Raw genomic sequence first — 288,358 nt, 5'->3', positions numbered from 1 at the left:
GAGTGACTTGTGGGGCTCTGACCAGGTTCTGTTACCCAGAATCCTTTGAAAACCTCAATATTTGGCTAAAAAACACATTTTCCTCACATTTCGGTGACAGAAAGTTCTGGAATCTGAGAGGAGCCACAAATTTCCTTCGACCCAGCGTTCCCCCAAGTCTCCTGATAAAAATGATACCTCACTTGCTCACTTGTGTGGTTAGGCCTAGCGCCCGCAACAGGAAATGGCCCAAAACACAATGTGGACACATCAAATTTTTTCATAGAAAACAGTGCCTACCTGTGGATTTTGGCCTCTAGCTCAGCCGGCCCGAGGGGAGGCAGAAATGGCCTAAAATAAATGTGTCCACCAACCCCCCCCCGGGAGCGACCCTTGCCTACGGAGTCGCTCCCCCTGCGTGACATTGGTGCCAAAAAAAAAATCCCCGGTGCCTAGTGGTTTCTGCCCCTTGCCTAATGGGTCGCTCCCCATCTCTAAAAAAACAAACAAACAAAAATAAAACACAAAAAAACAATTTGCCCTGGCGCCTAGAGGTTTCTGCCCCCGCGGGCAGATCGGCCTAATACCAATAGACCGATCTGCCCCCGGGGGCAGAAATGGCCTAAAAATAAATCCCCCCTCCCCCCCCCGAACCCCCCTCCACCCCCCCAACCCACCCCGGGAACAAACCTTGCCTACGGGGTTGCTCCCCCTGCGTGACATTGGCGCCAAAAAAAAAATCCCCGGTGCCTAGTGGTTTCTGCCCCCTTGGTGGCAGATTAACCTAAAATCGGCCAAATGGTGTAAATACAATTTGCCCACCAGGGGAGCGACCCTTGCCTAATGGGTCGCTCCCCATCTCTAAAAAAAACAAACAAACAAAAAAAAAACACCAAAAAAAAATTTGCCCTGGCGCCTAGAGGTTTCTGCCCCCCTGGGGGCAGATCGGCCTAATAACAATAGGCCAATCTGCCCCCGGGGGGCAGAAATGGCTTAAAATAAATTTGCCCCCCTCCCCCCCCAACCCCCCCCGGAGCGACCCTTGCCTACGGGGTCGTCCTCCCTGTGTGACATTTCGACAAAAAAAAAATCACCGGTGCCTAGTGGTTTCTGCCCCCTTGGGGGAAGATTGACCTACAATCGGCCAATCTGCCCCCAAGGGGGGCAGAAATGGTCTAAATACAATTTGCCCCCCAGGGGAGCGACCCTTGCCTAATGGGTCGCTCCCCATCTCTAAAAAAACAAACAAACAAAAAAAAAAACACAAAAAAACAATTTGCCCTGGCGCCTAGAGGTTTCTGCCCCCCGCGGGCAGATCCGCCTAATACCAATAGACCGATCTGCCCCCGGGGGGCAGAAATGGCCTAAAAATAAATTCCCCCACCCCCCCCAACCCCCCTCCCCCCCCAAACCCACCCCGGGAGAGAACCTTGCCTACGGGGTTGCTCCCCCTGCATGACATTGGCGCCAAAAAAAAATCCCCGGTGCCTAGTGGTTTCTGCCCCCTTGGGGGCAGATTAACCTAAAATCGGCCAATCTGCCCCCAAGGGGGGCAGAAATGGTCTAAATACAATTTGCCCCCCAGGGGAGCGACCCTTGCCTAATGGGTTGCTCCCCATCTCTAAAAAAACAAACAAACAAAAAAAAAAACACAAAAAAAAATGTGCCCGGCGCCTAGAGGTTTCTGCCCCCGGGGGCCAAAATGGCCTAAAATAAATTTGTCCCCCACCCTGTCAACCCCCCCGGGAGGGACCCTTGCCTACGGGGTCGCTCCCCCTGCGTGACATTGGCACCAAAAAAAAAATCCCCGGTGCCTAGTGGTTTCTGCCCCCTTGGGGGCAGATTGACCTAAAATCGGCCAATCTGGCCCCAAGGGGGGCAGAAATGGTCTAAATACAATTTGCCCCCCAGGGGAGCGACCCTTGCCTAATGGGTCGCTCCCCATCTCTAAAAAAACAAACAAACAAAAAAAAACCCACAAAAAAACAATTTGCCCTGGCGCCTAGAGGTTTCTGCCCCCCGCGGGAAGATCCGCCTAATACCAATAGACCGATCTGCCCCCGGGGGGGCAGAAATGGCCTAAAAATTAATTCCCCCACCCCCCAAGCCCCCTCCACCCCCCCCCAACCCACCCCGGGAGCGAACCTTGCCTAAAAAAAAAAAAACACAAAAAAAAATTTGCCGTGGCGCCTAGAGGTTTCTGCCCCCCCCGGGGGGGGCAGAAATGGCCAAAAATATTTTTTTTTGCCTACAAGGTCGCTCCCCTTGCATGATGGCGCAAAAAAAAGATCCCTGGTGCCTAGTGGTTTCTGCCCCCCTTGGGGGCAGATTGACCTAAAATCGGCCGATCTGCGCCCAAAGCAGGCAGAAATGGCCTAAATACAATTTGCCCCTCCAGGGGAGCGACCCTTGTCCAAGGGGTCGCTCCCCATCTTTAAAACAAAAAAAACAAAAAATCCCTGGTGCCTAGTGATTTCTGCCCCCCTTGGGGGCAGATCAGCCTAATCAAAATAGGCTGATCTACCCCCCAGGGGGGCAGAAATGGCCTAAAAAAAATCCCCCCCCAGGGAGCGACTCTTGCCTAAGGGGTCGCTCCCCTTGCGTGAAATTCACGCAAAAAAAAAAACTCCCTGGTGTCTAATGGTTTCTGCCCCCCTTGGGGGCAGATTGGCCTCATCAAAATAGGCCAATCTGCCCCCAAGGGGGGCAGAAATGGCCTAAATATAATTTGCCCCCTAGGGGAGCGACCCTTGCCTAAGGGGTCGCTCCCCACCTAAAAAAAAAGATAACATAACAAAAAGAAAAAATATATATATATGATCCCTGGTGCCTAGAGGTTTCTGCCCCCCCTGGGGGCAGATCGGCCTAATAATAGGCCGATATGCCCCCAGGTGGGGCAGAAAAGGCCTTCCCAAAAAAATGCCCCCCCTGGGAGCGACCCTTGCCCAAGGGGTCGCTCCCCTTGCGTGAAATTCACGCAACAACAAAAAAACTCCCTGGTGTCTAATGGTTTCTGCCCCCCTTGGGAGCAGAAATGGCCTAAATATAATTTGCCCCCTAGGGGAGCGACCCTTGCCCAAGGGGTCGCTCCCTTTTGTCAGTTTCAGACAAAAAAAAACTAATCCCTGGTGTCTAGTGGGGTATCAAAAGCCGGATTGCAAGCAATCTGGCTTTTGAAACCCTGGGAGAGACTTCAAATGGAAGGAAATACATTTCCTTCCCTTTGAAGCCTCTCCGGGCCTCCCCCATGGGATTGAAAGAGAAATGCTTTCCATTTCTCTTTCAATCGCGCTGGAAGCAGAGCTTCCAGCGCGATGGGGGAGACCCTGTGACTAATCAGCTAACGTCACAAGGGGGGTTGGTGGGGTTGGGGTGGAAGGGGAAGGGCTTCCCCTTCCATCCCTCATTTTGGGGGGTTGGGGGGAACCCCACAGAGGGAGCGCTAGCGCTCCCTCTGGGCTCTGTGACCAGGACGTAATGGTTACGTCGTGGGCACAGCAGCACTGTGCCTCAGGACGTAACCATTACGTCCTGGGCACAAAACGGGTTAAAGGCCTGATTTAGAACTCAGCGGATGGGTTACTCTGTCACAACTGTGATGAATATCCCGTCCTCCAAAATCTAAATCCCATTATATTCCATAGGATTTAGATTTCAGCAGATGGAATATCCATCAACCTTTTGACAGAGTATCCTGTCCGCCAAATTCTAAATGAGGGTTTAAATCATTAATGTTTAGAAATAAAATGACCAAAAGTTCAATGGCTGGCCTGCATTCTGCACCTTTATCTGCAAAAGAAATCCCTCATACCTTTGGATCTGGATGGTGAAAACGCCGTGCTGCATGGCCTCCCAGGCTCCACACTACTCCCTCCCTTAAGGGCATCTCATTCAGGGTCTGAAGAAATATGATCACAGCATCCCAAGCTCATTGAACACCACTGGCTCCCTTTTCTGGCCAGCACCATGTTCAAAGCCAGCTGCATCATTTACAAAGCCATACGACTAATATCCTTGGATATCTTGTGGACAAACTCACCATCTCCAGTGGCTTTTGGCACACTCACTTCCAGGACACCATCAGATAGGAGACAAAGTGAAAAAATAAGACAATCAGCCTTTTCTGTTTCTGAACCGAAGATCTAGAAAAGTATCCCTCTATCAATCATGATCTCACTATCTCTGCTGCATATTGGAAAAGAGTTGATGATGCACCTATTTGTAGAACATTCTATTCCAGCCCAATATAATAGTACACCTCTGCTCCCAGTCAGAATGGTTGCCTTTGATCCTGTACAGCGCTAACCTACCCTTTGGCTAGATTTGCACCATACAGATTACACATACATACATAGATAAATATTTGCATTATGTTGCTTTGATTAACAAGCTTAATGTACTGTTACAGGACACAAAGCTCTAAATGGTGGTCATCTTGATTTCAATGCCATCTCTCCCCTGCCCCAGCTTAAGAATGTGTCAATAACCACATGATTATTTGAAGCATGCAGAAAACCCAAGAACAAAGCACCACCTTCCTTAATTAATTCAAGTGAAAGCAACATTAATAATTACAACCCTCCCTGCAACAGTTATTAACCTGGAGGAAAAAATGATTCACTGCCTATGGAGAGTACAGTGACCTGCAACAGAAAGTAGATTTTAGATTTCACCTGAGACAATGCAGGAGCTGTCAGCAAAATCTTTTGTTAACAAAAAAAACTTAAAACCGGCTTAGAACCAACCCATTACTTACCATTACTAACCATTGTTAGGCATCCACATCACTCTTGTTACTTTGTTTCTTATCGGTAAGCACCTCCTACTTCCTCTCAGGCTTCAGTGTGTGTCCCTGCTGTGGAGCATGGGCCTAGTACAGCTTCCTGTTTGGGGCCAGTATCCTTTCACTGGCCACACACGCTTCTGCAGGTACTTTTTAAACTTTTTGCCATGCACTCCAAGGGAGTAAATGATACTCTAAAGTCCATATATCTTCCCTGCTCTGCCTTGTGTTAATTGTTCCCCCATACTCATCCCACTGTCCAATGTTGCTGCCCCCTCCCTACTTCCCCGCACTTCATTCATGTTGCTTTTCCCCCCACGGCCTCCTCATGCTAAAGATGTACCCTGTTGTGGGTGGGTGACAGAGCCAGGGCGCAGGATCTGGGAAAACAGAAAAATTCCACTTACAGCAAATATGCCAAGTAGAAGCATTGAAGATATGATGAAGGGGCAACTAATACTAGTCTATGTGCATCCTTCTGGAGCTGAACAGCAGCGGGACCCCTTCCTGCACAAAAGCTATGCTGACTTCAACATAGACACCCTTGCGCTATAGCACAAGGGTGCCTGCAGTGGCACATGGCTGTCAAAAAAACACCTCTGAAAGGAGAGAGCAGGACTGCTCCACTTCTTAGTAGATTTGATGAATCAGAACACAGCAATCGAGGATCTGTTTCACCTTCATTATGGACTCATCAGGCAGGTATAGCTTGATTCCAGGGGCACAGTGAGCACAGGACCCATGTCTGGGCACACCTGTCACATTTAATGAATCACAAAACAAAGTAATAGATGGAATGCTTAAATTAATCTCACCCACTGGCGATTGCTAGGGCTGCATCCCAATCCATAGATTTTTAGCCCACTATGCCACCTCAGTTTGGACCCATTCATTTGTAGTTCAGCCTTGGCTCTGCTCCAATGGGAATAGTCTAACCTGAACTGCCAAGCCAGGTCCACACTGGACTGGAACACAAGCAACCCAGGGCTGGTTTCACACTTCTTATGGGCTCATTAGCCAGCTATACCTTGATTCCAGTAGCATAGTGAGCACAGAACAGACTTCTGGGCATACTCATCACTCTTAGGACATCAAAAAACAAATTAATGGATGGAATGCTTGAATTATTCTCAGGCACTGGTGATCACTTGGTCTGCATTGCAATCCATTGTTTTTCACCCACCATGCCACTCCAGTTTGGACCCAGACATATAAAAATCAGCCTTAACTGCATTGTAGCCCACTTACTTTCAAATTCACATTGAATTGGATTTTTAACAGCTGTGAAAAATAGTTGGTGAATTATTTTTCTAGCCTTATCCCATTCCCAAGACACAGTATTAATATTTTAATCTGTACTTTACCTGTCATCAAAAAGGATTCATTTTAACAAGTTGCAGTGTATATTTTGCACTGTTACAGTAAAGTTACAGTGGAAGCCTAAAGCCATGTTTGCACTGTTGCTGTAGTGGTTGGCACAATAAGTGCTGTTGTCCACTAGTATCATTTAACTTTCAGGCTCTGGTTACCCATATACTGGGGAACTATAAGCAAGTTAAATATTCCAAATAGGAGTATGTCAGTTCAACCATGTCGAAAGGGGGAGCACAGGCACTTTATTACTGAATTGCAGGGGTAAAATGGACAGAGCTCTAAAGCATGCATCAAATATAGGGACCAGATAAGGTGAACAAATCCAGGTGATCATGCAGAAAAGGTAGAGTTCCCACAGGCACCTGGTTCACTATTCCTTATTGTGTGCTCATCATGTCAAATTGCTGCTGTTGCTGTCCACAAGGACTGTTGTCACAACCCTGCTGCCCCTTATGCTCATGTGCCTCATGCAGGTTAAAGGGAAACCATGCACTTTGCAACCAGAGCTGCAGTCAGCAGCTCAAACTAGAGCCAGAGATACAGCAACTCCCACCATTGTATTGTTCTGTCCCACAGAAATCAGAAGGGAAGGGTGGTGGCTTCGTGCAGTGAGAGAAGGTGCAGCCTGACTCACCAGTAGAGGATCTTCTGGGGGAAAATTAATATTAATGGAGGATGGCTGAGAATGTCCTGTAATGCAAGATTCCCATTTTTTTGTTGTTTTCTACCAGTCCTAGAGGGCCTTCAGAGTCACCAACAACATGACATTTGTGTTCTGGACCCGGTTCATTCACTTACACCAGCCCACCCCTCAAATGACTCCAATCCATTGCAGACCCCAACAATCAACACTCTGCTGCATCACTGCCTCCCACCTCTATTCCCCCCTGCTAAGTTCCCCCCATATATGAAAGGCACTCTATCTATCCTGATCTCCAGGTCTCGAGGAGAACTGATAAACTGAAAAAACAACCACAATTAATTACCAACACTGAGGACCATCCTGTACAAAGACCCCTCCAGCTAACACCACTGGTCAACAGTCCTTCAGCAATATAAAAAACACTTGAATTCTCCCAGTAGGCTATGAGTCGGTATTTAGACAGAATTGTGGAAATAAAAATATTCTGGGACAAATTATTGTGTCAAGAATATCAAGGACAAAAACATAATGAAGATACGTTTCTGTGAGTAAGCAAAGTGTTACTATATATAACTCTACATATTGTGTATTGCATTGTATATATCGGATTGTACATTGACAATATATATCTTCAAGGTACGTAGATGTTGAGTTAAGAATAGTAAATCTATGCCTTCCTTACTTCCTTGGTATTTTGGTCCTCAATTTTCTTGACTTTATATTCTATCTGCCCTCTCTATTTGTTTTTGATATTCTGTCTGTGATGCCTATGAGTCACCAGCTAAAATCCCATAAAGGGAAACATTGTTTACAACAACATATTAACAATGAATGCCATATATTAGGGTGGATATGGGATAAAGGCAAATGTGATTTTAGGGTGGCATTTTTTAGTTTAGCGTGGGTATGGGTTTTTGGGAGGTAAGGATGATTTTCGGGTTTAGAGTGAGTATGGGTTTTTGGGGGCAAGGGTAATTTTAGGGTTGAGGTTAGGCAAGGGTTTTTTAGTGGCAAGGGTATTTTTAGGGTTTATGGTGGGTATGGGTTTTGGGTTGCAAGTGGTATTTTTGGGTTTAGGGTGGGTTTGTTTCTTTTCGGTGGGAAGGGTAATTTTAGGGTTTAGGGTGGGTATGGCTTTTGGGTGGCTAGGGTATTTTTTATCGTTTAGGTTGGGTATTGATTTGGGTGGCAATGGTAATTTTAGGGCTTAGGGAGGATATGGGCTTTCGGTGGCCAGTGGTATTTTAGGGTTTAGGGCGGTTATGGAATTTTGGGGGGTAAGTGTATTTCTAGGGTTTAGGGTGGGTGAGGGTTTTTGGGTGGCAAGGGAAATGTTAGGGTTTAGGGTGGGAATGTGTTGGTGGGTGGCAAGGGTAATTTTAGAGGTTAGGGTGGGTATGGATTTTTTGGATGGTAACGGTGATTTTAGGGTTTAGGATGGGTACAGATTGTTGGGTGGCAAGGGTCATTTTAGAGTTTGGGGTGGGGATGGGTTTTTGGGTGACAAGGGTTTTTTAGGTCTTAGGGTGGGTATCGTTGTTGGGTGGGAAGGGAATTTTTAAGGTTTAGCGTGGGTGTGGATTTTTTGGTGACAAGGGTAATTTGAGGGTTTAAGGATTGTAGGTTAATTGCACCTAAGGTAACTGTAACTCGCGCTCCCTCACCATGCACTGCTAATTACCACACAAATTACGGCACTCATGACATCTTTGATAACATCATTGATAATATCAATGTAAAATTTGTAGTAAACTTTTGATGAAAAAACTGTGCATGGCAAGGGTGCAAGTTATAGCTACCTTAAGGCATGAGTTATAGTTACTTTAGATAACTCAAGTGAACTGGTGAATTTCTATGGTTTCGCACGTTTAAAATGTGAGCCTAACTATACTGCCCCTGTAACCTTTGTTTTTTTAAGTGAAAAAAACATAGATATATATAAATATATATGTATATGGTTTATACTTACCTGTATACTTACGCTGTAAAACTTTTTGTTGTAAATATGCTGTCATGGTTCCAGCGTTGTTGTAAGGGCATTCGTGGTAAATCCCTCATTCTTCCGACACACATCCCTCATAACCTGTGACCCCTGCATACATAGCGATGCCCAGGGACCTGCGCGCCACAAGCACACGTGCTTCTGCAGTAGCCCTGAACACAGTCCTATGCTCATGCCCCATCACAGCTGCCGAAATATTTCAGACACCATTCCCCAAGGTCACGTTACTCCTCCAGAGGCCATATACGCTGGGTACCAAAACAACCATGTGCATTGGTGCCAGAACATAGGGTCGCCTTTGTCATCACGGGGCCACAAGGGCTAGAACTAGCTCAAATTTTCAGCTCAGCAATGAAGTAGGTTTATCAGGGGTTAAACAGTGTAGGTGCAAGGGGACTGGAATCATGACATTTTCAGAATAATCACATAAACTAGATATGCATGCAACGAATAAAAAATTAACGTATTTGCAAATGTAGCGGTATTCTGTAAATCTGGCGAGGATCCTGCCCTTCTGGGCCTATGTTGGACCCTCTTAGTGTGAAATTTTATTTTATTACATTTTGATTTATCGCATGCGTATAACCTCTAAATCTGGAAATAATCCTACCCCCCGTGTACAACACTTGACACTGTAGAATTTTGCTTTAATATCATCTGGTGAACTCAGGGATATGTTTATGCATCAAACTCAAATGGATTTTTTTTTTATTACATGTAGCATATTCTTTTCCCCCAGGAGCCCAAACTCGAACTATTTGATCACTAACATGATTAGAAGGCATCTTCAATCTTGAAAATTATGGAAAGTTACAAACGAGTGATTAACGGGAGCGGAGTGAATTAGCAAGTCTGAGTGCACTCCTGCATTCATCACAGCTGTGATACAGATCAGTATTGATAACAGGGAACGCATGACACAAGTCGCCTGCTGCATAGCTGGTCTCTTCCCTCCCCCGACTGCCTCCTCTTCCTTCTCAGACACTCCGTGCTTCGGTCTCCAGACAAGAAACCCAGACATGGCCATTTATCAATGCTCTTGCAGCCTGTCTCGTTTTATTAGTTTCTGAATGTTATCGCCAACGCGTAAGAGAGTGCTTTAACTCTTTATAACTGCTGCTGTGTGTTCCCTTTTGTCTGCTGCAGGTCAAAACCCCAAAAGTGCACAAGGCAGGCGGCATTGTTTCAAATAGTTTTTGTAGAAATCGTGTTTTTATTTGAAATGATTCGTTCTAAATAAATCATACACTAATAAAAAGATGACTGAATATGGCTCTCAAGAGATACTAAAATAATTATTGCTTTTCTCCTGGGTGTGCACTTTTATACTCCATTTATAACACGAAATGAGATGTGAAAATTCAGGGCCTGGCATTGGTTACGTTTGGTTAAAACTGAAAACATGCTCTGATTTTTTTCGCGCGTCCAAGTACCAGTTTGCTAAATTACAACTCACAGTGCTCTTTGGAAGACGAGGCTGTGCATGGAGTTGTGCTAATTTTGGTCCTTATAATGAAGCATGTTTGCTTTAAATGCACGTGAGCAGTGCTTTGCAAACTTGCCTATTCGGCATACTCAACTACTCCTTGGCGTCCCACAGCGGGTTTTGAAGCTCAATCAATAATAGCCACTAATCTCAGAATGTCCACATACCGGTTTCACAATGGTGCACACATTTTGCACTTTTTTCTCTGCACACAATTTAACAAGAAATGCCTAGTGTAATCTGTGCAGAAAAAAGCACAGGCCTAGATTTACAAACACCTTCCGTCGGGTTTGCGTAATTTTTTTGAAGCAGATCAAACGCAAAGTGCTGTAGTGAGATTTACGATCCAACACAAATTGTGATTTGCGTTGGATTGTACCCCAAAGTAACACAATGCGCTGCCTTGAGTTAATTTGTATCATGGGGGCATTGAATGGGTGGTGCCTGGGTGTTCCCATGAAAGCACTCATGACTTTTGACGCAAATCCTTACTTACAAAGAATTGTAAACAGGATTAGCACTCAAACTCTGTGCCACTTCAAGGCAGACATAAACGAGAAATGTTTTCATTTATGCTTATTTTTCCCAGTTTGCATATGCGCTGCCTTGAACAGCACACATACAAAGTGTGAAACACCTTAGAGCAAAGGTCTTCAAAATATTTGATGCCGGGACGCCTAAAATCTGGAGGCATAAGGACCCCCTCCTGACAAAAAAATCCTAGAACCTGGTAGTCCTCATCATCGACAACCATAAACACCCCCAATTCCCACAGCAAATCATTTTTATGGTGGGGAAATTATATTAAACAGTGTTTAGCAAACAAGAGGTCAATGAGTGTGGGGGCGAGGGCAAAGGTGTGGCTAAAACAAAGGTCCTCATTTAAGAGGAATTGGCTAGGGCAGCTCCACAAGTCTTCTTGCTGCACTGCCCTATGCTAAGGTAAAAGGGCAGAAATGCACCATATTTATCAAATACAGTGAATTCCTGTTCTTTACTCCTGCGTTGGCATACAAATAGCTGCCTAGTGACAATGTAGGCAGGATTGTTTTTGTGTAGGAAGGGGCACCTTCCTGCACAAAAGCAATCCTGGAGGCATTCTGCAGCACACATAGAAAGAGGAAAAACCAGGACAAATGAAACATTTCTCCTCATTTTGCCTGCTCTAGGGAGGAGTAAGGTTTTGGCTCTGCTCCAGGTTTATGTGATTTTGTAAATCTGGTGAAGCCTCAAAATCCATGGATATTGCGTGGGAGCATCCACCACAACACCTATGGAATGCCTCCTTGATGCAGAGTAAGACAACGCAGCAGCTTGCGCTGCTTCGCCGTACTCCTTATCCTTGAGGCCATGCAAAGCCACACAGGGTGGCTTTGCGTCGCCTCATAGGTATGGTTGAGAAGATTGCACCCTCAGAGCATAAAAAAAAGTGATACTCCAGCATCACAAATCTCTCATAAATAAGCCCAAAATATTCTGTACATTTATTTTAAGTCTTTCACCCTCAGGTAGCTATATATAAAATAACAGCTTAAATGAAAAATGGGAAACACAATGTAGTACATTATCAAATCTCTAATAGTTGTGCTGCAGAAGTATGTGTGTAACAAGATAGCCACAGAATGTGGCCTTGGTTAGTGCAGTAAATAGTGACTTGCCTGTGACTGAAAGCACTGTGAATATGTAAGTCATTATTTTATACTTGCATGACCAACAGTATAAGATAGACTGCTACAAAATGTGCAAATAGATTTAAGATAAAATGGTGCTTCCAAAATGTAGATTTAAGGCTCCTTTTGCAATCTGCCTGGCTTTGTTTCACAGCACAAGCGACTCAATGAATGGAAGTTCTGCTACAGCATCCTACTGATCGAATGGTGGGTTGTCTTTTTCCAAAACAAAGTGAGGCTGGGGGAATGCGCGCTTCCCTTCCAAGGACTCCACGGCCTCCATGAGGGTCGTGCCCCACAGATTGAAGGCCTCTGCCTTACAGCATAGTTGTTGTATTTGAAGGGACCCCTGACCCCTTTTAGAACAAAACCTATGCTTCCCCTAAAGAAACACCCTTCTACTATGCCCAAGGCCACTTGAATTATAGATCAGTGTAGGGCCAAATTCTGCAGCTGGGTTGAGTAAATTATGCTGCAAGAAAAGACAAATTATACAAAATTATGCAACCTGATGATGCACATCTTGTGACAGTTTTATTTGATAATTTTGTCATTTTTACACTTGTTTACATTGTCTAAGCATCCGTTGCACCCCATTAGTACCAGTTTAAAGCTCAAGTATTGCAATAAGCAACAGAAAGGTGACCAGTCAACCTTTGTAAAGTGCCCGACAGTGCATTAAATCACGCATTGCTGCATTTTCAGTACCTTTTGAACCGTTTCACATTGAAACAAATTTTATTTTTGATTAAAATCTGCAGGTTATGCAGCAGATGATTGGTTATTTGGCAAATGTGGGATGCCCAGTTGGCTTATTTAATTTACTAATAACTCCCTAGTAAAGTGCACTATATGTGCCCAGGGCCTGTAGATTAAATGCCACTAGTGGCCCTGCAGCACTGCTTGTGCCACCCACTCAAGTAGCCCCTTAACCATGTCTCAGGCCTGCTATTGCAAGGCTTGTGTGTGTAGTTTCACTGCCAAATTCAACTTGGCATTTACAAGTACTTGCCAAGCCTAAAACTCCCCTTTTTCTACATATGCCACCCCCAAAGCAGGCCCTTGGTAACCCATTGGGCAGGGTGCTGTGTAGACAATAGGCAGGACATGTACCTGTGTAGTTTACATGTCCTGGTAGTGTTAGCTGCTGTTCTGAAAGGAGTAGGGAGGTCATATTTAGTATGGCCGGAAGGGTAATGCAAAATCCTGCTGACTGGTGAAGTTGGATTTAATATTACTATTTTAGAAATGCCACTTTTAGAAACTGAGCATTTCTCTGCACTTAAATCCTTCTGTGCTTTACATTCCACGTCTGGCTAGATTTAGTTGACAGCTCCCTTGTGCATTCACTCAGACAAACCACAAACACAGGATGCTCAGCCTCACTTGCATACATCTGCATATTGAATGGGTCTTCCTGGGCTGGGAGGGTGGAGGGCCTGACACTTACATGTCAAAGGACAGCAGCCTGCCCTAACACAAATAATTGCCAAACCCCCTACTGGGACCCTGGCAGACAGGATGGAAATGAAAGGAGACCTTGTGCACTTCTAAGCCACTCTTTGAAGTCTCCCCCACATCAAAGGCACATTTGGGTATTTAAACAGGGCCTCTGCCCCTACCAACTCGTACACTTCCTGGAGAAGAACCTGAACCAGAACCTGAAACCTGCCACAAAGAACTGCCTGTCTCCCCAAAGGACTCACCTGACTGCTTTCTGAGAAGGACTGCTGCCTTGCTGTTGCCCTGCTGCCTTGTAGCTCTCTGGCTGTGCTAAGAAGTGCTCTCCAAGGGCTTGGATAGAGCTTGCCTCCTGTTCCCTGAAGTCTCAGGACCAAAAAGACTTCATTCCTGCAAGAAGAAATCCCTGTGCGGCGAAAATCGATGCACAGCCTGCCAGAAACGATGCACAGCCTGCACCGCAGTGAGAAAATCACTGCACCCCAAACCGGAACTACGCAGCCCAACTTCGCAAGGAGAAGATCACCGCAGCACCAGCGTAGCAACCGGAAATTTGACGCACAGCCCACTGGATCAATGCACAGCCGAGCTAGAATGACTCAGCCCGACTTCCTGAGAGGAATCGACACAGTGCCTGCTGTGTGGTAGAATTTTCCATGCAATGCCCACCGGATCGACGCAGCCCCTGTGACTTGGTCCTACCAGCACCGGATTTCAATGCATCATCCCTGGGGTGTTCAAAAACCCCGCAACCCAAGTCCGAGCGCCCAAAATCGACGCAAAGCCTTCTCTGCGTGAAAAATAAATGATGCAACGCCATGTGCAGCCCGAGAAATTGACGCACACCTCCCTGTTTTACACGCATCTCCTCCTCTACGGTTCCTTGGGAGATTTTGAATGCAAACCAGGTACTTTGTGCTTGCAAGAGACATTTATTGTTTTTAAGAGACTAAAGACCCTTTATATAATTTTTACAGTAATATTTCAAAATATACTTATTGCATCTTAATCGTTTTGACCTACATCTTACCAGATAAATATTATATATTTTTCTAAACACTGTTTGATGTATTTTTGTGGTGTTCTACTGTGTTATTGCGTGGTTTATTGCACAAATACTTTACACATTGCCTTCTAAGTTGAGCCTGACTGCTCAGTGCCAAGCAAAGGTGGACATTTAGATTGTGTGTGACTTACCCTGACTGGAGTGAGGGTCCTTGCTTGGACAGGGGATAACCTGACTGCCAACCAAAGACCTAATTTCTAACACTGAGCAACTGGTACCCCTTCTGCACTTGACTCTTAGTGGTAGCTAAAGTCGAGCAGTCCAAGGCTCACTCGGGGAGGAAGTCTAGGTACCGTTTAGTGAAGACAAGTCATAACTCAAAGAGCACACAGCAAAGTCAATAATCAATTTTCAGTCAAATACTTATTTTTATGTTAAAAGGAAGTGCTTTATTTCTAACTCCATGTGTTAAAAGAAGTAATTTGACACTCATAAGCAATAACACAATTCCCCCTGTGGTCTGTGTAGGAAGCTGGCTCTGTATATACTGTCTCAAAGTGAGAGATCGTGTGCACAGAGCCAAGGGGTTCCCCAAGAGGCATGACAGAGGCAAAAATAGATAATACTAATGCTCTATTTGTGGTAGTGGTGTCGAGCAGTTAGGCTTATCAGAGGGTAGTGTTAAGCATTTGTTGTACACACACAAGCAATAAATGAGAACACACACTCAATGACTTAACTCCAGGCCAATAGGTTTTTATATAGAAAAATATTATTTTCTTGATTTTTTTTAGAACCACAAGATTCAAATTGCAGGTAAGTACATTAAATACAAGAGTTAGGACTTTGAACCAAAACAGTAATGTACACAGTTTTTCATAAAATGGTAATAAGCTATTTTAAAAGTGGACACAGTGCAAAATTCAAATGTTCCTGGGGGAGGTAAGTATAGTTAGGTTAATATGGTAAGAAAAGCACTTACAAGTTCAATCTCCAGGGCATAGGTAGCCCACCGTTAGGGGTTCAAGTCAACCCCAAACACCCAGCACAAGCAACAAAGGGCCGGTCAGATGCGCCTATGGAGACAGGGGGTGCTCCGGTTCTAGTCTGCTGGCAGGTAAGTACCTGCATCCTCGGGGAGCAGACCAGGGGGGTTTAGTAGAGCTGGGGGGGGTCCCAAGTAGGCACACAAAATACACCCTCATTGACAAGGGGCGGCAAGGTGCAGTGGGCAACCAGGGCATCGGATTTGCATAGATTTCAATGGAGGGACCCAGGGGTCACTCAGACGTTGCAGGCAGGGCACAGGGGGGCTTCTTGGGCCAGCCACTGACTGGGCAAGGGCGAGGGCTGCCTGCTGGTCACTGCTGCACTAGTGGTCAGTTCCTCATGGGCCTGAGGGCTGCGGGTGCAGTGCTTCTTCCAGGCATCGGATTTCTTCATCCCGGGCAGTCGCGGTCAGGGGGTTACTCGGGATTCCCTCTGCAGGCGTTTTCGTAGGGGTGCAGAGAGGTTATCCCAGGGTGGACACATCATCAGAGTCACCTGGGGATCCTCTCTGGGTCATTGGTTTCTCTGGACACAGGCCAGGGGCATCGGGTGCAGAGTGGTGGGGATTCACACTTCTGGAGTGAGGTGAGCGTCCCTTTAAAGATGGTTTCTTCTTGCTTAGTTGAACAGGTCCGCTGTCCACAGGAGTTCTTGATCCTTTGTGGTTGCAGGGCAGTCCTCTGAGTCAGCAGAGGTTGCTGGGCCCGCAGGATGCATCTCTGGTGCAGGTTCTTTGAAGTTGGAGACAGGCCGGTAGGGCTGGGGCCAAAACAGTTGTCATCTTCCTTCTTCTCTGCAGAGTTTTTCAGCTAGGCAGTCCCTTTTCTTTGTAGGTTATCAGAAATCTAAAGTTCTGGGTTCAGGGTCACCCCTAAATACTAAATTTAGGGGTGTGTTAGGGTTACAGGGCAGTAGCCAATGGCTACTGTCCTTGAGGGTGGCTAAATCCTCCTTGTGCTCCCTCCCTTTGGGGAGGGGAGCACATCCCTATCCCTATTGGGCTAAATCTTCCAAAACAAGATGGAGGATTTTCCATGGAGGAGTTCACTTCAGCTCTGGTCACCTTAGGGGTGGACCTTGCTAAAGGGGTGACTCCTCCTTCTTTTTCTCATTATCTCCCCAGACTTGTCGCCAAATGTGGGGGGGGCAGGGGTGTGGGCATCTGCACTAGCTGGAGTGCCCTGGAGCATTGTAACACAAAGCCTGAGCCTTTGAGGCTCACTGCTAGGTGTTACAGTTCCTGCAGGGGGAGGTGTGAAGCACCTCCACCAAGTGCAGGCTTTGTTTCTTGCCCCAGAGAGCACAAAGGCTCTCACCCCAGGGGTTCAGAAACTCGTCTCTTAGAGGTAGGCTGGCACAGACCAGTCAGTCCTGCACTGAAGGATTGGGTAAAATACAGCGGGCATCTCTAAGACGCCCTCTGTGTGCATTTTTTAATAAATCCAGCATTGGCATCATTGTGGGTTTATTATTCTGGGAAGTTTGATACCAAACTTCTCAGTGTTCAGTGTAGCCATTATGGAACTGTGGAGTTCGTTTTGACAAACTTCCAGACCATATACTTACTATGGCCACACTGTACTTACAATGTCTAAGAATGGACTTAGACACTGTAGGGGCATATTGCCCATGCAGCTATGCCCTCACCTCTGGTATAGTGCACCCTGCCTTAGAGCTGTATGGCCTGCTAGAGGGGTGGCTTGACTATGCCACAGGCAGGATTTTGTGTGCATGGCATCCTGAGGGGGATGCCATGTCAACTTTGCCTTTTTCCCCCCACCAACACACACAATCTGCAATGGCAGTGTGCATGTGTTAGGTGAGAGGTCCCTTAGGGTGGCACAATACATGCTCCAGCCCTTAGGGACCTTCCCTGGTCACAGGGCCCTTGGTGCCACTGGAACCTTTTACAAGGGCCTTATCTGTGTGCCCGGGGTGTGCCAATTGTGGAAACAATGGTACATTTTTTGAGAAAAAAAGCTGGTGCTGGGGCCTGGTTAGCAGGGTCCCAGCACACTCTCAGTCAACTCAGCATCGATATCAGGCAAAAAGTGGGGGGTAACTGCAACAAGGAGCCATTTTCCTACAGTCGTGGTTCTAGTGTTTCAATGGCAAATCCCCGTCCCACTCACTTCTCGAACTGTTGTTGGGGTTTATTCCCCATTCACATCCAGGGAATGTTCTCTAGTAGGCCTTAATCAAGAGTCCACTTTGACTATTAGAAAGTAGTCAAAAGTGTCTTTAGTGCCACAGCACCTACAGCAGCGAGGTCCCCAGGGCCCTGTAAGCCCCTATCAAGTCTTACCTTCTCTATCAGCAAGGAAGCCTTCAGCATCTCAGTGGGTACCCCAACAACAAGCAGTCACGATACGCCAATCCTGCTTGGTTGAGTTGAGCTGCATGCCGGAAGCGCGGCAACACCTGCAGTGTGGGCTCTCTGTGAGCTTACGCAGCTGGCTCCATCAGTGATCAGAGGTGCTCCAGTGCACCCTCCTCCAAATTAAGTTTAGTGTTCCCAACTGGTGGAGGGGGGATTGATCCTAGTGCTCCTGATCTGGTCTCAGTGAGGTAAATGAACTCACAGCATCCTACTCTGTCCATAGGGCAGGTCAGAGCCAATTTCATGATGGATGATTTAGACTGACAGTTTGTACTTCAGTTCACAGACGTCAGCTCAAACTCCAAATGTGAATTAGCACCAGTGGCCTCTACTTGCATACAGAGTTGCTGTGATACTTGCACACAAGTCACCGGCCCTTCCTGTATGGCAGTTCACACCACAGTAGCCCCTCCTGCTATACTGGGTTGCCATCAGGCCCGGCAATGATCTCAGCACTTGTCAACAGTGTTTCCTTCCACAGCAGACCCTCTTGGCATACAGGGTAGCTGCAAACATGCCACATGGGCTTCATGCTTCCTGTAAGGCACTTCACTCATCACTCACAGCAGCCCTCTCCTGACATTCAGGGGCATATTTATACTTTTGATGCAAAACTGCACTGATGCAATTTTGCATCAAAACGTTTAGCCCGGCTTGCGCTATTCCTGAGCGCCATCCAGGTGCCATATTTATGGAATGGCGCAAGACGTTGCAAAGGGTGGGCTAGCATGATAAAAAAAATTACGTTAGCCAGGTGGGGGTGTTAGAATGGGAGAAGGGGGTTTTGCACCAAAAAATGACGTTAGGGTGGTCAGAGACAAAAAAATGCCTCTAAGCAGCCTAGCATCATTTTCTGATGCAAAACCATCCATACCACATGACTCCTGTCTTAGAAAAGACAGAAGTCATGCCCACCACCCTAATGGCCTGCACAGGGGACCAGTGTCCCCTGGGCATGGCCATTGCACCCTGAGCCATGCAGGGGGCCCAAGTTGGTCCCCCAATGGCACTTTAATTTTAAAATAAAAATACTTACCTCTACTTACCTGGGATGGGGTCCCCCATCCTCCGGTGTCCCTCTGGTGTGGGTGGGGTTGTGAGTGGGGCTTGAGGAGGGCACCTGTGGACCCATTCCATGGTGTTTAACCATGGAAATTGGTTCACAGGTCCCCTAACGCCTGGTCTGACCCAGGCGTTAACTAATGGTGCAAAGCAGGCTTTGCACCATTATTTAGCCCCTCCTTCCACTCGTGCATCATTTCACCACAGGGATAGATATGGGAATATGGGGTTAGCACCATTTTTTAGATGGGATCGCCTACCTTTCATCTCCTTGACACAAGGTAGGTTGACTCATCTAAAAAATGGTGCAAACTCCAATATTTTGACGTTAGACGTGTCTAACGTCAAAATATAAATATGGAGTTAGTTGTGCATACAAAATTATGCAAATTCAGCGCAAATGGAGTATAAATATGCCCCTCAGGGTCTGCCACCTTCATTCTGCACACAGGTGATCTGTTCAAAGCAGCAGCCATCTCCTCACACCTCTCACCAGGAGTCCTCTCAACAGGGATCCCCACTGGACCACATTCCCTCCAATGCTTTCCTTTCCCTCACATGGCACATTGGTCTTGGCAAGCAGGCATGCAGTGTTGTTCCAGGCTCAAGATCAGGTGGTCTTCGTTTCACTGAATGATGTCTCTTCAACCAGCAAGACTAGCATGCCTTGGCCATCAGTCTTGGCAACAGGCAAAAAACTTGCAGAGCTTCCCTTCTCACACAACTTGTTTGTCTGCTCGGCAGATGGCAAATATTTGGGGTCACAACCCCTGCTTCTTATAGTCCATGGCCAGACACCAAATGCAATCTAGGGACTCGGTCTTTGAAGATTTATGCTGGGGTTCTGGTTCTTTTGAAGTAAACACTTGTCTTCTTTCTTCTTCCCATTGAAAGACTGCATGTCACAGCAGGACAGACTCTGAAGCTGATAGTCCTCCAACACAGGCAATGGCGTTGTGTACTCTGAGTCTCTGGCTCAGCTCAACAAGGTTTGTTTGCACACTCATGGGTGATACAAGTGAACTTAGTTCAATGTACCAGCACTGAATGTGAAAAAACCGTTATTGTAGCCCCGCAGAACCCCACCCAGTACATAAATGAGGTTGTGTCAACGCTTTTGGGTTACTAACAGGGATCAGTGATAATCCAAAAGATTGTTCAGTAATGATTTACCCACTCAAGACCACTAGAAACATAATATGTAGCTAACATATGTATTTTAAAATAGTTATTTTAAAATACTGGGAACTAGTGCTCATGATATCGGTAACATCACAGAAGATAATAAAAAGCAGATTAGCTTTACAAAAACAGTGAAAATGGGGAATATGGTAACATCACAATTTATAGACCTTGCCCCCTCATTGTGCTATCTCTACATGTTATGCTATTTCTAGAAGATGAATACATAATAAACCTGAGTTTGAGAGGTGGTGTGTATACCTGGACAATAGGGTTTGTTGTCCGTTTTAATGGCTTGCTAGCTATTTTTGAGCACAAGGTCAAGGGCATGGGGACTATCTACGAGAGAACACAATCCTGGCACAGGTCATGAAGGCAGAATGGAGTGCTTTGCAGAGCCTCAGGGAGTCTTGCTTGAGGCATTTTTGGTCAATTGATCAATCAGTTAACAGATTTTTAGAGTGCTGCTTGTAACTTGTAAAGGCATCCAGGTGCTGGGAGGTTCGAGTTGATGTAGCTGAAAATCCGGGTCTTGAGGGACTTTAGGAACTCTTGCAGAGGTGAGGATGTTCATAGTTGAAATGGTAGCTTGTTCCATGCCTTCACTGCAAGGTAAGAGAAGGAGCAACATCCGCATCTGCTACATTGGATGCAGGGGTGAGGGTTAGAGAAAAGGAAATGGAGCGGAGGTGTCTGGTGGGCTAGTGGAAGTTCAGGCGGTGCTTAAAGTAGGCAGGTCCTCAGTTGTGTAGAGCCTTATAAGCATGGGTCAGGAGTTTGAACTGGCATCTTTTCTCTACAGGGAACAGTTGAAGTTCCCTGAGGTAGAGGGTGATGTGGGTTCATCTAGGGAGAGCCAGGTTGAGTCTGGCTGCAGCATTCTGTGTGGTCTGTAGTCGTCAGAAGAGGTTAGCTACGATCCTCACAGAGAGCGTTGCTATAGTCCAGTCGGTTGGAGATGAAGGCCTGGATGATGGTGTGTCTGGAGCTTTGGTATAGCCATTTGAATATCTTACAAAGCATACTGAGGCTGAAGAAGCAGGAAGAGGAGATAGAGTTGACCTGAGTCCTCATGATTAGCTTGTTGTCCAGAATGATGCCAAGGTGCCTAGCGGCGTCAGTCGATTCCTTGGCAGAAGGTGAAGAGAGAGATGCAGAGGAACTAGGATGAGCTCTTGCATTCGTTATCTAAGGAAATCCCCAAAGCAGAGACCCTAAATAGCCAGAAAAGAGGGTTTGGCTACTTAGGAGAGAAGATAGGCTAGAAAAACACCTGAAGGAGCCTATCAGAAGGAGTCTCTGACGTCACCTGATGGCACTGGCCACTCAGAGTAGTCCAGTGTGCCAGCAGAACCTCTGTTTCCAAGATGGCAGAGGTCTGGAGCACACTGGAGGAGCTCTGGGCACCTCCCAGGGGAGGTACAGGTCAGGGGAGTGGTCACTCCCCTTTCCTTTGTCCAGTTTCGCGCCAGAGCAGGGCTAAGGGGTCCCTGAACCGGTGTAGACTGGCTTATGCAGAAATGGGCACCATGTGTGCCCATGAAAGCATTTCCAGAGGCTAGGGGAGGCTACTCCTCCCCTGCCTTCACACCATTTTCCAAAGGGAGAGGGTGTAACACCCTCTCTCAGAGGAAGTCCTTTGTTCTGCCATCCTGGGCCAGGCCTGGCTGGACCCCAGGAGGGCAGAAGCCTGTCTGAGGGGCTGGCACCAGGAGCAGCTGCAGTGAAACCCCGGGAAAGGCAGTTTGGCAGTACCAGGGTCTGTGCTACAGACCACTGGGATCATGGGATTGTGCCAACTATGCCAGGATGGTATAGAGGGGGCAATTCCATGATCATAGACATGTTACATGGCCATATTCGGAGTTACCATTGTGAAGCTACATATAGATAGTGACCTATATGTAGTGCACGCATGTAATGGTGTCCCCGCACTCACAAAGTCCGGGGAATTGGCCCTGAACAATGTGGGGGCATCTTGGCTAGTGCCAGGGTGCCCTCACACTAAGTAACTTTGCACCTAACCTTTACCAGGTAAAGGTTAGACATATAGGTGACTTATAAGTTACTTAAGTGCAGTGTAAAATGGCTGTGAAATAACGTGGCAGGCCTGTGTAAGAATTGTCAGAGCTCCCTATGGGTGGCAAAAGAAATGCTGCAGCCCATAGGGATCTCCTGGAACCCCAATACCCTGGGTACCTCAGTACCTTATACAAGGGAATTATAAGGGTGTTCCAGTAAGCCAATATAAATTGGTAAAATTGGTCACTAGCCTGTTAGTGACAATTTGAAAGAAATGAGAGAGCATAACCACTGAGGTTCTGATCAGCAGAGCCTCAGTGAGACAGTTAGTCATAACACAGGTAACACATTCAGGCACACTTTTGAGCACTGGGGCCCTGGCTGGCAGGGTCCCAGTGACACATACAACTAAAACAACATATATACAGTGAAAAATGGGGGTACCATGCCAGGCAAGATGGTACTTTCCTACAAGGCCGGCATGCAAATCCGTAACCATGTAGAGGATTTCTTCTGTCCCAACGCAGACTGAATGACAGATTCAGTGACTGGCTGCCTAAATGATTGAATGCTCCATCGACTGATAACAGATATAGCAACTCACTTCACTTACTTTATAAATGTGTGGCTGAATCCATCAATGACTTGTAGACTGACTGAATGACTGACTGACAGGCTGCTGATTGCCTGAATGATAGATTTAATGTCTATATGAAAAATGGCTGGTAGAGAATTTCTCTGAACCAAAGTATACTTAATGACTGATTCACTGATTAGCTGCCTAAATGACTGACTGCCCCATTGACTAATAACAGCAATAACGAGTCACTTACTTTATTGATTTCTGGCTGAATCCATGAATGACTCATAGACTAACTGAATGACTGCATGGTATATTTGCTGTCTAAGTGAAAGAATGGCTAGCTGAGTCAGAGACTGAAAACTGACTGGCCAGTTCAGAGAATTGCTGTCTGACTGATTGACTCACCTTTGCTCCACTCCTTCAATCACTTACTCACTCACACACTTACTTACCATTCACTTGTTTGGCTCTCCTCCTTAAAAGAAAAGCTTATACATTATTAGAACACAGCCTCATCATATTTCCGTTTTTTAAAGTTACAGCTGACCATCCAAGACCTCAGCAGGGATTCTGAGGTTTGCACAGGAACCTGCTTGTGGAAACACATTTGCTCACTGATCTTCTATTAGAAAATGACTACTGCTCACATTTAGGGTCTTGCTTCCGGCAGCTTTCGATGTCTGTTGCAAATCTAATGAGAGAGAAGGAGAAAGAGAAAGAGAGAGCTTTGAGTTAAGCCCTTTTTGCTATTAGCGCTCTGATGTTGTTTTCAAGGTTTGCCATTGGTGGTATGAACTGTCCCTCAAGCCCAGGGCATTTTGATGAGGGTTATAGTCCCCACATTGTCTTTATTAGGTTTTGGTGATAGAGCTTCAAATAGTCCTCATTCCATGTCTCTTCTGCACCACTTGCTTGATGTCTGTCACCATTTGCTACTTCTTTACTTCTCATTTTATTCTCTGTCCCAGGTGCACCGTCATCCTTGCTCCATCATACACACTCTATCATCCACGTCATCAAAATATTTCCTTTTCTGACAGTGTCACAGGGTGCGTCCACGTCCCCACCGACAGAGCCAAACACATTCTCGACCCCGTCTTCTCAGTAGGGGACAACATCACCATCTCCCACACCTTCGAACACCATTGGGCCGACCACATGTACATCCACTTTATCTACACAAAGAACACCGCATGCCACCACACACCTGTCCCCCCGGCAGACGCTGGGGCAAAGACACAGAAGCACAGATCACCAACACTCTCAACCACTCCCTCCCACCAAAAGCAACGGACGCTAACAAAGCCATAAGCAACCTACATCAAGAGCTCTCAAACTGCACTGACCTGGCAACCCCCCTAAGGAAATCAACAAGGAATCGACAGAGAAAAACACCCAAGTGGGTTACGCCAGACCTACAGGAATCCAAGCATGCCCGCAGATGACTGGAAGGTAAATGGAGGTTCAGAAAATCCACCAAAGACCGCACAGCCTACAAAACAGCAGTTACCACACACCACAAGAACATCAGAACCACCAAAAAGGCCTCCTTTCAAACATGCCTCAAAACCAGCACTCACAACAGCAAAGAGCTCATCGCCATCGTCAAAGAGTTCATGAACTCCACGGCAGACACCTCATCCATCCCTCCCTCCCAAGACCTCTGCCACAACCTTGCCACCTTCGTTCACCGTAAGATCCAGGATATCTATGAAGGCTTCTGGAAACAAAGCCCCCCAGCACCACTCACCACACTAGACCCTGCACCCCACCAGATACTGAAATCCAAGTCCACCGTCGCCATAGAGGACACCCAAAGACTGATGAACTCCATCCACTCTGGAGCACCCTCGGATCCATGCCTTCATCACATCCTCAACCTGGCCAGCCCCTCCATAGCAGCGGGGATCTGCCGAACCATCAACCCATCCTTCAAGATCTCCACACTCCCCTCTGGAAATATGCTGAAATTAGACTGCTACCAAAGATACCCATTGCCGACTCTTGGGAGCTGAAGAACTCACTGAGTTCCTCGAGACACACCGTATTCTGGACCCTTCCCAGTCCAGTTTCAGATGCAACCACAGCACCAAAACCATACTCTTAGCAGCCATCGATAACATATGCATCATACTGGACCACGGCGGCACTGCATCCTCTTCGACCTCTCAGCTGCATTTGACACCATCTCCCACTCCACCTTCTGCGACAGACTGCATGATGTCGGCATCTGAGACAAAGCCCTGAACTGATCAGGTCCTTCCTCACCAGAAGAAAGAAGAACACAGAAGTTCAGACTACGACTGTTCACATCAGAACCTAAAGACACTTGCTGCAGAGTGCCCCAAGGATCCTCACTCAGCCCAACACCTTTCAAAATCTACATGGCCCCACTCGCCAAGATCACCAGACAACACGAGCTAAACATAGTCTCCTATGTGATCCCAACTAATCCTCTCCCTGTCGGAGGACTCTGTGCAAGCCAAGACTAATTTCCACAATGGGATGAGAGCAGTCGCGCCTGGATAGAGGCCAGCTGCCTCAAGCTTAAGTCGGACAGGATGGAGATCCTTGTGATTGGATTCACCCCTTCTGCCTGGAACGACTCCTGGTGGCCCACCGCACTGGGTAATGCCTCCACCCCCACAGACCATGTGCGCAACCTGGGCATCATCCTGCACACTTGCACATAGATGTTTTTATATCTATACTGGGCCTGTCACAGCAGGCCTGCATAGGCGCACTTGCATCTTTGTGATGTTCCGAAAACTTGTGTCAAGCCTGCCCCAGCAGGCATGTGCATGCACCAGGGCACATGTGCCCAGGTAACAAAGAATACCCATGTATGTTTTCACTACCATTGAAAGCTGCTTTCCCGATAGGTTAATATGGGAGAAAGCTTACAATTAATCCTAGCTGCTATTGTGGATTGCAGTGGAACATCCTCATAATACTTACTATCATTGCATTCACAATGACAAACCCTTTCTGTTAGACCTGGCATCCTTGGCGTGGTCTCCCCTGTCTTTTTTGGCTCTGCTTACCATGTTTTGACTGTGTGCTGGAGTCTGTTTTTGCTGTTTTTTGTACTCTGGGCTCTTTACCACTGCTGACCAGTGCTAAAATGCAAGGGCTCCCTGTGTAAATGTGTAATTGGCTTCTCCACGATTGATTTATTAGTAAGCCCCTAGAAAAGTGCACTAGAGGTGCCTAGGGTCTGTAAATCAAATGCTACTAGTGGGCTTGCAGCACTGATTGTGCCACCCTCATGAGTAGCTCTGTAAACATGGCTCAGACTTGCCACTGCAGAGTCTGTGTGTGCAGTTTTAACCTGCCAATTTGACATGGCAAGTGTACCCTCTTGCCAGGCCTAAACCATCCCTTTTTATACATGCCAGGCACCCCTAAGGCAAGCCATAGGTAGCCCCATGGGCAGGGTGCAGTGTATGTTAAAGGTAGGACATGTACTGGTGTGTTTTTACATTTCCTAACTGTGAAATACTGCCAAATTGGGTTTTCACTGTTGCAAGGCCTATTTCTCTCATAAGTTGACCTGAGGGCTGCACTTAAATATCCATAAAGTGCAGTTTCCCTTTAGGAGCCAATAGACATTTGGAGTTTGGGGTATCTGAACTCACAATTTAAAAATACATCTTTTGGTAAAGTTGTTTTTTAAATTGTCTGTTTGAAAATGCCACTTTTAGAAAATGAGCATTTTCTTGCTTAAACCATTCTGAGACTCTGCCTGCTTGTGTATTCCCTGTCTGGGTCAGTCTGACAGTTGGGATGTTTGTGAATACGCTCTTAACAGTGACACAAAGGGAGCTGGGGTGTAGCCTGCATATCTTGATGGACCATCTGAACTAGAGTGGAGGGAGGAGTGGTCACTTACACCTCAATAGGCTGTACCTGCACTCACACAATGCAGTCTTGGACCCCCTGGTGTGAATCTGGAGCTAGGCCTGGGCAAGGCAGGATCTTGTGAACAACAGAGACTTTATTTTGAAGTTGGCCTACTTCAAAGAGAGAAAGGGGTATAAGTGGATCCCAAACCCCTGATTTTGAGATTACTTCTGGAACCAAGAGGAACCTCTGTCAGGGAGAAGAGCTGAAGAGCTGGAGGAGGAGTACTGCCCCTTTGCCTGTGCCTTGCTGGGTAGGCCTGCAGTTGCTGCTTCTGCCTGAAAGAGGACAAAGACTGGACTTTTTGGTATATTCCTGCTTGTAAAGAATCTCCAAGGGCTTGGATTGAGTTTGCCTCCTCTTTTGAAGTCTCAGGGCCATCAAAGACTTCCTCTGCCAGCATCTGGAATCTATACTGAGACTTCCGCCCTGCCAAGTGGTGCTCTATCCAGTCCCTGGGGCCTTGAAAGTTGAAGCTGGTAGAACAAGGACTGAAATCCATGCACAGGAAGCCATGCAGGGACAATTTTGACGCACTGCAGCTGTAAAACCGACATGCCACCCACCTAGCAGCTGAAATTGATCCACCACCTGCATCGTGGCTGGGAAATCGACGCAAAACCTGCTTGTGGCTGCTGAAAATGACACAGACCCCCACGTAGCGTGGTTTTTCATCACAGCATGGCCGGATTTCTCACCCATCATCATTGGGCATTAAAATCAACGTAAACCTGCGTGGACCAGAGTTGTCCCGTCCGGAATATGGCGCACCGCCTCACTTTGCGAGTTAGAAAACGAAACACTGCTGACTTTTTCGACGCACGCTCGCCCCGGCAGTTTTATTTTCCATGCAAACCAGATACTTTGTGTAACAACAACGTTTCCATTGTTTTCTGTGGAGAAAGACTCTTTTTACTTTAAAAATTCATAATGACTTGTGTATGTTGGATTTTTGCCGTTTTGTTCTTGTTTGAGCCAGATAAATATTGCCTATTTTTCTAAACTGGTGTGGTGTCCATTTTGTAGTGTTTTCACTGTGTTACTGTGTGTTTTGGTACAAATACTTTACACATTGCCTTTGAGATAAGCCTTACTGCTTGTGCGAAGCTACCAAGGAGGTCAGCAGGGGTTACCTTAAGTGTGTATCTCCATTGCCCTGGCCAGAGGGAGGGTCGCTGCTTAGACAGAGTGCAAACTGACTGCCAACAAGTGACCCCATTTCTAACACCTTCCAATGGTGAAAATGGCTTTTTCAATAATACCCTGGAAATGCCAATTGTAGAAAGTGGGAATTCTATGTCTAAAACTTGTTTTGTGTGCCTTTTTAATTCAAGCTTCATTCCACGGAGGTTGGGGAAAAACACATCTGTATATTCCCCAGTGACAGCTATAAAACTTAGGCAACTGGAATGACAGACATCTGAAACTTGAGGGCCTGGCTGGATAGATTGGAGGGAGAAGTTTTGATACTTGGCCCCTCGGAGCCAGATCACGGCCCCACTAAAGATCAGGATCTGCATTCCACAGCCCCATGGCAAACAGGACTGAAACTTAGGGGAGATATCTGTGGTTCACAAAGGAACCCTTACAACCACCCTCAACTTCAAAGGCACACTTCAGTATAACTAGGGATACCACACTTCAGCAACTTAGAGATACACTTGCGGGAACGCAGGATGGACACCCTTTACTACGGGGTGCACACTGCCAGGGAAATCTGTTGTGCACAGGAGTATTTATTGCCCTGAGAAGGGACTGCACACCCTTACTGTTTAGTGGCTGGCCTGGGAAAAGTGCTTGCTGCAGTGTGGCACTTTGAAGTATGCTCTCCAAGGGCTTGTTGGCTTGCCCCCTGTTCTTTGTGGAGGTTTCAGGGACATCAAAGTCCTCCTGCAAGGGACCTACACCTTCTACTTGTGTCATCTGGAGAAGAGTGCCCTCCTACTCATCTATGTCATCTTCTGCATTCCACTGGTTAGCAGTGGAGTGAGCGTAGAACTAAGTATTGCACTTGGAGTCTGGATTTGTCCGCTGCAGAGCCTTCAAAGTACTGCCCACTTTCAGGGACAATGCCCCTTCATCGTGGGGCCATGACAGGCATAAGTATCTGATTGGTAGTAAGTGGATTCACCAGTTGCAGGACCCTGGGTGGCCCACTTTTATCGAGCGTGCCGCATTTTTCTTCTGCGACACCTGGCTGCATGCTCATTGTGTGCAGTGTCCACGTCAGTGGTTGTGACCCTCGGAGGTGGCGGTGTGCCCAGAGCACTGCTGCATTCTACCTCATGGGGCACCTCTGAACTCGTGTCTCTGTGTGTGTGTGACCAGATTTGTCTTGTGCGGCTGAAGTCATCACGCACCAGACATTGTGACTCATTCCAGCGAATACAGGATTGTAACTAATCGTGTGTTCGGCATTGTCTGGTGCAACTCAAGTCATTGCACACCAGATATTTCTCCTCATTCCAGGGATACGCTACATTAGCTACAGTGCACAACAGGGGTGCAGTACAAGTTGTTTACTATTACTGTTGACATTGAAGTTTTCCTGTGCAGTATAGGCTGCAGACATATTTCAAAAGTGCTGAGATTCTCTAAATGTACACATTGCTGCTATCATTTGGAACCGGTATGCATACTATAACTGTTTGATATTGAATTGGGGTTCTCGCTGGGGTGGGTCTCGTGCTGTCAATATGGTTTTCATTGCATGAGGGTGCTGGGAAGGTCAGTATTATTGTTTCTCACATGTACATACTGCTAATGTCATATTAACACAGTTGGGTCTAGTACTAATAGCCATAATTCTAAATGTGGTTGAAGCCCAGGTTTACATGATGTTCATGTTGTGTTAATTGATGTGTGTGTTGAATACAAACTTTATTTACACAGACCGTGTGTGAAGTCTCCTCTGTGACGCACAGTGTAATTGTTGTGTGGTAGCACTGTGCCAATGCTTTACACATTGCCATTGTGATAAACTTGACTGCTCTAAGCCAAACTACCCAAGGGTGAGTACAGGATATGCAATGAGTAATCACCCACGCCTGATGGGAGTGGTAGGTTCTGCCCAGCTAGTGCCTTCCTCAGCCAACCAGAACGTGCTGCCTCCAAAAGCATCATTGCCATTTTTTGCTTACTTAATTGTTAATGTAAACAGCACTTTGGCATCTTTAACCTTTTGAGAAACAGATTACAGGACAAACAAATGGAAAATAGAAGCTTACATTAGAAAACCAAATAAGGGGGGAAATTATAAAAATCAGTAAACACCACTGTTGTAGTGCTATAATGCACATTGTGAGTTTAACTAAAAAAATCTGAACAAAGGAAGGGAGTACTCCCTAAAAAACAAAACCGGTGCAAACCTGCACCTTAGTCTGGTTATTTAGCTTGGCAGGATACTGGAGTCAACTTCATGTAGTGTAGACAACTAACTTCATCAGAGAGGTTTTTTGCTACATATCTCTAGTATGCCTCTAAAATCAGGGAGACTTCCCAGCACACAAACAACGATGATGGAGTCCTTGTCAGACTAATGATGAGTGTGGACTTGTAGCTTCTTCATACGTTGTCTTCAGACCACCACTTGCCCAACATCGTCCTTAAACCTGCCTAAAACATTGTTCCAAAGTGCTTCCAATAATTCTTCGCACGCATTACTTGGGACATTAGAAGGTGCAAATGATTGTGCTTCAGAAATCAGTGCCTCTGATTTTGAGTCTGAACTTTATGGCATATTACCTTTCCTATAAGCCAAAGTTCCAAGACATTTTCAAAGGCTACTATGAAAGCCTGGAGCCATCGTTCTTGGTGCCTTTTTCCATGGTTTCATTTTTTTTGTCACAGGCTTTCCTTCATGTACTCGTGATACGATGTTGTGTTTTATTAGGTTGTTGCCACACGAACTGTTACATGAATTGAGCAGTATGGTTAGTCTGGGTGGCTCAGCCAAGAGATGTTACTGAGGTTTAAGGCTTGCCCGGCCATTGTGCAGACATACTCGTTCCCCGTTGTGCGATTTGGTCATTTGTTTGAGTGTGATGGTGCAAAGATGTTGGAGGAGACTTCTTGTTTCTTCAGCATAATTAAAGATTAGGAACGTGTCTAAATTTGCCAACTGAAACAGTGCCATTTCATTAGTTATTACTTCTGTATTTACTGACTGCGCCCCAGAAAGAGTCTCCCAAGGTGACAAAATAAAAGTAACCTGCGTAGTGTAGTCCATATGACTGAAATACGTCGTATTCTTCCCCTTTGAGATATGTGGATATCTTGATTGTAAGCCTCGCACGTCGACCATTCCACTTGGGTCATGTTATTGCAGCTTGGCACCAGGAGAGGAACCCTGTTCTTCAAAGAGGCTCATCTGTTTTTCTTGACCTTTTGTGCCTTTTCTAAGTTCAGTTTCTTTCTCCATCTCTGATTCCTTCTAGTAATCGATTGGACCAACTAGGGACACTTTTCAGCTACGGTAGTAGATACTTACTTAAAAAGAAGGTTCCCCGCATTCTTTTTTGCTGAAAGTATTATATTGTACTCTGCAGTGGCGGCCCGCCCTTTAGGGCGGAGGGGCCACGCCCCCCCATTTTTTGCCCCTCATGAAGAGTGTCTGTCAGGCTGAACAAAGGTCAGCCTGACAGACACTCTCCATGTTCAGCTCAGGCAGCCAGGAGCAGACATGCGGGATTTGCGCACATTCCTGGCTGCCTGAGCTGAACTTTGCTGGGCTGAGGAGGTCACAGCTCCCATGGGCGTGACCTCCTCAGCTCAGCAAAGGTGCCTCGAGGCCCTCCCGTGGGTGACAAGGAAAGCGTCACCAATTGACACTCTGCCTGGGCGCTTCAGGTTTAAGCCCTGAAGTGCCCAGGGCGAATGTCAATCAGTGACACTTCGTCACAGAGTGGGGTGGGGTCAGCAGTCTCACTGACCCCATCCCACTCTGTGACGATGCTAGGACTGCTGCCTTCCCTCATTGGCTGACCTAAGGTCAGCCAATGAGGGAAGGCAGCAGTCCCAACCGTCCTGGGACCTGGAGGCTGAAGGTAAGAGTTGTGTGTGTATGTGTGTGATGTTTTAAATTGAATGTTTGGTGCGCACGTGCATGTTTGAGTGTTATGAGTGTTGTTAATGGATGTGCGTGCATGCGTGTCTGTGTGAACGTCTGAGTGTGTGCGATCTTTTAAAATGAATGTTTGGTGCGTGCGTGCATGTTTGAATGGTATGAGTGTTGTTAATGGAAATGCGTGCGTGCGTGTCTGTGTGTGAAAGAATTAGTGTGTGTGTTTATGTGTGTGTGTGTATCCAGCCCGCCCCCTTCCCTCCTAAAGCTGCCGGCCGCCACTGGTACTCTGTGCTGTCACTTAGCCTTTTTTTGCAAAATATTTCTGATATCTGTGCACGTTAATACACATTCATCTTAACAACGAGAAGGAGAGAAGCAAGAGCACCGAGTGGCAAAGGACGTGATCAGCTCAGTCACACGGCGATGTATTAAAGAGGCCTTGAATTAAGGAAAAACTGGCAAATATTGCACAAATAAGCCACAAAAACCAACAATGGTTACATGAGACTGGATAAACACCAATGGATAGGAACAGCATCTAACAGGTGCAAACAAGAACTGAAGCAATGCAGGTTCACTGCAAAGAGGAGATTCTTGCTTACTCGCTCTGGGATGCTTCTATGCAAACACCTACAGGCGTTCTGAGAGAAGGGGCCGGACCAGCGCAGCTGTTCAGGTCTCAAACAACGGGAGCCTCATCACACAGAACCCTGGGTGGCTGGAGCAACTACAGCCCTCCCACACTACTTTTACGATTTCCAAAAAACATGGTAGGGCCACTCACAGCAGCTTCGGTCCTGCCACGTGTGTGTACCCAGGTATAAACAATAATCTGATGAACAGCTGCACGACTAACAACGTGCACATCATCAGGGTGAACCAAACCTTAAGAACCAAAAACAGCACTGTCAAAAATGCTCAACCCAGCCTCGTGATTTTTCTGAAGCATTCTGATTCCTCAAGTCTGAAGTTCTACAGTAAATGCTCGGTTGTATGATTAATCTCCGCTTGATAACCTCCCTTACTTATTTTACAACTTTTTGGTTCTAAGGTACATGGCATTTCCCAGTAGCCTTGTAGTATGTATTCAGTTCTCTGCCTACTTAATGAACGCATGTTATATTCATATAGGAGAATCCGTTACATTCATATAGGAGAATCCGTTTTGACACCTCATGATTTACTTTTTGTGCATGTGTATCTAGGTTTGGCCAGTTACAGAAGTTTCCACTATTCCACTATTTCAACCCATTTCCAAACAGAACATGTTTGAAGACAAATTCTGTAGACGGGGAAAGGGGATTGAGCAGGTACACTGTATTGCCTGGGGTAAGAAGGGGAAACACAATATTTCTATATATATAGTTAACCAGAGTTTCTCCTACCATACAGGAGGTGGAACCAGAGGGAATATCCAATGACAGCCTTTAGAAGGAACCACGAGAATACTAGGAACCAGAGCAAAGCCCGTCTTACCCATTCCCCATTTGCCCCATTGGGCTACAGTTGCCTTGTCATAATTCTGATTGGGTAGCTTGTGCCTGGTAGTGGAGTTGGGAACTAGCAGCACATACTCCAGCTCATTCCTGCGGGACCCTCAGGTAAGTGCTGGACATTCCCTGTACAATGTGACACCATACAGACTACGGAAACACTCTCTGTGGAGAACTTCGAGGTGGATCTTAGCAAAAATATACATACGGGCCAAATAAACACAATAGGGAAGCTATATTACTACATGAACTTTGCTTTGAACTATATTATCAGCCTGAGAACACCAAGACAACAAAAAGGAAATAAAAAATGCCCTGGATAAATGAAGGTATAAAAGTAACAAAAGCTTACATAGGTATCCTTTAATGAACATGGTACAAATCTAATAGTCTGCTTGACAAAACACTGCCACAAAGACACAACAAGATGTAAAAATCATACATCAAAAAAGGAATGATGACTTACTTCTCAAACATGATTACTACAACCAACTGTCTGAGAATGAACTATACAAGATTCTATCGGAATGTCACAATCCAGATTGTAGGACAACTTTAACTCCTCGGTCTCAGAGCAGATTATTTATTCTCTGAAGACAGTGCTTTTAAAAAGACAATTGTGCAATGTCAACAACTCCCTAAAGGGAACTCATTGGAAACAAAAACAGTTCATATTCACAAGAAAGTTGTGAATCGGCCCCGATGCACAACATTTCTTGGGTCCCCCTGCGACACCATGGGTCCCCCTAACGACACCATGGTTGGACCATATTTACAATGCGGTGTACCATGGTGGTTATTACCACAACAGTGACAAAATAGTTGGTGATCTCGTGGCTCTTTTCTGCCCTAGCACCAAAAATGTTGGTGCTAATGCAGCAGGGCACATGTAGGCCCATTGGCCAATACAGGGGGGACACTTCAATGCCTGCTTTAGGGAGGCATTACAAATGACACAAAAAATGGTGCAGTGAAATCTTGTAAATTTCACAGTGCCATTTTTTCGGGCCTCCCAGTGGGGGAATGCCTCCCTTGCATACATTATGCTTGGTGCAGGCATAATGTGGCGCAAGGGGTTACAAAGTGACGCAATGCATGCATTGCTCCACTTTGTAAATATGGCGCAGGCGAATGGCTTCCTTAACAGTGGTTTAGCTTAAAAATAACGATGATAGTATGGCACAGGGCAGCAGTAGGGCCTTGTAAATATGCCCCACACTGTCTCCAAACCAACAACTGTCTCTCATGAGCTAGTGAGATTGAGTGGTGCATCCGATTCACTCTCAGACTCTTGTTCAACTATGTTTTAAAAAAAAAATATCTAATAACCGCAGCAGTAATCACAGCACTGAATATCATCAAGTCACTAACCACAGGCATGTTTTCTTCAGTTCTCAAAACAGGTATAACTATGACCCAAGAGAAGCGAACTACTACAGACCAATTTCTTATGGACAATTCCTTCACAGACTTATAGAAAGGGCCACCTTTTCTCAAATCTTAAAATACCCGGAGGAAGACCCCTTTCTATGTGGCCACCACAAGGGTGTCAGGGCAAAAAGAAATACCAAATCTTCCCTGATCTCCATTTAGCATGAAATGAAGTCACTAGTGAAGAAAAGTGGGAGTGGCAGCACTCCTTCTCCTGGTTCTATCAGCATTCAATATTGAACATATGAAGCTTGCTAGGTAGACAAAGATATATAGATATCAAAGGAAATATCATTGCCTGGATGATGTGCATTAAATACAGGTCAAGCATTATCTCTATCCTTTGTTCTCTTTCAACTCAGATAGCATCAAGAGAGAAGATCCCCAAGGGTCAATGCTCAAACTGCTTTTGATCAATGACTATATCAAACCATTATTTGATCTCATTATTTTTGTCAACCTTACATGCTGCAACTATTCTGATGATACCCAGATAATACTCAAATTTGGTTAACCGGCAAGACCTTGATGTCCCAAAGCTAGATGACTGTCTCATACCTACTAACCAAAGTATGTTAGAGAGTAGGCCTGAGCGAAATAAAAACTATGCTTGCAAAATTTGTGTAGCTTTGGGAATTTGATGTTACTCTTGTTACACAAATTCATAAAATTACTCAACATAACATTTATTATAATAACTTTGTAATCCACATCTTCCTCAAGGGACTCCATACATATCCTGCTGTAATTGTCTCTGATCCTCTGAACCAACCTGCAACTCCCTAGTAGGAACAACATGATCTACATTAAGAAATTAATATAACAGAAAGCACCCTTGGGATACTTAGGAATTGTGTTCTGTGTCTATGCAAGACTGGTGGCATCCTGGAGGCAAACCCCCATAATGACTCAAAGAAGGATAATGCTGACATTGTATTTCATGCAACAATTTCTTTTGTGAGACTTTTTGTATCGAAACATTTTTAAGGAGGTTTCCAAGCTTCCTTACAGGGTTCACCAGGGCATTTACCTGTTTTTGTATTCATATTCAAATGACTTGCTTGACTTTGCATCGTATAGTACTGAAGGAGGCCATAGTGATTTTGCTTCCCATTTCAAAACTTCCTTAAGGAATCCAATTTCTCATGTATTAATTTATTTTGCCTATTTTTTCTGTTTTTCAGGTGGCTATGTTCATTTTATTTAGTGCTGCCATTTTTAGAGCAATTAAGCAATAGCATGGAGGAAGGTTCAACCATGAAAAGTCACCAGCCACCTCCACCTTCTCCTCAGGCTCATGAGCAAAGCAAACTTGAGGCGGATGAACAGTGATTTGTGAGTTAGCCTTTTTCTTGTTCTAACCATGGTTTGATGTGAACAATATTGTGCTAAATATTCAATATTGAATGCTTGTTTAAAGAGAGCCTGAATTGAGGAGCAGTGTTTACCTTCTGTACTAAGGGTAGAAACACCTTATAATATTTGGCCATAAGGCAAATTATGAGTGGTCTGGTGCAGCCAACAAAATCTGATACCCCAAGGTATAGTATTTATCGCAAGCGGTCATTATCTCCTATTATGGAGTCTGCCCTTTAAATGTGGTATAACATGCAGGTTTGGTGCTTGCCTTACCTATGTGTACTGGTATTTACTAGGCCTTCTTAGCCCATTAAATTTGACCAGGCTTGACTTGCCGAAGTGTAATGAGTAGAATCTCCACTGGTGAGGACTTTGTCACACCCCAGAACAGCTATAGCACTGAACACACCTTTTGTAAATGGTGTTTATGTGGGGGTAATAAAACAGAGGAGCCATGTTTTTCTTTCATTTTTTTCTGTTTCTACAAAATGTAGCTTGTGCGTCTTTCATAATGTTCAGGGTTTCAGAAAGAGACCTTAAATCTCTTAAATGAAAACTCTCTGAAATAACTTGGTAATGTCAAGCCACCTGCTGTAGCTGAAAGTTTCGGTAAGTCATGTGCTTAAAAGCAAACATTAGTTCCAGACACATATTTACCCTCAAAGGCGTCATTAGTCTGATGCAGTGTCCTTTCAGAAGCCATGTATGGAACAATGTTACTTTCATTAAACACCTTCTTCTGGTTAACCGATGTAGACTGAAGTGTTTGATGACAGCCCTGATGGATCATGTATTTCTTTAGACACATTTCCCATACATCAGGTGCGATTCTTCATTGTTGAAATATAACTTCGTCTCCGACCTTCCGCGCCTCCATGCCCTTTCACAATCCAGACCTTGATGACCTTGAGACATTTTGCCGAAACTTTGCACTGATGCGGGGCAAATTCATTTGCACCATTTTGGAAGATTGCTTTATACGAAATGGAACCAAACTGTATTTTCACCAGGGCAATATGATCGAGGCGATTTTTAGTGCGATTAGCTGATAAGCATCAGTGAAAAGATATTTTCCCCAACTTTTGGTTGTCAAAGCTGGGCCTGCCTGAGTAAAATTAGTTTGCTTCCATTTTTATTACGTAGGTTGCAGAAATGGTGCTCTGTTATTTTAATGAGACTTTGGTTCCTATGTCAATTTTACTAGTGCTAATTTTATATGATTTAGAAGCAGCACAAGTGTTGGATGTGGTTTCAAGAATTATTTATGTTTTTTCCAGGTGCAAACAACTTCCGCTAATATTGACTAGGGGATGAGGAAACATATTTTGCTTCACATTAAATAGGCAGCAAAATATTCTAGAGTGTCTGCCACTTTTTTTCTTTACATCAGTGTGAAGTTGGCCACTTGGGGCCACAAATGGTTTTCAGGTAATATGACATTGAGAAAAAGTCCTTAGATTATTCTTTAGCCTATTTTTTCTACCCGCCCCACTTTATTGTTTTTTTTTCTATTTACAAGAAACAGATGTCTTCAGGTAAAGTAGTGGGTATCTAAACATGCCATCACCAGATGGATCCAAACCAAGAGAAGAGGACAGCAAATGTTTTTAGTAGACATTGAGGCACCCTCTAACAGCAAACTGATATTTTGCTTGGATGACTGAACGTTCTTGCCCCGTTCCTGAAATATGTAATAAAAACCATTCCTACAATATTGCTGTAGATTACCGCACTTGTAATTAAACAAATGAGTCAAAGTACGGTACTCTCACATCCAAACTTTGTTTGCAAACCCTGTGACCTGTCACTTGTTTCAGGTTGATTTTGAAATACTTGTTTACACTTTTCGTTTTCCTGTGAGCTTTCTGTTTGTACCACACTTCACCTCTCTATCACCACTTCTTCTACAGCTTGTCTCACTGTCTGAGTGTGTAACGCACGACTCCAGTGTTGAATGCCTCCACATTTAACAGTAGTATTTATGACCAGAATTACTTTATTGGGGCCATGCCATAGAGGATCTAGGCACAATTTTCACACATGCTTCTTCACTAGGACCCAGTAGTCAGGACTGAGGTCACTGCTCTTGCCTTGGGGGAGGAGTTGCCAATTCAACCTGGAGGGGGAGAGAATGCACCACATCAGCCAGGCCTTTGCATTAGTCAAGAATCATATAATCTATAATATTAACAAGAGCAACAGGAAGTCTCTTGACTCTGTCCTTGAAAATTTCATAGGGAGGCAAGCCTGTCAATCTCGAATACTACACAGACTCATTAGTACCAATTGAAGGACATGAGGCCATTTCTGAGATGTGGATGCACACACTTTAACAAAGATTAATAAGCTAAAGCAATCTGTGGTGGCAGAGGTGTATGACCTACCACCAAATAAACGCAGAAGGAAGATGAGGGGTGGTCAGGGGAAGAAAAAGATCCCCCACTCTGATTTTGGAAAGTCACTCAAGTCCGTACCTATGTTAGACAGGCCTTTAGTTAATGTGCAGAGGGCTACTCCCCTCAAGGGTACTAATATTATTACCACTGCTTCCATTAGCGACAAAGGGAAGAGTCCACTTAACACATTACTTCCCGGTAGCTCTTTGGGGAGCATTGAATCTTTAATTAGATCACTCTTGTTGCCCATTAGCGAGAGCTTGCAGAAAATAGAATTCAGGCTGACCACTCTGGAGGCAACTTTAACCACCCTGAAAATTTTGGACAACAAACAGAGTAGAACCACTGAGTCCATTCTACCAATAGGAACCTTCCCCAATATACAAAACCCACCGATCCACACGGGGCCTCCCTTGGGCACTACTGCCGCCCCTCTTTTACAGCCACTTATGGCTATCCCAGTTCCAATTTTACCTACTAACTCTAACATCCTACCATCAGAAACAGATGGCCCAGCACTCCAACGTACACTCCCTGGTAAGCCTGCCCCTAGACCACGAGGACCCGACCTACCACCAGAGGCTAACAGCCTCATGGTGGTGTTGGCTGGTGTTCCCTCTCTAGAATTGGGTGAAAATGAGAACTATCACTCACTCAAGAGGAAAACCATTAAATGGTTGAATTGGAACAGACCTCTTCCAGCTCACCTCAACAATGAGATCATTATGGTAAGAAGGGTACCATGGTTGGGGAGGTCGGGGAAATCAATAGCAGGGGACTGTATCATTGTGTCTTTTCGAGACCCTGGAACAGTACTATACATTTGTGCTGGGTCAAATAGATCACTGGATTCTACCATACAGACTTTGCCAGTTTCTTTCTTTTTCCCTCCCTTTTGCTTGCACCATGACTTGTCACAAGGTAACTGGACAAGGGTGGAACGAAGATCTAGATACAGGGGATATGCTCCACGTCCAGTTTATCGACCTTCGGAGACTTCCTTTTTGGACTACAATCGTTTTAACTGTCTGAATGGTCTGGATGGTGTGGACTGACTGCCCCCAAACCCGAACTTAAATCCTGTGACCTTGGATAATGGTCCCAGTAAACTGCCTGATCTGGCTGAATCCACTTCTGAAAATGACCCTGTTAGAGTAATTGGTGTAGTTTCTGGCTTTGGTACTGGCTCTTCCCCCCACTCCATCCCTGCAATCTGTTCTGTGGCTTCTCCAGCGCACATGAGACTAATTTGGTGGAATGTGGCTGGTTTAGCCAGCAAACTGGGCACCCAAGATTGGATAACTTACATTGAGTCCGGGGATGTTTGCATGTTCCAAGAGACTTGGGCAAGGGAAGATTATAACCATCCAGGTTACGAGTCATTTTCCATCCCGGCTAGGTGGGAGGGTAAGGGCCGCCCCTCTGGTGGACTCACAACTTGGGTGGCTTCCCACTTAGGATGTCAGGCTTCACGCCTACCGGTGCCATCAGATGATATCCTAGTGGTTTTATTAGCCTGGCCGAACCTAGCGAAACTTGCCTTGATAAATATTTACTCCAGGCCAGTGGGAGCTTCGCGTGAATCCCCCACTATAGAGGAGCTTTCAGTATATTTAGCGGAAATGCCAAGAGATATCCCTTACATAGTGGGAGGGGATTTAAATTCCCATTTCGAGCCGTTGGTCGGTCTCGTAGAGGGATTTCCCATGGAAGAAGAGTTCAGGTGGTCAGTACCCTCTGTTGTAGCACCTTCCCCAAAGGCATGGACGCCTGTGGCTTTGCAGATTACTGCTCTCACCCTAAAGCATGGAATTAGAGCCTGCAATGGACGTATTAAGTCTGATGTACCAAGCAAAACCACGTACAACAGAGTGGGAAGAGAGTCCCGCTTGGACTATGCTTTTGTACAGATAGTGAACTGGTCTTCTATCCTGGACTTTAGGGTGGTGGAGAGACTGGATAGTGACCATAACGCCCTTGAACTCGATCTTAGCCATCCTGGGCCAAAGGCCTCCATAACAACCATGGGGAAGTCCAAACTTGAACTACTATTAGACAATAACAGGAGAAGAATCAGGTGGGATAAACTAGCTATGAGCCAAGTGAAACTTTCGAAGCTCTACGCAGGTTTAATCCCCATTTTGGAAAAAGTGGGAGAGCTAGCCAACGATGTGGGCAATATAGTCCACCATGAGAAATTATATCAGGCTCATGAGGACCTTATAAAGGGAGCGGCCTCTGAGCTTTTTACCAGGGTCCAGAATCAGAAGAGGATCCAACAACATAACTCCTTATGGTACAATGAAGTCAGCAGGAAGGCAAAGGGAGAACTCCTCAGATGCATCAAGGAGGGAACAGATAGAGAGAAGCTGCGAGAAAGTAGACGGGCTTATAAAAAACTGGTCATCCATGCTAAAACCGAATGGGAGGAGAACCAGTGGGAGGAGCTTACCTCTTCCCTCGCAACAAGAGACCACCGAATGTTTTGGAGAGTAGTAAACGGGGGGTCGGGGAACCTCCATTCGGCAATAGAACCAAATATTGCAGCAGGGGTGTGGCAGGCACACTTCCAGTCTCTCTACAGTTCCGAGCAGGGAGAAACTAAGATTGATTTCGGTACTGGACTGGTAGAGTATGGCGGGGATTTGATAACAGTGGGGGAGGTGAAGGTAGCACTAATGGGACTTAAAGCTGGAAAGGCGCCAGGATTGGACGGCCTGCCCGGGGACCTGTTCAAGCAGGAGCCCGGTGTTTGGGCCCCCTATCTGGCTGCAGTGTTTAATGGAGTTCTGTGTGGCATGGAAATTCCGAGTACTTGGCTGGGGGCAGAGGTGGTTCCTATATTTAAAAAGGGCTCGCCCCTGCTCCCTGCCAACTACAGACCAATCAGTCTAATTGACGTGTCACAGAAGCTGTTTGGCAGGATACTGCTGAATCGGCTTCAGGACTGGGTGGAAGAAACGGGTGCCCTCAGTCCGTATCAGGCGGGATTTAGAAAGGGAGTTTCTACGGTGGACCAGGTTTTTCGTCTGAACGTTGTCTATTGGAGGGCAGCAATATTGGAAGGTGGTAGTTTATACACTATATTTGTGGACCTGAGGGCTGCGTTCGACCTCGTGCCCAGAGGGAAACTCTGGAGTGTTCTGGCTGAGATGGGGGTCCCCCCAGACATCCTGATAATTTTAAAGAGATTGCACCATAATAACTATGCTCGGGTCAGGTGCGGGAAATACGGGGAATTAACGGACAGATTCCCCGTTGACAGGGGGGTTAGACAGGGCTGTGTATTGGCACCGACCCTGTTCTGCCTCTTCGTCAACGGGGTAATCGCCCATCTCAATGGAACTGAATACACTGATGCCCCAAAATTGAATGGCAGCAGGGTGCCTGCAATCATGTTTGCAGATGACACCCTGCTGCTGTCCAAAACCCCCATGGGGATACAGAGGATCCTTGATTCTTTTGTGGCTTTTTGCACAGACAGGGGGTTACAAATTAATGCTAACAAAACCAAGTTTATGGTTATGAACCCAACCCCAAGATCACGCCCGAACCCCTTACTGGGAGCTTCACGTTTAGAGAGAGTCTCCACCTTTGAATATCTAGGTGTAACGTTGAATGAAACCATGTCCTGGGGAACTCACCAGACTAGGGTTAATCTTAAATTAGTGCAGACCACTGGCGGCATTGCTCGGTTGATGAGAAGCTCCACATATCGACCGCTGGGGCCGCTTATCCAGATATACAAGGCACAGGCTAGAGGAGCTCTGATGTACGGGGCGGAACTGTGGGGTCACACAGCTTCCTGCAGTTTGTCTATAACTGAGAACAACTTCATTAGACAGATAGTAGCACTCCCGTCCAGTACTCCGCTCCTCCCCCTGAGGATGGATCTGGGTCTGAGACCAATAGCAGATGAATTAGGTCTCAGACCCATAGTCTTCTGGCGAAGGCTATGGAGCACCGATGAACTCTCTTCTTATAGGGCGGAACTGAGGGAGTTTTTAACCCACCCTAAAGCTCTACAGATCCCGTGGATAAAATATATAAAAAAGTCCTGTATGGGATTGGGCCTCCCTGACCTGTGGTCGGATCCAGCTAACGCTTCACTAAGGATCCCACGAAGAGCTTTGGTCAGTGCTTACCACGAGCAGAAATTAGTTATGGCCCTAGACTGCAAGAATGTGGGGTCATTAACATCTGTATTCGCGCAAAGCAAGGACTCATACCGCCTGGAGAGGGCTCTGGATGCTATGTCTCCTGTGCTGGCCAGGAAGCTATTTCTCCAATGGAGATATGGCACATTGCCTCTGCGATCTTACACCTGCTCCTGGTCAACACTGCCATCTACCAAGCTATGTCCGACATGTGTGGGAGCAGAGGAAAGCGATCTGCATGTGGTCTTGTTTTGTCCAACTTACAAGGCCACCAGGAAATATTGGCTCCTACCACTTATTAGAAACCTTGGTTTTAGGGAGTACCTCCCGGTGTACAGAATTTTAAAAACTGATGTTTCAGGTCCAATTGTGTTTGCACTAGCCAAATTCCTTACCAATGTCTGGCATATTCGTACCCGTATTTTAAAGTTGCAGGCTCCTATCTAACTTTAAGTTTTTATTTTAATTGTATGGTCTTTTATCTGATGTGTTTCCTGTTTACTCTTCCTTGATGGTTTTACATGTTTATATGTGTGTTTTTTGTGTACATCTTTTATGGCCAAATTGGCCGAAATAAAGATTAATTGATTGATTGATTGATTGAAAGTGATGCTTCAGTGCTCCATTAATCTGCACTACTATGCAAGAAGCTTCAGGTCAATAACTACAGTTGAACTTTTTGTTCTCTTTGTACTTGTGACTGTCATTGTCTGATTCCACAGAAACCGGGATCCCTAAGCAAGGGATCAATTCCCTCAGCAACAATTTGGCCAAAGTAAGACTGTTGTTTCTACTAGTGGGGTGGCTTCCACCCACCAGGAAAAGAGACAAACTACCACCAATATGTAACAGAGCACTAATACAAAGAGGCATCTTGACAAAATAGGTTGCCTGTGAGTACAGGGACCACCTGATCCCCCCATGTGACTTGCGAGGACTTCTTGCATGCATCTGTTGGCACGTAGTGCGCCTGTGAAATAACTCAGAGGCAATTACACAGCACCTGAAGTTAAAACAATATGTGCAAAAGAGACAAACCACTGCAATTCAATCTGTGTTGGTAGTACCATATAAATAACGTGCCATAGGAAGATAAAAATATACAAAAAAAGACATACATATATATAAAAATAATATAAAATGAAACAAATAAGCAAATAATATTACATATATTTAAACAATATAAAAACAGTAGTAAGGTATTGAAATAATAGATATACTATTTCCATCAATGTGTGCAACAGCAAGGAAAACAAGAGAACTTTACTATTCCAACTCCAGTCTGTGCTGCAGTGGGGAAAGCGTTGGACTCCGGAAAGATAAGATTTACTTTTCCCCTCCAGTCTATACAACAGTAGGGAAAATGCTGGACTTCAGAGGGGTTACATTTACTATTCCAACTCCAGTCTGTGCAACAGTAGGGGACGCGTTGGACTTTGGAGAGGTAAAATTTACTATTCCCACTCCAGTCTGTGCAACAGGAGATACAGCTCTGGAATTTAGAGAAATGAAATGTACTATTCCCACTCCAGTCAGGGCAAGAGTAGAGAAAGCAATGGACTTCGGAGAGGTAAGATTTACTATTCCCACTCCAATCTGTGCAACAGTAGGGAAAGTGTTGGACTTCAGAGAGGTAAATTGTACTATTCAAACTCCAGTCTGTGCAATATTAGGGAAAGTTTGGGATTTTGGAATGGTAACATTTACTATGCCCATCGAGTCTGTGCAACAGTATGGAGCGCATTGGACTTCGGAGAGGTGCAATTAATACTATTAAGCAAAAACAACAAGTGATGGACGGAACGCTGAACATTGTCAAACACTCAGTCCCAGTCATAGATCTGGGTTTAATCCATCGTTCTTTTGCTCACCATGCCACCCCGGTTAGGACCCAGCCATTTGCAAATCAGTCTTGACCCTGTTCCTCATGGGAACAGTCCAGACCGAACTGCCAAGCCAGGTCCTCACTGGACCGGAAACAAGCATCCTGGGACCGGTTCGGGGTTTCACCCCTCATCAGCCAGGCTAGCTTGAATCCAGTGGCATGGGAAGCACGGGACCCACGTCTGGGCATACCCTTCCCACTTAGGGCGACAAAGCAAAAACAACAAGTGATGGACGGAATGCTGAACATTGTCAAACACTCACCCCCAGTCATAGATCTGGGTTTAATCCATCGTTCTTTTGCTCACCATGCCACCCCAGTTAGGACCCAGCCATATGCAAATCAGTCTTGACCCTGTTCCTCATGGGAACAGTCCAGACCGAACTGCCAAGCCAGGTCCTCACTGGACCGGAAACAAGCATCCTGGGACCGGTTTCGTGGTTTCACCCCTCATCAGCCAGGCTAGCTTGAATCCAGTGGCATGGGAAGCACGGGACCCACGTCTGGGCATACCCTTCCCACTTAGGGCGACAAAGCAAAAACAACAAGTGATGGACGGAATGCTGAACATTGTCAAACACTCACCCCCAGTCATAGATCTGGGTTTAATCCATCGTCCTTTTGCTCACCATGCCACCCCAGTTAGGACCCAGCCATATGCAAATCAGTCTTGACCCTGTTCCTCATGGGAACAGTCCAGACTGAACTGCCAAGCCAGGTCCTCACTGGACCGGAAACAAGCATCCTGGGACCGGTTTCGGGGTTTCACCCCTCATCAGCCAGGCTAGCTTGAATCCAGTGGCATGGGAAGCACGGGACCCACGTCTGGGCATACCCTTCCCACTTAGGGCGACAAAGCAAAAACAACAAGTGATGGACGGAATGAGGAACATTGTCAAACACTAACCCCCAGTCATAGATCTGGGTTTAATCCATCGTTCTTTTGCTCACCATGCCACCCCAGTTAGGACCCAGCCATATGCAAATCAGTATTGACCCTGTTCCTCATGGGCAATTAATACTATTCCCACTCCAGTCTGTGCAACAGTAGGGAAAATGCTGGCCTTTGGAGGAGTAACAATTACTATTCCCACTCTAGTCTGTGCAACAGTAGGGAAACTACTTTACTTCAAATACATAACATATATGAAACATAACCTTATTAACTCATAACAAATATACAACTCTTAATATGAACTTTAATAATTAGCCCAGAAAATAAATAAAAAAAACAATTAACAAGATTAGCAAACAAATTGTTAATTGATGATCATTTAAAAAAAGTAATTTATGTATTACTTAATTAACGTACCAAACTATACCTCACCAAACCTACCCACCTGTAGTTAAAATATAACTAAAATGAATAAATCTAACAAAATGACTATAATTAATAATCAATTTAATATTAATTACAATTAAATAATACATTAATAATTAATTAATAATTACCTTCCCACCCTACACATCTACAAACCCAGAAGCCCACACCTAATATTTAACTTTAGACATTCAATTATTAGAAAATTTACATATTTATTAATCAATTATAATTATTAAGTTAATAATTAATCATCAATTAAATATTACTTAATACAGTTCCCACCTTATACCCCTACAAACCCAATAGCCTACACCTAATATATAAGTTTAAAATACAATTATTACACAATTAACATAATTAATAATCAATTAAATAATTAATAAAAATTATTAGACAATTATCTATTAAGTGTAAGTAATTGACGTCCCACTCTATACACCTACAACCCTCACAGCTCACTACAATGCTATACATTACTATTAACAAGTAAATTAAAATTAATAAATAATTTTAAATTGCAAACTATGTTTAAAAATATTGTTAAAAATAATACAAACATTATTTAATATACAATAATTAATATATTACTTAAACATTAAAAAAATTACAAAAAATATTATTTACAACTGTACTATTGAAAACAATATTAACAACACATATATTTTGAAAACACTATTACTTATGAAAAAAATCAATATTGAGGTCAATGACACTTCTGCATCACAATATTTTTGTTTCACAATACTTTTTCTGATATTTCTGTATCTCAATATTTTTAAACAATATTATGTCCAAAAACCCATTGTAGGTACCCTTGCTTAGCAGTGCTCCATTGTTTAAGCCAAATACATGTGTTTAATTCAGCCTAGGTTGTCATGCAATGAGCAGGCACACCCTCGGGAGGGGCCTCCTTGCTTTCAAGGAGAGGTATTCTCACATCATCACTAAAAAAAGCCCTAAATTTCTTGAAAAATATCATCTTTTCTTGGTAAATAGCACAGCGCAATTGAATGAATGCAAATGAAAATAATCAGCAGTTCTCAAGATATTGCAAAGCAAAATGCAACAATACTGACTCCCACCCTCAGTGCAACACCAGGAAACAGTCCACTCACAGCCAGCAGTCTGTGACTTAATGACTAGTCCTAGGGCTGTCACACACACTGACTGACCAAAACTGGTGTAGCACCTTGTGACACAACTTGCAGCACTCACAGTGGTTCTCACTTTTCGGTGATCAACTTGCACAAACAATTATTAAACAAAGTTCTTGTCTGTTTGACTAAAAGAAAGTTCACAGTACCCAACAAATCTAGGGGAATTGTGGAATAACACCCTCCTGGTGTTACCACACACAAAGTGAAATCTAAACCAGTGGGAAATTCACCCTGATTAGTGCAGTCAGCTTCTCTGTGCAAAAGAATTAACACAACACTAATTCCTATTAACACATCGTCACCATAGAAATGAATAAAGTCTATTAAATGTGCTGTTGATAGCGCTTCACGGTCAAACACCACACATCTCAATAGAAAGGTTACAACATAATATACTCAATGTTTATCCCAGGATTTTAGATTTTGAAGAGTTTGATAATAATAATTTCACCTCTTGCAATAAGTGTGTTTCTCTTTATAGGTGTAAGCAAAACGCATAAGACAGCATCACAGATCAAGCAACAGCACAGATCCCTCCATGACTAAAATTGGAGACCATAATGCACAGAGACTAACTAATCAAAACCAATAAACACCACAATGCTTGACAACACAATCAAAGACGGATTACACTACTCTAGTCACACTCCTAGGGCACTGCTGCTGCTCAGGAACCACAGGGGTACAGGCAAATCTGTGGCAGATTCTGACCGATTTTGGGCAGGTCCTAACTAGTTATGCCTCAGTGAGGACCATCTTCTGCTACCATCTTGATAGCATGAGATAAGGGTGGTGTTTGCACCATGCAAACCTGCAGCAAACATGAAATTCTGCTATGTCCACTGGGATTGACCTTTGCCTCGAAATGAGGTTAAAATCGTACATTCAGCAATATCTCAATGACAGTGAAGCAGAATGTGCCTTACAGGAATGTAAAATTGTAAACCACAAAGATTTATTAACAAATTAGTAAAGTTACAATCTCAAATCGAATCATTTAAGCATAAATCACTAGTCATCTGAATACAGCACATAAGTATACAGTTGAGGTGATTCAATTCAGTGAATGTAAGTAAACATTATTAAAGACAGTATATACAAAGTTAGATAAAATTCTGATTCCATAAAGGGAAACTCTATAATGCTAAGCTAAAGTTATGGTAAGTCAAGACATTTTGAAGCAGCTGCTGTCAGCAGATATGGCATTGAAAGTAGAACCACATGAAGGTTCGAAACAAGAAAAGGAGAAATGTACTTGCTTTAGAAAGTAGATCTACAAGCGAAAATATAAGGATAATTGGGTCGCAAGAGACAGAGGGGATGTCCACCCACAATGGTAGACAGGGGCAGGTTTCTCTAACGAAAGCCAAAGCATGCAGTTGAGTCATCAAATTCAAGAGAAGATACACCTTCCACAGTCCGCACTGTAATAAGAATTCACCACAAAGTAAGTATTCCCACTGTACGTGGTGTCAGCCTTCTTCGTCCATCATCACGGTTTTCACGATATCCCGCAAAAGAGTGTCAACCTCCTCTGTTTATCATCCCAGGCAGGTTCTGAGAATTATTGTCCATTCACTTCAGTGCAACAAACATGACCTTCACACAACAAGATAAAAGAAAATCATTTTTAACGAAAACACGGTGACTCTGGTACCTGCAACAAAAAGAAAGTCATGCACACCATGCAAAAAATACAGCGTTTACTTTCAAATAAGCACGTAAGCCGAAAATGTCAATGTTAAGATTAATATATCCCAACTGTAGCTAAAATGAAAACATATAAATAACTCTTTAAATCTAAATATAAAATAACATGCACACGTATACGTAATGGTTAAACATGTTGGAAGTTAACATGCCAATATGCAGAAATAAATGCATCACCATTTTTGATAAAGTATATTTTAGACATTACAACTATGTTTAGTTAAACAGCTCCCTTTTCAAGAGCCTTCTGAAAATGAGTTGTTCTGAAACTGCAATCTATCAGTTCAAGGAATCAAGAGATGCCAAGCAAATCAATTAAGAAAAAATAATGAATACACTTGTTTGAAATCATAACCATACAGATAAACCAAATGTCTAATGAATTGGTTATTTACATGCTGCAGGCTTACAACTATGATTGCACAGTTACTTAAGTTTAGGGAGTCACAAAAAACACTGCCGCACACATGTTTTCTATAACCATTATCCAGCTGATTACCGACAAGCATAGGTGGCCTTTGGACAGACATCACCTTGGGCAAAAAGAAATGTGGCACCCCCTCCCACCCATCTTCAGTGTGGTGGAAAATGGTAGCAGTAAAGAGAGAAGGTGAGGGTGATAACAGGAAGAAAGGCCATGAGAAGAAAAACAGACAAAATGTGGACGCGGGTGCCAGGATTGATCTACAGTCCTTTGCAGCCAGTTAGAGGGAGACCGCTGCTGGCATCTCCTGCATCCCTTTGAAGGTGGGCATCCTGGGTATAGTCCCAGCTTGCCCACACCAAAGGCAAGCGCTGCCCACAAGTCCACAAACAACAATCTTATTGATATTACTGCTGGGGATTCATACTTCTGTTTCTCTATATTTTAAATATATAGGGGCATATTTGAAAGCCTGCACCACTTTTTGTGATTCACTGGTGGCATACAGTGCAGGCCCATATGTGTGGCTTTTCATGGCATTTTTGATAAGATGCTGCATTTCCTTATACAGCATCAGGTAGGCGTGCCATGGGCATTGCAGTGGGTGTTCCCATGCAACGCCCATGGGTTTTGATGCATTCTCAGATTTACAAGAATCTGTAAACCTGAGAATGCATCAAAACTGTATGCCTCCCCAGGGCAAGCACAACAAGGGGAAATATCCTTATTTCTCCTCATTGTTTCCTCTGTGTATGTGTGCCGCATTCTGCAGCATACATAGAAAGAGGAAATGCCTTTCATGATTGTTTTTGTGCAGGAAGGTGTCCTTCCCATGTGCACTTTCTATATGGTGCAGGGCAGCTCAGCAAGGTTTGCTACGGGGCTTGTAAATACACCCAGTAGATTGAATCTCTGTACTTTGTGAAACCTGAATACAAGCAATCACATAAGGGTGTGGTTGGCACATTTTCCTACTCTAAATGGACTCTAACATCAGCCTTTTTCACGAGTTTGTGTAGTTGTTTCTTGAGGGTGGGATATGTTATGACAAATACACAGTCCATCTTCCTGGGTGTTCCCAACATTCCCCTTGCCCCCCTCTGCCACTTCCCTGGATACTCCTGTTCTCAGTGCTTTTCGGAAAAATATCTATCATCTGTTATTATAAATAACCTTTTGCACACATAAATAGAGGATACCTGGGCATAAGATTCAGAGAATTGGAGCCCAAATGCTTGGCTTCACTATGCTGGAAGGGAAACATCTGCAATTGGCACTGTCTGTAAAATATTACGTGTAACAGCCTATTTAAATGGGATCTTGTCTGAAATACTACTAGCGCATAACACATCACAGGAACTCTTTGTGCTGAGAAAGACTCGCTTGTTTTTGCCCAGCTTTCCTAGCAGCCAAGTACAAACTGTTCAATGGCAGATATTATGCTACAAGACTGTAATATGGGCCACTTTCGGTCATTGCTTGGCAATCAGCCTCCATGTCAGAAGCAAATGTGTTGTGGACCAATGCGTTTTAAGTACATGTTGCTGCTCCTGCCCTGCTTATGTGTAGATAATTGGCAGTTGATAAGCTGAGAAATTACTTTTTTATTTATTCCCAAATAGAAGCTTTAGTGTGACAACATAGTTATAGGAATGGGTTCTCAAAAAACACAGTGCAATACACTGTACCTATAAATTATATTACAAGATCCATATAAAATGCACTTTCAAAGGATGGTCAGAAGCGCGTCAAATGCACACCTTAAAAGCTGATGTACATGAAGAATTAATATTCAGTTCCATTTATTTATACCTTGGCAGGGTTTTAATGCAAGACTCTGCTGACTCTTTAACTCAGGGGCGGAGGGGCAACCATTTAGGGGCCCCAGTCCTTTAAGGGGACCATCAACCAATGATAAATGTTGGATGACAACTATCTTGCAGCATCTGCATGTGCTGCTGGATGTAGATTGAGAGGAAGGATACTGTTCAGCATTGCTTTGAAAGCGAGTGGGGCACAAGATGGAATTAATTCTGATACAGACTGCAGCCAGGAGGTATAATTCACCATGATGCCGTAAGACAAAATATCTATAGCTGAACAACAGGTGCTTTCTAAGAGAGACCTTTCGTGTCTATTAGATGGCATGTAAAGAACACAGCAATTGTAACATTAGTTAGTGCTGTGAGTATTGTCAGACATGATACAAATGTGCATGGCTTCACTGGTGTGGCCACTATTTCTAGTCAATCAAACAATGGTTCAAGCACCACGCTTGGACTCACAGCACATTGTATTGTATTGTGCTGCAACATTTATATAGTGCTTTCAGCTCCCTACGTTGGGCACTGAAACGCTTGCCTACATGTGTAGCATGCTACACTGTGTTGTTGGAAAGTCTGTTGTTTTGATCCTGTGTAGGAAGTGGTTCCATGTCATGCATGATGACCACTGAGGTGTAGTTATTATATAATGGAGCACCGCCATAAGCCATGTGATGGATGAAGAAGTGTGAAAGACAGGCACCCAGTTAATGGATTTTAGTAAGAAGACAGCTATGAGGAGCTTTGCATTTCCCTTTATGGTATTTATTATATTTATAGTCCACTTAGCTGCTTCATGCTTTCTTTCAAATTTATGATCTTGAGCAGGTATAGGCTAAAGGGGAAAATAGTGGAGAGATCTGCTGGGATGTACTTTGCTCATATCGTTTCATACCTGATTGTTTTAGTGAGATGTCAAGAATTGGTCTTAGTTTGCAGCTAGTTGGGATCTGCAGTGGAGGACGAAAAATAAATTGTTCTGTTGGCCAGCAGCCTGCGGAACAATCTCTTCCAATATTCCAGGCATGCTCAGCTGGCAATAGGTAGTTTCCTGCTGTGAACTGGTACAGTACAGGGTGAGAGACATAACCTTTAGCAGTTTTGCCTTATGTGGGTGTAAGAGTGTTCGGGAGTAACAGGGAATTATAATGTAGTCTGCATGTACAACAATGGACTGCCTAACTGTTGAGTATTATGAATTTAGAATTAGTGTGAGTTATATATTCTGTTGAATCGTACTGGCATTTATATAGCACTAACTACCTTGAGGAGGTGCTGTAGCACTTTGCTCCAGAAAGCACGCTGGGCCCAGGGTTAGTATTTATTTTCTGTTTTGGTTATTGTTAGTCCTTGGTATTACTCTAGCACTCTTAAGGAAAATATGCCATGCATTTACTCTAATAGCAGATTAAAGTTTACTGGAGTAAGGTGTGATCTTTAGCGAGAGAGTGGTGTATGTAAAGTAAAGCATTGGTTGGCAGTATTAATGGGTGAGCTATAGGAGATTAGGTTTTTGTTAGATTGCAGAGGCATGTCTTTTAAAGGAGAGTTTGTGATCTTTGAAATGTGGTGAAGGCGATTTGCAGAAATACAATAACCGGGATCAAGGAAAACATACATTTAGAGTAGGCTGTACTTAAAGAGAGGAGGCATGCAGAGGATAAAACGGCAGGAAAGAGTCATTACAAAAAGGAGAAATGACAATCAGAAGTTCCAATTCAAGATCACGTTCTCTTGCAGGATGTTTAGGAATATAGCAGAGTCTTTAGGAGACAGCATGTAAAATTGTAGTAAGAAACAATATTACTTGCATGTGTTGCAATATTGCTGTAGGCTATGAGAATAATAATGCACACACACCACCATCACCCAAGGGGTAAACTAGAATAAAAATAAATATGGTTTAATTCTCCCACAAATCAGATTAAAGAAAACCACAGAAACAGGAATGTTGTATTTTGAATGTGTCTGCTAAAGTTGCTACTCCCCTTTCCTCTAATGATCAGGGCAGGATGAGAGAAACAGTTTACTTTAGAGAGTTTGTGTAAAGTAATGCCTCCCAGGGCAGGCATTTCTTAGGCTGTCCCCAACCAGTAGCATCAACAACACAGGCATATGAAGTGTGAGATTCCACATCTGCCTGTGATTCAACCCTCGTCCTGGCAGCAGCTTCAAAAAACAGTGGGTTGGAGCAACAGTGTGTTGGAGTGCAGTATCTTGAAGGGTGATGCAGACTGCAGTAGAAACAGACAAGCGTTGGAGCTGCAGAAGGAAGAGTAACACAGGAGCTGGGTGGGAGCTGTTAAAGTAAAAGGAAAAAAAAACAAGCAGGACAAAGAAGGACAGGGGAATCAATGGACAACCTAGTTGTAGGAGGGCAGTAACATAGAGCGTGGGACCTTGATTTGAACTGGGAAGAAGAAAATAGGGAAAGAGCAAGAAAATACATGCTTTTCCAACTACTGGTGTGCAAAAAAGGAAAAATAGCTCCCTTAATATAAGCAGTGGAAGAATACAAGTCATTAAATCAAGTGAATGGTAGAGAAGATATGTTCCTGGGCAAGGAAGGACAAACAGAAGAAGAAGGAGGAAAGCAATTGAGTAAGAGGCAAGCAAATGAGAATGACAAGAAAGCCAACCACAGGTAATAAATGGGCTGGCCCAAAGGCCACTGTAAGTATTGTATTTTCTGCATTGGGTTTTCAACAACAGAAAGGCACCCGAAAGAAAATCCTAGCATCTGTGTATAAATAACATAGGTAGAGAGAACAGAGTATTTTACTAAACAACAAAATGCTATATTTTTGTGTGAAATTCTTTAATAAACATCAAATTGACAATATCATAATGCCACAAAATCCAATGAACCAAATATATTGGTGACAAACTTAAATAATCAAATATTTAGATGTATACACTAAATTATCAAAGATTTAAACGTACCATAAAACACATACACATTTCTAACTGTAGAATCAGCCAGTGAATCAGCCAAAATCACACTGCTCTTTTGGGAGGGTATAGGGAGTTAAACCACAGTCTGCAGTGTACCTCTGACATGGCTAATACAACTGCTCCTCAACAGCATTTTTTCCAGTGAGGGATATCTACATATTCTTCCCCAAAAAATGATTGACTTGCCTTTCTCTTGCTAAGTATGCAGTTTTTCATTTCTGAGCACTGTGAACATCAGGTCTTATTACCCAATTTAAAGTTATTTAATTTATCAATTACAGAAAGATAAGGTGCCAGCACTCACACTCTACCAAAAGCACACAAAAAATCAAACACATGCTCAACAACGCTCACTATGCAGTTATCCATGCTTCTGAGATAGCTGACAACTTAACTGAACACCTTCTCAACACAATCTTCTTGATACAGCACACTTCTCAAGATTCTGGACATCACAGAGATAATTACCAAGCCCAACCAGTTAAAAAGGCAACACTCTCAACCTTATCCCGTATCTATTGAGCGAATGGATAATCATGGACTGGATGGACCACTTCACCATCTCCTTGTCCATCCTTCACACCACACAGTTGCACTGAGGCAATGCAAAGAGAGACAAAACACATACCATTAATGCCCTTTCTAGAAGATTTTATTAACTCGTTGAAAAACAACCAGGCCTCATCATATGTAAACACATTTCTTGACATTTGCAACAGAAGTTTTTGAGGCCATCTAGAACCCATTAACTTTTGGAATACACTAGCGTCTAAACTCAAACCCTCAACATCTTGGTACAACTCAAAAAACACTTACAAGAAGCACACTTCACACAGATATAAAAAGAAACAGAGACAGGAGCCTGTCCCAATACCCTTTCCCCACCTCAAAGCACTATGATCTGAATGCAGTGTTCTCACAACTTCAACCAAAACCACCTTCTAAAGAACTACCAGAGGCCCTCAAGATGGGAGCCTCACTGATACAAAACAACCTTGAACTGAGAGGACTGAGAAAATATTTGGCCCCAATATCTAGCTATCCTTCATGGAAAGAAAACAGTCTCCACCTAACTGCAGGAGCAGATTAATAAGATCAGACTCTTACAGCACCATCAATCCTGCTTCAGACCATGCTGCAGCATAAAGAAGGTTCATCTTTACGTAGTCAATGGTACCATCCACATGAATGATAACAAGAGATCCTTGCGTTGTGATCCTGCTCGACATCTAAGCAGCCTTCAACACTGTAGACAATAAGCATTAGTTCACACCCTGGAAACATGCTTGGGCTTCTTCAATGCAGTCGTCCAATAATTCATGCTCCACCTTGCCAACAATGTATTCACAACTGTTGCAAACACACATATTGAAGCTTCTTATCATTTCTGATTGGGAGGCAACATCTTGCATTGTCAAAATAGGTTTGTGTCTTCAAGGCCACCTGCAGCCACAGTTAGTTGTTTTAGTATCTTCTACTTTAATAGTCCTAATCCAGGCTTGGACGGAATGTGACATTTTTTACATGTTTCAGCGGTGTATGGTACAATATACATTAGTTCAATTAAATTAGTTTCATGCAAAATATGCTCACTGAAAATATCCAATCATACAAGGTAGCGTTACCTAAAGTATTCCACGCAGTAGTAAGTAGTGCATCTGGTGCACAGTTCTGCCAGTATATTTAGTGCATCCAATGCATCCAAAAGGGGAGTTCAAGTGCACATATGTTTTGGCACGGTTTGCAATATCCACACATTTTTAGAAGGGAGATGTCACCTGCCCCTTTATCAATATTTGTCACAAATCACCCCAGAATTTGCACGGGGACTAAGGGACCTTGCTGTAGCCTCTGAATATCCCACACTAGAGATGGCATAGAGGTGTCCCTCTAAGGATACATATAGGGTTCTTTAGGAAACACCCAGCCAACAAAGATAGGCCCCATATCTTGAAACACTGTACAAAAAGACCAGTTATGCACTATCCCTGTCTATACAAATCTTTCACCACATGCTAAACACTGCAAATCTCTGCTAGATTCTCACAATTTGGACCGGTCCACATAACCTCAGCAAAAAAAATTACTCCTGACATCATCATTATCTGCCTGTGTCTCTCCCCCTACACACACTGTCTAAATAAGTTCTACCAAATGCTCCTACTGTTCTTCTGGCACCCAAACAAAATGTTAATAATTTAAGTGCTGTGACTGTCCACATATGTCTCCACAGGCTGGTTCAATATTTAGGAAATCTACCATCTAAAAAGCTACAACTGCCAACTCCTAGATTACCCTCCCCCAACTGACAGCTTACATCAGCTATGGCACACTAAGCCAGTCACCGATTTTGCTATAATTCAACTTACCTCCCTAAGTACTGGCTCACAAGAGACCAACTCCTTGCCTTCCTACCCATAACATACGGACTCCCACTATTCACCCACTGACCCTTTGCCTAACTGCCACCCAGCTAACGCCACTACTTACCACTGTTAATTCTGCAGCATTATGGTCTATATGTAACTAATGTTCAAAATGATTAGCCCACTTTGTGTACATGGGAACATTCCAGCCTGAACTGAAAGGTCTGGTCCTCACTGCACTGGGTCATTAGTAACCTATGACCAGTTTCGTCCCTAGCTAGGGCTCTTCAGCCAGGTATAGCTTGGTTACAGTGGTCCAAACTGAGGAAGCATGGTATGCAAAATAGCGATGGGTTAGGATGCGTCCCCGAGCAATCGCCAGTGGCTGAGATTATTTCAAACATTCCGTTCATCACCTAGTTCCTTTTGAAGTCACTTGACTAGTCCTATATACCCATCTGTGTCACTGTAAGAGCGTTTCTCAGACATTAGATTTCATCTTCAGTCACCTACTGCTTTTCTCAAACACTAATTTTCCTGCCAAAAACTGACTGCCTTATCTCGTCTATTTATGCATAATGCCCAGCCACAGACTTGCCGCTGCAGAGCAGGTCGCCTAATTTTTAGGGTCGAGTACGTGTTACAGGCGCTTGTGCATGCGTTTCGCATGCGAGACGCTTTGGTAGTTAGAAAAGGTCTCGGATCCCCGTCCATGTCACGTCAGTGTCATTCATTGGTTCGTGGGCTTGCCTAGTAAAATCTGCTTGCTTTCATTAGTGGAAGGCATGCATACGTCATGCCTTTTCCGGTGGTTAGCCCTCCTCGAGCGCAGCGACCAAGTATGGAAAACATGCAAGGCTCGCTGTTTTCCGTCCAGTTTGTGGACTACATTTTATCTTTTTTTGTAGCGCGATTTCGCTTGGCAGAAGTCGATCGCTTTCCATGACAGCAACCCTATTACATAGTTAATTGCACTTTTGCCGATAGCAGCGCAATCGCTCTCTTTTTTTCCATTTAATGTGGCAAGAAAAGTCCGGTTGGGAGTTTACAACTGCTAATAGCTCTAACTCAGAGAAACGCGAGACCCGTTGCATTGCAAATGCTTGTTTGCTTTGCTGCTTTTAGGAATTTCAACTGTACAATGGTTAGTACATGTGAGTATGTTACTGTTCTTTACGTCTTGTCAATGATCCTCCTGCTGGAGCTATCTTAACTCTCTCTTCCTATATTAAATTTTTAGTCATTGCAAAACTAAAGTGTAAAATCTCTCAAAACTTTTAAGAAGCGCTTAGTTGCAAAGAGTTGTAGAATTACCAGACAACAAATAGTGAATAATAAGTTGACAAGCACATGTCTGAACAATAGTCCTACTCACTTAGCTGTTACTCCTCTGCCTTTACCTTCTTCACCAGCTTTCCAGCAAGATGGCGCAGTGAGTTAATGCTTTCTACTGACATACTAAGGGATGTACTGATCACAGGGTGGAGCCCCAGCATGGTTAACTCAGACTTCCATAGCTCTACGGAAAGTATATTTAATACCATTAATACAGGTAATATTAAGAGATGTTACTTACCATTTGTAGACTTGGTACAGTGTCATCTGAAATGTTATATTATTGTTGTTATTGTTATTGTTATTATATCACAATGTGATTAGCAGTAAGAAGAGAATATGCAACACATGAAACCCTACACAAAATAATATCCAAACACTCAATGAAAATTACTTAATGTACTACATAGATATTTTAGAATCCATATAACAGCAATGGGCCCAGGTAATTGTACCGTAAGGTAATGCCTGTGCACATATATGCCCAGATAATAGCAGGAGAGGATGGCCTGCACAGGACATGCAACCATAAAATAACACTATTACCAGGCCAGCTCATGCAAGAGCAGGGACCAGAAAATCGTTTTTTACAGAAGGAGGGGTATAGTGACTAGTGACGTTTGGCTGAGATGTGGGCATTAAGAATAAGGCTAGTGTTAACTCACTAGGGATAGATAAATAATGTGAGATGATAAATTGCCTACTACTAGTCCTATCTGTTAATTTTAAATCCCATTTAAATTACTTAAAGCAGCAGAGTTAACTTCTTCTAAACTCAATTTATAGCAGTTAACACACAAATAATGTCAAAATGTTACCATTATCAAACTATCTTAAAGGCTTATTGCCCAGTGTTCCTGGCAAATACACCGTTTAATATCATCTGCAGAGATTGTTAAATCTGTAAATTCTCTGCTGACCCCTCAATTATGGGTCCAAGCTAGAGCCAATAGTGCATTATTAGGAGGAGGCAATTATCAGATTTCAATGAATGGCACCATGTGTGCAATAGGACTACCAGCACTTACCTTCCTAGTTACAATCCATGTAAATAAACGTGCCTACTCTCTCTATTTCATTTGCCTTTCTCTTAACTTTGAATGCAGGCAATCATCAGTAGCCACTACGAACACTGCATTCTCATTGGCTGAGCCAATCTTAGAAGTTCATACAGAGTGCTGTAATCCCATTGTAGCCCCCTTCCAAGCGTTATACCAATTTCTAAGGCTCTGAACCCGAGGTATAAGCCCAGACCACGTGAGAGGTTCTATAATGTGGGAAAGGATGTATAAGAACCTGGCTATATGGCTATTACAACATGCCATACACTGAAGATAGAATGTTCTAAAAGTGAGAAGCAGAAGGACAAACATTGGGATGTAGGGATGCAAGGGCTGTACCAGCCATTGTTGGCCCTGAGCCTCTCTAATGCCTCTAATGAAACTCTCAATTCTATTAAAATATATTTGGGAATTTTGTGATTTGAACGATTAGAAATTCTTACAAGTACCTTTTAAGATGAAAGCAAATATCAGAAATTCAAAAGGTGACTTCAGCAAAAAATAAAGAAAACAGCTGTACCTTTACTATGAGTTTACCTTAATATTATGATACCATCTTTAATCCAAAAAGTATTTTAATTTTAAATCAAAATGATTTGTACTTAAAATATGACACACAAACAAAAGCATAACAGTTAATGGTTATTGCAAAATTGATTTTCTTAGAACGGATTTACCTTGCTACTTGTGATGAGTGAGGTCTATTGCTTGCTATGTCTGCAGTGTACAAATATAGGTGCTTATTTATAAACCCTCCTGCGCCACTGGTGCATCACTTTTTGTGACACACTATCAGTGTATTGTGTGTGCACATATTTACTTTACTTTCATTCCATGACCTTGTATCTATGATATAGGGCAACGCAGTGCAAGTCGATGTGTTGCATTATACTGCGTTAGGGAGGCATTCCATGGGCATTGTGATGGGTTTTCCCCCGCAATACCCATGGGTTTTGACACATTCCCAAATTTACAAAAATCTGTAAACCTGGGAACGTGTCAAAATCTTATGCCTCCCCATGGGAGGCACACAAGGAGAAATCTATTTTTTTTCTTCTTATTTTTTTCTTCTTTTTATGTGTGCTGCAGCCTCCATGGATTTTTTTTGTACAGGAAGGTGTTCCTTCTTGCACAGAAACAGTTCTGTCTGCAACGGAGGCATCCTTGCACCATGCATCCTTGCAATCGGTGCTAAGCAGTCCATTGTGCACCAATGCAGGGGGGAGGTCAGAAATGCACCATAACTTGTAGATACAGTGCATTTCTGCCCTTCCCCTGTGGTGATGGGCAGCACAGCAAGGTCAGTTACTGCACTGCTCTGCCCTGCACCAAAGGCTTGTAAATAAGCTACTAAGAGTGTACAAGGTGCTATTTCTCCATCTGACAGTCTTCTACATTGGTCCCCACGCAATAGGTTACTTACGTCAGTCAGAAATGACACATTGATTCAGATTTTTGACGCATTGCTGAAGCTGCATTGGTTGTAAGGCCACCTTTAGCAATGTACCATTTTTGGGACTGATGCGTTGCGGCAGAGTTCCCTCTGATGTGCCAGAATTTCAGACGCATTCTTGGGACCTTACGGCATGGTTCCTCGTATTGTAAATTTGAAGCATCCATGGCGTCTTAACCTGTCTTGCCACATCACAAGATTTTTTGATGCAACACTGCTGCAACCTAACGATGCGTCACTCCTTGTAAATGTGGGCCAAAATGTAGAAATATATCCAATAAATTTACAAAGAAAACAATGCATTCAAATAAATCCATGAAAGAAGGGATACAAGAATGTGTGGAACAGGCAACTGAGCATGTGCACAACGCTCACTTCTCCTCAATTGTTCAAATCTCCATGACTTCATTAAAATACTGAAGTCCTCGAACAAAAACTATAGCGATGAGACGTCTTAGTCGAGAAGGCTTCAAAGGAGCAAACCACTATAACAGAGACGCCTTGTTTTTAGAAAAGCAACAGACAAAAAGAAATCGATTGGTTTGTGTCACTCGCCTCTCCAATCTGGATAATAAGATAAAACAGATCATTAATTCACAGTGGCATATTCATAATACCAATAAAAATTAAAGTATGTAACCTAGACCACCATTTGCCTTTAGCACAAATTTTTAACCTTAGCGATAAACTGGTGATGTCAATATTTCTAAAAAAGATAAATGCATCCAAAAGTTCTAGGTCAAGTTCCCGTGATTGGAAATCCTAGATGTGTTCAATGTCAGGCATGTAATGGGGCGATTACACTCAGCTTGGTTGATTATCGAGACAGAATCTGTTTACCTCAAGGAGATGACTAATTGTAAGACATCCAATGTGATTTATCTTAATTGATGCCCATATGGGCTAGGCGACATTGGAGAAGCTGGACTGGAGTTTCGTATCACTTTTAGTGAGTCAACAACATGCAGGCTTGTTGGAGGCTGGCCCTCTATGTAGTGTACAAAAACCAAGAACACTATGTAGAGGGTCCAAACAACCACATGTTAGTTTTCAGGGGTAAAAATCAGACTACCTACTGCTCTGATTTTTAAGGTAGGTGGTCGAGCAGTTAGGCTAATCCAGGAGATGGGCTAAGTATTTTCTGTAATCACAAACACAATTATGCACCACACACACTCAATGAATAACTTGAGACCAGAATATATAAAAATACTTCAGACTTTTATATAATTTTGAAGACCAAATTCTTTAGAATAGGTTAAGTACTTTTCTTGTTATGACTTTTTAAACGTTTAGCACAGTAAGTCTTTCTGTGTGTAATTACGCACCATTGGAATCAATAGGCAGTCACTTTTAAAAATATATTAAAAATCGTACAGTTGAGTTACCAGTCTCTTTTTTTGCAGGATGGTCGCAGGGATCAGTGGGCACCTTGTGCCAGCTGGAGAGCTTCAGGCAGTTCCCGGTTCCGGCAGGAGCAGTGTTGGCAATGTTCTTGGCACAGGGCCACCTGGATGGGCCACTTGGAAAAGGAGCTGGTTTGCAAATTCAAAGTGGTGCCTGGGGGTCCCCTTTGGCTGTCGAGGTCACAAGGGGGTGGGGACCTGGGGCACACAGCAGAACCCGTGATGCAAGGCATAGGGCAGCCAGGTGCAGGGCGTGTTGGAGGTCTTGGATGCTGTGCACAACGGAGTCCAGTGGAGCTGGAGCAAAGTCTCTCTGGGGGTCACTTTCAGGACAACATGGACACTCTGGTGGGAGGTCCAGGGTGTTCATGAAGTCCCTCGACTGGGGCTTCCCCCTGATCCTTTGTTAGCTCTGGAGGAGCTGGTTTTCCCAGCTGACCAGGACCCAGGGTATTGCTCTATCTTGGCCACCAGGGGTCACAGCGCCACCAAGCTTGGTACAGTTGGGGGGCACTTCTGGACTGTCATCTGTGCGTAGTTGGGTCTAGCTGTGACTTTCGGTCGCGGAGATATCGGCGATTCAGTGAAGTGTCCTTCACTGGTTTCTTGGTCTTTTGCAGTTTACTTGCTTTCCTTGAGTGATGCCTCCACTCAGGAGGGAAATCTGGAGTGATCCTTGAAGCCTGGAGGTTCCCTGGGTTTCTTGGGGTCAGTCCAGTGTTCAGCTCCTCTGATGTCGCGATTGTCGGGACTCTGTTGCAGCAAGCAGGGGTCTTGGTGCCTCTTCTGGTGCAGCAGGTCCTCAGTTCTCATCCTGGCGGTTTCTCTGGTGCTGGTTTTCTTGTCTTCCTGGACTCCTTTTCAAACCTAAAATCTCTGTCTATGGGAGCCCACTAAATATTGAATTTAGTGGGTGTTTTAGGGGGAACCTGGTAGTGTTCAATGGGGCACTTACCCTTGGGTGGCTACACCCACTATAGTGACCACTTCCTCTGTGATGGGTCACTTCCATAATCCTCATTGGTTGTTTCTCTCCTTTCCAAGATGGAGAAATCTAAATCAGGGGATCCACTTTGCATGCAAGCCCTTAGGGGTAGTGCATGCTCAGTGAGGCCACTCCTCCAACCCTTTGTCTGGTTTCCCACCTTTGCTCCCTTCAAAAGTGGAGGTTTGCAAAGGGGGAAGCCCTCTGATGCTAGCCCTTTGAAGCTCACCGCCAGGGTGTTGCACATTCCTGCACATTCCTGAGGGTGGGGGAGTTAGCTCCTCCACCCAGTAATGGCATTGTCTTACAAACCAGAGAGCCAGGGCTCTCCCCTCCTCCACCCAGTAAGGGCATTGTCTTACAAACCAGAAAGCCAGGGCTCTCCCCCAGGTTCATATATTAGCTGTCTGGAGTGGCAGCTGGATGGAACCAGCCAGCAACCCTGCCAGTTAGGGTTAGCTTTTGCAGGGGGCACCTCTAAAGTGGCCCCTGGGTACATTTAAGGTTAAATCCAGTACTGGCATCAGTTTGGATTTATTCTTCTGAGTTGTTTGATACTAAACAACCCAGGGTACAGGGTGGCCATTATGTAGCTGGGGATCCCATGTTTGACCAGTGTCCAGTACAAACATTAAAATGGCTGCCCTGTTCACTCACGTTGTCCTAGGTTTAACATGGACACAGTGGGGCCATATTGGTCATGCAGCTATGCCCTCACATATAGTATGTTGCACCCTGCCATAGGGCTGAAAGGCCTGCTAGAGGGGTGGCTCAGCCATAACATATGCAGTGCCTGGTGGACAGGGCACACAGAGAGTGTGCCCTGTTGAGTTTATCTTTTTAGGGTTGCCCCACTATACTCAGCCTGCGTTGGCAATGCTGAGTGCATCTGGGTGCAGGGCCCTTGGGGTGGCGCAATCAGTGCAGCTGCCCCCAGGAGCCTACTCTTAATATCTCTTGCCCTGGGTACTGGGGTACCCATTTACTAGGGACTTACAGGAGTATTTAAAAGTATAACCAATTGTGCCAAGCATCCCAATAGTTTTAGGGAAAGAGATCTGGCTCAGGGAACCTGTTTAGCAGGAGGCATGGGCACTACCAACATCTAGAGCACATAAACATCAGGCAAAAAGTGGGGCTAAGCATGCAACACGAGGCCTCCTCTCACAAGGCTCCCATGGTCCAAAGTTGCATTAAAGTTGCATTAATCACAATCGGAAAATAGCTTATAATTGACTATCTGATAGAATATTAAGCCATTCAAAGGTAGATATAACACATAACATTGAAGGGTAAGGGATGTGTACTGAATGTTTAATCTTGGCACACATAAAGACCGCCTGAATGAATTCATCACTTGGAAAAATACTATTAGAATCAATGTGTCTGCATCTTTTCCAGCTTGAATTTATGGACTGACTCTGACTTAGTTGATCTCAGAGGCAGCATTGAACTACATGCAGGGGGCAATGCTACTAGACAAGTTAGCTTCCTTTCTGATACATTCCAGTTTCTGTGAGTATCCCTTTTAACTAGATGGCCATAGATCGACCAGTATCAGTGATCCGTCTCCATGTTAGCTACCTATTATTTCTGGAAAGCTATTACTCTGTTGTGGTGATTGCCGTAACAAGACCTTTATATATAATTGTGATGTAGTGGCAACTGTCTGGAGACTCTTTGTGGATTTTTTTTTGCTTAACCTATAAGAAGCAGAGGCTTTGGCCAAGTTTGCAGAAAAAGGTTTAAAAGAAATGTGGCTAAACACATTACATGATGACCGCTCAATTGGGTATGGTTTGCATTGTCATCCACGTACCAGATGTATCTCAGGTGTGATTAATTTATGGTGGCTCTGGTGTGGTACATATATAGTTACTACTCGCAGTGCCTCATTTCTCTCTATGTAGTGCCTGGAACAGTATGTGGCTGTTGTGAACATGCCATCTCATCAGGATCGATGCGGTTAAGACCAGCCTTACCGAGCAACTCATTGTACTTTGGACGGTTCCAGCGTCCTTTTAGTTACCATCTTGAGGCTCTGTACAAGTAAAACGGTTACAATCCAGTGGACCTGGTATGCTGAGCTTACCCTTGAAATTCTGGGACGATTCTTACCAGGTGCGCAACACCCATTGGGTTGAGAGGGCTTTAGTCCCTTGCCCCCCGTCAGCCTCAGGGAGCTGGGCTGATTCTGGAAATCGGGATGCCAAGTCTCATGGCACTGCTCTGACCTGCTCGTTTATAGCAAATCAAGCCTTTGTTGTCTCCCCATTCCCCCTGCTCCTGTACTTTGTCTAATCATGAAATCTGCATTAAAGAGAAAAAGTTCTAGTCTCGGTGTGACATCCTGTGATTCTGGGCAGATCACTTAACCTCCCTGTGCCTAAAAAACACAGAATGTGCCCTTGTGTAATGTATCTGACCTTCAGGTCGAATCTGTGCTTTATAAAATGGCAAAAATAAAAAAAACTCTCACTCTTGAAATAAAATCACACATTTTCTATTTTAGCCCCTCTATTCATCTCTTCATTAACCTGTATGATGCCTTAAAGAAATTAGGTATCTGTTGGGTCCACTCAGGAGCAGACGTTGCTGTCTGAGGACAATTAAAAAACACCACTTTTACGTAGGTACATGAGATCTATATATAAGTAAAATGTGGTAACCATAGGAAACTGGTTGACACCATTTGTACATGAGCCTCTGGGGCCTAACCTGGAACAGAGCATTATTGAGAAATATTCTTGTGTTTTTTTAAAGTCGCTAAAGACAGAAAGCCCACGTTACAGGACAGGATGATAATGAAAAAGTTGACCATGGATGTAATCAATACGAATGGTACTTATTGAAAAGGAAAATGTCAGAAGCATGTATTCATTATTTTGCAGTACTTGTTTTATGCTCAGAACAGCAGGTTCTCTACCTTTGAAATTCACATGCATTTTGTATTAAAATTGCTGTGTTTATCTTTTCCTCTCACCTCCCTGCTGCTGAAAGACAACAGAAACCAATAGACTAGCAACTCACTCTTTCCCTTACACTATAAATACTCCTGTTTGCCCAGAACCTTTTTAAATGTTATTTCTGATGGTACTTAACGCCATCACTCTTGCTAGTAGACAGTTTTATGCATTTATCATTCTTTCTTCTGTTCGGCTAGTACTGATCAGTTTCTGAGTCTAATGCCATGACTTCTACACCTCATAAAATAAAATGCGAATAACAGATATTTCTTCTTACCAGCCTCACTGGTATTCATTTTACTGACATCAGAAGAATAAACATTTGGTTGGGCCTGTTAGAATCTGCACGTTTTCGCCATAGGGGCAAAAATGGATCCCTTCAGGAATGCATGAGTCTGCCCAACTTCACACAAAAATTCCACTGAAGTACACTTATTATGCCACCTGTAAAATTTCAAGTGACATACATTGAAGCTGAATATGAGCAATGTTGACAAGTAGTTTTGTTATGAAGTGCATTACTATTTAATAATGTATAGATACCAAATTTATGAGAAAATAACATGTTTTGACATGATTCTGTGTTTTTGTGCTACCTTGGAAAATCACACTTCGTTCTCAGTCTCTGTGTTTCTTGAGTGCCTGTACAACCAATATCTTTCCTTGGTCTCCATTTCAGGCCTTGGAAGTGCCTAAGTATATCAAAAGAAAAAGAATATTTGGTAGCAGCTAAAACTCATTGATACTATTCAGAATGTAGGAAACACAGATTCAAAATTCCGTGTGTTACAATCCCCAGGCAAGAGGTATTCTTCCTCTTGACTATAAGAAAGTTGACTCATGTACTAAGGACTTGATTTAAAGTTTGGCTGCAGTGTAATCTGTCACAAACATGACAGAGTACCCTTCCAGCTAAAGCTTTGATCCGTCCGTCTGATTTAGAGCAGTGCTTAATTTGTGCTTGATGTGTCCGGTGCAGAGCACCGGCACTTAATTTTCAGGGCCGGCGCTTATTTTTCTGCCTCCGGCATTTATTGCGAGCAAAAGATACATATGGGAAAGCTGAAGCAGGAAAAAGTGAAAAAGCGCCACAAAGGGAGAAAACAGAAAGCTGTAAGAGTGAAGAGGAAGGAAGTGGCTGTAAATGGATTAAAGAGGCCCAAAATGGCTTCAGGATTACACTGCCTCGGTCCTCCGAGCTCGCACATTTTATTGCAGCAGCCGCGTTTTTCATAGGAGAGCTTTCGGCACCCGCACATTCTTATTCACAAATTAAGCACTGATTTAGAGACAGACAGACCTTAAGTACTCTGTCGAAAGAGCCTCTGTTGGCTCGGTTGATGGAATACATCTTCTGATGACCCAGTGGAGTAGGACACACAATTCTGCAGCTTACCGGGGATAATGGCTGAATATGTCACACAACAATATGAATCCTGCTAAAATTCCTTTAGGGAGAACCCTTAAACTACTGTAAATATTCTAATATCTTCTTATGCTGAAACCAACAATACTTGCCAGCGAACTTAAAAATGCATTATTGAATATATATCTTTGAGAATAATGACACCAGGCATTATTGTATTGTACCAAAAGAGTGAAGGGATCCCCCACAAGTAATTTTAATGCACCTCTGAAGATGACTCCCACCGCCCCCACTTTTCTAAGTGTTAGCCCCTGAAGTTTGGGTTTTGTTGCGCCCCTGATTCTTACGATTGCTTATTGATGGATGCAGGGGATACGAAAATTATCAGCTGTGAATGTGGCAGATCCATTTTAAGGATTGTTTCCTTTCTGCTAGTTTGGGATCAATTAAGTGCTTATATGTGGGCATATTATTATGATAATATTGGTATGGAATGTGCAGAGATCCCTCTCCTCCGTGTTTGGTTTATTTCAGATCATATTAACATGATAGGGTGGTGCAGGCGTTTAAAATAGCCGTCACAAATGTTGCAGTAGAATCTTGTAGATTCTACTGCACTATTTTTGCAGTCCCCATAATGGGGGAATGCCCCACTTGCATACAATATGCCTGGAGAAAGCATAATGTTGCGCAAGGGATTACAAAATTGTGCAATGCATGTATTGTGCCACTTTGTAAATATGGTGCAACAAATTTGGCCAAATGACGCTAATGTGGTGCAAGGAGGCACTAGGCCCTCTTAAATCTGGGCCTGCATTTTCTACAATTAGGTATCGCAGTTCTTATCCACATTCCTTATTGAGCAGGGTGTCAGTCTAGATGGCAACACGGTTGTGTTTCCTTCCCTTCCCAATAGAGATTGATGGTTGCATCTTAAAATCATCTCCTCTTCTTCTTTTTCTTATAACTACGTACTCTATGAGTGAATATCCGATTCACTTCCTCCTTTCCACCACTTCCCAAGCTGTTTCTTTATTAAGGTAGATACTCTGCCCGTAAAGCATATCTGCTCCTCAAGATTTCCTGTTCCTTTTCTGTGCCCAGTCGTTTCAGCTATGGGGGCTTTCGAGGGTTTGCTGGGACAACCTGCATTAGATGTTCTAGGGGCGTTGGGGCCCCTCTACACTACGCCATCTTGATGAAGGTAGGCTTTTCTTTTAGAAAGCATGAGTTTGCCGCTGCGCCGGCTGCTTGGGTGCTGTGCACTTTGCTTTACCATCGCAGGTGCAGTGCACCTTTTCTTTTGCATGGTAGATCAGAGGCTGCTTGTGGTGCCGCAACTCCTAGTGCTTTCCACATACCACTAACAGTGATGCTGCGTACTTTACTTAAAGTTGAGGGGCTGAGGGTGACACCGCACTTAAAGTTTATCACAGTGTAGGACCCCGCATCCTTCTAACTTAACAGAAACTGCTTGTGCGGTTGTGAGTCTCTGTCCTTTTTTTCTTAAACGTGTCAAAGCTTCCAATGCGGGTCTTAACCTTTTTAACCCTCATAGATTGTGACTGTGTAGGCGATTTTCCAAATATTCTATTTTTGCAGCCAAATCAGAGAGTTTTGCCTGTCTGAATTTCTCATGGAGTCTTTTTTGGCAGTTGTATATCTTTCTTCAACTAATCTCATCTGGCTAGTCATACTGCCAAAGCATTTATTCATTTTGCATTTTGCAGCTTGTGTTTTCTTATTAGTTACCTTTGCAGCCAGATGCTTTCTATGGTTCTCCTTCCTCTGGACGTATTTCAAATGATACAGTATATTGAAGTTCATGTGGGTTCTTGAGGTAATTCTTGAGTATTCATTTTACATTTCTGTAATGTAGTCTATCCCTTAAAATTATTGTTACCAAAAACTGTTAAACCAAGCTCCTGTTACACTTTATGCACTGATTTGCGTTGGTGGACTCTTTTATGATGAAATGCTTTAAGCTTTTGTGGTGCGCATTCACTATCAGGCATCTCATTTAATCTGCCATTCGGCGCATGGCAAAATCTGTTCCTGTGAGGCTCCAGAAATGCGAGCGTGAGCGAGATTTTCGTGTCTTCTGGTGTCTTTTTCTAACACAGGTGGTCACTGGAAGTTGCAATCGGTTGCAGTCAGAGAGCTGCTTCTTTAGTAGATTTGCTGCTGCTTGAGTAGACTTTCTACTCAAGCGGCAGCCAAATCAGCTTGAATGGCTGCACGCTCTTACACACTACAATGGTGCAGTTGGTGCTGCTTTTTCAGTGCTGCTCACGCTACTGGTACTAAATTGCAACATGAGGACCTTGATATGCATTAGACCTGGCATCCTTGGTGTGGTTTCCCCTGCCATTTGGCCTCTGCATCCTGTATTTTTGACTGTGTGGTGGACTCTGTGCTGGTTTTTGGTACTCTAGGCCCTTTACTACTGTTGACCAATGCTTAAGTGCAAGTGCTTCCTGTGTAAATTGTGATTGTGATTGGTTATTCCTGATTGGCATATTTGATCTACTAGTAAGTCCCTAGTAATGTGCACTAGCTGTGCCCAGGGCCTGCAAATCCAAAGCTACTAGGGGGGCTGCAGCACTGATTGTGACTCTCACATGAGTAGCCCTGTAAACGTGTCTCAGGCCTGCCACTGCAGTGTCTCTGTGTGCAGTTGTGCACAGCCAATTCGACCTGGCAAGTGTGCCCACTTGCCAGGCCCAAACCGTCCCTTTTACTACATGTAAGACACCCCTAAGGTAGGCTCTAGGTAGCCCCATGGGCAGGGTGCAGTGTATTTTAAAGGTAAGACATGTAGTGATGTGTTTTACATGTCCTGATAGTGAAATACTGCCAAATTCGGTCTTTACTATTGCAAGGCCTATCTCTCTCATAGGTTAACATGGGGACTGCCTTTAAATATCTTTTAAGGGCAGTTTCCCATTGAGAGCAGATGGAGATCTGGAGCTTGGGGTCTTTGAACTCACAATTTAAAAATACATCTTCTGGTAAAGTTGGTTTTTAGATTGTCTGTTTGAAAATTCCGCTTTTAGAAAGTATGCATTTTCTTGCTTAACTTTTCTGTGCCTCTGCTTGGCTGCTGAATCCACGTCTGGGTCAGACTGACAGTTGGGCTCTTTGTGAATTCCCTCTAGAAGCTAAAGAAACATCCATGTCACACACTCTATAAAATCTTTAAACAGAGAGTCATACACTCTCTAAAACGGCTCCTATGGATCTACAGGAGCTCCCATAAACCCCTCTGAACTCTCCCATGCTCCAGGAGGAGGCCAATGGAGTAACTTCAATCAGAGGCCAATAGGTTGAATAAAGCAGTTTAGTCAGGGAAGCACTCTGAGAGGGAGCACACTGCCCTAATGCTATGATATGATATGATAACTATTTATAGAGCACAGTGAATCACAAATCTTCAGGAAGAATCGTCATAGATCTAGAATAGCCAGGTTTTCAACAGCTTCTTAAATTGACCAAAAGCTGCACAGCCATGAAGATTGACAGGAAGTTGGTTCCATGCCCTTGAACTGGTGTAAGAAAATGATCTACCTCCAGATCTGGAGAGTCCAATCAGAGGAGTGCTATATCACTGGAACTCAGTGTGTGTGTTGGACAATAATGCCATAGTTTAATTTTCAAGTATGAAGGGGATTTTCCTAAAAGGGCTTTGTGGACAAGACAGCAAGGGCCTGACTTAAGAAAAGTGGTGCTGCGTCCACTGTAGTGCCACTTTTGTTGCGCCCCTTAGCGCACCCCCCAATGCCACCATGTGTGCACCGTATTTAACATACGGCACACCATGGTGGTAGTTAGGGATCTAGCATAATAATTGTTGATGCACTTTTTGGCGCTTTGAGGGATTAGCGTAAAAAATATTGACGCTAATCTTGCAAAGCACATTGAGGCCCATTATAAGTAAGGGTGTGCCTCCTTTTAACGCCTGCTCTGTGCAGGTGTTAAAAATGCTGAACAATGGCGCAAAGAAATCTTCTAGATTTCTTTGCACCATTTTTTCAGCCCTCTCCTAATGTGGGAATGCCCCCTTGCATACATTATGCCTGGTGCAAGCATAATGTGGCGCATGGGGCTACAAAGTTGCGCAATGCATGCAGCGCACCACTTTGTAAATCTGGTGTGGCAATTTTGGCCTCTTTGGGCCACATTAGCGTAAAAACAAAATCATGCTAATGTGGTTCGAGGAAGCGCTAGGCCCTCTTATATCTGGGCCCAAGACTTTAAAAAGATGCATTTCCTCATCTGTAACCAGTGCAAGGACATTAAAATAGGGGCCTAACGAGAACCCGGTGGGAGGTTACAGATCAGTTTGGCAGCTTTGTTTTGTACGACCTGAAATTTCGTAAGAAGAGTGTCATTGGCTGCCATCAACAAGGCATTGCTATAATCCAGGCTACTGATAACCAGCGCCTGGATCAATGTTTTACTCACTGAAGAAGGGATCCAAGGGAAAACCTTCCTCAGGGTGTGTATGGTAGCAACACAAGTCACTCTTACTGCAGCAATGTGATGTTTCATTGTCTGTTCCTGGTCTTTTTTTTATCCCTAGGTCTTTCACTGAGTGGCTGGGAATCGGAGGCATGCCCAGCTCCACTGGCCACCAGTCCGGTGACCAGAACTGTTGTGCCTTGCCGAATAACAAGACCTTTGACTTCTCACTATTGAGCTGAAGTGAGTTTAAAGCCATCCTGGCAGCGATATGTTCCATACAGTTTTGGAAGTGATGTCGTGAGTCCTCAATGTTATGTGCTATAATGGTGATCAGCTGTGTATCATCGCATATGAGATTATTTCAAAACCATGAGATCTCACCAGCTGTGCAAGGGGAGCAACATAAATATTAAATAATGTTGGGCTCAGTGATGAGCCTTGAGGCACTCGCTTGGTGAGAAGAACCTGCCGAGATTGAAAGGAACACAGTGTAGTAATTTGGGTCTGATCTTTTAGAAAGTCAGCTAACCACACAGACACCGATCTCATGCAGACTACTAATCAGAACTGGATGAGAAGCAGTATTAAAAAGCCGCTGGAAGGTCTAATAGTACCAGCATGGCAGGTGCACCACCATCCAAAGAAAGACGGATAGAATCGGTCACTGCCACTACAGCAGTTTTTGTACTATGTGCTGTCCAGAATCCTGACAGGGAGGGATCCAAGATTGAGGGATCATCCAAAAACATGTTTGTTCACATGGCACTCAAGAATACTTGCTAATAAAGAGGCTAAGGAGATTGGGTGGTAGTTGCTCAGACTGGTGGGATCGATGTTAGCTTTTTTCTGAAGACGGACAACCAGGGCTGTTTTCCAAGCTGATGGTACTTATGTGGATTCAAGGGAAAGGTTAAATAACGACAAAACCGCTGGGGCAAGTTCTGCTGACAGAGTGGCAACCATACTTGGAGGGGGGACAAACATTCATAGGTGAGCCAGATTTGGCATTCCTCAAAGCAGATAGAACTGTTCAGTCATTGGAGCAAATCTATCCAAACATGGGAGAGAATCATTGTAAGGTGCCACTGGAGTAACATAATTGAACTGCTCCTGTTTAGTTGGGAATTTTCTGTAAATTGCTTCCAGTTTTTCCTCAAAGAAATCTGCAAGCGAGTTGTAAAGTTGTTGTGAAGTAGGTATGACAGAGCTACACGCATGAGGGGGTGTAAAGTCTTTCAGTATGGTAAAGAGTTCTTTGGAAGAATTAGAAGTATTGTGTTTAGTTGCAAATGTAGCTACATCTGATTTTCCTAATAAGGGTGTGATAATCAAAGTGGATTTATAAGCTATGTCCTTCAAGGCTTTAGATCTGCACCAGCATTTTTCCAATTTCCTACACTCTGCCTTCCGCAGGTGTAAATTATTAGTAAAACAAGAGGCATGGGGCCTGCCTGAAGTGTACTTGGAAGTTTTCAAGTGGGCAATGTTAGCAAAGGTGGGTGACAGAGAGAGATGGTAATTATCCAATGCCATCTTAATATCAAGCTCCTTACAGCTCCTCCTACAGACTGCCTGCATGCTATTGCCTCACAGGGGAAACAGTGGACATGTCAAAGCAGTTACAGTGTTCAATTTCCTTCTCACTGTGTCCACCACTTCATCTTCCAAGATCCATGGTCCGTGTCTGGTCCTGATCTGTGGTGCCTCTCACAGCACAGGAAACAACCTAAATGAAGATAAGACAGTTTCAACTGAAGCCTTAGCAGTGGTGTCAGTGTCGGCTGCACATCAGTTGAGCGCTAAACCTGCTGGCAATCACTACATTAACTTGGCAGTCAGATATAATCCTTTAGTGTTGGAATATGGTTGGAGAGGAGGAGAGGTAGGAAAAGGAATAATCCCAGGGCAGCCAGATGCTACTCTAGCAGCCTTCTCTCCCCATCCAGCAGTCCAGAGGTTCCTCTTAAGTCAAATCATTGGACTCAATTGTAAATGTTTTAGATGAGATGGATGAAAACTAGAAAAATATAACCATCTGGATACATAGACTTTCTGAAAATATTATTGTGCTATCCATTCAGGATTTTAAAAATGTTATTGTTGTAAATTAAATGACTTACTGGAGTGTTATATAAATAATTATATGTATAACTATTAAGAAGTAATGTACTTCTCCCTTCCCCAAGTTAACCCCCTTTGGTCATGGTTCATCCCTTCCTTTCCCTTCCTCCCCTCACCCACCATCCACTTGGACTCACCGGGTGCCTGGCTTGGAATGTTGACAGCGGAACTGTCAATTGTGACATGATGTATTGGAGGTATCAGGTGAAGATTAAATTACTCTACTCAACTACCAGTGTCTACTGAAAATCTTAATTTCTACACTGGAGATTAAGGATGGGATACGGCTGTGCAGGGGACAGCGCGACACCTCCACCCCTGTGATTACAGAGTTTTGCGAGCTCAGAGAAACAGCTTAAGAAGCGGTACAACCGTCATCGGTCTTGAACTCTACCACGTCACAATCAGATCCAGCACACTGTGAGGTGAATCATCGCTCTTGTCATTCGAGCCAAAGCTTGCACATGTAGTGGAGGAATTCTTGAACTCTACCGCGTCATGATCAGATCCAGCACACTATGAGGTGAATCATCGCTCTTGTCATTCGAGCCTAAGCTCGCACATGTATAGAGGAATTTTTACAAGGATCGAAATTGGTGGAAAAGCGGAGATTGCACGCTGGTGAACACAGCACTATTGAGTCCTCAGCATTGGTTTGGAGCCTGTCACGCTGACAGGCAAAGTCCTCGGGAAGAAACCACAGATCAGGGGCGGAAGTGCTCTACAAAAACATAAGCTGGATTTGCTGCGGAACGAGTCGAGAAAGTCAGAGGACTTTCTAGCCTGCCACGCTGACAGGCACAGCGCTCACTGAGGACGTAGATCGGAGGCGGAAGTGGGTTTCAAACTCTCATACTGAGTTTGATTGTGGAACGAGCAGGGAGAGTTGAGGACTTCCTAGCCTGTCACGCTGACTGGCACAGCAGTGGAAAGGAGCCCTACTGTGAAAGGACATTTAGGGGAGAAAGCAAAGGAAAAAAAAGAAGGTAAATAAATTGTGCTCACTCATTTTTGGCACCGATCTCAAGTAGTGCTGTCATTATGTTAACACAGACTAAAGAGTGTTTGGAAAAGAGAAGAAAAAAAAAGGTTGAGGAAGTAATTTGACCTTAAAGAAATTGTTTTAAGAAAACCCCAGAAATTCTATTGTATGACAGAGTGAACAAGTTGTAAGGTTAATATACTACTGTAACATAGTATAAGTAGCTACCTAACATTTAACATGGCTGCTGCAAGCATGTGTCAGCCACCACCTTTCTTAAATGATGTGGGTGAGCCTATACTACCTTGGAAGGAGTGGGCAAAGATATTCAAATCCTACCCAATAGCTATTCGGGGAGAAAAGTTTTCACCTTTCAGGAAACAGCATACATAATTACATAACCTAGGACTACAAGGAAGGAAAATGTATGAAAACGTAGAAGAACTTACAGTAAGCAATAAAGATTCAGATGCAGAGTCATTAGATGTACACCAAACTACTTTAAAAAAACTGGAAGAGCATTTTAGCATTCTAGTAGTACTAGAAAGACACACATTGTTTTGAAGGGTGCAGTAAAAGATTGAAAATATGGCTAGTTATATTGCTGCACTTAGGGGGCTTGCTAGTACATGTGATTTTAGCTTATTAAATGATTCACTGATTCCGGAACAATTAGTCAGATGTACAAATAATGTAAAAATACAAGAGAAATTACTCACCTTGAATTCAGATCTAAATGATGCTTTAGATATAGCCATAGGAATAGAACATACAGTTGAATGTATGAAAGAAATTAAACCACTAAATCAAAATGAAGAAATACACGAATTACAGGATAGCCTAGGGAATAATCCTAAAATACTGGAAATCAAAGGAAAACAACCAGACACCAAACCAGGTAGAAGGGCCATTATAACATGAGGCACGAGGACTGTCTTGGGAAGTGGAAGATAGGAGATCTAGTAGCTGGTAAACTTCCTACTTCCCAAAGAAGTTCCGCTAGTAAGTTTTTGACCCCAAAGACCATTACTGATGTGCGTAAAAATGTGGTTGTGCTGAACGCTGGCAAGACTTGGAGTGTAGATAGGATAGCAAGACTAAACCCTATAATGAACAATACTCATGGATCCTCGTCTTATACCAAGACAAGTACCATTACAGGAGTAAGGTCGCATTGAGAGAGAAAAAAGCCTCACTGGCTCAGGGACTTCGTCACCAAGTAAACTGTAATGTAATTTCCTGGGTAGATAAAATATTCAAGCTTGAGATGTTACATATGTTATGGAATCTTATCTGGTGTACCCTAATCTGTATGTTATTACAGGTAAGAATGTTTTTCAAAGTTGTCCCTCATGAATAAGGGACATGTGTTGTAAATTAAATGGCTTACTGGAGTGTTATATAAATAATTATATGTCTTACTATTACGAAGTAATGTACTTCTCCCTTCCCCAAGTTAACCCCTTTGGTCATGGTTCATCCCTTCCTTCCCCTCCCCCCTCACCCACTATCCACTTGGAATCTCCAGGCAACTGGCTTGGAATGTTGACGGAGGAACTGACAGTTGTGACATGATGTATTGGAGGTGTCAAGTGAAGATTACATAAATCTACTTAATTTCAACAGTTATCATCCAGAAATTACAGTTGCTTTTCATTTATGTATGATGTAAATTTGATTCTCTCTTTAGTTTTTTTTAAGGTTTCTAAACTGATTTTCCAATTCACTTGTTTTATGGACTACAATAAAAAGATCCCATTTATTGTATGTACATGGAATTGTAAATCTCTGCTCTAATCGGCGTGTAGAGTATAAATGCGTTCTCGTGTCCATTGATGTACTAGTGCTATGTAAGTAACATTTGTTATTCCATCCAATGTAGTCACCGGTTAACAAATGTAGTATTCACAGAATGAACAGTTTCTCGAAATCATGTGCATCTGTGTTTAATATAGGGATTCAGGCGGTCATTCTGACCGCGGCGGGCGGCGGTCGCCGCCCGCCTTGCGGTTACCGCCGAATGACCGCACCGCGGTCAAAAGACCGCAGTGGCCATTCCAACTTTTTCGTTGGGCCGGCGGGTGCCCTCCAAAAGAGCGCCCGCCGGCCCAGCGGGAAAGCCCCTGCAACAATGAAGCCGGCTCCGAATGGAGCCGGCGGAGTTGCAGGGGTGCGACGGGTGCAGTGGCACCCGTCGCGATTTTCACTGTCTGCTAAGCAGACAGTGAAAATCTTTGTGGGGCCCTGTTAGGGGGCCCCTGCACTGCCCATGCCAGTGGCATGGGCAGTGCAGGGGCCCCCAGGGGCCCCACGACACCCGTTCCCGCCATCCTGTTCCTGGTGGTAAAAACCGCCAGGAACAGGATGGCGGGAAGAGGGTCGGAATCCCCATGGCGGTGCTGCAAGCAGCGCCGCCATGGAGGATTCCCTGGGCCAGGGGAAAACCGGCGGGAAACCGCCGGTTCCCCTTTTCTGACCTGTTGGCGGTGCTTCCGCTGCCCTCCGCCCTGGCGGTCAGAGACCGCCAGGGTTGGAATGAGGGCCTCAGTGTGTTCCAAAAATTGTTGTTCCAGGATATTTGTATAAAGGCTGGAGGTGCACATAGTACACATCAGCCAAATAATGTAGTAAAATAATATTGAACACACTGAAAGTACAGGACTCTATTTGTATGTTCATTATTTAGTCTCCAAATAACCACTGTCGGTAATTCTAAAATAAATTCAAAAACGTTTTGGATGTTTGTGCGTGGGTTCTGATTATTTATCATTTCAAAGTATCAAATTTCATGAAATGCATGTATAATTGAAATCACCTTGCAAATCTATTCATTTCTTGTATTTCTGGATGTCTGTATTTATTTCTCTATTAAGCACAGTGTGAACAGCACAACTTTGGGAACAGAGAGAGGAAACCACTGGTGGCTGTTTCCAACCTTGTGTTGCTTGAATTTCACGCATTAACACTGTGAACTCTACAACCCCAACGCCCCCCCCCCATAAAAAATTCGCTGTGGTCTGCTCTGAGCCAGCGCAGCTGTTCATGAAATGGTCCCTTGAGACAATACTGACAGAATGCAGACTAGTGCAAATGTGAGAGCCAATACAGTTTGTGAATATGCATACTCTATTGTTCTAAATGGTCTATTTATTTCCATAGTCTACGTTTTTACTTTGTTTAAAACTACATATTCTCAAATATGCTAATAAGAACAGATTTAAAGAGATAATCTAAACCCAAAGAACTCCTCACTATTTCGATGAAATGTGGCTACACCTCTCAGTCAAATGGCCGCTTGCTGCCAAAGGAGCGGAAGTGGAAAGAAAATGACTGCCATTTGGCCTTTTCCTGATCAATACTTTACAATTCAAGGCCGACGTTTGGGCCATCAATCGAATGATTTGATGGGGCACTGCCTACATCTGCAAGTTTATAAACCACTATCATGCATTTGTTTATTCAAAGGGTTGAGAGCAGAGGTCAGTAAATTGGTGACTATAAGACAGTGTCTGACCTCCAGAGAGGCCGGAGATCAATACTTTCCTTCTCAGCCATGTATATTTGAAATTTGGTAGTCATCTGCAAAACATTTTACAATTTATCCATCTCCATTCCTTAAACCAAATAAAGAGTTCCAGAAAGTAGCTACTTTATCAATATGATCTGAGCGCATATTGCATTGTTTTAGTTAAATCGGTACACTTCACACGCACGTCATTATTTACAATGTTTATAACATGGCATTTTGGTAGTTTTTCCTTTTCCTTCTCTACCATGGTAATTACATCCTTTGACATTATTTGAGATTGCCTCCCTTAGGTGTCAGAATACACCTCGTTATGTGTTTCACTATTAGCGAGTCCTTTCTTTTTATTCGGTTATTTATTCATTTTTTCGCGGTCCAACATGGCACACACTCGATGGTATTGGAGCACTTTGCAAGAGGTCATATTCATTTTTCTCTGCACGGAGAGATTAAGGGCCTCATTACGATTGTAGTGGTGCGAGGGCCGCCACACTCACATTGATGGTTGGGCTGCTGAACTCCCTGGTTGGCCCAATTACAACCCAGGTGGGCGGACCGCTAGGGGACCACCGACCCCACAGAGAACATCGTTTCTGGTGGCATGACAACAGTCTGAGTTGTACTCAGCCAGGGAGGTGCTGAATTCAGCCCTGCCTGGCTGATTACAACTCAACTCACCACCAGTCTTTTCATGGCGGTTTGATGGGCATGGAAAGGCTGGCAGTGAGGGTGTGCTAGGGGCAACAGGGGGGCCCTGCACTGCCTATGCCCAGGGTGCTGGTCGGGCCCCTCTGTGCTATGAGATAGCATTTCACTCTTTATCTCCTAGCACTGTCCCTGTCGGTCTGACTGGCGGGAAAAGTCTACTGAAATGTTCCCGACAATCAGACTGGCAGGAACATTGTAATAGGGCAGAATAAATATATTTCTTTTGTTCAAGTCTTGCAACCTTGCATCCTCGTTTGACTGCTCTACAAAGGTAGGAGTGAAAGGAATGGGTGGATCAAGGTAATCCCCAATGGCACAACAAGATGGATGGAAGATGACGCCAACCAGTAGCCAATGGATAGCCAAATCCTAAAAGTGCCATATTTCATTCAACATGAACATGCTGGTATTAACTTATAATTTCTATAATATGAACATGTGCTGCCATATTTAGAAGTTATTGGGGCAGCTAGGAAATATAGGCACGCCAGGCCCTCAGGTGATCCCGTAATTGGAGCAATGGACAGGCTTAAAGTAAATAAAGGTATCTCTGGACTTCCTCATGTAATACACGATAATAACGGCACATTGATGTTGATTACACATCTCAATTCATGTAAGTTATTGCCACGACCGAGATTTATGAATTTTGAGGGGTATGATCCCAAATTAGTTGGTGACTTTCTCTTGAAAATCATCATATTCCTGAAGTCCTGATGATGGTTTTTGTAATTAATTGCTTTGTCTGAAACATAGCACAGGCTGAAATTGGCGGCCTAAGAAATGCATGACACCCAAAATTACTGAGCAAAACATGGCTTTCCAAATATTACAAAAGATGGTACATAGCATTAATAATTTTAGCTATTCTATCACTGATCGATGTTTGCGTAAAGTAAGATAATTATTGTCCTAAACATTTTTCAGCATATTTCTTCCATTTAGTTACGGTTTCACAAACCAGAACGGTATGACTTGTTCTGGAGTTCTGCAAGCAGCTGGGATCTCTGTCTTTTTGTTTCATACACATCGCTTTCAGTTCTACCCTTTATTCTATTTGGAGTCGGTGGAGCATCTCGAAGGCAGGGAAAATAGTCCCCTACCTCCTCAGGATGATGGCTGTGTGTCCTGTAACAGGACAGTGAACATGTTAGCTCCACTCCATGGTCTAATGACGAAGGCTGTCGGAAACACACATGTATATGATGTTGCAATCACTTAACTGTAACGGGACAGTGAACTTGTTAGCTCCATTTGTAGACTGGAGTGGCAGTGTGGGAGTGTCAGTATTAATATTCAAATCAGGTAGTTTCTTCTATCTCATACAATAATAGCGGCTGTTACTTTGTAGGTTTGTTGCAGTGATTACTAGACTCCTGCAAAACTTAAAACACCAGAATCTTACAAAACAAATAGCATCTGACATTTTACTAATATGTAACAATTCTGTTACTGAGAAGTAATGGCGATACATGCATCTTAGCCACATGCAAAACCACAGTGACAGGTTTTCACCACTTTCTACAGTGTTAAATCGAGCAATTTTGAGTGCCTCCGGGCATGCCCTGTCTAACAATAGTTTAGTTTGAAGATATGCTACATTTTTAAAAAAATCAATGACAACGCTAGTGTGGTGCGTAGATCGAATGTGAAAGGTTGACATTCGCATTCGATCTACGAGACGGGGGTTCGGAAGGTGGCGGTTAGGAAGGAAAGGATCAGAATGAACGGAGCGGTTCCGACATTGCTCCTGTAAAGTCCCCGCATATTTTAGAATAAAATATTACCTGTTACTGCCGGTCTCCGTCTTTACAGTGGCGACGAGGCGGGCAGGAGCGATGTCGGAGGTGAGGATCGTGCTTTTATTTTCGGCGAATTTCTGGCTGCTGGTGTTTCCATAACTTGAGGGGCGGCGCATTAAGTACTTCTTGATGTCCTGTATTGGCAAGATTCCTGTTTCGGAAAAATATCTGCAACTACGCCAGGAATTATGGGTTGGAGTGTGCCCAAATTACTCTAGAGAGTGAACAACACAGTTGAAGCAGCCATTTTGAAGTGGTTTGGAGATCTTTTCAATCTTTATTAAGGAACACAGTGATAGGCACACCTGTGTGCCTACAAATAGAAAATTGGCAGCCATCTTTAAGGAGTAGACTTCGTACCTGCAAATATTGTCTACAATTACAAGGAACTAGGCACGTTTAGTGTGCTATAAATACAATTACAAGGAATTTGGTACGTTTAATTTGGAATACGGTGATAGGCACACCTTGTGCTTATAATTACAAAAAGAACCTTTATCTATACATTTGACTTGTTGGATGTGCCGGAATTTATTGTGACTGGACTCTGTTTTAAAAAAAAAAAAAAAAAAAATACAACTGCATTCAGTAATTATTGATATAGGACATTATTAATTACAGAATGTCTAGTATTCAACCTCCACCATTTTTTTTGAATGAACCAGGAGATCCGCCCATTCAGTGGGAATTGTGGTTGGATTTATTTGAGGCATATGTTGATGTGTTGGAAGAGGGCGAATTATCACCTCATAGGCACCTGTCATTGCTTAAACATCGTTTGGGCGCTGTAGGGTTAAGGGAATTAAAAAATTTACCACCTGTAGATAATGTGCATGGGGTAGATGTGTATAAATGTGCTTTACAACAGTTACAGGATAGGTATGGCCGGAAAATAAATGTAGTTATGGAAAGATATACATTTTATTCCAGGGAACAGAAGGTTGATGAGTCTATTGACCAGTATATGGCAGTGTTAAGAGGCTTAGCGGTTACGTGTGCTTTTGACAATATGACATATGACCAAGTTTTAAGGGACCAATTATTAATGAAGACTAAATCTAAAAAAATACAGGAGAAACTTTGGTCTTCTGGGGAAATATCTTTAAAAACGGCTGTTGAAGTGGCGAGGAGCATTGAGATTACCGAAGATTGCATACAAACTATGAGGAGGGAAGTTAAAGATTGTGACAACGTTTGTACCGTAAGCAAAGACAGGGATTGCAAGGATAAAAAGAAAAAAATGGTTTCCTGGTCTGGTAGTGGGGATAACAAGTCTGGCATGAATAACAATACTAGAGTGTGCTTTAGATGCGGCGCCAGTTCGCATTTTGCAAATTTTAATGGTTGTCCGGCGATTGGGAAAAATTGCAGTGCATGTAAAAAAAAGGGACATTTTGCACGCGTCTGCAGAAGTTTCGAGAAAAAAGTGAGTTGTGTTGTGGAGAATGTGGATGATGATGAGGTTGAGGGAGGAATTCAGAATTTGGTACTAAGTATTCAAGAGCGTAACATTAAGGGAAAAGAGCTTCAATTTCCGAAGTGTTATATAAATATTGACGGTGCACGACTGGAAGTTATGGTGGACTCGTGTGCGTGGTACACTATAATAGGCAAGTCTTTATTTAATCAGTTGTGGCCTGGAAGGAGTTTACAAAAAACAAAAAACAGTCCTTGCAGTTATTCTGGTCATAAAATTGCTATTGTAGGAAAAATACAGGCAGAAATCGAATATGCTGGAAAGAAGTGTTCAGGTGAAGTTCTTGTGGCAGAAGGAGGGGCAACTATTCTGGGTTGGCCACATATATGTCAATTGGGGTTGAGGGTGGACCCTAATGCTACTCCGCCAGTGTACATTGTGAGTATGGATACGTCACAGGATGATTTGTATCATGATATAAAGGGACTATTTCCCACCGTGTTTAGTGGTTGTTTGGGAAGTATGAAAAATTTTAGACATACAATTGTATTAAAGGAGAATGCTGTTCCCATAAGGCAGAAGTTGAGGAATGTTCCCTTGAATTATAGAGAAAAATTGAAGGAGATGTTAAAGGATTTGTGTGATAATGATATTATTGAACCCATTGAGTGCTCCGATTGGGTTTCTCCGATTGTAATTTCGGTAAAATCCAGTTGGGACCTCAGGTTGTGTGTTGACCTGCGGGCACTCAATGATGCAATTTGGATAGATACATTTCCTTTACCAAATTTGCAGGAATTGATGTCGTCTATTGGAGATGCTACTGTATTTTCAACCATCGACTTGGCAAGTGCGTATCACCAGATACATTTAAGTCCTGAGTCTAAACATTGTACAGCTTTTATTACACCGGAGGGGATGTTCCAGTACAAAAGGATGCCGTTTGGATTGGCTAGTGCGTCTGCAGTTTTTCAGAGGGAATTGTCCAAAATACTTTCGAATGTTAAGGGGGCAAAGGTATTCCAGGATGACATTTTAGTATATGGTCGCGACAGAAGTGAGCATGACCGGAACTTAAAAATAGTATTGCAAGCACTGAGTGACTATGGATTAACTGCTAAGGATCAAAAGTGCAAATTTGGAGAGAGCCACGTGGAATATTTAGGTCATATTATTTCTAAGGATGGTATTTGACCTAAGGTTAGTCACATCAAAGCTATTAGTGAGGCTCCAGAACCAAGGTGCAAGGAACAATTGTTATCATTTTTAGGCCTAGCAGAGTTTTATTCTCGCTTTGTGGAAAACTTTGCATCCAAGGTGGAGAACCTCCGTGCCTTGCTGAGGAAAAATGCGACGTTCTGCTGGACAGAGATACATTCCAAGGAGTTTTCGACTATAAAGAAAGAAATTGTCAATGCCTCTTGTCTCAAATCGTTTGATGAAACTGCTGAATGTATTATAGCAGTACATGCTTCCGCATATGGTATTGGTGCGGTTTTGTCTCAGAAGAAGAAAGGAGACACATGGGTGGTTGCATATGCTTCTCGTACTCTGTCTCAAGCAGAGAGGAACTATTCTGTAACTGAGAAGGAGTTATTGGCCGCTACGTGGGCTGTGCAACGATTTAGGATGTACATATGGGGGCGCAAATTTAAAATTTGTACGGATCACAAACCTCTGATTAATATTTTGAGCGCGGGAGGGGGAAGGAACCTCACTCCTAGGTTGGCAAGGTTGGCTTCCAAATTACAAATGTATCACTTTGAGATTTGGCATCTTCCAGGGAAAAGTAATTGTGTAGCAGATGGGTTGTCTCGGTTACCACTATCGCATAGTAGTGCCGAGGAAATTGATGATGGAGAGTGTGATGTTGCGTTCACTTATAGGGATGCTATGTTTCTGCAAAATGGGAATGTGCATGACAATTTATCTGAATGCGTGTGGATGAGAGAAATGCAGAAGGATGAGGTTTTGTTGAAAGTGAAGGAGTTTATTTTGAGAGGATGGCCATCAGAACGTAGTTTACGAGGTGAGAGCAGTACATTTTGGAAGATTAAAGAGGAATTGTCTGTGTCGAATGATATTATATTAAGAGGTGATAAAATTGTGCCTCCCTATGGTATGCGTGATACCATTGTTAAGTTGGGACATGAAGGTCATGGTGGCATGGCAAGTACCAGGAGGAAGATCAAAGACGTTTTTTGGTGGCCGGGGTTAGATGGTATGGTAGATCGTTGGGTAAGAGAGTGTGGTAAGTGTGTACTGAGTGATAAGTCTGTGAAACCATTAGTGGTACCATTACAGTTGGTTGAGTTGCCTGATGGCCCGTGGCGCAAAGTTGCAATTGATTTTATGGGTCCGTTTGTTAACTTACCTGCTAAGGAAGGGTATGCGATTGTCCTAGTTGATTATTTTTCCAAATGGCCAGAGGTTCGTATGGTTGGCAATATAACTACTGATACTGTGATCCAATTCTTAAAAGATGTATTTGCGAGGGAAGGAATTCCTGAAACTATTGTTTCGGACAATGGTGTACAACTTACTTCTGTTAAGATGAGTTCCTTTTTGAAGAGCTGTGGGGTAAATCATGTGAGGGTGTCATTATACCATCCTGAAGGCAATGGTCAGGTTGAAAGGTTCAACAAGGTTATTAAGGACACTATACAATTAGCCTTAGAATCTAATTTGTCTTGGAAGGAGGCCATCCAAAATATGTTGTTATCATACAGAATTACGCCACATTCAGTCACTGGAAAAACACCTTTTGAGTTACTGAGGGGTCGGAAACCATCTTCTAAACTAATCCCTTGGTGGTTGATGAACAGAAGGCAAGGAAGTTTTGGTGGGGTAGACTTTAGCTCTGTGAGAAATCGGGTGCAAGAGTATCAAAACAAAGTTTTAAGCAAAATCAATAGTGGAAAAAATATGCCAAACTTGGCAGTTGGACAGTACGTACGTGTGAAGAATTTTGGGCTAATAAATAAAGGGAATGCGAGATGGTCACGCCCTATGAAAGTGGTGAAGGTATTGAATGGTGCAGTTCAGCTTGAGGATGGAAGAGTACGTAATTTGCGGCAATTTCCGACCCTGCCAGAGCAGATGGCAGGAGTGAGCGCCGTAACAGCGCAGCCTCGAGGAGCAAGAGTGGCGCCCTCGAGTGAAGAGAAGGAGGAAGAGAGTGGGGACCCTCCTGCCAGAGAGAGGTCCACCAAGAGGATCCGGGAATGGACCAGACCGGGAGAGGTCTGCCTGAAGAGCAGATCATGTCCTACCCGCAGGACTCAGCCTGTGAGAGGCTGCGCTGTTACGGCGCTCACTCCTGCCATCTGCTCTGGCAGGGTCGGTCAGTTCAGATGACCTGCTCACTGATGGGCCAACAGTGGCCATCTTCCGTCGCTGTGCGGCCAGGTAGTTTTGCATGCCCTGTGTAACAATAGTTTAGTTTGAAGATATGCTACATTTTTTTTAAAATCAATGACAACGCTAGATCGTCCGAGCAGTATGTAATCTGCCACCGGCACTTGTCAATATTTCCCAAATTAACGGATAACAAATGCATATGGCATACCAATTTACAAATTCAGAATGGACTTTCATACATTGCATCAAGATGTCATGTATGTGGTGGTGGGGGTGGTGGAAGTCACATTACACAACTATTGACCTCAACTACTTCACTGGAAGTGACAATTTATGATCTTTGAACACGAATCTCCCCAGGAAGTGATGTCACATGACTTTAATCGGGAAATCACAATTAGTGACATAGCTGAATTTAGGAACCTCATAACATAACAACAACAACAACAGTTGCTAGCACAGACAAATTTATATATGAGCTGCAGCATATATTTGTATTGATTGTATGATGGAACAACGCATAAGCCAACCATGCATGCCTTTTCAACACAGTCGGAAAAACGTCCGGGTTTTTCCACGCATGACTTTACAACTAATTTTCTTTGTAAAAGCATACCTAGTAAAGGCATGTGTGGGAATAGCATGCGTGGTTCTAGCATGCCTCCCCACCACCTGTCCTAACATCATAACTACCCTGACTGACTCGACCTGCCCTAAAACACTACTATCCCGCCCCCCACCACTGCCCTAAAAACACTACTATCCTGGCCCCCCACCCCTAAAAACCAAAGCACCCCAACAACCCCCACCCTCTGTGAGCCCTAAAACCTTCCCTGACCCCCACCCACCCTAAACCAACAACTGACCCCCCACCCACCCTAAAATCAAAAGTACCACAACCCCTTAGCCCTGCCCCTAAAATCGAAACTACCCCGACCACCCACCCCTGCCCCTAAAAACAAAACTACTCCTGACCCCCCACCCCTGCCCCTGAAAACAAAGCTAAACCAACCCACCCACTCCCACCCCTAAAAAACAAACTACCCCGACCCTCCAACCCACGCCTCTAAAAAGAAAACTCCCCCAATACCCCTCACTCTCCCTAAAAACAACCAACCCCACCACGTCCCTAAAAACAAAACTACCCACCCTCTCCCCGTCCCTAAAAACAAAATTACCCACAACCCGTCCCTAAAAACAAAACTACCCTGACTCCCCCACCCCTGCCCCTAAGACTAAAACTACCCCACCCCTGCCCCTACAAACAAAATTACCCCAACCCACCTCTAAAAAACAAACTACCCTGACCCTCCCACCCCTGCCCCTATAACCCAAACTACCCTGACCCCCACACCTGAACCCCACACCTACTCCAAAACTACTCCAACCCCCTCACCCGCCCCTAAAAATAGAACTACCCCACCCCACCCCTAAAACAAAACTAAACTGACCCCCTGCTCCACCCATAAAAAACCAAACAACCCCACAACCCTGCCCCAGACCAACTTATTTAGCTCGACTGCCCACCCCCACCCCGACCCTAAAATCAAAACTACCTGACACCCCATCCACCCTGAGTCCTAAAACCTTCTGACCCCTCACCCACCCTGAAAACAACTGACCCCTCACCACCGCCCCTAAAAACAAAACTACCCCACCCCACCCCTAAAAACAAAATTTCCCCCACTCCGTCCCTAAACATAAAACTACCCTGACTACCCCACCCCTGCCCCTAAGAACAAAACAACCTCACCCCCGCCCTAACAACCAAACTACTCTGACCCTGACCCTTAAAACAAAACTACCCCGACCTCCCCACCACACCCCTAAAAAGAAAACCTCCCCAGCACCCCCACCTACCCTGAGGCCTAAAACCTTCCCCAATACCCCACCCACCCTAAAAACAACTGACTCCCCCACCACTGTCCCTAAAAGCAATACTACCCCACCCCGCCCCTAAAAACATAATTACCCCCACCCCATCTGTAAAAACAAAACTACCCCGAGTCCCCCACCTCTGCCCCTAAGAACAAAATTAACCCAACCCCGCCCTAAAAAACAAACTACCCGACCCCTGCCCCTAAAAATGAAATTACTCGACCCCCCCCACCCCTAAAAAGAAAACTACCCCGATACCCCCAGGCCTAAAAACAAAACTACCCGACCCCCACCACTAAAAAGAAAACTACCCAGATACCATCCACCCACCCTGAAGCCTAAAACCTTCCCTAACCCCCGCCCTAAAAACACCTGACCTCCACCCGCCCCTATAAATAAAACTATCCTGCCCCAACCCCCACCCCTAAAACAAAACTACCCCAACCCCTACCCCACCACACCCCTCAAACAAAATTACCCCAACCCACCCCCAAAAAACAAAAACTACCCGACCCCCACCCCTGTCCCTAAAAAACAAACTACCCTGACCACCACTCCCAAAAACTACCCAAACCCTGCCCCACCTACCTTTCCCAACCTCCCAACCCCACCCCTCAAATCAAAACTACTCTGACCCCCTCACCCTGCCCCTAAAGATAAAACTACCCCACCCAACCACCCACCCACCCCTCCCCCTAAAAACAAAACTAACCTGACACCCCTACTCCACCCCTAAAAACCAAGCTACCCTACAATCCTGCCCCAGCCCGACTTATTTACCCCGACCCTAAAATCAAAACTACCCTGACCCACCCCACCCCTAAAAATAAAACTGCCCCCCCACCCCTGCCCGCAAAAACCAAACTACCCTGACCCCCCACCCTGCCCCAAAAAAAAAATTACCCTGACCCCACCCCTAAAAGCCAAACTACCCGACCACTCACCCCGCTCCTAAAAACCAAACTACCCCGACCCCCACCCCTAAAAACTACCCCAACCCTGCCCCAGCCCCTACTACCTTTCCCAATCTCCCACCCCACCCCTAAAATCAAAAGTACTGTGAACCCCCACCCACCCTAAATGTAAAAATACCCTGCCTCACCACACCCCTAAAAACAAAACTACCCCGACCCCCACCCAACACTAAAATCAAAACTACCCCGACTCCCTACCCCTCCCGTAAAAAAATAAAACTACCCCACCCTGCCTGTAAAAACAAAGCTACTCTGACCCCCACCCCACCCCTAAAAACTAAATTACCCTGATCCCCACCCCTAAATACCAAACTACCCCGAACCCCACCCCACCCCTAAAAACCAAACTATCCTGACCCCCACCTCTAAAAACTACCTCCAACCCTGCCCCAGCCCCAATTACCTACCCTGACCCCCCACCCCTAAAAACTAAACTACCCCAAACCCCCTCCCCACCCCTAAAATCCAAACTACCCTGACAGCCAACCCCTAGCATCTACCTCCAACCCTGCCCCAGCCCCACTTACCTGACTGCGTTCTCTCCCGATACACTCTCCCTTTGTCTCTGCCTTAACCACGCATTGGTCAGCACATGCATGATTAAGGCAGAGAATAAGGGAGTCGTTGTTCACACAAGCGTGGTTATGCTTGCATTGTTAGCATATGGGTTGTTCCGGACTCGTTGTTCCGAACATTTCCCATTTTTATTCACTAGGGTGCTTTCAGGATATGCCAGAGGAGGCGACAGTATTTAGTTACGTGTTTATTATGCTTAAAAAGATTTATTCGATAAACCTGTCATGATTTGATGGTTCCCCAGTATATAGCTGAAAGAGAGATGTACTGATAAATCCAAGGGATATGCAAAAACTGTTTAAAAACAATGGCCCCTATTATGACAATGGCAATAAAAACCACCCACCGCCACGGTGACGGCTGCCACAAGACCGTCACCGCTGCTACCATCCATCCGCCATAATATGACCCTAGCCGGATTTCTGCCACAAGACGGGCGGAAATCTGGCTGTGGCCATACTGGCAGATGTTGGTAAGGTGGCACTGCTACCACCAGCGGCGCCATGCCAGTAGACTGCCGCCAACTGTATTATGAGAAATAAGACAGCCTGGCGGTGTTCTGCTGGCCGTAGCAGCGCCCCGTCCCCTGTCGGAAGACCCCCTGGATCCAGGCAAGTCGGGTTCCCGACAGGGGAGGGGTGTGGGGGTGTGTGGGGGTGTGTGTATGTATGTGTGAGTGCGTGCATGAATGCGGGTGTGTGTTTAGTGTTGCTTGCGTGCATGTATGAAAGTGTGTGAGTGTGTGTATGAAGGTGTGTGAGTGCATGTATTTATGGAAATGTGAGTGCGTGTCTGCGTGTATGTTTTGATGTGTGTGCATGTATGAATGTATGTATGTGTGTATGTATGTGTGGATGAGTGTGTGTCTGCGTGTGTGTGTATGGGGGGTGTGGATGTAAGGGAGTGGTGGGGGGTGTCTGGGGAGTGTAGGGAGGGAGGGGGCCTCCTATCAGTGACAGGGAAGGAATTTCCTGTCACTGATAGGGCCTACCGCCATGGGTTTCATGGCGTTAGGAACACCACGGAAACCATGGCGGTAGAAAGGGTCGTAATACTGGCGGCTACACAATAGTGGCAGTAGGGCTGGAGATGGTTATCTCCAGCCCGGCAGCTGCTACCGCCGTGGAGGTCGAAGTAGTACAAAGCCAACCGGCTAATGTCATAATGTGGCGGTAAGTACAGCCAACCTGTTTGTGGCTGTACTACTGCCACATTAAGACCGACCCCCGGGGTCATAATGACCCCCAATATTTGTTACGACCACCTGCTTTAATTCATGTGAACTGTGTTTTGACTATTAACATTACTTATTGTCAGTTACTACGTGAAGAGTGTATTCAAACACTTGAATTGTCATGTATTTACAATATTGAATCGCTGCAAAAACATGTATAAAATGTGTTTTTATTTGTTCCAGTTTTTTTATTTCTATATAAAACTATTTTGCTAGCGTCCACGCAGAAGCAGCAGAAAGTAAACAGTGATCATTAAGAAACTATTTACATTCCGTTCTTTGCACTGCCTTTGGAACCTTTGAGACCAGGGGTCACAAGGAGCAAGCCAGGGTTGGCTACCTTTGGTGACCACTAAATGACATTCATATGTTAGGCTATGCATATGTTTAATGAGAAATGATATAAAGTGAACTCCTGAAAATATTTGCAGTGATGATTGCAACGGCCCTGCCGTCAAAGACGTAATATTATATTCGCTGTACAGAACAAATTACCACAAAATAAAACGTTTTGGATCATGATCTACGAAAATACTGCATGTTCACAAGGAACATGGCCTTAGCAGCCACCTTCAATCCGTCACTATCCTTCATTTATAGCACAGAACACTGTTTATAGCAAAACTTTGCTCAAATGTATTTTTAGTATTATCAACTTAATTGCTTATTCCATTGAGCTGACATGCAGTTGATGGAATTTGGAGCTTTTGAGAATCTTGCACAATCGAATTCAAATATGTCCTTTAATTTTCATATTAATGTAATAGTATAATTTTCCTTTGTTTATAATATTAAACATGTTATTAGATCTTGCCTCTGGTGAAGCAACTTTGAGTGGAGAGAAACCTGTATTCCATACACGCCGGGAACCACAATTCCAAAGCAAAAAATCCAGGAAAATACAATTATTCCCCATGTCCTACTCAAGCAGATGGCACTAGCCCTTTCGTATGAACTTGATTGCCTTTAATGAGTTTGCCTAGCTCTGTTGAAGCCCATGTACATTTTGATGAATAGGTTTCTCGTGCAGAGTTCATCCAGATTAGTTGCAAGTGACTCTCCCTGTCACTCCCTATCCTACATCAGAGCAGCCAAGGAACCATTCGCCAACTGTATTTCCTTTTTGGAGGTGACCCAGTGCGCTGACCTCAGGTGGCTTTAATTTGTTAACTATCGACGAGCCAGTCATCCATGAGATGACTGACTAATAAAATGAATAAATATGTCTAGTCTTTGACCTCACACCATTTGGGTTTTGACTCCTTCACTCAGAGAAGAAAACATTTGTTAATTGTCAAAATGTCTGTTTTCTGTGAAATGACTTATGGGGAGCATTTGACATTGAAAGTTCACACCTTTCAGGCACTAGTCCCATAAAGAATGTTAACTCAACTTCTCTGTGCCTCATCGGCAGTCTTTTCCCTCTCTCCAGCTTTTTCTCTTCTGTCTCACTTTGACCCTCTTCATCATATTCTCTCACATTTTCTCTCCCCCCTTGTCCCTCTCTGTCTCTTTTTGTTGTATCAGTTTTGCCTGATGCATATACTGTTTGGCTCTTTCTCCATTGCGCAATCATCAAATGGGGCTGAAGATTGGTCTGTAAAATTGGGAGGCGGGGGAGGGGTGAGTTTCAGATTTCCAACAATCACTTTCGAACATCTTGTTAAAACACATTATAGGAGAAGCAAGACATGGGGGGGCGTAAGGGATAGTGGAAAGATAGAGGAGGGCAGATTATTATGGGGCACTTAAAACACATGTTGCAAATTAATAAAAAAATGTTAAGGCTCGAACTAGAGAGAGAGAGAGGGAGAAATAGAGAGAGAGAGAGTTTTGTCAGTTTGAGCACGTAAACATTTCTATTGAAATCGACAGATCCTTCATCATACCCAACTGAAAGCCCTTGTATCCAAATATTTACTCCAGAATACATTTTTGGTGAGAGTGACACCCCAAGCACCCCCCGAATCTACGAGGAGTGGAAACATGATGCCAATGTATGTGCCCTATTTTCAGATGCAGCTCCTGAAATTTGAAAGTGATGGGGAGCATATTTTGACTCAAAGACAGGCAATGTGAGAAGCAAGCAATGTCCTTAGATTCAACACCAAAGCTCTCAATCATGGTCCTTTATAAGCTGAGTTAATAACAGACCACAACTAAGAGCTCTAGAGTTGAGGTTGAAGGCAGTGCAAATTTCTCACAGTGCCTGTCACTGGGCCAAAATGCATTTTTAATTAAAAATAAAAAGCTTACTTAGCCACTGTCTCGGTGTTCTTCTCTAGTCCGTTACTCTGAGCACAGGGTCCCTGAGTCTACTTCTCTATCCAATCCAGGTGCTTCTCTCATGCTGTTAATGTTATTAACAAGCATGAGAGAAGCCCAAGAAAGCGTCAGGCTGACTTGTCTTTCGTTCAGGCATTGCGGGCCAGTGTCTGCTCTCCATCAGACTGTCTAACACAACTCAGTTTGGAGAGGTTTAAAGTGTGCATGTCAGGCTGGCTGTTGCAAAACAGCTGGCCAAACTGACTAACGCACTTGGAGTGGTCACCAATGCCGCACTACTACTCCCTGTGGCTGCCAATCAGCAGCAATGGTCTGATCCCGCCCTCACACACGTCTTGGGCTGGCAGCACTGAAAAATAAAATGCTAACAAAATCATTTTATTACCATATAATTTTTCACATTTGCTATCCTAGCAGCAGATGGGGCAATGTTCCTCCACCATAAGGGAGGAGCTGCTGCTGCCTATTTTTTCTTTGTACTTGTCAGAGTAGGCCTTGGCATAGTTCACAGAGTTCTGCTACGTGGAACTCCGTGAAGTGCCAAAAAAACTCTGCTGAGCTACGTGGAGTTCTGCGAGTGGCAGAGTTTGGGTAAGTCACGCTGTTTGCATTGATTTTCAGCACAGGAATTTATCCCGTACTGAATTTATCAGCGCAAACGGCATCACGCAGAGCACCAGTGGGTGCTAACTTCTTTTTGCCGCTTGAGTAGTGTTCAGAAAGCTCACTCTCGCTATATTACTGATTTCTCGGGCTCACCAGCTTAACATTAGCGAGCAAGAAAAAAAACTCAGCTCTGGGTCACTTTGTGGAGTTTTTCGGAACTCCACGCAGAGCGCGGATTGGGGAAAACTCTGTGAACTCTGCAAGCAGAGCAGAATTCTTCACCCACCCCTAGCTCAGAGTTACTCTAAGATGGCCCATGGGCCTTATTATGATCCCCCTGCACAGAGCCGAATGATTTTTTTTTGTACTTGAGGTGTCAAAAGTTCAACATGTAACTTGGAATTTCTCTGGATTAAGGCATGATCTTTAGACAGAACAAGTCGTACACAGAGAAGGGCAATCTCTGCTCACTGTTGCAGAGTTGTTCTGTCTAAAGGTCTAACTTGGGGAAATTCCAGGTTATATGTTTGAACTTTAGGTATTTGAAGTGAGTACCATTATGACAGGCCCCAGGTGTATAGTTTACAGAATCAATAGGCTTTGTCAGTAGGCCACATTTATTCCACAATTACTTAAATGTGGTAATGTTCGCATAGTCTGAATGACAAAGTAAATTATATGAACATCTGAAAAAAGGAAAAGGATAGTGTAAACATTTGAAAGTAAATAGGCAAACGTACTGTTGTAATGAAACAATCATCTAGAGAAGTGTTAATAAATACATGTAGGACTGAAGAAGAAAAGAGCAAGTGTGGCCACAAGATACCACTAAGAACTCAGTTAAGTAGAAGACTTGTTCATAAGCTTCCTTATGTGCCTATCAGTGCAAGTCCATAACATTTCTGCATCTGATTGTGCCCCATCAATGGTAGATTTGGAATATTGTGATGATTTAGAGTATCTATTTGTGGCTCACAGTAATGGAACTAAGAAATATGCCTATTTTATTTGATGCAGGCTTTTTATATGATGCTAACTCAGCATCGCCTAGAATAAGTTGACAACGAAAAACTCACAGCATCAGCCTCATTAGTGTTATTTCTATGAAGGAAGGAGAAAACAAGATCCAGAACTTCCTTTCTATCTAGGCCTGGTACTCTCCCTTAAACCTGTTCTTCAGGTAGCTACAGAAGGCCACTTCTTTAAGTAAGACATTATCGACCTGTAACTATGATGGTTCCTAGCTGGTCTGTTTATGAGCACTTACTTACCCTGCCCCTGTTCCATGCCTCTATTTGTTTTTCTATATACATATCCTAGTTCAAAATACATGCAGTCATATGTACAGGCATACACCCACCACAAAGGAAGCAAACATTGACAATGTCAATTTTCAGCTATGGTGCAGTGAAATGGATTTTAGCGAGTATCACAAACCTAATAAAACAGGTAGGGACTGGGCAGAGATAGTGCAGTTTTCTTTAGCATAACAAACGCTTGAGGACAGGAAGAGGCAGAAGCAGTTAGAAGTTATCCCAATTTAGCCCAAATAGGCCTCTTCAGTCTGGTGTAGCTGGGTTCCAGTGGCACAGTGAGCCAGTGACCCATCTCTTGACATACTCTTTGCTATTTAGGGTATTACATCAAACACACAAAAGGTGATAGTAGGAATTCCTGCAATAGGTTTAATCAGTGGCAATCACTTGGGAAAGGATTTCAACTCATAACTCTTTTGCTCACCATGTCACCTCAGATTAGACACAGTCAAAGGCAAATTCGTTTTTGACCTGTTGCAATAGGTACAGTCCAGCCTTAATTGCCAAGCAAGGTCCTCTGTTAACTGAAACAAAAGTAACCTAAGATTGGTTTTGGCCTGAGTGGGCCTTTTTAGTTGCCAATCTGCATTTTTTGTGATCCCTTCTGGAGGGGCCCTTGCAGGGCAGTTCTGGATGGGCAGTTGTCATGAGAAGCAGGGGTAGTACAGATTTGTATAATGCAGGTCTTTGTCTAAAGTGGCACAGTGGGTGAAAAACGATAGGTTGTAATGCTACCTCGAGCGATTGCCAGTGGTTAGACTGTTTGTGTGACTGATATTAATTTATTGTCTGGTTAGAAGGGCATGGGTTAAGAGAGTGGACTAAAACGGAAGTGCTTTTGTGTCATATGTAGCGATGTACACTCCTCATGTTGCTCATATTATGTAACTGAAGCCACGAATAATCATTCACATGGAACTCATTTAGTAATTGTATGTAATAAAGCAGAAAGTTCTGCTTAGAAATTAATCAGTGGGGAAACATTTCTAGTAAGACAATGTGCATACCGTCAGGTGTTAACCTATTGTAAAAATAATGTTAGCAAAGCAACCATAACATATAATCAGTCAACAATAAGAAAATGTATTGTTCACAAAAGATACACAAAAGGAACCAAAACATTCACCATTGGTGAGTAAAGTAATAGTGGAAAGTACACCCCAAGTGAAGCAAACCTAAACCAAAACAGAAAGAAGAGTGTCTGGTAATGTAAACAAGCATTTGCAATGCAATGGGTCTTGCATTTGCTTGAGTTAGAGCTAATAGCGTTGTAAACTCCCAACCGGACTTTTCTTGCCACATAAATTGAAAATGAAAAGTAAAACAGTTTCACATATGCGAGCCAATGGCCGCCATGAGCGTGAAGGAGGCACACAAAAGGAAAAAGAAGTTTGCTCTCAGTCCAACATATCGGCAAAAATGCAATTAGCCATGTAATAGGTCGATATCTAAACCGGTAACCAAACTGCTCCAAGGAGGGACAAACGTAAAGCATTTACCAATGATAACAAAGAATTTTTGAAGGGCAAGCCCATCAACGAGCAATAGTGACGGGCGTGAGGTGGGCGTGGTTAAAAGCCCTAAGAGATAACAACACATCGGAAAAGTAGTGCTTGCGCGCTGCTATGCTGCACCTAAAAATAGCTATGAAGGTGCCTTGTGCCTAAATGGGCCTGGATTCTAGGCAAGCACTGAGGATGATCCTACTTGACAATTCCAAAGAAGACAGCAAAGAAGAGTCTGTACACACAGATTCCTGCTTGTTCGAAGGGCTACTGAACTTATGTTGCATTACAGGGCCAAATCATGTTACAACGTTGACTAAATTATACAGCTGGAAAAGACAAATTATGCGGCATAATGTGCCACATCCTTTAGCAATTTGCGAGCAATCAACCTTTGTATAGTGTCTAATATTATACAGAACCACGAGCAACGCTTACTTTGTTTTTGACACATCAGAGTTAAAAAAAAAAATCCGCAAATTATGCAGCATATGGATTGTTTCAGTGCAACATTTCCACAATCGGATGGAAAATTAGGCAGAATTGCATAAATCTAATGCCTCTGTTTGTACCACATTAAATTCAGATAAAGGTCTTGTCTGACAACTTCTGACAACTGTAGTGATCTGTTGCCACTGTTATCCACATAAATGTTGTTGCTCCTTTCTTTTGCAGTGCCCCGTGCTCTGAGAATGCAGAGAAAGCTGATCACGGTGGCTACCACTCAAAGGGCAAACTCATTTCTCACGACATTGCTGGTTGGCAGGAATGATGCCAACAGTGGAGCAGACGATGTCTTAACTGCGCTGTATTTCAGTCTTTATTCAACGGTGAGAAGGTGTAACATGGCAATTGTGAGCTGTTTCAGATCCGATCGGCCACAACATCTACCTTTTCCACTGTTACCATCATTGCTGTGGCAACATGCACTAAAACAACTTTCTGCCAGAATGTCCACAGCAAAATCGCAATAGGCATCTATAGTTTCCGATACCTGGAAATTTAATGTTCATTATTTTTAAAACCTTTTTTAAAATTAACCCATAAGGGGGACTGCATTAAGATAGCTTATATGGAAAGAGACCTTGGCCCATATTTATACTTTTTTGCGCAGCATTTGCGTAATTTCTTTGACGCAAAAGCAGCGGAAACTTACAAAATACAATTATATCTTGTACGTTTGCACCTCTTTTGCGTTGAAAAATGATGCTAAGGCGGTGCAAAAAAAGTATAAATATGGGCCCTTGTGTCTGAAAATGTAAACTCTGAGAGGCAGAAATATTCACAGTGAATCTGACCATATTGATAACAGATTTATAGCACATCAATGCTATAGTCATAGAAGGAAAAAAATTACAGCTGAATTCGCAAGGCGTGAGACAAAAATCATCGGGCAATTTAGGAGCATCCCCATGCTTCGATTCTCGAAACACAGCATCATGCCACACATTGTAATTCGCAGATACAGGTGGGTTATATCCACCTTCATCAACCATGTGAGAAATTCATAGGCAATACAAGCAACAGGTAGAGGAAATCCGAATGTAGAAACATGTTGGAGATATTCAAGTAAGAAAAGCATAGTTACTGTTGCATCAAAAAGGCTATAACCTAGCAGCACTTGAGCGACCCAGACCAGAAAATGAAAAAAATGCTTTAGCACTCTCAGCAATATAATAAAAAAATCACTTATTAAAGCAGTCTCCCACACAGATCTACAAAAATAACGCACACATACATAGCACAATCTCCCAGCTTACAAATATGATAGCAACAGCCACAACCGCCCCTAGAACAGGACACCTGGGTTTTGAAGGAGAGCAAAGTTGCAGCTCATGCCTAAATATACACATTGTAAGACCAATATAGCCAGGAAACTGTTGTGCTAAATAGGAACAGGACAGAATTTAGGGCCTGATTTATACTTTTTTAGCGCTGCATTTGCGTCATTTTGTTATGTAAAAGTGGCACAAACATACAAAATTCAATTCTATTTTTTACGTTTATTCCGCTTTTGCGTCAAAAAATGATGCAAAGGCGGCGCTTAAAAGGTATAAATCAGGCCCTTAGTGCACCCTGAAATACACGACAAACAGGAGGAGCCATAAGCCCACCACTGTAACAGAAAACCTTTAAGTTGCCACAAAACTCGAAAGTATTGAATTTGGACAAACCTGGCAGCTTTTAAAATGAACCGAGCCTAGGTTGTAAAAGTAGAACAAACATTGTAACAGATAAAGCCCTCTTATAGTACAAACATACCAAGAGCATCAAGTTCCAAGGTCCAGAAAATATGTCAAAGAAACAGCAGCCACAACCACTCCTGCCATATTCTTAAATAAGTGGTTTCATGGTAATAATCTAGAACAGGCATTTGCAATGCAGTGGGTCTCGGGTTTGCTCGCATTAAAGCTATTAGCGTTGTAAATTCCTAACTGGACTTTTCTTGCCAGACAAACTGAAAATAAAAAATAAAACAGTTGACATAAGTGAGCAGTTCAAAGAGCCAACGTGAGCGCGAAGAGAGAGACAAAAGGAAAAAGAAGTTTGCTCACAGTCAAAGTTATTGACAAAAGTGCAATTATCCATGTAACAGGGCCACTGTACGAGGCAGTAAAAAAAAAGCCCTAAGGAGGGACAAACATAAAGTAGTTACCAACGAAAACAAAGGATTTTTGAAAGGCAAGCCCATGAGCGAGTGATGGTGATGGGTGGGCATGGTTAAAAGCCCAGATACATACCAGCATGTCAGAAAAGCAGCACTTGCGCGTTGCTATGCTTGACCAAAAAAATGGTTGTTATACTGGTAGAGGTTGTTCAGCCAGCCTCAATTGTTTGAATACTGATAGTCACACAGAGTAATTCAGGGTAGTTCCCAATGTTGAATGACCAAGAAAGATCTGTCTTTTAAGTGTCAATGGCATATCAACCCTTTCGGGGGATTCCAGGGTATCACCAGGACATATAGTGACCTGGGGGATTGAGAAGAAAAAAAGATATATAAGGTAACTATGCAGGACAATATCAAAAAACATATGGGGGAGATGGGAAAATTAAATACGTACTGTTTGCCAAAGCAAATTGGTCTAGGAAACACGTAGTCACAGTAAACACTTGTCTGCCACTACAGGAGTTCCAGCAGGTAACCTGTGGGGAAAGGGGCAGCGTTAAGAGGGAAGGGGCTCAGGAGTAGCCGAGGCAGCTTCCATAAAAATTGTTTTCAAGTAATAGAGGCTGCTTACCAAGAAATGATAAGGATGCCATGCCAGCGATGTGTTGAGTAGTTGGAAAATGCCGATTATCACGGAATAGCAAAGATACCATGCCACCAGTGTGTATAATTCTAGTTTGCAATTATAAGAAATACTCATGGAATGGCTGGGGTATTGTGGAGGTCAAAAGGATTAAAAAGGAACAATTGTGAGAATAGCAAAATAAAATTAGTGAGTACCAAGTAATGACATGTATAGAGGATGCAGAACTTTCTGCTTTATTATATATAATTACTAAATGAGTTACATGTGAATGATTGTTCTTTGCTTCAGTTTTATACCCATGTTCATGTGGACATTTGGGTTGGTCTTTGTTGTTCAGAAAAAGGCGCTCAGATTATGGAACCTCACTTATGCCTGAGGTGAAATGAAATACAGTGACAGATAGTTGTTCATGCACTGATGCCTGCCATACAGCTATTAGGAAATACATTCTGGTTGTTGGTTTGACAAAGTTCAAAGTCATCTCATATTCATACTTCTGAGGACAAGACCATCAATTTATTTGATTATTGTGGTCCTGCCTTATTTGTGAGGAAAGTATCAGGTCTTGACTTCTTGCCTAAATTTCAGGTGATTGGTTTTCTCTTTGTTTCATGGGAAGTATGAAATGCTGGTGATTGTGTAGAAAAAAAGGTTGCACATATGTATTATTTCTTGTTAGGGGCAGTGTGATGAGGTGCTAGTCTATAAGAAATTGTACTATTTAGTGAGTATCTTCAAAGCTTTGTTTGGATGTAAAATGGTCCTGTACTGTGGATAGTCTTATGAGCACCATAAAGTGTTTTAAGGATGGAGTGTCTGCTATAGAGGGCCATCAGTGTGCCTGGGGCACTAATTAGATTCATTCCAATGGATGAAGGTGTAGGAACTGTGCTACTGCATAATTTTGATCTCTTTCAGTTTTCGCTGAAAGAAGACAGGATATCCTAAAGAGAGGTCATTTGTGTAGTCTTGTTGAGACATGACAAGGATGATTGTGGTTTGCAGTTTCTCTGGGAAGCTTAGATTATGGAAGACACATCAAACAATTTACAGGATGTAGAATGTACTTTCTGTGCTTTAGTTTACTTGTGGGATCTGGAAAGAATGGCGTCCATGATCACCCTGAGAATCTTACTTGATTTCAAGTCAATAGTGGGGGGGGGGGGAGGGGGGGTTGAATTCCTGTGGGCAGATGATTTGGGGTTTGTAACTCTTCAATTCCATGCAAGTTAAGACCTCAGTTTTAAAGTACTTAAATTTAAAGTGATTACTCAGCATTTATTCGTCAACTGCTCAGACGCAGCAGTCTTGTCCTGGGTCCATTGTGGTTTTCCAGTTTTACGTTAATTAATATGTCCTCTATTGCTTTAAAGTGTGTGGTGATCACTGTAGATTATAGAAAGGTTTCTGCATTGTGGACTTGATTCAAAAACTGCACTTTGTTTTATGTAACGTGGTACTACAGTAGGGCTACTTACTACAAAATACAGTTGACAAAACTTTGAGTGTGAATCTCTATCTCCATGTCTACTATATTTTCTATGTGAAGATCTACACTCATTTTCTTGCACTTTGCTTTCAGATCTTTCTAATCAGCCCATCCCAAGCATTCTTACCCTTATATTATTGTCTTACATTTTGCTCCAAGATCTTTTAATTTTTCATCCAGTATACTAGAAGGGTATCCAAGAGCCAGGATACAAGATTTTATCTTAGAACATGTATGCATAGTACCTTCTGTATCAGACATGAGTACATAACTCTTGATGTTTTGATGATTCATATATTCGTTGAAGCCTCATACAAGCAGAAAAGGATACCATGTGGATGTTCCTAGGGTAGGTAATACAACTATGGAAAAAAGGAAATGTAATTTTCTACTCACATGACACTCCTTAGCTTTGTAGCTAGTTGTATACTTTATCTAAGCCCCATAAATAGACTGGTACCACCAGTAATTTATAAGATGGTTTGTCTTTGGTGCACACTGGGCTTGTATTATAGCCTTACTCCATAACCTTTTATTAACCACCCCAGCAGGAGTGGTCTTCCTAATGAGCTTATGGTGGTGTTCCTGACATGCATTCCAACAGTTTGCAATCATTCTTCTCTTTCTCTTTTCTATGGTGGAGGATGAATCACTTTGCTTGTGCTCTTAGTATGATTGGTTGAACCTTGGCCTGAGTCTTAACTTCCTGCTCTCAGTTCTTTGCCAGGATTGATCCCCTTGAAACAAGTTTGCATAGTGCAGCCCGCTTCCGTGCTCAGAAACTCACTACCCTTGCAGTGACATGTTGACTGTAGTTTTACCTTTGACCTAATACTGTGCTTCTTTGCCTTTTTGCTAGGTTTGGGCTACATAAATACTATATAAATCCACCAAGACGTGCAATGTCATTAATTTTTTTTCAGGGTGCGAGTCAAGATACCTAGGCCAATATTTATACTCTGTTTGCGCCAGATTTTACGCAAATCCGGCACAAACTTAACTCCATATTTATTCTTTGGTGCTAGACCCATCTAGCATCAAAGTTATGGAGTTTGCGTCATTTTTTGGACGAGGAAACCTACCTTGCAATAATGAGGTGCAAGGTAGGCATTCCCATGCAAAAAATGACTCTAAGGCATTTACGCCTTATTTATCCTCCCGTGCAGAAATGACACACGGGAGGAGGAGGGCCTTAAATAATGGCATTAAGTCTGTTTAGCACCATTATTTAATGCTTGGGTCAGGGCAGGCGTTAGGGGACCTGTGGGCTCACTTCCATGGTCTCTGACCAAAGAAGCAGTCCAAGGTGCCCTTCTCTGCCCCCAGGGACACCTCTTGCCACCCTCACTCACTCCTGGAGGTCACCCATCTACGGTAAGTCCAGGTGAGTATTTTCATTTTTTTTAAAAAGTGGCATAGGAGGGCCTAACTTGGGCCCCCCTACAAGGGACTGTGCCCAATGACCATGCCCAGGGGACAGAAGTCCCCTGGGCATGGCCATTGGGCGGGGGGGCATGACTCCTGTTTTTGCTAAGACAGGAGTCATTTTCATGGGGGTGCGTCAAAAAATGACGCTACTCAGGTTAGAGTCAATAGTTATGACGCTAACCTGACTTGCACCATTCTTTGACGCACAACCCCCATTCTTCCCTACGCCTCCACTGCCCGGTTAGCATCATTTATTTTGACGGTAACCAGGCCGCAGTGCCGGCTAGCGTCATTTCTTAAATATGACGCCTGGCTGGTGCATAGGAATGGCAGTAGCCAGAATTAAGTATAAATATGGGCCCTAATCTTCAGCTGGTACCCTCCAAAAGATTGGAGTGGGTAGGATGCTCTAAAATGTGAAGCCCAAAGCCACAAAGCTCCTGGATGGCACAGCTTACATTTACTCCATTGGCTCATGAATATGTGGGCAAGGGACCATGATAATTTCTCCTCGGATTTTCAGAAATTTAACATGTACTCTGACCGGTAAATAGGGTCTATATGCGCTTGGTGAGCCAGAGATTATTGCATACGTCGGGGTGATTAATTCAGCAATCGATAGTATACAGATTTTTTCATTGTAAAAAGAAATGTCTGCCAGGCAAGAACTGGAGGGATCTGAACATCAAACTTACACTCTGGACGCCTCTAAAACCCACTCTTATTAATTGCTTTTTAAATTTATTGATATTTATAGGTGTAATGTTTCTTTTATTTTAGTTTCAAAACGTATTTTGGAAGTGTTTAGATTTATTGCCCAGAGAGATGAGAGTAATCATTCTGACATTCAAATTACAGTTAAGGTGAGACTATTCCAAAGATCAATATGTTGACGCATGTAGCTTTGCAAAGGGCTCATGTGATTGCCAATGAAATAATTCTGACTGAAAGTGTATAATGGAGAGGGGAACCTGACGTGCTGTACAGTATGCGAGTGCCCCCTCCCTCCCTCGCCATCTCTACGTGCTGTTTCTCGGTCAGCAAATTAAAGATTAGAAGAGCAGGTTGAATATGTATCCCCGGCATAAAAGTGCTGACTCTAGGTGACACAGAAGAACGTTTTCTACATTAGGTGAATGAATAAGTCCCTCAATGCAACAAGAGAGAATTTTAAAACTATTTATGTATTGCTCTTTTATAAACGTAAGTGCAGGACATGGCAACCGGGGGTGTCAGCAAGTGATGGATCAATATATTTTTATGAGTTATGGTTGCTGGAATGGCTGACACTGACAGACTCATGAATCAGGTATGTTTAAGTATTTCTGCTGAGTGTAGATATTGCTGTTTTATTTAAAAGTATTCAATGACAATGGTGCGGTTACAATTGCATCATTGCACCAAGTTCACTGCGACATAGCAGAGAAATTGAAATAAATTTATCAAGCTGTGCTATTTACTATTCTTTGCATCTTGTGAGAGGTCGAAATTTTAACCCTTGTGTGGGCGACAGCCTAGAACAAGCGTTTGCAATGCAACAGGTCTCGCATTTCTCCAAGTTAGAGTTATTAGCAGTTGTAAACTCCCAACCGGACTTTTCTTGCCTCATTAAATGCAAAAAAAGAGCGTGATCGCGCTGCCACAGTTCACTCATGGTGAAACCTATTGGCAAAAGTGCAGTTATCTACATAACTGATAAAAGTGCAATTAACTATGTAACAGGGTCGATGTCATGCAAAGCGCTCGACTTCTGCTAAGCGAGATCACGCTGCGAAAAAAGAGAGAAAGTAGTCCGCAAACCGGACGGAGACAAGTGAGCCCCGTATGTTTTCAGTACTTGATTGCTGCGCTCGAGGAGGGCTAACCAATGGAAAAGGCATGATGCACGCATGCCTTCCACTAATGAAAGCAAGCAGATTTTAAAAGGCAAACCCACGAACCAATGAAAGACACTGACATGACATGGATGGGGCTCCAAGCCCTTTTCTAACTACTACAGCGTCTCGCAAACGATACGAATGCACAAGCGCATGCTAGCGCAGGCTCGACCCTAAAAATAGAATCCCCATTTGTACTTAATTGAGTAATGTTTGTCTGCAAACTAATAAAAGGGAAAGGAAGCTAATGGTAATATGCACCTCCCCAAGGAACAATGAAACATAGTTATTATACTAAACTTTCTCTTAAAACAACGAAAGTACAGGCCTGCTGGTAACTCTTACGCATGTGTCCTTTCACTCAGCAAAGGGGTTCCCATTTATCAAGCCGATATATTGGTCCATGATGAGCTGTACATTACAGTAAGCCCCATTGCCCCTTTTGTCAGCAAACCATAATAAAATAAATACAAAATGGAGGTTGCCTATTTACAGCTGCTGTTAAAGTCCTGACGATTCTGCACAAAGCTTCTGTGTTTTCCAGACAGAATTATTTTAATGTTGCTAAACAGCGGGCAAAAGTAACTAACTATATCCTGAACTATCAGCACTGCAAAAATAAAATGTTTACATCACAAATGCAACATCAATGTTATTTAGTTTTAGTAAATGTTATATTTGCTTTGGCATTAAAACGAATTTACCTAAGTAATAAGCAAAGTGACTGATTTAGTCTCAACAGTACCAGCCCTTTCTTTTTACAACACATTCACAGTAAGGATTATTGGTTTCTTTACATTACGTTTGGCTGCATTGCACTTTTAGTTGTCTGCAGCTAAAATGTATTCGAATAAATACACATGTTTGGTAGATGCTTGTGAAGGGCAAAGAACATTTACAATGGCAACCATATGGAGTTTACAAAAGTTAAGACGATCTGCAATCTTGCTTTTCACCGTTTCCCAGTGAAATTGCAATAATTAGTGGACTACATGCCGAAGCAGACCACCAACCAGACACACCCTTTGATTGTTCCATCTTTTCTCAGGAGGGGGTCGTCTCCATCCTGGAGCACGAGCTCTGAATGCCAAAGAGGTGCGAACAAATTAAGGTGAGGTGAGAATAAATCCCAACACATCTTCCTGCCACATATAAGGCTGAGCGTGTTAAAAATAAAAAGAACTAGACCGACTGGGTCAAAGGTAAATCTTTTTCAAATAGGGAACCCTGTTTAAATAGAAACTGAAATATGTAATTTTCAAAGTCCAAAATATAATGGGCTAGAGTCTATATTATGGGCAAAGATGTTTTCTGAAGGACTAGTGGGGTTGGCACGTAGTAAGTTCCATTGTACATCTAAAAAATTAAACAAGAATAATGGGCCCTATACTAACAGAGTTCAAGCCTTTTAGACACAAAACATAGTATCTACTCCTTTTGCTAACCCAACGTGTAACAAAATGTAAACACCAAAATATGAAACCATTTATTAAAAGGAAGAGATACCACATTTCTATCCCTGAAAGGCGGGAAGGGCTGAGACGCTGTCAGTAAACCGCAAGTCACTGCCACACTGAACCTTTGGTACAGATCACTTACTATGTCCCAACTCTATCAGCCCTTCACAAAACACCTTGCTTGTTTCTTCATGGACTCTACACCAAGATTTTTCACATTTAGTCAGTTATAAAATGGCTTTCTTGTTAAAGAGCTCTTCCCTAATTAATAAGTAGCTATCTTAGACCCAGCGAAACCAGCCTTTTCTATTTAAAACACGATCAGAGCACGCATTATGGGGAGCTTTATATTACGTTTCAAGTACTACACTTTTAGTTGTTTGCAGCACAACCTCATTGAAAAAAAAAAAAACCCACACACGATCGTTTTTTATACCTGCGGATGAGGTGTTATAATGTAACACACAATTATGTATTTGTGCAAAAACAATGATTTACAGCCTTTAACATTGCTTTAGATGGAATATTTTTGCACAAATATTTTGACGTGTGCTAAATGGTAATAGCATTTTAATAGCTGCTGTAAATATCCAACGCACATTAGTAGTGTTTTAAATAAACATTTTGCCCAATCAAAAGTAATAGAAATCCCCACATAAACTAGACAGAGCATGTTTTAAATTGAAAGATCTGGGAGGGCTGGGAAAAATTAAGCTACTTAGCTAATAGGTAAGTGAGTTTAAATGAGAAAGCAAATACATTTTTGTGGAAAGTAATTAATATAGGAAGTACAGATGGGGGCTTCTTCATGGAGTGGACAGAAGAGAGAGGAGGCAAGGAGAGAGGAATGGGGGTTATTCTGCAGCTGGGAAGGTGGGTGAAGAGAGGGACACCTTCACAGAACTGCTGCCGTGAGACATGGCTGTGATGAGAAGCAGGGACAATGACTTACGGAAATGAGAAATAAAACCATGGGAAAACGGCAATAATGAAGCGCGAGGGTGTTTAAAGGTTCAATATACCCTTACATTTTTCATCAAAAGAAAAAAAATACCAGCAAAACAAAGCATATGGGTCACAACATCGGGTCTCGCATTTCTCCGAGTTAGAGCTATTAGCAGTTGTAAACTCCCAACTGGACTTTTCCTGCCACATTAAATGGAAAAAGGAGCGCGACTGCACTGCTACATTTCACTCGTAGTGAAACCTATCGGCAAAAGTGCAATTATCTATGTAACCGGCAAAAGTGCAATTAACTATGTGACAGGGTCGATGTCATGGAAAGCACTCGACTTCTGCCAAGCGAGATCGCGCTGCAAAAAAAGATAAAAAGAAGTCCACAAACCAGACGGAAAACAGCAAGCCTCGCATGTTTTAAGTAGTTGGTCGCTGAGCTCGAGGAGGGCTAACCACCGGAAAAGGCATGACGTATTTGTGCCTTCCAATAATGAAAGCAAGCAGTTTTTAACGGGCAAGCCCATGAACCAATGAAAGACACTGACGTGACATGGACGGGGTTCCAAGCCCTTTTCTAACTACTAAAGCGCCTCGCAAGCGAAATGCCTGCGCAAGCGCATGCAACGCAGGCTCGACCCTAAAAAAGTGATACGAAACCAGTCTCAAAAACTAATTCCTGCCGAGAACCTTTTTATCCTTTTTGCCACTTTTTGTCATTCAGTCATATCGTTATTTTTTAAAACAATCAGTTAGGATATGATATCATTAATTTTAAGTGCATTCAAATTGCACTGAAATCCCCTCCATCTCGGGGGTAATTAGTTTAGCTCTCACCCTTGAAGCACAATACTCTTCAATAGGCGGGGAATGACCTTTCAAGCAGAGCTTCATCTAGGCCCAGATCATGCAGACTTGATGCTCAATGATTTCCACTGACTCCTGAGCATTGATCTATACGCTGACAATCAGCGTAAAAACATGGCTTTGCATCCACTAGCCACTGAAAAAAAAAAAAAAAAACGTTTATTAGTTGGTCTATGCAAGTGCTGGTGTGAGACTTGTGATAAACTGCTTGGCACGGACGTGGTGTTGTGGCATCCTTGTTTAACCCCTTAGCTTCTGGGGCATGCTGAGCCCTTTTTTGGCTATTTGGGGTAGTTCAAGCTTAGACCTTCATAACTTTTTGTCCACATAAGCTATCCAAGCCAAATTTGCGTCCTTGTTTTCCAACATCCTAGAGATTCTAAAGGTAGCCAGAGTTTGTAGGTTCCCCTGGAGGAGACCAAGAAATTAGCCAAAATACATGAAAATGTAGGTTTTTTTTCAAAATGGGAAAAAAGGGCTGTCGAAGAAGGCTTGAGTTTTTTTCCCTGAAAATGGCATCAACAAAGGGTTTGCGATGCTAAAATCACCATTCTCCCAGCTTTCAGGAACAGGCAGACCTGAATAGGAAAACCACGTTTTTCAACACAATTTTGGCATTTTACTGGACATACCCCATTCTTACTATTTTTTGTGCTTTCAGCCTCCTTCCAGTTAGTGACAGAAATGTGTGTGAAACCAATGCTAGATCCCGGAAAGCTAAACATTTTCTGAAAGGTAGACAAAATTCTGAATTCAGCAAGGGGTCATTTGTGTAGGTCCTATAAGGTTTTCCTACAGAAAATAACAGCTGAAATAAAAAAATATTGAAATTGAGGTAAAAAAATAGCAATTTTTCCCCATGTTTTACTCTGTAACTTTTTCCTGCGATGTCAGATTTTTTAAAGCAATATACCGTTACATCTGCTTGACTCTTCTGGTTGCAGGGATATATAGGGCTTGTAGGTTAATCAAGAACCCTAGGTACCCAGAGCCAGTGAATGAGCTGCACCTTGCAATGGGTTTTCATTCTATACCAGGCATACAGCAATTAATTTGCTGAAATATAACGAGTGAAAAATAGGTATCTAGGAAACCTTTGTATTTCCAAAATGGGCACAAGATAAGGTGTTGAGCAGCAGTGGTTCTTTGCACATCTCTGAATTCCGGGGTGCCCATACTAGCATGTGAATTACAGGACATTTCTCAAACAGACATATTTTTGACGAACTGTCTTACATTTGGAAGGAAAAAATGTAGAGAAATACAAGGGGCAATAACACTTGTTCTTCTATTCTGTGTTCCCCCCAGTCTCCCAATAACAATGGTACCTCACTTGCGTGGGTAGGCCTAATGCCAGCGACAGGAAACGCAACATGGACACATCACATTTTTACATTGAAAACTGACATATTTTTTGGAAAGTGCCAACTGTGGATTTTGGCCTCTAGCTAAGCTGGCACCTAAGGAAACCTACCAAACCTGTCCATTTTTTAAAACTAGACGCCTAGGGGAATCCAAGATGTGGGTGACTTGTGGGGCTCTCACCAGGTTCTGTTACCCAGAATTCTTTGCAAACCTCAAAATGTGGCCAAAAAAACACTTTTTCCTCAAATTTCGGTGAGAGAAAGTTCTGGAATCTGAGAGGAGCTACGAATTTCCTTCCACCTAGCGTGCTCCCAAGTCTCCCGATAAAAATGGTACCTCACTTGTGTGGGTAGGCCTAGTGCCCGTGACAGGAAATGCCCCAAAACACAACGTGGACACATCAAATTTTTCCAAAGAAAACAGAGCTTTTTTGGGGAAAGTGCCTAGCTGTGGATTTTGGCCTCTAGCTCTGCCGGCACCCAAGGAAACCTACCAAACCTGTGCATTTCTGAAAACTAGGCACCTAGGGGAATCCGAGATGGGGTGACTTGTGGGTCTCTCACCAGGTTTTGTTACCCAGAATCCTTTGCAAACCTCAACATTTGGCCAAAAAAACACTTGTTCTTCACATTTCGGTGACAGAAAGCTCTGGAATCTGAGAGGAGCCACACATTTTCTCCCACCCAGCATTCCACCAAGTCTTCCAATAAAAATGGTACCTCACTTGTGTGGGTAGGCCTGGGGCCCGCAACAGGAGATTCCCCGAAACACAACATGGACACATTACATTTTCCCAAAGAAAACAGAGCTGTTTTTTACAAAGTGCCTCACTGTTGATTTTGGCCTCTAGCTCAGCCAGCACCTAGAGAAACCTACCAAACCTGTGCTTTTTTTTAAACTAGACACCTAGGGGAATCCAAGATGGGGTGACTTGTGGGGCTCTCACCAGGTTCTGTTACCCAGCGTCCTTTGCCAACCTCAAATTTGGCCCAAAAAACACTTTTTCCTCACATTTCGGTGACAGAAAGCTCTGGAATCTGAAAGGAGCCACAAATTTTCTTTCACCCAGCATTCCTCCAAGTCTCCCGATAGAAATGGTACTTCACTTTTGTGGGTAGGCCTAGGGCCCGCAACAGGAAATGCCCCAAAACACAACATGAACACATCACATTTTCCCAAAGAAAACAGAGCTGTTTTTTACAAAGTGCCTCACTGTTGATTTTGGCCTCTAGCTCAGCCGGCACCTAGGGAAACCTACCAAACCTATGCTTTTTTTTAAACTAGACACCTTGGGAATCCAATATGGGGTGACTTCTGGGGGCTGTCACCAGGTTCTGTTACCCAAGATCCTTTGCAAGCCTCAACATTTGGCAAAAAACACTTTTTCCTTACATTTCGGTGATAGAAAGTTCTGGAATCTGAGAGAAGCCACAAATTTCCTTCCACCCAGCATTCCCACAAGTCTCCTGATAAAAATGGTACCTCACTTATGTGGGTAGGCCTAGTGGCCCCGACAGAAATAGATCAGACAACAGTCTCTGCTGGTCCTTACATGAGAGCAACTGTTGACCCTGGGGTGATCCATTCCTGACGCAGGCACTAGCTACAGACACTCAAGTGGGGTAGCGTTTTTATCAGGACAGGTGGGGAAACACTGGGTTGTAGGAATGTTGTGGATCCCAGCATATTCCCGTAGCTTGTGTAACAGAAATGCAGGAAAAATAGAGTTTTTATTCAACATTTAAGCTTTGTGGGGTATTCTGGGTAAGATAACTTTGGGGAATCCACCCAAGTCACACCTCTGTGGACTCCCCCAGATGTCTAGTTTCCAGAAATGTCTAGGTTTGGTATGTTTCCCTATATGGCCACTGAGCCCAGGACCAAAAACACAGGTGCCCGCCTTCCAAAACCAGTTTGTTTTGTGATAGATGATTTTGATGTCTCCACAATACAATTTGGGCGGTGGAATTTGGGGCTGAACTAAATTGGGGAGCTCCCAAGAGACCACTCTCTCTGTGCTTGCTGCCGCATGCACCTGCTCTCTGGGATGGGCTAACCTGCTGTTGTTCCGCTGCAAAGACTGTGCTTGCGAAGGGACAGCAGGGTTGTCCTCATCACCTCCCTCATAATCACTGGAAGAGTAGTTATCGAATGGGACTCTGACTGAAAAATCACTCCCAGGGTCTGTGCCGTTGCACTATCACTCAGACGCTGTCTCAGTATCTGCTGTCTCAGTCTCTGATCCTACGTCAGAGCTGTCCTCTACATCCAGAGTTAGGGCTTGAGCAGCAGTCATCCAACGAGGTGTCATCTCTGCTACTGGCTAAACTGTCGCTCTAAAACACTAACCTATGGAGACAGTCACAAAATTGCTGGTGGGTGATACCTGCAACAGTGGAGGTCACCTTAACTTCACTTCTTCCCTCAATCAGCATGTTCTCTCAAGCCACTCAAAAAAACAAAAAAGACACACCATAACTTCACCTTGTCACATACCATTCGTCACAGTCTTTAGCGCCTCTTGCGCCCAGTCCAACAATCATTCTTGGTGCTCCCACTCCCATGACCTCCTCCTCGGATTCCCTCACTACTACCTAGCAAAAGTGCCCTTCATCTCTTCATAGCCCACCGCACATACATTTCATTTGCATTATAGCGCAGGTAATGGCTGGGTTTACTAATCCACTCAGCTATTCACATATAATACAGTTTTGATCCTTTCAGTAGGCATATAAACCTTCTGCACACACTTTATGGCATCAAAATTGCCACTAGACAAAAGTCAGATCCTTTTCTATCAGAAACATAATCACAAGACCTTCTTGTCTTTTTTTATTTCTGCCTAAAAGCTACAGTTGAAACGCCTCAGTTGAAGTATGTATATTTCTTTGAAGACGCAAGCTGCAACTGCAAGAGAACTGGTGGTGAATATATATATATATATATATATATATATATATATATATATATATATATATATATATATATATATATATTGCTCAACACTCTCTCCTTACTCCAAAGGGAGGACCAGGACACCTCCATATGCACTTCCAGAGTTTATTCACAGCAAATCAAACAAAATCCAACGCGTTTCGGCAATCAGCCTTGATCACGGATAGAGCAACTTTTCCTCAACTGATTTAAATATCCTAGTTCATTAACATAAAAGAAGGATTAATACGATCTATATTAAAGGTGGCCATCTTGACATGTCTATGTTTTCTTGCAGCTTCATTAGTACAATATATCTATAATGGTTTAACAATTTTCAATAAAATTTTCAATACAATTTACATTCTTCTTCATAATACTTCTCCAGATTACATCAAATTTATGATTATTTCAGAGAGACTTATATAGACATACCCTTAAAGATATAGTACTACCCAAGTGGGTAAGATTACTTTACCATGCTGCTGTTCTGCACCTAATCTTTTTATACATAGCGTTAGCCTTCCTCTCATTCTCAGATCTAATATTGTCCTCATCTTGTATGGATCGAAAAACTAAAAAAAAAAAAAAAAATGTAAAGAAAAGAGAATGTGACTCAACCCACATCAAAATTTGAAAATTGAAATAAATACATCTATAACATACATCGTTCATCCCAAATGTTTACTCAGTTCCTCATTGGAATTCAGCCCCAGAGGGTCCACTGTCTCGAAATCTATAATATAACGTGACTCCATTATCCTCAACATACGCTCTCTGTTGCCCCCACGTTTGCTCTGTTGAACCTGGTCAATAACTACAAATTTTAAGAGGTTCTTGTTTCCTTCTTGGTAACTAGAGAAGTGTTTCGCCATTGGATAATTCTTATCATTGTTTTTAATTTCCCGTCTGTGCTCTAATACACGCTTTTTGGCAGTATGTATCGTGCTTCCAACATATAATTTATTGCAAGGACATATGAGACAATACACACAGTATATCGTCCCACAGCTATAGCCTCCTCTGCTAGTAAACACCTTTTCTCTCCCTGGAATCTTCAACCATTTACAGTTATTGCTCGTCTTGCACGCTTTACACTTCATACAGCACGAAAATCCATTTCCCTGGTTTGCCTTAGAGTCAGTCTCTCTCAATATCTCACTTCTACATAAGTCATCCCTGAGTGACCTACTTCTCCTAAACGTTACTTGAGGTCTTTGTTCTATACATTTGTCCAATAGTGGATCAGTTTGCAGAATATGCCAAATCTTGTTTAATATCTTCCGTACCTCATAGACTGTGTTACTAAATGTTGTTACCAGTCTAATCTTATCCTCACTTCCCTTCTTGTTCTTTTCTGCGCGGTAGAGTAAATTGTCCCTCCTTAATTTTTCCACTTTCCGTCTGGCTTGTTCAATAGTCTTAGTCCCATACCGCTCTCTATGAATCTCTCACACATCTTGTCACATTCTTGGTAAAAATCTGACTCATTGCCACAATTCCTACGAGCTCTTAGTAACTCCCCATAAGGGATACTCTGTATCAGACTCCTAGGATGAGCACTGCGAGCATCCAGTAAACTGTTGCCAGCTGTTTCTTTTCTTTGTAATTTTGAAATCAAACCATCAGGGGTTGCTGTAATTTCCACATCCAAAAATTCCGCATGTCTAGGATGCAAGTGTTGAGTAAGCCTTGAATTATATTCATTTTCATTCAATTTCTGCACAAAATTCATTGCTGACTTCTCATCACCCTTCCAAATTACAAAGATGTCATCTATAAAGCGACACCATAAAATAACATTCTTATCAAATTCTGTCATTGTCTCTGATACCTGTTCCTCCCACCAGCCCATGAATAAATTTGCGTAGCTGGGAGCAAAACATGTACCCATAGCCGTACCCTGCAACTGCTTGTACAATTTGTTGTCAAAGATAAATAAGTTGTTCCTGAGACAGAACTCCATCATGTCACACAACATCTCTGAATGAAAGAACAATGACAATGATCTTGCCCTTAGAAAGTGTCTAGTAGCATTTACCCCTAAATCATGGTCTATGCAGGTATACAGTATAAGCTGGTAACATCCAAAGTTAAAAGGAGATAGTCATCCTCCCACTGGATGCCCTCAATTATCTTCAAAAAATGTGTTGTGTCCTTCAAATAAGATGGTAGCGCCTCGACAAAAGGACGTAGAAAATAGTCTATGTACTTTGACGTATTCTCTAAGAGAGAGCCTATGGCCGAGACTATCGGTCTACCTGGGGGGTTGATCCTATTTTTATGGACCTTGGGTAAAAGATATAATATTGGAATTCTAGGATGATCACATTTAAGGAACAAAAATTCATCCCAATCTATTAAACCTTTATCCCTCCAGTCAACCAACATGCCATAATATTTGTCATTCATCAATTCGATGTCCTCATAACAAATTTGTTGGTAACACTCATCTGAGCTCAACTGCCTTAACCCTTCAGCCACATATTTACTGGCATCCTGGATCACTACATTACCACCCTTGTCGGACTGTCGAATAACATTAGTTCGATCTCTTTTTAAATCTTGGAGAGCTTTCCACTGTGCTTTAGATCAATTCATTTTACCATCACTCCCTTTAAATCTCAATCTCTTTAGCTGTTTGATAACCTCACGTTCAAATACATTAATAGCATCACATTGAATCGCCGGTAAGAATGTAGACTTAGGCTTCAAATTACTGGGACAAGGATCATCTAAAGAAATACCCAATCCCTCCAAATTCAAAATTGCATCCTCGTGTACAGATGTCCCATCATGCAAATCTGCAAGTGTATGTAAAATCTCAATATCTGAAATACACAAGTTGCTATATTCACATCTTGCTTCCTTTTTCTCCATGTTACTAACTTTAGTCTGATACCATTTCTTCATCTTTCACTTGCGAATGAATTTGAAGATATCCATTCTAGTTTGTAAATAATTGAAACACCCTGTTGGGCAAAAGGAAAGGCCCAGGGCCAAGGGGTTCTTTTCGTCCTTGGATAATAACCTATTTGACAAGTTAATAACATCCAAGTCATTTACTTTCAGGCACGGGTAACCACTCCCACCGATCCTGAATTTCCTTCTCCGTCTCCTGTTCTTTGCCTGTCTATTCCTCTTCTTCTTCCTCTGGGCCCACCCCCTCTGCTTCTCTGAAACTGTAAATCTTTGTACTGATCCGTCCGTCCCTGATTCAAAAGTCAAAATAATTTTAAAAAATTGGATCTCTCCATTCCCTTATCCAATGCCACATCCTTAGACAATGTTGTATCTATATAGATAAATATATCTATATTAAGATAGATATATCCACATAGATATTATCTATATATAGGTCTATATATAGATATACAGATCTTTGTATTTTTTTAACAGCTATCTGGTTTCATTGGGGGCCATAGTGGCCCCCAGGGAAACCATACAGCTGTTAACAAAAAATTATTGCCCCCACAGGGGGTCGCCCTGATCACGGGTGACCCCCTGTCCATTTCATTATGTTTTTTTTCTTCTTTTTTTAATTTTTTTTTACACCCCTGGGGGGGGGTGCAGGATTGGGCGTGATCGCAACCCCCCAAGGGTAAACCTACCTTTTTTAAACAAAAATGTGCCCCCGGGGGGGACCGGCCCGTTTGCCGAGGGGCCGACCCCCCCAAAGTGAATTCCTGGTGTCTAGTGGAGTTTTCCTGGCCCTAGATCGCAGCAGCCTTTCAAACGAGGCTCTATTCGGGAAGGCTGTTTGGGGCTGTTTCCCCATCGGAGCAGGAAGCGTCCGCGTGTAACCCAAAACAGCGAAGCTCTCCCTGCCCTACAAGAGTGTTGCACATCGGACACTGACTTATCGGAGTGCCACTCCAGCGGAATAAAGATCAGGTCTAAACAGGGACCAGATGTTACCCTGTGGACAGCAGATGATCTGTAATGTCACCGTCACGGCTGGCACCGACGGAAAATTGAATGGGGAATCCTCTTCATTGGTGTGAAGGTGTAGACTTAGGCATGTTACAGGAACTAGCGAACAACTTGACTAAAGTAGGATGATCGCCCTTATCGAATTAAAGAATCCAAATGACCACACCTGTAGACACTGCACTCTGATAGTGACATATAGCCATGATTGCAGACCGCTAACATAACTGAAATGATGGGTCTCAGCAGTCGCGTGGAGCCCGTTGATGGCTGGGGGCATGGAGCGTGAGAGATCGGCCAACACTAGAAATGAGCCAGAGCAACTCCAAACACATTACCTGAGCACTTGCGCCCCCAACATGACTCTCCGAATGGACATTAAACAACCCTCCAATGGTTCCATTTTTTGTTGTGTTTGAAGGGGAGGAGGTGGCTGTAGACCCGTTAGGCATCAGTCAAGAGGGGTTGATGCAGCTGGGGCTCTTCATGTTTACACAAGGTTCTTGATGTAGAGCCAGGGGGCGTAGAGAGAAGGAGACACGGGTACAAGTGCATAGACCTACCTGGGGCACTAAATTGTCACACAATACTGGACACTAGACAGGGATCCCAGGAACACCATGCAATATATACATCCATATGCACATGGGAACCACAGGGTATAATATATTAACGTGGAATGTGAGGGGTATGGCAACAGCCATCAAGCGTCAGCGGGTACTCAACTGTTGGAAGCAACACAATACCCAAATAGCGATACTCCAAAGACGTACCTCACAGCTGGAGAACTGCAAAACCTCAAAACTAAATGGGGAGGCCAAGCCTATGGCACAACATTGTTGCCGTTTGCCAGGGGGTTACTGATCTGGGTGGCCCTCAAGGTCCCCTATACTGCGGAGTACTTCACCATAGATAAAGAGGGCAGGTACATGTTGGCAGAGCGATTACTGGATGGGGTGGTCCTGGCACTGACCAGCATATACGCTCCCAACTCAAAACACAAAGAATTCCTGACGTCCATCACACCTACGGTCTTTCAGGATCCCTCTGTCCCTTGCATGTGGGGTGGTGATTTTAGGTGTGTCCAGGATGTGGAAAAGGATAGGTCCCCCCCACCTGTTGCACCCAGCAGAATCACCGCACAGGAGCTTAGCTACTGGATGTCAGACAGTGGACTATATGACATGTGGCACTTACAACACCCACAGGAGCGGGAATACTCCTTCTACTCCACAGTACATAGACTGCACACTAGGATAGACTTAATTCTAGGATCGACATATTTGGCACAGGATGTCTTGCAGGCGGAATATTTGGCCAGGACACTATCTGAGCATTGTTTGTTAAGGGCTGGATTTCAATGGGGCAGACCGTGCACGAGCATACCAGTGTGGCCATTGCAGCATGTAATACTCACCGACCCACCATTCCTCCAGCAGATGGCTGACTGTATCGTTAGGTACTTCGAGCATAATAGGAAAACCTCTTTATCGCGAGCCGTGGAGTGGGACGTTCTGAAAGTGGTCGTGCAAGAGCACTGCCTCTCAGCCGCAGGGGGAGCCTGACACGTCTTGACATGTGAACTGCCCGCACTAGAGACAGACCTGCACGGCTTGGAACGTGATATGGCGCAAGGCACCTCGAACACCCGACGAACTCCGTGAATTGCGAGCGCGGTACAAGGAAGTAGACTTACGGTTGCGACTACATGTTTATCAACACTATGGCCCTCAGTACAACATTAACAGTAGTGACCGCCTACCGCCACGGCTATGGCAGCCAACATACCATCGCCGTGGCTACCAGCCGCCCACCCGTATTATGACCGTAGATGGAATTCCGCCAGAAGGCTGGCGGAATACCGTCGACGGTCATGGCGGCGGACGGCAGTAAGGTGGAGCTCCTGTCAGCAGCAGCGCCACGCCAGCAAAACACAGCTGACTGTATCATGAGCAATGATACGGCCTGTCAGTGTTTTGCTGGTGGACGCTGCTGCTGGCAGCAGCGCCGCATCCTGTCGCCTGCCGGCAGCAGTGCCACATCTTGTCTCCTGCCGGAGGACCCCCTGCAAGCAGGTAAGTCAGGTTCTCTGACAGGAGAGGGAGGTGGGTTTGGTGTGTGCACGTGTGGGGGTGTTGTGTGTGTTGGGGGGGGTGTGTGTGTATGTTTTTGTATGTATGCATGAGGGTGTGAGTCGCGTTGAATGAGTGCGTGAATGACTGTGAGTGTACGTGTATGTTGTGTGTTGTGAATGCGTGTGTGCGACAATGTATGTTGGTGTGTGTGGGTATGTATGTGTGCATGCGTGGGTGGATGTGGTTATGCATGTGTGTATGAGTGTGTATGTGTGCACGTGTGGGTGTGTAAATGTGAGGAGGGCAGGATGGGAGGGGGAGGGTTGGGAAGGACTCTGGGAGGAGGGCATGGGAGTCCCCATCAGTGCTAGGGAAGGAATTCCCTGGCACTGATAGTGCCTACAGCCATGGTCTTCGTGGTGGAACGCTTGCCACGAAAACCATGGCAGTAGGCTGGGTCATAATCCCGAGGGTGGGATTGTGACAGCCCCATGGCTGGAGACCTTTGTCTCCAGCCCAGCGGCCATTGCCACCCTGGCAGACAGAGTAGTACATTGGCGGTTTGGCTTGAGCCAAACCGCCAATGTCATAATTTGGGAAAAGGTACCGCAAGCCTGTTGACAGTACCTTTCCCCAAATTACTGCTGACGGCCAGGGTCGTAATGGGGGCCTCTATCTACTGCATGTGGAGGGGGATAAATGTAGCAGGCTATTGGCATGGCTGACTCGCGGTGACCAATGCCATACCTCTATAGGAGCTATCAGATTGGAGTCTGGAGTAGTGGTCAACTCCCAGGCATCTATCATTGATGCCTTTCGGGACTATTATCATATAGTATATGCAGAGGGTTCTGCGCCCACTTTGGCTCAATTAGAGAGCTTCTTCACTAATCTTCCTTTGATCGAACGTACCCCCCTACAAAAGATGGAGCTCGATGAGCCCATCGACACAGAAGAGATCTGGTCTGCACTGCACCAACCAGCCCACAACAAAGCGCCTGTAACTGATGGATTGCCAGCTGTGTACTACTCTGCTTTCTCTACTCACTGAGCCAGGCCACTCTTGGTAGTGTTGCACAAAGTGAAACAGCAGGGTAGTCTCACAGACACTCAACATGAGGCACTCATAGTGGTTCTACCTAAACTAGGCCGTGATCCGCAAGATGTGCGCTCATACAGAGCCCTCTTGCTGCTAAACTTAGGCTGCAAGTTACTGGGCAATGTGCTAGCCAATCACTTACTCGCTCTTATTGGCCACTTGATTCATGAAGACCAATCGGGCTTCATCCCCGGGCAGAACACATTCCTGAATATTAGAAGGCTCCTACGCCTACTGAACGGAGCCCCTAATGAGGAGCACGACAGAGTAGCAGTGTCATTGGACACTTAAAAGGCCTTTGACACTCTTGGATGGTCCTTTCTAAAGGAGACATTGTGACACATGGGTTTTGGTTCAGGTTTCATGTACTAGTGTAGTATAATGTGCTCTGATCCCACAGCCCGCGTGAAAACAGGCCGGTTACATGCAGAGCAGTGGGGGAACCTGGATTAGGTATCCTCTACATCATTTCACTTTATGCAGATGACGTATTAATATACCTGCGCAAGTGTACGTCCACACTACCGGAAGGTATTCAACTATTGGATCTCAAGGAAGGCGATCTAGGATGGGCAGTAGGCTCGATTCGTGGATCATTGCCTTTCTAGGGATCACACCCACTGTCATCTTTAGGGTGAGTGGTGATCGCAAAGATGATAATACTCACCAGACTGTTAAATTACTTTGCAGCGCTTCCACTGGTGCTGTCCGTTCATCTTTCTGTCTACTTACTGGTCTGATGCTTGAATTAATATGGGGGAAAAACTGACTCACCGTAGCTACCACACATAAACAGCCCGAAGAGGTGGTACTAGGCATGCCTAATTATGAGCTATACTATGCAGCAACGCAGTTACAATGGCCGCTTCTCTGACTTCGTGCAACTCCTACAGCGGAGAAGATAATGGTACAGCACAGACTAGGTGGGATGGACGTGTCGACATGGCTGACAGACCATACATGCCCTCCCGTGAACAGCAACAACCTGATGGACACAGCACGACCATGCTGGCGTAGATTCACATGAAATGAGAACCCAACACCACCTTATTCCCCCAGGATCCCGCTGCTGGGCATGCAGGGTGCTAGGGCTATGAACACACACCACAAACTGGGGCAGTGGTTTGTGGCCAGCCTAAATACGGTTGGGGACTTTTGTAGAGATGACTCACTTATGACATACACAGACATAGAAAACACCTATAATATAGGCCCAGGATGACTCCTAACATATTGCGCCATGAGACAGCTCATACATAACACGGAGCCCCCAATATCACCTCTACTTCACTTAATATTGTCAAGTCCGGGACAGACAAAAGTGGTATCCTTGTTGTACAGCACACTCCTGGGGAGTAGTGGCAGGGTCCAGGCGGGAGCCAGAACCACGTGGGAGTAGGCTCTATCCTATTCACTGTTTCAACCTGATTGGACCAGAGCACTCTAACAAGTAAAGTGTGTGTCCTGAAACCCCAGATTCCGTTTCACTCAATTTAATTTCTTGCATCAAGCCTATCTGTCCCCAAACCACTTCGCTTCGCCACATGTTCCCACATTCGCCCCATGAATGCCCACATTGTGGAGATCAGGAAGCGACCTTCCACCACATGGTGTGGACATGTCCGTCCATACAAAGGGCCTGGCACAAAATTGTTACACTAATGGAGGAACTGACGAACCACCTGCTGCACCCCACCCCAGAACCCTGCCTACTATGCATTTGCCCCAAAACTAAGGGTGACAAACAGCTACATAGGTTCATAGATCCGGCCTTAACCCTATTCAAACACCTCATAGCACCGAAATGGAAGGCACCAACTACTCTAGATGTCAATAAATGGCTGAGAGGAGTATTACAGTGGCCTGGGGCCGAGGCACAGGTGCTTCGCTCACTCAGTGACAGGGGTGTGGTTGTGGTGGGACGTGGGAATTGGGTCACCTACATAGTCCGGATTGAAGCCAAAAATGACTTACACCCCCCTGAATCATAATACACACCGTTAATACACAGAAGACCCAGCTGTTAGACCTCACTGCCTTAGGGTGGTCATCCCTCAACTTTTTGCTTGCCTCCCTCCACTTTTCTGACACTGTTTTTGCTGGTTTTAGGACTCTGAGTACTTTACCACTGCTAACCAGTGTTAAAGTGCATATACTCTCTCCCTCAAACATGGTAACATTGGTTAATTCCCAATTGGCATATTTGATTTACATGTAAGTCCCTTATAAAGTGCACTGCATGTGCCCAGGGTCTGTAAATTGATTGCTACGAGTGGGCCTGCAGCACTGGTTGTGCCACCCACATAAGTAGCCCCTTAACAATGTCTCAGGCCTCCTATTGCAAGACCTGTGTGCGCAGTTTCACTTCCACTTCCACTTGGCATTTAAAAGTACTTGCCAGCCCTAAACTCCTCTTTTTCTAAACATCAGTCACCCCTAAGGTAGGCCCTAGATAACCCATAGGGCAGGTACCATGTAGGTAAAAGTCAGGACATATACATGTGTGTTTTATTTGTCCTGGTAGTGAAAAACGTCGACATTTGTTTTTCAGTACTGTGAGGCCTGCTCCTTTCATGGGATAGCATTAGGGCGACCCTCATACACTGTTTGAGTGGTAGATTCTGATCAGAAAGGGATAACAGGTCATATTTAGTATGGCTAGAATGGTAGTAAAACATCCTGCTTCTTGGTGGGGTTGGATTTTATATCACTATTTTGGAAATGCCACTTTTAGAAAGTAAGCATTTCTCTGCATCTGTGCCTTACATCCTGTCTCCTATTAATGTCTGGGATGGTTGACAGCTTCTTTGTGCATTTAACCCAGACAACCATAAACACAGGATACTCAGTCACAACTGCACTCATCTACATACTGAATGGGTCTTCCTGGGCTGGAAGGGTGGAGGGCCTGACACTTACATTCCAAAGACTAGTGACCTACCCTTACACAATAGACTGCCAAATCCCCTACTGGGACCCTGGCAGACAGACCTGCGCTGAAAGGGGACCTTGTGCACTTCAAAACCACTCTTTGAAGTATTCCCCACTTCAAACAAATTTTTTGATTTATAAACTGGGTCCTTGACCCCAACAAATCATACACTTCTGGACCTGAACTTGCAACCTGTCAAGAGGAACTGCCTGGCTGCCCAAAGGACTCATCTGGACTGCTTTGCTGAGAAGGACTGCTGTCCTACTGTTTGCCTGCTGCCTTGTTGTCCTCTGACTTTGTTGAGAAGTGCTCTCCAAGGGCTTGGATTGAGCATGCCTCCAGTTTTCCGAAGTCTCAGGGCCAAAAAAAATTCATCTCTTCAGGAAACTCCATGAGTGCTGAAAATTGACGCAAGGCCTGCTGGAAATAACGCACAGCCGTTTTGCAACCGAGAAATCGCTGCACAGCTGAGCTGGAACGACGCAGCCCGACACCCTGAGTGAAGAATTGATGCAGCGTCTGCCTTACGACCCGAAATTCAATGCACAGCCCTACCAGATCAACGCACAACCGAACAGGAACAATGCAGCCCGACTTCCCGACGCAGCGCATGCCGTGCAACAGAAAATTCGATGCTTAGCCATACCGGATCGCCGCAACACCTGTTACTTCATCCCGCACGACCAGGATTTTCCGCATCGTCCCAGGGTGTCAAAAAGATCCCCCCATCGCAGTGAGGAACCAAGACGGTGCACCGGAAATCAACGCAATGCCCCTTGCAGCGTGGAAAGAAACAATGCATTGTCTGTGCTGTGCCGGAAATTCCAACCCACACTCTTTTTTTCCACGCATCTCCTCCCCTGTGGTCTCCATGCATGTTACTTTTGACATAAACCAGGTACTTTGTGCAAACAAGAGACAGTTTTAAGTTTTAAGACTATTTTTAATCTTGCAAAGGTAATATCTCAACTTGTGTTTATTGAATCTTTATTGTTTTGACTTTAATTTAGCCAAATAAATATCATATATTTTTCTAAAACTTTGTAGTGTATTTTTGTGGTGTTTTCACTGTGTTGCTGTATGATTTTTTTCACAAATACTTTACACATTGCCCTCTAATTTAAGCCTGACTGTTCAGGTCAAGCTACAAGAGGCTGGGCACGGGATCATTTGGATTGTGTTTGACTTACCCTGACTAGGATTGTGGTCTCTAATTGGACAAGGGTGTATACCTCTGCCAACTAGAGACCCCGTTTCTAACACCGGCGCTTCAGCAATACACTACAGGAGCATGCCCTGCCACAAGTGGCAAACACACTGGTTGCGCGTACCCCCACTGCCCCAACAGGGATAATTATATCACGCACAGAGGCACAATCTACCATGTTGCATGGTGCTCCGGATAGCACAGTCAACTACCGCATACACACCCAGGCACCAGGTCAGGAAGTGAGCGGAAATGGATCATCAAGTTTACACACAGAATGCAGATTTTGATTCTCAATTTCTACTTATAGGCAGCACTATGATAAAAGAAGAAAATAAATTTGCACATGTTTTTGATAGTGTTGACAGAGAAATATTACTTGTTTTTATCAGACCACATGGAAACCTGGACTTCCACCCTTCCTCTATGAATATAGGTTATTATGCACCTACATGAATAATGCACTCCCAGTGTTCTGCAACAGTTGAAAATGTTGTAATGATTAAAAAAACTTTTTTTTTAAAGCATTAAGGTAATGTGTGTCAGTGATCTTGTTCCTCTCTTTTTTTATGGTTTACTTAATGTTACATTCCCCAATACAGTTCACTGTTTCATCCTGCTGTGTTTCTATATTTTTTGGTGCATTGTATTACTCTTCAATAGTGCATACTTTGACGTTGCCAGGTGTTTATGAAGGGCTTTGATTGAGCTCGCCTGCGCTGAGGCTGAAGCCAGCACAGCACAGTGCCTTTCACTGGATTGGCACTTTCCAGAGCACAGAGAACAATGGTCATGTATTCCAAATACAATTGAAATTCAGTGTAAATGTGTACAAAGGTTGTGCAAAGAAGTCAAAATATTTAGAAGGTGAAAGCAAAAGGAAACAAAGTACTTACATGTGATTGAGTGCAGTGTATGTTTGGGATGGTAAAATGAGGGATCTGAGAGGGATTGCATTCAGAAGAGTGAAAAGAGGGTGCTGAATAGGAAAGAAAGGAGGTTGGAAATGTGCAGATGGATCAGATGCCAGAGAAAAAGGGCATACATATCTAACATAAAGCAGACACAACTGAAGGCCATACTCCTTCCACCGGCCTCTATAATATTTAATTTATAGTCTCATAATTTCAGAATTAAAGCATTTCTAATGTTAATTATTTATAGCAAATCGTTGTTTCTCAATTATCTTAAACAGCTAACAATTGACATAGCCAATAGGACTGACAGGTTTTAGGTGTATGTCAGTTGTTGTGTTATATTTCTAGATGCAATAACATCTCAGAGAGAAACCAAAATACAGGTCGGGTGGCACACTAAGGGAATCATAGAACCTTATTTTACATGTCCCTTTGAGAGAGCCCCCACTTTTTCCATCCCATTTAAAGACCTGTTTGCACATATTTCTGTATGACTGATTGCAGCCAGCAGCTGTGGGTGCTTCCCGATTCCTAGTTAGAACGTTTTCTTCCATAGTTGATGCCACATTTAGTGAAAGACACTAGGCAAGCACACACTTTAAAGGGCCTGGTGGTGTTGCGCTGTACAATTTACACATTAAAATAACTGTTGAACTTATTATTGCAGTAAGATAATATGTTTAATATTTCAAGGCTATGCATTTGCACTGCTTTATAAGCCTTGCTTTCTCACTAAATTCATTTGCTTTCAAATGCACAATTTGTCCATCTTCTTTCAATTTTTTCTTTCGAGAAGGACCTGCCCTGGCCCCCACGTTTGTCCATTAGGCTTGCTCGCTTCGCTCGCTACATAAAAGTCATACCCAACTGTTAGAAATGGGGTTTTTGGTTGGCAGTCAGGTTACCCTCTGTCCAAGCAAGAACCCTCACTCTAGTCACGGTAAGTCACACACAATCCAAATTATTCTGTGCCCACCCTCTGGTAGCTTGGCACAAGCAGTCAGGCTTAACTTAGAAGGCAATGTGTAAAGTATTTGTGCAATAAATCATACAATAACACCATATAGCACAACAAAAATACACCACACAGTGTTTAGAAAAATATAGAATATTTATCTGGAAATTTGTAGATCAACACAATAAAAGATGCAATAAGAATTTGTAGAAATATCACTGAAAAGTGATATAAAGTGTATTAAGTCTTTAAAAAGCAAACAAAGAGGGTCATTCCGACCCTGGCGGTAAAATCCGCCAGGGCCGGGGACCGCGGATGCACCGCCAACAGGCTGGCGGTGCATCCCTGGGCATTCTGACCGCGGCGGTACAGCCGCGGTCAGAAACGGGAAACCGGCGGTGTACCGCCGGTTTCCCGCTGCCCTGGGGAATCCTCCACGGCGGCGCAGCTTGCTGCGCCGCCATGGGGATTCCGACCCCCTTACCGCCATCCTGTTCCTGGTGGTTTTGGCCGCCAGGAACAGGATGGCGGTAAGGGGTGTCGTGGGGCCCCTGGGGGCCCCTGCAGTGCCCATGCCAATGGCATGGGCACTGCAGGGGCCCCCTAACAGGGCCCCACAAAGATTTTCAGTGTCTGCTTTGCAGACACTGAAAATCGCGACGGGTGCCACTGCACCCGTCGCACCCTTTCCACTCCGCCGGCTCCATTCGGAGCCGGCATCCTCGTGGAAGGGGGTTTCCCGCTGGACGGGCGGGCGGCCTTCTGGCGGTCGCCCGCCCGCCCAGCAGGAAACTCAGAATAACCGCGGCGGTCTTCTGACCGCGCAGCGGTATTCTGGCGGCTCCCGCCGGCCCTGCAGTTACTGCGGCCGGCGGGAGTCAGAATGACCCCCAAAGTCTCTTTCAAGCACAAAGTACCTGGTTTGGAGTGGAAAATCTCCGCAGAGGGCCGCAGAGGAGGAGATGCGTGGAAAACTGGTGTGTGCGTCGGTTTTGCCCCTTCACACACAGACTTGCGTCATTATTTTTCACGCGGGGAGACGTGCGTTGTTCTGCGGGAAGAAAAATGGGGTGTGCGTCTGTTTCACCCCTTCACACACGGACTTGCATCGTTATTTTTCACTCGGGGAAGACGTGCGTCGTTTTCCGGCACACGGGCCGACTCCTTCTATGGTTCGCGGGATTACCAGATGTCCCAGGGTCTGTGCGTGGATTCCTGGGCTTGTTATCTGGCTGCGCGTCATTCCGGGAGGCTGTGCATGGAATTTTCTTTCTCACGGCAGGAGTAGCGTCGATTTCCTCTCTGGAAGCCGGGCGGCGTTGTCCATGCGAGGCCGTGCGTCGAAGTTCCGGTCGCCCGTAGGCGTCGCGTCGGCGTGAGGCGAATTTCTCACCGCGGAGCAAGCTGTGCGTCGAATTTTTCGGCGCACGAGGAGTCCAAATGAAGAAGAGAAGTCTTTTTGGTCCTGAGACTTCAGGGAACAGGAGGCAAGCTCTATCCAAGCCCTTGGAGAGCACTTTGGCAGCCAGACAAGAGTTCAGCAAGGCAGCAGGCCTACAGCAAGGCAGCAGTCCTTTGTAGAAAGCAGACAGGTGAGTCCTTTGAGCAGCCAGGCAGTTCTTCTTGGCAGGATGCAGGTTCTGGGTCAGGTTACTTCTCCAGCAAGTGTCTGAGGTGGTAGGGCAGAGGCCCTGTTTTATACCCAAATGTGCCTTTGAAGTGGGGGAGACTTCAAAGAGTGGCTAAGAAGTGCACCAGGTCCCCTTTCAGTTCAATCCTGTCTGCCAGTTTCCCAGTAGGGGGTGTGGCAGTCCTTTGTGTAAGGGCAGGCCCTCCACCCTCCCAGCCCAGGAAGACCCATTCAAAATGCAGATGTATGCAAGTGAGGCTGAGTACCCTGTGTTTGGGGTGTGTCTGAGTGAATGCGCAAGGAGCTGTCAACTATACCTAGCCAGACGTGGATTGTAAGGCACAGAAAGATTTAAGTGCAAAGAAATGCTCACTTTCTAAAAGTGGCATTTCTAGAATAGTAATATTAAATCCGACTTCACCAGTCAGCAGGATTTTGTATTACCATTCTGGCCATACTAAATATGACCTTCCTGCTCCTTTCAGATCAGAAGCTGCCACCTCAACAATGTATGAGGGCAGCCCCAATGTTAGCCTATGAAGGGAGCAGGCCTCACAGTAGTGTAAAAACGAATTTAGGAGTTTTACACTACCAGGGCCTATAAACTACACAGGTACATGTCCTGCCTTTTACCCACACAGCACCCTGCTCTGGGGGTTACCTAGGGCACACATTAGGGGTGACTTATATGTAGAAAAAGGGGAGTTTTAGGCTTGGCAAGTACTTTTAAATGCCATGTCGAAGCGGCAGTGAAACTGCACACACAGGCCTTGCAATGACAAGCCTGAGACAAGGGGAAGTGGCTACTTCAGTGGGTCGCACAACCAGTGCTGCAGGCCCACTAGTAGCATTTAATCTACAGGCCCTAGGCACATACAGTGCACATTACTAGGGACTTATAGGTAAATTAAATAGTCCAATTGGGTATGATCCAATGTTACCATGTTTAAAGGGAGAGAGCATATGCACTTTAGTACTGGTTAGCAGTGGTAAAGTGCGCAGAGTCTAGAAACCAGCAAAAATGAGGTCAGAAAAAGAGAAGGAGGAAGGCAAAAAGTCTGGGGATAACCCTGCAGAAGGGCCATTTCAAACACCAACCTTTATGCCCTATCACTTTCAAATGTCCTCAGCCACCACTGAACTGGAATATTAACATTTTACAACACATTTGTACCTTAACCCTACATGTAAACAAGCTGACCCTGCACACAAAAACTAACATTGACATTGTATACATGGACTGTTTAGTCAATCATAACTTAGTATTAATTTTATAAAAAGCTGCTTTGTTCTGAACCGACCCCATTTATATCACTTAATGTATGAAACTTTGGCATGGTTTTTTCTCTTGCTTGTCTTTTTGCCTGAATAGTCAGCCTGTGACAATATCTTTCCATGCTCCCTCCTCCCCAGTGCACACTTACATATCTAAAAAAAAGGTACAGACTGTCTGCACGTAGAAACGTGTGAAGTTTTAAAATGAATGTGTTGGAGACAGAGTTTTTCTTCTCACGCCCAAAGCATATAAAATCAATGGTTTATTAAAATTATCTCGAATACAGGCAATTAAAATTCTACATTTAAAATTACAAGCAAGGACTTCTTGCCAGCTTTTTTCCGTTTGTCGCAAACCAGTTGTAAGCTTTCTTTTAAATATTCACTTTTATTCTGTGGGCTCTTTACTGCTTATCGTTTATGTTAATTAAACACATGATGGAATACTTGTACAGATTACCTGCAAAGAGTAGCAAATAATTCAAGTCAACACGATCCCATTCTCATAATACACACTCTCTGAACATGTGCCCTATTATTAGTAATTTTGGTGTGATATACAAATATATTTATAATGTGCAGACAAACATCAGCAGCAGATATATTTTAGATAATTTCTCCAGCCTACCATTCAAACATCCCACCACACCACACCACACCAGCCCTCCGTTCAAGAAACCCTGTCTGTTATCTCACTGTTCATGGAAGCTTTCCAAGTTTAAAAGGGGTTGGAGTTTCCGATAACATGGATCAAAGCTAGGCTTCTTCAAGCTCGATCACCAGTTTTTTTATTTTACTGCACTTGGAGGTTTGTTCTGCGTAGCTGTTGACATCAGGTGAAGCCAAACATGATTTTAAAATTGAATACTAATTAAAAATCAATATGGACTCAAGGAACAACAAACATTTGCAATGCAATTGGTTTTGCATATGCTTGAGTTAGAGCTATTGGCATTGTAAATTTATAAGTGGACTTTTCTTGCCACATAAATTGGTCACCCCTGCCTCATAATTAGGTCTTTACCTGTCACACAATTCCAGTGGCCGTGCATATAACTAAAGCACTTTTAATTACCTTCTTCATCTATCTGCAGCCAAAAATGAAAATGTTGCCATTTAGCATCCTAATTTAAATCTGTCATGCTAATTCCATAAGAATACCACTTTCACCACTCCACCATCAGAGTTGCTGGCTGGCTAACACAATTCTCAAAGAAAAGACAAAAGTCAGCCATGGAGTAACAAGAGAAATAAACTAGAAGGGTCAGCCAAATATATTGAGGGGCATATTTGTACTCCGTTTGCGCCGGAATTGCGTCGTTTTTTTTTACGCAATTCCGACGCAAAACTAACTCTATATTTATACTTTGGCGTTAGACGCGCCTAGCGCCAAAGTCCATGGAGTTTGCGTCATTTTTTTGCGTGGACACCTACTTTGCGTTAATTATATGCAAGGTAGGCGTTCCCGTCTAAAAAAGTGTCTCCGCGGCATGTGCGCCGTATTTACACTCCCGGGCAAAATTCACGCCCGGGAGTGGGCGGGTCAAAAAAAATGACGTACGGCCGCTTTTGTGCCGTTTTTTAGCGCCTGCAAAAGGCAGGCGTTAAGGGACCTGTGGGCTCTGAAGGAGCCCAGAGGTGCCCTCCCATGCCCCCAGGGACCCCCCCTGTCACCCTTGCCCACCCCAGGAGGACACCCAAGGCTGGAGGGACCCATCCCAGGGACATTAAGGTAAGTTCAGGTAAGTCATTTTTTTTTTTTTTTGTGGCATAGGGGGGCCTGATTTGTGCCCCCCTACATGCCACTATGCCCAATGACCATGCCCAGGGGACAGAAGTCCCCTGGGCATGGCCATTGGGCAAGGGGGCATGACTCCTGTCTTTGCTAATACAGGACTCATGTCAATGGGGGTTGGGAGTAAAAAAAAAATGGCGCAAATCGGGTTGCGGCGCAAATTTTGCCTCAGCCTGACTTGCCCCATTTTTTGGCGGCCAAGCTCCATTTTCCCCTACGCCGGCGCTGCCTGGTGTACGTCATTTTTTTTAACGCACACCAGACAGCGCCGGCGGCTAACGCCGGCTAACGTCATTCAATAAATACGGCGCCCGCATGGCGCTTCAGAATGGCGTTAGCCGGCGCTAATTTTTTTGACGCAAAACTGCGTTAGCGCAGTTTTGCGTCAAAAAGTATAAATATGGCCCTGAGTGTTCAAACAGTCATAGTAACAAGGATATTAAGCGGGCCAGAATCATGGTCATAATTTCAATAAGGAGAGATTATTAAAATACATACAATTATCATATAAACCCAATAAACACTTTCAACAGAAATAAACTTCTGGCATTAGACTGTGGTGCTCAGAACAGCCTCTAGAGGACACCCCAATGAATATAGCATTTGTAAGAAACATGGTCATGTAACCATATAGTTAGCCCCGAGAGGACATAACTGCATGAAAAAAATGACAAAAAAGTAATGCAGTGTAACCATATATTTAGCCCCTAGAGGGCATAGTGTATTACACACGTTCAGGGCTAGCAAGCCTACTGCAATTATATTACAAACCAGACTCTTAAAACACAACTTACTGTCAGCTGTAAAACAAACGTTACATCCATCAGGGAGGTTAAAAAGACAATGAATGGTGGGAGTGTTTATCATTTTGCGATCCCCATTAACCTGTGTAAGGACCCAGACCTAGAGAGAAAGAGCAGATTATGGTGAACGCTTTAAAGGTAGTCCTGTTGTTCTACAACCACCACAGGCTGAGTCATGAGCAAAAAATGTTTTTTAAAAGATTGCCCTGCAAAGCATTATGGGACGATCGAGTGCAGTGAATATTGTTTATGCTGACTATAATGCTCAAAACAGCCCCTAAAAAGCACCACAATAAAAATATCATTTGTAAGAAACAGGGTTATGTTACCATATAGTTAGCCCCTAGAGAGCATAACCACATTAAAACAAAATAGCAAAAGTAGTACAATGCAACCATATATTTAGCCTTTAGAGAACATAGTGCATTGTTTACATTCAGGACTAACAGACCTATTTCAGTAGTAAGCCCCTTAAAACACAAACTACTCCAAGATGTAAAACAAATGTTCTAACAATAAGAGAGCTTAAAAAAAGGTACTGAATGGTGGGAGGGGTTATTATTTGGGAATCCCCTCTAACCAAATGTGGGGATCCAGAGATGACCTAAACAGAAAAGGTGTGTCATGCTGAATGTGTTGGTAATGTTCCTATTGTCCTAGGACCACCACAGGCTGAGTTATGAACAGAAATTTTGTGAAAGAAAATCCTTGCAAAGCATTATGGGTTGAGTTTTCCAGAGTGCAGTGAATATTATAGTATGGTCTCTCCCCCTGCGCTGGGAGAGCCGCTTTCACTTTGAGGATTTTTTTTTATACGTAAAGGGGCATATTTATACTCCGTTTGCGCCGGAATTGCGTCGTTTTTTTTTAAGCAATTCCGACGCAAAACTAACTCCATATTTATACTTTGGCGTTAGACGCGTCTAGCGCCAAAGTCCATGGAGTTAGCGTCATTTTTTAGCGTGGACACCTACTTTGCGTTAATTATATGCAAGGTAGGCGTTCCAGTCTAAAAAATCGACTCCGAGGCATGTGCGTCGGATTTATACTCCCGGGCAAAATTCACACCCGGGAGTGGGCGGGTCAAAAAAAATGACGTACGGCCGCTTTTGCGCCGTTTTTTATCGCCTGCAAAAGGCAGGCGTTAAGGGACCTGTGGGCTCTGAAGGAGCCCAGAGGTGCCCTCCCATGCCCCCAGGGACACCCCCTGTCACCCTTGCCCACCCCAGGAGGACACCCAAGGCTGGAGGGACCCATCCCAGGGACATTAAGGTAAGTTCAGGTAAGTTTTTTTTTTTATTATTTTTGTGGCATAGGGGGGCCTGATTTGTGCCCCCCTACATGCCACTATGCCCAATGACCATGCCCAGGGGACATAAGTCCCCTGGGCATGGCCATTGGGCAAGGGGGCATAACTCCTGTCTTTGCTAAGACAGGAGTCATTTCTATGGGGGTTGGGAGTGAGAAAAAAAATGGCGCAAATCGGGTTCAGGCGAAAAAATTGCCTCAACCTGACTTGACTTTCTTGACGCCCAAGCCCCATATCCCCCTACGCCGGCGCTGCCTGGTGTACGTCGTTTTTTTTAACGCACACCAGACGGCGACGGCGGCTAACGCCGGCTAACGTCATTCAATAAATACGGCGCCCGCATGGTGCTTCAGAATGGCGTTAGCCGGCGCTAATTTTTTTGACGCAAAACTGCGTTAGCGCAGTTTTGCGTCAAAAAGTATAAATATGGGCCAAAGTATTTACCAATTTCAATGACTGATTAGGTAATTGTGAACAATGTGACCGTCGCTCCAATACCGATCAGGTTCACGCTATTGTGCCTGTTCGTGCTTTGAGCAGCATGCCCGTCAAGCAGCACAATGGGGAGAGACAAAAATAAAAAATGTTAATTAGCCCACTCTGAAGTATGTCGCTAATCGTCAATAATTCATGTAACAGGGGCAGTCTGCAAGGCATGACAAAAACAGCCTCAAGATGTGATAAGCGTTAGGCATTTACCAATGACATCAAGTGATTTTTGAAAGGCAAGCCCAGAAATGAATGAAAGTGATGGGCATGAGATGGGTGTCTTTAAAAGCCCACAATACTTACACCAGGTCATGAGAGACTATGTAATGTTTCTCCCTGCCAGGTAACATCGTTGTCTTCCATTTCCACACTTTCATCCCCAACACACCTCCTTGCACACTGTTACCACCCTCTCAGAGCAGGTGGTAAATGTGTGTGTTAAACCCCAGGCAAGGGGAATTAAGTGTGAAACTCCCAACAGAGAAGATTGGCCCATACCGTTTTTCTGCATCCCTGGACTTCAAAGGTGAATATATCAATACAGACATACCATTGGGAATCATTAATTCAGACCATCTTGTTTCTTGACATATATACACTGCTTAATAAGGCCCTACTGCTAAACAAAGTAAATGACATAGGACATATTCATTAGCTTTGCGATAAAATGTAATTATGCCAGAGTAATTTGTGTAATTTGTGGTATTTCTGCATAATGCAATTTATGCGAAATTACGCCATTACACCACAAAAATGTTAATGCAAAATGTACCGTTCAGGTAATTTTTTAATGTGGTGGTACTTCAGAGACATTTTCTACCCAATGGGACTGATTATGTAATTTGTTAGGGCGAAAATACAAATATGAAAGTGAACCGCAGCGTTTTTTAACGAGAGTGGCGGTTCTTTAAATCTTTAAAGATGGGCAGTCAACAAACATTGCAGGTAATTTTGTTTACCCGGCCAGGCCGTTCAGGTAATTTATGAGCACAACACTGCAAATCTGAATGCAAGCTGCCGTGATTTGAACGTGAGCAACTTGAAATCAACTCAAAATGATATTTTTAAGTTGAATGGACCATTCAGGTAATTGTTTGGGCAATTGCTTGTGTGCAAGATGCATTTTGCATAATTTCACCTAATTTTGGAGTAGTTTTGCATAATTACGCCACTCAAAATTACAGGAATTATGTGCACCCTAATGTTCATAAACAGACAAAAATTATAGTTTTCTCTGTTGAATGTGAGGGCCTTATTCCTCAAATTCAAGAAGTGAATTGTACCTATTCATAGAGTCCTTTGGGACTGATTCACAATACTTTTTTCATGTTTAAGTGTGTCCTGCTTCTGCCAATGCAGGAGTAAGTCACCCATACATTAGGGGTAAGACTAAGTTTAACCCTGAGTGAGCTGTATAAAATAGTCCACATCAATGCAAATTGTATTTTTACACTTATGAGAAGGTGCAAATGTGTGTGTAAAATTGCAAGTCCAATTCTTCTACTCTGAAAATGTTTGTGCAAACTTTCACCTGCACCAAATGAAATGTTTGTACTTTAGCTCTCAGTCCTTTAGTAATGTGTGACCTGAAATGAAGGACATAGTCAGAAAAGAAATACCCTACACTTTGAGCCATACTTTGAAGGCACCAACACCATGTTAGCCAAATGAAGGAGTATGGCCATTCATGTTCTGGTGGTGTGTGCTGGGGTGAAAGAATGTTCACCGTATAAGAACATTTGTAAACAAGCTTAGGCCAAGGCAAGACTTTTTGCCTTTGGGACCTGTTGGCTTTGCATTGGCAAAAAATGTTATAATCATGGCCAAGATCAAAAAAAAAAAAAGAAAAAAAAAGTGGTCATAATCCATTTTGCAGGTGCGAAAATGCAGGATGATGTATTTGCATTTAGGCATCATTATGCGTGCTCACTCTTGAAATAACATGGTCATCATTTTACAAAGAGGAGATGGATAGGTAAATAAAGAAAGCTAAATTGAATTATTTTCGATGGTGTTTATGTGGCGTCAGTCAGAAATAAAATACACAAAAATATGATTCCAGGAAGTTGGTGAGAATGGAGGAATCGATGGGTTGAGTGGGGGATAAAACAAAAAAAAGCCAGGAGGCAAGGAAGAGAGCAACACCGAGGACAATATGAGAAGCACACGAGGAAAAGAACAATACAAAGGGTGAATACATGGAAGAGGGAGCAACATAGAGTGCAGGGGGGCCGGGGAGAAGCACATGAGAAAGACAGGAACATGGAGTATGTGTGGTGGGAGAAGCATATGGCGGAGAGGGATTGAAAATGCATGCTCTCTCTTGGAGTGCTTGACCAAAAATAAAAAGGTAGTCCCCTAAAAGAGAGCAGTGGAAGGCTGCAAGTCAGCAAATCACAAGGATTGTAGAGAGGCTATGCACTGGGGAGAGACAAACTGAGGAAAAGGAAGGCAAGCTAACAAATAAGAAGTAAGCAAATGAGAATTACATTGAAAAGTGAACCAGAGGTCAGCATTTGGCCGCACTCCTCCTACTGCAGGTTCACAATAGATCTTTTACAACCAGATAGCTGATGCTGGTTGGTAGTCAAGAACTAAAAAAGGCAAAATGGTTTATTTTACATCACAATTTTAATAGAATGTTCCCTAAAATGAAATGTCTTCATGCGCTTCTAAAGGGGCACTCATGAAATAATAAACAAAAAATATGGAGCGGGCTCTTTCTGAGGCAGATCATTCTGGGTTGATAGGGTATTCCTCCATTACATCAGCACTGGGGGAAGCAGGAGTTAGTCATTCAGAACACTTATCATTTCACAAGCTATAGTTCATTAACCAATGTTTGCTGCTTTTTAAATCTTACCATTGTAATTTGCATGACCATTGTTTGGTGCTCTTCTGTATTGCATTTTATGTGCATAGCGTTTTACTTTCCCTTGAAAGGCCCAAAACACATTTACATCACTCCTTAATGTACTAATGCGTCACTTGCATTATGTACACCATAAGTGCTGCATTTCCAATCTGCTACTCATTATTATTCAACTCTACTCGTAACACAATACATGATCTCTATCTAAGGATGTAAAGAGACTGAATTGCTTCACAAATTATTATTCTATGAGATTGCACAAACAATAGTAGTTGTGTTTTCTTGTATAGTGAATCATTAGCTTAACATTCTCAGTATTTTCTTTTCCTAACACTGTTTTCCAAGAAAACACTTCCAGGATTAGAGAGCATGTTGTGAAGCAAATGTCCCTAATATAAAGCAACACTTTTAAAGGCACTCATCTGTTATATGTCTTCTTCAATACCCCCACGCTGAGAAATGCATGCATAATGTATTGCACGTTAATGTCCCTGATGCGTCAATGTCCAATATCAATTGTGTTTTTTCAAGATATCATCGCAGGCTTAATCACACTTTGGCCTGTGAATTTATGGTGCACCCCAGGAGCACCTGCCCTTTTTATGAGTGCCTTATAACATGGCATGAGATATATTTCAGCGTATATATTGAAACAGTTGAATAAAGGATTTGCAGGACAAGATACAATTTGGTCTATAGCAATTTGCATTTTATTTATTAGCATGCTTTGCCATGAACGCAAATGACTATGAAGTTGAATTTATTGATGCTGTATAGGCGGAGATCAATTATTTACTGTAAACCAACAGCCTTGTAATAAGATAAATGATTATACCGAGAACGGGGGCAAGAGATGTGTCTAATCAAGCCTGTGAAAAAGTAATGCCCTGTTAAGATTACATTATGAATAATATTTAAAACACTGGTCAGCATTATACGCTTGTATGTAAACATCTATGTTTAATGTAATGGTCAATGAGAAAACAGAAATTTAACTCAGCGAACACTCTTCCTGTGTAGATTTTACCAGGCAAAATATTTACAGAAGCCAGAGTTGTGCTAGGATAAGTTTAATGTTATTGTACCTTTGCTTCATTTCTGTCATTTTTTACTGCCGAGTAAACAAAGTATTTTATTGACGTTAGCATCGAAATCTTGAACCTGCCAAGGCAACAGACGAGGCGCTGTTGTTTTAGGAGGTATGGAGCGTGTTCCGTTCCTTTCTGAATAGTAGGATTAATGTTGTGAACTCAGTGCACTGGCGAATGTTATTCCATGTCACGAGCCCATCCTTCGAAAAGAGCAGGCCCTCTTACTGTTTTGCCTTTTACTATCATACATCTTTACACCCTACATCATAACAAATAAGAACTAAAGTTGCTACTGTGTAAGTTCGGTGAATTTAAAACCTTTACCTTAACATTACGTTCTACAAACAGATATTACCGGACACCACCTTTTAATTAGTGTTAAATTATTTTCACTGCCATTTTAAACATTGTATAAAAGTACAACAGGCACTCAAAGTCAGTAATAATGATATAATACCATGATAAGGTGATGAGGGAATTCACGTGCATCATAAATCAGGGCATTGTTTAAAACTTTTCGAATTAATGACAAACGATACTGCAGCAGAGCTTGTTAACACCCTGAGTTTTACTTAGCTTTGCAAATTACAACCTCATCTAGGTGGCCATCAAGGAAAGACTTCTGTTTTTCTGCAAGGAAAGCCAGTCAGATGTGTACTGCAGTGATGGAGCTCACCTGGTCGATCTGATCGATGTTTTCTTCGTTATTGCTGTTCACATAATCACAACCAGAGAACAGTCAGTAAGGCCAGTCTTCTTTGCTTGCGCAATACACTCTTATGCAGTAGACCTCTCGAAGGTGCGTTGTTGGGACTGCGATTATTCACGCCCGCTCTAAACCAGAAAGCTGCTCAGTCATCCATTGAGGCGACCAGTTGATGAAATCTTCGGCTTCATTGCTTGCTCACATCCTCTTTGTCTGTTCGGCATTAATGAGAACCAGTGCTTCATTGTTGGCTCTGGGGGGATAATTTAGAATCTTCCTATTTATCTGCCCTATGTCTTCGTGAGATAAGTCATCTGATCTGAGTGAAATAATGATAAGGTGGCATTAACTCCAGTTCTAGCCCCTACCAGCAACCTGTTCCTCCGTTTCTAGTTCTGTGGATACACACTTTCAGAACACCCTCCCAGCTGAAGCATCAGGTGACCACGTACTTTTTATGACTTTATTTTCTATGATACTTTCACTTTCTATACTTGTATTTTCCATTCATAATTTCACCAACTGGCAGTTAACCTTTCCTGATAGAATCATTAGACTAATTTCTTATTTGCGTTTTACCAAATGTGTGTTGTTATGTATGTGGATTTGTAAAGCACACTATCAACTAAGCAAGTATCTTGGCACTAAGCAGGTGTGTGTGCCTAGCCCTGCCTAGGGTAGGTTGGTTAATTAAAAAGTTATGTCTTCAGCTTCATGCAGAATTCAATAAGATATCAATGAGGGCTAGTGGCAAAGGCTGTTTTCTTTACTACATTTATGGCTGCTGGTTCAATACTGACCACCAGCCAAGATCCCCACGACTCCGAGGAATCTTCAGTATTAGATTAAGGGTTTTAGCAGCATTCGTTTTCTTTATCTTTTTCACATGCATACTAGTGCAATTCATATCCATCTACAGCCTTTTTGTGTGGTTATGTTACGTTATACTGTGTAGTCTTTGGTTGTGTAATATTATTTTATACTATGCTATTTTGTTATGTTATGTTGTACAGTGCTTTCTTTTTTATTGAGTGCAATATTCACCCAATATCTGCATCAAAATCAATATATCAATATCTGTATCTGCAAATAATGAATGTATATGCAAATGCTGAACTGTCATTCACAGGATTATGATACTTTGCAAAAAGTCTCACACTTTAACGTGATATAGATATTTATCTAGGTGTTCCCTAAAGCAAGGGTTGAAGAGGATGCTTCATGGACCCCTGGCAAGCGAGTTCCCGACATCAGCAGTAAGGCAGGATGGAGAGCAACCACCCTGTATCTCATTACTAATAAAGGAAACACAAAGTAAAGCCTGCAAGATGTACACATTAAATGTGCGGGAGTTCATTTCTTCAACATCCATTCCCAAAACGGTGGTGCAGCGATATAAAAAACAATGTGACAGCACAGAGTTCAAAAATGACTTTTTATGAAGTTGAAACTAATATATAGTCCTTGCTTCAGAGACACAGAAATGCTGTGTCAGGTTTAGAATACATGCTACTGAAGACGGCACTCTCTGCAAATTAGTTATAAGGTCTACTGGCAGATAAGAAAGAATGCCACTGATGTAATCCACCCTAGACACTACATATGTCAACATGGACAGTAGAAGCCACAGTTCAAACATTGTAAGGGGCATCTGGCACCTTTACAGTGGCTTTACAAATTCACATCTCTTGTTTATTCTGTTTACTGCCCACTGCACATACACACACATAAACATGCTAACATACGCACACACACACCCACACACACACACACACAAGGTACAGCAAACTTGTTGGATACGAGGTCAATTGTAAAAGGTGTCCCTCATACTGTCCCAGTTAGCATTGACATGCCTCTTTAGCGTGAATTAATTTACCATGTAAGAGCCAGGAACACATTCACCAGTATGTGTTCCTAATGGGCCAACAAGGAAATGGAGATCAGAACCTCAATCAAGAACAGGCAGTGGGATCCTAGACAGCACTTCAAAGAACACCACGCTCATAAAATGGATTATAGGCAGAAATCAGTGACACCATGAAGAGATAGGACCATTATCAAGTTATATGGTAGAGCCAACTGTGAGGTTCTCCAGACTCTCTGGCTCGACTGAGACACTCACCAACATACATCGACAAAACCACCCGGCACCCTCTCATCACTGATCACACCATGGTGAGCGATCTGACATCAGCATTGGCAAGTATGCAGTGAATGAAGAAGAGGCATATAAGAACATGGAAACTCTAGAAGAGATTAAGAAGAGCAGCAAAATCCTCCATTTGATGATCCTTATCACAAAAAAGAAGGGAAATGAATCCAAGCACGCATGAGTCTCCAGCCCAGACCATGGGTGTTAGGTAGGTAATAGGTATGACATTGCACAAATTCTAAATGGAATAAACCGTCTAGGATATGTAATATGATGGGAGTTGGTCTTTGCACAATTGCTGGTGTTCTAATGAAGAGCAGGTGTGCCATGCTGAAGTTTTGGATCAAACATGGTTTCAATGAGACCACAAATTCTTGCTCAAACAATGTGATTTCACCATGCAAGGACTTAAGCATGCCAATACTGTGCAATAAACAGTAGACAACAGCAGAAAACAATGACTTTGAAATGCTGAGTGATGTGTTCCGGAGCACTGACCCTGTGTCTCCTGTAATTCAGTAGAAAGTGAATACAATACAAGTAAATCACAACAAAGCATAATCTTTAAGAATTGCATTCTGACTCTTTTTATGTTTTTAATTTGTAAAACAGTTGCACTTCTGCATACAAATCCTATTTTTCAGAAACAATTTAAACTTTACTTTGTTGTTTCAAACATCAGATAACATATTTCTGGACTGTAGGCCTTCAGTGTTAGATCAAGAAAAGTGCTCTTTTGCATTAAAATTATGACACATTCTGAAGTATTAATGTAAAACTAGCTGAACTCTTAAACAGACATCAGCTTGAAAGGTTCATTTCTAGGAAGTTAATGATGCACATAATTGTTCATAACATTTTATGTTATGTTCTTTTATATTGATTTGTATAGCACACAAATCACCACAGAGGCCATGCAGGCACTTGGGCATGTGTGTAGGTTTGTGGTCCTGAAGGTGCTTACATGAAGAGCCGGGTCTTCAGCTTCTTGTGGCACTCAAGATATGCATAGAATGCTTTGATGTGTTGAGAGAGGTCGTTCTATATCTTGGGTGTGATGTAGGAGAATGAGCAACCTCCAGTTTTGCAGAGGAAGAGAATGTGTGTCAGTGAAAGTAAGGCACAGAATAGGTGTTGAGTTGAGTGGTGAAATAGTATGCCTCTTTTCAGGTATTCTGGTCCTGTGTTGTGTAGGGCTTTGCATGTGTGCATGAGAAGTTTGAATTGGTTGCGCTTGTGAATGGGGAGTCAGTGAGTCTTCCTGAGGTGGGTTGTGATGTGTGTGTGGCATGGGAGATCAGGTATGAGTCTTGTAGCGGTGTTCTGGATGGTCTGAAGTCTGTGTAGGAGTTGTTTGGAGATTCTGGCATACAGAGTACAGCTGTAGTCCAGCCTGCTGGTGATGAGTGCTAACACTGGTAAATTTTGTGTAGTGGGGTCACAGCTACAAATACACTATTCACAAATGTTTGTGCACAGTATGTAATCCAGCTGCCAGGGTGCAGAGGTTATGGATCCTCCACGTTCATAATGGAAATTTCTTTGAGTATTAGTTTGATCTAGGGAATTCAAATGAACACCAAGGCTGGTTCCTATGGGGCGGGTCCTATTGACAGACTGCATGAAGCAAGAAAAAAGTTATTAAGTAATTGTGGTAGCAAATGACTAATAATTGACGTTATGCTTCTAGAAAGCCCCTAGTACTCTGGTCTAAAAATAAACAGCAGTGACAAGTATCATGCATTAGGGGATAGACTAACGCATCTTAGTGCTGGTGTCCACATCACCGCACTAAAATGCGTTAGTCAACCAATGATAGCACTCCCAATCACCTTTTAGGCTATTGCACAGACAAGCCAGTGCTTGGAGAGCTTGCGGTCTCCCCTGTTTTAGAACTCACTTAGTAACAGTGACTCGAAACGCTGCAGTACTTGATCAAGAAGACTCAGAGCCTCCCAGGAGATCAAAGAAGTTAAGCTCCTGAGCGTTAGCATATACCACATCTGTTAAAGGGTGCAAGGGTCCCACATGGGAGCCAATTTTGCACCAGTGCGGGGGGACGGACAGGAATGAGCTGTATCTCATAGATACTGTGCATTCCTTCCCTTTTCTTTTAATGCAGGGCAGCAGAGCAAGAATCCTTGTGGTGCTGTTCTGAGCCAAAACCTTGTAAATGAGGACCTAAATATATGGAGTAGATTATGGATATTTTCACTGAATGTGTTTCAGGGGGTCAGTGCAAAAATTGTGTTACATTAGACTCTGCAGGCTGGGAGAGGGCAGTGCAGGTATGTCAGGGTCTCTTCACATTAGACATAATGGCTAAAAATGACTTGTGTATTAAGTTGTTTTTATGGCATCAGAACTGTTTACATTGTAACAATGTTCAATAAAGATTGGTGATCTAGTCAAGTACTTCAATCGTGTTACAGTTATGTTAAGACCCTCTCCAGGTTACTATGTTGCACACAAGTGGCCCGTTTCTTGCATAAATCCAATGACATAAACACAACTACCTTTTCTGGCTTCTAATAGTTTAACTCAAAGTATCACACATACAATATTGAAATGTCACACATAATTCCACTGCAGAATGGGAAATGTCACACATAAGCAAAATGAAACCTTGTCAGCTATGAATATATTTTTCCTGTAATGTGCACAAAGAATGGGTTTAATATTGTTTTGCTACTCACAGCGATTGGCTTTATTTTTTCCATTTTGTAAACACAATTTCAAAGCAAGGACATGAAAAGAAAATACATTTTCTAGAATTCGGAATACCATCCGAATGAATGAAGATGCCAATATGTTTCCAAATAGTGGTCTATCCGGTTGTGAGGAAGCCTGCAATTCTCACGTGACAATACCACGACAATAAAAGCAAAGCCTTGGAGTAAGCGGACTCAATCCAGAAAAAGTAAAAAATCCGTCTGTTCCAACACCATCAAAACTGCCCTTTATTTGCTAATACTGATTATTTCAGTTTGAGCTCTTTCTGGTGACACTTTCATAATGAAATAGTGTGTTCTCCTTATGCTGTACTGCAGGAAATATATTTTCACTTGATTGTTAAAAGCAACTCTTTGGAAGTCAAACACTCAGTATATTTGTGTGTGCTGATGAATGACCAAAAGAAACAGTAACCAATATTTTGTATTTCTTCATGTCATAGCTAATCACCCAAGCTGCAGATACATAACTGTAATATGCTAATATGAAACAGAGATCTGTCATTGATCAAAAGGGCTTCTCTTTCTCATTTGCTGTGTTTGTCACATTAGATCCCAATTTTGAAAAGAACAAAATCTAAAAAAACAAACAGAAGGGTATATCCGCGTCTGAAACTAACAACATGACAATCTATGTTTTGTTGCGCAGTGAAATAAGTGGTAAATGGACAGGGGAAATGCACTCCATCTCTTGTAATGAAATCTTACATTATGCAGTATCTGCTGTCTTTTGAAGTGTTAAATTAATATCACCTCAGGGAGGCTTTTCTGTGAAACGTAGTGTGAGATGATTTCCAGTAGCTGGAAAACTGGTATAAGAAGCAATACTTCACATATATTTGTATGAATTCATACGCATTCTTTCTCTTTATAAATGTTGAATTATCCAATTAAACGTTAGTGTGATTTGAAAGGAACATCATTTATCCGATTTGAGGTGGAATTACATTTTAGTAAAACGAGGAGCCAGGGCATTGATTAATTTCATGCTTCTCTTAATATAGTGCCGTTCCCTTGCTCGTGTACACATTGTTACAGATTGTTTGTGTTGCCTAAAAGTGTTGATTATTTTGTTTTTCTATGTATTCGTAGATAGCAGCGGCCATCTGAATTAGTCAATATCAGAGTATTACTCTTTTTCTATTGTGGTAGAGTGTTTCATTACTCTAATACACTCAAACTTTAATTTTAGTTCAGTGATTTAGTTGTACAGTAGTAAATATCTAGTTTTGGGTTGAATACTCACGTCAAAGAAAGGTTTTTTGAACAAAGTAGAAGTGGTTTCCATCTGAGCATCAAAGGACCTTTCTTCCAGTACCTTTTGGTCATCATGACTCATAAGACTGATATTAAATGACTATGACTTGGAAAAAATATTATAATTCTACCTGCTGAAAGCAGAAACTATTTTAATACACTCCTTAAAATCTGCATGACAGCACTGAAATGTCACCAGTATGAGGGAAGCACTGTCGCCAAAGAAAAAGGGATAACTGATTGAAAATTCATAGGCCACATTATCCAATTGGTGTAACACACTTTACATGCTAAGCTTCTTTTATCCAAACGTACCCACTATGGGCCAGATGTAGGAAAAATCCAATTTGCGAGTTGCAAATTGCGAGTCATTCCGACTCGCAATTTGCAACTCGCAAATTGGTATGCAGAACGGTGTCTCAGACACCGTCTGCAACTCGCTATGGGGTCGCAATGACCCACCTCATGAATATTCATGAGGTGGGTCGCTAATTGCGGCCCCATAGCGAGTCTAGGCACTCGCAAACATGGAGGCCTGCTGTTGTCAGCAGACCTCCATGTTCGTGACTGCTTTCAATAAAGCAGTTTTTTTTTTTTAAGTGTAGCCCGTTTTCCTTTAAGGAAAACGAGCTGCACTTAAAAAAAAACCGAAACCTTTAGTTTCGGTTTTTTATCAGGGCAGGCAGTGGTCCCTTGGACCACTACCTGCCCTGAAAAAAATGTTTTGGGTCCATTCACAAACTGGAAGGGGTCCCGTGGGGACCCCTTCCAATTTGCGAGTGGGTTACCATCCACTTGAAGTGGATGGTAACTGCGATACCCTTTGCGACCGCATATGCCGTCGCAAATGGTATTGCATTCCACTCGGAATTGCAAATAGGAAGGGAACACCCCTTCCTATTTGCGATTCTGAAATGCATATTGCGAGTCGGTCCCGACTCGCAATATGCATTTCTGCATAGCAAAGAGGCATTTGCGCCTCGCAAACGGCGATTTTCGCCGTTTGCGAGGCGCAAATCCTTTGCTACATCTGGCCCTATGTTTCAACAAGGACGGTATAGTTAATGGCAGAGAAGATAAAAACACTGCCTGTTAGATGCCATTAGGGCCAGTAAAGTGACATGGGCCCGGAACTTTGAACATCACATTCCAAATAGTCCTATCAACCTTGCATCTAAAACTTCTACATCTCCCCATTACAATCTATACACAGGCTCCATCAGCATACCACACGCACACACTGCCAGCAGAGGTCTTGAACGTCCGACATTCTTATCACTTTTCCCCAAAGTAGACTGTTCTAGCTCAGTTACCATATGTAGGAAAGTACCATCTTGCCTGGCATGTTACCCCCATTTTTCACTGTATATATGTTGTTTTAGTTGTATGTGTCACTGGGACCCTGGTAACCCAGGGCCCCAGTGCTCATAAGTGTGCCTGAATGTGTTACCTGTGTAGTGACTAACTGTCTCACTGAGGCTCTGCTAATCAGAACCTCAGTGGTTATGCTCTCTCATTTCTTTCCAAATTGTCACTGACAGGCTAGTGACCATTTTTACCAATTTACATTGGCTTACTGGAACACCCTTATAATTCCCTAGTATATGGTACTAAGGTACCCAGGGTATTGGGGTTCCAGGAGATCCCTATGGGCTGCAGCATTTCTTTTGCCACCCATAGGGAGCTCTGACAATTCTTACACAGGCCTGCCACTGCAGCCTGAGTGAAATAACGTCCACGTTATTTCACAGCCATTTTACACTGCACTTAAGTAACTTATAAGTCACCTATATGTCTAACCTTTACCTGGTAAAGGTTAGGTGCAAAGTTACTTAGTGTGAGGGCACCCTGGCACTAGCCAAGGTGCCCCCACATTGTTCAGAGCCAATTCACTGAACTTTGTGAGTGCGGGGACACCATTACACGCGTGCACTACATATAGGTCACTACCTATATGTAGCTTCACCATGGTAGCTCCGAATATGGCCATGTAACATGTCTATGATCATGGAATTGCCCCCTCTATGCCATCCTGGCATTGTTGGTACAATTCCATGATCCCAGTGGTCTGTAGCACAGACCCTGGTACTGCCAAACTGCCCTTCCTGGGGTTTCTCTGCAGCTGCTGCTGCTGCCAACCCCTCAGACAGGCAGCTGCCCTCCTGGGGTCCAGCCAGGCCTGGCCCAGGATGGCAGAACAAAGAACTTCCTCTGAGAGAGGGTGTAACACCCTCTCCCTTTGGAAAATGGTGTGAAGGCAGGGGAGGAGTAGCCTCCCCCAGCCTCTGGAAATGCTTTGTTGGGCACAGATGTGCCCAATTCTGCATAAGCCAGTCTACACCGGTTCAGGGACCCCTTAGCCCCTGCTCTGGCGCGAAACTGGACAAAGGAAAGGGGAGTGACCACTCCCCTGACCTGCACCTCCCCTGGGAGGTGTCCAGAGCTCCTCCAGTGTGCTCCAGACCTCTGCCATCTTGGAAACAGAGGTGCTGCTGGCACAATGGACTGCTCTGAGTGGCCAGTGCCACCAGGTGACGTCAGAGACTCCTTGTGATAGCCTCCTTCAGGTGTTAGTAGCCTTTCCTCTCTCCTAGGTAGCCAAACCCTCTTTTCTGGCTATTTAGGGTCTCTGTCTCTGGGGAAACTTTAGATAATGAATGCATGAGCTCAGCCGAGTTCCTCTGCATCTCCCTCTTCACCTTCTGATAAGGAATCGACCGCTGACCGCGCTGGAAGCCTGCAAACCTGCAACATAGTAGCAAAGACGACTACTGCAACTCTGTAACGCTGATCCTGCCGCCTTCTCGACTTTTTTCCTGCTTGTGCATGCTGTGGGGGTAGTCTGCCTCCTCTCTGCACCAGAAGCTCCGAAGAAATCTACCGTGGGTCGACGGAATCTTCCCCCTGCAACCGCAGGCACCAAAAAGCTGCATTACCGGTCCCTTGGGTCTCCTCTCAGCACGACGAGCGAGGTCCCTCGAATCCAGCGACACCGTCCAAGTGACCCCCACAGTCCAGTGACTCTTCAGCCCAAGTTTGGTGGAGGTAAGTCCTTGCCTCACCTCGCTGGGCTGCATTGCTGGGAACCGCGACTTTGCAAGCTACTCCGGCCCCTGTGCACTTCCGGCGGAAATCCTTCGTGCACAGCCAAGCCTGGGTCCACGGCACTCTAACCTGCATTGCACGACTTTCTAAGTTGGTCTCCGGCGACGTGGGACTCCTTTGTGCAACTTCGGCGAGCACCGTTTCACGCATCGTCGTAGTGCCTGTTTCTGGCACTTCTCCGGGTGCTACCTGCTTCAGTGAGGGCTCTTTGTCTTGCTCGATGTCCCCTCTCTCTGCAGGTCCAATTTGCGACCTTCTGGTCCCTCCTGGGCCCCAGCAGCGTCCAAAAACGCCAAACGCACGATTTGCGTGTAGCAAGGCTTGTTGGCGTCCATCCGGCGGGAAAACACTTCTGCACGACTCTCCAAGGCGTGGGGGATCCATCCTCCAAAGGGGAAGTCTCTAGCCCTTGTCGTTCCTGCAGTATTCACAGTTCTTCAGCCTAGTAAGAGCTTCTTTGCACCAACCGCTGGCATTTCTTGGGCATCTGCCCATCTCCGAGCTGCTTGTGACTTCTGGACTTGGTCCCCTTGTTCCACAGGTACCCTCAGACAGGAATCCATCGTTGTTGCATTGCTGATTTGTGTTTTCCTTGCATTCTCCCTCTAACACGACTATTTTGTCCTTAGGGGAACTTTAGTGCACTTTGCACTCACTTTTAGGGTCTTGGGGAGGGTTATTTTTCTAACTCTCACTATTTTCTAATAGTCCCAGCGACCCTCTACAAGGTCACATAGGTTTGGGGTCCATTCGTGGTTCGCATTCCACTTTTGGAGTATATGGTTTGTGTTGCCCCTATCCCTATGTTTCCCCATTGCATCCTATTGTAACTATACATTGTTTGCACTGTTTTCTAAGACTATACTGCATATTTTTGCTATTGTGTATATATATCTTGTGTATATTTCCTATCCTCTCACTGAGGGTACACTCTAAGATACTTTGGCATATTGTCATAAAAATAAAGTACCTTTATTTTTAGTATAACTGTGTATTGTGTTTTCTTATGATATTGTGCATATGACACTAAGTGGTACTGTGGTAGCTTCACACGTCTCCTAGTTCAGCCTAAGCTGCTCTGCTAAGCTACCATTATCTATCAGCCTAAGCTGCTAGACACCCTATACACTAATAAGGGATAACTGGGCCTGGTGCAAGGTGCAAGTACCCCTTGGTACTCACTACAAGCCAGTCCAGCCTCCTACATTGGTTGTGCAGCGGTGGGATAAGTGCTTTGAGACTACTTACCACTCTTGTCATTGTACTTTTCATAAGAGAAAAATATACAAAACAAGGTCAGTGTATATACACATAGCCAAAAAGTTTTGCATTTCCTCTTTTCACTCTTTTCTAAGTGCTGAAAAGTACTTCTAAACTTTCAAAAAGTTCTTGAAAGTTTAAAAAGTTTTTTCTGTCTTTCCAAAAAGTTCTGAAAACCTTTTTTTCTCTTTGTCTATCACTTTAACTCTCTCTAAAAATGTCTGGCACAGGCCAAAAAGTTGAACTGTCCAAACTTGCATATGATCACCTTAGCTGGAAAGGAGCAAGGAGTCTCTGCATAGAGAGAGGTTTGAGTGTAGGGAAGAATCCTTCCTTAGAACTGTTAATTAATATGCTTAGAGTACAGGATAAGGCCATAAGTGCCCAATCTGTAGAAAAAGTAGCTAATGGTTCTCAATCTGATCCAGGGACTCCCCCAGGAAAAGGTTCAGGAAAGAAACTTCTCAGCCTGCCCATTACTAGACAGTCTAGCATAGTTGGTACAGAGGTTGAATCACATCATACTGATGATGTGCTCTCACATTATGCTGGTAGCCAAGCTGTTAGGGTGCCCCTTGTAAGGGACAGGTCTCCTTCTGTTCATTCCCATCATACCTCTGTATCTAGAAATGTCCCTCCCACCCACCCTGATGACAGATTGTTAGAAAGGGAGCTCAATAGATTGAGAGTGGAGCAAACCAGACTGAAGCTCAAGAAGCAACAGCTGGATTTGGATAGACAGTCTTTAGAAATAGAGAGGGAAAGACAGAAAATGGGTTTAGATACCCATGGTGGCAGCAGCAGTATTCCCCATAGTCATCCTGCAAAAGAGCATGATTCCAGGAATCTGCATAAGATAGTTCCCCCTTACAAGGAGGGGGATGACATTAACAAGTGGTTTGCTGCACTTGAGAGGGCCTGTGCTGTACAGGATGTCCCTCAAAAGCAGTGGGCTGCTATCCTATGGCTATCATTTACTGGAAAAGGTAGGGATAGGCTCCTTACTGTAAAAGAAAATGATGCTAACAATTTCCAAGTTCTTAAGAATGCACTCCTGGATGGTTATGGCTTAACCACTGAACAGTACAGGATAAAGTTCAGAGATACCAAAAAGGAGTCTTCACAAGACTGGGTTGATTTCATTGACCAGGCAGTGAAGGCCTTGGAGGGGTGGTTACATGGCAGTAAAGTTACTGATTATGACAGCCTGTATAACTTGATCCTGAGAGAGCATATTCTTAATAATTGTGTGTCTGATTTGTTGCACCAGTACTTGGTGGACTCTGATCTGACCTCTCCCCAAGAATTGGGAAAGAAGGCAGACAAATGGGTCAGAACAAGAGTGAACAGAAAAGTTCATACAGGGGGTGACAAAGATGGCAACAAAAAGAAGGATGGTAAGTCTTCTGACAAGGGTGGGGAAAAATCTAAAAATGAGTCTTCATCAGGCCCACAAAAACACTCTGGTGGGGGTGGTGGGCCCAAATCCTCCTTTAATCAGAACAAGGAAAAGAAACCATGGTGCTATTTATGTAAAATAAAAGGCCATTGGACAACAGATCCCAGTTGTCCAAAGAAAGGCACCACAGCTCCTACCACTACAACCCCTACTGCTACACCTAGTGTCCCTACTAATAGCAGTGGTGGTGGGAGCAAACCTACTAATAGCCAATCCAAGGGAGTAGCTGGGCTCACTTTTGGTAATTTAGTTGGGGTTGGTCTGATTAGGGAGACCACAGAGGCTACTTTAGTCTCTGAAGGGGCTATTGACTTAGCCACTTTGGTTGCTTGCCCCCATAACTTGGAGAAGTACAAGCAACTAACCCTAATAAATGGTGTTGAGGTCCAGGCCTACAGGGACACAGGTGCCAGTGTCACAATGGTGATTGAGAAACTGGTGCACCCTGAACAACACATACTTGGACACCAGTACCAAGTAACCGATGCTCACAACATAACACAAAGCCACCCCATGGCTGTTGTAAATCTCAACTGGGGGGGGGTATCTGGTCCAAAGAAAGTTGTGGTAGCTTCAGATTTACCTGTAGACTGTCTATTAGGGAACGATTTGGAGACATCAGCTTGGTCAGATGTGGAGTTGGAGGCCCATGCAGCAATGCTGGGCATCCCAGGGCATATTTTTGCTTTGACAAGGGCTCAGGCCAAAAAGCAAAAAGGACAGGGAAGCTTGGATCCTGGAACAATGGACCAAGTGCTCCCTAAAGCTAGGGCTAGTAGAAGCAAACCACTTCCTACTATCCCTCCCTCTACAGTGGATTCTACTTCTGAGGAAGAAGAATTCCCTCCCTGTGCAGAACCTACACCAGAGGAGCTGGAAGCAGACACTGCTGAGCTTTTGGGTGAAGGGGGGCCTGCCATAGAGGAGCTGAGTGTGGCACAGCAAACCTGTCCCACATTAGAGGGTCTCAGACAGCAAGCTGTTAAACAGGCTAATGGGGATGTCAGTGACTCACACAGAGTTTACTGGGAGGACAACCTCTTGTACACTGAGCATAGGGATCCTAAACCTGGAGCAGCCAGGAGATTAGTGATTCCTCAGGAGTACAGAAAGTTCCTCCTAACACTGGCACATGACATTCCCTTAGCTGGGCACCTGGGTCAAATGAAAACTTGGGACAGATTGGTACCATTGTTTCATTGGCCTAGGATGTCTGAGGACACAAAAGAATTTTGTAAGTCCTGTGAAACCTGTCAAGCCAGTGGCAAGACAGGTGGCACTCCAAAGGCACCCCTTATCCCACTGCCTGTGGTTGGGGTTCCCTTTGAAAGGGTAGGGGTTGACATAGTTGGCCCCCTTGACCCTCCTACTGCTTCAGGCAATAGGTTTATCTTGGTGGTAGTGGACCATGCCACAAGATATCCTGAAGCTATTCCTTTAAGGACCACTACAGCTCCTGCAGTGGCAAAGGCCCTCCTGGGAATATTTTCCAGGGTGGGCTTCCCAAAGGAAGTAGTATCAGACAGAGGGAGCAATTTCATGTCTGCATACTTAAAGGCCATGTGGAAGGAGTGTGGTGTAACTTACAAGTTCACAACACCCTATCATCCACAAACAAATGGACTGGTGGAGAGATTTAATAAAACTCTCAAAGGCATGATTATGGGACTCCCAGAAAAACTCCGCAGGAGATGGGATATCCTTCTACCATGCCTCCTTTTTGCCTACAGGGAGGTACCCCAGAAAGGAGTGGGCTTCAGCCCCTTTGAACTTCTTTTTGGACACCCTGTTAGGGGTCCACTCACACTTGTAAAGGAGGGTTGGGAACAACCTTTAAAAGCTCCTAAGCAGGATATTGTGGATTATGTACTGGGCCTCAGATCAAGGATGGCTGAGTACATGAAAAAGGCCAGTAAAAACCTTCAGGCCAGCCAAGAGCTCCAGAAGCAATGGCATGACCAGAAGGCTGTTTTGGTTCAGTACCAACCAGGGCAGAAAGTGTGGGTCTTGGAGCCTGTGGCCCCAAGAGCACTCCAAGATAAATGGAGTGGACCCCACACAATTGTTGAAAAGAAGGGTGAAGTCACCTACTTGGTTGACTTAGGCACTGCCAGGAGTCCCCTTAGGGTGCTCCATGTCAACCGCCTGAAACCCTACTATGACAGGGCTGATCTCACCCTGCTCATGGCAACAGATGAGGGACAGGAAGAAGACAGTGATCCTCTACCTGATCTCTTCTCTTCCACAGAACAAGATGCTCTTGTGGAAGGTGTAGTTTTGGCTGATTGTCTTACTGCTGAGCAGAAAGATAATTGCATAAATCTCCTAGGACAATTTTCAGAACTCTTCTCCATTGTGCCAGGCACCACTTCTTGGTGTGAGCACACTATAGATACTGGAGACAGTTTACCTGTCAAAAGTAAGATCTATAGGCAGCCTGACCATGTCAGGGACTGCATAAAGCAAGAAGTTCAGAAGATGTTGGAACTAGGAGTGGTTGAGCACTCTGACAGTCCATGGGCTTCTCCTGTGGTACTGGTACCAAAACCCAATTCTAAAGATGGAAAGAAGGAAATGAGGTTTTGTGTAGACTATAGAGGTCTCAACTTGGTAACCAAAACTGATGCTCACCCTATACCCAGGGCAGATGAGCTCATAGATACACTGGCATCTGCCAAGTATCTAAGCACTTTTGATTTGACTGCAGGGTATTGGCAGATCAAATTGTCAGAAGATGCTAAATCTAAGACTGCATTTTCTACCATTGGAGGACATTACCAGTTTACTGTAATGCCTTTTGGTTTGAAAAATGCACCTGCCACTTTTCAGAGGTTGGTGAACACAGTCCTGCAAGGGCTGGAAGCTTTCAGTGCAGCATATTTGGATGATATAGCTGTATTTAGCTCCAGCTGGGATGATCACCTGGTCCACCTATGGAAAGTTTTGGAGGCCCTGCAAAAGGCAGGCCTCACTATCAAGGCTTCAAAGTGCCAGATAGGGCAGGGTAAGGTGGTTTATCTGGGACACCTTGTTGGTGGGGAACAGATTGCACCACTTCAGGGGAAAATCCAAACTATTATTGATTGGGTTCCCCCTACCACTCAGACTCAGGTGAGAGCCTTCCTAGGCCTCACTGGGTATTACAGGAGGTTCATTAAGAACTATGGCTCCATTGCAGCCCCTCTTAATGACCTCACATCCAAGAAAATGCCTAAAAAGGTATTATGGACAGCAAACTGTCAGAAAGCTTTTGAGGAGCTGAAGCAGGCCATGTGCTCTGCACCTGTCCTGAAAAGCCCTTGTTACTCTAAAAAATTCTATGTCCAAACTGATGCATCTGAATTAGGAGTAGGGGCAGTCCTATCACAACTTAATTCTGAGGGCCAGGATCAACCTGTTGCTTTTATTAGTAGAAGGTTGACCCCTAGAGAAAAGCGTTGGTCTGCCATTGAGAGGGAGGCCTTTGCTGTGGTCTGGGCTCTGAAGAAGTTGAGGCCATACCTGTTTGGCACTCACTTCATTGTTCAGACAGACCACAAACCTCTACTTTGGCTAAAACAAATGAAAGGTGAAAATCCTAAATTGTTGAGGTGGTCCATATCCCTACAGGGAATGGACTATACAGTGGAACATAGACCTGGCAGTAGCCACTCCAATGCAGATGGACTCTCCAGATATTTCCACTTAGACAATGAAGACTCATCAGGTAATGGCTAGTCTTATTGTCCTTCGTTTGGGGGGGGGTTGTGTAGGAAAGTACCATCTTGCCTGGCATGTTACCCCCATTTTTCACTGTATATATGTTGTTTTAGTTGTATGTGTCACTGGGACCCTGGTAACCCAGGGCCCCAGTGCTCATAAGTGTGCCTGAATGTGTTACCTGTGTAGTGACTAACTGTCTCACTGAGGCTCTGCTAATCAGAACCTCAGTGGTTATGCTCTCTCATTTCTTTCCAAATTGTCACTGACAGGCTAGTGACCATTTTTACCAATTTACATTGGCTTACTGGAACACCCTTATAATTCCCTAGTATATGGTACTAAGGTACCCAGGGTATTGGGGTTCCAGGAGATCCCTATGGGCTGCAGCATTTCTTTTGCCACCCATAGGGAGCTCTGACAATTCTTACACAGGCCTGCCACTGCAGCCTGAGTGAAATAACGTCCACGTTATTTCACAGCCATTTTACACTGCACTTAAGTAACTTATAAGTCACCTATATGTCTAACCTTTACCTGGTAAAGGTTAGGTGCAAAGTTACTTAGTGTGAGGGCACCCTGGCACTAGCCAAGGTGCCCCCACATTGTTCAGAGCCAATTCACTGAACTTTGTGAGTGCGGGGACACCATTACACGCGTGCACTACATATAGGTCACTACCTATATGTAGCTTCACCATGGTAACTCCGAATATGGCCATGTAACATGTCTATGATCATGGAATTGCCCCCTCTATGCCATCCTGGCATTGTTGGTACAATTCCATGATCCCAGTGGTCTGTAGCACAGACCCTGGTACTGCCAAACTGCCCTTCCTGGGGTTTCTCTGCAGCTGCTGCTGCTGCCAACCCCTCAGACAGGCAGCTGCCCTCCTGGGGTCCAGCCAGGCCTGGCCCAGGATGGCAGAACAAAGAACTTCCTCTGAGAGAGGGTGTAACACCCTCTCCCTTTGGAAAATGGTGTGAAGGCAGGGGAGGAGTAGCCTCCCCCAGCCTCTGGAAATGCTTTGTTGGGCACAGATGTGCCCAATTCTGCATAAGCCAGTCTACACCGGTTCAGGGACCCCTTAGCCCCTGCTCTGGCGCGAAACTGGACAAAGGAAAGGGGAGTGACCACTCCCCTGACCTGCACCTCCCCTGGGAGGTGTCCAGAGCTCCTCCAGTGTGCTCCAGACCTCTGCCATCTTGGAAACAGAGGTGCTGCTGGCACACTGGACTGCTCTGAGTGGCCAGTGCCACCAGGTGACGTCAGAGACTCCTTGTGATAGGCTCCTTCAGGTGTTAGTAGCCTTTCCTCTCTCCTAGGTAGCCAAACCCTCTTTTCTGGCTATTTAGGGTCTCTGTCTCTGGGGAAACTTTAGATAACGAATGCATGAGCTCAGCCGAGTTCCTCTGCATCTCCCTCTTCACCTTCTGATAAGGAATCGACCGCTGACCGCGCTGGAAGCCTGCAAACCTGCAACATAGTAGCAAAGACGACTACTGCAACTCTGTAACGCTGATCCTGCCGCCTTCTCGACTGTTTTCCTGCTTGTGCATGCTGTGGGGGTAGTCTGCCTCCTCTCTGCACCAGAAGCTCCGAAGAAATCTCCCGTGGGTCGACGGAATCTTCCCCCTGCAACCGCAGGCACCAAAAAGCTGCATTACCGGTCCCTTGGGTCTCCTCTTAGCACGACGAGCGAGGTCCCTCGAATCCAGCGACACCGTCCAAGTGACCCCCACAGTCCAGTGACTCTTCAGCCCAAGTTTGGTGGAGGTAAGTCCTTGCCTCACCTCGCTGGGCTGCATTGCTGGGAACCGCGACTTTGCAAGCTACTCCGGCCCCTGTGCACTTCCCGCGGAAATCCTTCGTGCACAGCCAAGCCTGGGTCCACGGCACTCTAACCTGCATTGCACGACTTTCTAAGTTGGTCTCCGGCGACGTGGGACTCCTTTGTGCAACTTCGGCGAGCACCGTTTCACGCATCCTCGTAGTGCCTGTTTCTGGCACTTCTCCGGGAGCTACCTGCTTCAGTGAGGGCTCTTTGTCTTGCTCGACGTCCCCTCTCTCTGCAGGTCCAATTTGCGACCTTCTGGTCCCTCCTGGGCCCCAGCAGCATCCAAAAACGCCAAACGCACGATTTGCGTGTAGCAAGGCTTGTTGGCGTCCATCCGGCGGGAAAACACTTCTGCACGACTCTCCAAGGCGTGTGGGATCCATCCTCCAAAGGGGAAGTCTCTAGCCCTTGTCGTTCCTGCAGTATTCACAGTTCTTCAGCCTAGTAAGAGCTTCTTTGCACCAACCGCTGGCATTTCTTGGGCATCTGCCCATCTCCGAGCTGCTTGTGACTTCTGGACTTGGTCCCCTTGTTCCACAGTTACCCTCAGACAGGAATCCATCGTTGTTGCATTGCTGATTTGTGTTTTCCTTGCATTCTCCCTCTAACACGACTATTTTGTCCTTAGGGGAACTTTAGTGCACTTTGCACTCACTTTTAGGGTCTTGGGGAGGGTTATTTTTCTAACTCTCACTATTTTCTAATAGTCCCAGCGACCCTCTACAAGGTCACATAGGTTTGGGGTCCATTCGTGGTTCGCATTCCACTTTTGGAGTATATGGTTTGTGTTGCCCCTATCCCTATGTTTCCCCATTGCATCCTATTGTAACTATACATTGTTTGCACTGTTTTCTAAGACTATACTGCATATTTTTGCTATTGTGTATATATATCTTGTGTATATTTCCTATCCTCTCACTGAGGGTACACTCTAAGATACTTTGGCATATTGTCATAAAAATAAAGTACCTTTATTTTTAGTATAACTGTGTATTGTGTTTTCTTATGATATTGTGCATATGACACTAAGTGGTACTGTGGTAGCTTCACACGTCTCCTAGTTCAGCCTAAGCTGCTCTGCTAAGCTACCATTATCTATCAGCCTAAGCTGCTAGACACCCTATACACTAATAAGCGATAACTGGGCCAGGTGCAAGGTGCAAGTACCCCTTGGTACTCACTACAAGCCAGTCCAGCCTCCTACACCATACAACTGTGAACCTAGTCACTCATCCTAAAACCCTCTTAGCTATCAAGCATACAACTGATATAGAAGTCAGCACCACACAACATAAGCAAGATGTACATTGTGTTATTGAAAACTGGCTTACACCTATCTCCATGCTTTTTATTAATAATCTGTTGGTCAGACAAAACAGGTGTCCGAGCGTTCATACATTAAAACACTTGAACATCCACAGAACACCAACCCAAATAAACACATCCATCACCCTGAGGTATCCTGTGATCTTTAAAATTTTCAAATACTTAAGTGATGAAATCTATAAATTTCCAGCAGTCCTCTCTCATACAAAGAACAATCAAACACAGACCATTAGCACCATGATATAACCAAGATGTAACCACCAATGAAAAAGATATTCAAAAATGTTCCTAACTGAAATGAACGTTTGTAATTATGTGAACATTGTTGTAAAGTCACACGCTGTAGACAAAGGCTTGATGTTTGTGACATTTATTCATAGCGATGGTCAAGCGTGACTTCCCTCCTTGCCAGTTCCTCACATCTGTCAAAGACGGAATCCACTCACTTGACAGTAATAGAAGTATAACAACAGAATGTTTACAACACCACATGGTATATTGCACTATCTTGGAAATAAATGGAAGATTACAACATACCTTCTCTTTTTCATTCCAACAAATAAATAATAAACAGTTTAAAACAAAATACAAACAAATTAATAATTGATTCAATAATTTACATAATCATATAAATACATTGGCATTCTCTTGGATCTTTGAGGTCTCAACTCTCTGGATGAAACCCCACCATCTCCAACCCTTGCACAGAACATCTATTCATCACTGCCAAACTGACTCATCCGATGTGAACCATCACTCAATTGTGAGATATGTTTATAGATTTGCTCATTTTGTTCTGCCGAAACACCAACAGGCACACTTTGGTCTTCCATGAACATATATCCACCACATTCATCACTTCTCACAGTACTTCTGTTTTCTGGTCATTCTGGTCATTATGCCCATTCGTTGCCACTCTCCTGAAATTCCATCTTTCACCATAATTTAAAAGTACATGCCATCTATGAACATCTTTGATTTTATATGGTCCTCTGAACTTGCTCAAACCTTTCGCAACTTGACCTGCTTTCACCTTTACCCAATCACCCAGCCGAAGTTTAACACTGTTTGTTCATTTCTTTTCAGAATTTGAGATAATCCTCTGTCCACGGCATGAGGAGCCATCAGCCAAGCTTGTAGAAAAATCAGTAGCTCTTTTTGTCACCCTTCCATTACATAGAGTATGTCCTTCACCAAAATAATTCAAAGAGTTAGTTTACTATTTGGTTTCCTGCCCCTCATCATGAAAAAAGTGGTGAGCCAATAGTACTATTAACAGTTGTTCTCTACACTCACTCTATTTGTCAAGGCTGGCTGTATGGCCCCTTTAACCATCCTGTTAGCTCTTTCTACCAATCCATTTGCTTGAGGATTGTTAATAGCTGTGCGAGAATGTTTCACCCCACATGATGTCAGGGTAAGTTGTGTACCGTTGTCTGTAATCAAACCCTTCAAGAAGCAAACCCTTCTTGAAAATTTCAGTTAGTACTCGTACTGTGGATGATGTGGTTATTTCCGACATAAATTTAGTTACCAACCACTTTGAATGGACATCGTTCAAAACAAATCCAAATCTAAGTTCATGTTTAACATCATGCATGGGACCAATAAAGTCCACACATACTGTGTGCAACACCTACCCTGCTTCCACTATATGACCAAACTCTGATTGTTTCCCACCTTCAACCTTTTTCCACTCTGCATGCACATGTCACATCTCTCCACCTAGTGTACCACATCCTCATCCATACCCAGCCACCAGAAATCTTCTCTGAGACTCTTATCAGTCAAAGATTTCCCCAGGTGCCCTTCATGAGCAATATTAAATAATTTCTTCCTTACCCCCATTGGAGGACAATCTTCTCACCTCGTATCAATATGCTGTCTCCCACCATAAACAATTCATCCAAAAACTTACCATATGTTCTGAAGGCCTTCGGTAATGTGCTTTCTCTTCGCCCTCCACATATTACCAACTTTATCACATCATTCACCACATCATCCTGATGCATGGGCTCACTCTATTCATCCTTGGTAATTACTCCCGATGACCAATCCAACACTCACAACAGAACCCTCTCCATCACTTTTAATGACCGCTTCTTTGTCTACAGTTTCCCAATTCATAGGTAAAAGCAAGATACAGTCAGCTTGTACATTCCTCCATCCCGGTATATATTCTATACTGTAATTGTACTCCTGAGATCTGGCTGCTAACCGAGCTATCCTGGCTGAACTCTTACCAGCTCCCCTGGCAACAAGACTTTCATTAGGGGCCTATCATTAGTCTGTAACTTGAATTGACTTCCCCAAATATATGTTCTAAAGATTTCCATGCCCTGTGCTGCCACAAAAGCCTCTTTTTCTATCCCAGAATATTTACCTTTAATTTAATGCAAATGCTACTGTTTTCTCACTAGTTCCATGAAGTTGTGATAAAACTGCACTGATCACAATGGCACTGACATCCACTGTAACTACAGATTTCCTTTTCACATCAAAAAGAACCTGCCTCACATATTTCCTTTTTTACGGATTCGAAACCGAGTCCTTGTGGAGTACCCCAAACAAAGCTCACTCCTTTTCTCAACAAATTCTTCAAAACTTCTGTTTTAGATGAAAAGTTCTTTACAAATTTAGAATAATATTCTACTAAACCTAAGAAAGACCCTAACTGGTCTTTATTGGTAGGTGGTGGTGCCGATTTGATAGCATCCAATAGATTCCTCCTAGGTTTAACTCCATTCTGTGATAAAGTATGACCTAAATATTTCACTTCCCTTGATAGAAAGACACATTTCTCTTTTCTTAGAGTCAGATCAGATTTTAAGATTTTGTCAAAGACTTGCTTCAATGTGAAATTGTCATTCTCCACAGTGTTCCCAAAAACCAAGGTATCATTCTGAAAGTAGATGACATTCTGTATACCTTTAAATAAGTCAGTCATCACTCTCTGGAAGACACTTGCTGCAGAACATAGCCCAAATGGCATTCTAGTAAATTGAAACGTGCCTTCCATGGTTATAAACTCTGTTAATGGCTTGGAATCGGTATGTAATTCGTTTTCATGATAGGCATGTTTCAAATCCAATTTAGAAAATACATTTCCCCCTTTTAACATCAACACCAGTTCGTTAATATTGGGAAGGGGAATAGTGTCCATTATCACATTTTGACTAAGGCTTCTCAGGTCAACACAAAATCCAAGTTTGCCATCAGTTTTCCTTGTGATCACCACAACTGGAGATACCCAATTTGATGCTTCCACAGGCTCTATTACACCACTATTCAACATGTCCTCTATCAATTTTTTAACTTCATCTTCTAACTTTGTGTTGAATTGGAATCACACCTTCTTTCAATTTAATCCTATGACAATGACCCCTCAAATGTGCCATCTCATCACAGAAGACATCACACGCATCCCTTATTATGTCTTATAATATGACCTCTTCAACTACTAAAATTTGATAGCATGCACAAGGGTTAATATTGATGAACCCATCCCAGGATTGGTGGACCAGATTCTGCTACACAAACTTTTCCTTTTGTTCTTCTTCCCCCAAATTCAATTTCAGCAATCACCCAATGATGTCTATATTTTCTTCTTGGTAACCTTCTGGATTTATGTCTTTGGGACTCACATTTGGCCACTCAGACACGAACACACTTCTCTGAACAATTGTATATAAAGACCCAATATCAACCATTAATTCTATTGGTCTTCCACACACCACAAACTCAGCATTTGGCCTTTGCCTCCTTGCCTCCTTGCCTCCTTTTCTTGATAATTTCTTCATCCTCAAATACAGAATCCTGTCTATTCCCTCCTGCGATCTGTCATCTCTATTGTCTTCCGACAACATGGCTATCTTCCCTGTACTTGGATTGTGACACATCTTGGCAAAATGTCCTTTCAATCATCATCGTCTACACTCTTTCCCAATTGCAAAACAGTATTTTGCCTCAGTAGTATGGTTGTAACTACCACATCTCGCACATCGTTTATTTGTAAACTTAATAGTTTCCTTTGCCACTTTATTGTTAATGTTCTTTGTCTTTGGTGTGCTAAATGTGTCATAGCATTAGCCTACTGCTGCCACCCCTTCTTTTGTCTTTTTTTGTCCATCACCTTCATACAATATTCTGACTCTTCCACAACCTTTGCTATCTCAATAGTATCCTTTAATGTGGGATTATTTGCTGTCCACAAACTCTCTTGCAGTTTTTACTTCTACATTGAACAATTAGTTGATCTCTTATCATCTCATCAGCCATTTGTCCAAACTGACACTACACTGATAATTCTCTCAATCTTGGAACAAAGTTGTCAACTGATTCTCCCTCTCATTGAGGTTGGGTGTAAAAGTTATGTCACTTCATGACTTTATTTTGAGTTTTAGTAAACCCCAATTCATGTTTTTAGGTGCATTAAGATACACATCAGTGTCTACTTCTTCCGCTTGAACTAGTAGGTCTAGTAAGTACTTGTAAATATGTTGTCTGTCTTTTCCGATAGCGTTTAATAAAATAGCTTTCTTGCTACTGGGACAGAATCTTTGACCATCTAAAGACTCCAAATAATTGTCAAAAATGTCTAGCCACTCCTCCCATTCTGTAGCTGGATCTTCTGGTTGTGATAAGATGGTGGTGGTGCTGTGATTGATGGAACATCCATAGTTGTTGAGAAGGCAAAAGTAAATAACTTGAATTTAATTTTTTTTATTTATAGTTATGTAGTAACAGATTAATATAAGAGAAATTGTTTTATTGTTGAATAAAATAAAGGTTTACACCTAAAACAATCTTTCTTCGACTTCAATTTGGAGTCTTTCCTAAATTATTAGGAATTATAGTCCCTTTTCTAATTTAATGTCAGCTGGTGGGTGTGACGCTGCACGCTCCTCATGCAGCAACCACAGCAGTCTCCCATGTGTAGTCGGATGACCAAACAGCAGCCGAAAATGCTGAAAGTGCCGGTAAGACTGCTCTATAGCAGTATAATGTGAAATAACAGCTGTGCTGCTGCCTCTAAATTTTCCTTGACATCGCGCTCACTTGTGGGTTCAAAGTTACAGAGTACATGAAAATGCGCTCTGGATATCTCACGTCATTGACTACCGCCGAAAACACGCTTGGTGTTTAACGCTCTGTAACACCCGCATTGTAAAACCGTTCCCTCCTTGCTTTAGCGATAGTGCTAAAATGTCCAGACTTAAGCATAGCACCCTGTTGATTGCGCTTATCTTCAACGAGTGCGGTGAATTTCCCAGAGCACTCACCCAAAACGATAGTCTCTGCAAAATGTGCCACGCATAGGTCAGTCATGCTCCACCCTCGCTGTTGCACAAGAGGAACCAGCAACTTGTCGCCAAAAATATGTTGTAAAGTCACACTCTGTAGACAAAGGCTTGATGTTTGTGACATTTATTCAGAGCGAAGGTCAAGCGTGACTTCCCTCCTTGCCAGTTCCTCACAACTGTCAAAGATGGAATCCACTCACTTGACAACAATAGAATTATGACAATAGAATGTTTCCATACAGCATGCTATAGCGCATGCATTATCATGGAAATAAATGACAGATTACAACAAACACCAACACTCAAGCCAACAAGTAGAAAACACACACTTTAATGCAGTCCAGAATGCCATCAATCAACTACCAACACTTATTGGACATCACTCGAATCAGAAATAAACCGGCACCAAATGATGCATCTTAAACATATGAAACACTAACCTCCCAGACATTTCAATCAATAATCACATCTATCACACACCATGTCATAATTAAATAGTTCATATAACACTATCTCAAAATCTCCGAACAAAATCAATTCACGCAAGCTTTCTATACTATCATTAAATCATTTGCATTGGAAGCCTACAAATCCATCCAAAACATAACCCACTCTCCCCTCATAAAGGTTACATTCTTGTCCTCCTTGTAAATGAACAATCTCTTTCTCCTCCTGCATATGCTAGTTATTAAGTCACACATCCCTTCTTTATAGGCGAAATACTTGAAAAGCCATGGTGCCTAATATCCACGTTCACAGTGATTAATAGCCGCTTCAAATAATACGGCCAGCTAGTTGGACATACTAGCTGGCTTCTCTTTGCAGTACAGAAGGCACAAACATCTTATTATGAATGGCATGTATGATGTTACGGACTATGGGCTCCCATGCTTGCATGTCCTAATAGTAAACTCAGTCTCATCAGTGCCATCATCCATTAATCCTCATCACCATTTTAGAGTACTAAATAGGCATAATGTACACAGTCCTCTTGTGGCACACATTTTATCTAACCTTTATACATCAGTCATTTTCAAACTAATAATTCCAGACCCTTTACCTCCATCTTGTTTGCATGTAATCATCCTATGTGCCTTTTTGTGTGGTCACCCCATTTTTTGCTAAATTTTAGTGCTGCTTTTTAGACTGTACACACTCAGGTTCTGCTGTGCAATGTCCGGCACATGTGCTCTAACCCATAAACGTATGTAAACATATTTAACTCTCTTGTAAGGCCACAGTATAAGGTGTAGAAACTACCACCATGGCAAGGAAAGTCGAATGCCACCTGTGGACTGCAGCACTTATTATGCCACCCACTAGTGTGATGAAACAAAATGGCTTAACATTGTAGACTGACTGCTTTAGTTTAAACTTGTAGCAGGATCTGTAATATAGCCATTTTAACAGGGGAAAGCCTTCCTTTCAAATAATAATAAATCAAGTCACCCCCTGTGTAGGCCTTGTAGCCTGCAAGGTAGGTTACATGGTATTTTAAATCTAGTACACGTAGAAATATAATGTTGCTATGGCCCTGCAGTGACAAGCATCCCAAAGCTATATTTTCACTGTGGAAGGCCCCAGCTGTCATATGAGAAAACTAAAGTACAGATTAAATTACTAATTTTTCTATCTCAGGTTTAGGACCAGCTAGGAAAAATAGGTCAACCAAAGACACTTTCCCTGCCTAAAGATCCAGGAGCCTAATTTGAATGAGCTCTCCAGCATCGGTCAAACCAGTGCTTGACCTTAATGAGGTGTGAAAACTGATCCAGGAGCAGAGGCAATGAATTAGAGAGGTGTTTTTCTTCCCCTCAAAAGAAGACTAGTTAGGGTGAACCTAAGAATCTTGATAATTTGCAAAGGGACCTTTCATTTCAATAGTAAATGTAATGTGAGACCTGGAAAAGTAAAACCTTTTTCACCTTTGCCACGCTAGCTCTTTGGAGTTACCCCAGAACCAGTTCCGAGTGACCACAGAAGAAGAGAATGCTTGTTTACCAGGACACACCTGTGGGTGGGCACAAAGGCTCTGCACATTTTAGAAGTAAGGCACTCTGTGGGATTGTCTGCAGTAGAGCGAGCCAGAGCTGCTAAAAAAGTAGATAGGGTTGTCCCTGGGAACCTTTACCCCAATGGTTTTCGGGAGAAACTAGGAGTCCTAAAATGTGTCGCCCTAAAGCACCCTCCTCAGAACACTTTCTGGAACTGTGTAAAAACAATTTATGGACTGCACCTGCTGCTTGAGAGCTGTGATGAGGCCTGAAGGGCTGAAGCTGCTCTCACTTGTACCCAGACCAAAGACGTGGACTTTAAGGGTCTGCTGACTGACCTCTTGTGAGGCTACAGACATACAACAAGCTACAAGAAGCTTTTTTCCTGAAGTGCCCATCTTACCAGTTGAAGCTGGACCTGGATTTGAGCCTGAGGGTCCACTTGGCACTTCAAAGGGTATCCTCTCCAGGTGCTGAGTATGTGCATGCATTCCAAGTAGGATCACTTCATCAGCCAGGTGTACGATCACTAGCATAAATCCATTTTGCATGCAGCAATGCTGCTGTGCTGGGTGAGGCTATTTCTGTTGTTGCCTGCCATGTAAGGTACCACCCTAACTCCTGTCTTGCTCATATGGCTATTGGGGGTGGCGGTGACCGCAAAGGATGCAGAGCGGACGGCCATGATTGTTTGGTGGAAGCATAGGTGGTGTGTGAGGTAGGTGAGCCCCTGGTAGTGTAGAGCATCTTGAAATACCATTGTGTCTGAATAAGCAGACATCCAATATTGATGAGGTGAGGTATGATGTTTGTGCAGCAATGGAAACTGAGTAATAGTCTGGCAGTGGTGTGTTGGTTAGTTTGCCTCTTGTGTAGCCCCTGTGTGGACATGCCGTTGGAGAGGGTATTGTTGGCCCACAGTCAGCATGCGATGAGGGCGTGGGTGACAGGTTGACAGGTGTCAGGAGGGAGCGGTATGAAAAAATGTCTGACCATGTTAAAAATCTGGAATAAAGTCAAGTTGATATGGGGACTTTGTAGTCACATGGTGAGGTAGGTGTCCAGGATGAAGGACAGGTTTCTGAGATGGCCACAGTCTGACCTAGTCATTTGGGCAACAAGGGTAATTTCATGATTGAGAATATCAGCACCACTATCTTCTGAGAATGAGTATGAGGCTCACCATTACTCTCACATAAAGTCAGCTGTGTTGGTTAATGGCACAATGCAACAACTGTTGGTGGTGTTGGAGTCTACTAAAGGTCATTGTATGATCTGGGTTTTATCAGTATAAGAGGTGATAAAGAGTCCCTGGGTCTGAATTATGACTGCCAGAGGAGTCATATACAGGTTCAAGAGAGTGGGGATGAATGAAAAGATTTGCCAGACTCTACATATGAGCACCTTGGACTCTAAGGAAATGGAGTGAGCTTCAGCTGTTGCATACTTCCAATTATGATGGTGGCTATCCGCTTCAGAGATGGTTCTCAGAGTCTACTGTTGTGGAGTCTGGAGATGACTGTATGAGTGCTAGGAGATTACATTAGTCCCTTGAGAACTATGGGGGTCATTCTGACCTCGGCGGTAAAAGGCGCTTACCGCCGGTCAGAAGACCGCCATAACGCGGTCGCGGTAAACCGCCACGGTCATTCTGACCCGCAACTGGCAAACCGCCAAAAACTGGAGAACAACAACAAAAGTCCGCCACACCAACGGGCAGCGAAAAACTGGCGGTGACCAAACCTCCACCGTCACGCCAACAGAAATACGCCCATGCTATTCCGACCCACAAATCCCCGCAGCGGTCTTTCAACCGCGGTATTCCATTGGCGGTACACACCACTGCGCTCAAAATACACACACCTTTACAAAACACAGCTACATTGGACAATTCAAAATACACACACCTGAGACACATACACACACCACTCCCACACACCCATTACAATATAAAACACACACCTACATCACCCACAAACCCTTACGACCACAATTGCGACTGAAGGCCAGAGAGAGACAGCACAGAATAGAGTACACCATCACACAGAGGCAAATCACAACATCACCCACACAATATCCACGCACAAAACACCATACACCACCACACTCACCACACTCTACAACACATACACCACCCCACACCTCATCCACACCGTCCCATGGCACCCCAAAGACACCCCAGGTTTTCTGACGCAGAACTCAGGGTCATGGCGGAGGAAATAGTTTGGGTAGAGCCCCAGCTCTTCGGGACAGAGGTGCAGCACACCACCATTGCCAGGAAGATGGAGCTATGGCAAAGAATAGTGGACAGGGTCAACGCTGTAGGACAGCATCCACGAAATCGGGACGATATCAGGAAGCGGTGGAACGACCTACGGGGGAAGGTGCGTTCCATGGTATCAAGGCACAACATCGCGGTGCAGAAGACTGGTGACGGACCCCTACCTACTCCCCCAGAATTTACAGCATGGGAGGAGCAAGTCTTGCACATCCTGCATCCTGAGGGCCTCGCAGGAGTAGCTGGAGGAATGGACTCTGGTAAGTCAAATCTTCACTACTTCATTCCCCTCACCCCACCTGCGTGCCAAATCATCCCCCCACCCTCACCACCACCCCCATCACACCAACTCCTTGCAAATGGCTCGCCATCACAACCCACCCATGTGTTCACAAAGCATGGACACCCATCACCAATGCATGCCCACTGCACATACCCATCTCCCCCACAAGCCACCATCACAACAGCCACCACAAGGGAATGCCAGCACTGGGGTACACGGCCACCCACCCATTGCACACTATGGCACACACAGAAGCAATAACCATACTCTTATACCCCTGCAGGACCCGAACACCACCACACCGCCCAGGGGGGTCCAGAAATGTCCATCCCAGCCCCAGAAGAGGCCCCCAGTGATGACAGCAGCTCTGTCTCCCTGGACCCAGATGACCAGCCCGGCCCATCGGGGACCTCGGGACAGTCGGTTCCCCTCACACAGCCACAGGCCACAGCAGACCTACCCCCCTCTGGGAACACCAGCACAGCTCCCACCCAGCAGGCCCATGCCTCTGTCTCCAGGACACGTCAATCAGCGGTGTGTCCACCACTACAGGGCACCCAGGTTGACCCACCACCCCAACAACAGCAGGGACCTGGGGGCAGTGGTAGTGGGCACACGGTCCAGGGGACAGAGGCCCAGGGAAACAGGGGAACTGGGAGGGCTGCTGTGCGACAGGGGGGGGGGACAGGCCCAGGGAACCCACTCTCCACGAGGCCCTCTCCTCCATCATGGGAGCATACCACCGCTCCCAGGAGACGATGGCTACGGTACTGGCCAGGTTCCAGGAGATCCAGGTACTGCAGGAGGAACAGTACATGGGGTTCAGGGAAGAACTCCGAGCCATTAGTTCCGCAATGGGGACCATCGTCGTGGCTCTTAACCAGATTGTCACCACATTACGGGACCATGTGGCACCACAAAGGGCCCCTGTCACTAGCATGGACCAGGAACAGCCTACCACCTCCGCCGGCGCTAGTGGACAGAAGGCCCCCACACAACAACAGGCCACCAGAACCCCACCTCCTGCAGAAGAAGAAACACCCCGCAAGCGGTACCTGAGATCTAGGAAGAAGACAGAGTAGGATGCCAAGACCCCCGCCAGCAAAGGATACCCCCTGATGTCATCCCACTGTCCCACATTGTCACCCTGTCCAACCTTGAACTGCCCCTGCTCCATCCTTCCACAGGCATATGGACAATGCACCTGTGAGACTGAAAATCTGGACTCTGCCATGAACATTACTCCACCATCACCCATCACCGATTTTCAAGCATGTCCCTAAATTTAGCACTTAAATAAAATCACTTATTGCACTAAAATTATCTGGAGTCTGCTTGTATTTTGAACAAATGTATTAGACATTACGGTGCCAAAATGTTCAGTTACATTGTGATGACAACATACCACTGTCACACAGCTGTAGTCCATGGGCAAACAAAGCAGAGGTCACGCAGTGGGGCCCACATCTCTGAAAACAGAAGGGAAAGTCACAACTCAGTTAACATAAACTGGGGGGAAACTCAGACAGTAGAGAGGCAGGAGACTGTAAGTACATGTAAAATGGCGGTGTTGATTCGTACCTGTGTGTTATTGAAAATACTGTTGTATCACTGTGTCCCTGTTGTCTGTGTCGTCCCCGTCGTCTTCCTCCTCTTCACTCTCCACAGGCTCCACAGCTGCCACAACACCACCCTCTGGACCATCCTCCTGCAGGAAAGGCACCTGGCGTCGCAAAGCCAGGTTGTGAAGCATACAGCAGGCCACGATGATCTGGCACACCTTCTTCGGTGAGTACATTAGGGATCCACCTGTCATATGCATGCACCTAAACCTGGCCTTCAGGAGGCCGAAGGTCCGCTCGATCACCATCCTAGTCCGCCCATGGGCCTCATTGTACTGTTCCTCTGCCCTGGTCCGGAGATTCCTCACTGGGGTCAGTAGCCACGACAGGTTGGGGTAACCAGAGTCACCAATTAGCCACACACGGTGTCTCTGTAGCTGTTCCATCACATAAGGGATGCTGCTATTTCGCATGATGTACGCGTCATGCACTGACCCAGGGAACTTGGCATTTACATGGGAGATGTACTGGTCAGCCAAACAGACCACCTGGACATTCATAGAATGATAACTTTTTCTGTTCCTGTACACCTGTTCACTTTCACTGGGGGGAACCAAAGCCACATGGGTCCTATCAATGGCACCAATGATGTTGGGAATATGTCCAAGGGCATAGAAATCACCCTTCACTGTAGCCAAATCACCCACCTCAGGGAAAACAATGTAGCTCTGCATGTATTTCATCAGGGCAGACAACACTCTGGACAAAACCTTAGAAAACATAGGCTGAGACATCCCTGATGAAATGGCCACTGTTGTTTGAAATGACCCACTTGCCAAAAAATGGAGTACTGACAGAACCTGCACCAGAGGGGGAATCCCTGTGGGTTGGCGAATGGGTGACATCAGGTCTGGCTCCAGCTGGGCACACAGTTCCTGTATAGTGGCTCGGTCAAGTCTGTATGTCAGTATGAGATGTCTTTCTTCCATTGTCGACAGGTCCACCAGCGGTCTGTACAGGGGAACATTCCTCCATCTCCTCGCAAGTCCCAGCGGACGGTGCCAAGGAAGGACAACATGGAGCACAGAGTCAAGCAAACCACAGGAACGTTCCCACAGCTTGCACAGTACACGATTCGCTATGCATTGAATGGCTTGTATGAGTGGCAATGCAAGGCCTAGGCCTGTGTGACGCAGTAGAAATTAAGCCATGTGGGCCCTTGAAATGGCGGCTGCCTGACCTGTGAAGTGTGACAATGGGATGTGAGGTCAATGCGCTGGCGTGGCACACCGTGGCGGTAGGCGGACGAAGACCGCGGTGCAAAGTCACATTGGTTAACATAGAACCCTATGGGTTTCAGGAGCCAATGACGAAGTGCGCCGGCGGGCGCGGTACGCACCGCCGCGGTACGCACCTCCGCGGGCATGACCGCCATTTTCTATCAGCTTAATCACTCGAGACCTGATCATCCACAGGAGAGGACCTATACTGCAAGTGCTGCTGTGACCTCGGTCTGGAAGAGACAATGGCTGCTGCGACTGGGGAAAGGGCCCCTGCCTTCACTTCTGAAGAATTGGAGAAACTCGTGGATGGGGTCCTCCCCCAGTATGCGCTACTCTACGGTCCTCCAGACCAACAGGTTAGTACACTGGGACCATGCTTTGTGGGCAATGCCTGGGTTGAGTGGGGTGAATGAACGAAGGTGCGGAGGGGAGCGTATGAGGCATGCATCAAACGACAGATGAGAGCATGTGCCACATGGCAAGGGTGGGGATGGTGGGACACTCACATCGAGCATGCAGAAAATGTTGATATTTTGTTTTCTCTCCCTGTACGTGTCACATAGGTCAGCGCCCATCAGAAAGTCGACATTTGGCGTGCCATCGCCAAGGACGTCCGGACCCTGGGGGTCCACAACAGACGGGGCACCCACTGCCGCAAGAGGTGGGAGGACATCCGCCGCGGGAGCAGAAAGACCGAGGAGGCTCTGCTGGGGATGGCCTCCCAACGTAGGAGGGGTGCCACTCGTCTATTGACCCCCCTGATGTCTCGGATCCTGGCGGTGGCCTACCCAGATTTGGATGGGCGCGTGAGGACATCACAGCAGACACAAGGGGGTGAGTACAAGCACATTCTGCTATCTTAGCGCGCAATGGAGGTGTCTGGGTGGGGGAGGAGGGATGTGGGTATCCCTAGGCCAGGGCGATTTCTGTAGGCTAGTCCCCTTCGTAAGGCATGGCCCTGTGCCCCCGCCCTCCACCTCTGTAGGGTGCTAAGAACAGCTATCCATGGCCTTGTGTCACCTATGTGTGCAGATGTCGTCCATTGGCTTGTAGGCCAAGTCTCACTGATTGAGTAGTGTACCCCAAGTGCGCGGCGTAGTGCAGGGGGCTTCTGTGTCTGTCCTCTCCGCCAACTGTGTTGCCAATGCATGCACTCAACATGTCTTTATTTCTCCCCCCACCCTTTTTTTGTCTGCTCTTCCTGTTCATGTGTGCATTAGCATCATCTGGCGGAGGAGAAGTGGCATTGGAGCACGAGGGAGCTGCATCTCACATGGCCCCGGAGGGCCATGCAACGGACTCTGATTTCACCAGTGAGATGGAGGGCGAGGGGGGCTCCACAACGGGGACACGTGGAGACATCAGCGACACCGCCACGTCCTCGGAAGGGAGCTCCCTTGTGGTGGCGGCAACATCCGTGCCCACCGCAACAACAGGTACAGCCGCCACCCAGCGCACCAGCTCCGCCCTCCAAGCAGCCCCTCAGCGTTCGCCCCGTGCCCGCTCGCACACCAAGGCGGGCATCTCCTTCGCCCCAGGCACCTCAGGCCCTGCCCCAGTTACCCCTGCTGCCCTCAGTGAGGAGGTCATTGACCTCCTCCGGACGCTCATTGTTGGGCAGTCTACCCTTTTGAATGCCATCCAGGGGGTGGAAAGGGAGGTGCATCGGAGCAATGCATACCTGGAGGGCATTCATTCGGGTCAGGCTGCCCATTAGCGATCGTTCAACGCTCTGGCCTCAGCACTGACGGCAGCCATTGTCCCTGTCTCCTGCCTCCCTCCTCCAACTCCCTCCACCCAGTCCCACTCCCCTGTTCCTCTGCCTATCCCAGACACACCTACAGACCAGCCTGCACACACCTCAACACCCAAGGTCAGCTCATCCAAACATAAGCACCACACATCCCACAAGCATTCACACAAGCAACATCCACATGCAGACATGCCAACAGCCACTGCCTCCTCTGTGTCCCCCTCCTCCTCGTCTCCCTCCTCCCTCCCTGTGACGTCTCCACTCACACTTGCATGCACCACTTCATCAGCCACTACGTCCATCACTAGCACACCCACCAGAACACTCCGCACACATGCAGTCATCACCCCCACTGCCATTTACACGTCCCCTGTGTCCTCTCCCAGTGTGTCTGTCACCCCCTCTTCCAAACCACACAAACACAGGCAGCCACCCACCCAACAGCCATCCACCTTACGACAGCCTCCGTCACAAGCACCTGCACCCAACGACAGCACACTTGACTCTCCTACAACCACATCCTCTTCCTCCACTCCCATACCCACTGCACCTTCCCTTCTCATTGCTCCAAAAAAGTTTTCCCTCTCCAAACTTAACCTCTTTCCATCACCTGACCCACCCCCTCCATCTCGTAAAAGTCCAATCAGCACCTCAGCCACCACAAGCCCTGGACCTACAAGGACCATAGTCCAGGGATATTGGAGTCCACCACCTTCGAGGGCAGCTACATCGGCCAGCACCAAAGGGACAGCCAGCCCACCCCCTGGGAAAAAATCCAAAAAAGGCAAGGGCCGGCGCGAGAGGACAGAGACGGCAGCCTCCACAGGCACCACCCTGGCACCGTCAGGAAGTGGGGTGCCACCTGGCACATCTCCAAAGGGAGGCAAGGGACACAGAGGATCAGGCATGGATGGCAAGGGCAGCACGGCCGACAAGTCCGGCAGCAGGCGAGCTGCCCAGGAGGGCCCCACCAGACCCATTCCGGGGGTGAAGGAGTACACCCACGGGCACGGGACACCAGCACAGGAGGGCCCCGCATGCGAGAAGTCGGATGGCGAGTGAACACCATATATTGGCCAGATCTGGTGCCCTGGAGACACATGTGAAGAATCGCTGACCAGGGCCCTTCAAGACAAGCACCGCTGAACAGGGCCCCGCCGTCTCAAGAACCGCTGAACAGGGCCCTTCAAGACAAGCACCGCTGAACAGGGGCCCGCCGTCTCAAGAACCGCTGAACAGGGCCCTTCAAGACAAGCACCGCTGAACAGGGCCCTTCAAGACAAGCACCGCTGAACAGGGCCCCGCCGTCTCAAGAACCGCTGAACAGGGCCCTTCAAGACAAGCACCGCTCCGCTGGGCCCTTCCTCTTAAGCACCGCTCCGCTGGGCCATTCAACTCATGCAACGCTCCGCTGGGCCCTTCCTCTCAAGCACCGCTCCGCTGGGCCCTTCAACTCAAGCACCGCTCCGCTGGGCCTTTCCTCTCAAGCACCGCTCCGCTGGGCCCTTCAACTCATGCACCACTCCGCTGGGCACCACCGTCTCTGCACCGCTCCGCTGGGCCCTTCAACTTAAGCACCGCTCCGCTGGGCACTTCCTCTCAAGCACCGCTCCGCTGGGCCCTTCCTCTCAAGCACCGCTCCGCTGGGCCCTTCAACTCAAGCACCGCTCCGCTGGGCACCGCCGTCTCTGCACCGCTCCGCTGGGCCCTTCAACTCAAGCACCGCTCCGCTGGGCACTTCCTCTCAAGCACCGCTCCGCTGGGCCCTTCCTCTCAAGCACCGCTCCGCTGGGCCCTTCAACTCGAGCTCCGCTCCGCTGGGCCCTTCCTCTCAAGCTCCGCTCCGCTGGGCCCTTCAACTCATGCACCGCTCCGCTGGGCCCTTCCTCTCAAGCACCGCTCCGCTGGGCCCTTCAACTCAAGCACCGCTCCGCTGGGCCCTTCCTCTCAAGCACCGCTCCGCTGGGCCCTTCCTCTCAAGCACCGCTCCGCTGGGCCCTTCAACTCGAGCACCGCTCCGCTGGGCCCTTCCTCTCAAGCACCGCTCCGCTGGGCCCTTCAACTCATGCACCGCTCCGCTGGGCCCTTCCTCTCAAGCACCGCTCTGCTGGGCCCTTCAACTCAAGCACCGCTCCGCTGGGCCCTTCCTCTCAAGCACCGCTCCGCTGGGCCCTTCAACTTATGCACCGCTCCGCTGGGCACCGCCGTCTCTGCACCGCTCCGCTGGGCCCTTCCTCACAAGCACCGCTCTGCTGGGCCCTTCAACTCAAGCACCGCTCCGCTGGGCCCTTCCTCTCAAGCACCGCTCCGCTGGGCCCTTCAACTCAAGCACCGCTCTGCTGGGCACCGCCGTCTCTGCACCGCTCCGCTGGGCCCTTCAACTCAAGCACCGCTCCGCTGGGCCCTTCCTCTCAAGCACCGCTCCGCTGGGCCCTTCAACTCAAGCACCGCTCCGCTGGGCCCTTCCTCTCAAGCACCGCTCCGCTGGGCCCTTAAACTCATGCACCGCTCCGCTGGGCACCGCCGTCTCTGCACCGCTCCGCTGGGCCCTTCAACTCAAGCACCGCTGACACATTGGCAGAAGGGGCAGGCCCGGATCAGTGTCGGACAGGGCTGCACGATACACTCTGGGCACCAAGACTCCTCCAGTACCGTTGGAGTTTGTCAACCACTTGTGAGACTGTGGCTTTGCACTCCCCAGGATGGCACAGTGGGCAAGCCACCCACTGTAGGGACTTGTGAGACTGTGGCTTTGCACTCCCCAGGATGGCACAGTGGGCAAGCCACCCACTGTAGGGACTTGAGAGACTGTGGCATTGCACTCCACAGGATGGCAGAGTGGGCAAGCCACCCACTGTAGGGACTTGTGAGACTGTGGCTTTGCACTCCCCAGGATGGCACAGTGGGCAAGCCACCCACTGTAGGGACTTGAGAGACTGTGGCTTTGCACTCCCCAGGATTGAACAGTGGCCATGGAGGCCACACGTGGATCTGGTGTCGTGGACTCATGTGGCTAAGGTGCCCCCCCTTCCCTTCCCCCTGAGGTGCCTGTTGTTTTCCTATCTGATGCCCCTGCAGTGTTCTCTCCAATGGATTCGGGTGTGTGTGTGGGCTTTGCCCATGTGTTGGGGACCATTGGCCCACGTACAATGACAGAAAGCCAATTTTGACGGAACAATTTACATATGTGTATATAGTTATGGGATGTTCGACTTACTTATTTACTTAGCCTTACAATATATTTGAATTCCAATAACATATTATTTTGTCTTTGCATTCTTCCAGAGGGTTTGGGGGGTGTCACTCTGAGTTGTTGCTCTGCATTGGTGTGTAGGTAGTTGGGTGGGGGGGGGTGTCGCGTATGTGTGTGCCCGTATTCTTTTCTCCTCCCCCCTCCCCTGTGTCGTAGGTGCAGTACTCACCGTTGTCTTCTGCGCCGGCGTTCGTGCTCCTGGTAGAGGAGCAGGTAGACAATTGCTGGTAGGATGTGTAGTTCTGGTTCCATGCTGTCCAGATTCCTCGTGGAGTTTGTAGGGTGAGCGTTTTCCCGTTCGTAGTCTGTTTCCGCCGTGTTTTTATCGGCGGGGCTGCCGCCCCGGAAAAGGTGGCGGATTGGTGAGTTGTGATAGGGTGGGCGGTACATTGTCTGCCGCCTGTCTGTTGGCGGTGACCTCCGCGCTGTTTGTTTGTCCCGCCATGGCGGTCGGAGTGTTAAAGTGGCGGTCTGTGTTGGCGGTTCCCGCCAGGGTCAGAATTCCATTTTTTTTACCGCCTGCCTGTTGGCCGGTTGGCCGCCGCTTTAACACCGACCGCCAGGGTTGGAATGACCCCCTATATGTCTAACCCCTTTTTCTGCAGTGGAGCAAGCTTGCTTGCTGTGTAGAGTTGTGTGTACATGTGCCAAATATAACCCACAGGGCACAATATTGCACAAATTGTGTGCCAGACAGCACATTGGCATGTTGTGCTGTGGTAAAGGCTGAGTGATGGATTGTGAGAGGCATAACAAAGTGTGAGATATCTTAGTTAATGCTGGAGTGCAAATCGATGGCTAGAGCAAATGAAGGCACCTTTGCAACATGGCCCAATGGTCTCAGCAGTGGTGTTAAGAAGCAAATGTTTAATCAGTGTAGGCAAAAAACTGAAATGCATCACAATATGTAAAATGTGGCCTGCTCCTGTACCCACTCTTTCAGTCAGGATAGGCCAGCAAGCGGCACAGCTGCACTGTGTTGTGTGGAAATAAGAAATAGACCCCCATTTCAATATTGAGGTTATGTAAACAATATAGCCATGTCAAAACCAACAATGCTGTAACATGGCCTTATTAATTGTAGAAACATAATTTCCACAGATGCCTTTGTAATAGAAAGTGATTGTAAAACTGTCTGAATTTGGCTATTATCACTTATGACAAATTCTATCATGGCTCATTTGTAACATATTCCTGTTTCTTACCAGCGGGACCAATAACACCTCCTGTAGAAAAGCCTGTCTAACATGCCCAACCTGATGGTGAGACTATATTGCCCCCTCATGGATGAAGACATCTTCCAACAACTCCTGGTCTCTTTTGAAAATTATCCTCCAGCCTTTGCAAGGGAATACAACGTTGCAGGTCTCTAGATGAACTGTCACCCACTGGACGTGGACCATCCACCTGTTCCATCACAGCTGAGGACTCTCAAGTTGTCTTTCAATGGAGTTTGGTAGTAAAGAAGTGAATGGCTGAAGAGGTGCAGTTGGCGATGGAGACCACAGTGGGCACTCTTAAAGGAGTTCATAGGTGTCTTAGCCCTAATAAGAGTTTGACCAAGGCCATCACAGACACCTAATCTAGGCTCCATGGGATTGATGAGTCTCTAGCTGACATCGCTGGTGTCATAACGCAGAGGGAACAACAACAGCTCTCTTCATCTGACACCAGTGAATTTGTCAAGCAGCTGAGGGTCATACATAATACCATGCAGTCCCTGGAGTGCAGGATAGGCTCCTTCATTGCATCAAAGGGTGACTTCAATAGCATCATGGTTGTTTTATTGTCAACCCAGAAGAGCCTTGTCTTACTGTCACTCACAAATACTGGTGGGAACAGAGGAGTCTCAACTTCTCCCTCTGATGTGTGTAGGCCTCAGCTTTTTCCCATTCAAACAAGACCAATTGCAGGCAAGGTAGAACATGCATCAGAGGAGGAATGTGTGGACTTCAGTAGTTTCTGTTGAAGAACTGTCACATTAACATGTGTGAGTGCCCCCGCCCCCTTTTCTTTTTATGGTACTCTGTCGAACATCATGCTGCCTTCTTTGTCACCCAATACAGTGCTTTTTGTTTGTGCTTGTCTTATCAACTTGTGTAAACTGAAAAAAGTCAAACTTTTCTAATGCCAATTTGTTCCGCATCACTGAAGTACACTTCACATCTAAATGGTTATCTGATGTGTGCCTGTTGGACTTTTTTTGCTTATGCAGGGACATCCCCAACTGTTTTGCCTCCTGCCTCCTATTTATTCTGACCCGTTGCTGTTGGCTTTTGAACTCTGAGCACTTTACCACTGCTAACCAGTGCTAAAGTGCATATGCTCTCTGCGTAAATTGTATGGTTGATTGGTTTATCCATGATTGGCATATTTGATTTACTAGTAAGTCCCTAGTAAAGTGCACTAAAGGTACTCAGGGTCTGTAAATCAAATGCTACTAGTGGAGTGGGCCTGCAGCACTGGTTGTGCCACCCACATTAGTAGCTATGTAATCATGTCTCAGACCTGCCACTGCAGTGTCTGTGTGTGCAGTTTTTAATTGTAAATTTGACTTGGCAAGTGTACCCACTTGCCAGGCCTAAACCTTCCCATTTCTTACATGTCAGACACCCTAGGGTAGGCCCTAGGTAGCCCCAAGGACAGGGTTCAGATTATGGTTAAGGTAGGACATATAGGGGGTTATTACAACTTTGTAGGAGGTGTTAAACCGTCCCAAATGTGACGATATACCACCAGCCATTTTACGAGTTCCATAGGATATAATGGACTCGTAATACGGCTGGTGGTATATCCGTCACTTTACCGTCACTTTTGGGACGGATTAACACCTCCTCCAAAGTTGTAATAACCCCCATAGTGATGTGTTTTATATGTCCTGACAGTGAAATATTGCTAAATTCGTTTTTCACTGTTGCAAGGCCTATCCCTCTCATAGGTTAATATGGGGGCTACCTTTAAATCTGATTAAAGTGTTGATTCCCTTTGCGAGCGGATTGACATGTGGAGTATGGGGTCTCTGAGCTCACAATTTAAAAATACATCTTTTAGTAAAGTTGATTTTAAGATTTGTGTGTTTGAAAATGCCAGTTTTAGAAAGTGAGCATTGTCTTGCTTACACCATTTCTGTGACTCTGTCTGTTTGTGGATTCCCTGTCTGGGTTAGTTTGACATTTGGGCTTGTTGTACCTCACATTATACAGTGACACAAAGGGAGCTGGGGTGTAGTCTGCATTTCCTGATGAGCGATCTCTGCTCGGAGGGAGGGGAGGAGTGGTCACTCACACCTGAAAGGGCTGTGTCTGTCCTCACATAATGCAGTCTCTGACCCCCTGGTGAGTAACTTGACTTGTGTATGGTGGATTTTTGTCGGTTTGGTCTTGTTTTGTTTAGATAAATATTTCTTATTTTTCTAAACCTGTGTGGTGTCATTTTGTAGTGTTTTCATTCAGTTACTCTGTGTGTTGGTACAAATACTTTACACCTAGCACCCTGAAGTTAAGCCTACTGCTCTGCCAAGCTACCAAGGGGGTAAGCAAGGGTTAGCTGAGGGTGATTCTCTTTTACCCTGACTAAAGTGAGGATCCTTGTTTGAACAGGGGGCAACCTGACTGTCAACCAAATACCCCATTTCTAACAGTGCCCATAATGGACTTTGTCCAAAGTTGTAATAACCCCCATAGTGATGTGTTTTATATGTCCTGACAGTGAAATATTGCTAAATTCGTTTTTCACTGTTGCAAGGCCTATCCCTCTCATACGTTAATATGGGGGCTACCTTTAAATCTGATTAAAGTGTTGATTCCCTTTGCGAGCGGATTGACATGTGGAGTATGGGGTCTCTGAGCTCACAATTTAAAAATACATCTTTTAGTAAAGTTGATTTTAAGATTTGTGTGTTTGAAAATGCCAGTTTTAGAAAGTGAGCATTGTCTTGCTTACACCATTTCTGTGACTCTGTCTGTTTGTGGATTCCCTGTCTGGGTTAGTTTGATATTTGGGCTTGTTGTACCTCACATTATACAGTGACACAAAGGGAGCTGGGGTGTAGTCTGTATTTCCTGATGAGCGATCTGTGCTAGGAGGGAGGGGAGGAGTGGTCACTCACACCTGAAAGGGCTGTGTCTGTCCTCACATAATGCAGTCTCTGACCCCCTGGTGAGTGTCTGGGGCTTGGCCTGGGCAAGGCAGGATTTCACATTCAAAAGAGACATTACTTTGAAGTAGGCCTACTTCAAAGGAGAAATTGGGTATAAGAAGGGCACCCAAAACCACAGACTTTAGAAACACTTCTGGAAACAAGAGGAACCTCTGCCTGGAGAAGAGCTGAAGAGCCGAGGAAGAAGAGCTGCCCTGCTTGTGATTGTGCTTTGTGGAGCTATCCTGCAGTTGGTGCTTCTGCCAGAGTAAAAGGGCAAAGACTGGACTTTGTGTGCCTTCCATCTTGAGAAGAAATCTTCAAGGGCTTGATTTAGAGCTTGCCTCCTGTTGTTTGAAGTCTCAGGGACAGCAAAGACTTCTCACTGCCAGCACCTGGAGTCTCTGGAGAGACTCCTACTCTGCCCTGTGGTGCACATCCAGTTCCTGGGACCCTGAAAGGAGAAGCTGGCAGCCTAAAGACAAGGAAATCCACACACAGAGCGCTGTGTGGGGAAAAGATCAATGCGACTCCGATCTGCGGGTGAAGAAACAATGCCCCACCATCTCCGCAGCTGAGAAATGACGCTCGCAGGAAACGCGACCAAAGAATTGATGCACGGAGCAGGAGAAACGACGCGCAGCATCGCTGACGGAAGATGAGAGATCACAACACACGCTGCGGGGTTTTCAGATCATCATGCTGCGGGAGTTCCGACTCAAATACTGCTGGGCATGGAAAAACAACGCAAGGCCTGCCTGGACCCGAGAGTGCTGACCGGATCGACGCATCGTTCTCCTGCAGATAGAAGAAACGACGCACCCTGACCCGGCAAGAGGAGAAACGACACACGGTTACGCTTGTGAGTGCAATCAACGCATCGCAAGCCCTTTTTGACGCGCACTCGCCCGTGCGGCGTTATTTTTGATGCACCCAAGGTACTTTTTCACACTGACAGCGTTAGTGTGTGTTTAAAAAGTACTTAAAGACTTTACATTTTTATTGATAACTTGACTTGTGTATGGTGGATTTTTGTCGGTTTGGTCTTGTTTTGTTTAGATAAATATTTCTTATTTTTCTAAACCTGTGTGGTGTAATTTTGTAGTGTTTTCATTCAGTTACTGTGTGTGTTGGTACAAATACTTTACACCTAGCACCCTGAAGTTAAGCCTACTGCTCTGCCAAGCTACCAAGGGGGTAAGCAAGGGTTAGCTGAGGGTGATTCTCTTTTACCCTGACTAAAGTGAGGATCCTTGTTTGAGCAGGGGGCAACCTGACTGTCAACCAAAGACCCCATTTCTAACAGTGCCCATAATGGACTTTGTCCAAAGTTGTAACAACCCCCATAGTGATGTGTTTTATATGTCCTGACAGTGAAATATTGCTAAATTCGTTTTTCACTGTTGCAAGGCCTATCGCTCTCATAGGTTAATATGGGGGCTACCTTTAAATCTGATTAAAGTGTTGATTCCCTTTGCGAGCGGATTGACATGTGGAGTATGGGGACTCTGAGCTCACAATTTAAAAATACATCTTTTAGTAAAGTTGATTTTAAGATTTGTGTGTTTGAAAATGCCAGTTTTAGAAAGTGAGCATTGTCTTGCTTACACCATTTCTGTGACTCTGTCTGTATGTGGATTCCCTGTCTGGGTTAGTTTGACATTTGGGCTTGTTGTACCTCACATTATACAGTGACACAAAGGGAGCTGGGGTGTAGTCTGCATTTCCTGATGAGCGATCTGTGCTAGGAGGGAGGGGAGGAGTGGTCACTCACACCTGAAAGGGCTGTGTCTGTCCTCACATAATGCAGTCTCTGACCCCCTGGTGAGTGTCTGGGGCTTGGCCTGGGCAAGGCAGGATTTCACATTCAAAAGAGACATTACTTTGAAGTAGGCCTACTTCAAAGGAGAAATTGGGTATAAGAAGGGCACCCAAAACCACAGACTTTAGAAACACTTCTGGAAACAAGAGGAACCTCTGCCTGGAGAAGAGCTGAAGAGCTGAGGAAGAAGAGCTGCCCTGCTTGTGATTGTGCTTTGTGGAGCTATCCTGCAGTTGGTGCTTCTGCCAGAGTAAAAGGGCAAAGACTGGACTTTGTGTGCCTTCCATCTTGAGAAGAAATCTTCAAGGGCTTGATTTAGAGCTTGCCTCCTGTTGTTTGAAGTCTCAGGGACAGCAAAGACTTCTCACTGCCAGCACCTGGAGTCTCTGGAGAGACTCCTACTCTGCCCTGTGGTGCCCATCCAGTTCCTGGGACCCTGAAAGGAGAAGCTGGCAGCCTAAAGACAAGGAAATCCACACACAGAGCGCTGTGTGGGGAAAAGATCAATGCGACTCCGATCTGCGGATGAAGAAACAATGCCCCACCATCTCCGCAACTGAGAAACAACGCTCGCAGGAAACGCGACCAAAGAATTGATGCACGGAGCAGGAGAAACGACGCGCAGCATCGCTGACGGAAGATGAGAGATCACAACCCACGCTGCGGGGTTTTCGGATCATCATGCTGCGGGAGTTCCGACTCAAATACTGCTGGGCATGGAAAAACAACGCAAGGCCTGCCCAGACCCGAGAGTGCTGACCGGATCGACGCATCGTTCTCCTGCAGAGAGAAGAAACGACGTACCCTGACCCGGCAAGAGGAGAAACGACACACGGTTACGCTTGTGAGTGCAATCAACGCATCGCAAGCCCTTTGTGACGCGCACTCGCCCGTGCGGTGTTATTTTTGATGCACCCAAGGTACTTTTTCACACTGACAGCGTTAGTGTGTGTTTAAAAAGTACTTAAAGACTTTGCATTTTTATTGATAACTTGACTTGTGTATGGTGGATTTTTGTCGGTTTGGTCTTGTTTTGTTTAGATAAATATTTCTTATTTTTCTAAACCTGTGTGGTGTAATTTTGTAGTGTTTTCATTCAGTTACTGTGTGTGTTGGGACAAATACTTTACACCTAGCACCCTGAAGTTAAGCCTACTGCTCTGCCAAGCTACCAAGGGGGTAAGCAAGGGTTAGATAAGGGTGATTCTCTTTTACCCTGACTAAAGTGAGGATCCTTGTTTGAGCAGGGGGCAACCTGACTGTCAACCAAAGACCCCATTTCTAACAGTGCCCATAATGGACTTTGTCTGGTCATCAAATTGCACACTATGAGTGTCTTCGTTGTTCACATTTGGAATTTACTACTCAGATGAGTGAATGTGAAGATCAATTATCCTGGATTTGATATTAATCTTTCAAGTTGTGAAAACCATGCTGAGTTTTTTTTCTTGGGAATGTCTACCTATGAAATGTTGTCTTTGTTATATTCTAAAGCACTTGTTTGCAGCAGAAGATTGAGCTAACATCAATAGCACATGCTATCTTTGTTAGTGCACCTACACCAAGTACATCAATTGCCATAGTGTGATGAACAATTTGTACCTTATCAATGACATGTCAGGGTGTATCAACCAGATATATTTTCTTGATAGACACACAATGATAACATTCTTTCAATGTACACACAAACTTACCATCTACAAATGGGATGTGTGAGGCATGTGATGGCAAAAGATTGTAAAAATTTCAACATGAACGTTGCCATGTAAAGATTTCAGTATCATTCCCAAATGTGATTAACCCCATTGGTGCGTGTGTCATCCAATGGCTGACACACACACACACCCTGCCTGGTGCGGGCCATGATCAGTGGCTGACTCCAGGGAGGGGTTTTAAAAATCCTCCAGTTTGTTCTATAAATGTGTGGTTTTCCTGAGGTCAGCGATTGTGCCACAGGGTACCACACATTTAAAACAAACATTTACAATGCAATAGGTCTTGCATATTTCGAACAAGTTATTGCCCTGTTTTGACAACAATACCCATGAGCAAAAACAAAAGAAAAAATAAGTGGAAAGAGAGAACAGATGACTTGGCAACATAAAAGAAAGTTAGGTTTAAAAAATAAAACTTTGCTTTTTGTTTGTCCTACTAGGTACATTTTTGCCAGTCACAAGCTCTAGGCTGTAAAGAAGAGTGCCATGCAACCAGGAAATGGTGAGCTACTGTTGAGTTCCGAGGCCTTTGCTGAACACAGCAGAGCCTCACAAGCTAGACGCATCCCTTATATACATATGGAGAGAGAGAGAGTGCCTGAGTGACAGAGTCTCTCTTTCTCTCTATATATATGTATATGATATAGAGTTATATGTCTATATTTATATATTGATGTACATATATCAGGCATAGATAGCTTTCAGGCAGCAATAAAACTGTCCAGATAACTCACGTGACTAGGTTCCTGCTAAAGAAAGAGATCAAACATTTGTCTAGTGGCAGTTTTGACACCACAAAGTAGTGCAGAAAGTTTATCTGCCTGCTACAAATAACAGATCTGTATAGTTGAGTGAATTAGTAAAGCAAGCCGTTACCTGTGCTTTAAAACAAATTAATTGTATATGTGAGAGGGCTATGGAGAGATGAAGGGCACTTTTGCTGGCGGGTAGTGAGTGAATACAAGGAGGAGGTAATAGGAAGGGAGCACCCAAAATGATTCTTGCACTGGGTGCTACCAGTGCTAAAGGCTGTGATGACAAGGCGAGGTAATAGTGTGCCTTTTTTGTCTTTTTCAGTGTCTTCAGAGAATCTGCTGATTGAGAGAAGAAGCAAAGGTAAGGTGACTGACATTTAACATTCACGTTTGCACACATCACACACATCCACACACTAACAATTCTGTAACCCTATATAGAGGGACAGTTTAGCCAGTAGCAGAGATGGTGTCTCGTTTGGATGACTGCTGCTGAAGCCATTACTCGGGTTATAGTGGACAACTCTGAGGCAGGATCAGAGACTGACACAGCAAATACCAAGACAGCATCTGAGGGAGAGGACAATGGGGCAGTATCTGGGAGTGATTTTTATTCGGTGGAGTACCTTCCGATGACACCCCGTCCAGTGATTCTGAGGGAGACAATAAGAACAGTCATGCTGTCCCTTCGCAAGCACAGTCTGTGCAGTGGGACAACAGCAGGTTATCCCAACCCAGAGAGCAGGTGCATGCAGCAGCAAGCACAGAGAGAGTGCTCTCTTGGCAGCCACCAAATTCCACCTTTTACATGTGATGTAAAGTCGATACGGCCAACTTTTTGCCAGTTGAGTACATCCATCTCTTTTTGGATGTTGACTTCCTTCAGCCAATTGTGCAGCAAACACATTTGCGTGCATAGCGATTTCTGAGGGAGCATGCAGGCACCCTAGGGCCTGTTCTAGGACATGCTAGTGGACTCCCACTTCACTGGCGGAGTTGAAGAAATTTTTCAGCCTTACGCTCAAATTGGGTTAGTGCAAAAACTCACCTTGCAGTCCTCCTGGACGACTCGCATGGTTTGTGTAACCCCCATCTTCACACCATACATGAGCAGAGATCGTTTATTGCAGTTGCAGCGCATGCTGCATTTCACTGACAGTTCTGCTGCATTGCCCCAGGACCATCCAAACCATGACAGGTTGTTCAAAATTCAGCCTGTCATGGAATATTTGTCTGCCAGGTTTCCAGAGATCTATACACCTGGAAAGAATTTAGCAGTCAATGAGTCCTAGATCCTGTACAAAGGGCATCTGCTGTTCAGACAGTACATTGTGAACAAAAGAGCTTGCTATGGGATCAAGCTGTACATGCTGTGTGCGAGCTCTCCTGGCTATGTGTACAGCTTAAGAGTGTATACAGGGTAGGACTCCACCCTAAACCCTATTAGTTGCTCTCCCATATTAGTGGTCACAGTTAAGATTGTATGGGAACTTGTCCAGCCTCTCCTTCACAAAGGTTATAACCTTTATGTGGACAATTTCTATACAGGAGTAGAGCTGTTCAGTGAGCTCTACAAAGCTGGCACTGTGGCCTGTGGTACAGTTTGTTGTAACCGCAAAGGATTCCCACAGGAGCTTGTTTGCCAGAAACTCCAGAAATCCCAGAGTACTGTGTTGCATTCCAACGAATTGCTCACAGTCAAGTTCTCGGATAGGCATGATGTATACGTGCTCACTACAATTCATGATGAGAGCACTTCCAATCATGGTTTGAGGTCAGATGGCTGAAGGCCACAAGCCCACTTGTATACTTGATTACAATAAGCACATGGGCGGAGTGGACAAGAATGAAAAGTTTCTTCAAACATACAATGTGTGTTGGAAAACTTGCACTTGGTACAAGAAACTGTTTACCCACCTGAACCAATTGGCAACATACAATGCTTATGTTGTTTATCATCAGACAACCACTTGACTTCCAGTTGTCTGCAATTGAAAGCCTTACTGCTAATACAGAAGCAGCAGCCTCCACTTCATATGCTTTGGAGGATGTGGCAAAGCTGCAGGAACGACACTTTGCTGACCGCATTCTAAAACTCCCAAAAAGGATCGCCTATGTTTTCACAGTAAAGTGAGCTCAAAGCATGTAAAATGGCAGGAGAGTCAGTATTAGTGTCCCCAGTGCCCATCTCAGCCAGGCCTTTGTGTCCCTACTTGCTTTATATTGTATCATACTAAAGCAAAGTTCTGGGAAATCGACTGAGGTGGAGCTGCCGTTGGGTAAACCTTTCAGTGGCTGTGCATGGATACTGAATGCCCATGGGCCACTATTTTATTAGTCAAGCAACAAAAGAATTTTACTTCATCTACTTCAGGAAACCAGGGACTTCCTTATGGCCTGCTCGACAACTACATCCACCGTCAGAACGAGGTATATGTTCTGTTTGATTAACATGCATTATAGTCCCCATACTGCACATATTAGTGGATAGAACATATGCCAGATTGTCACAGAGTACCCTGTATGGCAACATGTTAAAGGCATAACTGAATTTTGAAGTGCTTGTAAGGGAACTTATGTATGCTACACAAGGTCCACCAGGATTCCCAACTAAGACAAGAGGAAGTGTAATAAGTCAAAACAAATGTCCTGTCGGACATATTCACCAATATTTCTCCTTGTTTGACAGTGTGCAAACTCAATTTGTAGCTTCACTTTCAAAGCAAAGGTAGAAGTGCTGGTGAGTGAGTTCCACAGGTTATTTGTTTGACATTTTACTTGAGAGCACTTAGGATGTATTCACCATCATGTCTGCCTTAGTTTAAATGGTAGATATGCTCGCTTAGTTTGAGGAGTAGGCCTCCTAAGGCATACTCAGACATCCCCAACTTGCATCCACAAACTGGAAGGAGTTAGATTTAGCGCAGTAAGGGGCATATTTATACTCTGTTTGTGCCGGATTTGCGTTATTTTTATTGATGCAAATCCAGCGCAAACTTAACTCCATATTTATATTATGGCTCTAGACACGTCTAGTGCCAAATATTAGAGTTAAAGTCATTTTTTGCCTGTGGAAAACTACCTTGCATCAATGAGATGCAAGGTAGGCATTCACAGGCAAAAATGACTCTAAGGTCCTAGTGCCTTATTTATCTTCTCATGCAAAAATCAGGCACGGGGAGGAGGGATCAAAAAATGGTGCAAATCGCTTTGCACTATGTTTTAATGCCTGGGTCAGGGCAGGCGTTAGGGGACCTGTGGGCCTATTTCCATGGTGGAACACTATGGAAAAAGCCCAAAGGTGCCCTTCCCAGGGCCCAGGGACAACCCCACCCACACCAAAGGGCCAGTGGAGGATGGGGGACCCCATTCCAGGTAAGTATAGGTAAGTACAGGTAAGCATATATATATGTTTTTAAAGTGTCATTGGCGGCCCTGAAATGGGCTCCCCTACATGGCACTGGGTGCAATGGCCGTGCCCAGAGCACCCTGGTCCCCTGTGCTGGCCAGTGGAATGGTGAACATGACTCTTGTCTTTTCTAAGACAGGAGTCATGTGATATGGATGTTTTTGCATGAGAAAATTACTCTAGGCAGGTTAGAGTCATTGTTTTTTTTACTCTAACCTGCCTAACGCCATTTTTTGGTGCAAAACTCCTTCTTCCGTACCACCAGCCCCACTCAACTAACGTCATTTTTCATTTACGCCAGCCTACCCTTTGCACCGGCTTGCACCATTCCAGAAATATTGTGCCCGGCTCGTGCACAGAAATGGTGCAAGCCGGTGTGAAACTTTTGGTGCAAAAAAAGAAAGTATAAATCAGGGCCAAATTTCGCTGATGGCACATGAAAGACATATTGTCTTGAGCTTCAAGTAGCTAATGGTGGAATACATTAGTATAGGTTAATTTGGCAATTATACAGTACTAGGACTCTGAAGAGGACAGAGACATGAACTGGTAAGCAAAGCTTATGGTAGGTGTGCTTTCACACAGATATTACACAGGTAGAAGGCAGATTGTAAAGGTAGTAGAGATGCACATCATCTACACCTATGGATTCATACCCATTGGTGTCTCCCTGGCTCTGAAGGACAATGACACGTATGGGTCAGTGTTTGACCAACTTGCCATGTTCATACTCCAGCAGATCTTAGTAGCTGTTCAATTTGCTTTATGATAAGTGCATTGCAGTAACAGCACTGCACATAATGGTGGCTGGGACATATGCTAAGTTCTCACTGACTAACCTGTGTGCCAAACACTACCCTTCTCCATAGTTTATGACCTTGTCTTTAGGGAACTTCACAAAAATTCTTCTTTAGCACGTCTGTCTTAGTTTAAAAGGTAGATATGCTCGCTCAGTTCAAGGCATACTCGGACACCCCCAACTTGCATCCACAACCTGGAAGGAGTTGGATTTAGCATGGTGAGTGCGATTGAAAAACATGTCCTCCTGAACCTCAGGTGGCTGTCATGTGAGCCATTAGTAAAGCTTCCTTGTGCATGGCTTGGTTTAAATATTCAGATACTTTGATAAATATTCATGCTTTGAAACCATAATTTCTGGAGGTGCTAAAAGCAACTCGTGTGAATGATGGATTAACATTAACATACTAGTACCAGGGGAGTCCAAGGGTGCAGGACTTGTGTGGCTCACAGCAGTTTTCCTTTGCCCATAATCCCCTTGAAATCGCAAACTTTGCTTGAAAAGCACATTTGCCTTGCATGTCACGGAGGGGACGTTCTGGAATACACAGGCAGCCACAGACTTTATACCACCCAGCATTTCACTAAGTCTCTAGAGAAAAATGTTGCCTCATTTTTGTGGCTGGGAAAGTGACAGCAACAGGGCAGTGCCCAAAACAGATTGTGGAGACACCAAAATTACCTACCACAAAACAGCCTGCTTTTGCAAGACAGTCACCTGTGTATTTGGTTGTGGGCTTGGCAGCCATATAGAAAAAACCTACCAAACCCAGACATTTCTGAAAACTGAACACCCGGGGCAGTCCATGGAAGTGTGGCATGTTTGTATTCCACAAAGTTTTCTTACTCAGAATATCCTGCAAAGGTGAAACGTTGATTAAAAACACAGTTTTTCCTTATTTTTGCGTCACTTAAACTACAGGAATGTACAGGGATCCACAAAATTCCTACCCCCCCAGTGTTTCCCCACCTGCCTGATAAAAACACAACCCCACTTGTGTGCCTGTGCCTAGTGCCCTTGTCAGGAATGGATCACTACAGGGTCAAAAGTAGCCCTCATGCAGGGAGTACTATTGACCCTTGTGTGATCCATTCCTGTCATGGGCACTAGGCACAGGCACACCAGTGGGGTCACGTTTTTAAAGGGACAAGTTGGGGAATGCTAGGTGGTAAAATGATTGTGGATCCATGCATATTCCAGTAGTTTACTTCACGTAAATGCAAGGAGAAATACTGTTTTTACTCAACATTTCACTTTTGCAGGGTATTATGGGTATAATAAACTTTGGGGAATTCACCCAAGCCACACCTCTGTGGACTTCCCTGGGTGACTATTTTTTAGAAATGTCTGGTTTGGTAGGTTTCCCTAAATGCTTCCAGATCCCAGGACTAATTAGTACACTCACATCAGTTATCATTATTACCACAGTATGTTTTGGGCATTTCCTCTCACTGCACTAGTCCTACCCACACAAGTGAAGTAGCATTTTTATCGGGAAACTTGGGGGAATACTAGGTAGAAGGACATTTGTGGCTCCCCTCAGATTACAGAACTTTGCAGCACCAAAATGTGAGGAAAACATGTTTTTTAGCCAAATGTTGAGGTTTGCAAAAGATTCTGGGTGACAGAACACTGTGAGAGCCCCACAAGTCACCCCATCCTGGACTCCCCTAGATATCTAATTTTCAAAAATGTACAGGCTTGGTAGGTTTCCCTAGGTGCTAGCTGAGCTAGAGGCCAAAATCCACAACTAGGCACTTTGGTAAAAAACACATCCTTTTTCATTGAAAAAATATGATGTGTCCACGTTGTGTTTTGGGGCACTTTCTGTCATGGGCACTATGTCTACCCACAACAAGCGAAGTATCATTGATATTGGGAAACTTGGGGGAATGATGGGTGGAACGAAGTTTGTGTCTCCCCTCAGATTCCAGAACTTTGCAGCACCAAAATATGATGAAAAAACATTCGTTATCCAATTTTTTTAGGTTTGCAAAGGATTCTGGGTGACAGAACCCTGTGAGAGCCCCACAAGGCATCCCATCCTGAATTCCCCTGAATATCTAATTTTCAAAATTGTACAGGCTTGTTAGGTTTCCTTAGGTACAGCTGAGCTAGATGCCAAAATTCACAGCTAGGCATTTTGCAAAAAACACATCCTTTTTCATAGATAAAATGTGATGTGTCCACATTGTGTTTTGGGGCATTTCCTGTTGTGGGCACTAGGTCTACCCACACAAGTGAGGTACATTTTTATTGGGAGACTTGGGGGAGTGCTGTGTGGAAGGAAATGTGTGGCTCCCCTCAGATTCCACAACTTTTCAGCACTGATATGGGAGGAAAAAAAATGTTTTCAGCCAAATTTTGAGGTTTGCAAAGGACTCTGGGTGACATAACCCAATGAGAGTCACACAAGGCACCCCATCCTGGATTACCCTAGATGTCTAATTTTCAAAAACATACATGCTTGGTAGGTTTCCGTAGCTGCCGGCAGAGTTAGAGGCCATAATCCACAGCCAGACACTTTGCAAAAAACACATTCATTTTCATTGAAAAAAAGGGATGTGTCCACATTGTGTTTTGGGGAATTTCCTGTCGCGGATACTAGCCCTACCCACACAAGTGCTGTACCAGTTTTATTAAGAGACTTGGTGGAATGCTGAGTGGAAGGAAGTTTGTGGCCCCCTTCAGATTCCAGAACTTTGCAGCTTGAAATGTGAGAAAAAAGTGTTTTTTAAGCTAAATTGTGAGGTTTGCAAAGGATTCTGAGTGACAGAACCCAGTGAGTGCCCAACAAGTCACCCCATCCTTGATTACCCTAAATGTTTAATTTTCAAAAATGTACAGGATTGGTAGGTTTCCCTAGGTGCCAACTGAGCTAGAGTCCAAAATACACAGCTAGGAACTTTGCAAAAAACACATCTGTTTTCATTGGAAAAATGTGATGTGTCCATGTTGTGTTTTAAGGCATGTCCTGTTGCAGGCACTAGGCCTTCCCACACAAGTGAGGGACTATTTGTATTGAGAAACTTGGGGAAATGCTGGGTAGAAGGAAGTCTGTGGCTCCCCTCAGATTCCAAAACTTTGCAGCACTGAAATGTAAGGAAAAATAGTTTTTTAGCTAAATTTTGAGATTTGCAAAGGATTCTGAGTGACAGAACTCCGTGAGAACCCCACAAGTCACCTCATCCTGGATTCCCCTAGATGTCTAATTTTCAAAAATGTACAGGCTTGGTAGGATTCCCTAGGTGCCGGCTGAGCTAGAGGCCAAAGGCCACATCTAGGCACTCTTGGTGAAAAAACACATTCCTTTTCATTGGAAATATGTGATGTGTCCACTTTGTGTTTTGGGGTATTTCCTGTCGCGGCCACTAGGCCTACTCACACAAATGAGGTACCATGTTTATCAGGAGACTTGGGGAATGCTGGGTGGAAGGACGTTTGTGGCTCCCCTCAGATCCCAGAACTCTGCATCACTGAAATTTGAGGAAAAAGTGTTTTTTAGCCAAATTTGCAGGTTTGCAAAGGATTCTGGGAAACAGAACCCAGTGAGAGCCCCAAAAGTCACCCCATCCCGGATTTCCCTAGATGTAAAATTTTCAAAAATGTACAGGTTTGCTAGGTTGCCCTAGGTGCTGGCTAAGCTACAACCCAAAATCCACAGCTTTTGCAAAAAAACACATCAGTTTTCAATGGAAAAATATGATCTGACCATGTTGCATTTTGGGGGATTTCCTGTCACAGGCACTAGGCCTATCCACACAAGTGAGGTACTATTTTTATTGGGAGACTTGGGGGAACACAGAATGAAGAGCAAGTGTTATTGCTCATTGTTTTCATCTATGTTTTCGCCTTCCGAATGTATGACAGTGTTTAAAAAATAAGTAATTTTGAGAAATGCCCCGTAATTCACATTCTAGTATCAGAACCACCGAATTCAGCGATGTGCAAAAAACCACTGCTTCCAAACTCCTTATCTTGTGGCCATTTTGGAAATACATAGGTTTCCTTGATAGCTATTTTTCATGCTTTATATTTTACCAAATGAATTGCTGTACACCCGGTGTACAATAAAATCCCATTGCAAGGTGCAGGTCTTTTATTGGCTTTGTGGACCTTGGGTTCTTGGTGAACCTACAAAACCTATATATCCCAGCAACCAGAAGGGTCCAACAAACATAACGGTATATTGTTTTTAAAAAGCAATCATAGTTGGAAAAAGTTAAGGAAGAAAACAGAGAGAGAAATGGCTGTGCTTTCAGCTCAATGTCAATATTTTATAAACTGTTATTTTCTGTGGAAAAATGTGGAAGGATCTATACAAATTACCCGTTGCTGAATTCAGAATTTTCTCTACTTTTCTGAAATGTTTATCTGTCCAGGATCCACCATTGGTTCACACCCATTTCTGTCACTAACTGAAAGGAGGCTGAAAGCACAAAAAATAGTAAAATGAGGTATGTCCCAGTAAAATGCCTAAAATGTGGTTTTCTTATTCAAGTCTGCCGGTTCCTGAAAGCTGGGAAGATGGTGATTTTAGCACTACAAACCCTTTGTTGATGCCATTTGCAGGGAAAAAACAGATGCTTTCTTGTGCAGCACCTTTTACCCATTTTTGTAAAAAAACAAAAAACATTTTAGCTGCATTTTGGCTAGGTTATTGGTCTCCTCCAGGCGAACCCACAAACTGTGGGTACCTTTACAGTCCCCAGAATGTTGAAAAAGAAGAATGCAAATTGGGTGTGGAGAGCTTATGTAGACAAAATTTTGTGGGGGCCTAAGTGTGAACTATCCCAAATAGCCAAAAAAGGTCTCCGCACTGAGGTGGGGGAGGCCCAGCAGCTAAGGGGTTAAATCACTGCTCACACACCATACATACACAACTACAAAATGCCTCTGGATAGTTGTTCCAATACTAGGCAGCTAGCCATGCCCAGAGTCCTTGTGGATTTGCCTTGTACTTGTGCTCCAGAAGGATGCACATGAGCAATTTAATACTGTAATTGGCAGTGAACAAGGCATGCAAGTGCAACTTGCCTCCCCTATGAATGCTGAAAAGTGTTCAGTAACTCAATGCGAACCAAATTAAATGAGTTATGTTACTATGCCACAAAGAGGCCTAATGTGTTGAGTGTGAGTGCATACACATAGCAAATCCTTTTCACATACAAGTTTAGCATAGGTGGAAAAGCAGTGAAACTGTATGAATGCTACAGTTGCCCAGGGGAGCTATAAATGGGAGACATAAGTGAAGTCATTCTTGTTGGCTCCTCCTATGTGTGATGCAGGATGATGCTGCAATAATATCTTCAAATAATGATGGTCGTTGTCCAGGCAGGTGTCACTTCCTGCATATTTAAAATACACACAACAACTTAGACCTACTTGCACAATGGTGCATGGGTGTATACTGTCAGGGCAATGCAGCAGTTTATATCACAATACAGGGAGGGAGCAGTACTCTGTGTCAAAATGTCTAATCAAACACTTAATACCCACTCACTTTCTCAAAGGGTGCTTCAATAGGTGAATTTGTGTTGTGTTGCATGTCAGATCAATTTCTGTGTTACACGCACTGTGTCTGAAGTATGGAAATGGTTCCCTATATAGATCAGATTTGAGGACAAATTACAGTTGCCCAGAAGCCTCTATCAAAGCAACATTTACCTACTAATAATAATACTTCAGGCCAATTGATACATCATGTACCCGAATCCCCTAACATAATGGTACTAAATCATCTAAAGTAAGTCACAACCAACTAGAGAACAGGTATAACACTTTTAATGCATAGAACTATTTCCTATTAAAACTAACTTAGCCTGCCTATCCTACGATAACTAACCTTAACAGTATCTTATGCTAACTTAACGTATCTAAACTTAGCTTAAGTATGGTACACATACGACAAGTTAAACATCAATCCCCAGCCGCCTTAATACACATAGAGTACAACACAAACAGCAACCACATCCTAAACATAATCCTAAACAAGTATATATGTGTTTGTATTTTTTATTTTTATTTTTTACACACACACACACATTAACCCTCTGCCCACCTAAAGCCTACCATTATGAAAACAGACTAAAAGACTACTACATACTAAAAAACAACTAACACTTACCTACACTATACTTACACCTATACTTAACCCCAACTAACACTGTGCTAAATAGCTATGAAAGAGAATCTCAAATTTGGCCGGTTGTCTGTTCAATTGCGCCGTAGATTGTCATTAAGATTTCTCTTATGCTGGCCTGCTCCCTTTCGATGCCAGCCATTTTCTGGTTCAACCTCCCCATATATTTGACCAACCTATAATTGAATAATGATGTTCCAGAATTGCTGGCCCTCCTTAGCTGTGGGTGTTGTGTTGAGTGTCCCGCTGTGGCCTGTGTGGGTGTCTGTGACATGTGCTAGAAACTTGTGGGTCCTTCTGTAGCCTATGTGCTTGTATGCAGCTGCTGTCTGGCACCTTTAGATCTTGCTTGTCCAGCTGATGTGCTCATGTGGGACCTGATCCCACTCCTCCAGGTTCCACTGGCTTTCGCCTGTTGGTAGATAACAGCTATCCTCCTATAGGCATTTGCTATCTTCCAAATGTGTCAATAACTGTTCGTCTTCATTCAAAGGTTCAAGCAATGTCCGTTGCCATGTTATCTAGGTAGTAAAGGTAAACCCATGTTTCATTAAGTTGCAAATGTACATGGGTTGACTAACATTTTCATGCTGTCATAAATGCATGTTCAGACCTACACCAAGTATTGTGATAGGGATATGGACAGTACACCATCAGTACAAAGACATCTAATACAACATGTCACACTGACTCAAATGAGTTCAGCAGTGGAGGGAGGTGAAATTTGAAAGTGGTGGGATGTAAAAGTTTGGGATGAGTGCCCTTTGCAGAGAGAGTGTAGTGAGCGAGTCTGACTGTCATAAGGAAGGTTCGAGGGGTTCTCCCTCTATAAAAATTTGAAAAAAGAGTGGGCACCTGGTGGATTTTCAAGTAAAGTTGAGAAAGCAAGAAGGATAATAAAGCAATTGGAAAACTGTAGACTTTAAATATTGAAACATTCAAAAATTCTGCAGCACATCTGTAGTGAGTCTGAGAGTTAGACGAACTCAATGTATATACATCTATTCAGGCCGGGTTATGCCACTGGCAGAATGACAATGGGCAGACACACCTGCTGCAGCATAGCATGTGCCTGCCCATCCCACTTCCAGGTGTGACAGGCCTTCAGGAGCTGCTTGAGTCAAAATCACTTGCTTTGTGAGGGGGGCTGTAGATTAATTAAAATATTTCTAATAATGAAATATTTATCTTTCTAAAACGTTTGTTAATCTAGTTCTATTATTAAGTGTTGTCATTGTCCTTGAAGTTGATAACTGTGTAGCTAACTTAACTTCTCCCACAGGAATGTAATAGTCCTAGCTAGAAAATATTATGAAGGTTGCCTTTCTCTTTTCTATAGCTTAACTAGTTCTTCAAAGCTAGTGTGTCTTTAGGATTGCACTTTCAAGTTAGTATTTCGCCCAAATTTGCTGAGATAAGCATCAGGAAACAAGTAGGTGAGCTCCAGTGGAATAATGGTTTTGAACATTTTTGTTTTGGCCCTGGCCTAATATGGTTCCTAACTGACCCTTCAGGCTGCTCTTCATGGATATACACTGCGGCCCTCATGGTCTGCTCAAGGAATAAGCATGGAAACAGCTGTCACTTCCATAGTTAATTTTCAGATTTGTTTATTCAATGTCCTGTTTGCTTATGGATGCTAAACCTAGCCTTGAAAAAGCCCTGCAAATAGAGCCACCCACGGCACCGTCGTGTGCCTCATGGCAACGCACAGTCATGTCATGTCAGAAGTGGGCTGTCTGCATGACCAGACAACCTTGCACCCTGATCCCGGGGCGGGCGGATAAATGGTTTATGTTCAGGGAGTCAGAGCCCTCATCTGCGGTGGTCATTGGGACAAGCTGGTGCATTTAAGTGCTTTGATGTTTTGAAAAGTGGCCACTCGTTGCACCACTAGTTACCTTGCTATGCTGCTCTTATAAGTCATTTAAGAGAACCACTGAGAGGCATCAACATATGTTTTTAATTATGCATCATTGTTTAAGATCCACATGGAGAATCATGATCTGGGATGGCCGGGTGGTCATCTTGGCTCCTCGAGTCCATGAATACACCTCCCTCTATGGTACTTTTTTTGTACAGGCGGCTAAACCCTGAAGTTACCACAAATGGTATGTATACTCTAGTTCTCAGTCATATAGAAGCGTCTTGCAGCCTCATCAGGGTAACAAGTGGCCAACCTAGTACAACAGTACTAACTGCTTCCTATGGCACATGATGCACATCAACAAGTGTGAAAAGAAGCACTTACATATTAATGTCTGCATAACAGGCGCACATTTACGAGTGTGAAAATAAAATCTTTTGATGCTTGCACTTAATGGGCACAAATCACATGTTCTTAGCTACACATGATAACAAGATATCATTTGAGTGCACCTGTCAGGCACACATGTCAATTGAAAAAATCCTGTGACATACATGGGGTTTATGACGGGGCACTCCTGACACATCAGAAAATGTTATGTCTGCAGAGGCATGACGAGCTTTAAAGGTTGTGAAAAAATGCCAGCCTGTTTATATATGCACACAAAAGCCTCTTGTGAACAAGGGTGAAAACACCATGATATCACAACCTTGCTGATGTTAGTTTTACCAATTCCAATGGTGCTGGTTTTTTCAACCTCACATAGTTGAAAAGTTGATCCAAAATATTGTCACTCAATTCCCTGCCTTGCTGGTTGTACATGACTCTGCAGCAGTGTACAGGTGCGTGTACCTGCTTGCCTAACTGAAACACCGAGGACGTGATGCAGAACAATGTGAATTATCCTCAGCTGGCAATCGATAGGGAGAGCTTAAAATACTAAATTCGATCAAAGGATGTTCTTTACAAAGAAAAAAAAATCTAAATTATGAGCCTATGGGTATGCCTAAATGGAAATCATCTTAGAAAGTAGGGTAGATGGCAGTTAGGTGGGTGGGACTTTCTGGTAAACTAAATGCCCCTCATTACTAGGGCCACCTGTAGAGGGTCACAAGGCCATGGGGCAGAGCATAAACCTAAGAGAGGGGGTCAAATTTACACGCTTGGTAAGTTTAATGAAATAATGTGACTTAATCCACCCACTGAACAAGTGAGACACTGCCGGCCTGTACCCGCGTCCCCAAATTGTATCATTTCACTTTGCCATGTTAATGTAGTTATGTAGGTCAGAGGTGGCTTACATGTCATGCAGACTTGAGACTTCTGAAGAAAGGTGAGAAGCGTTATGTGTAACAATTGACCTGCAGACCGCAACAGATAGAGCAATGTTTTTAAGAGGAATGGTGGAACGATGTCACAATTTTGGCAGGCAGAGAGGCCTCTGCATATACACCCACTTTCGTTTTCTCTCTCTGTCCGCACCTCTTAGCTTCCTTATTGTATGACACTGTTGCTCTGCTGTATAGCCTCACTACTGTGTCTCCACTGTCCAATGCCGCACTGCTGGTGCAGGCAAAAGAGACTAGAGCACGGCAACAGCAGAAAGGGCCAGTCACTGCATGACTTCATAATAAAGCCATACAGTGAATGGTCATGAGAGCCCCATCGACCTAAACAAATTTGGAACCTCACACCCCCGCAAGGTAGCCTAACCATGTCCCAGAACCAATATAGGCAGTGCTTCCTTGCTGTTTCGTTACATCACACTGCACCTGCCGCAATGGCCTGCGTTGCAAAATCTCACTGGGAGGCAGATTCGCGCTTGATTTTCTTGCTCCCTGTTGCCAACTTAAGTGGCACACAAGAAAAAACTCCACTATGCGGTGGTTGGTGGAGTTTTATCGGAATCTGGACTTCAAACTAAGTGCAGAGTGGGCAAAACAGAGCAAACTCTACAGGAGGAGTGGAGTTTATGACCCATCTCTACATATTTGTTACAATATTTGATCCAAAAAGTTCAGAGCATGACAGACATTGCTATTTGATGGTCCCTTCACATGTGTGGTCCTAAGAAATTAATCAGCCAACAGATATGCTGTCATGTGTAAAACAGATAGTTTGGTTGTGGAGATTTTGCATTCAACATTTTAAAATCAAGATATTTAACATATATTCCCACCTTCATATACCATTGCACACACATTTTAGAGGTGATTTCTTTAATGTTAGCTTCAATATAGATGTGTGGCACAAGGGTTGTCATTTGCTGTCAACTGAATTATACTACTTGTGATTCTGCCAGCTCAGACAGTGTGGCTGGTCACAACACATAGCACTATGAATTTTTTTTACCCTTGAAACTCTGAATCTGTGAGGTAATCACGCATTGGGACATCATTGACTACATGTTTGAATGACAAATTCCCACTAACAGCACACCACACATTACCCAAACACAAATACAGAGATGGGTATTCAGTCATTCATTCAAAAACAGGCAAAGTATTGGTAATTCTGCATTCCTTCCCAATGAGTAGGACATTCCCATAATGGCCGTTCTCGAACCGCTCATTAAGTTGACTGTGGTGGAAAATGTAGGCATCATGGGAACTCTCAGGAAATTTTTCCAGAATGCTTATGAAGAGTCCGTCACACTATTGCCTTGATTCTTATTGAATAATTATGTTTCTGGTTCCTGTATAGGTGTGCAGTGGCTGCAGGAAGCAAAAATTGCACACATGTGCAATCTATGGCACAAATCACATGAGGGAATCCTGCAATACTGTAGGGACCTTGCTTGGTCTCCAATTGCTGTTGATGATTTTTGAGGAAGAGTAGGTACTGTAGGGTCAGTTTAATTATGGCATCCAGCACAGATTAAAGAAAGGAGGATAATGCTCACTTTGATACGTCTGTTAATCTTACAACTTTAGGATGGAATGATCTAGAGGCCAGGCTGGGTGTCACATAGACATCAATTTGATGTGTGCCAGAATGGTATGGGTCCTTATAGTTGCTGTCTGGAGACTTGACCCTATCTTCTCCAGCAATTTCATGATAGACTCCCTCTTCAACCTCTAAAACTGTATGACCTCCTCCTCCTCGAAGTCTATGTAGGATAATATGTTTCTTCCTCCTTCATTGTGTACGTGGTGGTGGTGAACCTCTAGCTATTCCAACTTGCACTATGATGACCTCCATGGTGTAGTTGAGCTTGTCAAAGTGTTTGCTATGTTGATGTTTTTATACAACAGCCACTGCATGATTTCCTATGCCTGGGTTGATGATGTGCAGCAACTCTGGGCCATTTCTTACTTTAGATTGTGCTTCAATATGATGTGTGATGCAGTGCTACACACACATAAATACCACTGTGTTACATTTGTTTCTAGTTTTGTGGGGGGAATGTCTACATTGCATAGATCAAATAATGTGTGACACAGCTGAATACAGCACAACTTTTGCAAGACTTAAGGTCTGCATTTTTAAATATGACTTACTGCTTGCTCTGCACTTGCGTCACACTAGGTGATGCTAGGCAAGTGCAAGCCTCTCATAAATATGCCCCTAAATCTGAATTTAAAATCTTTGACTGCGACAAACCTGCTTGTTTAGCAATCCTGCTGTCCATTGCAGCCAGCTTGAAATTACACCTAGGTCCTGATCAATTGTGAATAGCGTCTTCTGATTAGATCTTTCATTTTTATTGATGCTTTTTTCCCCTTGAATATTTAAACATTCAATACTCTGATACCCTCTTATTTAGTTTTTGTCATTTTTGTGTAATTTGTTTATTAAATTCTACTCTATTTTGATAATTTATTACCTTTGGTGCAGACTACGTTTACCCCAAATAATAATTAATTTTCTTACACATCCCAAACTCAGTTACTAATCATGCTCTGTGATTGATCATAAGGTATTATTTTTGCAAAAAGAGATAACTTCCATCCATCAATACCCTAAAGCTGACTGATTTCCATATAACATGCAGATATACTCTCTGATCACATGCATGGTCGTAGAAGTGTCTTCCATATTTCATTTCAGATGACTAATCCTCTTCTTTCATGCTCCACACCAAATCCTCCTGAATTCATATTGTCTCATATCTCTCAATTCACATAAGCAAAATAAGTTAAACAGTCTTGGTCTTAACTTAAGATCTTCCATAAAATCTATAGTTTTTTGCCATAGTAGTATCTCTAATCTAATTTTACAATCACGTGGATAGGTCCCAACTGGGACTCATTCGTTCCACCGACTTACAAGGCATTTTTTAATTTCAAAGCTTGCCCAATAAAAGTTTGGAATGTTTAACCTCAACTTTCCAAAATGCAGAACAGTATTGATGTCCCCAGCCGGCTCATTCTGTTCCATTGCCAGGACATCATCTTCAAAGTCTTTATCACAAAGTAACTAGATTACCTTACTGATGACTGTAATTCTTGGTTTGATGTTCAGCTGTACCAAAGGCATACTTGTAAATCACAATGCACCAACAAAACAAAATAATTGCATTTTTTAAAGTTTTTGTTCCACTTATCTGGAACATTTTCCCCCTGGCTTTACGACTCATACATTTCCCAGAAATTCTAAAAGCAACTAGACCCCTAGGTGCTTACTCAAGTCACTTTGCTGACTAAATGAAACTCTAAGTAGCCACCCTCACAGTCAACATCTTCCTGTGGAACTGGTATAATTCTACTTTGTGTGATTTTGTTCATTTTCATTGCTCCACTTTTATTTATTGGTAATCATGTTCTATGTATCATTCATTGTACTTTGGTCTCTTGTTGTATGACATAATATCAACCACAAAAACATTTTGATACAAAAATATTGCTGTGAAAATATCAAAAACCATAATACCTACTTCTGTAAACCCCTATACAAAATACATGAATGTCGAGAGCAAGAACGTTCTTAACAAAAATATAATATAGCAAACAATCTTGAACACAAAACCATTGAAAACAACAATATTGACAACTCAGTACAACAAACAGAACAAAACCTAAGCAATGATATCCAAATTATCAAACAACAAAATATCACTAATTAAACACCAACTATAAATAAAAAGCAAAATTCAGCAGTAACATAATAAAAAGTGAATAGAAAATGCTTATATAATTCAACATAAAAAAGTTTCCCAAATAATGTCAAAGACAAAAAAGTAGATTTATAAGAAACACAAATAGAAACAAGCTACTAATTGGAGAAAGTATAAATTGAGAACAGTACAATTAAACAAACTGCTGCATTTGGAGCCTCTGTTCCAGGAAAGCATTACTGTGCCCAAGTAAAACACCACAGGGAACAACTCCACCAAGGACATGACAAAAATATATGACCATCTTCAAATGTAAGGACATAAAACTAGAATGAAGTAATATAAACCAGCAATTTGAATGATTTCTAAACAACTTAAACAGCATAATTATTGTGATTTCGATGCATCTATCCACTTACTTATAAATAGTGTGAATAAGTGAATACCACCCATTTAAAAAAGCCTGAAAATTAACAGCAAATAACAACAGAAACCACAGTAAGAAAAAGAGATGTAAGGATTAAAATGTAGAAAACAATAATTTCAAATGGAAAACCCCAATCATAAAAGAATACAAAAGTTGTAATTATTAAAATGTGAAAGAAATAATATAAACATAACATATATGCAAAGGTAAATTACAACATACTTTTTCTTCACATATATAAACCAGAAAAAGATGATAAAAATAAAATAATAATAATTATAAAAAATAAACATTTCAGAAAATCTGCAACCAGCAGGACCAAAAAAGAGAATCCAGATAAAATGTACATTTTTCAATGTTAATTGCAAATGTCACAAGCTGTAATATATCTCACATCCCAGAAAGGAAAACTCCTTTTAAGGAAGTAGTACTAGTGGAAAATCGCATTGGATAGGTAAAAAATATTACTCCATTAGCTGCTATGGCAGAGCAACCAAAGTAAATACAGCATAAGAGCACGCAACTATCCTCACAATATTACAGAGGACAAGTTAGAAGAATATTGCAAGTTCTATGGAAAGCCAGGATGAGTTCTACTGCACCTACAGGAACTAAGTTAAAATACATTATTCCTCATGTACCTGAGGAAGAAAGAAGGCAATTGTCTGCAATAGCTAACCTAAAAGACTAATAAGCAGAACCCGAAGAACAACCAGACAAACAGCAAGATCCCCAAGAACATTTCAGGAGATGGAAATTCCAGACCACTGACAAATAACACATCTTTGTCAAGATTTAATTTTTCTGAGTCCAATATAAGCAAAAATGAATTAAACTTTTTTGAACTTTGAGTAACCTATTATCGCTCACCGAATGCAAAACTTGTAAGATAGATGGGTCTTATTATACCACCTATTGTATTTAGAGCTACTTTTCAGCTCACTATTTGCTCTAGAAAGTAGATTCCAGTTCGGGTAGATTGTGCCACTTTGTGTGACACTGCACAGGCATAAAACCTTGATAAATATGACCAGAAGAGTTACTCACGGAGTCACCTTTCTACCAAAAGATTAAACAAAAACAATCCTCACTGCTAGACCACATCGGAGACATCTGGGCTGAATGCATGCACTGCTCATGTCACAAGCACCAATCAAAGTTCCCTGGTGAAATATTTACACTAGTACATATGGCCAAAAAGTGAAAATCATCACTGCAGTAGACAAATACCACAATTTCTTCCCAGGTGCTCTCTGAATGAGCTACACAACACTTTATCGATTTATAAAGATACTGAAAAGAAAACAGTCACAAAGATCTCATCATAATATAACCTCTGGCACATCAATATTCCAAAATAAGAAAGCAAAGACAACAGAAGCACAAAATGCTAGGTACCAAAGCCCTCCTCATTCCTAACAATCAAGGACTACACTATATTGAATTTATAGCACTCATACTACTATAGAAATGGCTACAACATATGTATACAGCATGAAAACAAATACTAAAATAAACAAAATACACTTACAAAATCTAATCCCCAAAAAAATGAATGCTTCTTTTTACATTGACATATTCTCAGAACAAGCATGCACTGCTAGGTATTGGCTATTCTTTTGTGACCAAACAGAAGATACTTACAGCAATCACAGTTTATTTTTTGCACCGTACAGGAGAAGAAGATGTGTATTTCAGGATGGGATTCAATATATTAATTCTTAGTGCAATGACTGGATTTCTCTGGCTAGTGATTCCGTTGCAGTCCTTAAAACATCAATTGTGCATCACAAAATGCCATCTGCACCCTGGTGCAACTTTGAACTAACAAATTCTAACAGAGCCTGTAGATCAGTGTAGAAACCTTAAAAGAAAAGTTAAACCAAAGATGACAAAGCAAAACATAAGGAGGCAAGTACAGCATGCAGACTCAGAGTTAGACAAGTTAGCTCAGATTTCAAAAGGACTCACTTGCAAATGAGCAACTATGCTTCTAGAGAAGCTTTTTAGATTCTTAAAAGAATCAAAGATTAACCATCAAGGACTACAGTATCTTGAATCTATAGCATGCATACTACTATATTAATGCCCACAACATATGCACATAACATAAAAACAAATACTAAAATAAAAAACAATGCCTTGACATGCAAAAATGTATGCCTCTTTTTATATTGATATATTCTCAGAACAACCATGCACTGGTAGGTCTTAGCTACTCTACTGTGAGCAAATAGAAGCTACATATAGTTATTACAGTTTATTTTTGGAACCACACTGAAGAATACAATGAGTATTTCAGGATGGGATTCAATGTATTAACTCTTCATTTTATCACAGGATTTTATTGGCTCGTGATTCAGTTGCAGCCCTTAAAACATCAATTTTGCATTAAAAAGTGCAACCTGGTGCAACATTGAGCTAACAAATCCTAACACATCTTGTACATCGGTGAAGAAACCTTGAAAGAAAAGTTATAACGAAGATGACAAAACAAAACATAAGGAGGAAATTAACGCATACAAACTTACATTTAGACAAGTTAGCTTAGATGTCAGCAGTACTTGCTTGCAAACAAGATTATGCTTCCAGACAATCTTTTAGAATGTTAAACAAATTTTCTGAGCCGCTAGCTATCCATAGTCACATTATGTCTTCTGCTGAATTCTCTGAGTCCATGGCAGAATATTATGTGACTATAAAATATATTCCTCAGCTATTTTACTCCTCTACTGACAAACAATTATTTTGTCAGTAGACAACAAAGGATCTTTACTTTCAATTGGCCACTCCTGATTTGAGCCACTATATTGTTCACCTGGCTGCTTCTGTTTTAAACAGTTTTTTAAAATTTAGTTAACACTTGATTTCAATCATGAGAAATGCATTTAGACTGGAAAACTCAATGAGTGATCCCTTTGTTGAAAAAGCTACATTGGACCCACTTTTCCTGAACAGTTATCACCAAATTACTTTGCTGACTTTTTATGCAAAGATTGACAAACATCTTCTGAACACCAAATTGACAAAATATATCATGGTCAATTGATTACTAGACTCTGTCCAAGCAGGTTTCATCCATATTATTGCACAGAAGTGGCATTAGTTGTAGTTTTAAATGAAATTCACATGATCCTGATTCAAGGTGGTTATCACATTGATCATTTTGGACCTTTCTGTAGCTTTTGACACTGTGAGTCACAACAGGTTACTTACTAAGCATTTTGGAATAGATTTCACTATGTAGGCCTTATCCTTGTTAAATTTTTTTGATGGATTGTATCCCCGTTTTTGGTCATCATCTTGTCAACTACACTGTAGTGTTCCACTGTGCTATCCTTTGAGCCCCACCTTATTTAATCTCCATGTAGCACCACTAGCAGCACTAAGCAAGAGCCACAACCTTTCATGCATGTGTTGCATGGATGACACCGAAATCATCCTAAGACTTGATTGTGTTGGATTTTCAACGGCATCTGAGTTTCATTCAGACTGAAAGTGGTGACAGACTAGATGTCCTACAACTATTTCAAACTTGAACTCTGAAAAAAATGGAGGGACTGATTCTTGGGGGTTCAATTTCTACCTGGTGTTTGGTATAGTGTCTGGAATCGCTGAGTATACAACCTGCTCCAGTAAGGGCTGTGAGAAATATTGGGATTGTCTTGGACTCATGCGTCTATTTTCAAACTCAGAACAGTGAACACATTTCCTCCTCTTTTCTGTACCTTCAACTCTTAAAAAAGAGCCTTTCTTGTCCCCTTCAAAGGTCTTATTTTCCAATTATAGAAACTGAGATAGTACCTATCTGGATTGCTTTAACACACTATGAGTCAGATTTAGGAAAAGTGGTGCTGCACCCAGTGCAGCGCCACTTTTCATGGACCCCTTAGCGCCCCTCTAACACCACCATGTTTGCACTACATCTAAGATACGGCTCACCATGTGGAAGTTAGCGAACTAGCACCAGAATTTTTGATGCTAGTTAGGAGCTTTGCAGGATTAGCATAAAAAATGTTGACGCTAATCCTGAAAAGCCCATTGAGGCCCATTGTAAAAAGTTAAACTCAGAGCAGTATTTATAGGCCCCTAGCACCACAGGAGCATTACTTTTAGTGACACTCCTGTGGCGCTAAGCACAGCGCTGCATATACAAGGTGGCATTAAGCCACTTTTTGTGGCCTAATGCCACCTTGTAAATATGGCCCCTTCCCACACAGCACTGTGGATGAAAGGGGCATGCAATGGGTGTTGCTGTGGGTGTGCCACAGCAACATTCATTGCATTTTGACGCTGCCTAAGATTTATGAATTTTCATAAACCTGAGGCAGCGCAAAAATCTGACGCCACCCCCATGGGTGACGTTAGCAGGGCACAACCTCTTGTTTTTTGCTTTTTCTATGCGTGCTGCATTCTGCTGCACGCATAGAAAACACAAAATGCCAGAAATTATTGTTTATGTGCGGGAAGGTGTCCATCCCTGCCCATAAACAATCATTTGAAAATGACACTTTGGCACGTCTGTGTGTGCTGCATTGTGCAGCACACACAGAAGTGCCAAAGCGCCATTAGCGATTGTTTATGTGCGGGAAGGGACACCTTCCTGCACATAAACAATCACACCCCTCAACACAGACATCCTTGCACAATGGTGCAAGGATGCCTGCATTGGTGGTGGCAGCTAAATTTAGCACCAGCGCAGGGGGAAACACAGGGGTGCGACGTATTCCCTTAAATATGGCACATCCCTGCATTTCTAAAGTGACATAGTGCGGTGCTGCATATTGGGGTGCAGCACCGCACTGTGCCACTTTTCTTTAAATGTGGCCCTCAGTGCGGCGATTTTGACCTCGTTGGACCACATAGTGTAAAAAAAATGACACCATTGTGGGAGAAGGAGGCGCTTCTAAGTCTGCCCCTATATTTAATCTTCTCTCCCATGCTCCACAGTGCTTCCAAATGATAAAAAACTGTGCCATTCATCTACTTTTGAATGTTTATTGCCACACACCCTTCACACATCATCTTCAAAGATTACATTGACTGTCTGTGGAGAAGCAAGTGGAATCTCTGCATCTGTTTCATGGCTCCTAGTAACCTTGGCACCTCTTTCATTTATCAGTTGTTAAAATGTTACTGTCCTTTGACACAACTACATTCATCTTCAGCATATATTCTACAAGTAGCTAGATTCTGCAAAATGTAACAGGGAGTTTGCTCCTTAGCCTATCTGATGGCTAAAGCCTGGAATAAGCTTTTGTTACTCATCTCATCTGACTTCATTCTGTTAAGTTCCAGATATATCTGGCTATCTAGGAAATAACTAATTCACTCATGTACCCACAACAGCCAGCTGTTAGCATAATATTTGGTATTTTTCAGCACTAAGATGCTAGTTGGTATTTAAGAGTGTGAGAGTGTGAATTTTCTAATATGTTTATTAATGATTTTGGTATACTAAATGTATAATGAATTAACGTGTAAATCAGGTGACTTTTGAAAATGGTTGCCACAGTTCATTTTCTGTTTCTAACTGACCAAAATTCTAACTAAATGTTGTTGTTATTTTCCATAATTCAATGCTTACATAAATGTGCATTCAGTGTTTTAATAGATGTGTCCACAGCTACCCCTAGTGGGTTGCCGCATCATGTCTTACAAAGCCATGTTTTAACTGGGCATTGCATAAGTTGAATGTCCTATTGTTTAAGAATGTTACTAATAAGTGATTGTTTCCTCAAGAATGGAAGTGAAAGTTACAAGAGTAAAAGTTTCTTCCTGAGAAGAGAAGTTTGGGCGAAATGGAACAATGGAGCTGCAGACGAGACGGAAGAGGAAAAGTTACTGTTGAGAAAAGTTTCTAGTTAATGTAGTATTGTCGCATTTTAGGTTTTCAACTTAGTGTTCTATTGGCTGAAACGTAACCACCCCATTAACTGACCAATCATACGTTTTTTAGAGATTAGTATAACAACCTAGGCAGGATTCTCTAAAGTCAGAAGATGAGATGATGAGAGATCTGATGAGAAGAGGCAGAAGAGGTTGAAGTCATTAGATTCCAGTGTTCCTGTAGCAGAGTGGGTTTAGCTGGTGTTAGGCCTGATTCTTCTGAAGACATACTAGATGGTGTCCCCTTGCTGAAGTAGTCTGCATGTTATGGTCGAATAGGGTAACATATGACATTGTGATGTTATATGTGTCTCTTTTTGATTCCAGGTACCAGCTAGAACTTATAACATGATAGTTGCATATTAATAATATTTTTTATTGTTAACCTGAGTTGAAGAGTTTTTCTAAATTTGTGGTTCTAAATTCTTTTTACATGAAGCCCAATATGTTAATGCTAATTTGTGGTTAGCGAGGGAATTAACTTGAAATGCTCATGACTTACATGGACATCTTTTGACTGCTGTACTAATGTATACTTTACCATTATTACCAGTTCTGGTATTACTAATAAGTGTAATTCTTTTGGAGATTCTTTGCTTGGTTGTTTTGATTAAACTGAGATATGTAAGATGTTGTAATCAACCACTATTAATTTTATATGCTTACCATTTGTGTTTGAGAGTTATTTTCGTAACATTAGCATTGTTAATCTAGGGAAATACATTTTATTAAATCTTCTTAATAAACTGGTGTGGTTATTTGTTTGAGGTTTAACATAATTGATTATGTTGATTATTGCTGAAGCTTACATTACTCATTGATGACATCCCCTCAAGCCTATGTCTCTTCGATCCATTGACCTCTAGCGCAGAATCCACTATACAGTATGAATAATAGCTAGGATTTCGTGACGCTGCAGCAAGTGCTTCACAAAATGTGAAATAAAAATGTATAATCAACAGTACTTTTTAATCCATTATTTTATTGTGTGAAAATGCATTACATATGTATTAAGTAATGGTTGTAGAAATGTTATAAAACGTATCCCTTTTGAACTTTCTTACAATGTTTACATATTATTATATATCCCAAATTCCCTCAAACAAGGAAGTGCGCACAAGGGGAAATTTTACCCCAAATTTTCTTTAATTGTTTATAATTCAGCCCCAGCAATGTGTTTCAGCTAAACAGCCCTGCTCATGCTCAGCGTTCAGCGCTTCCTCGGTTGAGGGAATTTAGGAAGTATGTCGATGCCGGAAGCTGCGCTGGTCTTTTACGCGCCATCCTGTGTTGGTAACTCGGCAGAAAATGTCAAGGAACGAAATGACTTTATGAAATTTACAAACATTTATTTGATAGTAAATATTTATTAAAGAAAATAAAATGTGTGAAAAGGCCTTATCTTTTGAAATAAATGGTAACATTATTATACAAGAACATTTTAAAAATGTATTATATTGAAATGTATACAAATGTTACTTTTATAATAAATTCTAACATTAAAAGTCATGCAAACATTATACAAATTATAACCTGAACCTGAACATTGCAGAAAATAACGGTCTCTGATTTGGTCATAATTTTTACTATTTCCACTTTAATCTACTGTGCTCAGAACCTAGTGAGAGTGCCACCTTGACTACTATTGTTAAGATGGAATGTGTTGAATGAGAAAAATAACAGTTGTTGGCTGCTGTCTGTCTTGTTGACTACACCAAATGTATTCTCTTCAATATATTTCCTTGACTCACCATGAAGCGGTCTGGGCCTGAAGAACATTTTATTGGTGATGAGGGGGCCTGAACCCGATGACTGGCAGGTCAGGCTGTTATCTTTTTGTGCAGCCATGGAACCCAAGAAAAGGTCTGCATTTAGGAGTGCTCCTGTGCAGTGGTGAGCGCATCAATGATCGCTCCTGGTACTGGTGAGCTAATTCTGGAGGCTGTGACTGACCATGGCAAGAGGAGGTGCAGATAAGTAGGGTGCCATATGTCAGAGTTTTATGATACCTTTTGGGGCCTACATGGCTTGCAGGCCCCAGCACAAGTCATCTGTTGCTGAGCAACTCCTCTGACTCTACCTACATGCAATTGGAGCAGAACAGTTGGTAAGCTGACAATGTGCAAATTCTACAACTCTGCACATTGACTTGTCATGTATCAGTGAAACGCACAACTTTTACACAAAAACTACGACATTGTGTTTGCTTCGCATACATCATTGGTTACTGAAATGTCATTTCCTGGCAACTGTCCATCACCAGCATCACGTGCATGGCAGAATGATTAATATTCAGGTGTTTGTTGTCAGTAACAGTGACAGCTTCACATGAGCTTGTCAGTAACTCTTATTTTTCCTTTCAAGTGACTATTGGCTGTTTCATACAAGTTAGCAGTGTGCCATGTCTCTTGTGATACTCACATCTGGTGTGTGTAGTGCATGTCATGTTTGCGGTGATATGAACACCAACAGTACAGTTTTTCTCTTATTATTGTACAGATAAATGGTGATGTACACACTGTTCCTTAAGTGGAAGATATGCACTTCTCATTATTTTTAGTGTCCTCTAGCCACCCGTGATCATTCACCTATGCTTAAGTGTTATTGTGAATTATTACCAGCGCATTTGGTATATTTAAAGGCTCATTATATTTCTAATTCATGATATCCTGTGCTGATCATACAAAATGCAACAGGAGGTATTCCCTGCCCTGTCGTGTAGGTTCTCAATTTCCTATTGAGACTAATGGATTTAGGCACCAGAATATCTTTGATTGTAGGGTACTGAGTACAATCCCACACCATGTGACGCCTGTCGGCCTAATCCATTTTTTTTTTACGGCCAACTAGCAGTGCCTCATCTCTACCCGAGTGCAGGGATGATTGTGGCAACCTGGCGCATGACAGAGAGAACTCCTCAGGGGAATCATGGTCGATCAGATCTCATCTCTTTCTCTCTGTTACATTAGTCTCACACAGGCAGAGACAAACAGAAGCAGAGCATAGTTCAAGAAGGTTTATTGAAGTAACTGTATCTCAGATAAAATGGCATGAATTGCAATAACCAGGATGATAACACATTAGAAGCAAATTTGTGACAAGGAGAGTGAAACACAAAAACAGTCCCACCATACTGTCACTAGAAATTATGTAGTTGTTTCCTACCTAAGCTATGTAGAGCACGGCATGATGAGCCCTAATCCGCCCTTCAGGTTTCCCCCCTGGGAAGACATCATCCCCCATAACTGAGCAAGGAAACCTGTTCTTTAGAAAGACACTGTTGCCATGAGGGCCAGGGACTCTGCAGTCTAAGCAAACAGCTGTAGCAAAGATGTTCAGCAATCAGCATGCAGTGGGGTCATCTGGCTGGAATCTCCCTCTGGTGTGTATGGGACAGAGAAGTGTTTTCATAATAAAACAATGGATGTTTTAGGAAAAATGTCCCCACTTAAGGATGTGTATGTTTCTGTGAACGTCAGAAACACAGCGTACCACTTTTGTCGGCAACCCTATCTGACTGCAGCCTTGTGGAAAGCACAAAATGAAATGAATGCAGTACTATGAACATGATGCTTTCCTATGCAAACGAACAACTAGAAATAGAAAATAAAACAATACCGTGAATATGGCTAATGCTAGACAAATAAAGCAATGCTGAATAAATTGTAACTGGGCTAAAATGCACAATGGCAGGCCTACTTTGCTAAAATAAAATGTCTAAAACATGGCTAAAATAGCTATACAACAGACCTTCCCTTTTTTATCCACACTAGGGAATCCTCCAGTGGAATCTGAGTTATGGCTAGAGTGGTTTGAGGCTTAGGTGGAAGCTATTAATGGGGACATTTTACCCAGAAGAAAAAACTGTCATTATAGCAGCATACGTTGGCCATTGAAGGGAGGAAGGTATTAACATGCTTACCTGTGGTTGTTCGTAAGGACTAAGATGACGAGGTGGATAAATATGCTTCGGGCATCTAAATGATGGACACAAGGTTTAAGAAAAAATGCAATATCATCATGGCAATGCAAAAAATGATTATGAAGAATCAACTTCCTGGGGAATCAGTAGAAATCTTATGAGTGATCTGAGTGTACTAGCTGCAAAATGTGATTAAAAAGGCTTTGAGGATGACATTCTGAGGGCGCAACTGGTAGAAAAAACGAATACGAAGAAATTTCCAGAGAAATTATTATCAACAGAGAATTTAACTTCAAACAAGGCACTTGAAATAGCCAAAAGTGTGGCAACTACTGCAATGTACATGGATCAAATGACATTTGAAACATGTGTCCATGCAGTCATTTGTGATACTGCAGCAAAGAAAAGGGGATAAATGGATGGCAAACAAAAAGTATTTGAATGTTATAGATGTGGTGGCAGAAATCATCTATGCAATGCCACCACGTGTCCCGCAGTGGATAGAATTTGTGCTAAATACAAAAAGAAAGAACATTTTGCGAGAGTCTGCAAGTCAAAACTTACATTTGTAAAAGGCAAGCCCAAGAAAATTATTTTGGTTGATAGTGCGACTGAAAGTGAGTAAGAGAATGTGTTCATAACGATTTCTGATTCACCAGATTCAAGTGTTCTGAAGGGACATTTAGACAATCACAATGTTTTGAAACTTAACTCCAATATTGTCAAGAGGCTGGTTTATCAAGTAGATATTTGTGGCATTCCTAGTCCCATAATAACAGATTCTGGATAATTTTTCACACTCATTGATCCAGATGAGTGGAACAAGTTTGGAAATGTCAAATTGTGAAAGTCTCAATTTAAGCCCATAGTATGTGGCTGTAAACCAGTGCAGGTTTTGGGTAAATTTGAATGCACTTTCAAATTTAAAGGATGAAGTACATCTGCCACAGTTTATGTGTCAAAGGATGGTTCATGCTTACTAGGATAGTTGGAAAAAGAACAGATGGTGGACAGAATGCAGAGCAAATCAAACATTCATCCCCAGTCACAAAGATCTGGGTTTAATCCATCTTTTTTTGCTCACCACGCCACCCCAGGTTGGACCCAGCCATATGCAAATCAGTCTTGACCCTGTTCCTCATGGGAACAGTCCAGCCCGAACTGCCAAGCCAGGTCCTCCCTGGACCGGAAACAAGCTTGCTAGGACCAGTTTCAGGGTATCACCCTTAATCAGCTAGTCTAGCTTGAATCCAGTGGCGCAGTGAGCACGGGACCCACATCTGGGCATACCCTTCCCACTTGGGGCAACAAATGCAAAAAGAACAGATGATGAACAGAATGCAGAGCAAATCAAACATTCACCCCCAGTCACAAAGATCTGGGTTTAATCCATCGTTTTTTTTGCTCACCACGCCACCCCGGCTGGACCCAGCCATATGCAAATCAGCCTTGACCCTGTTCCTCATGGGAACAGTCCAGCCTGAACTGCCAAGCCAGGTCCTCCCTGGACCGGAAACAATCATCCCAGGACCGGTTTCAGGGTATCACCCTTCATCAGCTAGGCTAGCTTGAATCCAGTGGCGCAGTGAGCACGGGACCCACGTCTGGGCATACCCTTCCCACTTGGGGCGACAAATGCAAAAAGAACAGATGATGGACGGAATACAGAGCAAATCAAACATTCACCCCCAGTCACAAAGATCTGGATGTAGGGATTATTCAAACAATCAATCAAACATTTATAGAATGCAGCAAATCATCCATGAGAGTCTCAAGGCGATCTTCTTGATCCTAATAGTTTGAAACAAGATTTGCTAAAGGATGAATGTAAGTCTGTGTGGACGGTGGAGGAACATGTTTGGTAGCAGGCTTTCCCTGAAGTCTTCAGTGAAGGACTCAGAAGAATGAACAGTTTTTCTCATTGCATGATATTGAAAGAAGGGGTGCAGCCAGTGGTTTATAAACCTTAACATGTGCTTTTCACCAGGCGGAAGGAATTGGAACAGAATCTGGAGTTGTTAAGTCAGCAAGGTATTATTGAACCCAAGTTCAAGGTGGTTCTCATCTGTGATCCTAACTAGGAAAGGGAATGGAAGTCTAAGGATAAGTATAGATTTGACAGATGTAAATGAAAGGGTATGCGTAGATAGACATCCTTTGCCCAACATCGCTGAAACGTTAGGTTCTCTGAAGGTGCAAAGGTGTTTACGACACTTGATATGCCATCCGTATATCATCAAATTACCTTTCACAAAGACAGTCATCATCTTACATCATTTGTCACCCAATGTGGTGCATTCTGGTTCAAAATTATGCTTTGTGGGTTGGCCTCACTCATCTTTGAAAGAGTTGTGGAATCCCTGTTTAAGGGGGTTTCAAACATGTTTCAAAATCGTTTCCAGGACGATATTTTAGGGTATGGAAAAAACATGGACAGTCACAACAAAACGCTAAACAGAGTGTTATCCATTTTGAATTAAACATGGGTTACTTTGAAGGCATAAAACGTAGGTTTGCAGTAGATGTGGTGGATTATTTGGGATATAAATTGTCTCCTCAAGTGCTTGAACCAAGTTTTGTGAAAGCAATTAAGGAGTTCCCTGGGCTGCAAAACAAAGATCAATTGCAATCATTTTTTGGGCATCTCAGAGACTTATGCTTGTTTTATTCCCAACTGTAGTGGTAACGTATCACATGAGATCTCTCATGAAATAAAATAAGCAGTTTGCATGGACTGAGGAACAGAGTCAGGAATTTCAAGCCATTAAGAATGAGTTTGCGAATGCCATTCCATTGCACCCTTTTGATACCCGTGACTGTTCTATAGTGGTGACCAACTAACGTGGTTTGGGGGTGATTCTTTTGCAAAAAAGAGAGGGCAGAGAAGAAGTCATAGCATTTACTTCAAAAGCGTTAAATAATAGTGATAAGCATGCTTAGCGCCATTATTTAAGGGAAAAACTCGCATTTATCAGGATTAAGATGGTATCCTGACAGGTGGGAAAAGAGTGGTGGCTTGTTGAAGGAAGGAAGGAAGGAAGGGAGAGAAACTGCAGGATTAGAACAATAAAAGAGGATGTGATCAGAATAAACTGACATATTAATTTGTTGTGAACCCATTTGAAAGCAAGATATCAGTGCATCTTGTCTGATTTTGGTTAAAAAAGGGTTCCCGTGTGATAGTAAACAAAGGAGGGGATAGATGGAAATCTTGGCGTACCCCTCTAAATAAGGGAAGTAATCTGAAAGATTAGCATTAACAAATATTGCCACTCTGGGTCCAGTGTGTAGCAAAGAAATTAAAGCAATTAACTTTGATGAAAAACCAACAAAATTTAGTGCCTGAAACATACATTCCCTACTAATCCTATCAAAAAGAATTTCTGAATCCAAGCAATAGGGGGTAATAGGATATTCTACTGTAGAACATTTGCATAGGACATTGATAAAGTCTAGAGTATTATCACAGGCTAATCAACCCTTAAAGCAACCATACTGCTTGGGATCTATAAGATCCGGCAGAATAGAGTCAATGCGCAATGCCAACCTTTTTGCAAAAATGTTGTAATCTGTATCAACCAAAGAAATGAGCTGATAATTCATACATTGTGAGTGATCTTAATTAACTTTTAGAAATAAGCAAATCTTGGTGTCCTGGAGGGAGCTTGGGAGGCACCTTTAGTAAAAAAGAAGATAAATAAAAATAAAAAGTTGGGAAGAAGTTTTGAAAAATGGCTGTGGGATTCAACAGTAAAGCCAAGAGGCTCAGAGGCGTTGGCTCTGCATAGTATGTAGACTGTATAGGTGATTACTGAGAGTGAAATATCAGCTCCTAGTGGATCAGAGTCTGAGCCAGAGGGGAAGCAATGGATTGAAAGTATTTGGTCAAATCTGATTGTAGTGGTTGTTTTTCTGGAGAGTATACATTTGTTTAAAAGTTAACAAATTAATTCAAGATATCTATAAAAAAAGTGGTCCCTGAACTATTTGGTAAGGTATATATTCTTGTTCTGTCTCTTCTGATTTTTAAGTAACTTGCAAGCAATTTCCCCATTTTATGTTGACCTCCGTAATAATGCGCACTGTTCTTTGAGAGGTAATAAGAAGCAGCATTTGTGGTTAATTTAATCAAGCAATTGATTTGATTGGGCTTCCATAGATTTCTTCTTTTGAGATTTTAAGAATGTCTCAGCTGTCATCCTTTTTCCATGCCAGATGTGCTAAACCTTTGTGGGTGGGAGCCCATGTCTCTCTCAAGCTTTTGCCAAATTTGAATTCCATCAATTGAAATTTAACCTTGACCTGTCAAGCCAACTGTAAAATGCATTTTGCTCTAATCTATTACTAGTATCAACTGATTCCAGAGGTGAGGAAAAATTCAAGGCATCATTCTCTGCTCCGATGTCTTGCCTATGGGACATTTTGAAGTTGGAAATCATCAGTGGTATGATAGGCAGCCTATTCATTACTGTTCTGAATTTGCCTCTGACTTTTTCTTCTTTAACATAAGTGCAGACTCGTTTTGCTGATAAATATTGTCAAAAGAATTCTCGTTTAGGCTAGCTTTGAAAACCCCATTTTTGCCTAACAGGACTCCTAAGCTCAGCCCTCACTGAAGGTTTAATTTCCTGTTCATTGGTTGCATCGCTTTTTGGATTCTTCTTTTGAAGGATTCCCCTGAGCGTTGTTTTTTTCTGATGGGTTGATTTAATTAAATGAAACTCCCTCCAAAACAATTCTCACAAGAAGTCAGGAGCAGTAGGCAGCATTGGGAAGTGGTTCAATTGAACTGACACCCAAGCTCTAGCCCATCAGGTTTGCCTTTGCTGACTCGCAACAGACAATGTAGCTGTATAACAGGTCTTCTTCGTACGGTGTGAGATCCTAAATGAGGAGAGATCGCAAGAGGACTCAGACCGGAAATGGAACCAGTATAGCGCGAGTCCAGTGAGTCCGGCAAGTCCGGTGCTCCCTGGTGTCAGAGTCAGCGGCAGGTGAGGAGGCTGTGGTGCTCGTGGTGCAGTGCAGTGAGGTGCAGTGGAGAAGCTGCGGTGGAACACGAGGGCCCGTGAGTTGAAATGATGCGATGAGGTGAGACTGGGGGGGCATTGTGAGGCGATGGGTTTGGTGACGCAGTGGGGGTGTTTGGTGGGGGTGCAAGCATTGCTGAGTCATTGACGGGTTGCAGTGTCGTTGTTGCATGTCCCCCTGCCTATCTCCAGTTAGGCTGCCTGGCCCCGCTTCCCTCCCCCTTGCTCCCCGGTGCTCTCCCTCATTCTCCCCCTCTGCCCCTCACTCTGCCTCGCTCCACTGCAGCCGTGGCACCGAGGCCCGGCTCCTCTCCTCCTCGCTTCCTCACCCTACCTCTTACCACCTCATACCACTTCCTCTACACCCCATGGCACCCCAGGCATTCCCTGGTGGCCACAGGTTTCTTGGTGTACTCCCCACAACTGACTAGCCATCCAGGGTGCTGGGACCCTGTTGGGGGGTGAGGAGGGGTAAGGAGGGTCAAAGGTGGAAGTAGAAGTGCTGGAGGCTGAGGTCCCTACTACTCTACATGCCTTGCCTCCCCTGTCTGCTGTCTGCCCCTCTGCTCCCACTCTCAGTCCACTAGGCCCACTCATCTGGATCACCTGGGTCATCTGGGCCACCTGAGGTACCAGGCACTAGGAAACCAGGATGACAGGACATCGCCAGGCCAGGAGTCACGCTTCCCCGCATCACCACCCCATCTCCTCTTGGAGCAGCAGCAGAAGCAGTAGCAGCAGCTCCAGGGGGCTACCAGGGGATTGCTACTGGAGCAACTGGAGAGTTACACCACAGCCAATCCTCAGTTTAGCAGCAGCAGCAGTTGAGCACAGTGACTGTAGCCAGTTCCTGCAAAAGGTGTTCTCCAGTCAACCGCAGAAGCGGCCCAGCTAGGGTGAGTGCGGCTTGCAGGTTCTATTGAGCCTCACTTGCCAAGGCGGCATCATCAGCGGCATCCACGGTATACCAATCACCTCTTGGAGCAGCAGAAGCTCCAGTGGCTACCAGGGTATTGCCATTAGAGCAACTGGAGTTACAGCACAGTCAATCTTTAGTGTAGCAGCAGCAGGCAAGTATGGTGACTGTAGCCAGTCCCTGGAAGCACGGCGAGGGTGGGGGAGGCTCCACCAACCATCAGCACCTCTGCCACCAGCCTCTAGGTCTGAGAAAGGGGTGGGCAACAATGTGGAATCCGAAACCCTGCCGTCTGCGCAAACTGTAGCGATTTCAACACATGGAAACCACAGTCAACCAATATGATCAACTTTACTGAACCATTCAATAGTACCGTCAAAGGACCTTCCACTACCGAACCACTGGAAATGCCAGAGAGTGACTTGCATACCAAACAGCCCTACACAAGACACACAAGTGGGGAATATCACTGTCAATATGCTTAATAATTGCTGGAGTCAGGAAGGGGGAGGAACATCAAACCAACCTCTGCAGAAACTGGAATCTCGACCAGAGCCTACAAACACTAACATACTTATTTTTCATCCTCTCTACAAATCTAAGGGCACGGACGATATCCTGAACAGGGGAAACATTCTCCAGCTCCCATCGCCATTCCATCTACAAGTGTTCTGAGTATAACTGACCTCCTGGCAGTAGAATTTGTCTGCCCCAGTACAACATCAGCCCTCGAAGCAACCAAGGACACATGGAACACAAGCCCAATTTCCCAAACAATCTTCGCTAAAAGAGCAACCTTTCAATCAATCAATCAATCAAAAAAATTTGTAGAGCTCGCTACTCACCTGTGACGGTCACAAGGCGCTAGTGGTGGGGGCGAGAGGGGGTTACTGTTCGAACAGCCATGTCTTGAGTTTTTTTCTGAAGAGTAGGAGGTCTTTGGTTTTGCGGAGGTTGGTAGGGAGGGAGTTCCAGGTAGTGGGGGCAAGGTAGGAGAAGGCCCTGCCTCCTGTGGTGGTTCAATGAATGTGGGGGACTGTAGCTAGTGCGAGGTCGGCTGATCGGAGGATGTGGGTGGGAGTGTGGAAGTTCACTCTTTCATTGAGGTAGGTCTGGCCGGTGTTGTGGAGGGATTTGTGTGCGTGGATGAGGATCTTGAAAGTGATTCTCTTGTCTATGGGGAGCCAGTGAAGAGATTTGAGGTGTGGTGAGATTTGTTCGTGGCGGGGGAGGCCAAGGACGAGGCGTACAGCTGTGTTCTGGATTCTCTAGAGTTTGTGTTTGAGTTTGAGTGTGGTGCCGGCGTAGAGGCCGTTACCATAGTCAAGTCTGCTGCTGATGAGTGCATGGGTGACTGTCTTCCTGGTTTCTGGGGGAATCCATTTGAAGGATTTTTTTAGAGTGCGGAGTGTGTGGAAGCAGGAGGAGGTTAGTGCATTGATTTGTTGTGTCATGGAGAGGGAGGGGTCCAGGGTGATGCCAAGGTTGCATGCGTGGATTGCGGGGGTGGGTGCGGGGCCTAGGACGGTGGGCCACCAGGAGTCATCCCATATGGTTTTGTTGAACCTAAAGATGATGATGTCAGTTTTGTTGGAGTTAAGCTTGAGGTGGTTAGTTGTCATCCAGTTGGCGGTGTCGAGGAGAGCAGCGTGTAGGTTGGTTTTGGCGGTGGTGGGGTTGCGGGTGAGGGAGAGGATGAGCTGGGTGTCATCTGTGTAGGAGTGGATAGTGATTCCGTGTGGTCGGAGGATGTTGGCTAGGGGGATCATGTAAATGTTGAAAAGTGTGGGGCTGAGGGAGGACCCTTGGGGGACTCCGCAGATGATCTTGGTAGCGGTGGAGTGGAAAGGTGGAAGGCGGACTCTCTGGGTCCAGTCGGTGAGGAAGGAGGTGAGCCAGTCTAAGGCTTTGTGGCGAATTCCTATGTTGTGGAGGCATGTGCGGAGTGTGTGGTGGCAGACAGTGTCAAAGGCTGCGGAGAGGTCTAGGAGGATGAGTGCAACGGTCTCTCCTTTGTCGACTTTGGTCCTGATGTCATCAGTGCATGGAATGAGGGTGGTTTCCATGCTGTGGCTCTTGCGGAACCCGGATTGTGAGGGGTCGAGAGTGTTGTTTTCTTCGAGGAAGTGGGATAGGTGGGCGTTGACTAGTTTCTCAGCAACCTTGGCGGGGAAAGGGAGGAGAGCGATGGAGCGATAGTTGGAGAAGATCTCCAGGTCGGCATTGTTTTTTTTTTAGGAGAGCGGTGATTTCCGCGTGCTTCCAGGGGTCTGGGTAGGTGGCTGAGTCAAAAGAGGAGTTGATTATGTCGCGGAGTATGGGGGCGATGGTTGGGCTGGCTTTGTTGTAGATGCGATGTGGACAGGGGTCGGAGGGGGATCCGGAGTGGATGGAGTTCATGTTTTTTTTTATTTCTTTGTGTGTGGTGGGGCCCAGGTGGTGAGTGTGGTGGGGGAGTCGTGAATGGGAGTTGAGTTGGGTGAGTGAGGGGTGTGTGTGGTGGGTGTGTGTGGTATGAAGCTGTTGTGGATGTCCAGGATTTTGTGGTGGAAGTGGTTGGAGAGGGCATCACATAGGGGCTGTGTGTGTGTGGGTTCTATGTTGCTGGCTTTGGGTTTGGCTAGCTCTTTAATGATGATGAAGAGTTCCTTGCTATTTTGAGAGTTGTTGTCAAGGCGTGTCTTGTAGTGATCTCTTTTGGCGGTGCGTATGAGTTGGTGATGGGTGCGGATGGTGGCTTTGAAGGAGGAGAAGTTGGTTGTAGAGGGTTCTTGTTGCCATATTTTCTCCGCTTGGCGGCATTTGCGCTTGGAGTCTTGGAGTTCGGGGATGAACCATGGGGTGTTCTTGATGTTGCGGGTGGCGATGTGTTTTCTGAGGGGGGCTAGTGTATCTGCGCAGGTAGTGATCCATTTAGAGAGGTTGTGTGCTCCTGTGCTGGGGGTCGTTGGTGTGGGGGGGACGTTGTGAGCCAGATGGGAGTTCAGGCCTTCTGTGGGGATCTTGTCCCACATGTGGTAGGGTGTGGTGTGTTGATGGTGGTGTGTGGGGGGTTTGGTGAAGGAGAAGTGGACGCAGTGGTGGTCAGTCCAGAGGAGTTCGGTGGTGTGGGTGTAGCTATGTGTTGGCTTGAGGTGAAAATTGTGTCATGCGTGTGTCCTGCTGAGTGGGTGGGTGCGGTGACCAGTTCTTTGAGTCCCAGGTTGGTGAGGTTGTCTATGAGGGAGGTAGAGTTGTGGTCTTGAAGGTTCTCCAAGTGAAAGTTGAAATCACCGAGGAAAATGTAGTCTGTGGAAGTGAGCGCGTGCAGGCTTATGGTGTCGCAGAAGGCGGGGCGTGGTCCTGGTGGTCTGTAGATTAGTGTACCTCTGAGGGTGGAGTTGTTGTTAATGTGGATTAGGAAGTGCATTTGTTCTGTGTTGTCGATAGTGTCTTGGGAGCTGGTGGTGACTTTGATGGTGTCCCTGTGTAGGATGGCAATGCCACCACCTGGCCTGTTGAGGTAGTCTTTGCGTTGGAGTTTGTATCCCTTGGGGGTGGCGATGGCTATGTCGGGTTCCGAGGAGGGGTTGGTCCAGGTTTCTGTGAGGAAGGTGATGTCAGGTAAGAGTGTGATGTGATGAGGTCCCACAGTTCTATGGCATGTTTGTGAAGGGAGCGGGTGTTGAGGAGCAGGCAGTTGAGGTGGTTGTGGTGGGTGGTGTTGGTGTGGTGCATGAGGGTGTTGTTGAGGGGTGTGTTCTGTTGTGGGGTGGTGTGCTGCGGGGTGGGGGCAGAGCAGGTGTGTATTGCGTTGGGGGTGTTGTGTTTGTTGTTGGGGGGTCGCTATGGTTGGTGTGTGGTGTGAGGGATGAGGAGCAGGAGAAATGACAGGTGTGGAAGGTGAAGGGGCCATGAGTGTGTGTGGGGCTGGAGAGGGTGCAGGTGGGGCGAGGGCCTGGGTTGAGTGAGTGGATGGTGAGGGGGGAGTAGATTTGTCTGAGGGGGCCAAGGGGACTGGCGCTGGGCGCGGTCTTGGCCCGGTCTTGGCGTGGATGGGCACAGACAGGCTTGCCTTTGGCAAGCCTTCGGCGCGCCAGTGGTGCGTCCGCACTGCGGCTGCCATAAATGGGGAGGAGGGAGGGAGTGGCAGCTGAGAGGAGGGAGGTCTGGGCGAATGGGAAGGCCTGGGGGGGTGGGGACGCAGGGGTTAGCAGCAGCGGGAAAAAGCATGAGAAAAGGAAAAAGGACGGTGAGGAGTAGATTTGTCTGAGGGGGCCAAGGGGACTGGCGCTGGGCGCGGTCTTGGCACGGACGGGCACAGACGGGCTTGCCTTTGGCGTGCCAGTGGCGCGTCTGTGCCGCGTCTGTGCCTCGGCTGCCATAAATGGGGAGGTGGGAGGGAGTGGCAGCTGAGAGGAGGGAGGTCTGGGTGAATGGGAAGGCTGGGGGGGTGGGGCCGCAGGGGTTGGCAGTGGCGGGAAAAAGCAGGAGAAAAGGAAAAAGGACAGTGAGGAGGCGGGGGAAGCGGGAGGGGCCACGGGGATGCAGCAGCAAGGGAAACACCAGGAGAAAAGGAAAAAGGACGGTGAGGAGGTGGGGGGAGGCGGGAGGGGCCGTGGGTACGCAGCGGCAAGGGAAACAGCAGGAGCAAAGGAAAAAGGACAGTGTGGAGGTGGGGGGAGGAGGAAGGGGCCACGGGGAAGCAGCGGCAAGGGGGTTTTAGGCAAAAAGGAACGGCCAAGTGGAGGTGACGCGGGGCGGTGGTGCGAGGAGCGACCAAGGGTTGCTCCTTGTTACCGTGCCGCGGCTGCCATAAATGGGGAGGAGGGAGGGAGTGGCAGCTGGGAGGAGGGAGGTCTGGGCGAATGGGAAGGCTGGGGGGTGGGGCCGCGGGGGTTAGCAGCGGCAGGAAAATGCAGGAGAAAAGGAAAAAGGACGGTGAGGAGGTGGGGGGAGGCGGGAGGGGCCGCGAGGACTCAGCGGCAAGGGAAACAGCAGGAGAAAAGGAAAAATTACGGTGAGGAGGTGGGGGAGGCGGGACGCAGCAGCAAGGGAAACAGCTGGAGAAAAGGAAAAGGACGGTGAGGAGGTGGGGGAGGCAGGAGGGGCCGCGGGGACATAGCGGCAAAGGGGTTTTAGGCAAAAAGGAACGGCCAAGTGGAGGCGGCGGGGGCGGCGGTGCGAGGAACGACCAAGGGTTGCTCCTTGTTACCGTGCCGCGGCTGCCATAAATAAACCTTTGAACACTGGGCATCAGTATCACCATGCACCGTGCGGTGGGTTACCCAACCCCTCTATTAACGACGGGACCAGCTATAAAACCAGACCCCCTGATGAAGGAAACTCGCTCCATACTTAAGACCACCTTGGGTTGCTCATCAACATCCTCAAGTTCCTCCATCTCCACTTTATGCAAGTTTCAAAGCTACATGTTGCGTACTCCAATAGACTATCTCCAACCCAACAATGACTTAAGGTGGATCGCAAGATTGATTAACAATTGCAATGGGTCCCGGTGACAAGCGCTAGACATAAGGAGGGGCACAAGACCAACAAAGGAAGCTCTTTGCCTTTGCTCTTGGAACGTGAACGGCCTCCTCACCAAAACCTCGGATCATGACTTCATCCAATATATTAGCACTTTTAACATTATACTAATGCAGGAAACATGGCTGGATTAACCATTTTAGCTACAGGGCTATATGTGTTTCTTCATGCCAGCAATCAGAAAAGCAAAGTACGGACACCTGCTGGGTGGCCTGGCCACCTATGACTCTCTGGCACTGTCAGTCAAAGCCACCCCTCTGGGCTCCACCCTTTCATTTACTAACACCGTGATAATTGCCAACTCTATGGATGTGCCTATGGCAGAGATAGTACTTGTGAATACATACCTTCATCCTAAGCTCAAATCTAGTGATGCTACCAAGCTGGTGGAACAACTTGAGAACAATATAAGTAGTGGAGAAATAGCTGAAACAGCCAACATCATTGTCTCAGACAACTTCAACCTGCACCTAATTGGACCTTTGACAGATGCAGCTGCAATCGCTCTTTCCAGTGCCTGGGGTCTTCCAACTCAGGGGGCCAATAACCATGGGTGACCCACGAATATAAGCAGGACACTACTCAAAGGACTAGAACAACTACAGTTAAGAGCCTTGAATGGTAGATTTCAGGAGGACTCACCACCCGCAGCAACATATTTTTCAACAGCAGCTTCCACAACAATCGACAAAAACTTTGTCACTTTGCCACTGTTTGATCAAGTAACCACCTACCACCTAGGAGACAGGAGCGAGAGCAACCATTCGCCACAAGAACTAGCCATTAATATGATGATTTCCAAAATGGATAAAGCAAGCATCCCACTTATTACTTTTTACACTACAAACTACAAATGGGTTAAATGCATACAGTCGAACATAGAGTGTGTATCTAATGCAGAAATGGACCTGTCAGCTGAACTAGAAGTGAACGACATCAGTGAGGTGCTGAAGTGAGAACTACTAACCACCAGACTAAGCAATACTTTTGCAGAGCTTGTCACCACCCGGCGACTCACAGCCCTTCAGCATCAAAAACAGTTGCTAAAAAAGCTGAAGTGGGCAATCAAAAGGGCTCACAGTGAAGACCTGTGGGACAAGCTATACTCAGATGCAAAGAGTAACAACAGCGCATGCTTGTGGCATGCATTATGTAATCTTACATGCCTCTCACACAGTGGTATTATATCACACATACCAGAAGCTCTCTGGGCACAACATCTTGGAGTCCACTTCAACTGTCAGTACTCAAGACAGGCACCACTCAGCATGCCTACACAAAGCCCGTTAATTGTAGGAAATCACCTTCTACATAAGTCTCCAGAGAAGATTCCATGTTCAATATTTACTGAATCTGTTATGGTAAAGGATGTGATAGTCAAGGGTAGAAGGGAAGGTGCCCTTAGCCCCAATGGACTTCCCCCACAGTGTCACGGGGTCCTTTCCTCGGGATCTGCACGTTGCTGGACAAAAGGCCTATCTACCGGCGTCACCAACTCAGAAAGCTATTAGAGCACAGAGTTATGGTGAATCCAGTTCGGGGGAACTGAATTAGGGAAGGGAACAGCAGGGAGAGAGATCTGAAAAGGAAAGGTTAGAACAATATGAATTTACTCAATCATAGAAAATGTAAATCATTTATGGACTCCAGACTAAATGTGTCTCCGAGATATCAGGTGGAGACCTCTTCTAAAATAAGGGCGAAGCCCCTTGTAAAACACGACCTCAGATTCAAGAGATGGCAAGAACGTTGAACTATGATTATACACAGAATATCAATCTTGTAACATTTATGTATTCACAACATAAACCTTTGATCATGACTTAGAAAATCTCAAATACTTATATATGCTTTTCATATCTTAAGTTATTCAAAGAACAATGAAAACTTTGATTTGTTTATATCCAACAATACTTTCACATTCATAATAATAAATGCCAAAAAGGTTTTACTCATGAAACCTAAAGCGCCATATTTAATAAAACCAGGAAGTGCTTTTACTCAAGTAGTCTAAATCACTTAGATTATTGTGCCAAGATCCTTGTCCTCCTGTGAATTGAAGTGCTTTATATATGAGAACTGAAGCGCCTGAATTATCATGCCAAGAGCGCCTTACATCTAAGAACTGGAGCTCCTGAATTATCAAGCCAAGAGCGCTTTACATCTGAGAACTGAAGTGCCTGAATTCTCATGTCAAGAGCGATTTACATCTGAGAACTGAAGCGCTTTGAATTACTGTGCCCAAAGAGCGCTTTATATCTGTGAACGGAAAACACCTTGAATTACTGTGAACAAAAGCGTGTTACCTCTGTGAACTGAAACGCTTTGAATTACTGAGCCAAAAGAGCGCTTTACATTTGTGAACGGAAACACCTTGAATTACTTGTGCACAAAGCGCGTTATCTCTGTGAACTGAAACACTTTGAATTACTGAGCCTAAAGAGCGCTTTACATCTGTGAACGGAAACACCTTGAATTACTTGTGCACAAAGTGCGTTATCTCTGTGAACTGAAACACTTTGAAATACTGAGCCAAAAGAGCGCATTACATCTGTGAACGGAAACACCTTGAATTACTTGTGCACAAAGCGTGTTGTCTCTGTGAACTGAAACGCTTTGAATTACTGAGCCAAAAGAGCGCTTTTTATCTGTGAACGGAAACACCTTGAATTACTGTGCATAAAAGCGCGTTACCTTTTGGAAGTCATACGTCCTCCAAACTTGGATTCAGCAAGGCCTTACCGCTACGAGTATGACCTACTCGTTTTAGAATGTACCACGGACTTTGGTTAGATGATACTCTGTCAATCAGAAACTCTGGACTTCTCCAGAGAAACTTCCACGAGGTCTGGCTGCATTGAAGTCTTCAAAATGGTGAGCAGCGTGCTTGGGGTGTGGCTGGGCTTTATAGGCCTGCCACACCCCAAGATGGCCGCCGCCTCTAAAAACATGGGAAACGTAGTCCCTTCATAGGATAGCACTGATAAGTGCATCTTGTCCACCAATGTCCTGAACCTGCAGCTATGTGAGCTTTACCACAGGGCAGACGATGCTGATGGCCATTCTTGGAACAAGCGGGGCTGACCAGTGGTGCGCATAAAGCGCTGCAGAGTTGCGCAGCGGAATTTCGGGCGAGACATGGACCGTGCCTGACCTTATTCCTGACACACAGTCTTCAAACACAGTAGGTCCTTCTAGGGAACAATCTTAGAACCTCTCTACCTGGAAATAGGCCATACAGGCATGATCCCACAGTCCTGGAAAGGTTCCATAATTTCACCCATTTTTTAAAATGGGGACAGATCGCTCCCAAACAACTATCGCTTAATAGCCCTAATAGATAATGAAGCAAAGTACTTTGCAGGTCTGCTGTTGGAGCATCTGTCTGCATGGATTGCTGAAAAGGGAATAATCCCCAAGTCCCAAACAGGGTTCTCTAAACTAACTGGTACCATAACGAATATCATGGCCATTGAACTCCTTATCGACAAACCTAAGACACAGAAACAGCAGCTTCACTTAAGCTTTGTCAACTTTAAGGCCACATTTGACCACGTGGAGAGGAATCTGCTGTGGAAGAATCTCTCGAACTGGGGACTTCCACATCTGCTTCTACACCTGCTAACAGCCCTTCATACAGATACATGGGTCCAGATAAATTGGGAACGAGCAGTCATCTCTTGAGGAAGATACCAACTACCAAAGGTTTAAATCAGGGCTGCGTCCTGGCCCCTACACTTTTTAATCTATACTTAGCAGGCCTGGAGGGTTTGCTTACTCTTACAAACCCGTACACCCCAAAAAATTGGAGACCTGGAACTACCATGCATTTTGTATGCAGACGATCTTGTGCTAATTAGACATATGAAAATAGGGCTCCAGAGATTATTAAATGTCACCCAACAATGACCGGCTTCCAATACCCTGACCGCGAACTTTGAAAAAACACGCACATTCTGAATCATAGCCAAGGCCCTCCGTAGTGTGTGGTTTTGGGGCAAGACACAGCTTTTGCAAACAAAAAAATATAAATACCTTGGCGTCACCATTGACAAATCAAGGAATTTTGGGCATCAAAGATGGTGCATTATGGGAAATGGCAAAAAAAGTACATCTTTTCAAGGCAAACAAAAGAGCAATTGTTAAGGGATCGACTAGGGCTTCTACCATGTGCTTTAAATGCAGCCCCTTGGCTAAACAATGTGACAAATACAACCTGACGTTTATGCGTTGAGGGCACAGAAGATCTCCTACATGTCCTCTGTGCATGTGAACATCTTGTGTCAGAAAGAAAAGCTTTATGAAAAAAACAAGTTCAATGAAAGAGGCCTACGAACAAGAAAGCAAGCTGCTGTGCTAGCGTGTTTTGCACCAGCGGACCTGCAACTGAACTGCGCCCTAGAGAAATTTCTATCCCTAGTAACACAGAAACAATGCCTAACACAGCAAGCCATCACCTCTATGCACCATCTTTCTCAAATCTTTAATATGGACTTTTAGGTACAAGACCTCTGCTGTTGTGACAAACTAGGCTCTCAGCCGTCACATGTGCCTAAGCTAACCTACCAGTGAAAAAACTATGAGCCAATGACTGCTTAAATATTAAATATTTTAAACAAAAAATGTGTCCATTTGGAAACTATGCAAATAAAGTATCTCTATCTATATCTATCCTGAGCTCAGCCCATGTTACATCACCACTAATGATTATACTATTTTATTCAGTGTATCTGCTCCACAGACCAATCTAAGCTCCTGCCCTTGCATTGTTAATTGTGGCAATGGCCCTTCTTACTCTTTCTCATGGTCTTCAGTACAGCCCCAACCTGACAAAACGAGAAGTGACAGGAGCACAATTCTAAACCAAGGTGATACTACCATTGACTAGCTACTAACTACTGGCAGAATCCTCTTTGAGAGCTTATGAAGGGTATTAACATGCTCCTTGCGTTATACAATTCTGTAAATAAAATACAATAAAATTACATTTTACTGATTCGTTTTTATGAGCTTAATATATAAAAATAATAAATGCATCAATCGCTGTTCAAGTCATTTTTAGGGTTGGGCCTTCAAGTGCTTTTGGTAGCACTTGCGTCTCGCTTGCAAGACTGTGTTGTGTACAGTAAAGGGCTTAGAGCCTGCCTGTCGCTCACCATTTGTTGGCTTTCGTGGCACTCTTCTCAAAAGCTCCGTAATTCGTCCACTTCAGGCCTGGCATCATTTCCGTTCCTTTTTGTGGCGTAGGGACCAAGCCATGATTGAGTCAATTTAATCAGTGCCAATATACTACTCCTGACATGATAGAGGTACTATTTTGTTCTTTTTTTAAGTGCCCTACAAACAGAAGGCTTGTGACTAGCAAAAACATGCCAAGCAGGACGTATAAAATTGCTACGTTTTCTTTTTTATTGCTAGCTTTCTTTTATTTTGCCAAGTCGTAATTTCTCACTTTCCACTCATGATTTATTTTGTTTTCGCTCATGGGCCTCTTCTCAAAAGATTATGGGGGTCATTACAACCCTGGCAGTCGGTGTTAAAGCGGCGGTAAAACCGCCAACAGCCCGGCGGTAAAAAAAATGGAATAACGACCGTGGCGGAAACCGCCAACATAGACAGCCACTTTAACACTCAGACCGCCAAGGCGATACAAACAAACACCGCGGCGGTAACCGCCAACAGACAGGCGGAAGACAAGGTTCCGCCCACTGTATTACAACAGGCCAATCCGCCACCTTTTCCGGGGCGGATTCACCGCGAACAAAAACACGGCAGAAACAGGACTTGGAAGGGAAAACGCTCACCTCTACACAACCCACGAGGAACCAGGACTCCATGGAACCTGAGCTCCAGATACTCCCAGCCTTTATCTTCCTGCTCCTCTACCAGGAACAACAAAGACGGTGGCGAAGACCACGGTGAGAACTGCACCTACGACACAGGGGAGGGAAAAAAGAGTGACACACACACGCAACACGCAACACTCCCACCCCCACCCTCACACACTACAAAACACACACAAGTACATGTAGATACATTACATTTACAACCCCCAATCACCCCTGGAAGAATGCAAGGACAAAAGGAAATGAGTCGAACGTTTGTAATCTATTCAAATTCAGTAATAAAAAAAATAAATATATATATATATATATTTACACTATAAACAAATATATAAACCAAGAATACAAATCCAAGGTATTCCACCATCATAGTCCGTGGACCACTGGGCCCAAAATGCATGGGCGAGGCCCACCCTCAATACCCGATCAAAACAGAGAGAACACTGCTGGGGCATCAGATAGAAATACAACAGGCACCTCAGGGGGAAGGGAAGGGGGGGGGCACCTCAGCTGGATGAGTGCACAACAACAGATCCACGAGGGGGCTCCATGCCCACTGCTGTATCCTGGGGAGTGCAAAGCCACAGTCTCACAAGTCTTTACAGAAGGTGGGTTGCCCACTGCTTTATCCTGGGGAGTGCAAAGCCACAGTCTCTCAAGTCTTTCCAGTGGGTGGGTTGCCCACTGCTTTATCCTGGGGAGTGCAAAGCCACAGTCTCACAAGTCTTTCCAGTGGGTGGGTTGCCCACTGCTGCATCCTGGGAAGTGCAAAACCACAGTCTCACAAGTCTTTCCAGTGGGTGGGTTGCCCACTGCTGCATCCTGGGGAGTGCAAAGCCACAGTCTCACAAGTCTTTACAGTGGGTGGGTTACCCACTGCTGTATCCTGGGGAGTGCCAAGCCACAGTCTCTCAAGTGGATGCCTTACTTCACTGGTTCTGGAGGGGGCCTTGTGCCCAGAGTGCTTCATTCTGCCAAGGACAGAGGTAGTGGATGCCTTACTCCACTGGTTCTGGAGGGGACTTTGTGCCCAGAGTGCTTCATCCTGCCAAGGACAAAGGTAGTGGATGTAAATCTCCACTGGTTCTGGGGGGGGGGGGGGCTTTGTGCCCAGAGTGCTTCATCCTGCCAAGGACAGAGGTAGTGGATGTAAATCTCCACTGGTTCTGGAGGGGTCCTTGTGCCCAGAGTGATTCATCCTGCCAAGGACAGAGGTAGTGGATGTAAATCTCCACTGGTTCTGGAGGGGGCTTTGTGCCCAGAGTGATTCATCCTGCCCGTGGCGGCCTCAGTAGCGTCGGAAGCTTTGGCGCTCATTGGCCTGCGGTGCTGGTGGTGGCGGTGTCCTTGGCAGCGGTGGTGGTGGCAGCGGTGTCCTGTTTAGCGGTGCTGGTGGCGGCGGTGTCCTGTTCAGCGGTGCTTGTGGCGGCGGTGTCCTTGACAGCGGTGCTGGTGGTGGCGGTGTCCTGTTCAGCGGTGCTGGTGGCGGCAGTGTCCTTGGCAGCGGTGCTGGTGGCGGTGGTGTCCTGTTCAGCGGTGCTGGTGGCGGCGGTGTCCTTGGCAGCCGTGCTGGTGGCGGCGGTGTCCTTGGCAGCGGTGCTGGTGGCGGTCTTGTCCGCCATGCAGGTTTTGGCCCACTTGCCTGTTTTACTGTGCCCCTTCCCCACCTTGGATGGTGGCGCAGCTGTCTTCCCACTCCCAACTGTACCCCTGGGAGAGGCTTTGGTGGTAGGTTTTTGCCTCTCTCCCGCCGGGCACTGGCCAACTTTTTGTGCTTTTGAGGTGGGGGACTGTCCGTGGTCTGGCTCCTTGGCACACTGGCTGCCCTGCTGTTTGGCGCACTCCAGAAGCTGGTTACTACTGGCACCACTGTTTCCGCAGATGTTGAGGCTGAGGTGCTGGGTTGGGACCTGGAAAGGCGGGCCCTAGGAGACTGAAGGGGTGGGGGAGGTGAGGGGAAGAGGTCAAGGTTGCACAGAAAAAGTTTTTTTGACACACTGGGACGGGTAGATGGAGGGGGTTTGGGAGTGGAGGAAGAGGTAGTGGTTGTAGGAGGTGTACGTTTGCTGACTTTGGGTGAAGGTGCATGGGCTGGAGGCTGTCGTGAGGTAGATGGCTGTTGGGTGGGTGTGTGGCTGTGTTTGTGTACCTTGGGAGGTGGCCTCACAGACACGCTGGGAGAGTACACAGGGGATATGTGAATGGTAGAGGGGGTGGTGACTGCACGTGAGCGGGGTGTGGTGGTGGGTGTGCTGGTGATGGAGGTAGTGGCTGAAGATGTAGTGCATGCAGGTGTGAGTGGAGACGAGACTGGGAGGGAGGAGGGAGACGAGGAGGAGGGGGACACAGTGGAGGAAGTGGATGTAATGTAATTCGAGATTTATAAAGCGCGTTCCTACTCAAAGAGCATCGAAGCGCTGGGAAGAAAGCACGTAGTAAAAAATAGACAGAGGATAAGAAAAATAACAGAAATAATGAAGATAGAAAGACATCCAATAGAAGAAACTGAAACAAACTGAATCAAAGGCCCTGATCTTGATGTACCAAGAAATTAACAAGGAAAGAGCCAAGTTTTCACCATTTTCCTAAATTTCATATAACCTGATTCTTGCCTAATATTTTGTGGGAGAGAGTTCCATCCTCTGGCTGCAGCTACTGTAAAAGCTTTGTCTCCCCATTTGGCATTATGTGTGCGAGGGACCTGAATCAAGTGAGCATGGGAAGAACTCAAGCTTCTTTTAGGTACATGTAGGAGGAGTCTGAAAGTCAGGTACCGTGGTCCTATTCCATGAACTGCCTTAAAAGTAAGAAAGAGCGACTTAAACTGGATACGCTGTGCCACTGGTAACCAATGTAATTTCCTGAGACTCTCTCTAACTGATATACATCGTGGGAGATTAAGAACCGCTCTGAGAGCGGAATTCTGAACTAATTGGAGTCTTTTTATCAGCCCCTTATCCAGATTAAGGAACAGTGCATTACAGTAGTCTATCTTGGACATTACCAATGCCAGGATAGCAGATACTCTCCATTCATGTAACAGATAGGGGAAGATTTTTCTGAGCATTTTAATTGACCATAAACTGATGTTTACCACATGATTAATCTGTTTTTTAAAAGACAGATGTTCGTCGAACAAGATGCCTAGGTTTCTAGTAACAGTAGTGGGCACAGGGCAGTTACCACATTCAGAGGGTCACCACCGTGAATTCCATAAATTCTTTCCAGGTCCAAAACATAAAACCCAGAGTGATGTTGGCATGTCTGCATGTGTATGAAACTTGCGTGAGTGCCTGTGGGATGTGTGGTGCTTATGTTTGCCTGAGCTTCCCTTGTGTGTTGATGTGTGTGCATGCTGATCTGATGGTGTGCTTGGGATAGGCTGAGGTACAGGGGTTTGGGTCTAGGTGGAGGAAGTTGGAGGGGGGAGGCTAGAGACAGGGACAATGGCTGCCATCAGTGCTGAGGCCAGAGTCTGAAAAGCTCGCTGTTGGGCTGCCTGACCAGAATGAATGCCCTCCACGTATGCATTGGTCTGCTGCAACTGCCTCTCTACACCCTGGATGGCATTCAAAATGGTAGACTGCCCAACAGTGAGGGACCTGAGGAGGTCAATGGCCTCCTTACTGAGGGCAGCAGGGCTGACTGGGGCAGGGCCTGAGGTGCCTGGGCCGAAGGAGATGCCCACCCTCCCAGGTGAGCGGCCACGGGGCACACGCTGAGGGGCTGCTGGCAGGGGGGTGCTGGAAGGGGGTGGCGGCTGTACCTGTAGATGCGGTGGGCACAGAGGGGCCCGCCACTGCAAGGGAGCTCCCATCAGAGGAGGAGTCCGTGTCGCTGGTCTCAGCTCCTGTCCCCGCCGTGGAGCTCCCCTCGCCCTCCGTCCCACTGGTGGCTTCTGACTCTGTTGTGTCACCCTCCAGGGCCATGTGGGATGCAGCTCCCTCCTCCTCCGGTGGCACTGCTCCTCCGCCTGATGATGCTAATGCACACAAGAACAGGGAGACCACAAAAAGGGGGGGGAGGACAGAAGAAAGACATGTTGAGTGCATCCAATGCTGCTACAGTTGGCGAACACTACAGACACAGAAGCCCCCTGCACTACGCTGTGCACTTAGAGTTCCCTAATTAATCACAGGGACATGGGTTACAAGGCCTATGCCCGATTGCTGCACACATGGAAGTCACAGGAGCCTGACTAGAGAGTAGCATAAGAAGGGACCTTGCCTACTAAACTCGCCCTGGCCTAGGGGAACCCACAGCCCACCTCCCCCACCAGACACCTACAATGCGCGCTGAATCAGCAGAATGAGAGTGCACTCACCCCTTCGTGGCTGCTGTGATGCCCTCAAGTGCCCATCTAACTCCGGATACGCCACCGCCAGGATCCGGAACATCAGGGGGGTCATGGTGCGATGGGCACCCCTTCCACGTTGGGAGGCCATTCCTAGCTGGGCCTCCGCCGTCTTCTTGCTCCAGCGGCGAACGTCCTCCCATTTTTTACGGCAGTGGGTGCTCCGTCTGTGGTGGACCCCCAGGGTCCGGACTTCCTTGGCGATGGCATGCCAAATATCCTTCTTCTGGTGGGCGCTGACCTACACAAATAGTACAGGGGAAAAGGAGAAGATATTACTGTCCGCACCGTCACAGCCATTTTCCCGCATCCCTACCCTTGCCATGATGCACATGCACTCACCATCGTATCATGCACGCCTCATTCTCCCCCCCCCATCTTTCATCAACACCACTCCACACAGGCATTGCCCATTCGGCATGCTCACAGTGTACTTACCTGTTTGTCTGGAGGACCGTAGAGTAGCGTGTACTGGGGGAGGACCCCATCCACTAGTTTCTCCAACTCCTCTGTGCTGAAGGCAGGGGCCCTTTCCCCAGACACATGAGCCATTATCTCTTTCAGACTGAGGTCACAGCAGCACTTGCAGTGTAGGTCCTCTCCTGTTGAAGATCATGTATCAAGTGATTGAACAGAGAGAAAATGGCGGTGACCTCCGCAGCGGTGCGTACCGTCACCGCCGGCGTACATCGTCATTGGCTCCTGGGACCCATAGGGTCCAATGTTAACCAATGCAAGATTGCGCCGCGGTCTTCGACAGCCTACCGCGACAGTGTACAACGCCAGCGCAGTTACCTCATATCCCGTTGTCCCACATTACAGGTCAGGTAACCGCCATTTCAGGGGGCCACATGGCGTTAATTTTGACTGCGTCACACATATCTAGGCCTTGCTTAAACACTAATACAGCCATATATCGATTTTCAGCCATTTTGCTATAAAGTTGTGTTTACGTACCTCAGTGTTGGTTGACTCTCTGCTCGCTGTTCTCCTCCATAGAGCACGTCCGCTGGGGCAGGTGAGGAGATGGTGGCATCCTCCGGTGTACAGACTGCTGGGGGACCTGTCGACAATGGAGGAGCGACATGTAATTGTCACATACAGACTTGATCGTACCACAATCCTGGAACTGTATGCCCAGTTGGAGCCAGACCTGATGTCAGCTATCCGCCATCCCACAGGAATCCCCCCTCTAGTGCAGGTCCTGTCAGTACTCCATTTCCTAGCAAGTGGGTCTTTTCAAACAACAGTGGCCATTGCATCAGGGATGTCCCAGCCTATGTTCTCCGTGTTGTCCAGAGTGTCTGCCATGCTGAAACACAAGCGCAGCTACATCGTTTTCCCTCAAGTGGAGGATTTGCCTACAGTGAAAGGTGACTTCTATGCCCTGAGACATATCCCCAAAAGCATAGGTGCCATTGATGGGACACATGTGGCCTTGGTCCCCCCGCAGGAGTGAACAGGTGTACAGAAACTGGAAGAGTTACCATTCTATGAATGTGCAGATGGTGTGTTTGGCCGACCAGTACATCTCCCATGTAAATGCCAAGTTTCCTGGCTCAGTGCATGACGCTTACATTCTGCGGAATAGCAGCATCCCTTATGTGATGGGGCAACTCCAGAGCCACCGTGTGTGGCTATTAGGTGAGGACATGGACCCAATACAGTGTGACTAGGTGTCTGGGTCTGGGGATGTCTCTAAGAGTTAGTGTGTGTCTAACAGTTGTTCCTCGCCATTTGCAGGTGACTCTGGTTACCCCAACCTGTCATGGCTACTGACCCCAGTGAGGAATCCCAGGACAAAGGCAGAGGAACGCTACAATGAGGCCCATGGGCGAACTAGGAAGATTATAGAGAGGCCCTTCGGCCTCCTGAAGGCCAGGTTCAGGTGCCGCCATATGACAGGTGGTTCCCTATTCTACTCACCAAAGAAGGTGTGCCAGATCATCGTGGCCTGCTGTATGCTTCACAACTTGGCTTTGCGACGACAGGTGCCTTTTCTGCAGGAGGATAGTCCATATGGAGGTGTTGTGGCAGCTGTGGAGCCTGTGGACAGCGAAGACAAGGAAGCAGAAGAAGAGGACATAGACAACAGGAACACGGTGATCCAGCAATACTTCCAGTGAGACACAGGTAAGAAGACAATACTGCCTGCTACATCTGATTTAATTCTTCTACCTCTCATCTGTCTGTCATTTTCACCCAGTGTATGGACACTGAGTTGTCACTTTCCCTTTTGATTTCACAGATGTGGGTCCCACTGTGTGACCTCTGCTTTGTTTCCGCATGGACTAGAACTGTGTGATATAGGTATGTTGACATTACATTGGATATAGCATTTTTCCACAGTTATTGCAAAGCACAGACTGACTCCAGATAGTTTTGTGATTTCAGGGTGTTTATTTAAGTGCTAAATAGTGGAGGGGGTTGTAAAATGGCCAGGGGTGATGGTGGAGGAATGTCCATGGCAGACTCCAGTCTATTAGTCTCACAGGTGCATTGTCCAAAGGGGCATAGGAAGTGGAGCTAGGGCAGTTTAAGTATGGAAAGGGTGACAAAGTGGGACAGAAGGATGACAATCAGGATGGTCTCATTTCTTGGCGGGGGTCTTGGCATTGTTCTCTGTCTTTGTCCTGGATCTCAGGGACCGCTTGCGGGGTGGTTCTCCATCTGCAGGGGGTGGAGTGCTGGTGTTGTGGTCCTGTGGCGTGCCTCCTGTCCACTAGCGCCGGCGGAGGTGATGGGCAGTTCATCGTCCAGGCTAGTGTCAGGGGCCTCTTGTTGTGCCACAGTGTCCCTCCTGGTGTTGACGAGTTCCTTCAGCACCCCTACAATGGTGCCCAGGGTGGAATTGATGGATTTGAATTCCTCCCTGAACCCCAAATACTGTTCCTCCTGCAGCCGCTGGGTCTCCTGAAACTTTACCAGTACCGTTGACATCGTCTCCTGGGAATGGTGGTAGGCTCCTATGATGTTGGAGAGGGCCTGGTGGAGAGTGGGTTCCCTGGGCCTGTCCTCCCCCTGTCGCACAGCAGCCCTCCCAGTTCCCCTGTGTTCCTGTGCCTCTGTCCCCTGAACCGTGTGCACACTACCACTGCCCCCCGGGTCTCTGGTGTTGTTGGGGTGGTGGGTTAGCCTGGGTTCCCTGTAGTGGTGGACACACTGCTGCTTGACGTGTCCTGGGGACAGAGGGATGGGCACGCTGGGTGGTGCTGTGCTGGTGTTTCCAGAGGGGGGAAGCTCTGTAGTGGCCTGTGCCAGTGTGAGGGGAACCGACTGTGCCGAGGTCTCAGATGGGCCGGGCTGGTCATCTAGATCCAGTTGGACAGAGCTGCTGTCATCACTGTAGGCCTCTTCTGAGGGTGGAGTGGACATGTCTGGACCCTCCTGTCCGGTGACATTAGGTAGGGGTCCTGCAGGGGTGTAAAGGCATGATTATTGCATCTGTGTGTGCCATGGTGTGCAATGGGTGGGTCACCCTGTACCCCAGTGCTTCCATTCTTGTGTGGGACCTACTGTGATAATGGTTTAGGGGGGTGTATGGGTATGTGCAGTGGACATGCTTTGGTGATGGGTGTCCATGCTTTGGTGTTGCATGCAGGGCTTGGGTTTGGGATGTGTGGTTTGTGATATTGGGACATGTGTGAGGAGTTGGAGTGATGGGGGTGAGGGCAAGTGTGGGGGTATGTGATAGCATGCAGGTAGGGTGGGGAATATGGTAGTTAAAGGTTTGTCTTACCAGAGTCCATTCCTCCAGCTACTTCTGCGAGGCCCTCAGGATGCAGTATAGCCAAGACCTGCTCCTCCCATGTTGTTAGTTCTGGGGGAGGAGGTGGGAGTCCGCCGCCAGTCCTCTGAACCGCAATCTGGTGTCTTGAGACCACGGAACGCACCTTCCCCCGTAGGTCGTTCCACCTCTTCCTGATGCCATCCCTAGTTCTTGGGTGCTGTCCCACTGCATTGACCATGTCCACGATTCTGCGCCATAGCTCCATCTTCCTAGCTATGGTGGTGTGCTGCTCCTGTGATCCGAATAGCTGTGGCTCTACCCCGATGATTTCCTCCACCATGACCCTGAGCTCCTCCTCAGAAAACCTGGGGTGTCTTTGCGGTGCCATGGGGTGGTGTGGGTGATGTGTGGGGTGGTGTGTGTTGTGATGTGTGGGGTGATATTTAGAGGTGTGTTGTGTGAGGTGCGTGGATGTTGTGTGAGTGATGGTGTTGAGTGCCTGTGGATGCTAGTGTTGTTTCTGGTGGTGTCTCTCTCTGGCCTTCTGTCGCAATTGTTGTCGTAGGGGTTTGTGGGTGATGTTGGTGTGTGTTTTATATTGTATTGGGTGTGTGGGAGTGGTGTGTGTATGTGTATCAGGTTTGTGTATTTCAATTTGTCCAATGTGGTAGTGTTTTATAAATGTGTGTGTATTTTGAGCTCAGCGGTGTGTACCACCAATGGAATACTGCGTTTGAAAGACCGCCGCGTGGATTCGTGGGTCATGATAGTGTGGGCGTATTCCTGTTGGTGTGAAGGTGTCTGTTTTGTTATCGCCAGTTTATCACCTACCTTTGGTGTGGCGGACTTCTGAGGGTGTCTAGATTTTGGCGGATTCCGAGCTGTGGGTCATAATGGCTGTGGCGGAATTCCGTGGCTGCGGCGGTGTGTTGGCGGTCTTCTGCACGGCGGTAAGCGGCTTTTACTTCCAATGTTGTAATGACCCTCTATCTTATTCAAAAAATTGCAATGGGACCTTGTTCTGGGGAAGTTGAACATTTAGTAATAGGAGCACACGGTACATGGAGAGCAATGTACCAGGTTTAGAAGCATGTTATGTTCCAGAGCACACTTACCATATTGTTTTTTCCAGTAAGCAGGATTTCAGAATACAATTGAACAACCAACTGCAGGTATGGAAAATATTTGTTTTCCATTTATCCTTTAACTCACTGCTCATGCATACAGACTGGGCCAAAAACTAGGCCCTATCCTGAAAGTAGAATGCACATAATATTCTCTTGTCGCAGCAGGACAGATAGCTCGGTGGGTTTAACATCTGCTGTGTGCAGCCTGCAAGACTAAGGTGAATACAATTAAACAAGTAAGACTAAACCAGTCTGTAAAAGCCGGGGGAAGCCCAGTCTGTGTCCACCATCTGTGAATGGATAGTCAGTGATATAGCTGTGATAGTGGAGTGTGTAGGAGGTCTGTATTTCTCACCACACGCCACCCTCTATGTCAGGTTTCTACTCATACTGTAAAAGAATTAATCCATGTATTTGATGAGAGAGAGAGGAATTCTGAACTGGGGGCTTACAGCCCTTGAAAATGCACACATCTTACCATAAAAATAGTGACAAAGGAGACGCAAGGATAATAATAGCAGGATGCTATTTGAACCGTTTGTAGTTTTTCATGATGCTAAAAGCTTTTTCTACATATCATCTATCATATCTGTCTATATCGGAGGGATACCTATTAATCTGTCACTTTGGGGGTCATTCTGACCTCGGCAGTAAAAGGCGATTACCGCCGGTCAGAAGACCGCCATAACACCGCCGCGGCCGCGGTAAACCGCCACGGTCATTCTGACCCACAACTGCCAAACCGCCAGAAACCCGACCTCCACTGAAGGCCGCCACATCTGCGGCCAGCGATAAACTGGAGATGACCAAACCTCCACCGTCACGCCAAAAGAAACACGCCCATGCCATTACGACCGACGAATACACGCGGCGGTCTTTCAACCGCGGTATTCCATTGGCGGTACACACCGCCGCACTCAAAATACACACACATTTACAAAACACAACCACATTGGACAATTCAAAATACACACACCTGATACACATACAAACACCACTCCCACACACCCAACACTATATAAAACACACACCCACATCACCCACAAACCCCCACAATTAGAAATTCAGAGACAAGGCTCAATACACAGCGAGAGAGCACAGGGAACGCAAACCACAACACACACAGGAACCCAACATCATCCCCCACACTACATCTACGCACAAAACACCACACACCACTACAATCATCACCACAAACACCACCCCACACCTCATCCACACCCCCCCATGGCACCCCAAAGACACCCCAGGTTCTCGGACCAAGAACTCAGGGTCATGGTGGAGGAAATACTCAGGGTAGAGCCCCAGCTCTTCGGCACACAGGTGCAGCACACCACAATAGCCAGGAAGGCGGAGCTATGGCAAAGGATCGTCGACAGTGTCAACGCTGTGGGACAGCATCCCAGAAATCGGGAAGACATCCGAAAGCGCTGGAACGACCTACGGGGGAAGGTGCGGGCGATGGTGTCAAGACACAACATCGCTGTGCAGAAGACTGGCGGCGGACCCCCACCCACTCCACCCGAATTCACAGCATGGGAGCAAGAGGTCTTGAACATCCTGCATCCTGAGGGCCTCACTGGAGTAGGCGGAAGAATGGACTCCGGTAAGTCTAATCTCAAGTACTTCACCCCCCCAACCACCAGCATGCCAACCCACACCCCCACCCTCACCCCCAACCCCCCAGCACATATCCTCCCTGCTAATGTCTCACCAGCACAACCCACCCAAACCAACACCAACCCCTGAATGCCAACACAAACCATGGACACCCATCACCTAAGCATGACCACTGCACATACCCATCCCCCCCCCAAACCACCCTCACAACTCCTCCCACAAGGGAATGCCAGCACTGGGGGACAAGGGCACCCACAAATCGCACGCCATGGCACACACAGAAGCAATAACCATACTCTTTTACCCCTGCAGGGCCCGAACGCCAACACACCGGCCCGGAGGGTCCAGAAATGTCCATCCCACCCCCAGAACAGGCCCCCAGTGATGACAGCAGCTCTGTCAACCTAGAACCTGATGACCAGCCCGGACCATCGGGGACCTCTAGACAGTCGGTTCCCCTCACGCAGCCACAGGCCACAGCAGACCTAACCCCCTCTGGAAACCCCTGCACAGCACCCACCCAGCGGGCCCATGCCTCTGTCTCCAGGACAGGTCAAGTAGCGGTGTGTCTACCACTACAGGGCACCCAGGGCAACCCACCACCCCAACAACAACAGGGACCTGGGGGCAGTGGTAGTGGGCACACCGGCCAGGGGACAGAGGCCCAGGAACAAAGGGGAACTGGGAGGGCTGCTGTGCGACAGAGGGAGGACAGGCCTAGGGAACCCACTGTCCAAGAGGCCCTCACCACCATCATGGGAGCGTACCACCACTCCCAAGAGACGATGGCGACGGTCCTGGCCAGGTTCCAGGAGATCCAGGCCATGCAGAAGGGCCAGTACATGGGGTTCCGGGAAGAACTGTGCAGCATCAGTTCCGCAATGGGTACAATCATGGTGGCACTCAACCAGATTGTCACCACATTGCGGGACCATGTGGCCCCCCAAAGGGCCCCTGCCACTAGCATGGAGGAAGAACAGCCCACCACCTCCGCCGGCGCTAGTGGTCAGGAGGCCCGACACAACAGCAACGGGCCACCCAGACCCCACCCCCTGCAGAACATGAACCACCCCGCAAGAAAGGCCTGAGACCTAGGAAGAAGACAGAGTAGGATGTCAAGACTCCCGCCATGCAAGGATCCCCCCAGATATCATCCCACTGTCCCACTTGTTCACCCTGTCCAACCTTGAACTGCCCCTGCTCCACCTTCCACAGGCATATGGACAATGCACCTGTGCGAACGAGACTCTGGACTCTGCCATGGACATGCCTCCACCATCACCCATCACCCTTTTTGAACTATACACCAATTTTTGCACTTCAATAAACACAATTATTGCACAAAAACCATCTGGAGTCTGCTATTTATTTTTTAAAACCAAATGTATTCGATATAACCAACCAAAAATGTCCAATTACATTGTGATGACAACATACCAGTGTCACACTACGGTAGTCCATGGGGAAATAAACCAGAGGGCACTCCGTGGGGACCAGATCACTGAAATAGGAAGGCAAATTCACAACTAAGTTACCATACATTGGGGTGAAAGGTCAGACAGTAGAAAGCCAGTACTGTTACAGATATAATAAAATGCAGGAGTAGATTCTTACTCGTGTGTTACTGGAAATACTGCAGTATCACTCTGTCCCTGTTGTCTGTGTCGTCCTCTTCGTCTTCCTCCTCTTCACTCTCCGCAGGCTCCACAGCGGCCACAACACCACCATCTGGACCATCCTCCTGCAGGAAAGGCACCTGGCGTCGCAAAGCCAGGTTGTGAAGCATGCAGCAGGCCACGATGATATGACACACCTTCTTTGGTGAGTACATTAGGGATCCACCTGTCATATGTAGGCACCTAAACCTGGCCTTCAGGAGGCCGAAGGTCCGCTCGATCACCCTCCTAGTACGCCCATGGGCCTCATTGTACCGTTCCTCTGCCCTTGTCCTGGGATTCCTCACTGGGGTCAATAGCCAAGGCAGGTTGGGGTAACCAGAGTCACCAATTAGCCACACACGCTGTCTCTGTAGCTGTTCCATCACATAAGGGATGCTGCTATTTCGCATGACGTACGCGTCATGCACTGACCCTGGGAACTTGGCATTTAAATGGGAGATGTACTGGTCAGCCAAACAGACCACCTGGACATTCATCGAATGAATTTTTTTTCGGTTCCTGTACACCTGCTCATTGTCTTTTGGGGGGACCAAAGCCACATGGGTGCCATCAATGGCACCAATGATATTGGGAATGTGTCCAAGGGCATAGAAATCACCCTTCACTGTAGGCAAGTCACCCACCTCAGGGAATATGATGTAGCTCTGCATGTATTTCATCAGGGCAGACAACACTCTGGACAATACCTTTGAAAACATAGGCTGAGACATCCCAGATGAAATGGCCACTGTATTTTGAAATGATCCACTAGCCAAAAAATGGAGTACTGACAGCACCTGCACTAGAGGCGGAATCCCTGTGGGTTGGCGGATGGGTGACATCAGGTCTGGCTCCAGCTGGGCACACAGTTCCTGTATAGTGGCACGGTTGAGTCTGTAGGTGAGGATGACGTGTCGTTCTTCCATTGTCGACAGGTCCACCAGCGGTCTGTACACGGGAAGATTCCTCTGTCTCCTCGCAAGTCCCAGCGGACGGTGCCTAGGAAGGACAACATGGAGCACAGAGTCAAGCAACCCACAGGTAAGTGCCCACAGCATGCACATAACACGAATCTCTCGGGATTGAATGGCTAGTATGATTGTCGGTGCAAGGCCTAGCCATGTGTGACGCAGTAGGAATTGAGCCATGTGGGCCCTTGAAATGGCGGCTGCCTGACCTGTGAAGTGTGACAATGTGAAGTGAGGTCATTGCGCTGGCGTGGCACACCGTGGCGGTAGGCGGTCGCAGTCCGCGGCGCAAAGCCGCATTGGACAACATTGAACCCTATGGGTTTCAAGAGCCAATGGCGGTGAGCGCCGGCGGTCGCGGTACGCACCGCCGCGGTACGCACCGCCGTGGCCGTAACTGCCATTTTCTCTATGCTTAATCACACAAGACCTGAGCATCCACAGGAGAGGACCTATACTGCAAGTGCTGCTGTGACCTCGGTCTGGAAGTGACAATGGCTACTGCGACTGGGGAAAGGGCCCCCGCCTTCAGTTCCGAAGAGTTGGAGAAGCTCGTGGACGGGGTCCTCCCCCAGTATGCGCTACTCTACGGCCCTCCAGACCAACAGGTGAGTACACGGGGGCAATGCATAGTGGGCTATGCTTGTGATGAGTGGGGAGGATGTACGATGGAGGGGAGGGCAGCGAATGACGAATGCATGGCACGACAGATATGAGCATGTGCCACATGGCAAGTTTGGGGAGGGGGGGCCACTCACATCGAGCATGCAGAAAAGTGATGATGTTTCTCTTCCCCCCCTGTACATGTCACATAGGTCAGCGCCCATCAGAAGATCGACATTTGGCGTGCCATCGCCAAGGACGTCCGGGCCCTGGGGGTCCACAACAGACGGGGCACCCACTGCCGCAACAGGTGGGAGGACATCCGCCGCGGGAGCAGGAAGACCGCCGAGGCTCTGCAGGGGATGGCCTCCCAAACTAGGAGGGGTGCCAGTCGTACCTTGACCCCCCTGATGTCCCGGATCCTGGCGGTGGCCTACCCCGATTTAGATGGGCGCTTGAGGACATCACAGCAGACACAAGGGGGTGAGTACCAGCACATTCAGCTATTTTGCACCCAGTGGAGGTGCCTGGGTGGGGGAGGAGGGCTGTGGGTATCCCTAGGCCAGGGCGATTTCTGTAGGATAGGCCCGTCCGTGAGGTATGATCCTGTGCCCCCAGCCCCCACCTCTGTAGGGTGCATAGTAACGCGATTCATGGACCTGTGTATTCTGTGTGGGCAGTTGTCGCCCATAGGCTTGTAGGGCATGTCCCAGTGAATGAGTAGTGTACCCCAAGTGCGCAGCGTAGTGCAGGGGGCTTCTGTGTCTGTCCTCTCCGCCAATGGTGTCCCCAATGCATGCACTCAACTTGTCTTTATGTTTCCCCCCCTTTTCTTTTTTTTCTGTGAATGTGTGCATTAGCATCATCAGGCGGAGGAGAAGTGGCATCGGCGCAAGAGGGAGCTGCATCTCACATGGCCACGGAGGGCCATGCAACGGACTCCGACATGACCAGTGAGACGGAGGGCGAGGGGGGCTCCACCACGGGGACCCGTGCAGACGTCAGTGACACCGACACGTCCTCGGATGGGAGCTCCCTTGCGGTGGCGGCAACATCCGTGCCCACCGATCCTACAGGTACAGCCGCCACCCTGCGCACCAGCTCCGCCCTCCCAGCAGCCCCTCGGCCTTCGGCCCGTGCCCGCACGGCCAGGAAGCCGGCCATCTCCTTCGCCCCAGGCACCTCAGGCCCTGCCCCAGTCACCCCTGCTGCCCTCAGTGAGGAGGTCATTGACCTCCTGAGGACCATCATTGTTGGGCAGTCTACCCTTTTGAATGCCATCCAGGGTGTGGAGAGGGAGGTGCATCAAAGCAATGCATACCTGGAGGGCCTTCATTCGGGTCAGGCTGCCCAGCAGCGATCGTTCAACGCTCTGGCCTCAGCACTGATGGCAGCCATTGTCCCTGTCTCCAGCCTCCCTCTTCTAACTCCCTCCACCCAGTCCCACTCCCCTGTTCCTCTGCCTATCCCATCCACACCTACAGACCAGCCTGCACACACCTCAACACCCAAGGGAAGCTCATCCAGACATAAGCACCACAGATCACACAAGCATTCACCCAAGCAACATACAGATGCAGACATGCCAACAGTCACTACCTCCTCTGTGTCCCCCACCTCCTCGTCTCCCTCCTCCCTCCCTGTGATGTCTACACTCACACCTGCAAGCACACCACCATCAGCCATTACACCCATCACCAGCACACCCTCCAGACCAGTCCGCACACGTGCAGTCACCACCCCCACTGCCATGTACACGTCCCCTGTGTCCTCTCCCAGTGTGTCTGTCACCCCCGCTTCCAAACCACACAAACGCAGGCAGGCACCCAACCAACAGCCATCCACCTCACGTCAGCCTCCAGCCCAAGCACCTGCACCCAAAGACAGCACACTTGACTCTCCTACAACCACATCCTCTTCCTCCACTCCCATACCCACTCCAGCTCCCCTTCCCATGGCTCCCCCAAAAAAATTCCTCTCTAAACTGGACCTCTTTTCCTCACCTGACCCACCCCCTCCATCCCGTAAGAGTTCCATAAACACCTCAGCCACCAACAGCCCAGCAACTCCCAAGAACGTCGTGCCTGGTTTTTGGAGTCCGCCCTTTCCTTTGGCTGGGACACCATCCAGCAGCAAAGGCACAGCCAGCCCCCCCCCCTGGGAAGAGGAGCAAAAAACTGAAGGGCAGGCACGACAGGCCTGATACGCCTGCCCCCAAGGAGGGTAGCCTTGCACCGTCACCTGCCACATCGGGTAAGGGAGCCAAGGGCCACGGACAGTCTGCCAAGGAGGGCAAGGGCAGCAAAGAGCAAAAGGCAGGGAGCAGCCGACCTGGCCATGAAGGCCCCACCAGCCCCATTCCGGGGGTATCGGAGGAGACCCAGGGCCCCAGGACTCCATCACAGGAGGGCCCCGCAACGGATAGGTCCGATGCTGACTGAGCGGCAAGTATTGGCCAGGTGTGGTTCACTCGAAACACAAGACAGGCACCGCTGAACAGGGCCCCGCCGTGAGGAGCACCGCTGAACAGGGCCCCGCCGTGAGGAGCACCGCTGAACAGGGCCCGCCGTGAGGAGCACCGCTGAACATGGCCCGCCGTGAGGAGCACCGCTGAACAGGGCCCCGCCATGAGAAGCACCGCTCCGCTGGGCACTGCCGTCTCAAGCACCGCTCCGCTGGGCCCTTCCTGTCAAGCACCGCTCTGCTGGGCACCGCCGTCTCAAGCACCGCTCCGCTGGGCCCTTCCTGTCAAGCACCGCTCCGCTGGGCCCTTCCTGTCAAGCACCGCTCCGCTGGGCACCGCCGTCTCAAGCACCGCTCCGCTGGGCCCTTCCTGTCAAGCACCGCTCCGCTGGGCCCTTCCTGTCAAGCACCGCTCCGCTGGGCACCGCCGTCTCAAGCACCGCTCCGCTGGGCCCTTCCTGTCAAGCACCGCTCCGCTGGGCCCTTCCTGTCAAGCACCGGTCCGCTGGGCACCGCCGTCTCAAGCACCGCTGGCCCATTGGCAGTCCTGGTTCTGTGTCGGGCAGGGCTTCACGAGGCACTCTGCCCACCATGCCTCCTCCATGACCAGTGGACTCTGTACTCCACCTGATGGACTGTGGCTTTGCACTCCCCAGGATGGCACAGTGGGCAAGCCACCCACTGTAGAGACTTGAGAGACTGTGGCTATGCACTCCCCAGGATGGCACAGTGGGCAAGCCACCCACTGTAGAGACTTGAGAGACTGTGGCTTTGCACTCCCCAGGATGGCACAGTGGGCAAGCCACCCACTGTAGAGACTTGAGAGACTGTGGCTATGCACTCCCCAGGATGGCACAGTGGGCAAGCCACCCACTGTAGAGACTTGAGAGACTGTGGCTTTGCACTCCCCAGGATGGCACAGTGGGCAATCCACCCACTGTAGATACTTGAGAGACCGTGGCTTTGCACTCCCCAGGATGGCACAGTGGGCAAGCCACCCACTGTAGAGACTTGAGAGACTGTGGCTTTGCACTCCCCAGGATGGCACAGTGGGCATGGAGGCCCTTCGTGGATCTGGCATCGTGGACTCATGTGGCTGAGGTGCCCCCCCTTCCCTTCCCCCTGAGGTGCCTGTTTTTTATTTTTGTGATGCCCCAGCAGTGTTCTCTCCAATGGACTCGATCCCGTGTGTGGCTTTGCCCATGTGTTGCTGCACATTGGCCCACGGACATTTGGACTTTGAAAAACTGTGCCGGACTTTTGCAACTTGTATGAATATAGTTCTAGATGTGTCATAATTCTTTATATATTGCTAAGATCGCTATACTTTATTGTTGCAATAATATAGTTCTACTTTTACATTCATTGGCTTTTGTCTTTGCTTGTTTATTTTTGGGGGGCTTGGGGGTGTCACTCTGACTTTTTTAACTGCATTGGTGTGTAAGTATTTCGGTGGGGGTGAGGGTGGGGGTGGGTGTGTCGCGTATGTGTGTGCCCGTAACCTTTCCTCCTCCCCCCTCCCCTGTGTCGTAGGTGCAGTACTCACCGTTGTCGTCTGCGGCGAGGTTCGTGATCCTGGAAGAAGAGCAGGAAGGCAATGGCTGGGAGGATGTGGAGTTTGGGTTCCATGCTGTCCCGATTCCGCGTGGAGTGTGTCGAGGTAAGCGTTTTCCATTGGAAATGTCTGTTTCCGCCGTGTTTTTATCGGCGGGGCTCCCGCCCCGGAAAAGGTGGCGGATTGGTGAGTCGTGATAGGGTGGGCGGTACATTGTCTGCCGCCTGCCTGTTGGCGGTGACCGCCGCGCTGTTTGTTTGTGCCGCCGTGGCGGTCGGTGTGTTAATGCGGCGGCCTGTGTTGGCGGTTCCCGCCAGGGTCAGAATTCCATTTTTTTGACCGCCAGCCTGTTGGCGGGTTGGCCGCCGCTTTAACACTGACCGCCAGGGTCGGAATGACCCCCTTTGTCTCTTAGTCTAACTCTAACAATACATATCTGTGTATACATATTTCCATCCCTCTGTGTTACTCTCATTCCCTCTTTGTCCCCCTCCTTTTTTCTCAGTTCCTCTTTGTTCCCCTCCTTCTTTATGTCCCTGACCCTTTTATTTGTCTCTCTCTCTCTCCCTCTCTTGTTCTCTGTCCCTGTGGCATCCCTATGTCCCCCTCTCTCTGTTCATCATCATGTTTTTTTTTGTTCCAGCCTAGCCTGTTGTATCTCTCTTTGATTCTCTCTTCCTACGTCTCTGTACTACTCCTAATCATTCATTCTTCCTTTCTTTTTCAACCTTTCCCTGTTCTATTTCCATTCCTCTCAATCTGAATTCTTTTTACTCAAAAACTGTTGTAACATCTGCTTGGACAGTAGTGCATTCTGGGCACAACCTGATCCGGCGTCTGTGAGAACAACAATCAAGGACTTAATTTAAAATGTCCTGACTGCTAAAGCAGCTTTCCTTCTTGGCCGCCAGTAGCCGCAGCTTGCACTATTGTGTGAACTGGAAACATAAATAAATTAATTATTTAAATAGAACTAAACACTCTTTAAAAAAGTAGTTATTTGAACCTGTTGATAGCCCAGAAATGTATTGGAATCCTCAAAGCTTCACTGCAAATTCAAAACATGAATTTTAAAATGAATGCTTCAAGTGGATCTTTTGTAGGTCAGAGATTGATTAACTGTGCACAGTGTCACCATTTAAATATCCCATGTAAGGATTAGCGCCTGGCATGCTTGACATTTGTTTTTGTATGTGCATACCATAAACAGCCATACATGTACTATACCATACCATATGCATGCATGCTAAATAAACTGTCAGTTGTCCTCAGGAAAATCAGGAACTCAGACTACTACAATCGCCTGCTGAAGTTGTGTAATCACAGTAACGACTGAACAACTAGGAGACCTCATCACCTTAAATGCTTTGCCCCATGGAGCACACCTGAGTTGCCTATTGTCACACAATAGTATGACAATGCCAAGTCCATTCCCACAGATCCCACACAAGGTCATGCACACATCTATTTGTCACATACATAATGACCCAATAATAAGAAATTATGCTCCAAAAGCCTGCCACGTTGCTGACAACAGTACAAAAGCCTGGAGAAGGTTACACGGAAATACTCATGTCACACCGGAAGCAGTTGCACAGTCCACACTTCAGCAAGTGATATTTCTCCCAGTGGAGTCATGGAGGTAATACTAATGTTGCTCAGACAGGACACACATTTGGCATGGAAATGGACACTGTAGACTTTGTATGCAATATGTCTATAAACTCCACAACACAATGAATCAGCATGTCCCAGGGAAATCACCAGTAATGCCTGACACCTCTTACAATGACACACTCTAAGTGCCCCAGTAAACGCTATTAGTCCCTTGGATGCTGGAGAGGCCCAGAGATTTGCCAGTACTTGATGAAGGCCCTCAGCATATTGCCCAACTGGAAGCTACATCATTGTCTCCATTTTGGTCATGCAAATCCAGATCTCTGTGGATGAATGCTTGTACCCAAGCACATGTGATCTCAACATAACTGAAAGTCACTCCATAATGCATGCCAACAGTCAGGTTACAAACCTTACCCATTTTACATGTACTAAGCAATGTGCTACATGATTCTACATCAATGCCGTAGAAGTACACATTGTGGCTAAAAACTCTAGGCCTGCCTGTCATGTCCCTCATTGCTACTGCAGTTGTGCATGCCAAATGACATGCTATGATGCATGAGGGTATTTGTCAGACAATAAAAAATGATGGCGCACTCATGAACGTGGCACAACATGAAATGTACCCCCATTGTAAATGTCTTATTCCACACACAGGTTACCATGCACATATATGTGAGGAAATACAGACATCCTCCCATCAACACAGGTAGACAATGCAGGAAACAGCAGCTTACAAATGTTTTGCTAAAGAGAAAGGGATACATGCTGACGTGTAGGCACAAGGAATGTTGGCAACAGTGATGGTACAGAAATCATCTCAATGGACATTCTCCACTTATAAAGGGAAAGAATTGATCTGCAGCTGCACCCAAAGAACAATGTATACTCTGTCACATGTATGATGGGCATCTTCACATTACAGACAGTAGTGTGGCAACAGCACCCATCATACACTTAACACAACAAGCCTCTGGGTGGCAGATGCCAAAATATTAATTTAACTAGACATGTGGCTGAGGACAGTGATCCATCACTTCCTGACATTTGGGCTGTAACACTGATGAGTAGTGGTCTGTTGCATAGAATGTACACCTACTACAACAACAAACAATACTTGATTGATCAATTAACACAGCCATATGATGTCCCTGGAGAGCAAGGTGTTTGTGTATTGTACACAGTTGTGTCCTAGGTTCCTAGGCCAATAGGCAAGGCACATCAGTAAATAACACATGACATGTCTACACAAACAATCACTCGTCTACTGTATTACACATGGCTCATCCCTTATAGTCAGGCACTTGGTGATATGACAGGCAGGTATATGCCATGCACTCATCCTCTTGTGGCCGTTGTGCTGTCCTCAAATGCCCATCAAGGTCTGTGTAGGCCACCGCCTGAATGCAGACCATTAGAGGGGCTCTTGGTCCGACGGGCACTTAGCCCAAATTGGGAGGACATCCTCAGCTGGACCTCTGTGATCTTTTGGGCCCAATGACTCAGGTCCTCTCACTTCTTCCAACAGTGGGCGCTCTGCCGGATGTGGATCCCCAGTGTCCGCCCCTTCTTGGTGATGGCTCTGCATAGTTCCTTTTTCTGATGTGCATTGACCTGCATGGATGCCAAAGACAACTAAAGAGATCACAATCACAAGTTTTTCCACAAAGCTGAGTCACATATATGTCAGTAACACCAAGCTAGGATTTTTCTATTTGTTATTATTGCCCAAGTTTGAAACACACAAGCCAATAAGTATAGGGAACTGACTACAGACATATGTATTTGCATCTGCAGAGTAACCCACTACCCTGCTCATGGCCTGCAATGACTTAGCAAGCTTACTGACATCAGGTAGCCCATGCTCTAGCAACCTGTACTGTGATGTGAGCTACAATGAAACACTACGCACCTATGTGGCTTCCGTAAGGTAAACTTCTTAGGCATCAATGGACCAACACATTCACACTCTGTGAGAATGACTCACTGCATACATTTCCCTACAGGCAACTGCCAGAGTACAAACTTCAACATTACACATGAGTAACAATCAAGGGGCTGGCATGGTGGGTACAGAAAGTGTCTTCCTTGTCCATATCTGGACAAGTGTAATAACAAATGCAGACTTCATGGTGCGGGGTTCTGTAGTATTTCCTGTATCACAGACCACTCCTTTGGATGTATGTGTCTATCTAACAGAGGGGGCATCCAACAAACAAAGGCATGTATTGTACAGTTTCTGCTGTGTGACCAAGCTATTGAGTCACATATCATGGCCTCCCAGGAATCAACACACAGTCTGCACTGTGGGACTGTCATTTATGCAATGCACCTATACAGGACAAATATGACCTGTGTGAAGGTGACAACAGAGATATGGGAGTAAGGAAGGTGTCACAAGTTTAAGACACACATTGACAAAGATACTAAATGCACATATGGACTAGATTTATGATTTACCTTTTTAGCCATTCCTAATCTAGTCAAAGGAATGAGGCATTCAGGACAGGTTTTGCCACTATAGCATCACATTAACCACATGCCAGAATCTGCTGGGGTACAGGGAGTGGGCACAGTGTCACAGTTGCATAGCCACAGTGACTCTACCACAGCCTAGAATAGGTCCTATACTGGGAGATACATTTGACAGGCCCTGGTCTCAACAGTCTGAGCAGACAGAACCTACAGGACACTCAATTTCCATCACTTCCATGCATGATAGTACATCATGTGGCCAACAGCAATTTGTCATTTGGTGTGTGTGGCAACCTGAAGGGCAGAGTGAGTCAGGATATGCCTTCCACACAACAGTTTGGCAAGGCCAGATGTGAGTTGAAAGATCTGTGGCACTCTACACTTTGCTGATATGATTCTCAAATGACTCATACAACATGCATACACAGCTCATGCTGTCATGCACATACATGTTGTCTACCATTTACAACACTCATGAGGAAAGAGATGTCAGTGGATGGCAGTAATGCCTCCTTACCTAGTTATGTGCATTCAACAGAAGGATGATCTGGGACACGGAAAAACCCACACAACACAATGTGACTCAGCTTAAAATATGGCACTGGCCAGCAACACCTGCACATTGCCCATTGCATTGATGCCACACAGACTGCAACAACAGGCACACAAGAAGTCTAACTGGCATTCATGGGCACATTCTAGCCTGTGAGGAGGGAAAAGATGGTGAAGTACAGAGAAAATCGTGTACACGAGGTACCTGCCTGCTCCTCTGGTGAGCCATAGAGCTGTCCATACATGGTAGAACCTCATTCCCTAGCCTCTCGAGCTTCTCTGGAGAGAAGGCAGGGGCCCTACCACCTGCTGTATGTGGCATGATTGCTCCCAGAGGTGGGACACAGCATCTCAGGTCATGGAGATGCTGCTGGCAGTAGTGTCAGGAGTCAAGTGAGTGAATCTGCAGAACATTGCAGTCATGTCTACCAACCACAGCCAGACCTTCAGACAATGGAGCAAAGGCACATAATAATGTATTACTACCTGGATAGGCATACAATAGTGCACTTATGTCATCAGTTGGAGCCAGATCTGATGCCAGTTATTAATTAACCAACCAGCATACCACTCATTGTACAAGTCATGTTAGTACTGCACTTCCTAGCCAAGGGTCCTTCCAAAATACAGTGGCCCCATCTGCTAGTATGTCCCAACTTATGTTCAGTCTGGTGTTTTAGGATGTCCCCTCAGCAATGTTAAAACACCTTGACAGCTATATCCGTTTCTCCGACGTGAGTAATTTGTCCATGTGAAGGCTGACTATTATGTTTTGCATGCATTGAAGATGTTGTGGGGACTATAGATGGCACACATGTTGACTTGTTTCCACCACTGGCCAATGAACAACTTTATTGCAACAGAAATAACTTTCATTCCATCGACGTGCAAGTTGCCTGTTTGGCGGATATCTACATTTCACATGTGTGTGCCTGGTATCCGGGAACAGCCCATGATTCCTTCATAATACAGAACAGCACCATACCCCAGCTGATGTCACAACTGTACCCAGAGAGGGCCTGGTTGGTTGGTAGTCACATCTGTCCTGATTATGTTTGTGCAATGTCAGGTGCTACAATCATGAAGTGAGCGACTCACGGTTGCATATATGTCCCATTCCATTACAGGAGACTCTGCATATCCAAACCATCCTTGGTTGATGCCACGGGAAGTCTACTTAAATGAGGCCGATGGAAGAACATGGCAGGTAGTTGTTGGTGTTTTTCTGAAGGACAGATTTAGGTGTCTGGAAAGGACTGGTGGAGCCCTCCTCTACTCACCTGGAAAAGTGTGTCAGATCACTGTGGCATATTGCATGCTTCACAACATCGCCCTGCAGAGGACTATCCTGTACATCCCAGAGGAAGGGGAGCCTGCAGTGTCATTGGGTGAGAATCCTGAAATGCAAAGTGAGGATGACAATGGTGGAGAGGAAGGAGGTGACTTGTGTGAAGACTTCATCAACAACTAATTTTCATGAGTGTAAGTATGTCGTTAGGTAATGATTGTGAACGTACAACAAACTGTAGTTGTGAGAATGTGTGGGGTTGAGTGTTTTAGCAACAACTAGGGAGCTGATACAAAGTAATATTCAGCCAAAGCCTGCTTGAAGAGTTAGCCTTTGACATGTCCCCACCTTGATGATGTTGTTTTGTTTGTGTCAGTTTCCTTGCAATGTAATTACATTTCCAGTTACTTGGTATGTGATTTGTGTAGTAGGTATGTTTAAAAGCCTGTACTCCTTGTTTTGTCTTTGTACAGATAACTTCACCATGACATCCTCATGTGGGCATTTCAGAGTTGTGACACTGGCAGGTATCTGATGGTGGTCTGACATACAATGTGGGCATGGATTGGTACAGATTTGGGGTGTATAATACCTGCGACAAGGCAGCTTGCACAGTGTTTGTGTGGAAGGTCAGAAGTGCACATTGGACCTGTTTTGTGTGCTGTGTTGGGACAATTGCATCATGTGTGTCATCATGTGGGCATGAAATACGTAGTCATAAGTTGCGACCACCCTTCAATTTGACTGAACGCTATTCTTGTGTGATCTGTATGTAGCTGTCAATGTGTTTCATCATTGCAGGCCATAGTGCATGTACCACAAAACTGATATATGTTTGTGTACCACCAGATGCATGGTCATTGGATTATGATAGACCTGTGATCAGGGAATGTTGTACTGCCATCTGTCTATATATTGGATGAAGTGATGTATTACTTTGGTGTGGTATGTGATCATGGTCAAGCTGCTGACATCATCCATTTTAATGTATGCCTGTTCTACAGGATAATGTCTAACAAATCCCTTCCTTCCGTGGTCTGGGGGAATGTGCCTTGGAATATGTACTCTCACTCAGTATGAGTCACACATTCTTGTGGCAAAAAGGCCAAACATATGGACACCCTATGTGCTGTACAGTGAAATAAAATGTTTGGTGTGAACAGATACTTGCATGTATGTGTTTGTGTGCAATGGTTGTAATCCTGAGCAGAATACTGTGTACCTGTAACATATCCCGCCTTGCACAAGTAAGCTATGTCTTCATCATGATGGTTCACATGGTCTTCCATCTCTAAATAGCAAAAGGTTGAAATTAATTAAGCAGACAATGAGTTTGTGATGGATGAATATATTAAAATGCTAATGCAGTTAATAAAATTTGGACAGACAAGAAGAAATAAAGTGAAGGTGTCAGTCATGGTGAATGAAATCATTAAAGTAGATGCCACACCATTGGGAGCCCAAAGTCCAGAGTACTCCTCCCATTGGAATTGGTATGTGGCTGAGGATCAGTGAACAGAGTGAATATGTGGCACACAAAGGAGTTGCTTTAGGAAGAGGTCACTTGCTTGCAGTGGTGGGTGTCTTGCCATCCGCACCTCCTGGATTCTTCGCTGGACATCCCTGCTTGTGTGGTGGGGGGAGATCTATTACTACAGAGGCAGGGGTGTCAGGGCAGGTTCTACCGCTAGCAGGGCCTCCCTTCCAGTGGCTTGCACCAATGTAGAAGTGCCTGGTGTTGATAAGCCAAAGTAAGGGGAAGATTGGTTTTAAAAAACTGTGTGAATGTCCTTCATCACCCCCGTTAGGGAGGCCATGTTGGTATTATGGGCCTATGTTCTTGCATGCCCCTATGCATGTCCCTCTGTGGCTGCTTGATTTCCTGGAGTTCGGTCAAGACCTGGCCCATCTTACCTTGGGACTCCTGATAGACTCACAAGACTAGCTGATGGTGTCCTGGCCAGGAGCAGCCCCAGTGGCCTTACCCTGTTGCCCCACAGCATCCCTCTTATGCACCCTACCCTCCCAGCCCTGTGTTCTTGCTACAAGTTGCCTATTTCAACTGATTCTTGGACCCTCATAGCCTGAAAAGATGCACTGCAACTCAGGATCCAGGACTGGGGGACACAAAATGGTAGACACTGTGCTTGGTACACAGGTTGGGGGGAGAATGGTTGCTTGTGATTTTGAGGCAACCGGGCTAGGAGGTGTTGATGTGTCCACAGTAAGACTCACTGTTGGTATCTGACCAGGTTGCCTAGATGGGCCAGAACCGTCCTTCATGTCCAGAAGTGTCTTCTTCACTGAGGGCTACATCCAGGTTTGTAATGGCAATCTTTTTTCTGTGGCCTCTGAGTTGCCCGTGGCACCTCGACCTGTTGGTGTGAAAGATACAATGTTACTGTTTGTACTGTGACATCTACCTCCAACAATGTATTGGTACATTCAGCATGGACCTTGTACAAAGTTAAGCTACAGTTAATCCTATTGTTGCAAGTACCCATGGTATTGCTTGTATTGACCTGACATGTGTGAAGCATGCCAATTCACTTTGACTCAAGCAGCTGCTGAAATGTGAAGATCATTAGCACTTGGGAGGATGTCCTGAAAATAATATTTTGCCACCAGTGCAGGCAAAACAGTGGCTAGGCAAGATGTGTCTCTGGCCATTTTGATGCCTAGTTGATTGTGATGTAGGCAGACCCGGGAGTTTGTTGTACATGTGTCTGGAGTCGTCATGTGGTCAATACATTGTGAATGTGTCTGCTGCCAATACCGTTCTGGTTATGCATCTTGAGGCCATTTGGATCATTGTTTTGCACAATGGGTAAGCTGCCCTTCCTATCCTCAATAGTTTCGTCTTTGGTTAGCAGGTCAAGATGGAGCTAGGTATCTAGACACATCTCAGAGTTGAGCATGATCCGTATCTTGGCCACACCTGGGTGAGTAAACTTCAATTGAGAGTTAGCAAGGGTCTTTGAACAAGTGACCACTGGTCTAGTGTTTGTAGATACTGAAACAGTACCTCCTGCGAGTTGCAGTCATGTCACTCTCCATACTACACACACTTGGAAAATTTTATCCTCCCAGGTGAGATTAATATGGGCAAGTGAACACTGGTTTTGTGGTTGGGGTTAGAGACACTGGGCCTATTGGGCTTTCCATTCCGGACACTGCCTCTACTTCCCACCACTATACAAATGTTATCCTCCTGGGATGATTAAACTTCAATTGAGAGTTAAGACACAGGGCTATTTGGGCATGTGAACACTGGGCTTGTGTTTGGAGTTAGAGAGACATTGCCTCCTGCCCTTAGCAGTGATATCACTCCCTCTACTTCATACACTTAATAAATGTATTCCCCACAGATGAGTACACTTCATTTGTGAATTTCCAAAGAAGGGCATTTAGAGAAGTGAACACTGGACTGGTGGTTGGAGTGACAGTAACAGAGCCTCCGGAGAGTTGTAGTCATGTAACTCCCTGTACTACACACACTATACAAATAGTATCTTCTCAGGTGAGTACAATTCCATTGAGAGTTAAGACACAGTGGTCTTTGGAAAAGAGAAGAGAACAGTCTGGTGTTTGAAGTTACAGGAACAGGGCCTGCTGGGAATTGCAGTCTTGTCACCCTCTCTAGTACATATGCTATACAAATGCCCCCCCCCCCAGGTGAGTACAATTCATTTGTGAGTTACCAAACAGGAATCTTTGGAGTTGAGGCCATTGGGCTGGTGAGTGAAGTAACAGTGACGGATCCTTCTGGTCTTAGAAGTCATGTCACTCCCTCTACTATTCACATGATGCAAATGGTATCCTCCCAGCTGAGTTAACTTACATTGAGAGTTGCCAAACAGGGGTCTTTTGATGAATGAACACTGTTCTGGTGTTTGGAGTTGCTGAATCAGTACCTCCTCTGAGTTGCAATCAGGTTATTCCATCTAGTTCACGCACTTTTCCAATGTTATCCCCCCCAGGTGAGCATACTTCATTTGGGAGTTGACACACAGGGGTCTAGGGGCAAGTGGCCACTGTACTGTCATTTGGAGTTACAGATACAGGGCCTGCTGTGAGATGCAGTCTGGTCACTCTGTCTAGTACACACAACATACAAATATTATCTGCCAAGGTGAGTACACTTCATGTGTGAGTTACCAAACAGGAGTCTTTGGAGAAGAGGACACTGGACTGGTGCGGCAGTGACAGAGCCTCCTGGAGTTACAGTCATGTACCTCCATGTGCTACACACACTATACAAATGATATCCTCCCAGGTGAGTCCACTTCAATTGAGAATTACCAAACAATGGTATTTGGACTTAAGAACACTGGGCTGGTGGTTTGTTTTACAGACATGAGGCCTTCCTGGTCTTAGTAGTCATGTCACTCCCACTACTTCCCACATTTGACAAATGGTATCCTTTCAGCTGAGTAAACTTAAATTGTGAGTTGGCAGACAGTAGTTTTTAGACACGTAAACTCTGTTCTGGTGTTCGGAGTTGCTGAAACATTGCCTCCTGTGAATTGCAGCCAGGTCTCTCTTTCCACTACATACACAGGAACAATGTTTTCCTCCAGGTGAGTACACTTCAATTGAGAGTTAACTAACAGATGTATTGTAGTATGTGACCACTGTGCTATTGTTTGTAGTTACAGGAAAAGTGCCTGTGGGAGTTGTAGTCATGTCAGTGCCTGTACTACATGCACTTGACAAATGTTATCTCCCCAGAGTGTGCCCTTAAATTGATAGGTAACAAACAAGGGTATTTGGAGAACTGACCACTGGTCCTGTGTTTGGAGTTATAGAACAGTGCCTGCTGAGAGTTGGAGTCACGTCAGTCCCTGTACTAAACACAGTACACAAATGTAATCTCCCAAGGTGAGTACACTTCAATTGTGAGTTCCCAAATAGAGGTCTTTGGATAGGTGAAAACTGGGCTGGTGAGTAGAGTGACAGTAGAAGTGGCAAAATCTGAGCTGTGAGCATGCATGACATTGCATATTGGTGACATTTTTATTATTGTGACTTAGCAGACTCCACTCCCTCAGGTAGTCCTGTCATGACCTCAGGATGCAGGATGGCCAAGGCCTTCTCCTCCCATGGGAAGAGATGTAATGGTTCACTGGAAGGGCCACCACCAGTCGTCTTGGCCCACAGCTGGTGCCTCGAGACCAGGGAATGGACCCTTCCTCTGAGGTCATTCCACCTCTTCCTGATGTCCTCCTTCGTGTGCAGTGTGGTGCCCGCAGCATCCACTCTGTCAACTATTCTGTCCCACATTTCCATTTTCCTACTGAGAGAAGTGTATCAAAATAATTGTGGCTCTACTCTAATGATCTCATTAATCATGACTCCTTACTCATCCTCCTAAAAATGCAGATTTTCGAAATGTGACATGGTGGAACAAAAGAAAACGGGTGACAGTGACTTACTTAACAGGAGAAGTGCAGGAGGGTGTGAATAGGCAAAAGTGTGTGCAGAGTTTTCAATAGGATGATAAAAAAAGGGTGCCTAATCTATGGACTCTACAAAAAAAGGTGCTCGGGCTTCGTTGTCTTGCAATATAAAAGCAAAGTGTTGTGGTCTGTGAAGGGCTGTGTTTTATAGTGATCTTTGAAGGTGTGTCCAGTGTGGCAATGCGTGGCAGCTGTGTTGTTTTCAAATTCATCCAAAATGCTGTTGTGTATTACTTTGGTGAACGCAGATCACCATTGTTCGGACCGCAATTGGCTGACCGCCATGGTGATTGTGTGCTTGTAATAAGGCTAGTGGTTGGTCGTGGTCCTGCGCCACTGGAGGTAAGAGTGCCTATTTTCAGGCCTCTGCACCCTGGCGGTATGCTTTTTTTTGGGTGGAGGTCGGCGGTCCTGCCTGTGTAACTCGTAACATGGCTGTCTGGAAGACTGCCAACATGGCGGCCTTTTAAGGTCCGCCAAACAGGGCAGTCTGGTGGTCTGACCACCGAACTCGTAATGAGGCCTTTGGTTTGTGTAACATACAGCAAAATAAAATATCAAGATTCATCTTTTGAGTTATCTGTTGCATCTTATTGTGACAGCAAATCGAGGCTGGAAATACTAAGACTATAGAAACATTGATGAAGACAAAAAATAGATCTCATTAAACAATTAAAGCAGTACTTCCTATGCTAAAAAGAAAGTCGGGTCCATAAGTTGAAATCAGAATTATGGAAACCAATGCTGCTTGTGTTATAACAATAGCAAACATGTAGAGTTATGGATTGATAGCAGAGCCATGACTGAATCTTATTGTGGCATTGCATGGCGGCTTTTACTGTTTTCTGGCCTTTTGCCTGATTTACACAGCCTATTGATAGAGTTCAGGAAACATCTACATTATCATTCTTGCTTGGTGTACCGGAACGTGCATGGTTAATAATAGCAGATCAGTTTGTTCCCCATCTAATATTCGTACTATCCTTCTGCCCACTTTAGCTTGATGTATATTTTTTGAAGTTCACGAGCTTTTCTATTAAAATATGATAAATGTTGCAGGGTAATGGTGGGCATGTAATGCACTCAATTAGTCTTTATTTGGTGTGTTTGATATAGGGTTTTTTGATTATTTTGTCCATGTTCTTAGGAATTGAATGAAATTAACCTGTCAAAAGGATTAATGGTCCGGTTACGTTCCCCTCTTGTGATTTACATGGACGCTGCTCCAGCAGACTGCTCTGAATTGAGAACCACCCCCTAGAAAGGCTCCCCGTAGTGCATTTGCATGCCTACCTCAGCAGACATGAGAGCCGAATGTGTAAATATTAATTACATATACATGACATGAAATGAATCAGGAATGCAGACGAAATGTCAAAAAGAGCATGGTTTCTGAATTTGAAAGTAAATTAATGTTTCCCTTCTCCCTTTCAAAATGAGAAACAGGTTTAGGTCTTGGACTCAGTGTGTAGAGAAAACATGTATTTTCATATTCTATTTATAATATATTGAAGGGTTATACGATGAATAATACAGTAAAGAAAACGGAATATCAGGTGCAAAAATAGCTGCTGTAAACGTTTGTGCTGGGCGTAGGGTATGTTTTTTTTCACCTCAGTGTTACCCGTGCACAAAAAAGGAAGAATAATACCTGCAGTTTCTCCACCCGTTTTGCATACTGTATCATCCGTAGTGCACAATATTGCAATAGACATTTTCCATAGGTGAAGCGTCCATGTACAAGGGACTGAATGTTATTTTTGGTAATTTTGCCTTTTGCCTTTGTGCCTTTGTTTTTACACTTTGGCTCCCTTACACTGAAAGCCACACACACATGTAGAGGGTGCGGAGTGGTGTGTCTTACTGGAGCATTTACTGCAATGGACCCATGAATGTTAGAGGTCTGAGATGACAGCTAGATTGGGGCCACAATAGAAAGGTCGTCTATTTGTGGTCTTCCTGGAAAGTGGATATTTTACCCATGCCCATATGGCTGCTGCACATAACCACCCATGGATTGATGATAAGAGAGTGTTTAAACCTCCTTACCACGAGGCAATGTGTCCCTGAGAGAAGGCACCTTGCAACACATCAAAAATACTAAAAATGCATTCACATAAACAAAAGTGCCCTCTCAATAACTGAGTTCTAGATAATTTAAGGGTATTGTTACAAAAAGTTTTTAAAAAGTGGGATATAAAATTGCTGTGAGGGCTGTTAGGAAGCAGAACATAACAGAGGAGTGCAAAAAAAAAATATTCTAAGCTCATGTGAATAGCAAAATCAATAGAGAAGCGGACAGGATCTTTAGTTACATTTAGGAAATCTCTCTGATGCACTTCTCATTCATTGAACAGAACATGCAGATTCATTATGGTGTGAGCAAAAGTATAATTATATTAGCAAATTAGAACATAGTTTTATAAAAAACAGTTTTATTAAACATCATATTGCCCTAGTACCTAATCACTATCGCAGTACTTGAATATCATTTCAGGAGCATGAATAAAACTGGCAGACCTGTACCCACACCTCAGATCCCTATCAGATTCCAACAAGGAAGAACTACAGGAGAAGACGGACTGCCCTGCTGGACCCCTGACCTGCATCTGGACACTGCACTCTGGAGGAATGCACCAGCTGCACACTTGGGCTTCACCACTAAAAGGACTTTACCTGCCTTCTACTGCTTCAAGAAGGGACTCCTTGTTTGCTACAGGTACAAAGGAGCTGCCCAGAGTCCCCTGCATCAAGTCCTGCAAGCAGAGTCCAGCTGACCAGCGTCCAGGGACTATTTGAGGATTCTGACCAGGTGCATTCTGGGAATTGTAGTCCCAATTCCCAAGGAGCAACTCAGATCTTCTGGAACCTTGAATCAAGTTGCGGACACTTCAAGGACACAAAAAGGACCTCTGGAAGAAGATCCCAAAGTTTGAAGACGTTTGGAGCAACTCCATAAGATGAAGAGGTGCACTGTGGGAGTTGTAGTCCCAGACCCCAAGAGGCACACCAGAGCCTCTGAACACTTGGCTGGTGCTGTGGACCACTTTCCTGAATCAAACACTTCTGAAAGTAAGTGTGACAGTGTTACCTTGTAGGTGGCCTGAACTCTGGACTTTGTTCCTTTCCAGTGTGACCTTTTTTTTAACCCTTTGAGCGCTTGTTGCTTTTATGCGCTAGAAAGCATTAAATCTTTAAAAATTCATATCTCCGGTTCCCCTTATCCGATTATATTTGTTTTGCCTGGTAGTGGTTTGCCTGGTAGTGGTTGTGAGATGTGCATGGTGAGGTGTCTTGGGTGAAGGTGCAAGTGTGGATGTTGGGTGGGTGAGTGTGGACGTTTAGGTGTAGTGGGAGGAGGCGGAGAGAAGATGCCGAAAGATGGCAGGGTGGATGTGTGAATGTATGTTGTGGTAGTGTCTGCAGGTAGGGTGGATGTGCCGCATATGGGGGTGTTGACAGTTGTGCTGAGTGTACATGTGGTGTATGTGGTGCATGTATGTGGGTCTGCTATTGTGGTGATGGTGGGAATGAGTGCACTTGGGGCAGGATCTGAGAGTGATGATGTGGTGACTGCAGGAATGAGTGGTGTGGTGTCTGTGAGGGGGAGGTGGTGGGGGTGTCCGTGTAGGGAGTGGATGTTGTTGGGTCTGCATGTGTTTGTTGTGTGTGTATGGCAGTGATGTCTTTTGTGATGCTTGTATTTGTCCTTGCGAACTGTGTCTGTTGATGTGGGTGCATGTCAGTATGAAAGTGTGACTTAGGTGGGTGAGGGGAGAGGGCTGTGGGATTGAGAACAGGAGAGGGGATGGAAGAAGAAGGGACACTGGCTGACATCAATGGGCAGGCCAAAGCCTGAAAGGATCCCTGTAGGGCAGCCAGGGCACCATGAATGTCTTTCAGGTAGGCATTGGACTGCTGCATCTGTGATGCCAGTCCCTGGATGGCACTCACGATGGTTGACTGCCCTACAAAAATGGACTTCAGGAGGTCAATGGCCTCCTCATTGAGGGCAGCAGGGCTGACTGGGGCAAGGAGAGAGGTGTTTGCAGCAAAGGAGATGCCCACCCTGCTGGGTGAGTGGGCACAGGCAACTGGGTAGAGAAGCTACAGGGAGGGCAGTGCTGGTAAGGAGGGTGCTTGGATGGTCCCAGATGTGCCCACCACCACCAGGGAGCATCCATCAGATGAGGAATCCGAAAATGTCATTGTCGATCCTGTCTCCCCCGTGGTACTCTCCTCACCCTCCGTCCCACTGGCCCCCTAGGGTCCCCTAGTGTCAGCCTCCTGAGTCCCATGGGCTGCAGCTTCCCCACTTGCCGGTGCCCCTTCTCCTTCACCTTATGATGCTGATGCACACAAAGACAGAGGAGGAGAGGTCGGAAGGGTGGCAGAGAAAGGCAGGGTGCAATGGATCAATACCAACACAACATTCACACAGAGCAACAACATCATTAAATGCTGCTATGCCATGGCAGGCCATGCCCTCACCTCTACATGCTACAACAGTAGGACACCATGGGGGAAACTACAGCAATGCTGATGTAAACAGCTGATGGTGGAACACTAGCACTCACGTACTTGATGAGGGTCATACTAGTCACACTTGCCCAGTGCTTAGCACATTCTTATGGTCGTTTATGGAGCTGCATGGGTAGGTAGCATGCCCACTTGTCCATTGAGAAAAAGCACAGTGACATCTGGGTCCACTGTGCCTATCTACCTCTGTCACAGTGGTTGGCTGATAATGATGGCAATGCCCTGACACCTCAGGTGTACTGATGTTGAAGGTAGGAGCTGGGCTCTTAAACTTTGTTGAAGGTGACCACACAAATCCCACATTGGAAGCAAATGCCCTCATAAGTCACTGTCTGCCTGATATGGGGACACATCTTTGAAACCAATCCTGCCAGGATGGCTGATACCCATAGTCGACATGCATCTACCAATGATCTATGCTACATCTTCCAACTAGTAGTCAACCCAAAGCCATACAAGCATTACATTATCGACATGTGGCTGCTGTGCTATCCTCAAGCACACATCCACCTCAGAGTAGGCCACTGCCAAAATGTGGACTATTAATGGGGTCAGGGTCCGACAGGCAGCTCTCCTTCATTGGAAGGACGTCCCCACCTAGGCCTCTGTGTTCTTATGTGCCCAGGGTCTCAGGTCCTCCCACTGCTTTCTGCAGTGGTAGCTCCACTGGCTATGGACCCCCAGGGTCCACACTTGCTTAGTGATGGCACGGCAAATCCCCTTTTTCTGATGGTCACTGACCTGCATGGGTGACACAAAGGCCAAAGTCATATAGAGTACCCCACTTCCTTGCCTCAGGGTGTATTCAGATCACAGTGGGCATGGCAGCAGGATTGTCACAGCCAATATTCAGTAATGTGTTGAAGAATGTACTGTGTGCTTTTCTCAAACATCTGCCCTGCTACCTCAGGTTCCCCCAATGTGCGGATTTGGCCACTGTTAATGCTGACTTCTGCGATTTGGCACATGTCCCTCATGGGATATGGGCCATAGATGGCACCCACAGTGCCTTGGTTCTACCCAGAATAAATTAACAAGTGTACAGGAACCGGAAAAACATTATTCCATTAATGTCCAGATGGTGTGTCTCCCTGGCCAATGTATCTCCCAGGTTATGGCCAGCAGCTGTTCATCTCATTGCAGGAAGTCATGTTAGGCCACTGTCTGCATCTCATAAAAATGCAAGTAACCGCATTATTAACTCAACTCTGTGTTTCACTCCCTCTACAGATAACCTTGACATTGCCACCATGGAGAGGATATCGGAGACTGTCAGTCCCGCTCAGGATGAGGGCCCCAGTGAGGACAACAGCTTTAGATGTCTGCGCACTGATGAACAACGTGGCCCATCCAGGACACCTGGTCAGTCGACGACTCTCAGCCTTACCCTGCCCACAGCAAATCCTACCAACCCTGTTGCATTGATATCACAGGCAACCATTCACCCCCAAACCTTTGTCCTAAGGGCAGTGTCTTCCATCCTATGCCCCCCAATACAGGTACCTAAGTCTTCTGCTGTGACCCCAGACAATGATGGACCTGCAACCACTGGGAGTGGGCACACTGTGCCAGGGGCACATACACATTGGGGTACGGTGCAAGGGAGGGATGCTGTGGGCCAGAGGATGGGGCGTTAAAGGGACACCACTGACCGGGAAACCATCTCCTAAGTCTTGGGAGCATACCAAAGTTCTCAAGACAGGATGGGCCAAATCATCACAATGTTGGGGGAAAGCAAAGGCTGCAGAGGGACCACCATCAGGAGTTCATGCAGCAGTAGCAGGCACAAAATGCCCACCTGGCTACCATTGCATCAATACCACCATGATCATTTTCTCCACACAACATCAGACACCTTCCACTAGCAATGTAACTTCTGTCCCTTCAACATCAGCGGCTGCTAGTGGAATGGAGGCCCTGCCAAGGGAACCTCATGGCTCAGACACCCCTCCCTCTGAAGCTGAAGAACTCCCCACAAAAGTTGACTTCCACCCAGACATCCAGCAGAAACAGATGCCAAGACCAAACCCGCTGCCAGGAATTGAACCTCTCCGAATTAGTCCCCCTTGTGTGACACAGAAACACCCTGTTGACTGTTCTGAAACCTAACTCCATTTTCCCATGGTACAAAGACAATGGTGTTGGGTAGGCTCTCATTATTCTAATGAGCCTACTGGATTTGGGCAGCAGAATCACTGGCACTGTGGGAGACTGAGTCTGAACCCACTACAGGTGACACCTGCCGGCCTATTCCTGGTTTTGCTCCGTCTGAATAGCAGTACCTAATCTCCACCCAAGAGCAGAGATGATTGGGCAACCAAGAGCATGACACAATCGATTCCTCAGGGAAATCATGGTCACTCAGATCTCATCCGTTTCTCTCAGTTACATTAGTCTCACATATACAAAGACAATCAGAGGTAGAACATAGTTCAATAAGGTTTTATTGAGGTAACTGCATCTGAGATAATAAAGAATGTACTACAATAACTAGGACGATGATGCATGACATGTTTAAAATTGTGACAAGTAGAGTGAAACATAGAAATAACACTACCATTTTGTCACTAGAGTCGTTAAAATAGCTCCTACCTAGGCTACGTTAGAGCAAAGCATGTTAAGCTCTAATTCTGCCCTTCAGGTTCCCCTGGGAAGACATCATCCCTCATACCTGAGAAAGAGGCCTGTAGTCTACAGAAACAGCTGCAGCAAAGCACTCAGCAATCGGCACACAGTCGTGGTCATCTGGCTGGAATCTCCCTCTAACGTGCATGGGTCAAAGTAGTGTTTTTATAACAAAACAGCTGATGTTCCAAGATAAAATCCCCACAGCAGCCTTTTTTTAAAGCACGGAGTGAAAGAAATGTCTTGTTTTAGAAAGCAGCGCTGTCCTAGGCAAAGAACAGCAAGATAGAGAAAATAAAACAAGACCGCAAATGTAACTATTGTTAAAATAATAGAACGAAGTGGAATAAAATATATCTAGGTTAAAGTGCCCAGCGGTATGCCTACTTTGCTAAAACAATGTGTATGAAGGTGTGACTAAAATGGCTACACAACACTGGACTTGTGTTACCAACTGGTGTAGAAGCTACCCTGATGAAATCATCCACCATGACTTTACCCATCACTGTTATTTACATATTTGTCAGTATTATGTTTACATTTTACTCTTTATATGCACAATAAAACACACTTAACCACAGGCACTGTGTCCTTTATAATCCATTCACAATAGTAATGCATGCATAATTGTTTATGGTAATCCCCCCCCCCCAGTTTCGAACAGACATTGTAATGGATATCAAATGGAGAAACCTTCAGCAGGAGACTCTTAACTATAGAAATGTCACAGTACATACATTAAACAGGTCGGAATCTAGGTCAATACAAATGTTTAGTCAACATTGCAATCAACACATACAGAAGTCAGGTTCATGGTAAGCTTACTACACAGCAAGGCCTAACTGACAGCTCCTGTGTATGACCTGGTATAGGCTTTTCACATATCCATTCCATAGTTAATAATTCACATATCCCATGGACAGACAAAGATCAGAACAGAGAAACGCAGTACTACAAGCATAAACAAACATTGGTCCTATCCCTGCAAGTTATTCACTCACCTATGTCACTCTACAGTGCCATGCACCTTGGACTGCAAAGTAAGAACAATGAAAACTATGTACAATGGTGATCACAATTTACTCCACCTATAATGAAGTGAGAGGCTATGATCCAGCCTCAACACATGTGCCAGACACTCCTCCGGACATCCTTTGACATCCTCCCCACCCCACAGGTGAAAGAAGAGCTGAAACTATTTACCACCCCAGTCTGTGAATCCAGTACCAGGAGTGTAACTTAGCATCTGCTGCAGCCAGATATGTGAATCCTGAAGAATCTTTCCTGTACACAATACAAACTTTCCGTCTGCATTCACAACTCACACGTAGGCATTGGTGCTAATTACACCCCCACAGAAGAAGCAAGTAAGGATGTCTGATGCCAATAATAAACAACTTGGTGCACCCAAACAACTGTACAATAGGTCTGTTTCACATACTTATGTGTCAGTTGAAGTACTGATTGATGAGATCAGCCTTAGAATCACCTGCTCTGTCTTCCTCTGGCTCTTCATGACTTGGCATTTCAGAATTACCAGCCACAGCTTCAGCTGCCTCCCCATCATCTGCTATCAATGGTATCTGATTTCTCAAGGCTAGATTGTGGAGAATGCAGCAGGCAACTACTGTATTATCTGACATACCTTGTGGGGCGAGTAGAAGAGAGCACCTCCAGAAAAGTCCTGGCACCTAATTCTTGCCTTTAGGACGGTAAAAGTCCACTCAACTACACACCATGTCCTCCCTTGAGCCTAATTGTATCAGACTTCCCCTGGCGTGGTTGGGTACCTCGCTGGTGTCAACAGCCAAGGCAGGTTTGGATATCCAGAGTCACTTAACACAATGTGAAAACAACACAAACATGTGATAGCAGGAGACATCAATCACAAATACACAGTTCCATCGTAACTTACCAACCAGCCAGGCCCTCTCTGTATAGAGTTATGTCATTAGCAGCGGGACATTGCTGTTTCTCATAATGTACTAATCGTGCACAGATACAGGATACTTGGCTGTGACTTGTGAGATGTACTGGTCTGCCAAACACACCACCTTAATGTTGATTGAGTGGTAGTTTTTCATATTGTGATACACCTGTGGATTTGCATTAGGAGGGACCAAGGATACATGGGTGCCATCAATGGCTCATACCACATGTGGAATGTGTCCCAGCTCATTAAACTCTGACTTCACATAGGCCAAATCCACTCTGTGGGGAAAGCTGATGTAGCTGTCCAGGTGATTCAACAATGCACACAGTACATCCTTCAAAACCAGACTGAACATACGCTGACACATCCCTGCTGTAAAAGCCACAGTATTCTGGAAGAACCCTGTGGTAAAGAAGTGTAGCACTGACAAAACTTGAACAATGGGAGGTATGCTATAAGGATTGTGAATGGCAGCCATCAGATCTGGCTCCAATTGATCGCATAGATCCATGATGGTATGATGATTCAGACAATATCTATGATATGCCTTTCCTCCATGGTGTGCAGGTCTATCAGTGGACGGCACAATGGGGTTGTCTTACTCTCCTCATGGCAGGATAACTAGGTGAAAAAAGTAAGCATAGTATGAGAAATGCAGAATGCATACATCTAAAATAGCTATTTATATTCCTTACATCTAACAGCTGTCATGGGCGTCTACTACATGTGACATATACAGTACCGTACATAGCTATGTATCCTATTAGACCCTCCTTGTTGCACATATCCAAGTAGTACAATGGGTTAATACTTTTGTAACTGCTGTAACCGTCAATGTGTGAAAGACATAGGCCCTCATTATGACCCTGGCGGTCGGTGATAAAGTGGCAGTAATACTGCCAACAGGCTGGCTGTAACTATCACCAAATTATGACCATGGCGGAAAGATCTCCGAAAGACAGCCAATGTACCACACCGACCGCCAGGGCGGAAACAACAGGCACCATGTCGGTAGCCACTTACAGCCAGGCGGAAGTCAATGTTCTGCCCACCATATTACCACAACACAATCCGCCACCTTTTCCAGGGCGGTACCAACGACATGAAAAGCCTGGCGGAAACTGAGCTCAGAAGCCAAAGGACTCACAATTGGAGACACAGGGAAGAACTACACCGCCATGGAACCCGAACTGCATATTTTTCCTATGATATTCTATGTTCTGCTCCACCACGAACACCAACACCGGCGAAGACAGTGAGTACAGCCACCTAGCACACAAAGGAGGGGGGAGGAAAAAGAGAGTGACACACACACGCACAACACACACCTCACACACACACACATCATGCACACAACCAGATGCATTAAAAAAACAATTTGACCCTGTAACTCGGCTGAATAATGTAAGGACAAAACTATTTCACAAAAGTGTTTGTAATAAGATCAACACAGTAGAAATAATAAGTTAGGCAAGATAATAGATATATACATATTCACAGAAAAAGGGACACAGCCCAGTCCTCAATTTTCATGGGCCACACGGCCATAGGCTAAATTCAAAGACCACACATGTCACCTGCATTAACAGAGAGAACACTGCAGGGGCATCAGTTGGTAAATAGGCAGGCACCTCAGGAGGACGGGGAACGGGGGTCACCTCAGGTGGGAGATGTAACAGGACCACTGGTTCTGGAGGTGGCAACGGGCCCTGGGGAGTGCAAAGTCACAGTCTCTCACGTGGGTGTCATACCCACTGGTTCTGGAGTGCAAAGGCCACTCAGTAGCCCAGAGAGGCAGGATTACATACCGTCCGCTGGCAGTGACGGCTGCAAAGTGGTGGTGCTGCTGGTTGGGGGAGGCTCCTGCCCATCCCCTGCAACCTTGGACGGCTGCACAACCATGATTGGTGGTGGGGGCTCTGTCACAGTTCCTGGTCTTGGCTCCTTGCCCTTCCTGCCTGCTGGTGCAGGCTCCTTGTTCTTCTTGCCTGCTTGTGCAGGCTCCTTTGTCTTCCTGTCTGGTGGGGAAGACTCCGTGGCCTTTCGTGTGCCTATGTGCAGGCTCCTTGCCCCTCTTGCTGGCTGGGGATGTGTCCCTCCCCTTTAGGCTGGCTCGTGCAGGCTACTTCCCCTTCAGTACATGTGGGCTGGATCCCTTTCCACCACGAGGGGGTGCGGTTGGGGCTGGGCATGTCGACTTTGTGGCTGAGGTGCTTGGCTGGGTTTGTGATACCCTGCCCATACGTGCAGGAGGGGTAGGGAAGAGGTCAATGGTGTATAGAAACAGTTATTTAGGGACATTGGGACAGGAAGAGGGAGAAGGAATGGTAGTGGAGGATGAGAGAGTGGTTGTTGGAGGTGTCTCTCTGCTGCTTTTGGGTGCAGGTGCATGGGCTGTATGCTGTTGTGAGGTGGAAGGCTGTTGGGTATCTGAGTGCTTGCGTTTGTGTACTTTAGGAGGGGGGACAGGATTGAGGGGACGTGTGCATGGCTAATGTGGAGGTGTTTGCCAGTGAGGTGTGTGTTCTGCTTGGTGTGGTGATGATGCTGGTAGTGGATGATAAAGTAGTGCATGCAGGTGTGAGTGAAGACATGGCTGGGAGAGAGGTAGTGGAAGGGAAGGGGGAGAAAGTGGAAATAGTGGATGTTGGTGTGTCTGCAACTGGATGGTGTTTGTGATGAAGTGTGGTGCTTGTGTTTGCCTGTGCACTCTTGGGTGTTGTCTTGTGTGCATGCTCATCTGTATGTGTGTTTGGTATAGGTTGGGGTTGAGGGGAATGGGACTGGTCAGTGGAAGCTGGAGGGGGGACGGTAGAAACAGTAACAATGGCTGCCATCAGAGAGGAGGCCAGAGCCTGACTCAATTTCTGTTGGGCCGCCAATCCAGCGTGAATTCCCTCCAGGAATGCATTAAATTGTTGCATCTGGGATGCTAGCCCCTGGATGGCATTCACAATGGTTGACTGCCCTACAGAGATGGATCTCAGGAGGTCCATAGCCTCCTCACTCAGGCCAGCAGGGCTAACTGGGTCAGGGCCTGAGGTGCCTGGGGTAAAGGAGATGCCCACCCTCCTGGGTGAGGGGGAACGGGCAACTCGATGAGAGGCTGCTGGGAGGGTGGTGCTGATACGGGGGGTGCCGGCTGTACCTGTAGTTGTGGTGGTCACAGAAGTGTCCACCATCACCAGGGAGCTTCCATCGGAGGAGATATCTGTGTCAAAAGTGTCCCCTCCAGTCTCTGCCATGGTGCTCCCCTCACCCTCTGTTCCACTGGTTCCTTCAGCGTCGGTGGACTCTGCTTCCTGGGTCCTGTGGGATGCAGCTTCCTCCGTCGCTGGTGCCTCTGCTCCTCCACAAGATGATGCTAATGCACATAAGAACAGGATGACAAAACAAGAAAGAGGGGGAAAGAGACAAAGGATACACTGGGTCAATGGCTGCACCAACACCACCGTTGGCGTACACAGCACACTCACATACAGGGAACATGTCTACGCAATATGCATTGCACTACCAGAGGAACAGTTAGCCACCAAGGCATGTGGAGGAGAACACTGCCAAATGCAGCACACCTGGCAGCCCTGACCAGTAGTGGATGCCTACGAGGTACGTAGCAACATTCTCCCTTCTGAACCCTAGCAACCAGGGGACCTACGTTGCAATGTCAGGCCTGGCCTATGTGCACCCACTGACACACATCCCCCACCAGATAAAACCCTACCATGCGTAAGTTGTAATGATGGGAACTGTCCTCACTCCCTTGTGGCTGCTGTGATGCCCTCAAGCGCCCATCCAGCTCTGCATAGGTCACTGCCAGTATGCGGGCCATCAGGGGGGTCAGGGTTCGAGGGGCACCCCTTCCTCATTGGGAGGCCATCCCCAGCTGGGCCTCCACCATCTTCCGTGCCCAGCGGCTCAGGTCCTCCCACCGTTTGTGACAGTCGGTGCTCCGCCTGCCATAGACCCCCAAGATCCACTCCTCCTTGGCGATGGGACACAATATACCCTTCTTTTGATGGGCGCTGACCTGTAGAGGCAATACACACAGGAAAATAGAATTAGACAAACAGTCCTGCCTGTTACACATATATGGCCCACCAGACCCGTTCCCATCACCATTTACACATACATGGCCCTGCACACAACATGTACGCTGCCAAGAAGACATCCACACACCCCGCTTACATAAGGCCTTCACACACACAACTCCATGCATTCATGCCACATACATCATGCTCACAGTGTACTCACCTGTTGGTCTGGAGGCTCATACAGCAGTCCGTACTGGGATAGGACCCAATCCACCAGTCTCTCCAACTCCTCCGAAGTGAAGGCTGGGGCCCTTTCCCCGGCCACACTGGCCATGATAGGTTCCAGGCACAGGTTACAGCAGCACACGCAGTGTAGGTACTCTCCTGTTGAAGGTCAGGTAGCAAGTGAGTGAACAGATAAAAAATGGTGGTGACGTCAGCTGTGGTGCATACCGTCACCACCGGCGTAGATCACCATTGGCCACTGTAACCCATGGGGCCCAATGATAGCCAGTGAGGAATTGCATGGCAGTTCCTGACCGCCTCTTGCAACTGCGCAAAACGTCAGCGGAATTACCTCACTTCCACCTGTCCGTCCACACAGGACAGGCAGATGCCATTTCAGTGTGGGGGGGCAGGCCCTGGAATAATGCTGCGTCACAGGAGATATTAGCACATACTGGACAAATCACAATGACCCATTTCATGTTTACAGGGTGCAAAATTCTGTTCTAGCTCCATTGTTCAGTTTGTGACCAGCTCCTCACTCTTATGTCCCTTAGATTCCTACCGCTGCAGCCGAATAGGAGATGGAGACATACCCCGTGTTCAGACCCCTGTTGGACTTGGCAACACTGGAGGACAGGCACATTATCCTCACCTATAGACTTGACAGGGCCACAATCACAGAGCTGTGTGACCAATTGGAGCCTGACCTGATATCTGCTATCTGTCACGCCCCCACTGGTATCCCCACTCTTGTGCAAGTGCTCTCAGTACTCCATTTCCTGGCAACTGGTTCTTTCCAAGTGACAGTGGGCTTGGCAGCAGGAATGTCACAGTCAATGTTCTCAATGGTGCTGACAAGAGTGTTGTCTGCCATGATAAAACACATGTGCAGCCACATTGTTTTCCCCCAGTTTGAGGATTTGGCCAAAGTGAAGGCCAAGTTTTATGCAATGGGACATACCCCTAACATAATTGGGGCGATTGAGGAAACACATATTGCATTTGTCCCCCCAGCCAGAATGAACAGGTTTTCAGGAATCGTAAAACTTTCCACTCTATGAATGTTCAGATGGTGTGCTTGGTGGAGCAGTACATCTCCCACATAAATGCTAAGTATCCAGGGTCGGAGCATGATGCCTTTGTCCTGAGGAATAGCAGCATCCCAAATGTGATGGGCCAACTACAGAGGCACAGAGTGTGGCTAATAGGTGAGCCCTAGTTCCCACCCAGTATATGTTGGTGTATGGGTATGGTCTGGGCCATATAGGATAGTGTGTGGTTAAATATTGTCCCTCAATATTTGCAGGTGAGTCAGGTTACCCAAACCTATCATGGCCGCTGACCCATGAGAGGAATGCCAGGACAAGGGCAGAAGAACGTTATAACGAGGTACAAGGGTGAACCAGAAGGATCATAGAAAGGACTTTTGGCCTCCTAAAGGCCAGGTTCCGGTGCCTCCATCTAACAGGTGGATCCCTGTGCTACTCACCAAAGAAGGTCTGCCAGGTAGTGATGGCATGCTGCATGTTGCATAACCAGGCCCTCAGACGCCATATGCCTTTCCTGCAGGAGGAGGAGGCTGGAGAGGCCTGTGTGACAGCAGTAGACCTTGTGGACAGTGAGGATGAGGTGGCAGAGGATGAGGAGGAGGACAACAGAACAAATGTGATCAGACAATACTTCCAATGACACACAGGTAAGTCACATTTCAATGACATTTGTTTTAAATTGTGTGGCAATGGCATGCTGATATTTTCAACTTCAAGGCCCACTTACTGTTCCCTCTGGAAATTCATTTTGCAGATGTTGGTGACCTGACATATACTCCTAGTGTGATCACTACAGCCAGCTACAGGTCACTAATCTATGCTAATTCTCTGTACAGTTGATTTGCAATGTTTTTACCCGTTACAATGAATACATATTTGATATACATAACATACTCCAAAATGTTTTTTTTTTAAAGGGTGTTTATTGAAGTGCTAATATATGGAGGAGCAAGTGCAATGGGATGGGGTGATGATGGAGGAAAGTCCAGGGTATTGTTCAGGTCTGTTTGTAACACAGCTGCATTGTCGATGGGGACATGGGAAGGGGAGAGATGGCAGTTCAAGGTGGACAGGGTCACAGAGTGGGACACAAGGGTGACAATCAGGAGAGTCTCATTTCCTGGCAGGGTCTTGGCAAGTGTCTCTGGCTTCAGTTTGGATCGCAGGGAACGTTTGTGGGGTGGTTCACCTTCTGCAGGGGGAGGGGTGCTGGTGGCCTGCGAGTCATGTGGCGTGGCCTCCTGTCCACTAGCAGCAGCGGAAGTGGAAGGCTGTTCAGATGTCTGGCTAGTGGCAGTGGACCGCTGGTGTGAGACTGCCTCCCTCATAATGTTGGCCACGTCTGCCAGCACCTCTGCAATGGAGATCAGGGTGCTGTTAATGGCCTGCAAGTCCTCCCTGATCCCCTGGTACTGTCCCTCCTGCAGCCACCTGTTCTCCTGCACTTTGCCAGGATCTGGCCCATCATGTCCTAGAAATGTTGATAAGCTCCCAGGATCTCTGCGAGAGCCTCCTGGAGAGTCGGTTCCCTGGGCCTGTCAACCCCTGGTGCAGAGAAGTCCTCCCAGTGTCCCTGTTGGCCTGTGCCTCTGTCCCCTGAACTGTGTGCCCACTACCACTGACCCCAGGTCCCTGATTGTCTTGTGGGTGAGTTGTGCCCTGGGGTCTCTGTAGAGGTGGACACACTCCTGATTGACATGTCCTGGGGACAGAGGTGTGGGCACGCTGGGTGGGTGCTGTAGTGGTGTTTCCTGCTGGGGAGGCTCTGGGGTGGTGTGTGACTGGGCCTGGGTAACTGGCTGTCCAGTGGTCCCTGATGGGCCAGGTAGGTCATCCCGATCCGTCAGACCAGAGATGCTGTCATCACTATGGGACTGGATATTGCTGGCACCTTCTCTCCGCTGACATTGGCTTGGGTACGTGGGGGATGTAAACGATGCGTTATGGTTTCTGTGTCTGACATATTGTACATCCGTGGCGTCCCCTCTTTGGTTGGATTTTCCCTGGCAGCTTTCACTTGTGTATGTTAGTGTATGGTGGGATTGGTATTTCTCTATGGTGTGACTGCTTTAGTAATGAGTGTCCGTGCAGGGCTGTGAGGGGTGTCCATGCATTGGTAAAGCATGCAGGGCTTGGCATTGGGATGAGTGAGATGTGATGGTGGAGTGTGTGGGAAGTGGTGGAGTGATGGGAGTGAGGGTGAAGGTGTGGGTATGTGATATCATGCAGGTAGGGGGTCGTAGTAGTAGAGAGTTGACTTACCAGAGTCCAGTCCTCCTATGTATCTGGCCAGGCCTTCAGGATGCAGGATTGCCAAGACTTGCTCCTCCCATACTGTGAGTTGTGGGGGAGAAGGTGGGGGTCCACTGCCAGTCCTCTGGATCGCGAGCTGGTGTCTTGCTACAATGCAACATACCTTCCCGCGTAGGTCATTCCACCTCTTCCTGATGTTCTTGGGTGCTGCCCCACAGCATTGACCCTGTCCACGATTCTCCGCCATAGCTCCATCTTCCTAGCTATAGATACCTGCTGCACCTGTGCTCCAAACAGCTGTGGCTCTACCCTGACAATTTCCTCCACCATGACCCTTAGCTCCTCCTCTGTGAAACGGGGGTGTCTTTGTGATGCCATAGGTGTTCTGTGAGGTGTGTTGGTGAGGATGTGGTGGGTAATGTGTTGGGGTGTGTGATGTGTAGTGCGTGAGTGGTGTATAGGTGTGAATAGTGTGTGGCTCTAGTTGTGTCAGTGGTCTTGGTGTCAATCTCCTGCCAGTAATTATTGTTTGTAAAGGGTTGGGGGTAATGTGGGTGTGTGTTTTATAGTGGTGTGGGTGTGGTGTGTGTATGGGTGGCAGGTGGGTGTTGTTTGAATTGTCCAAAGTGGAGTTGTTTTGTATATGGGTGTCCATTGTGAGCGCTGCGGTATGTACTGCCAATGGTTTACCGCCGTTGAATGTCCGCCATGGTGATTCGTGAGACATAGGCCCTCATTAAAACCTTGGCGGGTGGCAACCGCCGCCCGCAAAGGTTGAACCGCCAGGCGGCCGCCAATGCATCCGCACTTCCGCGGGGTCCATTATGAGATCCCCGCTGGGCTGGCTGGCGGAAACCTGGTTTCTGCCCGCCGGCCCAGCGGGGATCTCTGCCGCAAAACGGGAGCCGGATGGAGCCGGCGGTGTTGCGGCTGTGCGACGGGTGCAGTTGCTATGCAAACAGTGAAAAGCTCCATGGGGCCGTGGCAGGTGACATGGGCTGTGCAGGAGCCGCCAGGGGCCCCACGACTCCCCTTTCCGCCAGCCTTTTCATGGTGGTTCTTACCGCAATGAAAAGGCTGGCGGGAGGGGGACTTGTCATCCCTTGGGCAGCGCTGCCCTGGGGGATTTAAACCGTCGGGACCAATGTGGCGGGAAACAGCCGGTCCCGGCGGTGCGACTGCGGCGCTTCCGCCGTGGTGGTAATTCCCCTGGAAGCACCGCCAGTCTGTTGGCGATGCTTCCTCCAAAACAGCGGGTTGTAATGACCCCTATAATGTGGTGGGCGTAGTTCTGTTGGCGTTACCGTGTGGGTTTTGATACCACCAGTTTATCACTGACCTTTGGTGTGGCAGATTTGTGTATGTGCCTGAATACTGATGGATTGGTGTGTGTGTCATAATATGGAGAACAGATATCCGCCACAGCAGTGGTAAGTTGGCGTCTGTCAGCGTGGCGGTAAGTGGGATTTACCGCCAATGTCATAATGAGGGCCATAGTATTTATACATATATCAGGATTTATTTGTTACATTCTGACAAATAGTAACATCTGAGTAACTGTACAGAGCTATGATCACATGTCCTCGCACAGCACAGCTTATCTTGCACATATGCACAATATGTGACCCAAACTGGAGGACAGTACGCACAGTTGTACAGCAATAAAGGGGATGGAGTATATGACACAGATTTGGAAACAGCAGCATACAGCACATGCTCAAAATGGCAGGCGTCTGACCTTCTGTACTGGACAGATGGAAGCGACCTAAGTCCCTTGGTAGAAGTCATCATGGCAGTAGGCAGACACAACAGTGGTGTAACTTGCCATTGGAATACATTGCCACCTTTGGCAGTGTAGGGACAATGGCAATGTACACCAGTGGTGATGACAATGTACGTGGCGGCCATGACCGCCATCTTCTGCAGTTTTTCTCACTTGAATCCTGATACTGCTGCCAGCAAGACCTCTACTACCTGAGCTGCTGTGTACTGCCTCTGGAAGCTACCATGCCACGTCCTGCAGGTGATAGGGCCCCAGCCTTCACCCCCAAAGAGCTAGACAAGCTAGTGGAAGAGGTTCTAATCCAGTAAGAACAGCTATATAAAGCACCAGAGGAGCAGGTGAGTCCAGTGTCATAGAAATGTGTGATAGGTGTTGCTTGATACGATGTAACGCTGGTGTGAACTTGTCAAGGTGTTGATGCATGCTGATGCTATATTGTGGAGGCATGTGGGCTGAGAGGACAGTTATGTGTGCCATCTTGTCGTGACTGATGTGTACTGTCCACTCCTATTGGTATGGTGCATGTGGACATGACTTTCTCCTGTAGGTCAACACCCATCAGAAGAAGGGGATTTGGGGTACCATCTCCAAGCAAGTGCAGACGCTGGGGGTCCATAGCTGGTGGAGCACCCATTGTAGAAAGCAGTGGGAGGACCTGAGATGCTGGGCACGGAAGACTGATCAGGCCCTGCTGGGAATTTTCTCCCAATGAGGGAGGGGTGCCTGTTGGACCCCGATGCCCCTAATGGCCCTCATTTTGGTGGTGGCCTACCCTGAGGGGGATGGGCATTTGAGGGCATCACATCAGCCACAAGGGGGTAAGTACTGAATGAATCCATGTAGTTTCTTTGCTAGTTTGATGTATGCTGTCTCAGTATAGCTGCAGTGACAAGGTAGTAGGTGCTATAGGTATGTTGACTAATGGAAATAAATAGTAGTCCAGTTGCCATTAAAAAAAATGTTCTTGCCTTTGGGTTGTGCATGGTAGTGTGTAGATCATCTGTGTCCAGCAATTTGTATGACTACATGTGGAGATGCACATGTGACTGAGCCAAATGTGTCACTCTACCCAGCCATATATATGTCAGTATGGTGGAGTATCATCCTTTCCATCTAGTGTTACCAGATCCAATAATCCTATTGCTGTTTCATGTACATCCAGTGTCCAGAAAAGGTTGTATGCTTCATGTAAGGCAGGCATCCCATGCAGGCAACTGGTATGGCCTATATAGTACTGTCCATATGTGATTTGCGGAGGTGTCCCCATAGTCAACTCACCATCATGCAACGGGGTATATGTGGAGTTTGTAACAGATGGACACCCAACAATGGGGGACTCATGTTGTGTTTTAGCCCTCTAAATTTCTTGCTATTACAATGACATGTGGACATATAAATGGTGTGCAAAGTTCTTTGTTGTGGACAAGGTAAGTGGCTAGACAATATTACCCTTGTACCATGTGCTTTGTCCATGCTAGATGTCCCAATTCCATATATGGCATTGCCTGCCTACATTGTGTCTCAACGATACTTGGTGGCTAATACTGCATAGTGGGCTAATCATTGCTATACTTTCTTTAGGCGATGTGCCCTGTTTGGACAGGTTTTGGTCTTGGCTCATCTTTATTGAGCCACATATATACGTTTAGATGTACTTCCATGTCACTGACACATGTTGTTGTAGTGGGATATGTAGTCAGTTACATAGCAGTCATGTAGGTGCATGTGTCAATCATGTGTACATAGCTTTTCAGTGGGGTAAGTGTTGTGTCAGTGCTTTTCTTGAGGGTAGCACATGTCAGGTCAGCTGTAAGTAAAGTATGTGCACACATATTGTGATGTAGTGGCTCAGATTCAGCATGTCAGGTGAAATGGCAAGAAGCCTTGTAAGATTTGGTGGAAACTTTGGTGGAGATGGTTGGTAGTTGTAACTATGCTCTCTGTGATTGTGGATGTATCATGGGTGCTAGGTAGCCCACAGTTCTAGTACATGGAGTCATGGTGTATTTGGCAATGTCTGTGAAAGTTGACTGCAGTAAATCCTATCAGATGTGGTACATGTATTGACATTGTGTTCTCCAGGCATGGAATATCTACTTGTGATGGGGACTGTAATGGACTGCCACATGTTGTGTATACATCAGTGTATGTAGCCATTGTGTCAGGTATGTGCACAAGGATCAGCCAGGCATGTGATTTGAAGGCTAGGTGCTGTCTTGTATGGTATGAGGAATGACTTTCCTTGCATGGAACATCAAGTTTGATGACGGACTAGGCTGATGTGTAGTCTGAGTAGGCATGCTGTGGAATTGTCTGTCAACTGCATTACATTTGACTGATAATTTGAAGGACAGTGATGTGCTGTAAGTTGATAAAATATGTGCTTTGGCTAGACCATGATGAGCATGCTGCCTTTCAGTTACAGGTGATTTGGTGGAATGGTACAGTGGTGTTCAAATACTTGGCTTATGATTTTTGTGGTCAATTGACAAATGGGGTAGTTTGATTTATCATATTTGGACATGATGTGGGTCTCAGGGTTGTAAATTGCAACTTCCCTGTCAGGAGAGTTATACTAAAAGTTGTACATGTTGTAATATGTGTATGTGAAGGATGTGATGACCCTCTCTCTCCCTCCCTCTCTCTCTCTGTGCATCTGCATCAGTATGTGAAGGAGAAAGGGCACAGGTGAATGGGGATGCTGCCGGCCATGGGACCAAGAGTGTTGAGACCACCGACAGTGAGGGACACAGTGGCCCAGAGGGTGAAGGACGTGCAACGGGGGGGAGGATCAACATCATCATCATCTGAATCCTACTCTGATGACCAATCCCTGGCGGTGGCGGACCCATCTGGGTCCAGCCCAGCCCCATCTCTGTCTGCCATCCCCTTTCTACCACCGCCCACTTGTAGCTCCCCACCCAGTGTCCGTGCCCACTCACCCAGAAGGGTGGGTGTCTCCTTTTCCACAGGCATCTCTGCCCCTGTCAGTCCTGCTGCACTTAGTGAGGAGGCTATTGACCTCCTAAGGTCAATCTCTGTAGGTCAGTCGACCATCATGAGTGCCATCCAGGGACTTGCAACTCAAGTGCAACAAAGTAATGCATTCCTGGAGGGCATTCACAGTGCACAGGCTGGACTACAGAGATCCTTTCAGGCTTTGGCCTCCACACTGATGGCAGCCAGTCACCCTTTGTCTTCTGTCCCCTTCCACCTTCCGCTTCCCAGTCCCAAATCCCTTTTCCCCAAACCACCCAAAGCATACAGACAGACAAGCATGCATTCACCTCAACATTCAAGGGTAGCTCAGACAAACGCAAGCACCATAGGACACACTGGCATACACACAAGAAACACCCACCTGCAGACACTTCAATAGTCACTACCTGCCCTGATATCATCAACACCCTCAGCATCACAGACACAACACCAGACACACCTACAGGCAACACACCAACATCCACAGATCCAGCCACTACACCTATCTTACCCACAGACATCACAAGAGCAGACCCTCAGACATCCACTTCAGTCACCACATCTGCAGACACCACAACCACACACATGACTACATGTAGCACATCCACCATGCCCGCAGTCACCACCCAAAGCAGACAGTCACCCATCCACCATGGCATGTCCCAGCACCTCCACCCCCTTCTCCCAAGACACATAAACACCCACACTCACCCACCCAACAGACACCCACAGGCATACCTTGTACACACACGCACCCACAACATCCACCACTGCACCTCTTACAACCACTCCCTCTCCCTCTACACCCAAACCCTTTTGTCATGACCGTCCCTGTATGTCAAAGAAAGCTTTCCTCTTGGAGTTATCCCTTTTCCCTACTCCTCTCCCACCCTGTGATACCCCTAAATAGTCTGTGTACCTCCCCAAGTAAGGCCCTTCCACCTCTCAGACCTCTCCTGCCCCACTGCTAGTACCAATGCCCCTCCCCATGCCAAGAAGTCAACCACTCCCAAAAGTACCCAGGCCTCTCTAAAGCCTCAACCTGATGCCCCCTACTAAACCTAAACCCAAAGGTCCCCCTCCTAATCCTAAGCCCAAACCCCTCCCTCCTGCCCCCCAAATCCTGAGGTGCCTGTCTGTCCCCTTGATGCCCCTACCTGTGGAGGTTACAGGGCAGTCAGGAGTCAAGTTGGGGGGCACAAACGTGCTTTGAGTGAATGTTGCACACACTATTGTTGTACTGGCATATGGCCTCAGACAGATATCTTTTTTATAACATTTTAATATATATTAAGGACAGACCTGTTTCTAACTCATATCTGTGTCCTGCATTTCTTAACTTAAGGCAGTTTTGGTATTGGCTGACATTGTGTGTTCATTTGTTTGTCAGGGGTGGTTGTGCTACCTATCATGTTTGGGCAGCATATGTGGTTTTGTGTTTTGCCTTTGTCTACCAGTGATGGGTATGTTGTGTGATGGATATGTGTATGTGGTGGACATGTTGTAGTGCTAGTATTGTGTGGTGTTTGTGTTGACATGTGTTTGTTGAAGTTGAAGTGTACCTTTGTGTGCTTGGACTTTGTGTGTGAGTGTGTGTGGAGAATGGTAAGTCAGGTATGTTGTGTAGTGTGCCTGCGGGGTATGACGTGTGCGGCCTTTTTTAGATGTGTGGTTGTATGTGTTCATTCCCTGGTGGCTGTACTGGGTGTTGTATGTATGATTTGTCAAGGGGTATTGACTATTGTGTGTCCTTGACAATGTTTTGATAATGTGGCAATTGTGGTGCAGTTGTGTTGTTTGGTGGTGTTGTTGTGTGTGACTGTGCCGGAGCTGTATATTTGAGGGCTGGTGTGTGTTTTAGATATGTGTGTGTGATGGCTGTAGTGTGTGTACCATGTATGTGCAGGTGCGCATGTGACTATGTGTGAGTGTGCATGTCAGTATTGGGCTACTTGTGAGTGTTGCCCTTGCCACCCGCTACCGATTGTGATGTTGTGTGTGCATAGGTATTTTGACAACAGTGACAGTAAGTGTGTGTACTCACGGTTGCTGTCGTCGTCACAGATTCCAGAGTCGTTGGGTGAACAGGAGCACTGGGCAGGAGCAGCGGGAGGACTTGTAGTTCTGGTTCCATGGTGGTTCCAGACGAGTATGGCTTCCTGAAGGTCAGTGTCTCCTTTTATACAGTTGGTTTCTGGCAGGGTTTCCGTGGTGGTGCGACTGCGGTGGAAACCTTGGCGGTGTTCAATTATGGTCTCCGCCGGCCTGCAGGGGGCTACCATCGTCTGTGGCGGAATGAATGCTGTGGCGAAGCCGGCGGTTGTTTGGCTGTATTCTGTTGGCAGTACTGCCAGGGTCATAATTTGGTGGTCTTCTCTCCCACCCAGTTGGCGGTTCGACCACCACCGCCGACATGGCGGTCCTGCAACCGCCCAACTCATAATGACCCAAATATGTTCCACATATTTGAGCTGTCCTCCTGTGACCACCACAACTTGCTGTCTGTTGAATTCACTGATTTGTGAGATTAGTTAGCCAAATTACAGTCCTACAGTATTACTGATGGGCTTTTGGAGATCTTCTGGTGGACTCCTCAAACATCATTTTTCTTTTAGCTGGCTAATGTTACTTTCCACTCCACTATAGGAGGAACTCTGGATCTTCCAACACTGTCCCATATGGTTCCGTTATAGCACATTCCCTGCAGAAGGACAATTGTGAAAAAATCAATAAGAAGACAGAAGAGAGACACTCACACTCGGGTTTGCTCACTGGACAGACAAACCTGTTCTGTTCAGTCCTACACAGACATATAACAAGCAAACTATTCTGTAGCTGGGAAGGTACTATAAAGAGCATTCAGTAAAGTGATGAGTAGCTTGGCATTCCGAAGACATATGCTTGGTCAAGACATATGTAGCCGCGAACGCGACCAAAAGAAATGCTATCAAAAATTCCCTTTCTTCTCCAAAATTTCTGTTTCTCCTTCTTGATAGACAAACATACCTACATAAAAAAGCATGCATTTGGTTTTGCTAGAGCTGCAGCAACCTCTCCCCTAAGGCTCATGTACATGTGGAGCTGTCTGTTTTCATGAATGCTGTAACATCATGATTCCTAAGTGTGCCTTTTAGATCCATGTACAGGGGGATAATCTGCTCTCCCAGGGCTAAATAATCACTGTCCCAGGGTGGACTCCATATAACCCATGTACGTGTGTTTTCTCCTAAATTTGCAGCATCACTACTTTTATGAATGGTGTATTTTTTCTCCTATACCCATAGATACATGTACATGTGAGATCTTCTGATTTCCTAGAGCTGTAGCATTATGACCTCTCAGTGATGCTTTTTGTTTCCTTGGATTGCAGTCTCATCACTCCTGGGGAAGCCCCTTACACCATGTAGGTGTAGAGCATTTTGATTTCCTTGTGCTGCTCCATCACTGTTCTTCGATAAAGCCCTCTGACTAATACACATGTAGCGTCTTCATTTTCCTTGTGCTACACCACTCCTGAGTGAACCACTTAAACCCAACTGTAAACTAAAACTAAACCCCCACAGCCCCATTTAGCCACCAGCAAACAAATGTAATATATAAAATCTCCCTTTTATCCTAATAGACAAAGAGCCACCTGACACATTCCAACAGCTCCAGCTGAAAACCAGAAAATAAAGACTGCTGCTGCCAGCAAGAACACATATGTAAGTATAAAATAGAAAATGAGTACCATAACTTTGTATGTCAAAAATAAATGTAATATAGATTTTGTAACATTTAATGATTCATATTATTACACTTTATTCAGACATGTTGACAGAAAGTGTGAGATGCATTACATCGCCAAAAGGAAAACAATTTCTCTTACACATGGCTACAGTACAAGCATGAAACTATCAATTGAAAATGTACTAATTATTACTCTAATGCTTGCTGTGGGAAAGCAACTATAAAAGATTAAGGTGGTCATTATGACATTGGCGGTGAGTGATAAAGTAGCAGAAATACCGCCAACAGGCTGGCAGTAATTACCACCAAATTATGACCAGGGCAGTGAGAACTCCCATAGACAGCCAATGTACCACACCATCCACCAGGGCATTAACACCACTCACCATGGCGGTAGCCAACAAAAGCCAGGCGGAAGACAAGGTACTGCCCACCATATCATGACCTTGCAATCCACCACGATTTCCGGGGTGGAACCAATGCCATTGAAAGCCTGGCGGAAACACTGCACAGAAGAGCAAAGACTCACCATCAGAGACACAGAGAAGAACCATGGAACCCAAACTGCAAGCCTTCCCGATGCTTTTCTATACCATGCTCCACCTGGAACACCAAGGCCGATGAAGAGGATGACGGTGAGTACAGCCGCCAGCACACAAGGGAGGGAGGAAAAGGAGAGTGACACACACACGCACAGCACACACCACACACACTATACACACAACCAGCTGCATACACAAACCAATGGCTCACGACACACGGCATCGTAAAACAAGGACTAGATTTTGGAAGTACTAAAAATGTATTAGCAAGACAACTGCCACCCCATGAACCAGATATGTACAATTGTCCACAAAGGGCCAATGTCCAGTCCAAAGTACTAAGGGTTCACATGGCCACAGGGCACAGTCCAAGGCCCAACTCGTTTCCTGATGAAATCGTCACAGAACTGTGCAGGGGCATCATTATTGAAGTGGACAGGCACTTCAGGGGAAAGGGGGGTGGGGGCACCTCAGCCAAAGAAAGGAACATGCCCATTGGTTCTGGAGGGGGCTCCGTGTCCATTTCCCTTTGCTGGGAGTGCAAGGTCACAGTCTCTCAGGTGAGGAACTTGCCCACTGGTTCTGGAGGGGGCTCCATGCCCATTTCCCTTTCCTGGGGAGTGCAAGGTCACAGTCTCCCAGGTGGGGAATTTGCCCAATGCTCCTCAAGGGGTCTCCATGCCCATTTTCCTTTGCTGGGGAGTGCAAGGTCGCAGTCTCTCAGGTGGGGAACTCACCCACTGCTTCTGGAGGGGGCTTCTTGCCCAGCAGTCCCTGGAGGGTGGCCTACATGTCCACTGCTGGAGGAGAGGGCTGCACCGTCTCAGCTGGAGGTGAGGGCTCTTTGACCACTGATGGTGGTGGTGATACCCTGCCACCCTCTGCTGGAGATGAGGGCTGCTGTGTCTCAGCTGTGGAAGGTGCCTCCTGGGCAGCCACTGCATGAGGTGAGGGCTGCTGTGTCTCAGCTGTGGAAGGGGCCTCCTGGGCAGCATCTGCTGGAGGTGAGGGCTGCTGTGTCTCAGCTGAGGAATTTGCCTCCTGGGCAGCCTCCATTGGAGGCAAGGGCTGCTGTGTGGCAGCTGGAGGTGAGGGCTTCTTCACTTTCATGGCAGGAGGTGAGGGCTTCTTCCATGTCCTGGCTGTTGGAGTGTGATCCTTCCCCTTCCTGGCTGTTGGTGTGGGATCCTTCCCCTTCCTGGCTTGTGGAGTGGGCTCCTAACCCTTCCTGGCTGGTGGAGTGGGATCCTTAACCTTCCTTGCTGGTGGAGTGGGATCCTTCACTGTCCTGCCTCCACGACTAGGAGGTGCCTCCACTGTCCCCGTAGACTGTTTGGCTGAGGTGTTGGGCTGGGTCATTGGGACCCTGCTCTTATGGGCAGGAAGAGGGGAGGGAGGGAGAGGAAAGAGGTCTAGTTGGGCATGGAAAAGCTTCTTAGGGACGGTGGGGTGGGATGAGGGAGAAGGGATGGGAGTGGAGGTTGAGGGAGTGGTTGTTGGAGGAGAATGTCTGCTGGACGTGGATCCAGGTGCATGGACAGTGTGCTGATGTGAGGTGGATGGCTGTTGGGTGTCTGAGTGCCTGAGTTTGTGTCCTTTAGGAGGGGAGACAGACAGGGTGGGAGAGAACACAGGCGATGTGTGGATGGATGTTGTGGAGCTGTCTGCAAGTGATGTCTGTGTTCTGCTTGATGTGGTGATGCTTGTGGTAGATGTTGAAGCAGTGCATGCAGGTGTGAGTGTGGATGTGACTGTGAGGGAGATGGAGGAGGAGGAGGGGGATACAGTGGAGGCAGTGGATGTGGTTGTGTTTGCAACTGTCTGGTGTTTGCTTGAGTCCTTGTGGGCTGAAGTGTGGTCCCTGTGTTTGACTGTGCCACTCTTGTGTGATGTCTAGTGTGCATACTCGTCTGTATGTGTGCATGGGGTGGGTTGGGGTTGAGGAAACTAGGACTGGGAAGTGGTAGTTAGAGGGGGCAGCCAATCCACAGTGGCTGGCCTCCAGGAATATATTGTATTGCTGCATCTGGGATGCCAGCCAAAAGATGGATCTCAGGCGGTCAATAGTCTCCTCACTCAGGGCAGCAGGGCTCACTGGGGCAGGGCCTGAGGTGCCTGGGGTGAAGGAGATGCCCACTATCCTGGGTGAGCGGGCATGGGCAACTCGCCGAGGGGCTACTGGGAGGGCGGTACTGTTACAGAGGGTGGCGGCTGTATCTTCAGCTGGGGTGGTCACAGAGGTGTCCGCCACCAACAGGGAGCTTCCATCGGAGGAGGTATCTGAGTCTGTGTTGTCACCTCCTGTCTCCGCCATGGTGCTCCCCTTGCCCTCCATCCCATTGGTTCCCTCAGTGTAGGTGGACTTTGCCTCCTGGGTCCTGCCTGATGCAGCTCCCTCTGTCGCCTGTGCCCCTGCTCCTCCGCCAGATGATACTAATGTGCACATGGGCGGGATGACAGAAGAAAAAAGGGGGGAGAGAGAGAAAAGGAACACTGGGTCAATTACAGGACCAACACCACAGTTGGCAGACACAGCACCGTCACACAGAGGGATCAGGATTGAACACTATGCATTGCACGGCCATTTATTTGGCTAGATGCCACAGCAAGATAAGGGCCAAACACTGCCAGCTTCATCCCTCCTGGGACCCACTAAGCCCTGACTGACATGGAATGCAAACAAGCTAAGTTACCTTCATTTACCATACACCCATTACCCTTGAGCTGGATCACGCTGCAATGTCTGGCCTGACATTAAGGGGCACCCACTAACTCACATGCAGCACCCGGATCCCATGCCACTACCAATTATTGTAGTAATGCCCACTGTACTCATCACCTTGTGGCTGCTGTGATGCCCTGAAGCACCCATCCAGCTCTGGGTAGGCCACTGCCACTATGCGGGCAATCAGAGGGGTCAGGTTCCAACGGGAACCCCTTCCTCGTTGGGAGGCCATCCCCAGCTGGGGCTCTGCGGTCTTCTGTGCCCAACAGCTCAAGTCCTCCCAACGTTTCCTGCAGTGGACACTCCACTTGCTGTAGACCCCCAGGGTCCACACGTCCCCCCAATGGCACGCCATAATCCCTTCTTCTGATCAGCGTTGACCTGCAGAGGAAACACAGAAAGGAGGACACCATTAAACACACAATCCAGCCTGTCACACATATGGCTCACCAATACCATTTCCATCACCATTGGCACACATCGTCCGGCGCCCCCATGTACACTACCACCAGACATCACCCCTGATGACACGATGCTTGCACACACATCCTCATGCATCCTTCCCACATGCACCGTGCCCATGGTGTACTCACCTGTTGGTCTGGAGGACCATACAGCAGTCCATACTGGGGTAGGACCCCATCGAGCAGTCGCTCCAACTCCTCGGAGGTGAAGGCAGGGGCCCTTTCCCCGGTCACACGGGCCATGGTAGTTTCCAGACACAGGTCACAGTAGCACACGCAGCGTAGGTGTAGACCTGTGGAAAGTCAGGAAACAAGTGAGGATTTGTACATAAAATGGCGGTCACATCCGTGGAGGTGTATACCGTCACCGCCGGCGCAGATCCCCATTGGCCACTGTACCCCAAAGAGCCCCATATTATCCAATGAGGAATTGCACGACGATGCAAGACTGCCTTCCACCACGATGCCTAACGTTGGCGGAGTTACCTCACTTCAACCTGTGCCAAGATACAGGACAGGCGGTTGCCATTTCATGGTGGTGGACAACGATCAGATAAACCATAACTACGTCATTGCCTAAAATAGCACATACATTGCCATTCCCGCTGATCCATCACATTGATACTGTATGTACACTGAGGTGGTGGTTCTATTGTTCAAATTGTGACAGCCTACTCACCCCTGTGTCCCTTAGATATTTACTGCTGCAGATGAATAGGAGGAGGAGACAAACCTCCATGTACAGACCCCTTGTGGACTTGGCTACACTCTAGGACAGGCCCATAATACTTACCTATAGACTGGACAACGGCCACAATCACAGAGCTGTGTGCCCAATTGGAACCTGACCTGATATCAGCTATCCATCATCCCACTGGGATCCCCCCTCTTGTGCAAGTGCTATCAGTGCTTTATTTTTTGGCAACTGGTTCTTTCCAAGTGACAGTGTGCTTGGCAGAAGCAATGTCACAGCCAATGTTCTCAGTCGTGCTGGCAAGGGTTCTGTCTGCCCTGGTGAAACACATGTGCAGCTACATTGTTTTCCCCCGCATGGAAGATTTGGCCACAGTTAAGGCAGGATTCTATGCAATGGGCCATATCCCCAATATTATTGGGGTGTCTGACTGTACACATATTGGGGGTCATTCCAACCCTGGCGGTCGGTGTTAAAGCGGCGGTCAAACCGCCAACAGACTGGCGGTAAAAAAAATGCAATTCCGACCCTGGCGGAAACTGCCAACAGAGACCGCCACTTTAACACACCGCCCGCCACAGCGGGACAAACAAACAGCGCGGCGGTCACCGCCAACAGACAGGCGGGAGACAATGTACCGCCCACCCTATCACAACACACCAATCCGCCACCTTTTCCAGGGCGGTAGCCCCGCCGATAAAAACACGGCGGAAACAGACATTTCAAACGGAAAACGCTCACCTCCATACATCCCACGAGGAATCTGGACAGCATGGAACCCGAACTACACATCCTACCAGCCATTGTCTTCCTGCTCCTCTACCAGGAGCACGAACGCCGGCACAGAAGACAACGGTGAGTACTGCACCTATGACACAGGGGAGGGGGAGGCAAAAAATTACGGGGACACACATAAGCGACACACCCACCCTCACCCTCAACCACTACAACACACACATCAATGCATAGCAACACATCACAGTTACACCCCCAAATCCCCCCGGAAGAATGCAAAGGCAAAAGGAAATGATTATAAATATAGAATTATATTGTAAGACTGAGTATAAAATATATCACACATCTATAACTTTATATACATAAATTGTCCACTCCGATATGTCCATCAGCCATTGTTCGTGGGCCACTGGGCCAAAACACGCGGTGCTTGCCTTGGCAGTCCTTGCCACAGTCCATGGACAACAGTCTTCACTGGACCCGGTTCTGTGGTGGCTGAGGTGCTGATTGAAGTCTTATGAGATGGACGGGGTGGGGGAGTTGTAGGAAAGAGGTCAAGTTTGGAAAGGAAAAGCAATTTGGAAAGAGAGGGACGGGTAGGTGTAGTGGGTATGGGAGTGGAGGAAGAGGATGTGGTTGTAGGAGTGTGAAGTCTGGTGTCTTTGGGTGCAGGTGCTTAGGCTGGAGGCTGTTGTGAGGTGGATGGCTGTTGGGTGGGTGGCTGCCTGCGTTTGTGTAGTTTGGAGGAGGGGGTGACAGACACACTTGGAGAGGACACAGGGGACGTGTAAATGGTAGTGGGGGTGGTGACTGCACGTGTGCGGAGTGTTCTGGTGGGTGTGCTGGTGAAGGACGTAGTGGCTGAAGATGTTGTGCATGCAAGTGTGAGTGGAGACGTCACAGGGAGGGAGGAGGGAGACGAGGAGGAGGGGGACACAGTGGAGACAGTAGCTGTTGGTATGTCTGCATGTGGATGTTTCTTGTGTGAATGCTTGTGTGATGTGTGGTGCTTATGTCTGGATGAGCTTCCCTTGGGTGTTGAGGTGTGTGCAGGCTGGTCTGATGGTGTGGCCGGGATAGGCAGAGGTACAGGGGATTGGGTCTGGGTGGAGGAAGTTGGAGGGGGGAGGCTAGAGACAGGGACAATTGCTGCCGTCAGTGCTGAGGCCAGAGCGTTGAACGATCGCTGATGGGCAGCCTGACCCGAATGAATGCCCTCCAGGTATGCATTACTCTGGTGCACCTCTCTTTGTACACCCTGGATGGCATTCAAAAGGGTAGACTGCCCAACAATGATGGTCCTTAGGAGGTCAATGACCTCCTCACTGAGGGCAGCAGGGGTGACAGGGGCAGGGCCTGAGGTGCCTGGGGCGAAGGAGATGCCCACATTCCTGGGTGAGCGGGCACGGGGCAAACGCTGAGGGGCTGCTGGGAGGGCGGTGCTGGTGCGCTGGGTGGCGGCTGTACCTGTTGTTGCGGGGGGCACGGATGTTGCCGCCACCACAAGGGAGCTCCCTTCAGAGGACGAGTCGCTGTCACTGACATCAGCACGAGTCCCCGCTGTGGAGCTCCCCTCGCCCTCCGTCTCACTGGTGAAATCCGAGTCAGTTGCATGGGCCGGCATGGCCATGTGAGATGCAGCTCCCTCGTGCTCCGATGCCACTTCTCCTCCGCCTGATGATGCTAATGCACACATGAACAGGAAGACCACAAAAAAGGGGGAGAGGAGAAATAAAGACATGTTGAGTGCATGGATTACCGCTACCGTTGGCGGACAAGACAGACACAGAAGCCCCCTGCACTATGCCGCGCACTTGGGGTCCACTACGCAATCCGTGGGACATGGCCTACAAGCCTATGGACGACAACTGCACACATAGATGACACAGGGCCATGGATACCTGTACTTGGCACCCTACTGAGGTGGGGGCGGGGGCACAGGGCCAGGCCTTACGGAGGGGCCTAGCCTACAGAAATCGCCCTGGCCTAGGGATACCCACAGCCCTCCTCCCCCACCCAGACACCTCCACTGTGCGCAAAGTCAGCAGAATGTATTTGTACTCACCCCCTTGTGTCTGCTGTGATGTCCTCACGCGCCCATCCAAATCGGGGTAGGCCACCGCCAAGATCCGGGACATCAGGGGGGTCAATTGACGACTGGCACCCCTCCTACGTTGGGAGACCATCCCCAGCAGAGCCTCCGCCGTCTTCCTGCTCCCTCGTCGGATGTCCTCCCACCTCTTCCGGCAGTGGGTGCCCCGTCTGTTGTGGACCCCCAGCGTCCGGACGTCCTTGGCGATGGCACGCCAAATCGCGACTTTCTGGTGGGCGCTGACCTATGTGACATGTACAGGGAGAGAAAAATTGTCATCACCTTCTGCATGCTCGATGTGAGTGGCCCCCCATCCCCACCCTTGCCATGTGGCACATGCTCTCATCTGTCGTTTGATGCATGCCTCAATCGCTCCCCTCCCCACCATCTTTCATCCACCCGACTCAACCCAGGCATTGCCCACTAAGCATGGTCCCAGTGTACTTACCTGTTGGTCTGGAGGACCGTAGAGTAGTGCATACTGGGGGAGGACCCCATCCACAAGTTTCTCCAACTCCC

At 45.4% G+C, this 288,358-nt stretch overlaps 1 long non-coding RNA gene across 1 annotated transcript; it reads left to right on the top strand.

Moving 5' to 3' along the window:
* Positions 1-73,789: 73,789 nt before the first annotated feature.
* Positions 73,790-205,669, top strand: LOC138288603 (uncharacterized). The gene is made up of 3 exons (XR_011202483.1): positions 73,790-74,274; positions 181,460-181,498; positions 204,580-205,669. It is a non-coding gene; the product is annotated as an uncharacterized lncRNA (long non-coding RNA).
* The last annotated feature ends 82,689 nt before the right edge of the window (positions 205,670-288,358 follow it).

The sequence above is a fragment of the Pleurodeles waltl genome, chromosome 4_1, assembly GCF_031143425.1.
Source record: "Pleurodeles waltl isolate 20211129_DDA chromosome 4_1, aPleWal1.hap1.20221129, whole genome shotgun sequence".
NCBI lineage: Eukaryota > Metazoa > Chordata > Amphibia > Caudata > Salamandridae > Pleurodeles > Pleurodeles waltl.
This window is presented reverse-complemented; position numbering and strand designations above follow the sequence as displayed.